We start from the raw sequence: 260,558 nt of genomic DNA, 5'->3' as shown, positions 1-260,558 counted from the left end.
TCAGTCTCCATTCCCCTTTTCTCCCATTTCCTGATAACCACTAACCTACTAGAAAGGCCTCTGTGGAGTTGTCTATTCTGGATATAGAACATAAAAGAAATCATACAATATGTGACCTTTTGTGTCTGCCTTCTTTTACTGAGCATCATGTTTCTGAGGTTCATCCAAGTCATAGCAGGTGTCAGGACTTTGTTCTTTTTATGTTGAATAATATTCCAGTGAGTAAATGTATCATGGTTTGTTTATCTTTTCATCTGTTGCTGGGTGTTCAGATTGTCTCTTTGGGCAGGAATAATGCTGCCATTACCATTGCATCTAATCTTCCTTTTTTAAGACAAATTTTAAAAAAGATTTTATTTCTTTATTTATTTGACAGAGAGAGAGAGCCCACAAGCAGGGGGTGCTGACAGGCAGAGGGAGACGCAGGCTCTCCGCCGAGCAGGGAGCCCAATGTGGGGCTGGATCCTGGGACCCTGGGATCAAGACCTGAACCCAAGGCAGCTGCTCAACCCACTGAGCCACCCAGGCGCTCCACATATATGCTTCCTGATGGACATGTTTTCACTCCTCTTGGATAGACACCTTGGGTTGGAACTGCTGGGTCCCATGGCGACTCTATGTTAGGGTTAATGGCAGCTGCACCACTTTATACTCCCACTAGCAAGGCTTCTTACTTTTCCACACCCTCATCAACACTTGCTATGTTCAGTTTTATTGGTAAAAGCCATCCTAAGGGATATGAAGTGATTTCTCATTGTGGTTTTGATTTGCATTTCCTTAGTGACCAATGATGCTGAATATCTTTTCATGTGCTGGCTGGTCATTTGTGCATCTTCTTGGGAGAAATGTTGATTCAAGCACTTTGCACATTTAAAAATTGTTGGAGGGATGTCTGGGTGGCTCAGTGGTTGAGTGTCTGCCTTTGGCTCGGGGTGTGATCCTGGGGCCCGGGATCAAATCCCACATTGGGCTCCCCGCATGGAGCCTGCTTCTCCCTCTCCCTGTGTCTCTGCCTCTCTCTGTGTGTGTGTCTCTCATGAATAAATAAGTAAAATCTTAAATAAATAAATAAATAAATAAATAAATAAATAAATAAATAAAAAGAATTGTTGGAAATTTTCAAAGCCTCTTATGGATGTCTCACTCCCACCCCCAGCTTTTCCTCTTGAATTTTCTGATTAGCTTATTGCTTGCCCCCAAATACCCTCTACTGCCTCAAGCAGCCATGATGTTAAACACTTGCTCCTCAAATTTTTAAACAAAAGTCCACAGAGAGAAGTGTCCACCCTGTGCAGGCTCTGAGTGAGCCTGGATGAGAAGACCATTTTGACTAGTGTCTCCAGGGCGGGCGTTGGCACATTGCTCAAATAGTGACAGTTCCCTAGGAAGGAGCCCCAAGCCTGCTGTGGTCCACCTGCCCGGGAGGGCTGGGTGCTTGTTGGCTTCGTGAAACTGAGCAAAGGGAGCTTCACCAACCTGCAGGGAGAGCCTTCTCAGCCCCACCATTCCCAAAATGAAGAGCTGCACACATTGCCTGTGGTTTCTACGTAGCTAGCATGTCCCAGATTGCAACTCTCTGCTATTCCTGAATAAACCCGTTTTGCTGGTAAAACAACTGACAGTTTCATTTTTAGGATCAACAGTTTTAAATTACCAAAGGGTTGGTGTGAGTGGTAGACGGGAGTATGGCAAGTTAAAACACTGCAAATCTCACTGTTTTGATTAAAAAAAAAAAAAAATGGGAGCTTTTCTTGATTAAATCACACCCAGAGAGTTTAAGAATTTTGCTAATTTCCAGAGTTCTGAAAAGTTCTGTTCTTACAAGTTTCACTTTTTCTCATTGCCTTTCTGGCAGAGAGGTTTTGGAAAGTAGAACCTGTTTTACTTACCCGCACCCAGTATACATTTGTAACCTACCATGTCCACCTTCAAGTAATAGGACACTGCTCCAGAGATGGTGCAGGGACTCCGACGCTGTTCCCAATTCTTCCCTCCTGGCCCTTGAACATTGCTGTGATTCATCTTGCTTAGCTTTCTTTGTGCCGTGATAACCTAATACACCACCACTACGAACTAACCTAATAGCTATTCTTCTCATTTAATTAAGAACAAGAAATAGAATATTTTCTTTTACGTTCATTTATTTCTTCTCTGATGCACTTTCTTCATGGAGATTAAAGTTTCTGACCTCTGTATAGTTTTATTTCTGCCCGAAAAATTTCTTCTAACATTTCTTACAGGGTAGGTCTGCTGACAAATTCCTTGTTTTTGTTTGAGAAAATACATTTCAATCTCACCTTCAAGGAATAATTTCATTAAATGTGGAATTCTACGTAAATAGTTATTTTTCTTCTTTCAACATTGTCAATATTTCACTCCACTTCTTGCTGGCATCGTTTCAGAGCTGACGTTTGGTGCAATTCTTTGATTTTCTATAGATCAGGTGTATTGGTTTAGGTATTGGTTTTTAAATCTGGCTTTTTTCAATATCTTTGCACTTTGTATAGGATATGTCTTCAGGTGGAGTCTTTTTCCCCATTGTGAAATATCCCATTGGTGATGCTTTTCCCCTTAAAATCTACGTTGTTCAGTATTATTACAAGTGTACCAGCAACCTTTTGGGTAATGTTCCCTGATGTTTCCTTGCATTTTTATAAAATCTAGTCTCTTCCATCCTTATCTTAAAATATGTGTCTTACAAGAAGAATAAAGGGTTTTATTTTAAATCAATTCTAGCATTCAATGAATTTAGTTCAAATATGCCTGACGTGTTATTATTTGACTTTCCTTGATGTAGTGTGCTTCTCTTTAGTCTCCTTTCTTACTCTTTTGCTTAGATAATTCGTCATTCGACCTTCATTTTATAATGATTTACACACTTTCCCTGTACTCGAAATGCTTAACTTACAGGTTACAACATGCAGTTCAGATTTATTAACTCCCAATATATGTTAGTTATGTAAGTATTTCCTGGCAGTGAAACCACCTTAAGAACTTTAAACCTTGTTATCTGCCCAACCACACCTTATCTTTTTTATTTGCATTTTATTTCTACATGTGCACCTGCTATTTATAGTTTACATGTAATTCAAATATTAATTTTTTCTGATATCTCACTTGATAGCTGCATATTGAGTGATATATTGTTATATATAGCTCTATTTACCTATTTTATCTTCCATTATCAATCTCTAGATTAATTCCACTCTGATCATAGAGCATATTATCAATTATTTAAATATTTGAAATTGTTTTATATTTGCTACACTTAGCAAATGCAGAATTGTAACAATTCCATGATTTCAAGTATATCATATATTCGTGATACACACATCGTGGGTATATTTATCAATCTATATATGGACATGTGCATGTATGTATAGAGTACAGTGTTCATAGAGCTGATTAGGTCAATTATCTTATTGTTTTGTTCAGATGTGTGATAATATTACTAAGTCTCTAAATTTTTACATATTTTTTTTCCTATCAAATTTGTCCTATCAGCCCTGAGGGATTTGTGTTAAATACTCACATTGTGATTATGTTTTCATTCCTTTCTTCTTGTGTTCCATTTCTATGTATATGTGTTAAAATCACATATTTATACTTTTTTAAGATTTTATTTATTTATTCGTGAGGGATACAGAGAGAGAGAGAGGCAGAGACACAAGCAGAGGGAGAAGCAGGCTCCATGCAGGGAGCCCGACGTGGGACTGGATCCCAGGTCTCCTGGGCTGACGGCATCCCTAAACTGCTGGGCCACTAGGGCTGCCCTATATTTAGACTTTTAAATGGGATACTTCATCAACTAACATTGAATATAATTATTGATTTTTTAATTATATTTCTCATGTTCTACTTTTGCACATTGTATTTATTGTTTCATTTTAGCTTCTATTTTTAAAAATATTTTTTTTATTTATTTGAGAGAGAGAGAGTGAGCATGAGCAGGGGGAGGAACAAAGGGAGAGGGAGAAGCAGACCCCTTGCTGAGCAGAGCACCCCACATGGGGCTCCATCCTAGGACCCTGAGATCATGACCTGAGCTGAAAGCAGACACTCAACTGATTGAACCAACCCCGCGCCCCTTAGCTTCTATTGTTAAACATGGTTTTAGCTAGCTATTGTAAAATAATGCCACTTAAAAAAGCCTCCATAGCACAGAAGATAAGCATTTACTTCTGGCATATTAAATTGTGGGTCAGTGGTCATGGCTTTGCCTTAGGGTTGGTGCTAGGGCAAGCCACCTTCCTAAAGCTTATTTTTGGCTATAGTAGAGTTTGCAAGAGTGTAAACCCCATATATAAACACTTTTAAAACACTGCTCACTTCACATTTATTGATTTTACATTGGCCAAAACATGTCCTGTAGCCAGATACGATGTCCAGGACAGAGCACCTGACAAGGTGCACAGGACATGAGGCTCAGACCACCTGTTCACCAGCTCACCTGAGCACCTAGTGTCCTCTTGCCTTTTTGTCCTATGGTCCTACCATTGCTATGTCTCGCAATTATGGAATGAATGATACTTTGTTGTATAAACCCTTGTCAAGATTTTCTCTCTCCAGAGTGGGTCAATTCTCTACTCCACATCCCATCAGGACTGACACCAGCCTGGGACTCAGGGGCACATGGTCAGGCTTCCGTTGGTATTTCTGCAGGTATGTCCTTGGGCCTCTGGTAGACTCTGAGCACTGACTGGCATCCTGTCAGATGTTCCACCCGCTTCTTGGAGGAGGCTCTCTGCTACCAGTGGAACCTCCAGGTCTATTTGGATGGGGTCAAGACCCACTTGCTCAAGACTACTCTGTCCTTCATGTTGACCAAAGCTTATGCTCTGGAAGTATGGTCAAATATAAAATGATAAAGGTTAAAGAGAAGGGTTTTCTAAAGATAAAGAGTTTGGTCAATAACAAAGAGTTATTATGCCATATTTTAGACTTTGGCTTTTAAGTTGATTTGAGTAATAGTTTTCATTTTTCCCATCTGTCAACACTGATTGGTATATAGATCAACTAATCCTAAATCAACAGAAAAACCACATGGTTTCTGAGACGTTTCCAGGTAGGAAGGCCACTGAGGCTCACAAGACAACTTCTGAGGCATGGACAGGTTAAGGGAGCACAGCCACAGCATGGGTCACATTCAGGCCCCTGGCTGGGGCTGGGGCAGGAACCACTGGGGGACCCTTCAAGCCTTGGACAGGACAGACATGGACCTGATAAAGGCCCAAGGGACCAGCATAGGAATGATCCGGGCACCACAGCTGCCTCCAAGGCTCTGCTCTCATCCCCACCCTCATGCCTAGAGTGCCCAATCCGTGAGTGCCCGGACTGAGGACCAGGGAATGGCATTCGTGGGCAGTGAAGGATTATCCTTCCTCCCATATTCACCCACAATTTGCATAATTAGTTTATAGGTAAAGAAAGGTTTATACTAAATAATGTTAAAATTTAAAACTTAAAACAAGGTACATTTTATGTTATATATACTTCATCACAATTAAAAAATTGATTTTGACAGTTTATTCATTGATTATGTGGGGCAATGGACTTTGGAGTTCCCAAATTTTTCCTACATGATTTAATTTTAACAATAGTTATGTTTCACAATCAGCTTTTACAAGTTAGTAGGAGCTCCACCACACTTCTGCTATAGGGCATACGTCAAGCCAGAGAAGGTGCATCCTATTTGGGGATCAACATCTTAACATCTTTGTGCTTGCCCCTAGAGCCCAGGCAGGAACAGAGGGACAGGTGTGGGACAGCAGGGGTAGGTGACACAGGTAGTGCAAACTGCCTGTTTGATCTGGAATGTTCCACCTCCATCCTCTAGTGCATTGGTGCTGGGCCCACCTCAAAGCTCTGACTTGATGGGTCTGATACAACCCTGCTCATGGTGAGCAGGTCTGCCATCAGGTCACCTGGCCAGCTGCATCACAATGGCTCTTACTCAGAAAGCCACTGCGTGAGGATGAACCAACCACCAATTATTTCTATTCCCATTACTGGTCTGAGGAATGGAAAATACCTCCTGAGAGAGGTCAGAGGCCCCACTTAGAGTTTGATTTGGGCCAAGATTCCTTTCAGAACTTGGCTTCCATGTGCCCTCATGCAGTCACATTTTGCCATTTTGTCATCTGTCAGTCTTTTTGCCATGCACAACCCCCATTTTATTGTTTTTACACATTTCAGCTGGCTTTATCTCTACTGACATACACAAGTCTTAGTTGTTCAACTTTGAAACCAGGAGGCACCCATGTAGCTCACACATTTACCATGGTGTAGAGCATTCTAGTGTTGGATCTAGCTCCTGACAATGTACAGGAGCTCCTCTGTCAACTACCAGGAACTTCTGTGTCTGTGTGAAACAAACATTATCATCCTATAGAAAAATGGTGGGACGGGAGATCCCAAAAGCCCGTCCTTCCACCATTGCAGCAAATAAACTGGGAAAAATTATCTTAGTCAACATTTTCGGACTCTGGAATGTAGTAAAAGTGTACAGAAATCAGAGGAATGGTTAATCAAGAAAAAAGTAGTGAAATCTGAGTACAGAGGTTTGTGGCATTTTAACTTTCTTTGGCCCCACTCTCACTTCCCAGCTGGAAAGTTTGCAATGTCTCAAACTCTTCCAAAAGTTTGAAGAAGAAGGAACACTTCTTATGTCACTGTTGAGGCCAGCATGATCCCGACACCAAAGTCAGACGAAGATACTGCAAGAGGAGAAAACCACAGACCAATATATCCTTTATGAATGTAGATGGAAAAATACTCAGCTTATTAGCAATCTGATTTCAGCAACATATCAGAAAGATTATCTACCATGACCAAATGGGATTTGTCCCAGAGATATAAGGGTGGCTTAAGAGATAAAACACAATTATTATATTCCTCAAAAAATTAAAATAGAAATACCATATGACCCAGTAATTCTACTGAAATTCCAGTGAGTATTTACTCAGGGAAACTGGAAACAGGAATTCAAAAAGATCCCTGCACCCCTGTGTTCATTGCAGCATTACTGACAATGGCTAAGGTGTGGAAGCAGCCCAAGTGTCCATCGACAGACGAATGGATAAAGAAGATGATGTTTTTATATGATGAAACATTACACAGGTATTAAAAAATTAAACCTTGCCATCCATGACAACGTGGGTAACATAGAGAGTGTTATGCTAAATGAAATAAATCCGAAAAAGAGAAATACTGTATGATTTCACTCTTATGTGGGATCTAAAAAACAAAACAAGCAAATAAAAAGCAGAATCAGACCCAACAGTGCAGAGAACAAACTGATGGTTGTCAGAGGGGAGGCAGGTGGGGGATGAACAGAAGGCAGTCCGATCCAGGGTTCCAGTTATGGAGGAACGAATCACAGAAATGAGAGGCACGGCAGAGCGAATACAGAGCGAATACAGTCAATGGCATTGTTTTTTTTAAAACAATATTTTTATTTATTTATGAGAGACAAAGAGAGGCAGAGGGAGAAGCGGGCTCTTCACAGGGAGCCCGAAGCAGAACTCGATCCCAGGACCCTGAGATCACGCCCTGAGCCCGAAGAAGACGCTCAACCGTTGAGCCACCCTGGCATCCCTAGTCAATGACATTGCTGTAGTGTTGTATGGTGACAGATGGCAGCTACATTTATGGTGAGCATGGCGTAACACAGCCTTGTTGAATCACTGTGTTGTACACTTGAGACTAATCTAACATTGTGTGTCAATGTACCTCAATTTAAAAAACCAATCAGGGCAGCCCGGGTGGCTCAGCGGTTCAGCGCCGCCTTCAGCCCAGGGCCTGATCCTGGAGACTCGGGATCGAGTCCCACGTCGGGCTCCCTGCATGGAGCCTGCTTCTCCCTCTGCCTGTGTCTCTGCCTCTCTCATGAACAAATAAAATCTTAAAAAAAAACAAAAACAAAAACAGGGACGCCTGGGTGGCTCAGCGGTTGGGTGTCTCCCTTCGGCCCAGGACGTGACCCTGGAGACCTGGGATTGAGTCCCAAGTCGGGCTCCCTGCATGGAGCCTCCTTCTCCATCCATCTGTGTCTCTGCCTTTCTCTCTGTATCTCTCATGAATAAATAAATAAAATATTTTAAATTTAAAAAATCTTTAAGAAAACAATCAAAATAATATTCTATATTAACAGAATGAAGTAAAAACACCATGTGTTCATCTCAATTACTGCAGAAAAGCATTTGACAAAATCCTTTCATGATAAAAACACACACACAAAAACTAGAAATAGAAGGGAGATTCCTCAACCTAATTAAGGACATCTATGGACAATCACAGCTGACATTTAACCAAGTAGGTACAAGACTTGTATACTGAAAACTACAAAATACTGCTGAAAAGAAACAAAGAAGTGTAAAGAAATGAAATCCATTCCGTTGTGCACAGATCTGAACTCTTAATACGGTTAAGACGGCAATACTGACTAAATTTATCTGCAGTTTCAATGCACCCGCTATCGAAATTCCTACTGCATTTTTTTTTTTTCAGAAATGGACAAGCTGATCCTGAAATTCAGAGGCCAATTATCAGACCAACAATCTTGAAAAAGCGGAATAAAGTAAGGGGCTCACATTTCGTGGTTTCAAAGCTTACTAGGAAGCTACTGTAATCAAGACAGTGCGGCCCTGGCCCGAGGACAGACATACAGGCCCGCGGGACAGAGTTCAGAGTCCAGCCATAAACCCCCACCGACGGCAAGCTGACCTTCAGCCAGGGCGCCAACACCTTTCCACACACGACGCTAACCGAGATCCGCCTGGAAAGGAATGAAGTCGGACCTCCGTCTTACAAACTATACACAAATTAAGTCAAAATGGGCCCAAGACCCAACATGAGAGCTAAAACTACAAAACTGTTAGAAACATCAGTGTAAATACTTGTGACCTTGGCTTAGGCAATGCTGTTCTTAAACATAACATGAGCAATAAGAGAACGGACGAATTGCACTTTGACAAGTTAAAATGTTTGCACCTCGAAGACCACGCTCAGGACAGCGAGAACGCGGAAGAGCAACGCACGCTCGCGGCTCACGGATCCCACAAGGGCCAGGAGTTCAGAGCTCAGTCCCACAGGAACACAAGCAGCTGCACGAGTGAAAGGACAGAGACTTGCCCAGACTTCCTGCGGCCAAACCGGGACAAGCGATGAGGATGTGAGGAGGCACAGGGAGAGCATCGCCAGAGGAAACCCACGCAGACCACAGCGACCGCCACCGACAGATAACGGACCGGCGCTTGCCTGGTGTAACGTAAAAATAAGTGTTGGTGAGAATATGGAGAAACAGAGACTGTCACGCAATGTGGGTGGAAATAGCTTGAAAGATCCTCAAAAAGGACTGAGCCTGGGGGGCTCGGTCGGGTAAGCAGCCGACTCTTGGTGTCACCCCAGGTCATGATCTCAGGGTCCTGGGATGGAGCCCCCGGTCAGGCTCCGCGTTCAGCAGGGAACCTGCTCAAGATTCTCCCCCTCCCGCCCCTTCCCTGCTGTCTGCTCATTCTCTCTAAAATGAATAAATAATCTTTAAAAAAATCACACAGGCAGCCCGGGGGGCTCAGCGGTTTAGCGCGACCTTCAGCCCAGGGCGTGACCCCGGGGTCCCGGGATCGAGTCCCATGTCGGGCTCCCTGCATGGGGCCTGCTTCCCACCCCCGCCTGTGTCTCTGCCTCTCTCTCACGCTCTGCCTCTCATGAATAAGTAAATAAAATCTTAAAAAAACACACATTAAGTTGTGACATGACCCAGTCATTCCTCAGAGCACCAAAAACGTGTCCGTGTAAACCTGCACTCAACTCTTCCCAACATCATTACTCATAAGAGCCAAAAATGGGAAATACTGAAATGTCCATCAATTAATCAATATTGAATAAGGACAGTACGTTACAATCGTACAGTACAACATTTATCCGCCATAAAAAGGAAGGAGTTCGGATTCATTGAGCTCGTCCATTTATGTGAAATGCCCGACAGAAGGGAAGCCGAACAGACGGGCAGCTCAAGGAAGTAGGGGCGAGGAAATGTGGTTTCTGCCTTGTGGGTACCTGTTTCTTTTGCCGAAAAGGAAACGTTCAGACCAATAGGACTGTGACACCTACGACACCAAGACACATGAAAAGTCACAAACGCTGCACATTTTCCATTGGTAAAATGACGAGTTCTTCTGTTATGCAAATTTTATCTCATTAAAAAATTAAACCATATCACCTTTAAATAAAATAAATGCTAGTAAATGTTAGGCAAAACACATTCCTTGGCAAGGACTTGAGCCCCTTTCCCTTTCCCTGTGCAGGTGAGGGGCGGCTACCTTAGTGCCACGGAGGGCGCTGCCCAGGTGAGCTCCTGCCCGACCCCACCTGAGCGGGCTCAGGGGCGGGGGTCACGGGGGAGAAAAACTACCCAAGCCAGGCACTCATGTTAGAGCGAGAGGCAAGCACGAATCCGGGAACCGGAAACCAGAGCCGGGATTGCTGCCGCATGTCCTGCGGACCGAGTTTCCACCAGAAACCGCTGAGGCACCCGAGGGAAGACGGCCCATGCTCTGGAGGGAGCAGCCGCCAGGCACCAGCAAGAGTCCGACGTGGCCTGGACAACGGGAAAGGACCCCAAAGAGCCGGGTCCAAGGCCGCGGGGCTGAGGGAAGGGGCTCGGGGCCCAGGAAGCCGCGAGGCTTCATCCCAACAGGCCGTCCGTAAGAGGACAGGCCGCATCTACGCGGACGTGGAAGATCTGGCGCTGAGGAGGACGTCGCTGCAGTGGATCAAGGGGACACGAGCGTCTGTGGGAGACCCAGCGAGGGCCCCAGAGTCCTGAGCTCCCGGGATCCCGCCCCGCGCCCCGTGGGGGACCAGGGACAGGACAGGGCCTGGCGCTCCCGGCTGGCAGGGACCCGGTGCTGGGACGTCTGCCCGGAGCAGGCTGTCCTCCGCGGCCTCAGGGGAGCCCAAGGCCACCAGCCGCTGGGGCCAGTGGGGCGTGGGGAGTGGTGTGGCGGGCAGGCCGCGGTCCTGGTAGCTGGGACCTGATCCCGGGGGACACACTCACCCCCACAGCGGGCCTGGGTACTCGGGGCACCCCAGGACGTGGGCACTAGCTGAGCGCTGCGGGAGGCCCTGCGGGGCCAGGTCACCTCCCTGCAACCCCAGGACCGAGGGCCGGCCGTGGTGACAGAGGGCGCAGCCCAGAGGGAAGATGCCCACAGGGTACGCAGAGCTGCTGCGAGGTGCCCAGGACGGCCGTGCCCCGCGTCGCCCACGGCGGCCCGCGAGCCAGCAGCTGCGCGCCAGCGTGTCACCGCTGCGGGACACAGGCCCTGCGTCCACACGACAGGGTCTCCGGGGCCCCAGGGAGTAACAAAGCAGCCACAGACACTAAGACGCCTGAGATGCGGCTGCAGCACACGAGCCCAGGGAGAATCCCAGATGCGCAGACACGCGGCAGCCCCGCGGAGGGTAGCCCCAAGGGGCGCACGGGGACCTGCGACCGCCAGGCGCTGGGCACAGGCCCCGGGCGGCGACGGCGGACCCAGAGGGCACCCACGTCAGGTGCCACACGCACGTCCTGCACTTAAGTGCCAGGCCCGCAAATGCAAGGCAGGAATGTGCCGGAGGCCCAGGGCCCCCCGCTGCCAGTGGGTGCAGCAGCACCTTGTGTGAGGCCGTTGACGGGACAATAGATCAAGGCCAATAAGATATGAGTCACGCAGACGACAGTGAGTGACAGTTAGGCCAAGCAGCCCGGCCTAGCCCCCGCCCACGGAGCCTGCACAGCACCAGGAAACCTGAGCCTCGGGGAAGCCCAACCTACCCCCAGCCTGCCCAGCTCCCGGCCACACCAGCTCGGGGCCACACAGCCACCTGCACTCCTCTTCCCCGGGCACGCCTGTGCCTCCCCTCGAGAGATGATGCAGAACAAGGTGGACGTGCGGGGGGCCCCCCTGAGCACGGCTCCTGCGACGACCACGGTGATCAACGTCCCGGTGGAGACGGTCGTACCCGACCACGTCGTCTGGTCCCTGTTCAACACCATCTTCCTGAACTGGTTCTGCCTGGGCTTCGTGGCCTTTGTCTACTCCGTGAAGGTGGGTGGGTGCGGGCCGGGGCCTCCGCCCAGGGTGCCAACCTCGGGGACCTCCACCCAGAGGGCACTGGGGAGAACCCACGTGCGCGAGGGGGATGTGCGGCCCGTGTGACCGACCCCAGGGAGGCGCAGGGAGGGCGCACGTGGTGCCAGTGGAGGGCAGGGTCCCCCTGTGCCCACCATCCCCAGAAGCTCTCCTCCCCGCTAGAGCCTCCTCACGTCGGATTTGGAGCCTGAGTCTGGGCCAGAGGAAGCCACTGCCCTGAACGCTGCTCAGCCTGACGGGGCGAGTGGCCAGGGAGAGGCCCAGAGCCGGGCAGGGGCGACCCCGGGGTGTTCAGAGGGGGCCGAGGGCCGAGGAAGGACATGGAGGCCCCAGAAGGGACAGGCCCCGGGGCCCCGACCTGCTCAGGCTCCAGGGAGGGGGACGGGGTCCCAGGTGGGGGTGAAGGGCAGGGCCCGCCAGGGCGCCCCTGAGTCCCTGGTCTGGGAGGACTTGCCCCTCACCCCACTGTCTGCGTGTCGTCCCCAGGCCAGGGACCGGAAGATGGTGGGCGACCTGACCGGGGCGCAGAGCTTCGCCTCCACCGCCAGGTGCCTCAACATCTGGGCGCTGGTCCTGGGCCTCCTCCTGACCATCATATCCATTGTCCTTCTGGGCATGGCCTACGCCGCGGCCTACGGGGCCCTGTTACAGGCCATGCAGGGGAGCGGCCGCTACCACTAGGAGCCCCCGCAGGACGCCCTGGGCCCCTCCTCGCCCGCCGGCTGTGCCCGAGCGCCCAGCCCTCTGCTCCGGGTGCACAGACTGGCCTGTATGCAGCCGACTTCAATAAAGTGCCATGTGTGTGACTCGCTGTGACCTCCCTCCCGGGGCGGGGGGCGGGGGGCAGGGAGCCCCCGGTGCCCTGGCCCTGAGCACACCAGCCCCCTGCCCGGTGTGGGGCTCCGGGGGGTGGGCACATCCTCGGGCTGGGATGGCTGCTGGCAGCCTGCGAGGAGCAAGGCCTGGCCTGGGACCTGGGGGATCCCCGACCCAAGGACGCTGCGAGTCCAGCACAGCCTGGGTCCCAAGGGTGAGGCTCCACCTCCCAGGTGTGTGGAAGCCGCGGGGCTGGGCTGGGGGACACAGAGCTCTCCCCTGTGCTCTGACAGCAGAAGCGAAAATCACACCCCGTGACTAAGCCCGTGGACAGGAAGCCTGAGAGGAGGGACCCGTCCCCCCACCACGGCCCGGCCCGCAGGATGCAGTGGCTGCCCAGGGCCCCGCCAAGGGTCTCCCGGCCGTTGGGGGTCATGGGGCTTGGGTGTGAGCTGGGGCCAGAGCCTGGGTCACACGTGGGGCGTGGGCGGGGGGCTTGGGGCGTGGGGTGTGGGGCCGTCCTCGGCTCCTCTCCCCGGGCAGGGGGCACTTCGCACAGGCAGTGGTGTGGGAGGTCCCAGAGGGGGTGGGTGCTGGGCCGGGTCTACACAGCAGCCTGCAGAGGCTGTGGGAATGCGTGGCCGCAGGCCGGTGTCAGGGTGGGACCCTGTCGGGCACCTGCCTGGGGTGTCCAGGCTGCGGGTCCACAGTGGGGCAGCCCCGGCCCAGCTCCCTCCCTCAGCAGCCTCCAGCACCCCCACTGGCTCCTGTCCCCTCCTTGGAAGGCAAGTCCCTACGTCCTCAGAGACACCCAGGTCACAGGCCGGCGCCTGCAGTCACCCTGCCCCCTGCCTGCCGACCGGGTGACCTGGGGCCGCCCGCTGATTTCCTGGGTGCTCTGGCTCCACACATGCTCCTGGCCAGGGCTCCCCCCAGGGCCCTCTCTCTCTCTCCCTGCACTCCCCCGGCCCGACCCCCTTCCACCTGTCCCTCGGCCTCCAACACGCACCTGACAACCTGACACCTTGTGCCCAGGAGGCTACGCCTGTGGTGTGTGATTCCCAAGTCTCCTATTTTACAAGTTTTCCAAAGTTTGCTGGAAGCTCCAGCGGAGGCTCCTTGGGATCAGGGAGCACCCGCAGGCGGCCCGTCTCCACCCTTTTTAGTAATAAGCCGAGACCAGCGGGGGCAGGTCAAGGGTGCGGGGAGTGGGAGGCGGGGGAACAGGCCCGGGGACCCCCTGCACACCCCTGAGCAGGGAGAGAGCCAGGACCACCTGTCCTCAGCCTGCCCCGCCCGGCCCCCTGTAACCTGACACCGGGTCTGGGGCCACCCTCCTGGTACCTGGCCAGTTCACCACTTTCAGAAAATCCAGGAAACAGAAACTTTGGGGAAAGGAAACCACTGGGGAAGGTGGGGCCCCGAGCTGCCTCCCGCGTCTGCATCCTGTGAGCTGCACCTGCCACCATGAGCCGCGCCCCTCGGCCCTTGCTCCCTGGCGCCCGCGCCGCTGGCCCCCCCACCTACGAGATGCTCAAGGAGGAGTACGAGGTGGTGGTCCTCGGGTCGGGGCCCCCCAGAGCGCAGCTCCCGCTACCACCACCGTGATCAACATCCGCGGTGACACAGTCGTGCCCGACCACGTCGACTGGTCCCTGTTCAACACCGTCTTCATGAACTGGTGTTGCCTGGGCTTCGTGGCCTTCTCCTACTCCCTGAAGGTGGGTGGGGGTGGGAGGGGGAGTCCCTGGGGTGCGGGGCAGGGATGGGGGCGCCTGTACCTGCAGGGAGGCTGCAGCAGCCCTACGCCCAGGGTCCCACGGGTTCCCCTACTGACCGATACTAGAAACCACATCCCTGGGCTGTCCGTGTGGCCCCAAAGCCCCCCCAGGAAGAAGAAGGGACTTCAGGGGAAACTGAGGCCAGGGAGGGGCCCAGAGCCGGGCAGGGGTGACCTCGGGGTGTCCAGGGGGGCTGAGGGCGGAGGAAGGATGTGGAGGCCCCAGGAAGGACAGGCCCCGGGGCCCCGACCTGCTCAGGCTCCAGGGAAGGGGACGGGGTCCCAGGTGGGGGTGAAGGGCAGGGCCCGCCAGGGCGCCCCTGAGTCCCTGGTCTGGGAGGACCCGCCCCTCACCCCACTGTCTGCGTGTCGTCCCCAGGCCAGGGACCAGAAGATGGTGGGCGACCTGACCGGGGCGCAGAGCTTCGCCTCCACCGCCAGGTGCCTCAACATCTGGGCGCTGGTCCTGGGCCTCCTCCTGACCGTCACCTTCGTCATTCTTGTCTCAACCGGCTCCCTGGTGATTTTCGAAACAGTTTCCGAGATGGTAAAACATTACGGAGGGTCGTAGTCGGTGCCGGAGGCCTCGGGGCCCCTCCCGTTGCACTGTCACCTTCAGGTCCCTCTAGCGCTGGTGTCAATAAAGCACGTGCCTGTGACCTGCTGCGCTCTCGCTGGGGGGCCCTTGGAGACGCCCGCGGCCCCGCTGCCCACCCTCGGCCCGTCGCCCGCCTGCACCTGCTCCGGCGCGTGTGCCAGGTGGGCTCGTCGGGCCCTGGCCTGCATCTAGCCTCTGGCTGCGGGGACACAGGAGGGCGTCGTGGGAGGGGTCCCTACTCCCCAGAAGTCTGCGCCCTGACCGATGGCTCGTGTGGGGAAGAGCGGCAGTAGATTCAGGCTGTTCCTAGCTCCCAGGGACCCCGTGGCGGGGAAGGTGGCGGGACACCTGCTGCCGGGAGCGCAGCCTCTACGTCCAGCGGTATAAGCTCCGTGTCCCTGCTCTCGAGTTGGGGTGTACCCTTGCCCCGAGTGGGGTCACATCATCACCTCCTCGTGTCGTGGCCTCCGTATCGGGGACACTGTGGCTGCCCCAAGGCAGACCCCGAGCACTGGGGCCCCGGCTGCGGTTCCCCAGTCCCGCATCCCTGCCCCGCATCCGGCGTCCTAACTCGCAGATGCACGGGGGAGACTCGGGGTACCCTGGGTGGAGGGGAGCACTCTGGCCCATCAGCTGTCCAGTCGGTGAAGGAGGCGATCCCGGCCCCAAGAGGCCAGTGGGGTGAGACCCCGGCCGGGTGGGCAGGGCAGCCCCACCTTCCCGGATCCGCAGCACCTGACGGATCCCTTGCTGCCGAGGAGCGTGTCCGTCCTCCCTTCCCCGCCCCTACTCTGGGCCGCCCCGGGCGTCTCGGCGTGGACGCCTGTCCGTCTTCATCCCGGGACCGCTGCCCCCGTGGCCGGAAGAGACTGTTCCCTCCAGAGCGCCCTTGGGAGGTGCTGCGATGCCTCCGAGGCTCATCCGCGGCCTCACCCCGCCACCCACCCTGGGGCCCGGGCACCTGGCGGCCCCGGAGCGCGTGGCCTCGAGGAAGCACTCAGGGGTGGAGCCCCTCCGCCCCGCGCTCCGCAGCCAGCACCTGCCCGTGGGCCGCCCTGGCCTGCGGGAGGCCTCAGCTCCGTCCTCCGGTTTGCAAAAGCATCACCTCGAAGGGCTTTGTAGGCAGCACGAGAGGGTCGCCTCCCAGCAGGACCCTGCTCCCGGCAGGCACCACAGCTCAGGGACGGTTTTGCCCGCTGTGACCATCCTCCCAAGAGCTGCGAGAACGTGACTGTGCCTGCCCCTCAGGCCGGGGCCCGTGCCCGCGGCGATGCCCCACCCGCGAACGGGCCACCCTCCGCACCGGGAACCCTAAGGGCGAGGTTCTGAACCCCTGGCTTGGGGACCTCGGCCGACGTGGGGACAGTGCTGTGCCTGGAACGGCCGTGGACGTCTCCCCACCCCCGCCCTGGCATCTCTTCCATCTGTCTGCTCCCGACCCGCGTCCTTGCATGAGCCGCTAGGGACGTGGGAAGGAGAACGTCTCCCGACTCCGTGGGCCGCTCTCGCGAATCAGTACAACCAAGAGGCCACGGAGGGCTCCGGGGGGGGCCCACGTGGTCAGAGCACAGGTGCGGCCCCGGCTGGTGACGAGGGTCCAGGGACAGTTGGTAAAAATGAACCCTGGCCCTTGCGACCCGCTGACCCTTGGGCAGAAGGGCTGGGAATGGAGGCGATGCTGACGCCCTGCGGGGTCTGACGCTGCTTAGTGCGTGTGGCCCGTCCTCCCCCCGCACGTTGGAACTGGGTTAAACTAAGGTTAAAGCTGCCGGTTATTTGACCGCCAAATGGGTTTATTTTTTATTTTTTATTTTATTTTTTTGCCAAATGGGTTTAATAGGGACGAGTAGAAAATTACAATTCTAGAAAGGCAAACGATGGCACAACTGTACAAAAATCCCAAAACAGAGGAACAAAGATCTTTCATAGATTGGGGGGGGGGGAGGGAGGGGCTGTTGTAAAGGAGAAGTCCATTGGAGTGACCTGGGGTTGGGGGTCCTGGCTTCCCACTGGTTAGGCTGTCACTGTGGGGGGGGTGCTGTGCTCCCCCTGGTCGGCTCAGACCCCCCGATGGGCTCTGCTCCACCTGCAGGGGCTGTGCCCCCCCGGATGGGAGAGGGTTGTCGCTCATGGTGGGCGATGCAGCTCGTGGGGGGCGGACGCGGGAGGCAGCTCTGGGCCCCACCTTCCCCAGTGGTTTCCTTTTCTCTGAAAATTCATATTTTGGTGCTCAGGGAGTTGGGAATTGGCTGGGTCCAGGAGGGCGGAAAGCGGAACCAAAGATTGGTGTCAGGCTACACAGGTGCTGGGCGGGGCTGGGCGGGTGCTGGAGGGTCAAGGGCTGAGGTCTCTGGGGGTTCCCTGTCCCAGGCTCTCAAGTCAGGTGCTGTCCCCACTGCCCCACCTCCTCATCCAGGGCTCAGGGTGGCCCCAGGACCTCTCGTGGCCTGTGAGGCTCCCCCCTCGCCCCCATCCAGACTCCAGGTGCTGCAGGGCCCCCACCGCCCACTGCAGGCCCCTCAGGCCCCACACAGAGAGCCCCCAGGCCCCCAGGCCGCTTCCCAGGGGTCGCAGGCCTCCTGTCCGGAATCCGTTCCCCTTCCTGCCCTGGAGTCCGTGGTGGGGAGGGGGTGTGGCATTGTGCATGCCCAGGTCAGGACCCAGCAGGCGGAAGGGGCGTCCGGCTTGTGTCAAGGGTCCATGTGGCAGCCCCGCGGGCATAGGCCAGCGAGGTCACGCACCCCTGCCTTCCCTCCCTGCCCCCCCACCTGCTCTGTGGATGTCGTGTGGTGGTGAAGGAGGAAGTGGGGACTTTCCCCTTCTGCTTCCGGCCTGCGCCCCCTTCTCAGGGGTCGGTCGGCTCAGCTCGGGAGCCAGGACACGGCCCCGCCCGAGAGCCAAGGCTGCAGGTCCTCTGCTGCCCGCAGTCCTGGGCCGCTGGGAGCTCTCGCCGCAGCCTGGGGGCCAGTGGGCTCCACACCCCAGTCCAGCCTCGCGTTTCCCAGTTCACTGTGCAGCACCCCCAGGGCGCCCCCAGCTGCTTCCTGCCCACCGCCCCCCTCACCCCCCCACCCTGCAGGTGTCCTGTGAAACCTCGCTGTGGTCCTGGTGTTGTGGCCGCACACCGACCCCGAAGGTGTCCTGATGGACCCAGCACCGGGCCCCGGGGAGAGGACCTGGCCCTGGTGCCCGGTGTGGGGGGAGGTCAGGGAGGGCCGGGTGGACCCCCGCTGGCCCCAGGGCTGCCGCCGCCCCAGGTCGTCCGTGCTACACAGGCCAGTAGCGTGGAGTGGACTACACAGCTCCTGGGGTGAGGGTGAGGCCCAGGGGCTCCCAGGAGCCCCCCCCCCCGCCCCTGCGGCAGCGCAGTGGCCGTCCCCTGGCGGCTGGGCCGGGGTTGCAGGCGCCCAAGGCCCCGCCGAGGGACGCGTTGTGGGATCTGTGCGCTGGCGGGTTCTCGGGGTTTCCTAGCACCGTGGCCGAGCTTGGAGCCGACCAAACTGCCTGGAAGCGGATGCGCGGTGCTGCGGGAGCCCCCCGGGGCCTGCCTGGGTCTCGTCCCGAACGTGACGTGTGTGCGGGTGGTCGCCTGTGTCCTCAAGCCTCCATCAGCCCCGACCCCCTGGCGCCCTGGCTCCGCTCCGGGTGGGTCCCTTAGCTTCCAGCTCCCCCTCTTGGAGCTCGCAGCCTGTGCCCCGGGACCTTCAAGGCCCCGTGGGCGCCGGGTGCAAGCACAGGCGTGCCCAGCTCTCTGCCTCACACTCCTCCACCCCCGACAAGCAGACTCGCAATTCTTCCTTTCCTGTCTCCGGGTCCAGGGGGTCCCTGCCGTCCAGGCAGGAGCAGAGGGACAGTGTGGGACAGCGGGGGTGGAGGACGCAGGCAGCACACACTGCCTGCTTGATCTGGAATGTTCTGCCCCATCCTCTAGAGTGTTAGGGCCGGGCCCTCTCCAAGCTCCGACTGGTGCATGTGACACAACCCCGCTCGTGGTGGGCAGGGCTGCCAGATGTCCCCTCGGGGCCCACGTGCATCTCGAGACAGGAAGGAAGGACTTGGGCAGACCGCCGTGTGCACCCTCCGGCCCGGGCCGGCTGGGTCTGCAGCTCCACACGGCCTTCCGGGGCCCACCTGGGTCGGGGTCTGGCTGGCGGGTGGGGCCAGCGCCCTGTGCCCAGTTACTGGAGGATAGACTGGCCGTTGTTCCTCTTCCCAGGGTGACACACTGGTCTCAAACCCCCTCCTGCTGGCTGTGGGCAGCGGGGACTGACTGTACAGGTGGCTGCCGGGCCTGCCCCGCCAGCCAGTCTGCTCGCGTCACAGGTGAGAAGGCTGAGACCTGCCTCCCGGCGCCCCTCACCCCAGCCGCGGAGTGGGGTGCCCACCGTCGTCCTGCCTGCCGGAGCCTCCTATGGGGTTTCCAGCTTTACCTGCTGTGTCCCCGGGTTCAGGTCGGAAGAAGCCCTGGCAGGACGGCGGGCGGCGAGCCCGTCATTGCGGGAGGCTCAGGCACCGGTGGTGAGCGCCACAGTCGGGGTAGAGAGCGGACAAGTGGAGGCTGGACACCAGGGCTAGGTGGGACGGCGGCTGAGGTGGCCAGAGCCATGGGCCAGAGCCATGGGCCGCTCCTCAGATCTGCTGTCCAGGGAGGGAGGAGCCACCCCAGGCAGCCGCCCCCACCCACGCAGACCAGCCTGGCAGCGCCCAGAGCATGTCCCTCCTCCTCCCCACCAGGCAGGAGGCACACTGCTGGGCTCCGGAATTGGCCCGGGATCCCAGGCAGCCGGCAGCCCAGGGCCCTGCACCAGGAAGGTTGACACAGGGGGGTGGGCCTTGCCAGGTCCCTCCTCCGGGTACAGGTACGGAGGGAGCACAGAACCAGGCCTGGAGGCTGCTGAGGGAGGGAGCCGGGCCGGGGCTGCCCCACTGTGGACCCGGCAGCCTGGACATCCCAGGCAAGGCGCCTGACAGGGTCCCACCCGGACACCCGCCTGCGGCCCCCCCACTCCCGCACCTTCTGCAGGCTGCCTGTAGACCGGGCCCAGCACCCACCCCCTCTGGGGCCTCCCACACCACTGCCTTAGCCAAGCGCCTGCTGCCCGGGGCAAGGAGCCGAGGACGGACCCACACACCACGCCCACACCCCATGTGTGGCCCAGGCTCTGGCCTCAGCTCACACCCAAACCCCACGACCCCCAGTGGCCTGGAGACCCTTGGCGGGGCCCTGGGCAGCCGCTGCATCCTGCGGGGCCGGGCCACAGTGGGGCGACAGGTCCCTCCTCTCAGGCTTCCTGTCCACGGGCTTAGTCGCGGGGTGTGGTTGTCGCTTCTGCCGTCAGCGCACAGGGGAGAGCTCTGTGCCCCCCCAGCCCAGCCCCGCGGCTCCCACACACCTGGGAGGCGGAGCCTCACCCTCAGGACCCAGGCTGTGCTGGATTCACGGCGTCCTTGGGTCGGGGACCCCCCAGGACCCCAGCAAGGCCTTGCTCCTCACAGGCGGCCAGCAGCCAGCCCAGCCTGAGGACGTGCCCACTCCCTGGAGCCCCACACTGGGCAGGGGGCCGGTGTGCTCAGGCCCAGGGCACAGGGGGCTCCCCGCACACACCCCCACTCCGGGAGGGAGGTCACAGCGAGTCACACACATGGCACTTTATTGAAGTCGGCTGCACACAGGCCGGTCTGTACACCCGGAGCAGAGGGCTGGGCGTTGGGGCCCAGCCGGCGGGTGAGGAGGGGCCCGGGGCGTCCTGCTGGGGCGCCTAGTGGTAGCGACTCCTCTCCTGCATGACCTGTAACAGGGCCCAGTAGGCCGCGCCAAAGGCTATTCTCAGAAGGACAATGGATATGATGCCCAGGATGATGCCCATGACCAAGGCCGAGATGTTGAGGCACCTGGCGGTGGAGGCGAAGCTCTGCGCCCCGGTCAGGTCGCCCACCATCTTCCGGTCCCTGGCCTGGGGACGACACGCGGACATGGGGTGAGGGGCGGGTCCTCCCAGACCAGGGACTCAGGGGCACCCTGGCAGGCCCTGCCCTTCACCCCCACCCAGGACCCCGTCCCCCTCCCTGGAGCCTGAGCAGGTCGGGGCCCCGGGGCCTGTCCCTTCTGGGGCCTCCACGTCCTTCCTCGGCCCTCGGCTCCCCCTGGACACCCCGGGGTCGCCCCTGCCCGGCTCTGGCCCCTCCCTGGCCTCAGTTTCCCCCGAGGTCCTTTCTTCTTCCTGGGGGGGCTTGGGGCCACACGGGAAGCCCAGGGATGTGGTTTCTAGTATCGGTCAGTAGGGGAACCCGTGGGACCCTGGGCGTAGGGCTGCTGCAGCCTCCCTGCAGGTACAGGCGCCCCCACCCCCGCCCCGCACCCCAGGGACTCCCCCTCCCACCCCCACCCACCTTCACGGAGTAGGCGAAGGCCACGATGCCCAGGCAACACCAGTTCATGAAGACGGTGTTGAACAGGGACCAGACGATGTGGTCAGGCACGACCGTGTCACTGCGGATGTTGATCACGGTGGTCGTCACGGGAACCATGCTCTGGGGGGCTCCAGTTTCAGGAACCTTGTACTGGTCTTGGTCCATGTTTGAGTTTTGGGGATGTTTGTGTGTGGTTGCCAGGCAAGAGGAGCTGGGAAGTGCTGCTAGGTGGCCAGAGCCTTGACCATTGTAGGGTGAAGCCTGGGTGCAGGAGGTGGGCCCTGGAAGAGCTCGGCCCCACCTTCTGGTCCCCTGTCCCCATCTCAGCTTCCTTCTGCTTTCTCAGAAATTCCTCTTTCCTACTGTTTTGTAACTGGGTGACTGGGCTGGCAGGACGTAGACCCAAGGACTCACTATCAGCATACACCTGTGCTGGGCAGGTGCCTGGCGGGTGCTGGCGGGTGCTGGGTGGGTGCTGGGCTGGTGCTGGCAGGTGCTGGGCTGGTGCTGGCAGGTGCTGGGTGGGTGCTGGGCTGGTGCTGGCGGGTGCTGGGTGGGTGCTGGGCTGGTGCTGGCGGGTGCTTGGGTGGGTGCTGGGCTGGTGCTGGCAGGTGCTGGGTGGGTGCTGGCAGGTGCTCGTGGGTCAAGGGCTGAGGTCTCTGGGGGGTTCCCTGTCCCAGGCTCTCTATCAGGTGCTGTCCCCGCTGCCCCACCTCCTCATCCAGGGCTCAGGGTGGCCCCAGGACCTCTCGTGGCCTGTGAGGCTCCCCCCTCGCCCCCATCCAGACTCCAGGTGCTGCAGGGTCCCCACAGCTCACAGCAGGCCCCTCAGGCCCCACACAGAGAGCCCCCAGTTCCCCAGGCCGCATCCCAGGGGTCGCAGGCCTCCTGTCTGGAATCTGTTCCCCTTCCTGCCCTGGAGTCCGTGGTGGGGAGGGGGTGGGGTGTTGTGCATGCCCAGGTCAGGACCCAGCAGGCGGAAGGGGCATCCAGCTTGTGTCAAGGGTCCATGTGGCGGCCCCGGGGGCACAGGCCAGCAAGGTCACGCACCCCGCCCCCATCGCATCAGGGGAAGTGTTGGGGAAACACACAGGGGTGGCTCTCGGAAGGGGCTTGCCCCACTCCCAGCCCTTCCTGAACTTACAATGTTTCTTCTTCCTCAACAATCCCCTCCTCCCCCAGCAAGATGGGTCAGCAGAGCAAGAGAAAGGTCTTGCTTGCGGTGAGCGACGCTGTGTCACCGCCGTCCACCGCCGTGACCACTGCACCAGCCCCTTCACCGCAAGGAGCTGTGACGGAGGCCTGGCCCTGCTCCGGCCCGTGGTGTTCAATGGCAGCATCCCTCCAGGTCCCCTGCTCCCCTCCTGGACCGGGTCAGGATCCATCCGGACACCCCGGGCTCTTCCAGGACCCCGGTGCCTCCTCCCTGTCCTGCTGTGCGGCCCTGCCCTCCTCACCGCCCCTGCCCCTCGGTGTCCTCCGGGTGGGTTCCCAGTCCCCTGGGACTTCCCTGCTGGCTGAGTCCGTGGCCTCCCCATGGCCACGCTTGAGTCCCAAAGGAGAAGAGCAGTAAGTGTAAAACACCAGTAGTTTCGAAGACTTGATGAGAAAAAAAAAAAATTTGGTAAGGTGTAATGTATTTCATTGATGATATTTTTTACTGGTTTTTTTTTTTTTTTTTGAGATGCATTTTGGATTTTGGCTCAAATAAAATAGATCATTAAACTAAGTCTTACTCATTTCCTTTTGCTTTTTTTTTTTTAATGTGATTGATTGATGAGAGACACAGAGACACAGAGAGAGGCAGAGACCCAGGCAGAGGGAGAAGCAGGCCCCCTGCAGGGAGCCGATGCGGGACTCCATCCCGGGACCCCGGGACCCCCACTTGCTTTCCCAGCGGAATTCCACAGGCGCGAGCCCTTCCCGTCACTACCTTCTGTTGGCCGCTACCTGAGACACCCGGGTCCGGGTCCGGGGTATTGGGGGCACCCTGTTGGCCGCTGCTCACTGTGACATTCAGCGCACACTCAGCAGAGTGCGTTAGCGGAGGCCTGACAGCCCCGAGGGTGCAGGAGCCTGGGAAGCTAGCTACCACCTGCCCCCCAGCACCCGCCCTCCCTGGACTTTCCGGGGGCCCGTCCTTGCCTCTCCTCCAAGTGCTAAGCCCTGTACGCCCCAAGCGTAGGTCACACAGAGGCTCGGTGAGCTCAGGCCTGCCCTGGACACCGCAGCTCGATTCTGCCTGCTTGAGCTGGCACAGAGGAAGGCCCTGGTCCCTTCGCTCGGGGTCCCGTCGGGAGTCTCGCCCCTGTGGGGCCGCCCGCTCGTGCTCCTTTCCATGCTGCGCTGCCCGCACCCGCGCGCGGCTCCTCTGTGCCCTGCACCCCGGGCCTTGCCCCCGCCTGCAGGCACCTCTCCTGCCTGTGGATCTGCGTTTCTGCTGGGTGCACGCTGGGTCACAGGGACGGGCCTTTGGAGTGGAGGTGGGGCCCTGAGCCCATGGCCAGGGAAGAATCCGTGAGACGTCTCAGGTGCAAAACGGTGGTCATGCTAAAGTACCGGGACAGGGGCCGTGGGCTGAGAGGGCTGCCCTGGGTCCTGAGGGGGCACTGGTCACATACGTGTGGGGTGGGGGAGGCGAGGACACGGGGGCGTCAGAAGGACCTTCGTGTGCTGCAGACGACTCTCGGGATCCCGGAGGCCCGGCTACTGTCGAGCTAACAGGCCTGTCCCTCAGCGAACGAGAAGGCCCCCGGTGCGGAGGGGATGGCACGGCTGCAGGAAGCGGAGACTAGGGGTCTCTGCAGTTGGACACTTGACCCCAGGGACGCGAGTTCCCGAAATCTCGTGGGCTGGGCCAGGCTGCAGGGACATGCACGCTCGCTGCTCCCGCAGCAGCACGCAGGGCCCCCAAAGCCCCTCTCCCAGCAGCTTCCCTGTGCGGGTCCTGTGTTGCTGGAGAACCAGAGTCCCCGGCTGTGGGTGACAGGCGGGCTTGGCAGGGAGGGGCCGGCAGGGGCCCCAGAGCTCAGGGAGCGCCCCAGACCTCCCCACGACCACCACGGCGCCCGAACCCCAACCAGGAGGGAAGCCGGTGGGATGTCCTCGCCCAAACCAGGACAGTGCGAGGATGATGATGTCACAAGCTCCCGGGCCAGGTCTAAGGAAGAGACTGTCGGGGGACCCCTGTCGCCCCGAGAGCTCTGGCTCCTGCTCCATACACTGCCGTCGCTCTCCTCACTCCCCCTTGTCCCCGAGATTCCTTCTTTGGCTTCATGAGCCCAGAGCCCAGCACTCCCGCCTCAAGGCCTCTGACAAGCCTCCGTGGCCTCCATCACTGCGGTCAGCTACGGGGGGCGGGGAGTCAGCTACGGGGGGATGGGGGTCAGCTACGGGAGGCGGGGGGTCAGCTATGGGGGGCAGGGGGTCAGCTACGGGAGGCGGGGGGTCAGCTATGGGGGCAGGGGGTCAGCTATGGGGGTCGGGGGGTCAGCTATGGGGATGGGGGGTCAGCTATGGGGGAGGGGCAGTCAGCTACAGGGGGAGACCGTGAGCTACGGGGGGGTCAGCTACGGGAGGAGGTGACAACTCCTCTGTCACTCAGGGTTTGTACTGTTTAGGAGGCTCTTTGCCCATGACGTGCTTGAACTCACAACCTTTGGCCCAGGGGTCACGCACTTTTGGGAGCCCGCCACGTGCCCTGTGTCCTGACGCCATGCCGGGGTCCCCACCGAGGCCTAAGTCCCGACCGGCCTCCCCGTCCCGCTGATCGGTGTGCAGGAGGCAGGGGCCAGGCCCGGTCCAGCCCTTGCTGGGGGAGGGCGCCGGGGCCCCTCGGCTTCCATGCAGGACTGTGCGCCCGCGAACCTCCCAGACTTCCCCTGACCCTGTGGCATCTCCGCTTCGGCTGATGTTCATTATCGTGTCTTTTCCCGTCTTCACCTGAGAGCCCGGGGAGTCCACGCTCTTCCTAACCTCTTACCGGTTGCTTCATATATTACAACACGACTCCGGTCTCTGAGGACCTGAGGCCAGTAGGTGCTTCCACCCACTTGACACACGAGGACACCGAGGACCCCGGAATGACAGCGACCTCCCTCCTGATTACGCATCGTTGCTGTGCTCTTTGAAATTTCCTAACACACCGGGTTGTGTCACCGTTCGGTGTGGCTGATACTCACTTCCTACTGACCACACGCAGCGGTGCTCACCCTCCGTCCCCGCCGCTGCTGCATCCACACTGCCGACTCCCGAGCCGCCGGCTCGCCTGACGCTGACCCAAGCCCCTCCGTTTCAGTTTCCCCGGAAATATCTTCGCTTTGCCTTCTGTTTTTTTTTTTTTTTTTTTTTTTAATTTATTTATCTGACATAGAGCTAGAGCATGTGTGGCGGGGGCAGAGGGAGGCGCAGCCTGCCTGCGGGGAGCCCGGTGCGCCCCGTCCCGACCAGGGTCACGCCCTGGGCCCACGCTCCACCGCCGAGCCGCGGGCGCCCCGCTGTCTGTCTTGAGTATTTCCACTTGGTAGAGGTTTAGGTCGGCACCGAAGACACCGGCCCACGGGCTTCTCAGCTGCAACGTTAACTTTTACCCCTTACTAGAAAACCTGGCTTATTGTAATCAGGCTGCTTATGATTTATTTTGTCTGTCTTTGGTGTTCTGCAGTTTTGCTCCAACGCGCTGAGTGGCGTCATTTCTATTTATCCTACTATAGACTTCTGGGTTTCTTAAACCCGGAGCTGAAAGTCTTCCAACTGTTTTGGAAAGTTCTCACCCATTAAGTATTGAAATAATGGTCCCCCCACCCCCACCCCGTTCTTCATCCTTCTCATCCTGGAACTCGGATTAACACAACGTGGGTCGCTCTCACTCTGTCCTCGGTGTCTCCCATGCACCGTGGCTATGGCCCCGTCTGGACTGTCCCTTCCTCTGTCCCCTCGAGACGACGCCCTGGAACCGCAGCATCCACCCCAACAAGCTCCCAGGGCCTGGCATCACCTGAGTTCGGCAAACCCACACATGAGTTCTTCATTCTGGTTACTGCACCTTCTGATTCTAGAACTTCTAGTTAGTTCTTGTCCACGTTTGCAATGTCACTCTTTATGGTTTTTTTTCCCTAAAGATTTTATTTATTAAAGATTTTATTTATTTATTCATGAGAGACACAGAGAGAGGCAGAGACACAGGCAGAGGGAGAAGCAGGCTCCGTGCAGGGAGCCTGACGTGGGACTCGATCCCAGGTCCTAGGGTCACGACCTGAGCTGAAGGGAGACGTTCAACTGCTGAGCCCCACAGGCGTCCTAGAATTAAACTTTTTTTAAAAAAAAAAAAGATTTTATCTATTTATTAGATAGAGAGAGAGACAGAGAGAGGCAGAGGGAGAAACAGGCCCCATGCAGGGAACCTGACAGAGGACTCGATTCCAGGACCCCGGGGTCACAACCTGAGCCAAAGGCAGATGCTTCATCAACCGAGCCCCCCAGGCACCCCTCTTTTGATCTTTTTTTTTCTTTTTTCTTTTTTTTAAATTGGAGTTCAATTTGCCAACATAGAGCCTATCACCCAGTGCTCATCTCATCCAGTGCCCCCCTCAGTGCCCGTCAGCCTGTCACCCCCACCCCCCACCCACCTCCCCTTCCACCACCCCTGTTCGTTTCCCAGAGTTAGGAGTCTCTCATGTGCTGCCTCCCTTTCTGATATTTCCCACTCATTTTTTCTCCTTTCCCCTTTATTCCCTTTCACTCTTTTTTATAGTCCCCAAATGAATGAGACCATATAATGTTTGTCCTTTTCCGATTGACTTACTTCACTCAGTATCATACCCTCCAGTTCCATCCACGTCGAAGCACATGGTGGGTATTTGTCGTTTCTTTTTTTTTTTTTTTTTGTATTTGTCGTTTCTAACGGCTGAGGCATATCCCACTGTATACACAGACCACAGCTTCTCTATCCATCATCTGTCGATGGACACCAAGGCTCCTTCCACAGTGTGGCCGTTGTGGACATTGCTGCTAGAAACATTGGGGTGCAGGTGTCCTGGCATTTCATTGCATCTGTATCTTTGGGGTAAATCCCCAGCAGTGCAATTGCTGGGTCGTAGGGCAGATCTATTGTTAACTCTTTGAGGAACCTCAAACCTTGGAGGCTTTTTTATTTTTCTTTTTCATCTTCCTCCCTTGATAGAAGCGCGAGCCCTTCTGTGTGTAGCGCGCCAGCTGTTCCCTCTTTAAATCTCAGGCCGAGTCCGTAGGTTTTCAGGAGGGTTGAAAGTCACCCAGGGAAGGTGGTGGGGACAGGTGACTGGGGATCCTACTCTTCCACCATCTTGCCCCACCCCCCCTTTTGATCTTTTTGACAGACTTTCCAAAATACATATTCTGGCTACAGTCTTTTTGACCTTGAACTAACTTTTAGTCTTACCGGAGGGTCCCTGAAATATCTAAAGATTTGTTCTCTGTCCCTACAGAGAGGAGATCCTAACTAACTTGGCTTAGCTGATGCGGCAGATCACGCGGGAAACGCTGTCCAGGAAGAAGTAATGCTAAGCCGTCCTCGTGTTATGTCTGCACAGGTCGCTTTACATTATGAATGTTCCAGAAATCACGTGAAAGTTCTGGATCTCTGACCTGTCCTGATATAACGCCATTAGTCATAATTTTAAAATGTCTCACAGGCGGCGCCTGGGGGCTCAGCGGGTGAAGTGTCTGCCTCAGCTAAGGTCGTGGTCCCAGGTCCTGGGGCTCAGGCCCCGCGTGGGCTCCCGCTCCGGGGAGCCTGCTCCTCCCTCCACCCCTGCCCCTCCTCCTCCTACTTAGGCTCTCTCTCAAATACAGAAGTAAAATCTTAAAAAAAAATGTGGGGTTCCCCGGGGGGCTCAGCGGTTCAGAGCTGCCTTCAGCCCAGGGCGTAACCCCAGGGTCCCGGGATTGAGTCCCACGCCAGGCTCCCTGCGTGGAGCCTGCTTCCCTCTGCCTGTGTCTCTGCCTCTTTCTCTCTCTCTCTCTCTGTGTCTCTCATGAATCAGTCAATCAATCAATCAATCTTAAAAAAAAATGTCGCAGAAATAGGCAAACCCCGTTGTCAGCCGGGTCCCAGTGAGTCCCCATCAGATCTGCGATGACGGGCGTGTGGGCCTTTTGTCCCCTGCGACCACCACTGTTTTACTGCGGTGCTTTTGCCCAAGGCTCCTGCGGGGAGACGTCCTCAGCGCGGCTCGGGCACCCTGGGGACCCGGAACCACAGCAGCGAGTTGGATGCAAAGGCACTACTTCCCTCAAGCTATTTGTGCTGTAGGACGATTCCGGAAGGCTCTGTGGAAGCTAGAAGACCAGTCCCTCTTCCCCGACCGGCCCTCCAGGATGCGGCCCTTGAGTACTTTGTCTTGCTGTGATACACTCGCTCGGCCGCACATGGGCAACAGCCACCCGTGGTCCTTGTGGGTGGGCCACCGCCTCGAAGGCTCAGGTCCTAGCTGCCCCCCAACCCTTGAGCTTCCTGGCTCTGGGGGAACCCGCTCTGCTGGTTGGCATGCACCCCCCTCAGTCCTCAGGGCTAGTCGTCCCGAATGGCACCATTTAGACTCAAGTGGCCGCATTCAGGGGGAGCCTCCAGACGCCCCAGCCCAGGCACCGTCACAAGTCCCCGATCCCGGGTTCACCCCTTGGAGGTCAGAGCTCGCACCGGGCGGTGCAGCTTGGGGGGGGCACATGCCCCCAGCGCAGCTGCTGCCACCCTTAGTAATCAAGGGACCCGGGCTTTACCATGGCTTGGGCCTGATTGCTTCTGCTGGAAAGGAGCACGCTGGCGGCGCCTGGGGGGCTCCGTCGGGGAAGCTGCTGGCTCTTTGATTTCGGCTCAGGTCGTGAGCTCGGGGTCCTGGGCTTGAGCCCCGCGTCGGGCTCTGCACTCAGCAGAGGCTGCTGGAGACTCGGCCTCTGTCTCCCCTCTCCCGCTGCTCACACGCGTTCATGCTCTCTCTAAACTAAATAAATACGATCTTTTTTTTTTTTTAAAGAAATAACCATGCTTTAAGGAAACAATCCTTTTGCAGACACAGAGATGTTAGGCCTCACATCTAACAACCCAGAGACGCCGTTGCTGGAAACGACAGTTCGTCCAAAACGCTCTTCAGCCGGCTGCAAAGTCCTCTCCCAGGTGCCGCTCCTTGTCTTATTTCCTCTTTTTCTTGGGAGGATGGTGCTCCTGCCCTCACTTCCCGATCTATGAATCGCAAAAAGGCAAAGGCTTTCCTGCAGTTGGCCCCATTATCAGAGGCTCCGATCTGGTCAGCCTCCGAGACCTTTGGTCTAACCCGCAGCTAATTTACCTTTAGTCTCAAAGGCCACTGCTGATTATCCCCGTGAGCCCGGACGGTGCCCACGGGCGAGGCCACGCCAGGGTTCCCGAACTCTGTTCCGGCTTCTCACCAGCGCCCCCATGCCACTCGGCCAGGTCCCTCCCTCCGCCCATGGGCCGCCTTCGCCCCCCACCCCGAGTTCTTTCCGTAGCTAAGTATGATCTCTGTCCCCACGCCCAGGGCAAATGCAAATTAATGTATGCCTCTCTGCCAGGCTTTCAGAAAAGCCCCCTTGAGGAGGAGATGGCGCCCCAGAGCGTCACCCAGACTTCTCCGACCCACAGCTCGAAAGGGGCAGTTGGGAAATTGTGGCTAATGAGTCAGGAACGAGGTCTGGGCTGGAGGCCTCCGCACGCCATCTCGTGTGGTCTTTGCCTGCAGTGGACGGCATCTCCTGGGCGTCCGTGGAGACCTAGGTGGCCAGCCAGTTGGAGGTCACCACTCATGGGACACTTAACCATCCCGTGAACAGCCGTGATAAACCAGGCACAGGGCCCCTGGGTTTGCCTGCAGAGGGAGCCTGTCCTGCAGGCTTGGGCCAAGCAGAACGCCACCCTGGCCTCGGAGGACCAGCCGGAGCCGGCGGCGCAGCCCACGGCAGCAGGCCCACTGGCAAGGGAGCTGCAGCCACTCCGCAGTCCTGCTGGCCCGCTGCATGGGCCCGCTGCATGGGCAGGCTTCCCCTGATGTGCAGATAATCGCCTCTGGGGAGGGAGCATCGCACTCACCGGGGCCACAGCAAACCCGCTGAGGCTCCATCCCCGTGGCCGCCCTTCCCTGTCTGGGCTCCCAGCCCGAGCCGCACCAACCGGGCTTGTCCTACTACTGAACCACGACCGTTCCTGAGCCTCATGCCAGCTGGGAACCCCACACACCGGGTGGCGACGCACTCCCACGGCCCCTCCGGCTCGCTCCGAGCCCCCGTGCTGCTGGCTCGCCCACCCGAGTCCCAGGATCTGTTGCACAGCTGACCTACTTGCTCTGAGACGCAGAGCGAGGCGACGAGGCCTGGAGGACCAGCCTCCCTGGGATGAGCCTCCTGCGCCGGGACCCAGCTGGGGCATCGCCACACCGGCCGCCGAGCCTGCTCCTGCTGCTGGCCGCCCTCCCTCTGCCGCCCTCTGGGGCCACGGGGCTCTCGGGCCGTCGCTCGCCCTCCTTCGGGCTGCCAGCTTCCGGGACAAGCAACCCTTCCTTTCCCACCATCGCTTCTCTCCATGTTGATTTTGAGCCGCGAGCCGCTGAACCCGAGTTCGGATCCGGCTCCCGCCCGGTGCCTGGAGAGGCAGCCTGTGGCGGGAGAGCCTGAGGTGGGCCTCCGACCTGTCCTCGCGCCCCACAGGGCCTGGATGTGCAGCCCTGTCCCTGTGACACAGGACCTGGCGGCCGGGACCCGTCAGCGATGCTCCCAGGAGAGCTGCTGACCAAGGGGAACCAAGGAAATAACTGAAGGGGACCTCAGGGAACCCATGTGGAGTCAGGGGGGCCGAGGCCCTCCCCCGGGCGGGAGCACGAACACAGCATCCTGACGAGCTCATCTCCCCGAGGGTCTCCCCGCGACGACCCCACGCTGCCTCGGGGCCAGGGACACACTCAGCCTCCGACTGACCGTCCTCAGTGAGCGGCTCCTGCCCACGGGGACCCCAGCGCAGGCCTGGATCCGCAGGTGCGGCCGCCTGGTAGGAAGGTGACTGGTGACCTCACGGACCGGCTGGACGCGCCCAGGCTCCAACCCGCTTCGCTGCCATCCCCTGTTCCCGGCGCCTTGTCCCCATAATTACGTCAACACGCTTTTCTTCCTGTGACGGGATCCCACGGATTCCTTTGAATGTGGTCAGCTGGCCAATCTCCTTAGGTCCCCCCAGCCCGGCTGTGAGGCCCCGCTGCCCGTCCCTGGGGGCGGCTGTCCTCCAGCCTCAGCAGCTCCACAGGGGACAGCAGGGGGACAGCGGGGGACGGTGGGAGGTCAGCGGGGGGACAGCCGGGGGCTCAGCACGGTGACACCAGGTGACGGAGGCCTGGAGTCCCGAGCGCCCCGTTTCTACAACGTGGGCTTCACTCCGTAGTAAAGCAGGCCCAGGATTCCAGGGGACGTTTCCTGGCCTGGTTGCGTGGCCTCTGCGTGGCAAGGACCGGGGAGCAGCACGGTGAGGGGGAGGGGGGAGGCGGGAAGCTACGGACCAGCCGCGGGGGCTCTCGGCTCTCAGCGCTTGCAGCTTGTGTTGAAGTTGCCACGCAGTGACTTCTGTCCTGAAAGGTGGTCCTCGAGCCGTCGTCGCGTCTGAAGAAGCTCACAGTTTGCTGCCAAAGCCCCTCTGCTCCACTGGGGGGGGGCCTGGGGGTGGTCAGCAGGTGCAGGTCTCCAGGCTGAGCAACCCCTGACCAGCTTAGGGACACAGGCCCCTGTTGACGCGAGTTACTCCATCTTGCTCTTCGACTTCGTCTGAACCAAGCACGGGTTCCCTTCCTTCCCCCTGGGTGTCCCCAGTCCCTGCTCCTGGGGAGCCCTGGGTGCCCCCACCCCCAGACCTGGGAAAGCCGGAAGGCCCAGAAAGATCTGGAAGCGGAGAAGGTCTCCCACAGCGTGTGTGGACGGGTCTGATGCGAGGACCCCACCTCTCCCAGTGCCCTTTCATAGGACAGACACTCCGGGGTGCTGCCCCTCCCACTGGGCGCTGAGGGGCCCACAGCTGCCCTCCCTCCCTGCCCTCCGTCCTAACCCCCCAGCCCCCAGCTGCCTTCCTCTTCCCCTCCCTCCCCTCCCGCGCCCCCCCAGCCTCCGGTGGGTGCGACGGGGGAACACAGGGCTAGCCCAGGACAAGGCAGGAGCTGACCAGGCCTGGACACAGGCAGGGGCCCTTCCTCTAGGGACTCTGCTGCCTCCATGTTCATACTGTGCTGAGCGCAGGAGGCCATCCCAGCCCAGCCCCAGGAGCCTGTGACTCAGCTTTAACATGTAAAACTCCCTTTAGAAATGTCCTTTGTGGGAACCCCGGTGCCTCAGAGGTTGAGCATCTGCCTTCGGCTCCGGGCATGACCCCGGGGTCCCGGGATCAAGTCCTGCATCGGGCTCCCTGCAGAGACCCTGCTTCTCCCGCTGCCTGGGTCCCTGCCTCTCTCAATCTGTGTCTCTCAGGAATAAATTAATAAAATATTAAAAAAAAAAAAAAAAAGAAAAAGAAATGTCCTTTCTCTCTACCCCCTGAGATCCGTGTTGGCGATCACCCCCAGCACGTGGCCCACGATGCACATCTGCAGGGTCTCATGACTCAGGTTTTATTAGACGGTAATCAGTGCCCTTTTCCCAACAACAGCTCGTAGCCCCTTCCAGGTCCTGGAGACCTTGCTCCCAACATTCTTCAGAGGGCACGCTGTCCCCAAGCCCCCCCCAACTCCCAGGTACATCGTCAGCTTCCTGCCCCCGCGTCCCGTCCCCGGGGCTTTCATAAAACCACCACTTTGCACCACAGACGCCTCAAGAACTGTTTCCCGGTCCTGGCCCCGGACCTCACCTATACTCCAGACCTTCATCAGGTGGGGCCATAAAGAGAGAAAGATTTAAAATCAAAGAGGCTCAGGACTGTTAGGGCGGAAGCAAAGCTCAGGCCCCGAGCCTGCACCCAAGGCTCACTGCAAACATGCAGACTCCCTGTGTCAAGGTGGGGGGAGGGCGGGTCTCGGGCCCGGGAGCCCTCCCTGCGCTGCCAGCCCAGCACCCACCCTGGGAACCCACCAGGCGGCCCGGGCAGAGCAGGGAAAATGCCTGGGTGGTGACCGGGACCAACAGCAACAGAACTCCTTGATTTTGGCCACTAACTCCCGTTCCTCCCCACGTCTGGGGCCGTTCTCCTCCTGAGTACTTGAACCCTGTGGACTTGAACTTAGGGATTTCAGTTCAATCTCCGAGGCTCAGCTTACTGGGGGATAGGATTAATTCCTGAATAATAATTTCTCTTGGGTACTGGATATTGGAAAAGGGTTTATATTCAAATTGGGGCATCTTGATGCTGCGACGACAGAACCCGAGCTTCTGCGTGCTCTCCTTCTGGTCTCGGTGTCGTGGGTGACAGAGGAGGAGCCCCGCGGGGGCCCGACGCAGCCGCAGCCCCTCAGATCTCCAGGCAGCGCCAGCGAACACAAACCGCGCTCAAACTCAAGGCCAGTGCAGCGGCCCCGCAGGCTGAGCACCTGAGCCCGGGGCTCCCCCCCCGTCTGTGCACTTTGCGTGGACAGCAAGGTGGCAAAGGACGCGTGGGGTGGGAAACACGGGGGGCACTGGGGCCCACATGCGCCACGGTGCTGAGCACAGGAAGGGACACCAGGCCACCAGCAGCAGGGAGGGTCTCCACGGGGCAGCAGCCCCCCATGGGCCTGTTCTGGGTCTGCCGATGGGGAGCACAGCGCAGGCACGGGGACGTGGGAGGGGCTCTGGGGAGGGTGGCAGCTGATTGTGCGGGAGCCGGGGCTCTGGGTTGCCCTCTTTGGAGCAGGCGGGGAATTCTGTGTGGACAACGGGTCTGGGGCCTCCTCGCCTCCCAGATGAAGCCGCGGGTTTCAGAGGGTGGGGGCCTGAGTCAGAGCAGAAGGCGGTCGGCTCCCACAGCAAGCGCAGCGGCCGGTGTCACGCCTGAGGCCTGGCGAAGGCAGAGGACACCGGGGGCTCCCGGAGGGGACTCCTGGGCACGGAGAGCCTGACGCGTCCACATGGGCTGCGATGAGGCTACACGACACACAGGGCCACCCCTGCTCCAGCGAGTGCTCCCGGACTGTCCGGGGGAGGATGTCCTCAGAAGGACAGTGTGGAACCAGGGGACAAGCCGCGGCCAGGGTCTCGCAGGCCTTGCCGCTGCCCCAGGCCAGGGGCCAGGCCTCGTTCCACAGGCAGGTCTGGGGCCGGCCTCTCCCGCAGCAAGTTTGAGGGGGCTGCCCTCTGACTGTGGGGCTCAGGGGACAGTCTCCCCAGGGCTCAGACCCGAGGGGCACGGGAGCCCCACCTCTAGCCGCTCCTCTAGGCCGGGCTCCCTGTGCAGCAGCGGTCACAGGCTGCAGCATAGGTGCGTCCCGTGCCTGCCTCCCCCTGCACAAGGCCACACCCCTTGTGTCTCAAGGCGCTCAGGTTCTCCTCCCACAGTCGGGCTCATCCTCCCTCGGGCACATCCCAGGTCTCCTGGTCCCGGGGTACCCACGCCCTGACCCATCCCACGCGGCCCCGCAGGAGCCCGCCCCCCACTTCAGGCAAACGGAGAAGCCGGGAGTGATGTGAGAGACAAAGAGAGAAATTATCGAGTGTCCTTACTGCTCAGAGCCCACGGACGAGTCCTTGCCACGGCAGTGACCTTCCTCTAGGGACTCAGTGGTCTCCGTGTGGACACTTTGCAGAGGGCAGAAGGCAACCTTAGCCTGACCCCCACAACCCTGTGACTCTGCTTTAACGTATAAAAGTCCCTTTGGAAACTTCCTTTGTTCCTACCCCCCAAGATGGTGTTGGCGATCACCCCCCAGCACATGGCCCTCGATGTCCATCTAAAGGGGCTCATGACGAGCTTACTAAACACGATGACTGACCTGTCCTAACAGCAGCTAGCCCCTCAGCATCCGCGAACCTTGTTTCCACAGCCTCGGAGGCTGGTGCTCTCCTTCACCCCTCCTACCTTGAAAGCACGTAAGGGACCCCTCAGGACCCAGTGCAGCTCTTTCGTCCTCAAGCTCCAATAAAACCACCTTTGTGCACCAAAGACTCTCAAGAATCCTTTCCTAGAACTCAGCTTCGAACCCTAATGTCTTTCCTACATCAGGGAGGATCCAATGGAGCAACTTTGGGCCACCCCAGTCCCCGTGGTCACCCCAGTCCCGCTGCCACCCCAGTCCACAAGGTCGTCCCAGTCCCCACGGTCATCCCAGGTCCCCTGCCCTCACCCCAGTGCCACTGCCACCCCAGTCTCCACAGCCACCCCACTCCCCATGGTTACCCCAGTCTCCATGGTCACCCTAGTCCCCACAGTCACCCCAGTCCCCACAGCCACTCCAGTCCCCGTGGTCACCCCAGTCCCTGTGGTCACCCCAGTCCCCACAGTCACCCCAGTCTCCACGGCCACCCCAGTCCCCGTGGTCACCCCAGTCCCTGCCCCCATCCCAGCCCCCGCACTGCCCACCCTGACCCTCCCACAAGCTCCTGCACACCTCCTCAGCCCCCATCTGCCCCTGCCCCAGCCCCAGGCATCCCCACTCTGAGTCCCTTTCGGTCCTCTGCCCCCTCCTGTGGTCTGGAGGGATGACAATACACTTGGGGCTCCCTAGGAGCCCTCTGGACAACCACACCCCAGCTGGTGACCCCCAGCCACAGAGTCTTATTGGGAGCATCACGTGCCCTCCACCACCCACCCACCCCACCCTACCCCACCCCCGAGCACCAGGAAACGTGCTGCCGCCTCCCGACACACCACTGGAGCCACTCGCTTGACCGTAGGCCACCTGGGTTCCTGCAGGGTGCAGACCCTCACCTTGGCTGGGCACCCACCCTTCCCCATGTCACCCCTCTGGAAGGAGGAGCCCAGGACCTGACACCTGACACTGCAGATGAGCCTGCGACACCACCTGGTGGGCACCTGGGCAAAATGCGGCCGCAGGGAGTACAGAGAGGGGCAAGGAGTATGCTTAGAGAGGAGGGTCCACCCAGAGACCTAGTCCCTCAAGCCCAAGGAGAATCTGGAATCCCAGAGGTCTTGGCGCCAACGTAACCCTAATTCTGGTCCTGATTGATCTCCATCGCAGTTCTGTTTTGTTGTGCTTTTTAAAGATTTTATTTATTGGGCAGCCCTGGTGGCTCAGCAGTTTAGCGCCACCTTCAGCCCAGGACCAGATCCTGGAGACCCGGGATTAAGTCCCACCTCGGGCTCTCTGCATGGAGCCCGCTTCTCCCTCTGCCTGTGTTTCTGCCTCTGTGTGTGTGTGTGTGTGTGTGTGTGTGTCTCAAGATTAAATAAAATCTTTAAAAATAAATAAAAATAAAAGGAAGAAGAATCTAAAATGCTTTTTTAAAAAAATATTTTATTTATTTGACAGAGCATGAGCAACAGAGGGAGGGGGAGGAGCGAGGGAGAAGGAGAAGCAGGAGGAGGGAGAAGCAGGCTCTGCTGAGCAAGGAGCCCACTGACTCAATCTTGGGACTCCAGGATCATGACCTGAGCTGAAGGTCGATGCTCAACCACTGAGCCACCCAGGTTCCCCCCTCCCCATCACATTTCTGACTAGACTAAAGCCCAAATTAGGACCTGCTTTAACCAGGGAGCTGGGAGCAAAGGCTTTGGACCCAAACATGAGGGTTCTCATTTTAACCTGCAGCCATCAAGTTGGCCCCGAGCAGATGGAGACCGAGGCACAGGGATGGCAGGAATAACATGTGACTGGGCATTAAATTCTATAAAAAGTCCCAGGAGAAATTGTAAAAATAACTTGAACTAAGTTAAAATGAAAACACAACTTACCAAAATTTGTGAGATGTAGCAAAAGCAGTGCTTAGAGGGGACTCCATAGAATCAAAGGTATATTCAGAAAGAAGAAAGACCTAAAACCTCAATCTTAGGAAGCTAGAGAAAGAAGAAGCAATATAAGGCCAAAAAGAGAAGAAAATAAACAATAAAAATTAGAGCAGAAATCAATAAAATTGAAAATAGCACTCATTAGGGGGAAAAAATCAACAAAACCAAAAGCTGGTTATTTGGGAGACAAGTCAATAAAATTAGTAAACTGCTACACAGGATAACAAAATTAAAAGGAGAAAATAATTACTACAATGAGAAATGGAAAAGGAGCCATCACTACAGATCCCATGGACATTAAAAGGATAATAAAGGAATACGATGAACAACCACACTAACAAATTTGATAACTTAGATGAAATGGACCAATTCCTTGAAATACATAGACTATCAAAACTCACATAAGGAGAAATAGGTAAACTAAATAGGCCTATATTTATCAATGAAATTGAATCAATAATTAATAATTTCTTGCCAAACAAGAAAGCACCAGGTACAGATGGCTTCATGGGTAAATTGTACCATTTATTTAAGGGGAAAAATAATGCCAATTCTTTGCAATTTTCTCCAGAAAATAGAAACAAAGAATGCCTCTTAATTCATCCTGAGGCAGCATTACCCCCAGTAAAACCACAACCAGATAGACATAAAGGAATATTGCAGCTCAATATCTCTCATGAGCATAAAGGCAAAAATCCTTAACAAAGTATTAGCAAGTCCAATCCAGCAAGGAATTATACATCACAAAAACATCTGTTCCCGTAACCAAGTGGGATTTATTCTAGGTCTGCAAGGCTCCCTGCTCAGCCTGACACAGGGCTCGATCCCAGGTCCCCAGGATCACAACCTGATCCAAAGGCAGATGCTTAACCCATTCAGCCACCCAGTGCCCCCCAAATAATATGATCTTATCTACTGATGTTGAAAAAGCATTTGACAAAATCCAATACTCACTCATGATTAAAACTTTCAAGTAACTAAGAATAGAGGGGGATTTCTTCACTTGATTAAGGATCGTCTATCAAAAAATGTATAGTTAACACATTTCCTAATTATAAGGAACTAGGTACTTTGCCCTTAAGATCAGGAACAAGGCAGCGTAGCTGGGTGGCTCAGTAGGTTGCACATCCAACTCTTGATTTTGGCTCAGGCCATGATCTCCAGGTTGTGAGATTGAGCCCCGTGTAGTGTTGGGATCCACACTCAACAGGAGGTCTGCTTCTCTCCCTGTCCCTCTCCCTCTGCTCCTCCTCCTGCTTGGGCACTTGCTCCCTCTCTCTGTCTGGAATAAATAAATAAATCTTTAACAAAAAAAAAATCAGGAACAAGGCAAGAATGTCCCCTCTTACCACTGCCATTGAACATTGTACTGAGAATCTAGGATGTGACATAAATAAAATATGTACAGATTGGGAAGGAAAAAATAAAACTATCTTTGTTCACAGATGATATAGCTGCTTATGTAGAAAACCCAAAATATTATCAACAACAGAAGTCCTAGAATTGATAAGCAATTACTATGAGGTTGCAGGATACAAGGTTAATATAAAAAAATCCATTGCTTCTCTATACACCAGCCATGAACTGTAGATATTTGACATTTAAAACACAATGCCAGGGGTACCTGGGTGGCTCAGTCAAGTAAGCAGTTAAATGTCTGCCTTAGGCTGGGGTCATGATCCCAGGGTGCTGGGATCAAATCCTATCTGAGGCTCCCTGCTCAGCGGGGAGCCTGCTTTTCCTCCCTCTGCCGCTCCCCCTGCTTGTGCTCATGCTCGCTCGCTCGATCTCTCATAAATAAATAAATAAATAAATAAAATCATTTTTTAAAACCACACAAGGGCATCCTAGGTGGCTTAATGGTTTAGCGCTGCCTTCGGCCCAGGGTATGATCCTGGAGACCCGGAATCAAGTCCCACGTCGGGCTCCCTGCGTGGAGCCTGCTTCTCCCTCTGCCTGGGTCTCTGCCTCTCTCTCTCTCTATGTCTCTCATGAATAAATAAATTAAAAAAAAAACACACAATATCATTTACATTAGCACTATAGAAATGAAATACTTAGGTGTAAATCTAACAAAATATGTATAGGACCTACAACGAGGAAAACTATAAAATGTTGATGAAAGAAATTAAAGTTCTAAATAAATGGAGAGATACAGCATGCTTATTGATAGGACCTCAACATTTCTAAGAGGTCAGTTCTTCCCTGCTTGATCTATAGATTCCATGTCATTCCAATGTACGCACCCTAAGAAGTTATTTTGTAGACGTTGTGAAACTGATGCTAAAGCTTATATGAAAGGGCAAATAGGGGCATCTGGGTGGCTCAGTCGGTTGAGCATCCGACTCTTGGTTTTGGCTCAGGTCAGATCTCAGGGTCATGGAATCAAGCCCCCAGTCGGGCTCCACACTCTGCTGGGAGTGTGCTTGAGGTTCTTTCCACCCACCCATGTACTCTCTCTCTCCAGAATAAATAAACAAATCTAAAAGAAAAAAAAAGAAAGGAAAGAAGGAAGGAAGGAAGGAAAGAAGGAAGGAAGGAAGGAAGGAAGGAAGGAAGGAAGGAAGGAAGGAAGGAAGGAAGGAAAGGCAAACACTTGGAATTGACAACACCATGCTGAAAAGAACACCAAGACTGCAGGGCTGGTACTACAGGACTTCCTAGAAAGCTACAGGAATCAAGACGACCTGGTACCAACAAAAGACCAGACAAATACACCAACGGAACATAACAGGGAGCCCAGAAATAGATCTGCACACATATAGATCCTTGAAAAAGGAGCAAAGGCAACACACTCAAGTCTGTCTTTTCACAAATGGTGCTGGAACAACTGAACATCTGTAAGCAGAAAGTGAGTCTACACACAGACTAGAATTAACTAAAAAGTTGGTCATAGACCTAAATATAAACTGCAAAGTTTAAGACTTCTAGGAGAGAACAGGAGAAGATCTAAGTGAGCTTGGATACGGCAATGATTTTTTTTTTAAGATTTTATTTATTTATTCATGAGAGACACAGAGAGAGAGAGGCAGAGACACAGGCAGAGGGAGAAGCAGGCTCCATGTAGGGAGACCGATGTGGGACTCAATCCCGAGACTCCAGGATCAGGCCCTGGGCCGAAGGCAGCGCTAAACCCCTGAGCCACCCAGGGACCCCCTGGCAATAATTTTTTTAGATAAAAAGTCATTATGAATGAAAAATGGTTAAGTTGGACTTCATTAAAACTTTAAAATTCTGCTCTGCTAAATATACTGGTATCACAGAAAAAAGATAAGCCACAGATTAGAAGAAACTATTTATAAAACATATACCCAATATAGGCCTGTATCTAAATTCACAAGGAACTCACAGCAATCAACAATAAGAGAACAACTTAAAAATGGGCAAAACTGGGGATCCCTGGGTGGCTCAGCGGTTTGGCGCCTGCCTTTGGCCCAGGGCCTGATCCTGGAGTCCCAGGATCTAGTCCTGCATCGGTCCTCCTGCATGGAGCCTGCATCTCCCTCTGCCTGTGTCTCTGCCTCTCTCTCTCTCTCTATCATGAATAAATAAATAAAAATCTTTTTAAAAAGTGGGCAAAAGATCTGAACAGACACCTCACCCAAGAAGATGTACAGATGGCAGATAAGAATTTGAAAAGATGCTCCACATCATGTATCATTAGGGAGTTACAAATAAATAACATTTAATAAGAAATAAATAGTAAGATTTCAACACAATGACTAAAATACAAAGAAATCTGACAATACCAAATGCTGGCAAAGATGTGGGGCAATAGGGCCTCTCATTCATTGCTGGAGGGAATGCAAAAAATTTTTTGAGATTTTATTTATTTGCTCCTGAGAGACACAGAGAGAGGCAGAGACACAGGCAGAGGGAGGAGCAGGCTCCCTGCAGGGAGCCCGACGTGGGACTCGATCCCAGGCCCCCGAGGTCACGCCAGGGCCCAAGGCAGACGCTCACCCGCTGGGGCCCCAGGTGTCCCTGGAAGGAGTGCAAATGGATGCAGCCAAGTTAGAAGACATCCAGCAGTGTCTTCCAAAGCTAAGCATAGTCTTAGTACACGATCCCCTCACGGCAACACTCGGGTATTTATCCAATTGAATTGAAAACTTTGTTCACAAATATTTGTAGCAGCTTTATTCATGATCACCAAAAACTGGGAGCAACCAGGATGTCTTTTAAAGGTGAATGAACAGGGCAGCCCAGGGCGTGACCCTGGGGTCCCGGGATCGAGTCCTGCGTCGGGCTCCCTGCATGGAGCCTGCTTCTCCCTCTGCCTGTGTCTCTGCCTCTATCTCTGTCTCATGAATAAATAGATAAAATCTTTTTTTAAAAAAGTGGTGTTGCATTATAAACCAAAGTATAAAATAAGCATCCGCGAGTCCACGCTGATGTCAATAAATGGTGGAACACATTAAGTGGGAGGGAAGAGACAAACCTCCCACTGAAGCGTGTGGCTACGCAGAGGGGGAGGCACTGCCCAGCAGCCCTTTAGCGCGGGCTGCGCAGAGGGCCCTCCTCCCAAAGAGCACGGGATGGAAGAGGGGGCGGTGAGCAGCGTCACGCAAGAGGCCCCGACGAGCACGCACAGCCAGGCCATCCAGGGCGGCACCACTTGCTGAGTCACGGCGACGTGCACACCTGTGACACGACGTGATGCAAGTGGCACTTGGCCTCTGCGCACATCCTCCCAAACCCCACAAACCCAGCCTAATGGGGAGAAAAACCGCCGACACATTGCAATACCGCAACCTCCTACAGCATACCCGACCCGGCCTCCTCCAGACTGACAAGGTCATCAAAACCCGAAAGCATGAGAAGCTGTCACAGCCCAGAGGGACCTCGGGAGACACGAGGACTGAACGTCATGTGGGGTCCTGGGTGAGGTCTTGGAATAGGAAGAGGACATTAGGGGGAAACTGAGGAAATCCGAATAGAGTGTGGACTTCAGTTAATAATGATGCATCAATATTGGGTCATTAATTGTGAGAAATGGACCCCACTGATGCACGATATTAACAGGGAAACTGGAATTGGCAGCCTATGGGGACTCTGTGCTGACACCCGCTCACTATTTCTGTAAACCTAAAATTGTTAAAGAAGTAAAGTATTCTGTTTAATGCCGCATGAGTGGTCGTTTGTATCTGCTCTTCCCTCCTAGCTGCGCCCCTGGGGTGACCCAGAGGACCCTCCTCCTTTCCACCGCAGAGAGAGGGGAGCTTCCCCGAGGAGCTCTGTGGGCCAGGAGGCACCTCGGGAACCACTGCCCGAGATGGGGTTTCTGAGGACATTGGTGTGGCAGGGCCAAGGGCACCCCCAAGCCCCAGAGACCGGGGGTGCGGTCACTGTGGGGCCAACGCACAGCCCGGATGCTTGACCTGCAGAAATCCTGGAAACCCTGGGGCTGAGTGTCCCTTGATGGTAGAAGCAGAAAAGCTCTCGACATGACACGGGAAGTACAAGCGAATGAAATGCCATGGGCCACGGCACCTGGTGACAGGGGTGTTTGCTCCGTTCCGGAGGCTGGATGTCCCCGGCTGGGGTGCCGGCGTTGGGGTTCTGGCGCGAGCTGTCGGGCTCCATGCTGTCGGGTGCCAGCACCTCGCCACACACGGCCTCTCCTAGGTGCGTGTGCGTGTGCGTGGAGGGAGAGCGAGGAGCCTTCCATCTCTTCCTATTAGCACATGATCCCCTAAGGCCAAAGCTCCCCCGTCACGACCTCCTCTGATCCTAACCACCTCCCCCAATCCCATCTCCAAACGCCGTCACACTGGGGATTAGGGCTTCAACACATGGACCTAGGGGATGCCAGCATCCGGTCCACACGAAAGGTTGTACTTGAATCGCTGTGATCCAAAGCCCTGGGCTCCCACCAACTCCCGGGTTTATGCCAGTGCACAGACCCCAAGCCCCCGGATGCGGAGCCACTTACCACGGGGCTGTGATGGGAAAGAAGAAATCCCAGGCTTTTCGGGGACACTGGCTCTGAGCCGACGTTGATTCCTGAGACCCATAATGGCCCCGTGAGCACCAGTGAGGGCAGCGGCTTCCAGAGGGTAGGTGACCCATGGTGCTCTGGTCACGTCCATCTCACCGTGGGTCCAGAGGGTCCCTGACCCTACCTGGCTAGCACCCCATTGCCGAATACATAACTGGCGGCTAGCAGAAGCCCACGCTGGTTTCCTGGCCCCTGGGATGGGGGTGGTTATGGGGGGAAGGCCACTGCAACCTCAGAACCGCCCCTACCGGGGAAAGTCGTCCAGCAAGAGCAGTGAGGCACCTGCAGGGCGAGTGCAGAGATCAGTGCCACTGAGGAGAACAGGAAACAAGCGGGGTGGTGACTCCCCCCTTCCTATTGGAGGCCAACAGTGCACCGTGAGCCTGGCCAGGTGGGGCCTCCAAGCATCCGCTGCTCCTGCCCCGGTTTCACTACCCAGGGCTGCCCCTGGGGACCTGGACGGCTTTTCCTCTCCACGGACCTCACGCTGGCCCGTTACACAGGTGACGTCACACGGACTGAAGCGCGGAGCAGAAAGCAACTGTCCTCTGCCCCTCACGTGTGTGCCAGACAGTGAAAAATAAATTCCATATCAAGTGCAGGGCTTTCGGCCTCTGAAACATGTCGGGGCCCAGCAGCCTGGCAGCGCCTGGACGTTCCTTCCTGGAGAGCAAGTGGCTGCCTCCAGTCCCTTGTACCAAGAAGCAGACAGGTGACCGGTCCACCTTGCTTCCTGGGACACAAGCTGCCTCACCTGGCCGAGCTATTGCAGCGCCTCGGCCGGCAAAGCTCGGGCGCCAGCAGGTTCTGCGGTCGGTCCAGGCCGCATGCATCCGTCCCTGCAGCCCTGGCCGGCCCCATGCGAGCAACAGCACCCACGCCGCGGCCCTGCTGCCTCCCGAAGGCCGCTCGCCTGCCAGTGGGCATGGACACACGCGGTTTGGAGAAGAGCCGAGAAACGTAGCTCACTGATGCTGATGTTCACAACATGGTCGATTTGGTCTGTTTAATGTGTGCAGATAAATCTGAAAAGTGGACTGGAAGAGGGCAGGACAGGAACAGGGCGGGGGGTGACGAGGTTTGGAGGGCAGCATCATCCACAGCGTCGGGGACAGGACGCCGGGACGGTGGGATGTGGTCTGCTTGATTCTAGGTCCTGCAGCTAACAGGGAAGGACACAAGAACAGTGCAGCATGTCACAGCCAGACTGCAACCTCCTGCACAATGTGTCCAGGACGCAGTGGGGTCCACATCCCTCCTCCGAAACCTGGGTGGCGCGTGACAGCCTGTGGCATAACCGGCGGGCGGGGACCCAACAGGCGCTTTGCCCTCGGGGCTCCAGAGGCTGCATGTGGGCGCCCTGGGTGACCTGCGGTTTGAGCACCTCCCAAGAATGCAGCCGCCCCGGCTCTGCCGGCAGGGTCACGGCAGGGTCACGGCGGCATCTATTCCTTCCCCCTGAGGCCGACCACATCATAAAGCAGGGACAGGCTGTGGGGCCCTAACACCCTGACCCACAGAATCCACGGACACCAGCAGCTGCCTCACAGCACTCACGCTGGGCTGCTGTGGTTCGCAGTGACGTGAAGCTGGGACACACAGAGGAAGCAATAAAGGGAGAAGGTTGAGGCTGGCGGCTGGTGGGGACAGAGGGAGGAAGGGGCAAAGCCCATCATCCACCCACAGGGCCTCCCACCCCCAGCCCTGCGGCAGCCGCACCCCAGAGCCCAGCCCTCACGTCCCAAGTGGAAGTGGAAGAGATTTGCTGTGCACCCCCCTTGCGTCCTGCCCGGCCACCTGCACAGCTGCTCTCCACCTCGACTCCGCTGTCACCGGAGGCCACCCCCTTGCCCTCTGCTGCCCATCCACCTGGGCCAGGAAAGGCCTGGCCCCCCAGGATGAAGCCATGTGCTTCTGAGGGCCTCCCACTTCTCACTCCCTCGCAAGCCCCCCACCCCTCCTGCCCACTCACCCACCACCATCACCTACCACCTGTGTCTCCCCAAAACTCCCTTCCCCTTTCCAGCCCTTTGAGCCCCAGTCCTTCGGGGTTGCTCTATTTTCCAGAGCCTTGCTTCGACTCCAAGACCAGGCTGCAGCCTTCGGCCAGCTTTCCCCCCATCCCCTGAGGCCCTGGTGTCCCCTGCTTCCTCTCCGGAGTCCTCTGCTCCCTGTGTCCCCACCCCATAACCAGTGCTTCCATCCCCACATGCCCGCTCCCCCAGGCCTCTGCAGCTCCACTTCCCCCGCGTGCCCCTCGGGGGGGGGGGGGGGGGGGACTCTGCACCCACGGCCAGCCACCAGGTCCGGTCCTCTGCCCCTCCCGTCCCCACGCCCGACCCCTGCACCCCTGGCCTCCGCCCCTGGGTCCCCGGGTCCCCGCGCCCCCGGACTCCCGCGCCCCTGCACCCTCGAGTCCCCGCGCCCCCGCGCCCCCCGGGGCCCCGCCCCCCTGCGCTCCCCTGCGCTCCCCTGCGCTCCCCTGCGCTCCCCTGCGCTCCCCTGCGCCCCCGGACCCCCCGCGCCCCCGACCCCTACGCCCCCGCGCCCCCGACCCCCTGCGCCCCCGGACCCTGTGCCCCCGGGTCCCCGCGCCCCCGCGCCCCCAGACCCCTGCGCCCCAGGACCCCCAGACCCCCGCGCCCCTGCCCCCCTGCACCCCCGCGCCCCCGGACCCCCAGGTCCCCGCGCCCCCGCGCCCCCCGCGCCCCCGCGCCGCGCGCCCAGGTGGATGCGCGCGCGTTGCGTGGAGACGAGCGGCGGGCACACCCTATCCCGGCGGCCCCGCCCCCCGCGCCGCGGATTGGCTCCCCGCGGGCTGCCCGGGCCCCGGTTGGCTGGCGCCGCGCGGCGGCCGGGCCCGTTTCACGGTGGGTAGCACCGCAGCGTGGATGCTGCTCGGTCCCGCCGCGGCCCCCAGGAGCGTGGAGCCGAGCGGCCGGGCGGGGCCGGGCGGGGGCACCGCCGGAGCCGCTCCGCCGCCCACCCCGGGCCCGCGGCCGAGGGCAGCCCGGGGTCGCGGCCGCGCCGAGTGGCCGCGGGCGGCGGACAAAGGGCCATGCGGGGCCGGGAGCCGCGGCGCGGGGCGCGCGGGAACCGGGGGCCGCAGCGGCGCCGCTGAGCACGCCCGAGGCGGGGCGGGGACGGCGCGATGCCGTGGTTCCCGGTGAAGAAGGTCCGCAAGCAGATCAAGCTGCTGCTGCTGCTGCTGCTGCTCACCTGCGCCGCGTGGCTCACGTACGTGCACCTGAGCCTGGTGCGCCAGGGCCGCGCGCTGCGCCAGCGGCTGGGCTACGGGCGAGGTAGGGAGGGGGCGCCGGGGGGGGCGGGGGGCGCGGCTCGGCCGGGCCAGGAGCCCAGTGACGTCAGCAGTGACGCGCGCGACCCTCCCGGGGAGCGTCCCCCCACCTAGGCAGACTCGGGGATCCGACCCGGAGCCAGGAGCGACGGGGTTTCCCGAGGGCTCTGGGAGGCCCCGCCCCCAGGCCCCGCAGGCTGGGATTTTCGAGAAGGCCTGGCAGGTCCGCCCCTCGCCCCCTTAGCTGAGCCTCAGTCTACCCATCTGCCCGGGAGAGGGCCGGGTGGGTGGGGAGGGGCTTGGAGGGAGCTGACTGGCGCTGTAGGGCCGTCCTGGCCAGGATGCCCCAGGCAAACCTCTCACAGGGGCCTGAGATGCTTTTGTGCGGAGGGGAAGCAGGGAAAGGGGGATCCAGCCTGGGGACCCCTCAACTGCCTGGAGTGAACTTTCCCAGGCTCCTCCAGCTCACACTCCAGTGGGGACAGTGAACCCACAAAACAAGTCAGGCCCTGGGGAGTGTTGGGAGAGACAGCAGCGGAGGGTCGGGCTCCTGGGCTCCTGCAGTTCAGGGGATGCCTCCAGGGATGCAATGGCCTCTTGAAGGTGGTGACACACCTGGAGGAACGGGACTGAAAAGCCGGTGGGGAGAGGAGAAGCAGAGAGCCTGGAACCTGGGCGGGGTGGGGGGGACAGGAGAGGGAAGGACCTCGGGGCAGGCGTGACCCCCCACACACATCCCGGGGCAGACTGCCCCGACCCTTAAGGAGGCAGGGTGCTGTGTGTCCTTATGATGGGAGGCAGAGAGACAGAGTCTTGCTTCCTAAAGACTCAGGCCCATGACCGTGGCTCACAGCAGCAGGGTGCTCTCCACCCAGGAGTCCAAGCCTCCCTGTTCCCACTCCTGCCTCCCAGCTGCCGAAGCCACGGCCACCTCTCCTGTGCCTAGACACCGGGCCCCCCAGATCTTCCAGGCCCAGAGCTTGGAGCTTGTCCCAACCCCCTGAGTCTACACACCTCACAGCCACCACACTCTTGAGAGGCTGAGTCCCTAAAAGAGGCCCCCCTCCCCCAGCTATCAGCAAACAAGGCAAGACCCCAGAGCGTGACCCAGTGACACAGAACAAGACCGGCCTCCCTTCCCCAGCCACCTCTGTGGCTTCTCAAGCGACCACAGTCCTCCCCAACTTGACTTCCTGAGCAGCTGGGGAGTCTAGCTCAGCAACCGGGAGGGGGTGGGGGTGTGGGAACCCCATTTCTGAGTCCCTGTCTGCCCTCAGCTCCCCCAGCAGAGAGGCTGGGACACTGGCCAGACTGCCCTTGCTGCTCCTGGGTGAGCAGGAGCCGCTCCGGGTCCTGGAAGGTCAGACTCCCACGTGGCACCTTCCAGGAACGGCCGGCGCCCTCGGGTCTCGGCTCTGGCCAGCCCCACCTCGGGCCAGCCTTGGGCTCCCCCGGGGGCAGGGCTTGTGAGAAGCCGAGCAGCTAGACGTGCCCGGGGCCTTTTCAAGTGTTGGGGTCAGTGCTATGTTCACTGACAACTGGGAGGCAGCGTCGGAGAGGGGCAGGGGGGCTACTTCCCTGGTGTCCCGCAGGGCGCCTGTGTGGCAGGTGGCCCTGTGTCCCTGCAGGACGGTGGCGGCAGCCTGGGCTGGGACCGCACCGCCGAAGGCCCCTAATACCCATGGACTGAGCTTGGTGGGCAGGGAGCATCGGGGCCAGGCTGTGGGGATTTGGCCCTGAGCCTCTTAGGGGCTCATCTCCCAGCTGGACAGAGGGCGGCGAGGGAGGAACCCAGGAAGAGCAGGTGGGCAGGCACCACGGGCACCCACAGGCCAGAGACCAAGGGCAGCTGCCCTGTCCCGGAGAGGGGGCTCAGGCCATGTGTCCACACAGGAATTCAGCTCCCGGGGCTGGCTCGAAGGAAGGCCAGGGGGGTTGAAACCAGGCTTGCCCTGGAGCAGAGGCTGGGCTCCTGGATGGGGGAGCCCTGGGTGGGAACGCCAGGAGAGGCAGAGGTGGGGTACAGTAAAGCCTCCCTTCAGAGCCTCAGGTCCCGGGGTGTGGCACCCACCCCCACCACCCAGGGGACAGCACGGGACGTTCAGGTCCACAGCTCGGGCAAGAGGTCCAGGAATCTGAGGGAGTTGGGGGCCTGGACGTGGTCTGCTGCAGGCTAGGGCGTGGGGGGTACACAGACAGACCTAGGAAGGGGTCCCCCGGGGGACAGTCTCCCTCCAGAGTCCCGATGGCCCAGGCCTCCACAGCCAGACCAGCGTGTGCAACCCCCTTCTGTCCAGACTGGTCAGGGCTCCTTTGGTCCCGAACCCCCACTCAAGGGCGGCCCGTGGCACCTGTGCCATGAGCCGGGCCCGGCCTCACCTTATGGCACAAGCGCCGGCTGTCCCAACAGCAAGGCCCGGCACTGACCCTTGGCACACGGTGGGGGGGGGGGGCAGGGGAGCACAAAACCCCATGAGGGACAAGAGCTGAGGGTGCAGCGCGGTAGAGCTGGGGGCCTTGCTGGGGACACAGCCCGGTGGGGCGGCCAGGTGGCGTGGGCTTGACGGGGGCTGCCTGCCCGCAGAGGTGTGGAGGGGGCCCGGCAGGGAGCAACTGCGCAGCAACGGGGCGGTGGGTACCGGGAGCAGCTGACGCGGAGGGGCCGCAGCGGGAGGCGCCAGTGCCCCCGGCGGACCCCGGCAGCGGGGGCTGTGCCCCATGATGCCCCACGTGCTGCCCACAGACGGTGAGAAGCTGAGCGGAGTGACCGAGGGCAGGGGCGTCCGCGCTGCGCTGTCCACGCACAGGGCGGAGGACTCCAGCGAAAGCCGAGAGGAGGAGCAGGTGGTGAGCGGGGCCGCGGGCAAGAACATGCTGCGCCGTGCCCAGGCCCCGAGGCCACGCAGGGGCCGGTGTGTGGATGCAGGGGTGCGGCTGGCTGGCACCCGCGTGGCCTGGCCCGAGTTCCGTCCGTGCGGACGCAGGTGGTGCCTCGCGGGCTGGCCCAGGGTGCGGCTGGCAGGCGTGACAGGGCCGTCGGGACGTGTCACCTGGGGGACGGTGGACTTGGGGCTTTCCAGCTGGTGGCGTGCAGGGCAGTCCTTGTGCGGTTTGTGTCGGGCTGTGTGTGCTTGTGTGACCCCTCCCTGCCCTCCGTGTCTCAGCGTTGACCCCGTTGACCCCGGTGCCTTTTCTCTCCTGGAGCCTGAAGGCCGGGACCCAAACCTGCCGTTCCCTGCGGGGGCCAGAAAGCCACCCCCCCTGAACCTCACTCGTCAGGTGCCCCCGTGGTGGGAAGAGGTGAGCGCTGCTTGGCTTGCGGGGCTGCGGGGGCACGCTGGGGCGGACTTTGCCCAAGGTAAGGCCCCCTCCCGCCCCTCAGTACAAGGGGCAGGCGAACCTGCACGTCTTTGAGGACTGGTGTGGAGGCGCCGTGGGCCATCTGAGGAGGAACCTGCACTTCCCGCTCTTCCCCCACGTGAGTGCTGGGGGCAGGGCGCGCCCCCTTGTGGGGAGGGCATGCGGGGTGCGGAGGGCGTGCGGGTGCTTTGACGTCACAGGCCCCTGCCCCTAGACCCGCACCACCGTCAAGAAGTTGGCCGTGTCCCCCAAGTGGAAGAACTACGGACTACGGATTTTCGGCTTCATCCACCCGGCGAGAGATGGTGCGAGGGTGGGGGTGTGCCGGGGAGGGAGTCAGAAGGGCCGCACGCCCCCCTGAGTCCTTGTCCTGTGGCTTAGGAGACGTCCAGTTCTCTGTGGCTTCAGATGACAACTCTGAGTTCTGGCTGAGCCCAGACGAGAGCCCGGCGGGCGCCCAGCTGGTGGCCTACGTGGGCAAGGTACCCTGGACCCCACAGCGCGCCCGCCCCGGCCCTGCACCCACACGCCCGTCTGTCTTCAGCGGGCCTCCTGCCGCCTCCGTCACCTCCAGCTTCTGAGGGACGGGGACTGGATGAGGCTGGTGCCCCCAAGGAGAGGGTGAACCCCCACCCCCCACCCCCTGTGTATCGCTCCCCAGACTGGCTCAGAGTGGACGGCACCTGGAGAATTCACCAAGTTCAGCTCCCAGGTGTCCAAACCCAAGCGGTGAGTGCCTGGGCGGGGCGTGCGCATGAGTGAGCACACGTTAGCACACACAGCACACCTGAAACCACTGCCCTCATCCTGTCCTGGCCAGACAGCGCTGGGGGCCATCCCGGAGCGCCCCATCTCTGGGCTCCCTGTTCTTGGGGCACGGTGGCCACATGTCCCCCTGACTCCTCATGTCCCCAGGCTCATGGCCTCCCGGAGGTACTACTTCGAGCTGCTGCACAAACAGGACGACCGAGGCTCGGACCATGTGGAAGTGGGCGTGAGTGTGACTTGCCCTCCGTGGCCTCCTAGAGCATCGCCTCCCTGCCCCTGCCCTCCCTGCTCCTAGCAGTCCCCGAAGGGCAGTGGTGCGGACCCTCCCGCCCCCCCACCACCGTGTTCCCGTCCAGTTGGCAAAGCAGACCCCCAGGGACGGCCCCCGCCTGCTTGGAGAGGCTTCGTGGAGGAAGTGGGGCTTGAGTAGTCTTGAGAGATGACACGTTCATGGGGGGATGTCCTCTTCAGGAGAGAATTTGGGACGGGCTGCATGGGGTGAATTCCAGATCTCAGGAAGGCAGAGGATGGCAACACCCAGCATTCCTCCAGAACTCCAGGGGGTAGGGGGTGGGGACAGCTCTGGCTTTGTCCTGAGGACGGTGGTTATTGGGTTTACATTCCAGGAAAACCCCTTCAGCCCTGGAGCCTGGGGGAGGGATGTCTTGTGCAGTCCCTGAACCAGGGAGGTGGGAAAGGAGGGGGGGCAGGGGTGCACAGGACAGAGGGCCCGACCGGGCTGCGCATGGGGTGATGACTAGAGTGGGATGGGGGTGCTCAGCGCAGCCCGTGGGAGGTCGCCTGTGTCCAGCATATGTGACAGGCATCACCCCAGCCCAGCTGGCACGGAGTGGGGTGACCTCGTGGAAGCTGAGGACGAGCTGGGAAGGGAAGAGGCCCTGGAACAGCTCCTGGGAAGTCCAGCCTGGGAGGAGGGCAGAGGGACAGAGCCTGCGGAGGAGACTGGGAGACAGAGGGGGACCCTGTCTCGTGAGGGGGGGGTATGCGAGCCCTGGGAGGGTCCGCAGTGACCTCCAGGAGAGCCGCGGCTGCAGAATGGGGAAGCAGGCCGCAGGGGGGTGCCCAGGACGTCAGGAGGGGCCTGGAGGGAGCAAGGGGAGGGGGTCCTTACCTGCCTCCCATCCACCCTCCAGATTCCCTGCACCCTTGAAGGGGCTGTCCCGACTAGGTCCCATGCCCACATCAGAGAAGACCTGTTCCTTTGAAGCTGTTCCTGTCCTCACCCCACACCTTGGTCCTGACTGCTCTCTCCCTCCCCCAGTGGCGAGCCTTCTTGCCAGGCCTGAAGTTTGAGGTCATCGGTTCTGCTCACATCTCCCTGTACACAGGTGAGGGGCCCAGTGCCTCGGTGGGGAGGGGGGCTCTGGATGCGGATGCGGGTGCGGAGAGCTGAGGAGTGGTCTCTGGGCACTCCTGGGGTCCCCCGTGCCTCTCTGTGCCCCCAGATGAATCATCCCTGAAGATGGACCATGTGGCACACGTGCCCCAGTCTCCAGCTAGCCACGTGGGGGGGCACCTGCCGCAGGAGGAGCCCAGAGCTGACATGCTGCGCCCAGACCCCCGAGACACCTTCTTCCTCAGTGAGCCGGGACCCCCCAGCCCAGGGGGCGGGGCTTGGAGGGCGGGGGCGGGGCTTGGGAGGTGGGGCAGGGCGCTGCCTGCCACTCACGCTGTGGCCACGCCCCCACAGCACCCCGGGTGGAGCCTTCCAGCCTGGAGAATGTGCTGGAGCCCTGCGCCTACGCCCCCACCTATGTGGTCAAGGACTTTCCCATTGCGAGATACCAGGGCCTGCAGTTTGTAAGTGCCCGAGAGCCCCCCGGGACCCAGGCCGCCTCCCGGGGTCCCCTGAGCCCTGCGCCCCGCCCGCAGGTGTACCTGTCCTTCGTCTACCCCAACGACCACACGCGCCTCACTCACATGGAGACTGAAAACAAATGCTTCTACCGGGAGTCGCCGCTGTACCTGGAGAGGTGGGTGGGGAGGGTGGGGGGCGCACTGGCGGGGCGGGGGGCGGGGTCCGCGCTGATGCCCCGCCCCCCCGCAGGTTCGGGTTCTATAAGTACATGAAGATGGACAAGGAGGAGGGCGAGGAGGACGAGGAGGACGACGTGCAGCGCCGGGCCTTCCTCTTTCTCAACCCCGATGGTGAGGCAGGCGCCCCAGTGCCCCCAGCCTGCGGCCTACCCCCCCCCCCCCCCTCCGGGGCCGGCGGCTCACTCGTGCCTCCCGCAGACCTCCTGGACGACGAGGACGAGGGGGAGCTGCTGGATAGTCTGGAGCCCACGGAGGCGTCCCCTCCGCGCGGCGGCCGCCTCCCCTCGACCACGGCCCCCACCCCGCCGAGCCCCAGGCGCTCCCGGGCGCTGAGCTGGGCCGCGCGCCCCCCGCCCCTCCTGCTGGGCCGCGCCCCGCGCCCCCGAGCCGCGCCCGCGCCGCCCAAGGTGTACGTGACCCGCGTGCGCCCCGGGCCGCGCGCGCCCCCTCGGGCCCTGGCGCCCCTGGGCCCGCGCAGCCCCCCACGGCCGCCCTTCCCCGGCGTCTTCCTCCGCCCCCGGCCGCTCCCCCGCATGCAGCTGCGGGCGCCCCCCCGGCTGCCCCGGCCTCCAGGCCACAGGACCGGCCGCCCCCAGGCCGTGCAGCCGCGGACCCCTGCCCGGGCTCAGGCCACGCAGGGCAGCCGGGAGGCCCAGGCGCGCGTGCCCGCCCTCGCCGCGGCCACCGCGGGCTTGAACTCGTCGTCGGAAGCACAGCCCGTGACTTCCTTCCTGAGCTTGTCCCAGGTGTCCGGGCCGCAGCCGCCTGGGGAGGACGAGCAGGAGGAGGAGGAGGAGGCGGACGAGGACAGGGCCCCGGACGTGGAGGACAGCGACGAGGCGGCGGGGCCCCCGCGGGGCCGCTGGCGCGAGGACGCCATTGACTGGCAGCGCACGTTCAGCGTGGGCGCCGTGGACTTCGAGCTGCTGCGCTCCGACTGGAACGACCTGCGCTGCAACGTGTCGGGGAACCTGCAGCTGCCCGAGGCCGAGGCCGTGGACGTGGTGGCTCAGTACATGGAGCGGCTGAACGCGCGACACGGCGGGTGAGGGGGAGGGGGCGAGGGGGTGCAGGGGAGGGGAGGCCCTTGTGGGTATGCAGAGAGGGGGCACAGGGGAGGGCAGGCCCTGGTCTCTGGAAGCCTGCAAACCGGGGGTGATGGGCTCCGGGAGTGGCGAAGGCGCTCCCTGGGGGAGAGTCTTATATGCCTGTCTCCTCTGGGGCTGCTTATGGTGCAAGTTCCCTATCCACTATTAGAAGCCTGACCCCCACACACACCCGGGACCGGCTCCCCTGTCCTGCACCTCCAGACCCCACCCTCACCTTGGGCCTGAACCCAAGAACGAATCTGAGCCAGCCGGGTCTGTTCTCAAGGGACAGACACAGCCAAAGGTCAAGCCCAGAGTCCCCGGCTCCCTCCTCTCCTGGCACCATGCCACTGGGTCTTCCAAGCGGGAAGACTCCAGGGAAGGACCCAGCGCTCCTGCCTGTTGCTGCCTCTGGTCTCCCCCAGGCCAGGAGATTCCAGGCCTGTCTCCACTCCCACCCCCACTCCCTCATAGGTAGTGCTGTGGAGAGTGGGAGGCCCCGTCTGGGCCCCCAGGAGAGCCTGGAAAGTTCTGAGCCGTGTGAGCCCTGAAGGAGGAGCAGGATCCGCCCAGCTAGCCACGGCACGCAAAGGCAGGGGGGCCGCTGTGGGCCTCGAGCAACCTGCCTAGCACCCCTCTTTCTTGCTTGCAGTACAAGGTTCTGGGCAGGACAGGGGTTCGACTTGTTTGGGTTGGAGACCGGCGTCTCCCGTCCTTGGAGAGGAGTAAACAGGATGGGAAGCCCAGAGGAGCCACGAGTGACAGGCTGTGATGGGACGGACGGCATGGCGGGCGGGGGTGGGCTTCTGGGGGGCCCTCAGCTTCCCGAGAGCGGCAGATGGGTGGCCCCAGGACCAAGGGTGTGGGTAGACCCAGGGCGTCTGCAGCAGAACGTCCATGATGCTGGGGAGAACTCGCGGGGAGGGCAGGGTGGACAGGAGGGGTGGGCACCCCTCGGGGGTCACACAGGTAGGCGCCACGGTGAGGGGCGCTGCCCGCGCAGGGAGGACAGGCGGGAGGGAGCAGCAGGGCAGGAGCCCGTTTTCCCGGGATGACCAGCCTCTGCTTGAAGACAGGGCAGGGGACAAAGGACACTCAGCGGGGCAGGGGCAGGGGCAGGCCCAGGCACGTCCTCAGGGCCTCCGAGCGGCAGGCAAGCGCCGGAAGCCGGTTGGAGGCTCCGCGCAGAGGCGGGCGCCAGGAAGGGGGCTCAGCCCACATGAGGGCACGTGGAGGGCAACTTAGGATCTGCTTGCGGCCCTCCGAGGCCACGTGAAGACCTCGACCTCGTCCTGCGGCCGCTGGGGGCCCTGAAGTCCCCTGAGCGCGTTCTAGAGGAGCGCATCCACTGGGGAGGCCCGGTGGCAGGGAGGGCGGACGGGGCTGCCCCTGCAGGACGGAGGCGCTCCGCGTGGCCTGCCTTCTCCAGCTCCCGGGAAGCCCGGCCCCCTGGGGGGGGGGGTCACCGAGCAGAGGGGGGACCGCCCGTGCCCAGGCCAAGGGCGCTGACCCAGGCCGCTCGGCTTACCAGGCGCTTCGCGCTCCTGCGCATCGTGAACGTGGAGAAGCGCCGAGACTCGGCCCGCGGCAGCCGCTTCCTGCTGGAGCTGGAGCTGCAGGAGCGCGGGGGCGGCCGCTGGCGCCTATCCGAGTACGTGTTCCTGCGGCTGCCCAGGGCGCACGCTGGGGACGGAGACGCAGACGCCGAGCCCGACGCGGAGCCCGACGCGCCGAGCCCTGAGCCTGCCCCCGTCGCCTCCACGCGCCCCGATGGCCGCCCCGAGCTCTGCCGGCCGCTGCACCTGGCCTGGCGCCAGGATGTGACGGTGCACTTCATCGTGCCAGGTGCACGGGGGGGGGGGGGGGGGGGGGCTGGTGAGGGAGCTCAGGGGCAGGGGGCGGGGGTCCTGGTGAGGGAGCCCAGGTGGGTGACGGGAGGGGGGGGCTGGTGAGGGAGCCCAGGTGCGGGGGTGGGTGCTGGTGAGGGAGCCCAGGTGGGGGGGGGGTGCCGCCTCCAGGACGGGGTAGCTCTGGTGAGCAGAGGCCGCTTGGGATGGACTCAGGCCCGTCTCCCCCAGTGAAGAACCAGGCGCGCTGGGTGGCACAGTTCCTGGCGGACATGGCCACGCTGCACGCCCGCACCGGGGACTCGCACTTCAGCGTCATCCTGGTGGACTTCGAGAGCGAGGACATGGATGTGGAGCGGGCCCTGCGCGCTGCCCACCTGCCCCGGTAACCGCGCCCGCACCCCCGCCTCCTGGGGGCCGCGGGGTTCCCCCTGCGCGCCGGGGCTGCGCCTGTGACTTCCCGCCCGCTCTTCCTCACCCCTTCAACCCCCCCAGGTACCAGTACCTAAGGCGAACCGGAAACTTCGAGCGCTCCGCGGGCTTGCAAGCTGGCGTGGACGCCGTGGAGGTGCGCGGGAGGGAGCGAGGGCAGGAAGCCGAGGGAGGGCTGGGCCTAGGGGGACGGCGCCGGGACCTCCATGATCTCCGTGATCTCCACCTCCAGGACGCCAGCAGCATCGTCTTCCTGTGCGACCTGCACATCCACTTCCCGCCCAACATCCTGGACAGCATCCGCAAGCACTGTGTGGAGGGCAAGCTGGCCTTCGCGCCCGTGGTCATGCGCCTGGGCTGTGGAAGCTCGCCGGGGGACCCGCACGGTAATGCCTTGGGCGGCCCCAGAGCGCTAGAGCTGCCGCCTGCGCCAGGGTAAAATCAAGGCCCCGGAGGCAGGCCTGGGCCTGTCGGTGCCCCTCCTGGTGCCCAGGTCCCCCCAGAACCTCCAGGGTCATGCCTGACCCCCAGGAGCCTTCTCCAGCACGCTAGTCACGAGCTCCGCAAATGGGTGCCCCCCCGGGAGCCGCTCCAACGTGGGACCCCGTCCCAGACCCACTCCTGCAGCTGGGGAGGAAGGCTCGCGGGGCCAGGGGTCTGAGGGGCACCTTCCTGCCCAGGTTACTGGGAGGTGAATGGCTTCGGCCTCTTCGGGATCTACAAGTCAGACTTTGACCGGGTCGGAGGCATGAACACCGAGGAGTTCCGCGACCAGTGGGGGGGCGAGGACTGGGAGCTCCTGGACAGGTGAGCGCCTCCCCAGCCCTCAGGGAGACCAAGGACGCTTCCATAGCTTCCCTTGAGTGGGGAGGGTGAAGCCCAGGGGATCCTCCCGGCTGCGGGGACTGTGTCCTCCTGCTTGGTCTCTGCCCGAGGAGAGACCCTTTGACTCCACCCCAAGTCCCCAAGCCCCTTCTTACTTCCAGGGCCCTACAGACTCTGTCCCCAGACCGCACCGCCCCCGTGGTGCCCCTGGGCCCCCATTGCCACCAGGTCCCAACGCAGTGGGAGCCCTGACCCCCCAGATCCTACAGGCTCTGGGGCAGCGCTGCCACCCCGCCCTGGCTCCTGACACCCCTTTCTGCCCAGGGTCCTGCAGGCAGGGCTGGAGGTGGAACGGCTCCGACTGAGGAATTTCTACCACCACTACCACTCCAAGCGGGGCATGTGGGGCACGCGCAGCCGGAAGGGCTCCCGCGGGGGGAGCCCATGACCAGGCCGCCCGCCCGGCTGCGCCCTGAGGTGGAGGCTGGGGGCCAGGCCCCGGGCCTGGTCCCGGGTGACACGGGGCGCCTCGCAGGGCACCGCCACCACCGTGCCTGGCCCTCGCGGCCACCCCGCGCCCCTCGCCGCAAGGCAGCCTTCACAGCTGCGTGGGGCGCGCCGGTCTCCACACCCTGTGCGATGATTTCTGTGAAATTTTGCCGTAGCGACGACATTGTTTTCAGGATTTCCAAGAGTTATGTCTGTTCCGTTTTTTATTCAGAATGAAATGAAATATTTTTTTTAGTTCTGACTTGTCCTCTGCCTGGTTGTGTCGGGAGGGCAGAAACGGTGCCCGGCGACAGCAGGGAGCCCGCCGGCCTTGGGTACCCGGAGCCCCTGCCCCGAGGGCCTGCTCATGGCTGCAGCCGCCACACCGCCCCCTGTGCCCCTTGCCACGCTCGGGAGCCTCGGCTCCGGAGGTGGGCTGACCTCCTTCCCACCCCCCCACCCCCGGTGCGGTGGAGGCACGCAGCCTTGGGCAGGGGCACGGCCTTGGCACCTGCCGGGAAGGAGCAATTGGCCATCGCACTGCCTTCCCTTTTGAAAACAGAACTTGGGTGTCAGTCCCGACCCCGTCGTCCCAGGAGGGGAAGGTGAACGGGCAGGGCCCTAGGACCACGCTGGGGGCAGCACTTAGCTGAGCTGCCAGAAGCAGAAAACCCCCCTCAAGCTGGTTGACACTGTGATGGGGGGAGGGGAGCTGGGAGCTGATCTGACTTCTGTTCACGTAAGTGGGAGTTCAGGCTCTGGGCGCTCCGGGTGAGTACTGACAGATGAAGATGCTCTCGAGGCCTGGCTCCTCCTGGGGGTGTCAGCGGTCGGAAGCTGGGTCCCAACCCCAGGAGGGAGGCTGGTGCTCTGCCTGTGGGAGATCTCTGTGGCCGGCACAGACAGCGGAGAACATCTCATAGTTCTGGGGGTCTGAGGTCCTAAAGCCAAGGTCTCTACAGGCTCGAGCTCCTGGAGGCTTTAAGATCAAACCGGCTTCACCCTCAGCACACTGAGAGGCTGCTTGGGTTCTGGGCTCAGGGCTTCTTCCTCTGCCCTCAAGCCAGCAGCTTGCTGTTTTCACAACAGCCACTCCGGAGCTCCCGGCGTCTCCCCTCTGCTTCCATTGTTGCATCTTTCCCCAACCCTCCTAACTCTGTCCCGTGAGGACACCTATGACTACACATTCACCAGGATAATCTCTCATCTCGATCAGTATTCTTTATGTAACCACATCTGCAGAGTCCTTCTTGCCACGTAAGGTGTCGGTCACAGGTTTCAGGGATTGGGGCCTGGATGCCTTTGGGGCCGTGATTCTTCCTCGTTCACATTCAGTGGGAAGGCCGTCCAACCCAGCAGCCCAAACAGTCCTCGTGAGGTTGACCCAAGGTGTCATCTCAGGTTGTACCTCGCCATGAACACGGGGCAGCAGGAACCATCCCAGGGAGAGAAGAACCAGATGGACACCACCCTCTGGCCCTGAGAAGATTCTAGAAATGACCTTGCTGGAAGGGACATTCAGCCCTGCCACCGCTGAGCAGAGTGGCCAGCAGATGCTTGTGGACACTAAGTCACCTGTGACCAGCTTCACAACAGGTGCTGCTGGTTCAGAGAGCACAAGTGCCTACGGGGCAGGGGTAGCAGCTCACCCGCCTCATCTCTGCTCGGAAGCTACCAGGGCCCTTCGTTCATGCTGCCCTCCTCTCCCCCAGTGTGAGCTCAGATGGCATTTTCTCTTTTTCATAACAAGAAAACTAGTGCTGGATGCAGAAATACATTCTCCAAAAGGGAGAGGAGGAGAGAAGAGAAACATCAACAACAGGCAGGTGAAGCAAACACCTCAGAGAAATTATGTCAGGAAGCAGGAGGAGATTTCAAGCGAAACCCCATGTAATCTGAATTATACATATGCCATAATTTATTAACCCATTTTAATAATTATTGAGCACATAGTACATGTTGAGCAGTTAAGCATGAAGGGAAAAGAAGTGAACACGAGAGACAAGAATTGGCCCTCTTGGAACTTTACCTTCCGGCGAAGGGTGAGGGGAGCAGACAATAGACACAACACAGAAAATGTCTAGTATGTTAGCTGGTGGCAGCTGTTGTAGAAAATAATTAAGCCCTCTCCCCCAAAAAAGAAAAAGAAGATAATTAAACCCTGAAAGAGAACAGTAAGTTTGAGCAAGCCCGCAGTTGTAAACAGTGCTCAGAAAAAGCAAGCCTGAGAAGCAGATGTCCCAGAGAACACCTGCAGGCTGTACAGTGGCTACGGTCAGAGGTGACACTTGAAATTGTTTTTTTCTAATTAGTGATTAACGCCTGTCACCACTCCTCAATGTCATACTGGAAGTACAGTTGACCCTTGAACAATACAGAGGGGTTAGGGCAGCAACCCCCTGCATAGTCAAAAATCCCTATATAACTTTTGCCCCCAAAACCTGGCTGCTAAGAGCCTACTGGTGATGGGAAGCCTCACCAGTAACACAAAACTGTCAGTTGACACATATTTTGTTATTATTGTTTATTTTTTTAGTTTTTGACACATTTTATATGAATTATGTACTCTTTTTAAAATAAGCTGGAAAAAAGAAAATGTTAAGAGAATCACAAGGAAGAGAAACTACACTTAGGGTACTGCACTGTATCAAAAAAAAAAAATCCACAAATAGGTGGACCTGCACCATTCAAACACATGCTGTTCAAGAGTCAACCACATTAGCTAATGCAATAAGACAAGAAAAGGAAATAAGTTAGACATATGGGAAATTAAAGGGATGCACGCATAAAGGGCTTTGTTTGCAGATGATCAGCTATGTAAGAAATCCAAAAGAATCAGCGAAACAACAACAAACCATCCTGGAACTAATAAGCAATTGCAGCAAAGTTGCAGGATATAAAGTTAATACACCAAAGTCACTTGCTTTCCTATAGATCAGCAATGAATAATTAGAACTTGAAATTTAGGGGCACCTGGGAGGTTCAGAGGTTGAGCATCTCCCTTTGGCTCAGGGCGTGACCCCAGGGGTCTTGGGATCGAGTCCCACATCGGGCTCCCCGCAGGGAGCCTGCTCCTCCCTCTGCCTGTGTGTATTTTATTACTTTATACTTTATTTAAGTATTTTATTTATTTTTTTGAGAGAGAGAGAGAGTACAAACAGGGGAAGAAGCAGGCTCCCTGCAGGGAGCCAGATGCAGGGCTCAACCCCAGGGTCCAGGATCATGGCCCGAAAGGAAGGCAAACACTTCACCACCTGAGCCACTCAGGTGCCCCAGAACTTGAGATTCAAAACACAATACCATTTACATTAACCAAAAAAAAACAAAAAGAAAGCTTATGTATAAAATAACAAAATACACCAAAGATCTATATGAGGAAAACTGCAAAAACTCATGAACGACCTCGAAGAAAAGTTAAATAAATGGAGAAATGTCCTGTGTTCGAAAAGTTAAATAAATGGAGAAATGTCCTGTGTTCGAAAAGTTAAATAAATGGAGAAATGTCCTGTGTTCGAAAAGTTAAATAAATGGAGAAATGTCCTGTGTTCATGAACAGGAAGACCCCGTATTACCAGGATTCCTGCTCTTCCCAACTTGATGTGTAGAGTCCGTGCAATCCCAACCACGATTGCAGCAGGTGATTTTGTGGATGTCAACAAATTGATTTGAAAGTTTATGTGAAGAGACCAAAAAGACCCAGAAAAGCCAACACGATATTGAAGGAGAAGAACAAAGTTGGAGGGCGCTGCCCGGCTTCAAGGCTGGCTGGGGAGAGACAGCGATCAACACCACATACAGATGAAAGTAGACAGATCAAGGGAACAGAATAGAGAAGTCAACCCCACACGGGCACCTGGGAGGCTCTGTCGGGGAAGCGCCCGCCTTTGACGCAGGTTGTGATCTCAGGGTCCTGGGGTCGAGCTCCGGGTCGGCCTCCCAGCTCCTTGGGGAGCCTCCTTCTCCCTCTCCCTCTGCTGCAGCTCCCCCTTCTATGCTCTCTTGCTCTGTTAAATAAATAAATAAAACCTAGAAAAGAAAGAAAGAAGCCACATACGTGTGGCCAACTGATCTTTGACAAAGAAGCAAAGGCGGGCAGCCCGGGTGGCTCAGCGGTTAGCGCCGCCTTCAGCCCAGGGTGTGATCCTGGAGACCCCAGGATGGAGTCCCACGTCGGGCTCCCTGCACGGAGCCTGCTTCTCCCTCTGCCCGTGTCTCTGCCTCTCTCTCTGTGTCTCTGTCTGTCTCTCATGAATAAATAAATAAAATCTTTAAAAATAAAAAAATTTAAAAAATGGTCCCGAGACCTTAATGGGCACCTCACTGAACAGGATGCACAGATGGCAAACAAGCACATGCAAAGTTGCTCCACATACGACCCACGAGGGAAATGAGAGCATCAAGACACCGATCCCTCCGCACGCCTGCTAAACAGCCCGGATCTGGGACATGACGTCACACGCTGACGACACGCGGAGCGGCGGCGGGCATGCAGGGTGCGCAGCCGCTTCGGAAGACGCTTGCCGGCTTCTCACAGAACCAAACCACTTCTTCCCGGAATCCAGCACTCACGCTCCTGGATAGTTACCCCGATGAGGTGAAAACTTGTGTCCGCACAAAACCTGCGCACGGGTGGTCACAGCAGCTTTGCTCATAATTGCCACAAACTGGAAGCAGCCAGCATGCCCTTCAGTCGGCGATGGTAACCTGCGGTTCTGTACAGACCACAGAATGGTATTCGGCACCCACAGCAGAACACACACACACACACACGCACACACACCCCTAAATGCTTATCGCCAAGTGAAAGAAGCCGCTCTGAAGAGGTTGCGTGCTGTGTGGCTCCATCCAGGACGTTCTCGTAAAGGCAAACCTACAAGACCAGACAAAGGCCAGTGGGAACCAGGGGTCGGGCAAGACTGGGGGTGGAGAGGCAGGCGGAGGGCTTCAGGGCAGGGAAGCCGCTCCGTGCCATACTCTGGCGCATCCGTGTCATCACCTGTGAGCCCAGGCCCACGGCGCACAGCCCCACCCCCAGCCTGAGGCACACCGTGGGCGTGGTGGGGCCTGTGGGGCTGTGCAGGCTCGCTGAGCAACCCGCCAGGTGGGAGATGCCGGGGCGGGGGCGGGGGCAGGGATAGGGGCTGGGGCAGGGGCTGGGGCAGGCACAGGGGCAGGGGGCAGGGGCAGGGGGCGGGGGCGGGGGAGGGGAAGTTTCTGCACCTGCCTCTTGGTTTTGCTGTAGACCTAAAACTGCTCTGAAAATTAAGTCTGCTTTAAAAATCAACATTAAGGGACTCCAGGGCGGCTCAGCGTGGAGCATCCGCCTTCGGCCCAGGGCGTGGCCCCGGGGTCCCAGGATCCAGTCCCACATCGGGCTCCCTGCAGGGAGCCTGCTTCTCCCTCTACCTGTGTCTCTGCGTCTCTCTGCGTCTCTCAGAACAAATAAAATCTTTAAAAAATAATTTTAAAAAATCAACAATAAAAACAAAGAAAATCAAACTCTGACAACACTCGGAGAGCAAATGCAAGAGAAAAAGGAAACCGTTACAGGAATAAAGGCCACCTTAGGAATTTCAGAAGCTAAGAGCAGCCGCCACTTTGAAAGCCCAGCGAGGAAGCCAAGTCGTGGACCCGGAGGAAATGGAATGGGGAGGATGGAGCTGCCCGCGGTTCCTGGGAAGACAGGACGTGGGACAAGACGAGAGACACGGGTGAAGGGTTGAGCAGGGGGAGACCCTCCCGGAGCAGACACAGACAGGCCACCATCTGGCGCTCGGGTGCCCACCCGCCGAGCACCGGCGCACCGAGTCGGGGGCAGCGGGGTGGCCGCAGGGGTCAGGTCAGCGCCCTGGTCACACCGCCTTCCCCTGCGGCACCCAGTGCGCACAGGTCCTGGAGCAGGTGGGCGGCCCGTGGGGGTGCACGCGAGGTGCCGGGGCCGCGGGGCACCTATGCACTCAGCCCAGGCGCGGGAAGGAGGTGGGGGCGCGGCGGGTGCCAGGTCCCAAGAGTGCCACACGGGATCCCCGAGGGCTGGGCGTGGGGGCCACCGGCCCACAGGCTCAGGCAGTGGCGCCGCGGCGGGTCCAGGATGGACTGTGGAGGAGTCCAGGCTGTGGGAGGCTGGGAGGTGCAGGCAGGACACAGCCAGAGGAGGTGGGCGGGCGCCGGGGGGGCCCTCTGTGGGCTTGCCCCCCTCATGGCCACCTGCAGGCCCCACCCCCCGGGCTGTAACGTCTTGGCGCTTTCCTGTCTCCTGCTCCTTAGGCCCCAGCGCCCAGTTCCCGGACCCTGAGGCCAGGTGAGGGGTCCTCCCTCCATTCCAGGTCTTCGTCCCTCGCCCAACTTCAGAGACCTTTCTGGGAGCGGGATCCCCAGGGGCTGGCGGGCGGGCGACCTCCCAGGATCCAGGTCCCCTGGCCCAGGCGGGTAGAGGAGTGCGAAGTCCCGGCCCCCCCGCTAGGAGCCGATCTCGGGCCCTGGCCCTGCCACAGAGACGGCTCCGCTCTCTGCCTTCTTCCTTCCCTGGTGGATCTTCCTTGGTCACAGACCCACCTCCTCCAGGAAGCCCTCCTCAAGCCTAAGCGTGAATTCTCCTGCGCCCCCTCCCCAAGCACTGGCTCCAGGGAAAGAGAGCTCTGGGGCGGACAGAAGGCGGGCGGCCGGGGCCACGGGGCTCCCAGCCTGGGGCTGAGTGGTGGTAGCAGGTCCAGGCCAGGACCAGAGCCCCCCGCCCTGCAGGGGTCAGAAGGAGTGCACCCAAGACCCGAGGATTTCAGAAACAGGGAGCTGCAGAGGTCAGAGGTCAGGGAGGCCCCACTCAGCTTTGGGGCAGGGAAGGCCGCCTGGCCGTGCCCCCCAGCACGGCTCCTCCATCCTCTGTGGCTCCGGCCTGCTGCCCGGGGCCGCCCCGCAAGCCCTTTGAGACCCCACCTGCGGCCTGGAGGCTGCCAGGCCTGGCCTCTGCGGGGCCCCAGTGGGCCCGGGGAGCCCCCAGATGCAGGGCGGGCCCCAGCCCCGTGCCAGGCGTGTGCCTCGAGGTGCACTTGGCGCCGCACAAACTTGTCTCCCAGGATTTTTCCACACAAAACACGTCTCCCAGGAAAGCAACCGGTCTGATGAGCTGGGCGTGCAGGCGTTCCCACCCCGCCCTCCAGGGCCCCCACAGGACCGTCCTGCAGTGAGAGGCCGCCCCTGTCGGACGCGCTGGGCCTGGGATGGAGACCGGGACCCCTTGGCCCACAGCCGTGGCCTCCGGGACGAGCCACGGGGCCAGCAGCATCCGGACCACCGGCACGGTAGGTCTCCCACCTGCACACCACCATCCCCCGGCCCAGAAGCCCCACCCCCAGCCTCACCTCGGCCTTCTTGGGGACCCTCCCCTCCCCTCCATCCTAACCCACCTGGCCCTTCCTCTCCAGCGCTGACCACTCCTAGGACCCCCAAGCACCATTCCCACCGGGGACCACATCTCCTGAAAAGGCCCATTATGGATTAAGGCAAATGTCGTCAGGGCCCAGGGTAAGGGCCTCCCGCAGAGAGAGTGGGCCCCACAGGGACTTCTCGGGAGGCCCAGGAGGTACCTGAGGTCACCCACCCCCACCCTGCCACCCCTCCAGCACTGGGCGGCTCAGCCCCCACCCCCCTCGTCCACCAGGGCCCCATGCTGGGCTCAGTCCAGGCCTACCCAGGACGCCCGGCAGGTGCTGGTCCAGCTGGGTGGGAGCACGCAGGGAAACCTGGGGGCAAGCCCCGCCAAGCCTGGCCCCGCTCCCCACCCCCGGGGCCGACCCCTCACCCCTCTCTGGCAGGCCCCTGGGTTCTTCCTCCCCCAACACACAGCCCAGCTCCCGCACCCCCAGACCGGGCGGGAGGCTCCTCTGAGTCAGTGCCCTGCAGCAGTCCTGTGGAGCTGAGCCCCAACTCGAGCTGAGCCCTGACTCATGTGTAGGGAATGGCCTTGTGCTGCATGGCCGGGGGGCAGGAGCCGGGAGGGTGCCAGAGAGGGCCGAGCCAGCGCTTTGGAGGCCTCTGCAGAAGCTGAGGGTCGGGCCAACTGCTGGAGTCCACAGGCCGGAGACCTGGAGGGTCATGAGCCCGGGGCTGTGCCAGCCTAACCGTGTGCTTCTGGGGTCTCTTGGGCACGGGGTGAAGGTCCACAGGGCCCTCCTCTACCCCAAAACTCCACCCAACCCCCACCCTGAGCGCCACCCCGGGACCCTTGTGCCCCTGATGCCGACCCCTGCCTCGCTCAGGACTGGCCCCAGACCCCCTCCCCTCCGGACTCCCGGAGGTGCCAGAGGCTCCCCAGGGGCCTGGCCTGGGCCTTCCCAGGATCGGGAGGGCACCTGCCCCAAGGGCCCGGACCCCTGCGGCTCTGTCCCAGGATGTGGGGAAGGAATGGGAGGGAGGACAGTGACGTGGGCCTGTTCTTCCGCCCAAATTCCACCTTAAGCAAGCGGTGGCCCCTCCCTCTCACCTGGCCCAGGTGTCCCCGCCCCTGCCGCGCCGGGGCTGGGCCGCGTCTGTCTCCGGCGGCTCTGGGCGAGGCCAGTGGGGAGGGGACTCCGACAGGCCGGTTGGTGAAGACGCTTCGGGCCCAGGAGGCCCCGGCGGCCCCGCGGACCCAGGGCGCACCTGCCGCCATGCAGGACGGTAACTTCCTGCTGTCGGCCCTGCAGCCCGAGGCCGGCGTGTGCTCCCTGGCGCTGCCCTCCGACCTGCAGCTGGACCGGCGCGGCGCCCCGGGGCCCGAGGCTGAGCGGCTGCGCGCCGCCCGAGTCCAGGAGCAGGTCCGGGCCCGCCTCCTGCAGCTGGGCCAGCAGGGCCGCCACAACGGGGCCGCGGAGCCCGAGGGGGCCCCCGAGGCGCCCAGAGGTAAGCGGACGCCCGGGGTGGGCACCGGGCGGTGGGCACGGCCGCGAGGGGCCGCGGCGGGTGTGGCGGCGCGAGGGCCAGAGGCCGCAGGGCTGGCGCCGGGGCTCAGCGCCCTGACTCACAGAGGCCTCGCCCTGAGTCACCGCCCCGCCCCACCGGGTGTGGGAGCAGCCCTGGGCGCGGCCTCCCAGCAGCGGGGACCCCGGGCCCCCCGGCAAGCCCGCCCGGAGCGCCGCCGGCACATGGCAGGCCCGCCAGGCCTCGCTGCCAGCCAACCCGGGACACGCGCGTCAGGGCCGCGTAGCGCGGCTCTCACACGGCCTCAGAGGCGCGACACACACGTCCATCCGCAGGGACGCGGACACCCCGACACCCAGACTCGGGAAGCACACAGACCTGGGAGGGGGCGGGTCCGGGACACCTGGACCAGGGACACCTGGACGTGACCCAGATGCTCTTGATGGGAACGCAGGAGGGGGTGCTCCTCAGTGCCAGGCAGGCCGCGTGGGTGCGCGGGGTGGGCGGACGCGCGTTAAGGGGCCTCCCACACGGCGCGCTCGGGCAGCTGTTCTGGAGACACCGTCTCTACCTTTGCCAAACTGCAGCGACAGTGACAGAGGGTAGATGGTGAGACGCACGTCCCAGGAGGTCGGGAGCCCGGCCCCGGCGCTCCGTGCTTTTCCCACCACCTCTGGAGGGTCCCTTCCCACACAGCGTCAGGGTGCTGGCCAGCTGGGGGAAGGGTCACCCGAGCAGCCGGGGTTCCCGGGCCCCCCCACACCCCGGCCTGGGCCCCAGCCTTCTGTCGGCTAAGTAGTCGGGTGCCCAGGGGTCATGGGGTGGAGGAGGGAGGAGGGAAGGGTTAATTACCACCCTGGCTACCCTACCAATTAGGGGGGGAGTATAATTTGGAGGTGGGAGTAAGGTCCCCCCAGGCTGAGGTTCACCAGCGTCAAAGGGTTAATAGCCCCTGCCCAGAAGCCTCATTAACCTGGGCGGGTCTGGGGAGCGCACTGGGAGGGGAGCCCCCCGAGGCCGGCTCCACAGCCTGAGGCCCTCCAGGAGGTCACCCCGAATGGCAGGGGGACGCGCGACCCCAGCAGGGACCCTACAGGGCGGATCTGCCCTCTGTCCAGAGACCCTGGAGCCCATCCAACCCCGTGCTGTGTCCGCCTGATTTTCTACCCCAGCAGCCACCCACCTGTCCACCGCCCCTCTCTCCTCCCTGTCGCCCCTCCCCCCCTCCCCCACTGCCCACCCCGTCTGTCTGTCCACTCACCACAGTCAGGCTGGCGCCAGCACCCCCAGCTTCCAAGCAGCCGGAGGGGCAGGCGTGGCTCCTCCAGGTGGGAGAGGGACACTCCTGTGTGTCCGCAGCCCAGGCCGGAGCGCACAGGAGGTCAGCGTGGCTTCCTGAAGGCGGGGGCCGGGAGTGCGCGCTGGCCGGCCCGGAGAGCTGACGCTGTCCCTGGCACACTTCCCGGGCAACCAGGCAGCCGGGGGGTCCAGCTGGTCGGGAGGGGGCTCCGGAGAGGTCCGGCCAAGGCTGAGGCTGGAGGAGGCCCTCCGGCTCAGCCCCGACACGCCGTCCCGTCGGCAGGCCCGGCCCGCGGTCACTACCACACCCTGCAGGCTGGCTTCAGCTCCCGCTCCCAGGGCCTCGGAGGGGACCCCTCGGTGAGTGACACTCTCTCCATCCTCAGGGGTCTCTGGGGGACGAGGGTGGCTCCAGGGTCGGGCGGGAGCAGGGCGCCCCGACGCCCCCTCACTGCCGACCCCCCCCACAGACTTTCTGGCCCATCGCCAAGCCCACCTACAGCCCTGCCTCCTGGTCGTCCCGCTCGGCCGTGGATCTGAGCTGCAGCCGCAGGCTGAGCTCTGCCCACAACGGCGGCGGCACCCTCGGGGGTGCGGGGTACGGGGGCCCCCAGCCTGCGGCGCCTGCCCGGCCCGTATCCTTCCACGAGCGCGCCGGGCCGGGTGGCCGGGCCGACTACGACACCCTGTCCCTGCGCTCACTGCGGCTGGGGGCCGCAGGCCTGGACGACCGCTACAGCGTCGTGTCCGAGCAGCTGGAGCCCCCGGCCGCCTCCGCCTACAGGGCCCTCGCCTACGAGCGCCAGGCCGCCTGCGGCCGCATGCAAGGCCCCGACTGGCCGGACGCCAGCGAGGGGCCGCCCGGCCGCCCCATCCGCGCACCGGCCATGCGGACCCTGCAGCGGTTCCAGAGCAGCCACCGCAGCCGTGGCACAGCCGGGGTGGCGCCAGGGGCGGCCCTGGAGCCCGTGGCCCGAGCACCCTCCGTGCGCAGCCTCAGCCTGAGTCTGGCCGACTCTGGCCACCTGCCGGATGTGCGAGGACTGGACAGCTACGGCGGCCACCGCAGCCTGCAGAGGCTCAGCAGCGGGTGAGCGGGCCGGCTTGGGAGGGACCGTGCCCGGCCTGGCCCCCCGGGCCCCCGCTGACCCCCACCCCCGCCTCCCTAGATTTGATGACATCGACCTGCCCTCGGCAGTCAAGTACCTCATGGCCTCGGACCCCAACCTCCAGGTGCTGGGCGCAGCCTACATCCAACACAAATGCTACAGCGACGCAGCGGCCAAGAAGCAGGTGACGGCCCCCTTGCCGACCCCTCCCCGCCCCCGCAGCTGTCAGGCTTCTGCAGACGCGTGTTGACATGTGCAAGCGTGTGCAGGGGCACAGACATGTGCAGAGATGGACATGCAGACCCCTCCCCAGGTCCCCGAGCACCTCTCACCCGCCCCCACGCTGACTGGGCACACGCCGGGTGGACTCCCCGGCAGACAGCGGGGAGGAGCGTGTGACGTGCATACACACAGCACCCCTGCTCACTCTGCACGTGTCCATGCCCCTACACATACCTACACACCCCTACACACCTCTGCACATGTCCATGCCCCTGCACATGCCTGCACACGCCTGCACACCTCAGCACGTGTCCATGCCCCTGTACACGCCTGCACACCCCTGCATGTGTCTGTGCCCTTGCACATGTCTGTACACTTTTGCACATGCCTGTACACCTCTGCACATCCGTGCCCCTGCACACATCTGTACACCTCTGCACATGCCTGCACATGCCTATACATCTCTGCACACCTCTGCATGTGTCTGTGCGTCTGTACACCTCTGCACACGCCTGGACACCTCTGCACGTGTCCACCCCCCTGCACACGTCTGTACACCTCTGCACATGCCTGCACACCTCTGCATGTATCTGTGCTCCTGCACACGTCTGTACAACTCTGTCCATGCCTGCACATGTTTGTACACCTCTGCACGTGTCTGTGCCTTTGCACACATCTGCACACGCCTTCTGCATGTGTCTGTGCCCTTGCACACGCCTGCACACCCCTGTATGTGTCTGTGCCCCTGCACACGCCTGCACACCCCTGCACACTTCTGCACGTGTCTGTGCCCTTGCACATGCCTGCACACCTCTGCATGTGTCTGTGCCCTTGCACATGTCTGTACACCTCTGCACACGCCTGTACACCTCTGCACATGCCAGCACATGCTTGTACATCTCTGCACGTGTCCACTCCCCTGCACACGTCTGGACACCTCTGCACACGCCTGCACATGCCTATACATCTCTGCACACCTCTGCACGTGTTTGTGCGTCTGTACACCTCTGCACACGCCTGCATACCTCTGCACGTGTCCACCCCCCTGCACACGTCTGGACACTTCTGCACATGCCTGCACACCTCTGCATGTGTCTGTGCTCCTGCACAGTCTGTACACCTCTGCACATGCCTGTACACTTCTGCACGTCTGTGCCCCTGCACACATCTGTACAACTCTGCACATGCCTGCACATGCTTGTACACCTCTGCACGTGTCTGTGCCTTTGCACACGTCTGTATACCTCTGCACATGCCTACACACGCCTTCTGCATGTGTCTGTGCCCTTGCACACGTCTATACACCTCTGCACACACCTGTCCACCTCTGCACATGTCTGTGCCCCTGCACACGCTTGCACATGTCAACACGCGTCTGCAGAAGCCTGCACACACGTACACACCTGCGTCTGTCTCCATCACCAGCACCGCCCTCGTGTCCTCGCGTATGTCTACATACGCCCGTGCGACATGCACACGTGTGCTGACAGCCACGCGGCTGTGTGTGCAGGCCCGCAGCCTTCAGGCTGTGCCCCGGCTGGTGAAGCTCTTCAACCACGCCAACCAGGAGGTGCAGCGCCACGCCACAGGCGCCATGCGCAACCTCATCTATGACAACGCAGACAACAAGCTGGCCCTGGTGGAGGAGAACGGCATCTTCGAGCTGCTGCGGACGCTGCGCGAGCAGGACGATGAGCTGCGCAAGAACGTCACAGGTGGGCCTGCCCGCCCACAGCCCCGGGCCAGCGCCGCTGCCCCCTGCCTTTCTGCCCCGTCCTCTCTTCCTCGTCCCCACACCCCCTCGACCCCCACTCCTCTTTGGCACATCCCTGCCCCCGAGTGTTGTGCTCTCCATGGTGTCACCGCCCCACGACCTGCAGGTCCCACGTAGGCTTTCTCATGGGGCTGTTGGGTGAAGCTCCCAAGGCCAGCGGGAGTGTCGGCCCCAGTCCCCCTGGAGGGCCCGGCGGGGCCCAGCAGGCTGTCGCTGACCACGGCTGCGGCACCCCTGCCGCAGGCATCCTGTGGAATCTGTCCTCCAGCGACCATCTCAAGGACCGCCTGGCCCGGGACACCCTGGAGCAGCTCACGGACCTGGTGCTGAGCCCCCTCTCAGGGGCCGGGGGGCCACCCCTCATCCAACAGAACGCTTCTGAGGCCGAAATCTTCTATAATGCCACCGGGTTCCTCAGGTGGGCCGGGGAGGGGACGGTGAGCGGGTACAGGCCGTGCTGGCAGCCAGGGGCAGAGGGCTGGGTGCCTGGAGCAGGGACCCTCGGCTCTGAGGTCGGGATGGTCGGGCGGAGCTGGCCAGGGGCTGGCGAAACGAGGCACAGGTGCCGACACAGGCGGGACGGGAAGCTGACAGTGGCTGGCGTGTCAGGTGTCGAGGCTCTGGGGGCTGCAGGCTCATCTGACCCTATAACCCCACTCTGGACGCTCGGACGGGCGACTGGGCGATGGGCACACAGAGGCACCAGGGCCAGCAGCGCCCGCTCAGGGGACGGAGGGGGCCTTGGGCCCAGGGGCACAGCCCTTGGTCGGTTCCCGCTGGGGGGCCTCTGACCTTCCTCCGCCTGCAGGAACCTCAGTTCGGCTTCCCAGGCTACTCGCCAGAAGATGCGCGAGTGCCACGGGCTCGTGGATGCCCTGGTCACCTACATCAACCACGCCCTGGACGTGGGCAAGTGTGAGGACAAGGTGAGAGACGGCCGCGGCCTCAGGGCCCGGGGGGCTCCCAGCCCACTCTGACCAGGGTCTGCCCTCTGCAGAGCGTGGAGAACGCCGTGTGCGTGCTGCGGAACCTGTCCTACCGACTGTACGACGAGATGCCGCCCTCGGCCCTGCAGCGGCTGGAGGGCAGGGGCCGCAGGGACGTGGCGGGGGCGCCCCCCGGCGAGGTGGTGGGCTGCTTCACGCCTCAGAGCCGGCGGCTGCGAGAGGTGGGCACGGGCGGGGCCGCGGGGAAGGGGAGGGGAGCGGGGCCTGGGCCCGCCCGGCTGACCCTCCGCGCCTGCCCCCAGCTGCCCCTCACGGCCGACGCGCTCACCTTCGCCGAGGTGTCTAAGGACCCCAAGGGTCTCGAGTGGCTGTGGAGCCCCCAGATCGTGGGGCTGTACAACCGGCTGCTGCAGCGCTGCGAGCTCAACCCGCACACGACCGAGGCGGCCGCGGGGGCGCTGCAGAACATCACTGCAGGCGACCGCCGGGTGAGGGGCGCCGAGCAGGGATGGCAGGGGGTCTCGGGGGTTGGCAGGAGCCGAGACACCAGCGGGAGGGACAGGATGTGCGGCCGGAGGGACAGGGCGGGGGGGCAGCCCGCAGAGGCGCGGCCGAGGATTCGGGTACACACTGGCCGTAGGCGCAGGCCGAGCCAGGTCACGCGGGGAGGCTCCGCGGGGGACAGAGGGACGGACAAGAGCCGGCCTGGCCGGCCGCCCTCACTGCTGCCCTTGCACCCGCAGTGGGCGGGCGTGCTGAGCCGCCTGGCCCTGGAGCAGGAGCGCATCCTGAACCCGCTGCTCGACCGGGTTCGCACCGCCGACCACCACCAGCTGCGCTCGCTGACCGGCCTCATCCGAAACCTGTCTCGGAACGCCAGAAACAAGGACGAGATGTGTGAGTGGGGCCGGCGCCCAATCTGCCCTCACCCTGCCCGCCCTGCCCTCACCCTGCCGGGTCACAGGCTCACGCCTGCACTTCCTGGGCTGGCCTCTGGGAGGCGGCGGCGCTGGGGAAGCCGTGGGGGGTGGGGGGGACCGGAGCGCTAAGGCGGCCAGGAGTGCAGGTGGAGGCTGGCTTCCCGACCTCCCGACCTCCTCCCGGCAGCCACCAAGGTGGTGAGTCACCTGATTGAGAAGCTTCCTGGCAGCGTGGGCGAGAAGTGTCCGCCGGCCGACGTGCTGGTCAACATCATAGCTGTGCTGAACAACCTGGTGGTGGCCAGTCCCATCGCCGCCCGGGACTTGCTCTACTTCGACGGGCTCCGAAAGCTGGTCTTCATCAAGAAGAAGCGGGACAGGTGAGCCCCCCACCATCCATACCTGCCTCATGGCTGGCACGTCCTCCCACCGTCCGCACCTGCCTCGTGGCTGTCCCGTCCCCCCACCGTCCACACCTCCCTCGTGGCCGCCTGTCCCCTGCTGACTCCTTTCCCCCCCACCAAGCCCCGACAGTGAGAAGTCCTCCAGAGCGGCCTCCAGCCTCCTCGCCAACCTGTGGCAGTACAGCAAGCTCCACCGGGACTTCCGGGCGGTATGTCCCAGTGATCCAGGGCAGGCAGGGCCACCGGTGTTGGACCTGGGAGCAGGACCTGGGTGCAGAACACTGGGGTGAGGGGGAGCTGAGCAGGAGGGGGTGGACACGGGAAGTCCTGCGGAACACGCAGACTCAGGAAGTGGGCAACACAGGACACCAGAGACCCAGAGAGAGGGGTCCAGGCCCAGCGGACCAGGAAGGGTGGGGCCTGGGGAGAGCAGGGCCCAGCAGGCAGGCACCCTCACTCTGGGCCTCCTCTCCACTGCAGAAGGGATATCGGAAGGAGGACTTCCTGGGCCCATAGCGAGGCCTTCCTGGAGGAGGAGGATGCAATGTAGCCCGGCCTACAGGAGACAGGCTCAGCTCCGCACTGCTCGCTGGCCAGCCCAGCGGAGGAGGCTGACGGCCTGGGGCCTCTCGCTGGAGCCCCGTGTGCAACTCTGAAGGGCCCAGGACACCAGGGAGGGGCTGGGGGCTGGTTGTAGGGACTTGGCTTCTATAGGGCAGGGGGTAGGGCAGGGCTTGAGGCTGCTCTGGTGCATGGGGTGGTGACCAGGTCATAGGGGCAGAGGTGGGAGCTGCCAGTGCTGGGAATAAAGGTGGCCATGAACACAGCCCTGCAGTTTTCTTCAGCGGGCCCGACCCAGGGACACAGCAGCGTCCCTGAGCACAACCAGGCCTGACCCTGGGGATACTCACCCCCTGAGCACCCCCAGAAGCTTCTCCAGGTCAGGATGCCCAGGACAAGGAGGAGAGAGCATCCAGCGGGGAGAGCTGGCAAGAACGGAGGCAATGGGGCAGACAGCAGGGTGAGCCTTGATGCCAGCCGAGGCCCAGTCACAGCAGAGCTGGGGACTTTGTGCAGAGAGGGCCGACCGGTCCCTGCAGAGCCACGAGCTCCCCAGGCTGCCCTGCTGCCCCGTTGCGCTGTACTCATGTGGCCCAGCACCTCCCTCCGCCCTGCCTCACTGGGCCTGGGGTCCTGGCTGGGGAGTCACTCTGTCCAGCTGAGTCCCGGGATCCCATCTCGCCAAACCAGGCCATTTGGTGGAGAAGCTCCCACTCCTATTTTTACAAGCAGAGGCTTCTTCCTTAAAGCTCAGAGCCTGAAGACCAAGGGGCGTGCCCACCACCACCCCACCACCCTGCCACCCCGGGGACGTGGCTGGATCAGAACGGGGCTGGGGGCGCTCAGACCCCCAAGCCGACAGACCCAAAGAGGCTACTACAAGAGATGTCCCTGAGCTGGCTCAGGCTGGAAGATGGAAGTTAGGACTGCATGGACGGCCAGATTTGTGACCAAGGGGACATGGGCATGAGAGAGGGGAGGGGCCGAGGGCCACGGACAGCCTGAGACAGAAGCGAGGGGTGCCCCGCCCAGGGGCTGCATACCCTCTTCCTGCCCCGGAGAGGAGAGGCTGAGGCCCAGGCAGGATCTAAAAGGACTTTATTGTCTGGAGGCACAGTGGAGCAGCTCCCCTTCCCTGAGTGTCTCAGGGCTGGTGGTCCTGCTAAGAGGAGAGAAACCCCACCCACCCCGCACCCAGCTGTCCTTGAGATCTTGCTGTTCCGGCCGGCGGGGGCTACACATCCTCCTCAGACACCAGGCAGTAGAAGTCTGTGCGGGCGCTGTAGTTGCGGGAGCCGAGGTCCGAGATGTCCACCTCGCTGCCCCGGCCCTCTCCAAGCGAAACCCCACTTGCATGCGGTGGAGCTAATGGCTCCCCAAAGATAGGCCCTCGGACACCTGAGGAGAAGGGCCAGGCCTGAGGCTGCGCTGCCCACAGCCATGGGTCCCTCCCTGCTCGCCCTCTTGCATGGTGGCGTCTGAGGTCCTGGACGTTCCCAGGCTGGCCTTGGGCCCAAGCGCCTCCAGGACAGAGGGTGTGCTGGGGAGCCAGGCCCACCTCTGGGCTGCAGGGAGGAGTCCCCTCCACCTGGACCCCCCTCTGGGTTCCTCAGCCCTGCGGACCACCACGCCCCCCGTCCAGGCCAAGCTTCTCAGGGCCAGGGGTGGGGCCAGGTGAACATACCCAAGTCCCCCTCCGGGTCAGGGTCCAGCTCCAGGTGCAGGGTCCGACCCGCTGGGAGGTGGCCTTGTACAATAAGCATGGGGTCCTTGTCATCCTGCAGCCGGGTCTGGGGGTCTCCCTCCGTTGCTCTGTACCTCACCTTTCGCGGGAGCGCCAGCTGTAGCTCTTTCCAAAAATCTGAAGAAGGCGCCTGGGGGCCAGGATGGAGCCGTTGGCCTGGCCACCCTGGCCTCAAAGAGCACCCCTGCAGGCACGTGCTCACCGGGCTCCAGGGACCTCAAAGGAAGCCCTTCCCCCGGGTGCAGGCCACAGAGCCCTCACCCACGGGGCCCGGGCCCACGGAGGAGCCCCTCTCCGGAGCCGAGTACCACCCATCCGTATTTCGGGGGCCCCCCACCCCTCTCCGCACCACGGAGCCGGGCCTCCAGAGCAGGAGAGTAACCAGGTGGCGGTGCTGGCGCAGCAGGTGGAGCGCGGGGTGCATGGGGTCGCGCCTTTGGCCCTCGAAGGTGATGAAGATGGGTCTGCGCGTGAGCTCCAGCAGCCGGCACAGGCCCTCCCTGCGGGGGCGGGACCGTCAGGGGGGCGCGGCCGCGGGCCCACCCACCCCGGCGCGGGACCCACCGGAAGCTGTGGCTGCACCAGGCCCTGCCCAGGAAGGCTTCCGACAGCACCACGATGAGGCGCCGGCAGCGGCTCAGGTTCACCAGGAGGTCCGCGGAGGGCTCTGCGGGAACCGGGCGTCGGCGGGGCCGCGGAGGGCGGGGCGGGGCCTGGGCGGGGGCGGGGGGCGGGGCCCGGAGCGAGACGGGGGCGGGGCCTGGGTGGGGCGGGGCCGCGGAGGGCGGGGCGGGGCCTGGGTGGGGGCGGGGCCGAGGAGGGCGGGGCCGGGCCTGGGTGGGCGCGGAGGCCGGGCCAAGACGGGGCGGGGCTCGGAGCGAGATGGGGCGGGGCCCGGGGCGAGAGTGGGCGGGAGCTTGGGTGGGGGGCGAGGAGGGCGGGGCCAGGGCCTGGGTGGGCGCGGGGCCCGGAGCGAGATGGGGCGGGGCCGAGGGGCGGGGCCCGGGAGCGGGGGCGGGGCCCGCGGTACCCGCGCGCGGCAGGAGGTCGCGGTCGTCCAGGAAGAGCTTGTAGCCCTGACGCCGCTCGAGCTGCGGCTTCAGGATGAAGTTCACGAATTTCCGGTCCTCGGGGCTGTCGCTGTAGGAGACGTAGGCATCGTAGAGCTTCCCGTCTGCGGACGGTGGCGGGTGAGCGCTCGGCCACCGCCGGCTCCTCTGACCCCCCTCCAGCCTGCACGGGACCTGAGCCTAGGGCGGCCCGTAGCCGACGCGGCCCCACGCACCGTTCACCTCCACCTCCCCGTAGGCGTCTTGGTACCAGAGCAGCACATTGAGTCGACACTTCACGTAGAGCAGGGCGGCCAGGAGCAGGGCCAGCAGGACCAGGAGTGAGGCCAGCACCGCAGCCACGTGGCCTGCTGGGCCTGGGGACAGAGCTAGAGCCTGAGTCACTGCTGCCCCCGCCCAGCCTTCTCCAAGCCTCCGAGTTCCCGGTGCCCCTAGGCTCCCCTTCTACCTCCCGCCCAGTGTACCCCACTCACCAGCTCTCCAAAGAGTGAAGGGGGAGGAGCTGACATTCCGGATGGCGCAGGTAAAGGTCCCATAGTCCTCAGCATGGGTCAGGTTGACCCCCAGAACACTGGACACAAGCACCTCTGATAGGTTGTCCTTGACCCTGGGGGGATCAACGCAACCCTGTCACCTGGGGCCTGAGAGCATCAGTGGCTGCCCCTGGGTCCCGCCTGTCCGACTGAACCCCAGAGGCTACAGATGTGGGCCCCGAGCAGTGGGTCCACGAGCTGAGAGACGTGGCCACAACCTGGTGGGGGAGGGTCTGTTTGGGTTTACCGACCCTGATCCGGGGTCTGGGTTTTGGGGTGAATGCCTAATTCAGGCCATAGGATTGTGCTGGCACAAGGTGCACATCCAAGGGGGCCACCTGTCCCTGCAGTCACTAACCCTTCATCTGTGCCAAGAGTGGCACTCTTCCCAGGTCCAGGTGGTTATAGAGCAGCATCTAGGTGGCCATGGGTATGACCAGGGTAGTCACCTGACCCTCGACAGTTCTGTCTCTTACCAGGAGTCTTCATGGAGGCTGTAGTGGCTCCCATTGCCCAGCGGCAGCCTGTCTTTCAGCCACTGGACGGAGGGCAGGGGACAGTGGGGCCCAGAAACCACCCAGGCTGTGCAGTTCAGAGCCACTACACTGCCAAGGGCGGGCCCCAGGGCCTGGTTTCCAGTCGGGGAGAGGAAGTCAGGGGCCCTGTCACAGACACCTACTGAGAGAGGACCCAGTGGTTAGCCCTGCCTGGGAGGCCGGGGTCCCACCAACCACAGACGGCCTGTGGGCCAGGAAAAACACAAGATGCTCAGTGGTGTGTGTTGCTTGGTGGCCACATGATGTCCCTGCACAAGGCCCCCGGGGGACACGGCTTGGCACTCAGCAGGTCTCCCGCCAGCAGTGGCTGGGTCTGGGCTGTTCTGCCCGCCGTCCAGGTGGCTGCTCTGTCCTCAGAGGGGACCCCAGAAGGCAGCAGCCAGAGTCATAGCTGAGCCGACCCACCCAGTGGGGCCCACCTGGCTGCCCGTCCCCCAGGACATGAGCCCAGCTCCCACACGTTCTGTGTACATCTGCTGCCCACGGCTGCAGTGTCCACCCTGTGCGTGGCCAGGGTCCTCGACCTGCCTGGAGGTGCTGTGCGCAGGGAGCAGTGGCAAGCGTGAACTCTGGTGGTTTGGGGGCTCAGGCAATGAGTATGTCAGCACCTTCCTCCTGGGATGGGAGCGCGGGATTGCAGGGCCTGATACTCCTGGCCACCGGCAAGCTTTCTCCCTGAGACCTAAATTTTCTGATTTTTAAATCAGGGTAAAGAGTCCTGGTGACCATAAATCATCTCAGTGGCCCACATCTACCCACCTTGCCCCTGGGGCCCCCCCAGCAGCTCCCACTCCTAGTGTCCCTGGGCTTTACTGACCCCATGACCATGGTCTGGAGGCTCTGGGCCTGTCCTAATCGTGGGGTCATGACCTCAGACTATGTGGGAGGTGCGAGCATAAGCCTTTGTACCCTCGGCTGGAGGCCAGGCTGAGAGCCCAGGCAACCTGGCAGTGTGGAGCCAGCCTGAGGGACAGGAGGTAGGAGTGGGGCCCGTGCCTGTCCCTCTCTGACCCGTCTACCTGCCATGGTCTGGCCGGGGCCTCCTCGAGGCAGGCTGGGCACTGGTGCCACCCCCCGGTTCCACGGGGCTCCTTGGCTGAGCAGACTGGTCCCCCAGGGGGTGGGCAAGACTCACTCTCTGTCTTTGCGGCCGGTCAGTCAGGGCGCCAGGACGGGTCAGAGGCTGCTGCCATCCCAAAGGAGAAAGTTAAACAAGAACAACACGAGTTAACATGTAACTTTGCAGCAGCCGCCTCGTGGCTGCTGGTGACACCGGCACAGCGTCACTTGGGGCAGGTTACACGTGGCTGGAGTGGGCAAGGCCCGGGTGGCTGGGAGGGCCTCAGACTGAACCTCACGAGTTCCCGGGTCACCGCAACGGCCCATGGACGGACCAGGGGTGCACAGCCCTGCACCGCTCATGAGGCTGGAGGTGGCTGCGTTCCCACTATGTCCTGGGACAGGGACGTTGCATACCAGGAGGGCCGCTGGGCAGGCCCTGAGGGTCAGAGGTCACGTGAAGCTTGCCCACCAGCAGTAGGTGGTGTAGGTGTGGGCTGCCGGACTCTGAGCCACAGTCCCACTGGAGCGGTTTGTCCCGTGTGCACGTGCGTGTGCGACACAGCATCGCCCGAGGCTGAGCCGGGCCGCAGTCAGCAGCAGGAGCGGGAAGCGGGGGGCCTGCTGGCCTGAGTCTGCGCAGGCCTCGAGCGGCCCACCCCCGCGGGCTCCCACAGCGGCGTCCCCCTACCCGTCTGTCATTTCCCAAACCAAAGACTTCTGTCCACTTTGTGGGTGGCCACAGGTGGCCCTTCCACGTCTTCAAGATCAGAAGAGCTTTTACCCCTGGAAAGGCAGCCTCAGGCCTTCCTGGAGGTTAAGGCCAAACTACACAAGCAGGGACAGGTGTCCTCACCCTGCACACCCCCCTGCACACCGTCCCCTGTGTAGCCTGTTTTGCACACCCCATGCACACACAGCCCTCTCTGCGCACACACCTGCCTTAAATTCCTGTCTCAGTCTGTGTGCCGACATGCACACTCCCCCCACCTCCGGCACTCTCCTGGCCTCATGCACACTCGCAACAGCTCCCCCGGGGTGCAGAGCCACAAGCACCTGCACAAAACCTGCACCTCACACCTACCCTAGCTGCCGGTGCGAACGGACAGCCTCCTGTCGCCCCTGCTCTTAGAGACACACACACACGTGCCCACACATGCTCCAGGCCTCCCCTCAGCCAAGCCTGACTCTGAGGACCAGCCTCAGGCCACAACGGTGTCCACGATAAGGACAGGCTCACGCGGAGCCGCGTGGGAGTACACAAAGTCACCTGGTTCCGGCTCTTTCCTCCTGGGGGGAAATGTCGGTCATCGAGGTCATTGACGAGTGTTTGGGAGCAAACTCTCTGCTCAGCTGGGCCCCCAGCCCGGTCCGCGGCACCACAGCCCCAGGACACATCGCCAAGCACCACGAGGACCTGTCTTTTGTTTGTGTGTGTGTGTGTTTTAATCAGAACTTTCCCTGTAGCTTCCTGGCTTTGCAGTCACATCCTCTCCTAGACCCAAACCCCACCCAGGCAGCCTCCCCCATCCCAGGCAGGCGGGCAGCTGGTGGTTCTCGCCCCGCCTGCCCGGCCTGCATCACTTCTTCCTGTAACTCTGAGTCAGGCGGCTCCTTCCTCTGGGGCCCACCCCAGGCCACGCCCGCCCCATACTTCCCGAGGCCAAGCCCGGGGGGTGGAGGGGAGCTTGTAGAGGGCCTGGCATGATGCGGGGGCTCCTAAGGAGGCTGCTCGTCAGGGCCATGCTGTGCACACACGAGGAGAGCGGGCTGGGCACTGTGGCCTGCTTCAGGGCACTGACTAGGATGTGACACTCGGGACGGCGGGGGCCTTCGGGCTGCTCCCTCGGGCCCAAGTAAGCCCCCAGTGTGCATCTGGCCTGTGACCTGCTGCGGGGAGCGGGGGGGGGTCCGGTGGAAATTCCTGCTACTAACTGGGCCTTGGGCAGAGCTCTTGGGCCCCCTCCCTATCCACTTCCCCCATAGAGTCCCCAAACTCTGAGCAGCTAAAGGGAGGCTATGGTATCACGTGGACCCTCCCTTCAGGGTGGGATGTGAGGACAGTCCCCCTCTTTTCCAGATTAGGGACAGAGAAAGTCCTGGACAGAGGCTCCTGGGCCCCGAGCCCAGGTTGGGGGCAGCCGGCATCTCCTCACACCACAGACTTCCCGGCCCAGACGGACTTGGGACTCGAGGCCCAGCAACAATGGCTGGTATCACTCCCCATAGAAATCGGGCACTGGGCCCCTTCAGGCCGCGTCCCTGACCTCACCTACCCAGGCTCAGGGGCCGGCCAGTGGGCCATCTTCAGTACTGGCTTTCCCCCGTCCCAGCCCCGCTCTTCACCCCCCGCCCCCCCACCCCCAGGCCCGCGAGACCCTTGGGTGATGGTGCATCCTGGGCTCGGAGCCCACGGAGCTGTAGGAAGTCCTGACTGCACCCTGGCCCCACTGAGCCTCGGTCTCCGGGATGTGCCTGAGCCACCGTGCCAGCCCCTCCTGGAGGGAGCCCTGTGGGCCCAATGCCCAGGCTGGCTCCCACAGCAGCCGGTGAACTGCCTCCAGCACCCAGGCAGGAAGCGGAGGCCCCAGCAGCCTTGCGGCCTCTCCAAGCCCCCGATGGCAGCCTCTGCTCTGTTTCTGCAGCTAGAGCCTGCCCTGACCCCGACCCTGACCCTAGGCCCATGCTCCAGGGTGGACGCAACAAGCCCACGGGGCCTTGCACGGGCACAGGCCGCCCTTCGGAATCCCCCCCACACCCAGTTCCTAGAAAGCTCCAGCTCCGTGCGCAAGCGGCAGGAGGCGACCCCCGACCCCCCGCCTCCCGCCCCCCCCCCCCGCCGTCTGATCTGCTGCTGAGCACCCAGAGCCTCGCGTGTCCGCTCCCCCCGCGCCCCGCTCGCTGCGCCCCCGCCGTGTCTCAAGGAAGGGGCTGCGCTGAGGCTGTGCCCGCGGCCACAACCGGCTCCCGTCTCCCGTCCTCTCCACTGCCCGAGGGGACCCACACGTCGTGGTGCCCCGCCCTCCGGGGGCAGAGACAGGCGAGTCGCGGGCGGGCGCACTGGGCGGGGACTCGGCTGCGGGAGAGGCGCGTGCGGAGGCCTGGGCGCGCCCAGGGGGCGGGTGGGCGGGGCGCGGGGGAGAGGGAACCTGGGGACAGGTGGCGGTGCGCGCGGGGGCGGGGGCGGGCCCAGGGGGCAGGGGGGGACCTGGTGACAGGTGGCGGCGCGCGCGGAGGGCGGACGGGGACGGGGGCGCGCGCGGGGACCCGGTGACAGGTGGCGGCGCGCGCGGGTGGCGGGGGCGCGCAGGACGGAGGCTCCGCCCGGCCAGGCCCTCGGTGCGTCCCTGAGCCGCGGGGCCCTGGGGCCGGGGTCCGAGCTGCGGGCTGACCCCGGGCCCGCGCCTCGGCTCCCCCACATCGTCCTGGGGAAGGTCGCGGGGAAGCCCCTGCCCCCGCCGGGCGGAGGGGCAAAGCGGCCCTAGCGCCCCCGCCCCGCCGCCAGGCCCCAGGGGCCGCGACGGGGACACACTCAGGCTTCCGGGCGACGAGGGCGGCCGGCCCGGCTCGGAGCCACTTCCTGCGGGACCCGCCCGGCGCGGCCCCGGGCCCTTCGGGGCAAGCCTCCGTTCCCACCCCGCAAGCTGCAAGCGTAGCCCCGGCTCCCGGTAGCCAGCGACCTCCACCCCGCCGTGGGCCTGGGCCACTCACCTGCTGCTGGGACCTGGGGCTCGCGCGAGCGCGGGGGCGGGACGTTTCACCTGGGCCAGGTGCGTAGCGGCGACAAGCCCGGCGGCGGCGGCAGGTGCAGCCCCGCCCAGCAGCCAGGCCCGGAGGGCGGACCCGAGAGTCCCGCGGGGCGCCCACGTCTGTCCCGCCGGCGCCTCCGGCGCAACCACCCGGCCTGGGGGCAGAGGGCAAACCGGCCCAACCAGCCCGGAGAGTCGGGACCTTGGGGACTCCTCAGAGCTTCCACCGTCCCCAGGGGCACCTTGGGTGGTCTACCCCTCCCCCATCTCTTCCTCCAGGAAGCCTGCCAGTGCCTCCTGCCCCTAAACCCCCAGGGCGGAGAGGGCAGGACCTGAACCAGGCACCCCTCACCTGGAAGCCCAACAGGAGGGGAGGACGACCAGGACGCCGCCACATTCCAGGCCTTTCCCCATCGGGGCTTCCGTGCCTCATCCAGTCCTGAGCACAGACACAACCCACCGGAGCCCCACAATCGACACACACACAAGTTTTATTTTAAGAAAGTTCTGTAGGCCGGGGGTGGGGTGGGGACCCCTGGGTCCCACCACGCAGAGGGAGGCTCAGCAAACAGGCCGCTCCTCCTGTGGTGTGTGCTGAGAGGCAAACCCCCCTCGCCCAGCTCTGTGGGTGGGGGGCCAGAATTCAAGTCGGGGCTGAGCCCTCACAGACCACAGGGTACCGCTCACAACACCCCGCGGCCCCCACACACAGAGCTCCGGGGACCCCCACGTCCGCCGCGAGTGGGGTGGCAGGTGGCGGGTGGTTCTCAGCCTCTTGGGCAGCTCGGCGTCTCTTACACGTCTGTGCTCTTGGAGCTGGAGCTGCAGGCGCAAGTGTCCAGTGTCGGGGATCAGGCCCCGGGCGCTGCGGCCCCAGCCCCCCGCCCCCCGCACCCCGCCTTGCCTCCCCTACCACATCTTGTCCCGGAGTGCCCGGTACTTCTCCTCCAGAACCTTGTTCTTTACGGACTGAGGGACATCAGGCACGAACCAGGCAGCGATGAGCTTGATGCACAAGGCCACGTGCTGGGGGCAGGGGCAGGGGACGGTTGGGAGGTCCTGGGGCCCCAGCAGGGGCGAGGGAGGGGGCCAGAGCCGCCGCGCCCCCCAACCCTCCCCGGGGCCCACCCACCTCGAAGAGGATGAGGAACAGCAGGCGGATGGCCAGCAGGACCCAGAACTGCTCCGACAAGCTGTAGTCCTGGGCGTCGCGGTAGTCGCGGTACCTGGGGTGGGGCCAGGGGTCAGGGGCGTCAGGGGTGTCAGAGGTGGGCGCCCAGGATGGGGGGGCGCGGTCCACACCTGCACTCGGTGATGTTCTCTGAGCCTTCTGCCTGGACGGGGTCCTGGAAGTCCTTGGTGTAGAACACGGACAGGCTGTGGTTGACGTAGCCCGTGAGGCAGCTGCCGGCAGGAGAGGCCCCGGGCTGTGAGGGTCGCAGGCCAAGGCCTCTCGGGGGCTGGGGGCTACGAGGGTGGGGCTGCACAGGACCGTGGGGTGACTGAGGGGCCGCGGGGTGCCACCGCCTACATTCCCTGCGGGGGAGACCCTGAGACCCCGTCTGTGGGTACGCAGGGCCCCTGGAGGGCCAGAGGCGCAGAGAAGGAGTGTTCTGGCCTCTCCTGCGGAGCAGCCCCAAAGGGTCTGACCTTGGGAGAGTCATTCGGGTGGACCCCAATTCCCCCACGAGGGTCCCGACACTCCTGGGGTCAGCAGGCTGGCATGGGGGCAGCCCCCCCCATGCCCACACTCGTGTCAGCCACAGACAGTACAGGCAGCATCAGGCCCTTCCCCTGCACTCCCCGAGGGGCTGGGCTGTGGCCGCGCTGATTCCCCAGGGGCCCTGGACAGTCTGAGGTTCCCCCCCCCACTTACTCCACTGCAGGCTGGGCCCCCAGTCGGCAGGGGCCATAATGGTACTTGTACACCACTCGGGGGATGAACTCAGAAGTGAAGGCGATGACCATCCCGTTGGCGATGACTGCCAGCACCCCAATGGTCTCCAGCACCTGCAGCCAGGTCCCTGGGCCACCGCAGTGGGGAGGCATCGGGTTGTCAAGCCCTGACCGCTGGCACCGCCCGCCCCCCCTCCAGCCGCCACTCTCAGGGCCGGGAGCTTGGATGGTCCCGGGGCCTGGTCACCTCTGCCCCTGCTACAGCTCGTGGTGGCGACGTAGACCAGGAGTGGCTCAGGCCTCCTCTGACCCCCATCTTCTGCCCGAACCCCTCAGCTGCACCCAAGCTCACTCCTCTCTGGGCTCAGAACCCCTAACCTGCCTAAGACTGGGGCTCCCTCCCACTCATACTTACCTCTCCCTCTGCCCACGTCCAGCTCCCCATCCCCTCTGTTCCTCCCTGACCCTCGGCCTTCCAGCAAGGACAGTCTGGGCGACTGAGGCCACGTCATAGTCCCTGTCCCCAGCTGCGGGAGCCCCCGCTTGGGCTCCCTGCTCTCTGAGCCCAGCTCTTCTGCCTGGGTCCCCAGGGGGCCCCGTCCCTTCTGTTGGATCCCGGGGTGAGCGTCAGCCCTGCCTCTTCCTGCCGGGGCGCCACCTGTCATCCTCGGCAGGGCCTGAGACAGGGCTGGGGGCTCTCTGTGGGGTGAGGGAGCTTGACTTGAAGGGGTTATTTCCAGGGAACTGGCATGACCTGGTCCCAGCACCCCCCCTCACGGAGGTGCCTGTGCTCCTTGCCACCCAGTTGGGCCCCTGACCGATGTCCTTGGCCTTGCGGGGCACCAGGCGCCGCTGCAGCCTGACCATCTTGATGGCGTCCAGGCGGATCTCCACGAGGTTGCTGATGAGCGCGAGCAGCGGGGCGAGAGGGAAGGCGGCCACGAAGATGGTTGTGAAGCCGTACTGGATCACTGTGGGGGTGCAGCTGTCACCCTTCTCCGCGGGCGCCCCACTCATCAGAGTTCCCGCCCCCGGTCCCCACCGCCTCCTGCCCCAGAACTGCGGCCTGTGGGGCCTGCGCCCCTGACCACCTCGCGTACTCATCTCCATGAACTCGTCAAAGAGGCTGAAGGTGTTGACTGGGTTCAGGAGGTAGTTGTGCTGCATGTCCCTGAGCTCGGGGTCCCCAGATGCACGGCCCAGCTTGAAGCGCATCAAGCGACATTTGTGAGCCAGCCACCTGGGGGGTGATGAGAACGGCGGGGGGGGGGGGGGGGGGGGAGTCAGGGAGGGATGCGGGGGCCCTCAGAAGCCCTGGCTCGGGAGATATGCAGGCAGGAGGGGATGCTTGCGTGGAGGGCTCCCTGGGGCAAGGGGTGGTCCTCACGGGCCCAGGTACTCCGCACAGTTGCTGAGCGTTTGCTTCAGACCCATGATGATGGCCATCTGCAGGAACAGGTCCATCATGCAGCCGCTGAGATGGCACTGTGGGGTTGGAGGGACGTCAGGCAGGGGAGGCAGCGTCAGGGGGGAAGGCCCGGGAGGCAGGCATTCAGGCAGACTGACCTCCTCCAGCTTCCACAGCCCCGCCAGGCGCACAGACTTCCCGGGGTGACCGTTGATCCTGGGAAGGACAGTCAGGCTGGAGGAGGTGGCGTGACCTTCCCGAGTGGGGGTGGAGCGGAGGACTGTAGGGGGACGGGGGGAAGCGACACAAAGAAAGCCCTGCTGCGGGGACAGGGGCTGGATGCTGGGTGCCCGGCCTACAGCAGACACGCCTCGGGCACACGTCCTCACACGCATGCCCGGCCGCCCACAGGCTCACACGGGTTCTACACAGGGCCCATTTCCCCCACTGAAACTATGCACATAGTTTAAAATCATGTACTTTCCATTACATGATAAAATATACAAACTCGAGGGACGCCTGGGGGCTCAGCGGTTGAGCATTTGCCCTCCACTCAGGGCATGACCCCGGGGTCCCAGGATGGAGTCCAGCATCGGGCTCCCCGCAGGGAGCCTGCTTCTCCCTTTCCCTGTGTCTCTGCCTCTCTGTGTCTCTCATGAATAAATAAATAAAATCTTTTTTAAAAAATACAAATTCTATTAAACCCAAAGTCAGGCTCGGGCTCAATGGTCAGGAAGACAGAGGCTCGGTTCTAGGGGGTTGAACCACCAAACAGTCGGGCTGCAGGGTTGAGCCAGTGGCTCCTGAGAGCCCGCACTGTCGCTTCCCCAGCTGAGCTCTGACCAACGTGACAAGCGTCCTTCCACCTCGAAGGACGAACAGGGCAAGAGGTCGTCACGCGAGAGATGTGGCCCAGACCAGAGCCACCGGCACACGGCTTTCTCGATTACGGACAGTGACCAAGAATTGAGGCCCTCTAGGGAAAGCCGATAACGCCAAAATCAGAAACCAATTAGAGAAAGAGCATAAATGAAACTTGGAAGGACGAGAAGTATTACCAGACCAGAAGGGGGAAAAAAGAGGCAAGATCCCAGACAAGAAAAGCCACGGCCTCCCGGTGGCGCGAAGACCAGGCTGTGAAGGGACTGTCCAACAAGGCGCCCCGAACTGAAGAGCGTGAGCAGAAGGAAGATATTCAAGCCAAGGGTTGAAAAGCAGTTGAGAAAAACTCCCAGAATCTGGAACAAAAGTGGGAGGGAAAAAAAAAAGCAAAGAAAATTAGATGGTCAGTTGAGAAGGTCCAATTTCCAAACAAAAGGCGTTCCAGAGAGGGGAGCAGAGGGCACAGAAGGCGGATGCGTGAAGGTCTCTCAGATAGGGAGGCCCTGAGGCTCCAGGCCCAGCAGACACAGACGCTAACACCCCCCCCCCCCCGAGTGCAGGGCGCCAGAGGGGAAGGAGGTCTGGGGGACCCAGGCTCTGGCTGAGCAGCAGGACGGCAGAGCTGCCGTGCGCAGGGGGAGACCAGGCCATGGGAAGGTACAGGGGCCTGCGGGGCCCCTGAGGGAATGGGAGAGGCAGCTGGACCTGCAGGAGGAGGGGTGGGGCCTCACTGGCGTGTGGGGATGTGCTTGGGGTGGCCCCTCTAGTCACGGAGCAGACAGCAGGGCCTTGTGACCTTCAGAGGTCGGGAGAAGAGGAGAAGCCAGCGTCCAGGAGGGGGGGGCAGGAGGGGGGAAGGGGGACCAGCCATTGGGCGCGGTGGGGAGCGCATCACCTGAAAGGAATGGGCCGGGGTACTCGGGGTACTGTGTGGGGTGGGATGACCAGGGGAGGCAGGGGTGACAGTGAACTGCTCAAGCAAGTCCGGTGACAAAGATGGCCCGAGGCAGCTCGAGGCAGGCTGGGTGAGATCAGTCGGGAGACGTCTACCTCCAGGCGCTCCATCCGGCCCAGTAAGGGCGTCTGGTTTCCTACGTCCCCTTCCTCGGGACGCCCCTGGAAGCTGGGCAGGGGTCCCACACTGCGGACAGTGAGGGTGAACAGGTGCGCCCAAGGGGGTCAGACGTCTAGAGGGCGTCTCCAAGCACAGCCAGGGGCCGGGGACTGCCTGATGTCTTTGAACACACTTGGAGGACCTGGGTTTTTGGTTAAGTTCCTCTGCAGTTCGGGACTGATTGGCGATACGTGTGCGTGTCACGCGGGACTGATTGGCGATACGTGTGCATGTCACGCAACGTAAGCAAACGCACAGAACAAATGCAGCAATGATTTTCTTCAGAACAAAATTCAGTACATTGATTGAACCAAAAAAATGTTCATTTCACTAACAAGAAAGGGGCGAGGAAGCGCACGTGTGTCTTATGCAACACGCACCGCAGCCTCGTAAAGCTCAACGGTGGAAATCATCCGGATGTCACCAGCGGTGCTGGTAGGGGGAAACTCTGGCCCGGCCCGCACGCCAGGGCTCCTGCGGTGGTTTTAAACGCGGCCTCACCGTCTGTGAGTGTGAGGGAGATGCCCAGAGCGCATTTCAGCACAGAGAGAAGATAAAATTATTCACAGGACAAAACCACGTATGTCCACAGGGGATGTGTGTGTGCACTTGACTGTGTGCAAAATTCGGGAAGAGCCACACGGTGGTGGGGGGTGGCCTCTGGAGGTGGGGAGTATGGGGCTGGGGGTGCACCGCGGGCTTCCCTACGTGTTTTTATATTGGGTGTCCACCCGTTCTGAGCACGAGTTATTTGAAAAATAAAGTCGAGCAGGTACGTCCACTGTACAGGGGGGCTGGGGGGTGGATGAGGTGGGGGCAGGGCCACCCTTACCTGCCCAGGATGAAGGCAATGTAGATGAGGGATGAGAAGTGGGCAAAGAACTGCAGAGTGAAGAACTTCGTGGTGAACTTGCTCTCACGCTCCGAGAAGGTCCTGGGCTTCTCTGGAAGGAGACGGGGCGCCATCCATCGCCCATCCCTCACCTGTCCCCATCCTACAAGTCACCTGTCTGCCCTCCCCTGCCTGGGGATCCAAGGCCCCAGCCCTGCATGGGGCAGGAGCTGCGCCACCCCACCCAGGTCCCTCCTCTCACCAAAGTCACAAAGCTTCAGCGCCACACACTTGTTGACCTGCGGGAGGGGCGCCCAGAGGGTTTACTTTGGGCTCAGGGGAGACGCTCCCTCGCCCGCCCTCCCTCCACCGCCGCCCAGTCACCTTGGTCATGATGAGGATGACCACATAGTGGAACAGGGCGCCGGTCACCACCACAGCCGTGGTCACCTGCTCTTCCTGGAACAGCAGGGTGGAGTTGAAGAGGGCGGCGGCCAGGACCCGGTAGACCACCAGCAGGTGGGCCATGCCGATCATGAGGCAGATCTGGGGGGGCGGGCAGGGGGCCTCAGGCCGGGCGGGCCCAGGTCTCCAGCCCCCCACCGCTCTGGGCTCTCCGCGGTACCATGAGCACAGACAGGATGAGGATGACGCTGCTCCTCAGGTAGGAGTGTTGGTGCGGCCGCAGCTGGTAGTCGCGGTGGTTGATGAGCTGAAGCGCCATCTCCTCCTGCGGAGGGCACCAGGCCGCTCACACGCGGGGCGGGGGGGGGGGGGGGGGGGGGGGAAGGGAGGGGCCGGCAGGGGGACTGGGGCGCGCGGGAGGCTGGGGACGCGTGGGGGGCTGGGGCGCGCGGGGGAGCTGGGGACGCGCGGGGGGCTGGGGACATGCGGGAGGCTGGGGCTGCGCGGGGGGCTGGGGACACGCGGGGAGGCTGGGGACGTGCAGGGGGCTGAGGCGCGAGGGGGGCTGAGGACGCGCGGGGGGCTGGGGCGCGCGGTGGGCTGGGGACGCGCGGGGAACTGGGACGCGCGGGGGGGGGCTGGAGACGCGCGGGGGGCTGAGGACGCGCGGGGAACTGGGGACGGGCCGGGGACTGGGCGCGGGAGACTGGGGCGCGCGGGGGACTGGGGACGCGCGGGGGGCTGAGGACGCGCGGGGGGCTAGGGCGCGCGGGGGGCTGGGGACGCGCGGGGGGCTGGGGTGCGCGGGGGACTGGGGACGCGCGGGGACTGGGGCGCGCGGGGGAGGCTGGGGACGCGCGGGGGGCTGAGGACGCGCGGGCCCAGCGGCCTCCTCACCTGGTCCTCGTCCCAGCCGTACAGGTCCCAGTGCAGGACCACACGGGCCCGCTGCCGCTTCCAGATCTCCAGGAACACGGTGGCTGCGGACGGGAGCAGAGAGGGGGCGCGGGGTTCCGGGGCTGGCGGCCCCGGGGCTCAGGCTGCCCGCCGGTGCCCGCCGACACTCACCCCACAGAGCCATGAAGATGGCGAAGACCACGGTGCCCTCGTTGTCGAAGAGGTGCGTGAGCTGCGGGCAGGGCGCACGGGCTGGGCCGGCCTCCCGCCGCCGGGAGGGGCGCGCAGCTCCGCAGGGGCAGCCCGCGGCTTCCCGCCCCCGGGAGGCCGGCTGGAGCCCACCCCCACCCCCACCCCCACCCCGGGGGCAGACCTTGGCGAAGGTGCAGGTGTCCGAGAGCTGCTGGTACCTGCGGCTGTGGTCGCCGCGAGGGCACAGGAGGATGTCGTGGGCCTCGCAGATCTCCTTGCTGAGGGTGCAGGGAGCGGGCTGAGGGCGGCTCTCGTGCGGGGGAGGTGGGTGCGGGTGGGGGGCGGGTGCCGGCGCTCCTCCCGCGCCGACTCCGCCCCGCCCCATTCGAGTCAGCCCCGCCCCCTCTGGTTCAGCCACGCTCCTCCCCCCGCCGACTCAGCCCCGCCCCCTCTGGGTCGGCCCCGCCCCCTCGCCCGCACCTGATCTGGCTGGCGTTGAACAGGGCGAAGCCGCTGAGGAAGACGAGGAGGCCCACGGCGGCGGCGGGCACCAGCATGTAGGTGTACCAGCCGAGCCAGGCGAAGTACAGGGCCACCTTCTCGCCGAAGTAGTCCCTGCGGGCACAGCCGCCCGGTGAGGCCGCACCCAGGGCCGCGGGGGGGGGGGGGGGGGGCGGCCAGGCCGGGGCCCAGGGGCGCAGACACTCCGCCGCGGGGGGCTCGGGGATTCCCTCGGGACAGTCCACCTGATGTCGTCGATCGGCTGCGGGCGGAGCACGCGCCTCCACTGCGCCCACTCCTTCCTGAGGTCGTCCTGCCCCTGGGCGCCAGGACAGGCGGTGAGGCTCGGCCCGGCCCGCCCACCCCGCCCGCCCCGGCCGCCCCTGCCAGCCCACCGCCGCTCACCTTGTGCAGCACGAATCTGGTCTCAAACACCCCACTCTTCACCAAGTCGTCCAGGGTGTCTGGTGGTCACAGGAGCATCGGGTCACACGGAACAGGGGCGAGGGGGAACCGTGCCCTGCCCTCCCCGTCCACCAGTCCTTACCACCAGCGGCCGTCGTGTTGTTTAGTACAAAGTTGACAATTCGGATTCTGGAACGCAAGCCCTGGTCAGTATGGCCTGAGCTCAGCCCGCCTCCCTAAGTCCCCCTGCTGCCTGGCCACCCTGTGGCTCCAGGATGGGTCTCCCCTGGGCAGGCCTCCCCTGCCGAGGCCCAGTGCCCCAATGTCCCCTCCCAGATACGGGGCCTAGCTCCCCCCATCACACCTGCACCTGCAGCCCTGCACAGCCAGGGCACACCCTATGCCTGCACATGCACGGATCCTCCTTGTGCCCTCTGAGCCCCCTCCCTACGGGGACACCAAGGCTCAGAGAGGTTGGGTAACCTGCCCAAGGCCACAGCACCAGGAACGGGCACAGCTGGACGCTTGGGCGCAGAGCCACACTCCTCCAGAACACCTTCTGGTAAGACGTGGTCCCCGGGGCGCCCAGGGCACGCCCCCAGCCTGCTCCTCTACTCAGCCATCATCCCCTGGCACCTCCCGGAGACCAGCCAGCTCTCCTGCGTTCACAGGAGGCTCGTATCCAAACCCCAGGCATCCCAAATACCAGTCCCCAACCCACCAGGCCCCGGCTGAGCTCAGAGGGGCCCGGGCTGAGGGGAGGCGGGTGATGGAGGAGGGGCGTGGGGAGGCGTGGGCGGAGGATCAGCAGAGAGAAGGTGCTTGGAGAGAAGAGGCTTGGGTGCCTGTGAGACTGGGGACAGATGTCCAGGAAGGGGCATTTGGTCTGGAGATGGGACCCACATCCCAGGTCTTGGGGAGATGGCCTCAAAGCTAGGAGGGATGGCTGGGAGGGCCCTCCTGGTCCTGCCCAAATCCTGCCCACCCTTCAGGGAACACAGTCACATGGAACCTTCAGAACACGCCGAGAAGTGACAACTGTCTTTATCCCTTATCACAGACAGATATGGAAACTGAGGCGTGGGGCTCTGCCCCTGGGACCTGGGACCTGGGACCTAACCATGCCTGGAAACCTGACTGGACCAGCAGCATGGCAGGCGGGGGTCCTCCTGGCCCTGGTTACTGGCCAGCCTCTCACCTGGTGCTGGCTGGGATGGGGGCTGGCCCGGCGGGCTGCGTCCTGGCGCCAGGACCCTCGGGCTCCATGAGGAGTGTGCGGTACAGGTCAAAGATCCTGCTCTCTGCTCGGATCCCAAAGAACACCTTCTCGCCGTCTTCCATCATCTGGGGGTGGGAGGCGCTGTGGGACCCGCACTCCACTTTGTCTACAGCCACTGGCCTGTCCCTTCTGCTCCAGGCACAAGGCCCTGGCCACATCTCCAGACCCCTCCCCAGGACACGCTGTGCCCCACGACCCCAACGCCCGGGCCGCCACGCCCCACACCAGCCAGGCGCTCAGCCAGCCCACCTTGTAACGGAAGCCCTTTCTCTTGAGCTCCTCCAGGAACTGCAGCTGCCGGTGGGCCTGCCCAGTAGCTCTCTGGCCTCGGTGGTCGGCCACGAGGACGTAATCCCACGGCTCAGAGGCCTCGGGCTGGAGGGAGGAGGTGCGGGGCTGGGCTGGCACCAGGCACAGGGCAAGGGCGGGACCAGCCTGAGGGGCCCCCGTAGAGACTCACGTCACCGGTGTTGACCTCCATCAGCGGGAAGCTGTCCCCTTCCGTCCCCATCGGTCTGGAGGCTGTCCTCACCCTGGGGGTAGAGGGTAGACAGAGGCATAGGGCTCAATCCTGGCCCGGGTGCTCCAGCACGGAGGGGGCCAGTGTTAAGCTGGGGGTGAACAAGCATGTGGTTCCAGGCAGGGCTCAGCGCCAGGAGCACAGCCAGTGGGGCACTGCGTGGGGAGGCTCTGGGTGACACCAGCAAAGGTCCATTTGGAAATAGAAGCACAGAGCTGCTGAAATCCTCAAGAGAGGACGAGCAGCAGACCAGGATCTCACAGACGAGCACGCAGAGGGGAGGGCGCAGAGGCCGCGGGCAGGCGGGAGAGCACGGGTCAGGTGCCCAGACCGCCTCCCGCCACCCTTGCCGATGCAGGTCGGCATGGAGGTCAGGAGTTCCCCGGGCAGGAATGAGGGAAGCAAAATCAAACACCCTGGACGGTACAGCCCGGCCCAGCCAGCCCCAAAACCCAGAGAGAGGATGCTCCCAGAGGCTATTTCACATAAAACTCGTGCAAAGAATCCAAATTCCCATCAGCGTGTGGACGGTCGAGGGCTCGGTGCCATCCCGGATGGCGGGAGACCACGCGGCAGGAACGTGGTTGGGTTGCTGCCACGTGGGGGGCCCGGGGACCACCTGGCATGGCTCTGAGGTGGGTAGAGGTCAGTCCAGGGAGCATCCGCACCCAGGACAGATGGACAAAGCTCGGGGCGAGACTCTTTGGGAGGAACGGCGGCCTCCGGGCCCCTCCGACTGTCCCCGAGCTACTGTGGCGGCACTGCCGCGGTTACAGGATCTCTCTTCCTCCCCCACCCCCTCCCTTGTAGACTTGACACAGGAAGTAAGTGTGGGAAGGGGACAGCGAGAGCCCCAGAAGACGGCCCCCAGCCCGGGTGACGAAGCCCTAGGTCGCAGTGATGGCTGTGGCCCCCCGACACAGTCGGGATGTTATGGGGGGGCCCTAAAGCAGATGGTCCTGTCTCCGCCCCAGAAAACAGCAGCCTCTCTGCGGAGCCTGGGCAACTGGCCGTGGAGAAGCTGGACGGCGGCACCAGCACAGACAGGAGGCCCGAGGGCAGGGGAGGTGACGTGCCCCGTGGGACCCTGCGCAGCCGCGGGCACTGAGAGGGACACGGGGGAAAGCTGGCGACGTCCGAGTCCAGGCGGCACCGTCGATTTGATGGGTGCTCAGGCGATGGGGCTGCGGCAGTGTCGGGGAGCCCCCCCCCCGCTGTCTCCACGCCCTGTGGGGGTGTCCGTGCAGGTGCTAACGCTGCACAGGGGGGGCGTGTGGTCAGGCCCCCCCGCGGCTGCAGAGGGCAGCAGGCTGTGGCTGGCCAGAGGCCATGGGGCTGCAGGATGTGGCGACAGGGACAGTGAGAGCAGGTCACACGCCGGCTTTGGTGCCCAGAGCCCGGGCTGCCAACACTGTCCCCCGGTGAGACCGCCCGTGACCGTCCACCTGGCTGCAGGCAGCGCTGAGAGAGTCCCCAGCTCACTGTCCCGGGAGGCGCAGGGATGCTGCATGTCTCAGGGTGAAGGTGTGGGCGAGACCCCGGGGGCCCCACTGGGACGCCCCACCTCTCCCCTGCCAGGCTGGCATGTCGGGGCGCTGCCCCAGGGGGACCCGGCCTCCTCCTGGCTGAGGAGCTCCGTGTGGCCCTGGCCGTCTGCCCCCGCAGGGCATCGTCCTCCCCAGCCGCCCGCTGCCAGCTGCCACCCGGCCCCCCACGACCCATGGCTCTGGCCTCAGGATGGCCCCCTCCCTGCCCGGCCCAGCCAGCCTCCCTGGAGCACCGCCCAGGGAACTCCGAGCCACGCAGCATGTCTGAATCCGAGTGCAAGTGTCCCAGTTCCTGTGTGGGACGCACTTGCACTGAACAAGAGCCTTTCATGCAGAGCTCAACTTCACTGGGAACTTGTTCTTTAGTCACTTCAAACCCTGCAACCCTAGTCCAGCCCCCCAATGCCACGCGTGGGCGCGGGGAACCGGCCCACACCGGGCCTGGGCCTGCCTACTGTCTCCCCTCTGCCCCAGGCACAGAAGCCAGAAAACGGCATCACATCCCCTGCCCCCCCCCCACGCCACTGCTCTCGGACTTCGGAAGCCAGCGTCTCGTGCCCCACGACACCGCCTCTGTGCCCCGGAGCCCCTGGCACTCAGGGGTGGGCTACGGCCTCCCAGACCCACCCTGGGCCAGAGGAGAGCCCGATCTTCGCAGACTTGCAGGGCAGGGAGGGCCTCGGGGCTGGGTGCGTGCATCTCAGGGACAAGAGGTCCTAAGTGGATGGTCTGCCCCTCCCTGCCTCCGTCCCCCATCCCTCCCCCTGCGCAGCTGTCAGACCACTGTGTCCCCAATCCACTCGTGACCCCCCAGGCCCTCACGGGTGATACGGCCTGCTCTGTGTGCAGCCCTCGCAGGCGGTACGGGCTATCGGGGGACACGGAGCCTGCCTGGAGCGTGACCTTGGCCCAAGGCCACGAAGGGGGTGCAGCTTTCCTGGTAGAGGAAACATGTATGGACAGGCTCTGGGGGCCACGTGCAATCAGTGTCCAGGGGCTGGGTGCTTAGTACTCCCAGGGACTCAGGACTCAGCACCTCCAAGGACATGGTAGTTAATACTCCCAAGGACTCAGGACTCAGCACCCCCAAGGATGTGGTAGTACTCCCAGGGACTCAGGACTCAGCACCCCCAAGGACGTGGTACTTAGTACCCCCAGGGACTCAGGACTCAGCACCCCTAAGGACGTGGTACTTAGTACCCCCAGGGACTCAGGACTCAGCACCTCCAAGGACATGGTAGTTAGTACCCCCAGGGACTCAGGACTCAGCACCTCCAAGGACGTGGTACTTAGTACACCCAGGGACTCAGGATTCAGCACCCCCAATGACGTGGTACTTAGTACCCCCAGGGACTCAGGACTCAGCACCTGAGCTTGGCAGAAACATCAAGAGGAGAAGGGAGCTGCCAGTGTTGGCAGAAGCGGGGCCCTCACAGAGGCGGCTCGGGCACCGGGGCACTCAGTCAGCTGGGGGCATGGGAGCCACGGAAGGGCCTGCCTGGGGACGGCCTGCTCCCATCCTGCTGGGGGTGGGCCGCCGGGTGCCCCCTGCGCTCTGCACCCACATCCGCCCGCGCCCTTTGGAAGCACTGATTCCTGCCTCAGCCGGGGGGGGGGGGGGGCGGGGGGGGCGGCCAGAGCCTCTCCCTCCCCTGCGGGCACCGGCAAAAATCAGGCGGGGGTGTGCCCCTGTGCTCGCCCAGGCAGCGAGGTGCCAGAGCCGGCTCTGGAAGGGCTGAGAGGCCCTGGGCGGAGGTGGAGCGTGAGGCCACCTGCTCGGCCCACACCTGGGAGGGCCCCGGGAGGCTGTGGGAGGCTGGTTTCGCTCCCCACCTCGGCACTGTCCCCTCCCAGGGCCACCCAGGCTCTGTGCCTGCCTGGATGGCCTCTGCCCTGGCAGAGGGGGGAAGCTGTCTCACCTCCCCGGGGCTCCTCGGCCTCCTGCTCTGACCCCAGAAGCAGAAGCCAACAGCCCGCAGCAAGCCCTGAAGGCCGGCCGGGGGCCGCAGTCCCGGGCAGGGCAGCAGAGTGCCCGGCGGGCCCCATCCCCTCCGGGGCTCGGGTCAGCCCCTCCTGGAGGCCAGAGCCCCTTCCCCTCTGCGGGGCAGAGCTGCACGCGGGGACAGACACGCTGTCCTGTCGAGGGGTCATGCGCGTTCTAGGGGCCCGGCCCTGGGGTCCCCAGCTTCCCCCGCGGGGCAGGAGGAGAGCTGCCCTCTGTCTGGCGCCGCCCGGGGGCCATCCCCGTGGCGTTCAGGCTGCAGGGATCTGGCAGGCGAGGGCCCCCCGCGGGCGTGGCCGGCCTCAGGTGTGCACTGCGCGGGGACTCACCTGCTCGCTGGCCGTGGGGTCAGGGCTGGCAGGAGTCGGCAGGCCCGAGTGTGGCAGCGGGCAGCAGGCGAGCCCTACCCGACTTCCGCGTGGGCCTCACCCCTCCCTCCCTGGTCTCTCCTGCCTCGCTCCTCCTGCCCCTCCTCCTGCCCGGGCTGATCCTCCTGCAGCCACGCCCCAGGCTGGAAGGAACACCCCTCCCTGTCCTGGGGACCCCTCGGCCCCCTGAGGGCTCGCCCTCCCCTGTGGGAGGGGCTCCCTGGGGAGATGGAGTGAGAGTGGCATCTGGGGGTGGAGCGTGGGAGGGCCCAGGAGCACCCCGGGGCCGGCTCCCGTGCACCTGCCTCTTCAGGTGGCAGGACACGCCCTCTGCGGGGTCCCTGCAGGGCCTGTGGCCTGGACTCCCTGCCCGCACCGCTGTTGGTTCCCTTAGGGGAGAAGCGGGGCCGAGTTGAGGACACCCCAAGGAGACACTCCCACCCGAGCCCCTGCGCTGTGGACCTCACCTAGGGGGCCGGGGCCCTTGGGGTCCTGAGGACCCTCGCTGCCCGGGCCGCCAGCCAGCAGAGCGCCCCAACAGCGACGTGGGGTTCCCAGGCTCCAGAAGCTGCTCGGAAGCTCAGGACAGCAGGCGGGGCACCCGGGGCATGGCACGGGGACACGGAGCAGAAACAGGGGCACCCCCCACCCCACCCCTCCTGGCATGGAGGGCAGGGGTGCGCACGGTGTCAGCCCACCCCGGGCAACCCCGAGTCTGCACCCAGCATGGGCATCTACCCTGCCCCGGGGTCCCCCCGCTTGTGTGGAGGACCCCATGGCAGGCTGTGGGGCGGCCATGACCAGGCCGGAACTGGGACCAGCAGAGATGGCAGAGGGACCTGCGTGACTCCCCCGGAGCGACTCTGGACTCAGCCTTAGGGCTGGTTCCCGGGGAGCCCGGCTCCGGAGGTGGACGCGTAGACTCACTGCCTTCCCCATGGATGGGGGCCGGGGGCCAGGCCTGCACCAGTGGGGATTTTTGAGGCTAATTTTTATTGTATTAAAATTAAATAATTGAATTGTATTAAAATTGAATAATTGAATAAATGAGCATATAATGTATCCTGGTGCCACAGGCAGAGGCCAGCGATTGATCGGCGCCGACCCCCAGTGACCCCGTCCCCCCACTGCCCTCCCTCCAGCAGCCCCCAGTGTGTTTCCCAGAGTGAAGAGTCTCTTACGGTGTGTTTCCCTCTCTGATACCGTCTTTATTTTTCCTTCCCTTCCCTTGATCCTCTGTTGTGTTCCTTAGATCCCTTGTGTGAAGGAGACCGGATGGGCACCGTCCTTCTCTGATGCACGTATGTCATCCAGCGTCGCACCCTCTAGTCCGTCCATGTCCCTGCAGGTGGCACGATCTCAGTTGCTGGATGCTCAGCGACCCCACCTTCCTTACCCGCTGCCCGCCTGCCGATGGGCGTCTGAGCCCCTCCCGCAGTGTGGCTACCGTGGACACCGCTGCTGTGAACGTGGGGCGCGGGGGCCCCTTCGGGTCACTACGTTCGTGTCTTTGGGGTAAATTCCCAGCAGTGCACCTGCTGGGGCGTCGGGTAGCTCTGTCTTCAACTCCTTGAGGACCCCCATGCTGTTCTGCAGAATGGCTGCTCCAGCCTGCGTCCCCCGACAGTGCACGAGGCTCCCCTCTCCCCGCAGCCTTGCCGACACCTGTTGTTTGCTGACTTGCTCGGCTCAGCCGTCCTCGCCAGTGTAAACCGGACTTAATTATTAAACTTACTTCATGATGACCGGTATCTCGCTGTGGTTTTGATTGCCGTGTCCAGGACCGGTGTGAACGTCCCCCGTCATTCTGCCCCCTTAAACACCTGGCCCCACCACACGGCTCAAAACGGCTGCTCAACCTCCAGACATCACACCCATGCTCCTGCTCACGCCAGCAGGAGGAAGAAGGGGGGGGAGGGACGCTCCATGGGGCACGGTGGGTCACAGGGCCCCAGCTTCCTGCAGGGAAGTCTGCGAGCTGTGATCCCGCTTCCCAAGGAAGGAGGCAGAAGGACGCCCGGCCAGCGGCCATGCACATGGGCCAGCAGGCCTCAGAGGCCCTGTTTGAGTTCGGGAAACAGTCAGCGAGGGATTCGGAGCATGGGTAATTCGAACTCCGGGTCCGTGTTGCCAGCCGCTCCCGGCCCCTCCGGGTGGCCACGTCCACCTGCCCGGGGTGTCTGCGTCTACGCTTGCGTTGTGTTAAAGCCGCCCATGGACGGGCTTCCCCTGACGTGGGCGTCCCTGCAAGTGTCTACAAGGCTGTGGGAGCTCCGTGTCCCTACCCGGCACTCCTGTCTATAGGGCCGCAGAAGCACTGCTGCTCTTCCCCGCCGTCCAAGGCCCCGAGGGAACTCAAGTGACATCCAGACCCCGCTGCTCCAGAGCCGGGCCCGGGGCCCCTTGGGGCAAACATAGCGTCTCCAGCCTGGGGTGGGGAGCACTGGCCTGGCCCCGCAGGAGACGGTGCCCTACCCTCAGTGCGGGGTGCGCAACAGGGACAGAGCCCATCCAGTCCCACCCGGTGGAAAACCAGGTACAGCCCGTTGGGAAAGCAGTTCAGCAAAAAAGAATCAGAAGCCTCAAAAGGGTTTACGGCTTGGTGCATTGGATTGCCTTTTTACAAACCATCTTAAGGAGAAAAACAATAATAATAATGAACACGTGTATAAATATGTCCCGTGAGGCAAAAATTATGAACCACTCAGATGCTCGACAATAGGGAAATGTCCTAGCAGACGTGCTGTGTGCCCACGCAGGCTGAGCAGCCGTAAAAACCACGCGTTCAGAGCGGCGAGTCTGCAGGAAACGCTCATGTCATGCTAAGCACAGACGCGCAGTTTGCAGACGTGTATGGGCTTTGTCGCCTCAACTAGGTTAAAATGTGTTGAGATATGGGAGGGTGGATTTGCTGTTCATGCTCATCTCTGCTTAAAGATGTGTGCCTGGGCTGGGGACATCACGCTTTTCCTCCTCCCGTCTGCTTTCTTCAAAGGCTCTGCAACACACGCATCCCTTCTACGGACTTAATTATTAAACTTACTTCATGATGACGCTAAAATCCACTATTACACACTTAATTTCCCCCAGACTCGGCCTCGCTCCCTTGGCCTTGGTCTTGAACTCAGGCATCACCTGAAGAAGCCGCAGGACAGGGGACCAGCCCCTTGCAGGCCGGGTGGCCACCTGGCGGCTGGCAGCACTGATCCGACCCAGGCCTGGGCCTCCTGCTGCCCCCGGGGACCGCAGACCCAGCTCCTCTTCCCTCCTCTGCCGAGCTCCCTGCTCGCGTGGCCTCTTCGTCTGAGGGGCCGAAGTGCAGCAGGAGGCCTGCTGCCTCCGAGGCCACCCTGACCCCTAACCGGGGGGCCGGTGGCCATGCCGTGGAGGAAGCCAGGACGGCAGGGCCCCCGGAGGGCCCCCGGCCAAGTCCTGCGAGCAGGAGCGAGCGCTGCTTGTCCTCACCTCGGGCCTCTGCCCTCCCAACCCCACGGGCCCACGTGTGATGTAGTTTGGGGACGTCGGTGAGCTTTGTGGGGTCCAGAGCCCACGGCCCGGAGTCCCGGAGGCGTCTGCGGTGCAACACGGAGGTTTTACTAAAGCAGGAGGAGCTGCTCCCTGCCGGCCTGGGGTGGTGGGGGCAAGGGACTGTACACCTCGGGGGTGGGGGGGCAGTGGGGACGAGGGTCGCTCGCGAGGGCGTTGACATGTGAGGAAGACCCAGAATCCTGGAGGGATGGTGCCGCGGCGCCTCCCCAGTACCTGCCAGGGGCCGCAGGTTCCAGGGCCAGTTACCCTCATCCGCGGCTCCCTCTGCCCGTGGCCCCGTCAGGTGCGGCCCAAAGGCCCTGGGAGTGTCCCTGAGGATCCTTCTCCAAGGCTAGCAGCCTCGGCAGCTGCAGCCGGCCTCCCAGGCCCCCTCTGGCCTCTGGCCCACAGCACCTGTGTGGGGCCCTGCAGGGAGGACCCCCTTCCCAGGCCGGGCCCCTGCCCCCCGGGTCTGCCGGCCACTGGTGCCTCCTGTCGCCCCAGAGCTTCAGGGTGGGGCCCCCAGCACCTGCTGTCCTCGCCCCAGGGACAGTTCTGTCCTCCTAGTGCCGCCCCCAAACGCCTCTGGGCCTTCAGGCTCCCCAGCTCCTGGCTTGCGCCCGAAGGAGCGGAGAGCCGTCCCTGCCTGAGCCCAGGGCGCAGCGCCCCATCCCGCCGCCAGCCCTGGGGGACCGCGGGTGGCACAGGCCGCGCTTCACTCTCCTTTGCACAGTTGCTGCTCCTTCCTTGCCCACAGCGCCCTCCCCCTTGCCACAGGGACACTGTAGGGGAGCACTCTGTCGATACTCGATACTCGGTGTCTACACCGAGAGTGAGTGGAGAGTGAGTCCTGCAGCCGGGGAAGCCACCCTCTGCGCTCCCTTCAAGGACCAGCGGAGTTTGAGGAAGGCCGGGGGGGCGGGGGGGCTGCCTTGCAGCCCTGCTGCCCGGGGCTCGAGGCCATCACCTCTGAGCCCCCGGCCCTTCTCCACGCGGGGCAAGTCCCGCTGCCTCCCGCCGAGTCGCAAGCCCAAGGCACCAGGCGATGGCCCCGGGCCCCGCTGTCTGAAGGGACTACTCGGCCCAGGCTGCCGCAGCCAGAGGACAGTGGTCAGGACGGGGACCCGGGGACCCGGTGCCACTGAGACCGTAAGAGCAGACTCGGGGGCAAAGCTGCAGGACGGTCAAGCATCAAGGGTCCTGCGGGGAGAAGGCGCCGAGGCACAGGGCGGGGCGAGGGCATCCCAGACCATCTGCTGCTTCAGTGTCTCCATCTCTCAGCCAGAGATTAAAATAGAGCCCAAGGGGGCGCAGAGATCACAAGAGTGAGCAGTTGTAAGTGTCGGGAGCCCTCCTGGCGCGAGGCCAGAGCCTGGTGGCAGTTAACTACCACGTGGATGCGCTCAGGGCAGAGGGCACCCCTGGGGCCCTGGCCCAGCCCCTGCGCAGTTCTACCCCGGCCCCACCCACAACGGGCCCTAGCCCGCTCCCCCCACCCCTCGGCAGGCCTTGGCTCCTGGGATCCGGCCCGCCCCTGACCGGCCCTGCCAAGGTGGGGGCCCTGTCCGTGCAGGAAGGGGGTGGCTCCCAGCACAGTTTGGGACAAACACCCCTACCCAGGAAGCAACCGCGGAGCACGGCCCTGGAAATGTGCCACCAGCTGGGGTGGAGAAGAGAGGTCCTGAAGGATGGCTCTGGGCCCCCGGGGTAGGATGATGACCTGCTGGACAGGAGGGGGGCGGGAGCTGGCCTCTGGGGGCCCGCGTCAGTCTGTGAAGGCCAGTGCAGGGGGGAGCAGGGTCCTGCTCACCCGCTGTGCAAACAGGTGGCCCTGACCTCATCTGGCCTCCCTGCGGCCGTCAGGACAGAGCAAAGGGGGCTCCCTGGCCATCCTCTCCGGTCTCCTCGCCCTCACTTGCACATGTACTTAGGGGGGCCAGGTTGGGGGGGTCAGGGCCGGGGCCAGGCGGAGGGCAGCGACCGGGCCCCAGAAATCAAACTGTTGGGTGTTTTACCAGCAGAATGACTTTACTTGGGAAGAGCAGACGGTCACCGTCTGGGACAGGCAAGTCTCTGGAGCCGCAGAGAGCAAAGTCTCCCGGAGAAAGGGGCCGCTGTAAATGGGAGTCCACAGAGTGCCCCGGGAGCTGGCCGGGGCGGGGCTGTCGTCTCCTCCTCTCAGGCTGTAAAGCAGCGTCCACCTGTGAGCCGTGTCTCCTCCTGTTGGCTCTGCAGCTGACAAGCAGGGTGGGCCCCGACACCATCCTACACAGGGTCCCTGGCACCGGCCCATGGCCCCGAGTGCACCTCCCGCACTGCGTTTCCTGGCACAGCTGCCGACGCCTGGCCTCCCAGGAGGCTGACGGATCCCGCAGGTGGGCGGTGGGCGGGGAGCCAGGAATGCACAGCTGACAGAGAGACATGTCGAAGACAAGAGGGAGGCTCCCAACGTGGAGGAGGCCAGTGGAGGAGGGACGGGCTCCTCCATCCCCGACAGCACAGCCCTGGGAGCGCAGCCTGTCCATGGGGAGCATAGCCTATCCAGGGGGAGCACAGCCCGTCCAAAGAGAGCACAGCCCAACCAGGGGGAGCACAGCCCAACCAGGGAGAGCACAGCCCATCCAGGGAGAGAAAAGCCCGTCCAGAGGGAGCACAGCCCGTCCAGGGGGAGCATAGCCCGTTCAGAGGGAGCACAGCCCGTCCACGGGAGCACAGCCCGTCCAGAGGGAGCACATCCCATCCAGGTAATGTACAGTCCATCCAGGGAGAGCACAGCGCATCCAGGGGGAGCACAGCCCAACCAGGGAGAGTACAGCACCCCCACCCCTGACAGACAGTGGCAGGCTAACCAATGAGAAGCCACGACACTCCCAACTCCCAGGTGACTCCAGGACTTCTCCTTTACAACAGCCCCTCCCATCCCCCCGTACCCCAATCTATAAAGGAGCATCTCTCTCCTCCGTCCTCTGGACATGCCTACGGTTTTGTCATAGCTTGATTGTCCCAAACTACAATTTTCCACTCTCCTGAATAAACCCATTTTGTTGGTAAAATAGCTGGCAGTGTTATTTTTAAGGAAAACTTTACCTGGTGTCAGAAGTGGGACGCAGGCAGCTACCTCCAGCGGCTCTGAGGCTGGTGAGCACACACACAGGTGCCGGTCCCCACAGACCTGGTCAGGCTTGCTGCTCTCTTGCCGGCCCTGGGGTTTGAGAATAAGTCGTCTCCTAGACGTGAGCTTCATTCTCTGTTCTGAGCTCTCCAGCCTTTATTCAGGACCTGTTTTAAGGCTTTGTCCTTCCTGAGAGTACTCGTTTGGCCTTTGGTCTGACTCCTTTCTAGAGCTAGGCTGTTCCTACTGGAACTGTGCCATTTAGACATTGTTCTCTTCCCTCTAGAGAAAAGCCTCTGGGAAGTGGGATCCCAGCGATCAAAATGCTGTGAGGACGGCCTTGCCCCCACACTTCTGGGACCTCAGCCAGTTCTAGGTTTCAGACTGGTGGCCCCTCCTCGTGTGCATTCTTAACTAAATGGACTGACTCAACCAAAAGGCATTCACAACCTCAACAGCCATCGTGGGGAACTTCCCATCTCCCCAAATTGACTTTTCTCACAATGGAATTGGACAGCCATGGCTGGATGTGTGTTTGTCAACACTGAATTGGATGCTTATTTTAATTGGTACCTCAAGGCTTCCAAACATTTTTAGGATTCAAAGTTTGTTCGCCTCAGTTAATTTAGAAATAGTATTTTGCAAAGAGACAAACAACCGTAAGAAGTCAACGGGGCTTCTGAGGCCTCTTCCCCTTCCCATCCTCTTTGTCTCCAGACAGGTGGGGCCACCTTATACTCGGGCCCTGCCTCTGGAGCCTTTTCCCTCTTCCTTTGGCACTGGCCCTCCCCTCCCCTATACCCATTCCTCCTTCTAATCCTTTCACTGAGCTTCCCTTTACCTCCAAACCTCTCCCCACCCCTCCTCTCCTGACCCTATTAACACCTACCCCTCTAAAGTAAACTCTGCTGGAGGTCCAAATGAATGCCAAATGGCTTATGCTGCCCGGACTAAGGCTGAATTTGGAGCTGTACTGAAACAATTTCCCAAAGTGACTAAGGACCCTATATGTTTGCTGAAGATTTAACACAGTTATTCAAACTTACTGATCTGATTTCTCAGATTTGTATCAATTGGTCCACATGCTTGCTGCTGAGGGTCAGACCAAACGCTGGATGAAACCAGCTCAATGGGAGCACCCTGAAAAGGATTGAGAGAAACAGATGCCTAAGTTTTGGCAAAGTGCTAGAACTCGCTAGAAATCTCCACCAAAGGATTACAGTACCTCTTCCTAAGCCTGCTGACTGGACAGGATTCAAGCTTACACAGAAAAGCCTGATGAAAATGTTCATGACTATCTACCTGACTCCACACTGTCTTCAAAGGCCACCCTGGTCTCCCTGTGGATGCTGAATCCAACCCGGCAGCATCGTGTCCGTGTTTACTAGCAGGCTGCACCGGGATCGTTCTCTCGCCGCTAACAGGACCAAGGTGGAACAGGAAACTATGTCCACTCCGGACTTAGGGATTATGGCAAACCAGCTTGTGGGCACCCTCGGTGAGTCACCTGAAAGAAAGACCACCCCATTCTCAATTTTCTACTCTCGCAAATACCAGCCCCTGATAGCATTATCGCCCCTATACGGCATTACATTCTGGGGACATTGACCATTTGTCCCTGTTAGATCAGTGACCGTCTTCCTTATTTGCGAAATCTTCCGCTGATATGGTCAGAATCCACAGAGCGCCTCCCAGAAAGACTGAAATAGATTCCTCTAAAACCCTTCTCAGAATTAATGAACTTCCTATAGATAAGGAAACCCTTCAAGGGCTTACAGAGGCTCAGGGCCTCATTATGTCCCGTAACAGGCCAACAGGTTCACCCCTCGGGAAACCCTACCACTGAAGATGGAGGCTCGTCCAGGACCTGTGAGCAGTAAACGGCCTTGTCACCTCTCCATCCCCCCGTTGTCCCGAACCCTCACATTCCCCTGACATCGAGGTGCCCCGCGAGGGACCTTGCTGAGCATCTCTTGGAATTCCGGCAGACGGGGCTGACCCAGGCGGCGTCCTGCCCTCCTGGGCAGAGCGACACGCCTGGACCCACAGCCCCGAGTCCCCGAGTCCCTCTGACTGAAGCGGATTCAGATGATGGAGTGTTTCCTTCAGGCTCTAAGAGTATTTCCTTCTCTGCCCCCCGCCACCCAAAACCTCTCCATAGGAAACAGCATCTACCTGTCACACCTTCTGGCCTTAAAGGGATTTGGTCTCCGAAGACAAACCCCCAGGTTAGATACTCCTGTGATCCCACCTCAAAAACGGGGACTGCATCTGGATCCAGATGAAAGCCCTCCCGACCGCTTAATGCTCACAGATCCCTGTTGACTCCTTGGGGCGACATAGAGGGAATTCCTCCAACCAATGCAGACTTTCCGTGGTTTCCTGGTGCTTCTCACCTAAGGGATGAAAATGGTAGAGATCGTGTTGGGTACGTGACTGCGACTCCCGCTTGGAGTCACCGAGGCGGCACCTTTCCTTCGGCTACTTCGGCCAACAGCCTACATGAGACACCGGCACGTTTTGAGGGGGTAGGTCACGATTCTGGAATATCACAGGAATATCACGAACGTGAATTCGTGAATATCACAGGAATATCACAGGCAAGGCACCCTTGCCTCCAATGGAGCTAAAATTTCAATGGCTCCTCCGTGCAGTTTATTAAATGCCGTACTTTTGCCAGTGGCTCTGCTTATGTTTAGGGTTCCTGGGCATTCCAGGCTCAACTCCCTGGGGGCTGAGGAACTGCCTCACTGACATTTACACACACACACACACACACACACACACACAAATAAAACCCCAAGAAAGGGCAGCCTGGGTGGCACAGCGGTTTAGCGCCTGCCTTCGGCCCGGGGTGTGATCCTGGAGACCCGGGATCGAATCCTGTGTCGGGCTCCCTGCATGGAGCCTGCTTCTCCCTCTGCCTGTGTCTCTGCCTCTCTCTGTCTCTATCATGAATAAATAAAATAAAATCTTTCTTAAAAAAAAAAAAAAAACACAAGATCCTGCTCTCAAAGAGACCAATAGCCAAACCTCTGGTCCAAAGGACGTCCTTCCACACAATAATGTGGAAAAATTGACCAGGGATGCCCAACCGTTGATCCCAGAAGGGGGAAACATAATACTGGAAATCCAATAATTGTTGGTTTGATAGGAGGAGAGAACTCTGGTTTGGACCAAATAATAATCCAACCGCACCAGCGATTCTAAGCTTCCTACCACTTCCCACCGTGCAAGCATCTAACCCACGGGCAAGACGACCGCATCTGTGAGCCGGCGTTGGTGGGGACGACCAATAAGGCCACCAGCCGGTGGGGAAGACCAGTAAGGCCACCAGCCCACCAGCGCCGGCCAGCTGGTCGGGCCTGTGCGGAGTGCGGCCCACGGAACCCCCATCCATGCCAGCGGATGTCATATCTGTCTCGGGGCGTAAATATGTTTGGGTCGCGGTTGGTGTGTTTTCCCTCTGGACCCGGGTGGCCGCGGCGTGTGCTGCGGCTCACCTGCCGGGAAGGGTCAGCCCTGCCTGGCGCCCGTCTCGAGCCACGGCGGCCAGGGGCCCGCTCCGCCCACGGTGCACACGCCCAGGCCTCAGGCCCGTGATGCACAAAGGGCACGATTGCGACTCAGCTGGCACAGTTGGTAGAGACCCCCAGCAGCTTGGCCCAGAGAACCGGCATTGGTCCAACTAAACCGGAGACCCGCCTGGGGACCCCCCCTCGCTGTCCCCCCAGGCAGCCTCCGCGCCCCAGTGTCCCCGTGCGCTTGCCTTGCCTCCTCTGCCCCACAGCCGATGGAAGGACGCGAGGCCATGTCGCTGAGGCCTGCTTGCTTCTACTCGAAGCAGCTGCGCTTTGGCGGAGCAATCCTTCCACCGTGTGCCTCGCGTAATGCAACCTGAGATTTCATTGACGAGAAGACACCCCAGGAAGACGCTCTGGAAAGGCCCTTGTCAGGAACTCTGAGCCAACCCTTGTGCAGCTAACCCCCAGGGAAGAGCTCTTGGAGTCACCTGAGCACCTGAAGGAAGCGCCAGCCCCTGCCTAGCCCCGCAAAGCCCCCGGTGACCTGAAAGTAAAAGGTTTCCTGGGGGGCCTGGGGGCTCAGCTCCTGATCTCAGGGTCCTGGGATCCAGGCCCGCCTTGTGCTCCCTGCTCAGGGGGAGTCTGTTCACCCCTCTCCCTCCCCGCCTCCCCATCCCGTGCTCTCTCTCAAATAAATAAAATCTTAAAAAATAAAAAGATTTCCTGGCGGGGCAGTAGACGACCTCTGACCAGATGCTTCCCCAGGTGTCTGGAGGCCTGCGTACCTGTCTCACTGCTGCTGCGTCTCTCGCCTGGAAAGACAGTGTCCTTGGCTGCGTTTCCCAAACCCTTGAGACGTGGAAAATCTTTTTTGATTATGGACTTTTGGAAACAGTCTCATCATGATCCTGTGACAAATTGATCTTTTCAAGTTGTTTTTTCTGAAGGGTTACGATTTCAGAATTCACAAGTCTTTCTCTCATCCGGACTAGCGTCCGGCTCTGGATTCCCACCCGAAATTCCTGGCCTCTGAATTTCCAAACTTCCAGACTGTCCTATTGGATAGCATTCATTTCCATACAGTTCTTTCGAGAGAACAACACTTTTTTTTTTTAAAGATTTTATTTATTCATGAGAGATACAAAGAGAGAGGCAGAGGCACAGGCAGAGGGAGAAGCAGGGTCCCCGCAGGGAGCCTGGTGTGGGACTCGATCCCAGGACCCCCGGGTCAGGCCCTGAGCTGAAGGAGACGCTCCACCGCTGAGCCAGCCAGGTGGCCCAACAACACTGTTTTAATAAATCTTTGAAGTTTTGCTATTTTTGCAAGAAAGTTCATCCACTATTGCTTCGTGTTGACACCTGCACCGTATCTCCCCAAATGCACCTGATTCCCTCTGCGTGCTCCTGCTGTATTCACCATTCTCCTCTCGTGGCTGCTTCAAGTGGGGACTTCCAGGAGGCATGGGTGACTCCCAGTTTGCCTCCGTGGGGAGAACCCTTCCGCCCTAAGGCAGAGTAAGTGCCAACAAATATAAGTCGGCTACTTTCAGACCGAGGGTCCTAGCTCAGCACCATCACACAATTTGGAATTGCAGTGTTACTCCTCCTGCTTCGTGTGATTAAGTTTTGCATTTTGTTGCCTGTCCAACTTTTGTAAAAATGATGTACTTGACACATGATCTCCAATTCTTAGGACTTGGTAAATACGGACTAGAGATGGGAAGTGCGTGAGGGGTCTCCCTCCTGACCGTCCTCACTACTTGAATGTGGCCTGAAATGCTTTCCAAGTGCTGTGCACCCCCCGCCCCCCACATGGAACATGACAATCGGAAAAGGTCCTGCCTGGCACCGAGGAACAAAAGCATCACGCTTGATCAAGATGCTTTCAAAGAATGATCTGATCCAAAGAGAGAAATGCGAAAATTAACAAGTGTAGAACGGAGGCAGGAGGCCGGCAGGGGGAGTGCTCCTGCCTACCGGGGCGCTTGGCCACTGCAGAGCCAGCAGGTGGCTACTCCTCAGACCCCGCAGGAGGAAGGAGGCTTTTCTCTTCCTGGGGCAACAGCCCAGCCCACGAGAAGCCACTGTACCCCAACTCTCAGCCCACTGCAGCGGGCTTTCCCTCTATAACAGCTCTCCCCCGTCCTCTAGAAAAGAGTGAACCTCCCTCCTGTCCCCAGGACTCGCCTTGGTTTTCTTGCAGCCGGTTTGTCCTAGGTTGCAATTTTATTCCAGAATAAACCCATTTTGCTTGCAAAATAACGGGCAGTTTTATTTTTAGGATCAACAATATCTACACATGCATACATATTAATAACAGCTTTTTTGACATATAATTCACATACCATATAATTGACTAATTTAAAATGTAGAGGTCGGTAGATTTTAATATATTCACAGATAGTCACTATGGTCAATGTCAGAATATTTTCAGTTTGGAAAAGACTGTGAAACCCAGTCTTCAGCAATCACCCCTTCCCCACCCCGTTCCCTTTCCTTACCTTTCTGCCTCTACTGGTATTTTGTCTAGACAGATCATATGATGTGCCATCTTTTATGACTGGCTCCTTCCACTGAGCATCATGTTTTCAAGGTTCACCCCTATTGTAGCACGTGTCAGAACTTCATTCCATTTTTAGGGCCAAATACCTTTCCATTGTATGGTAGACATTTTGTGTATTCATTTAGTACTTGGGGGAATTAGGTTGTTTCCCCCTTTGGCTCTGATGGGGGATGCTGCTCTGCACAGCCAGATGTGCTCTGAGAGGTCATCATCTCCCCACTGGGTGTATCCCTGGGATGGGGCGCTGGGTCACCTGGTATCCCTGGGAGGGGTGCTGGGTCACCTGGTATCCCTGGGACGGGGTGCTGGGTCACCTGGTATCCCTGGAACGGGGTGCTGGGTCACCTGGTATCCCTGGGACGGGGTGCTGGGTCACCTGGTATCCCTGGGAGGGGTGCTGGGTCAGGTCCCCCCAAGCCTCCGAGGAGCCTCCACTGTGTTTCCCAGTGGCTGGGAGCTAACTGTGTGTGCGTGGGGGGCTGGTTCCGTTACCACTTGAGTGAACCCGAACGCTCCAGGCCCTTCTGCCCCTGGAGACCCCAGGGGGGACCCTCTGGCTGCCGGCGACCCTGCAGCGCGGAGTCCGCAGCGGCCGGGCCGGGGCTCGCCCGGGGGTAGAAGGCGGGGAGGCGCCCCAGAGGGAGCCGGGCTCGCGGCGGCAGGACGCTCCAGGGCAGCGCGGACGGGCTCGGGGGCCGGACCGGGGGCGACGCCCCGCCGCCCCACCGCCCCGCCGCCCCACCGCCCCGCCACCCCGCCACCCGGCCAGCCGGCTCCGGTTTCCTAGCAACCAGGCGGCATCCTTCCCAGCGAGCACTGCTTCGGAGCCGCGGCGTCGGAGACTACGAGGCCCAGCGTGCCCCGCGGCCCGGGCGCGCGGACTACAAGCCCCACAATGCCCCGCCCCCCGTCTCCGAGCCGCCCCCTGCCCGCGCTCTCCCGAGACCCCGCCGAGGCCGCGCCGCGACCCCTTCCCGGCGCTCCCCGCGCCGAGCGCCGCGCGCCCTCGCGGTGACCCGCGGTGCGTGGGGTCAAGGCGCGGGGCGGAGCGGCTGGGCGGGCGCCATGCGGAGGGGCGAGCGCAGAGGCGCCGGGGGGCCGCGGCCGGGGTCGCCGGTGCCGGCGGGCAAGGCCTCGCTGGAGGAGCCGCCGGACGGCGCGGGCGCGGGCGCGGAGCGGGGGGGCGGCCGCCGCAGCACCGAGTCCGAGGTGTACGACGACGGCACCAACACCTTCTTCTGGTAAGGGCGGCCGGGGGCGCGAGGGCTGGGGGGCGCCGCGACCCCGCCCGACGCCGGAGGCCCCGCCTCCCCCTCCCCCCCGGCCGCCCCGCCTCCCCCTCCCCTCCCCCCCCCCCCCCCCCGCCGCGCGTTCCCGGCGCTGCTCGGAGCCCAGCGCGGGCGCCGAGGGCGCGACCCCTCGCGCGGGGCAGGCGGGGCGCATGCGCAGAGAGCCCGTGACCTTGGGGCGGCCCGGCCCCCGCCCCGTCGGAGAGCGTCCCACGTGCTGGGAAGCCCGCTCGGCGAGGGTCGGGTCGGCGAGGGTCGCGAGGGTCGCGAGGGTCGGGCTTTCCTTGGCCGCACGCGCGGGTCCTGCGCAGCCGGCGGAGCACCCCGCCGTGGGGTGGTTACGGAGGCCTGATGAGGGGCCGCGAGCCTCGGGCGAAGACCGCAGGAGGCCGGCGTGGGCGGGGGTGCAGCCTGCACCTGGATGACATGGGTGACATCGGTGTCTTCCCCGGGGGTGCCCGCAGCCGCTGCCCTCCCTGCCCTGCCTCGGGAACCCAAGGCGTCCGGCGGCCGCCGAGTCGTGGACGGGACAGGGTCAGGTCTCCGCCGCCGCAGGCCCCGCCAACCGCAGGAGGAAGGCCCTCCTGGACCGCACCCGGCTTGCTGCTGTTTCCCCAGCTGGGTGCCGGCCACCGGATTGCAGCAGAGAGCTGAACAAGCTTAGATCCCGGCAGAAGACTGGAGCCTCAGGAATCAAGTGCCCTGGCTGGAGCGGCGCTGAGGGGCGCGGAGCACACATATCACCCGGTCCAGGGAAAGGCTCCTGCTCGTTGCTTTAGAAGCCGGGGCCCTGCCCACGAGGCTGCTTGGTCGCCAGGAGTTGGACACACAGATGCCTGCTGTAGCTGAGCTCACCTACGAGGAGGGCTGATGGGACCAGGAGGCGGTGCGACGGGCGGGCAGGTGGTACCTGCCTGGTGGGCCTCCCGGTGCGTGGCTCCTGCCTGCCCCCGCTGCGGTGAGCTGTGCTGCGCCCTGGCGCTGGGTCTTGCTGTGGTCTGTGCTCTAGGCCCTGCTGCATCCCAGGCCTTCCCCTCACCTGTGGAGGGGACGGAGCTTCACGTTTCCCCAAGGCAGGTAACCAGATGCCTGCCTGGTAAGAGTTACTTATTCTTACCTGCAGAGCTTAGCCAGTTGCCAGCTTCCAAAGTTCCTCTCGCTGTCTTGTGTTGGTGTTCTAAAAGCTTTTATTTTATGTTTTAGAGGACTTTAATAATGAAACAACCCGCATGAAGACTAAAAGCATGTGTTTATCGAAATGATTTTATGTCCCAAGACTACTCAGTTTTCTAAAAGGTGCCCATGCTGGGGGTTGTGCTGGGCCACGTAGGAGGACTCGGAGTGTCTGTTACCACTTGTTGGCCACAGGGTATATAAGTAGGGTCAGGGTTTGCCTGCACCTTGGAGCTGGAGGCCGGGCTGCCCTCCCAAGAGGGGGCGTGAGCACTACTGGGTCTGCCAGTGGCAAGAACACCACCCCATCTACCGGTTGTGCCGGTCTCCAGGGTGGAACATCTGGGGCCACATAGCACCAGACTCGGGAATGGCACACAGCTGTCTTGACTCTCATTTTCTAAAGATCATCTGGGAGACACTAGGGGACCTGATGTCCTGAAGAGGTGCTACCGAACGTTGCCGTCTGGAGATGGACATTGGGTGAATTGCAACGGGATAGCACGCTTCCTGACCAGCTCCCAAGGCAGGAGGCAAGGGATGGTTGTGACACTTCAGGGGAGCGCACCTGGTGACCCCAGGCCCTGAGCCAGCACCTCAGTGACCCTCGAGACTGCTGTGCGCAGTGTGTCAGCGCAGCCGCGAGAGCCCCAGGTTTTTGAAAATGCTTTTCTCAGTCATCATGGGCCAGGGCTTTGCCAGCTTTGCCCACAACTGGAAAGCTCAACTCCACAGCTGATACCTATGTGGTCCTATCGGTCAGCAGGCCGGAGGATCAGTGGCATGACCACGGGCACCTCTTGCATGCCTGGGGCAGGCCCTCTGGCCCTGGCCCTTCCTGGCAGAGGCTTCCTTATGCTCTGCGTGCCAGCCACACCTTCGTGTTTCCTCTAATTGGTTTGGCGGGCCTGCCTTTCTGCCTACTTGGCATAATGAGTGTGGTCGTCTTTAGAGAGGGACTGACATTTGGGTGTTTCCACTGAGAGTGGCCGGGAGGCAGGTGTCCTGTCCTCATGCCCTCGCCCTTGCTGAGTGACTGGAGAGTCACAGGATTTACGGCCGCTTCGGTCCTGGGCCTGGATCACTGGACCCAAATCTCCCCTGAGTTATCTATTAGCCACTAAACCAAAGGATGCTCTTGTCTTCCTCGGGTGTCAGGGGTGGAGCAAGGAGGCGTCTGGGAGGGACGGGGAGGTCTGCCTGTGGAGCGTTGGGTCTGTACCTCCTCGCGTGTGGAGATGGTGCTGCATGTAAGACACGGGAGTTGGTTTTGTTTTGGCCAAACTTGCTAGGTAATACTTTTATTTTCTACAGTTATTTGCAAGTCAGTATTTCAATTCTCAGTTTGAAGATGGGGAAATTAAACCTGAAAGAGGAAGTGGCTCAAGACCTCAAGTGTACTGAGAGGCAAAGTTGGTAATAAAATCTGCACTTTTCCCACGATGTCCCTTGTCTTTTTCCAAGGAAAAATGTCAACGCAGGAAATTCAGACTTTACAGTGAGAAACGGAAGTGGAGCACAGGCCATGGATTGAGCAATGGTCTGAAAATCAGAATTAATGGAGCTCTGTCTCCCCTGGATGCAGTCCTGGGACTTCTCCTTATTGCCACAAGCTGCCTGTTGAAAGTGCTCTGTCGGGGTCGAGCCCTGACCACGCGAACATCGTGATGGCCGGGAGTCTGCGGCTTTCTTCTGCCCTTAAACAACTGGGCTGATGTTGTTTCCTCACCAAAATGCTGTAATGCTGAATATGTTGAAAGTGCTCAGAACCACAGATGAACCACCTGTTAAACATCACTATTGGTCAGCACAGGAAATTTATAAAGTGATTCAGCAAAGGGAATTTCTTTTTTTTAATCAAGAAGGCAACCTCATTATTTTCCCACCTGCAACCATCAGCCTGTTCTGAGTTTGGTTTCTCTGTGTTGTTTTGAGAGTGCATGTGCGAGCTGGGGTGGGGGAGGCAGGGGGAGAGAATCAGGCAGGCCCCGTGCTCCACGTGGAGCCCGACACGACACGAGGCTCAATCCCACGACCCTGACATTGCGACCTGAGCCAAAATCAAGATTCGGACACCCAGCCAGCTGAGCCGCTCGGGCTCCTCTAGGAGTTTGGTCTTGTGTTTAGGTTCCACCTGTAAGAGAGATGACCGGGTGTTTGTCATTCCTTGTGTGACTTGTCTCAGCACGATGCCCTCAGCTTCCACCTGTGTTGCAGACGTCAAGGTTTCTCTCCTATTTGTGGCGAAGTAATATTCCGTCGTATAAATACGCACGTGACAGCCCGTTGGGGTGCTTCCCTGCTGGGCTCCTGCTCGTGACGCTGCAGTAACGGACAACGTGGTGGTTTGCTTCCTTCCAGTACCCTGCGGTGGAATCACTGGATCCTGCAGCGATCCTGTGTTACCCTCTTGAGGACCCTCTGCACGTTTCCACGGTGGCCACGCCAGCCTGCGTTCCCGCCCGCAGCATGGGGGGCTCCCCTTTCTCCGCGTCCTCCCCACCACGTGTTGCTTCCTGATGGTGCGAGGTGGTGTCCCACTGTAGCTTTGATGTGTATTTCCCCGATGCCAGTGCCGAGTGAGGTGGAGCATCTTTTCCTGTGTCCGTTTGCCACCTGGGTGTCCTCTTTGGAAAAGCGTCTGTTCAGGTCTTCCACCCATTTTGTGGTCAGGTTTGGGGTTTTGCTGTGAGTGGTGTGAGTCCGTCATGGATTTTGGATATGAGCTTCTTATCAGACATATGATTTGCAAATATTTTCTCCCTTTCGGTTGGTTGTCTTTGCATTTTGTTGTGCAGAAATGGGGAGTGTTTTAAAGGTGGATTTCATCATAATTTAATATAAATATTTTATTTTGTATTAGCAATTGATTTTAGCAGTTCTGAAGTTTGTTCTGCTGTGAGACTGTGGTCCCCTGTCCTCTTCTCTGGGTCCTTGACTGTTTCGTTCCCTCTTCAGAGCAGAGCAGAGGAAGGCCTACTTAGCACCAATTCTTCCTGAGAACGTTAATCCCGACGGACAAATAGTTTTTTTTTTTCAGGGAATCCTTGTTTTGGGGAGGATGGAAACCATATATGACCAGAGCTGCCCTGGGCTCCTCAGGGAATATGTTTTAGCCCAAAGAAACGACAGGAAGCTTAGTGTGTTGGTGGGAAGTAATGTGAAAGAAACCAGAGGGTTGAGGTCAGGTTTTAAGTCCCAGGACAGGGCAGGGGCGCCTGGGTGGCTCAATCAAGTCTCTTAATCTCAGGGTCCTGAGTTCAGGCCCTGGGTTGGGCTCCACATGGAGCCTGCTTTAAAAAAAAAAAAAAAGATCCAGGACAAAAGGCTTTCACATCTTCACGATGGCTTCTGTGCCCCAGAGTGAGGACCCCAGGCGGGGGGGGGGGGGGGGGGGGGGGAGGGGAGCAACCTCCATTAGCTGTCGTGCACAGCCCCTTGGCGAGCTGGTGGCCCTGAGGCAGCGTAGGCGGGTCCTGGGCCACACGGTGGCCGTGAGGTGTTCCCTTGGCCCTGCGGAACTTGTCACCTTCCCTCTTTTCCTTTTGAGTCTGATGCCGGTTTGTGGGCTGTTCGCTATCTTTCTGTCGGTTCTCCCAAGGCTGGGGCGAAGGAGCCCCTGTTCCCTCATAGACCCCTGCCCTGCCAGGAGCCCCCTGGGGCCACGGCCCCATCTCTTCCCTGGGTGGATGCCTGCACAGGTGCTTCTGTGCACCTGCGTCCGGCGATCAGCCTGCTGGGGGCGCTTTGCCCACCCGGAGCCCCTGGGACCTGAGCCTCCTTAGAGCCCTGTGGGGGGGAAGCCCCATGGGGGACGCGGTCCGCAGCCCTCCGCGCTTCCTCTCTGCGGAGGCCCACTGAGGAATGTGTGCCCTGCAGAGAAGCCTGTGGTTCCTCCAAACTGCTGGGGATGGGAATTTGGCCCCAGAGATTCCTGCTCGGTGCCGGTCTCTGGGTGGTGCCTTCCCAGAGGTGCGTGGCCGGGCACGCTGCCTCACGCGCCTGCTCGCCGCGCAGGGCGCTTCTGCACGCTTGCCTGGACCCTCGCCTTGTGCCAGGAATGGTCGATCCGTAACAATTGAGAGATCTTTATTTATTTTCCTCCATAAAGTACCTACAGTAAATCTGACTTTGTAGAATCCTCTGTCCCGTGAGCATCAGTGCAGCAGTCGTCACAGGCAGAGCATGGAGTGCCTGGTCTCGGCCACCATGTCACAGGCAGAGCATGGAGTGCCTGGTCTCGGCCACCATGTGGCCCTTGGACGATGCCACGTAAACAGGGCCAGGTGGCCCCGAGTGCTGGGGACCGGCTTTGCCTGCGTGCCCGAGCCCCCCGAGCTCCCCGACGGCTATGCGGCGCTGCATGTGTACCAGCCTCCGTTGTCTAGCTGTCCCCATAGGTAGCTCACGCCCAGTTACTGACACGTTCACGTCTGCCATTCTGTCCCTCTCCCTGTTTCTTTTTCTTTTTTTTTTTAATTTATTTTTTATTGGTGTTCAATTTACTAACATACAGAATAACCCCCAGTGCCCGTCACCCATTCACTCCCACCCCCCGCCCTTCTCCCCTTCTACCACCCCTAGTTCGTTTCCCAGAGTTAGCAGTCTTTACGTTCTGTTTCCCTTTCTGATATTTCCCACACATTTCTTCTCCCTTCCCTTATATTCCCTTTCACTATTATTTATATTCCCCAAATGAATGAGAACATGTAATGTTTGTCCTTCTCCGACTGACTTACTTCACTCAGCATAATACCCTCCAGTTCCATCCACGTTGAAGCAAATGGTGGGTATTTGTCATTTCTAATAGCTGAGTAGTATTCCATTGTATACATAAACCACATCTTCTTTATCCATTCATCTTTCGATGGACACCGAGGCTCCTTCCACAGTTTGGCTATTGTGGCCATTGCTGCTATAAACATTGGGGTGCAGGTGTCCCGGTGTTTCATTGCATTTGTATCTTTGGGGTAAATCCCCAACAGTGCAATTGCTGGGTCGTAGGGCAGGTATATTTTTAACTGTTTGAGGAACCTCCACACAGTTTTCCAGAGTGGCTGCACCAGTTCACATTCCCACCAACAGTGTAAGAGGGTTCCCTTTTCTCCGCATCCTCTCCAACATTTGTTGTTTCCTGCCTTGTTAATTTGCCCCATTCTCGCTGGTGCCTCTCCCTGTTTCTGTTCCCCTCTCACACCGGGGTTGGTGGGGTTGGTTGCATGCTCCACCTCCGAGCAAGCGATGGATCAGGTTACGTCTCCGGTGTCGCCCTGGAAGGCTGTGAGTCCTCCCCAGCCTTCGCTGTCTTGGCCCCCGGCTCCGCCACACCGGGTCCGCGCTGACCCTCTTGGCCTCTCCTCGGAGCATCTCAGAGCACGTGCTGCGGTGGCTGCCTCCAATAGTTAGGCGCCTGGAGCGCCCGGTGAGGACGGTGCACATCACTAGCAAGTGCCGCTTCTATTGCCGTTTCTTGGTTCCCGGCGGCCTGGTTTCTGTCCGAGGACTTGGGGAGCGGTCCTCTTAGAGCGGGCCTGCTGCTCTCCTTCCCCTTGTTCCTGCCCAGACGGTGTTCGGTTCGCTCCTGGAGGCCGTGTTTGCTGGACACAATCGCCCAAGGTTGGAAGCATTCTCACTCAAAGATCAGGACCCTGAGGCTCCAGGGGGCTGCATCCCCTCCAGGGACGTGCTCTGCTCGCGTGGGGTCTGGGTCCGCGACTCCCGCTGTAAGCAGCTGTTAGGGTGCAGAGGGTCCAGGTGGTGTGTGACGTGGGGCGTGGCGTACCTGAGTGGCGGCGGCCGCGTCCAGGGCAGGTGCCCACTGGCTGCCAGAGAGCTGAGGCCCAGGTCTCCCGAGTAAACGGCACTGCTGGGGGCCGCGCCTCCTCATTTCGAGTCCTGGTCACCCTTTCTCTCACCTCTTCGGGTCTTGGGCTGTTGTTTCGAGCCTCTTAGACGTGGCGCTTCACAAATCCTGAGGCTGCTCCTATCTGCTCAGTGAAAACCACCACATTTATCTGCGCCTCCTCTCTCTCCGCGATGGCCACGTGCTGCGGACACCACCAGCAGACGTTCCCTCCTGCCCCGCGCAGAGCCGGGCACGTCCCAGGATGCCGTCGGCTCTCCTGGCAGCTTGGCGCTCTTGACTGATGGGCTGACACAGCAAAGGCAGACCCAGCTAGGAGCCACCCCACCAGTGACTGAAGGCTGAGCTCTGCCTCCGCTGCCGGGCACAGGTGTCGTCCTGCTTTGTGCGCTGACACATTCTCTGTGTGTTTGGATTTCAGGCGAGCCCACACCCTGACTGTGCTCTTCATCCTCACCTGTGTGCTTGGCTACGTGACTCTGCTGGAGGAGACGCCCCGGGACACAGCTTATAACACCAAGAGGTAACCACGCCTCCGGTCGGGGGGTGCAGGCACCTGGCCCGCTGGGGTGTGGGTCCTTGCTCTCCCCAGGCTGGCCAGTGGCTCAGGGGCCCAGACTCGTCACTCAGAGGCTGGCTGGCTTCCCAGCCTCCCCGTTGCACGTGCCTGAGGCATCTCTCGCAGCTGCCTCTTGGAGCTGTTGAGGTTTCTAGCCCCCTGCACCTGCCCCAGGACCCTCGAGGGGCCCATCTCTCATGGGATCTGCAGCCCGTGTGGGGTTTGCACAGAATGTGCTGCGGTACCACCAGAGATGGAGCCCAGAAAGGGGTTCTGCTCACCAGTTCTGATGGGAGGGATGGTTTCCCCACACACCCCACCAGCAGGGCCCTGGCACCACTTAGAGTTAGCTCCGTCCTGACACCTTCTGCACAAGGGCACAGCAGGTGGCACGGACCAGGGTTCATTTTTATCAGACTGTCCCTGGACCCTCGTCACCAATCCAGGGCCCAGCCACCAGCCGGGGCCGCACCTGTGCTCTGACCACGTGGGGCCACCGGAGCCCTCCGTGACCTCTTGGTTGTACTGATTCGCAAGAGCGGCCCACGGAGTCGGGAGACGTTCTCCTTCCCGCGTCCCCAGCAGCTCATGAAAGGACGCGGGTCGGGAGCAGCCAGATGGAAGAGATGCCAGGGCCAGGGGTGGGGAGACATCCACGGCCATTCCAGGCACAGCACTGTCCCCATGTCAGCCCGTGGTCCCCAAGCCAGAGGTTCAGAACCTCGCCCTTAGGGTTCCACGGAGGCTTTGTCATTCAGCCAGCACTGACTCAGTCATCAGCCTTTGGGGACTGAACTCAGCCTTGAGCCCTGCGGCCATTCCCAGGGGTCATCCCCAGGATCCGGGCTGGGAGAGAACCAGCCCTCTGCCTGGTGCTTGGCTCTCTTGGTAGTCAGGGAAGCCGCCTCATTAACATAACAAAAACCCCTTGATCACTAGAGAAATTCCCAAGGCTTTAGGGGTTCTGTGCCAAAAATGGGATGAAGAAAAGTATATGTCTTACAAGTCACAGTATCACAATATGTCAACGGGCAAAGCATCATCCTGGCCCCTTTCTGATGGGGTGCAATGGGCCCAAGGCATCTGGCGGCCCCTGGTTTGTGTCCCCCCAAGTTTATATGTCTTATAAATCATGATCACAGAGCCTGTGAGTGGGCGTCTGGGGCGTACAGGCTTTGGTGGTGGTCAGGGACGAGCCTCCCATCGGCCAGCACCGTTCTTGAGCTTTGTTGATAATAATGCTTTCTGAAAATTGTAAACGAGCTTTCTTGTGGAAAGCCTGTTATCCTGCAGGTCAGGAAGTGGACAGACTCCCTTTCGGGGTTCTCTGCAGAATGGACTAGCTGGTGGGTGCTTCTTTGCTGGAATCCCACGGATACTGAGGCCACCCTCAAGCATGTGCAGGCGATGCACTGGCTGTAGAGCTGAGTGCTGTGAGGTCTCTGCGCGGGGGGGCTCCTCAGGCCGCTGAAGCCCCTGTTGCTCCTCTGACCCACTGGCTCTGGTGGGACGGGGTGCCAGGGCCGAGACGGGCAGAGGGCAGCGCCAGAAGACCACGGGTCAGACTTGGTCATTGGGGCCGGGACTTGTAAAGTGGGGGTGTCAGCATCGGCCTGGGAGGGTGCCGTGAGCACCAGCGTGTGCTCTGTGGGTGCCGGGGCTCCCTGGCAGCCCGTGTGTGCGGCACCTCACAGCCCCCATCTGGTCCTGAGGCTGCATCTCCGCCAGGGCCCACGCCTTGTCCCCAGCTGGGAGGCGCCCTGGCTCCTGGTTGCAGGCTCTGCAGGTTTTCCTCCCGCCTCTGCCACCTGTCTGCCAGGTGGTTTTGCTGCGCCTTCCTCTTTTTTTCTGAGCCCTGGGTGTCAGGCTCCAGGTCTAACGCATCTCTGCACTGCCTGTCGCTCGGTGCCCCCCTGGCACAGGGGGAGCCGCTTGGTGCACCGTGCATGGGTCACAGAGTCCAGAGGTAGAGGAGGGAGCTTGGCCCCCCTGTGGCCCGAGGCTGCTCTCGCTGCGCTGGGCTCTGCACCAGGGACTCTGAGCCTGAGGATGCAGCAGACAGGGAGGCCGTGGTGGGAGCCTGAGTTTGCTTAGTGGGTATTTGCTAGTAGAACGTGGCCTTCTCTGTGGGTTTGCCCGTGAGTACCCGCTGGGCACGGGTGGGCAGGGGGCAGCAGGAAGCAGGACTCGTCACACTGAAGAGGTGTCCCCGGGGCTGTGAAGTTAGACCGATGACGGGCAGTTCCAGGCCAGAGTCGTCACAGAGCAGGACCCCAGCCCCCATGGGCCCACGTGGGGCATCCAGGCAGTGCCCTCCCAGGGTGGGGCAGCGGTTCCCACTAGAGCCTGTCGGGGCCCTGCAGTCCGAGCGCTGAGGTAGTAGTGGTCGACCCTGTGGGCCTGTCCCACTTGTTCACCAGTGCTCACCGCAGCCACCCTGGAGCAAGCTCCCTGCGGGGGGACTCGGGGGGTTGGGGCTTGGAGGCCCCTAGACTCCTGCTCTGAGGTTGTGTGCGCCGAGGACACTGGAACCTCCGTGGCCAGTCCCTGTCCCTCCTGGGTGAGCCTGGGACCTATGACGCTTCCCCCACAAACACACACACACACACACACACACACACACACACCGTCTGTGGCTCTGCTGCTGCCTCCAGGGCGGCTCTGGGACCTGTGACGCTTCCCCCACAAACACACACACACACACACACACACACACACACCGTCTGTGGCTCTGCTGCTGCCTCCAGGGCGGCTCTGGCCCCAGGGCCCCAGCCCAGCCCCTTCACCTCCTGTCAGAGCTTTGATGCCGCAGGCTGGCGTGTCCTGGAAACAAAGTGCTTCTAAAAATTAGGCTTATTGTTAAAAAGAAAAAAATAATGTTTGCATTGTTTAAGATGTAGGAAATTGGTTTATTTTCCTTAAGTTCTCGATTTCAGCTTCTAGGTCATTCTTTTCATGGATCTGGGAAATTGTTTTATTTTGGGGGAGTAGGTTTTTTCTTCTGAGGTTAACTTGATTGACCAGGGATCTCATACAACACTTGTCCGATTAGAGCCTACAGCTCAGCGAGTGTCACAGACTGCATGTGTGCAGGTGCGGCCCGGAGTCCTCATGTGCCGGAGGGCTCACGTACGCGGAGTCACCGACCGGCACGCCGCTCCGTTGCTGGCAAGTGTTCTGTGGGGTGGGCCGCGCTTTACTGACCCACCATCCCACAGGGCACACCTGGGATGTGTACGCACACATGTGCTGCGTACGTTCGGGTACAAAGATAAGCGAGTGTGCGTAAACCGTGAACGTGTTCTGGGAACACGGGGGAGAGCAGGGCTGCAGGGATGACCTGGCCCCGCTGACAGGCGGCAGGGATGAGGCCGGTGGGTCGGCACGGCAGCCAGTGCAGCAGACCAGGGCGCCTGCGGGCAGAGGAGCAGAGGCAGTTCGGGGCCGCGAGTCTTTCCCGCACACGGAGCTGGAGCAGCTGGACGTTTACACCCACGGCAAGGAAGCCGTCAGACTGTGCGCTTTTCACAGTCACTGACAATAGGTTACAGACCTAAACGTAAGATAAGAAACAAGACTTCTGGTAGAAACAGTTCAGAAGTTGGTGACCTTGGATTTGGTGGCGACTACTTATTTTTAAGATTTTATTGGAGTGAGAGCGCACGTATGAGCAGGGGAGGGGGGCGGAGGGAGATGCAGGCTCCACGCGGAGCAGGGGCCACGCGGGACTCGATCCCAGGACCCTGGGACCATGACCTGAGACCCCAGGCGCCCAAGGGGACCTCTTGGGTAGGACACCGGAATTCCAGGGTCTGTGGCGGAACTAGACTGGTTCCTACCACGTGATCCAGTAATCAGGCTCCAAGGAGTCCATCCCAGGGAAGGGAAGACTCCAGTCTACACAAACCCCTGCACATGGATGTCGGAGCCGCTGTATCCGTAACGGCCCGGACGTGGAGCAGTAGCTCCGCCTTGAGCGGGCGGACGGACCAACAAACCAGGTACATCCAGACGCTGTGGTTAACCAGCGCAGGGAACTGGGCTACGAGCCGTTAAATGATAAAAGTCTGCGAGCAGGTGCAAAGATGCAGTTGGCTTCTGGTGACTCGTGGCTGGATGGTGTCCCGTCTCCCCCCCCCCCCGCAACAGGAGGCGCTCCGCGAGCTGCGGGGAAGGACAGTTGGTGACCACAGGACTGTGGCCCTATGGACATCAGGAGCAGAGAAGGGAGCGGAGGGGGTCCGTGGGGTTACCTGCCTTGTGCTGGCGTCTGGTCCCGCGCTGACTGGTTAACGGTGGGTGGGGTGGGTGTTGCCACACGACGAAGATGAGGCTGACACTGAGGAGCAGCTTAGAATGTGGAAGAGCTGTGTGGAAGGCCTGTGCGTGTACCTGTCCGTGCTGGCGAAGGTGGTGGGAGGCGTGGTGCTGGGGCGAGTGGCTGAGCCGGGGTGGGGGCTGACGCCGCCCTGCCTGGCGCTGTCCTGGTGGACTTGGCAGCGCGCAGATGACGGCAAGCCCCGGGAGACCTAATGTGCACCAGGGACAGAGTGAGTGGCTCCTGTTGGGGCCGCGGCCCCCCACCCTGGGCTCGAGGCAGAGCAGATGCCCCCGGCCCTGGGCTCTGCTGGACATGGGGGCTTCCCGCGGGGTGTCCCGTTCACGGCTTTGCCACCGCCGCCCACATGGCCCAGGTCAGAGGGAGCCGCTCAGTGGCCGGCGGAGGCGGGAACCGGGTGTGTCCCTGGGGGGAGGGTGTCCACGGGATGAGGGTGGGAGCTGGGGACGCTGGCCTCGCGTGGACACGGCGGCGACTCGGGGAGCATCGCAGGCTCACCTGGAGGCGCGGTGAGGCCGCACGGCTCTGTCAGCCGAGGGGCCCAGAAGCTCCGACGCCCCTGTGGCAAGGAGACCGTCCTCCAGTGGAGGAACCAGGGCTCCTGGAGGGAAGGTGGATTCCCAGGCTGGGTCTGGGGGGTCTCCAGCGCCCGGAAGGAAGCGCTCAGAAAATACTGAGGCCTGGAGGATGGGGTCATGTCAAAGCTCTGACACCGGGCACAGCTGAAAACAGGACAGTGAGCAATAGAGACGGGGCTGCAGGCTGTCCTGGGGGGGTTCTGGGCTGCAGGCTCTCCTGGGCGGTGTCCTGGGGGGTTCTGGGCCGCAGGCTGTCCTGGGCAGTGTCCTGGGGGGTCCTGGGCTGCAGGCTGTTCTGGGGGGTCCTGGGCTGCAGGCTGTCCCGGGGGGGTCCTGGGCTGCAGGCTGTCCTGGGCGGTGTCCTGGGGGTGTCCTGGGCTGCAGGCTGTTCTGGGGCAGAAGGGGGCTTCACATGAACAGTGGGGAGCTAGAGTGGGGGGAAAACAGTGGGGAGCTGGGCACGTGGGTGATGTACCAGCACAGACTGGAGACCTGTGGCCACAGCCAAGCCTGGGGTGCCGACAGGGCCCTGGGTTGGGGTGGGGTTCCGGTGTCTGCCTGCCCGGCAAGGCCTGCTGAGCTGCCATGAGCTGCAGAGCCCAAGTGGGTGCCGTGAAGCTGACCCGGGGAGGCGGGAGGTAGCCTGGCACCCTGGGGGCCCAGAGGCCTCGCCTCCCTCGTTCTGTCTGCGTGGTGACCACCCTGTGGCTCACCCGTGGCTCCAGAGCTGTGTTGTGGTAGCACCAGGAGGGGCGTCTCTCGGGGTGGAGGGTGTCACCCGGGGGGCGGCCAAGGGGGGTCCCTGTGCTGCTCCAGGCAGCTGTGTGCACTTCCTCCCCCAGCCCACACCGACCAGGGTGCGTCCTTGGCGGGTGGGTACCCCATGGGCCCTCCGTGCGGCTCCTGTGCTGGGGCGCGGGTCCCGGCCTGCTGAGCACGGGGGCCAGTGTCCAGCTGTCCCTCTGGGCCTCCTGCATCGGCGGGGAGCAAGGCTGCGGTGAGCTGGTTCAGACCACGCGGAGGCTCGTGTCCTACGGGGGCCGGGCAGCCCCCCCCCCCCCCGCAGCCGCCCCCAACGCCCAAGGGCACTAGCGGGCAGCGGGGTGAGGTGTCGGGTGGAGAGCCTGGGCTGGCGCCTCTGGGCCTCCGGGAACCAGCAGCGCGCACCCTTGCCCATGCTGGCCAGTGGGGAGGCCAGGCCTGCGGGGCGGGTGGGGTCGGGGCAGTGGGGGGGCAGCCGGGGGCGGCGTCGCCCGAGGAGCAGGAGGCCGTGTGGCCCCGCCCCTAGGAGACCCTGGCTGTGCAATTGGGACACTCCAGGGGAGCCCGACCCGGACACGTGGGGCCGTGTCCCCCCGGGCCCCTCCCGCCCGGAGGCACGCACTGAGGGGCTGTCTGTTCTTTATTTGCAGAGGTATTGTGGCCAGTATTTTGGTTTTCTTATGTTTTGGAGTCACACAAGCTAAAGACGGGCCGTTTTCCAGACCACATCCAGGTAACCCGCCCCTCTGTCCGCATGCGCCCACCTGCCGGTTCTGTCCTGAGTGTTGGCCCCGCGTTGCGCTGCCGGGTGCATGTCCTGTCCCCCAGCCCCGCCGGCCAGGCCGCTGTCAGTCAAGGAGGGTGAGGGGAGGATCCCGGATGTCCCTCCTGTCTCAGGACCCCCCCCATCGCTCTGCTCCTCACCCTGACCCGGGCCCTCCTGCTCCCCCTCCTCCTGCTCCATCCTGGGGGTTCGCTCTGCACAGCAAGGTACCCGGCTGCCCGCCATCGAGGTGCTCGCCGCGTGCCACCTGCAATGAGTCCTCCTGTCTCTGGTCCCCGACCCCCACGTTGGGGAGTTCCAGCAGCCCCGGGGCCTCGCTGCAGAGCGTTGCTCGGGCAGCTCCTGTCCTGTCCCCAGCCCTGTCCTTCGTCCCATCCCTGCCCCCCATCCTGTTCTCCTGTCCCGTTCTCTGTCCTGTCCCATCCCATTCCCGCACCCCCCCATCCTATCCGCCTGTCCTGTCCCTGGTCCTGTTCCTGGTCCTGTCCCTCATCCTATCGCCTTGTCCCGTCTCCTTTTATCCCATCCCGTCCTCCTGTCCTGTCCCTCGTCCCATCCCTGCTCCTCCATCCTATCCCCTTGTCCTGTCCCCCCCATCCGTCTTCTGTCCTGCCCCCTGCCCCGTCCTGTCCCTGGTCCTCCCTCAGCCTCAGGATGTCTGGGGCTCCGGCCTCGTTTAGGAGCTGCCCCTGGGGGCACATGGTCAGTTTTCCCGAGGTCTTAGAGCTTTAGTAACAGGTGTCTTTTCTGTGTGGATGGGCGTGTCATCCGACAAATACAAGAGATACTTCGTAACAAACAAAGCCTGCTCACCACAAGTAACCACCGAACAAGTAACCAAGTAACCACCGAAGTGTCTGTGTTTCTTTACGGGGCCTCCCGTGCGGGGCTTTATGTCCTGAAGCTGCGTCTTGGCTCCAGGTTCACACAGACGTCTTCCTAGTGTCTCATTGACAACCAGGTGTTTACCGGCGCCCTGTCCGGCCGTCTAGGGACGTGGGGACTCTGCACGCGGTCTGTGCGTCTGCCCCGGGCCGGGCCGGTGGGGCCTGCACGGCCTGATCGCCAGCACGCTGCCCCCCTCGGGGCCTGCTGGTGACGGCGGTCGGGGCCTCGGGGGCCTGGACTCGCTGTGGGCTGCAGACGAGAGGGCACGGGGTACAGGCCACAGAAACGGCAGACGTGAGGTCCGGCGCGTGCCCGTTGGGCTGAGGGGGAAGAGTGGGCAGTCCCCGCAGTGCCTTGGGGGCCCAGGCCCCGCCCGGTGGGGACGGTGAGGCAGCTGTGGGGCCTGGCGGTCACGGTGCCCCGCGGGGCTGTGCCGGAGCGGCCGCGGGGCCTGTCCTGCAGCACCTGCTCGCCTCGGCTGGCAGGAGGCCTCCGACTGCTCAGCGCCCTGCGGCTCGCCGTGGGCAGCGGCGGGAAGGGCCATCGGGGCCAGGGGGTGGTGCTCGGGGCCAGGGGTCGCTGTCTGCGATGGACTTTGCTGGGAAACTGGCCTGTTCAAGAGGCGCCCTTCAGGATTTTTACTGCCGGCGGGGCCCCCAGGCTGGCACACGGGGCGGTGCCAGGGCTGCCGCTGGCGTGGGGTCAGGTGGGAACGTCGGAGGAGCACCCGCTGTGGCTTGGGGATGGCGGGTCTGGGTCCTGGGGGCTCCGCAGGTGGGGGGGGACAGGCAGCCACTGAGCAGGGGCAGCGGTCAGGGAGGGGACAGGAAGGTGCCGTCGCATGTGCTGGGGCGCGCCCTGGGGTGGGGGCGGCCCCGCGTGGCTTCACCACGGCCCGCTTAGCTCCTGCCGCACCCCTGCCAGGGCGAGCGTGCAGGCCTCTCCCAGAGTCCAGGACAGCGGGGCTGCTGTGTCGGGTGCTCTCCGTCCCTGTCCCAGGAGGACCTGAGAGCTGTCCACCTTCACGCCCCCTGCCTGCGCAGGCCCGGGTGGGCTTGGAGCCCCTGTGAGCGTGTATGGACACCCCCCCCCCCCCCCCCCCCCCGTGGCCCTGGTTTCCCAGGCTGGGCGCGGTCTCTTCCTCCTCCGCCAGCACCACCTTGTTCCCTCGAGGGGACCGAGCAGGCTGCTGGTTTTCTTCAACAGTCACGAGCCAGAGGAAGGGCAGTTCGAGGCCTTTATTCCCCGGGATTGTCAGGATTTGGGAGGAGAAAGCACCTGTGCTCTAGGCTGCGGGCTCCCCCTCCCGTTGGCTGCTCGCTCCTGGGGAGAAGCGGGCGGAGGTCGGGTCCTGGCGAATCACAGGGTCCGAGGGACGCGTGTCCTCAGCTTCCCTGAGACGTAACTGCCCTGAGCGTGTGGGTCCAGAGGAGGGACGCACACGGGGTCGGCCACGGGGTTGTTGGGGGCACGGAGGTCCCTAAGCAGGTCGTGGCGCCCGGGTTGGTGCTCCCCACCATCCAGGTGGTCAAGTCCCCACACGTGCCGTGTATTCCTCACGGTGTTGGGGGTGGTGATGCGAGGGAGGAGGAAGGGGATTTCCTGCCCTTTCATGGGGAAACCCGTTCTGGCCTCGGGTTTCCTTACCCTGGACACAAGGTTCCTGCAGACTTGCTGAGCGACAGAGGTCAGGGGTCACGCCCAGACGTCAGGCAAGAGCGGGAGGGGGCGGCGTGGGGCCCTCCTGACGCCCGTGCTGTCTTTGCAGCCTACTGGCGGTTCTGGCTGTGCGTCAGCGTTGTCTACGAGCTGTTCCTCATCTTCATCCTCTTCCAGGTGAGCAAGCAGGTGGCGGTACGGCCCCAGGAGCTTTGGGGGGAAGCGAGGGGGATCCCGGGGAGGTGGGCACAGGGGGGAAGGACCCGGCGGGGGAGGAGGGGCCTGCCCAGTCAGCCTGCGCGGGGAGCGCGGGGACACTGCCGGGGCCCAGGCCTGGGGGCCAGCTCGCCTGCTGCCGCACGGCACCCAGCACCCCACACTCGGCACTGAGGGTGGCCCGGCCACTCAACCCTCCGGGCACAGGGGTGCTGGCACCTGTGCCTGTTGTGTCATCATCCGTTTACTTCGTGCGGTGGACGTGCTGCTGGTGTGCGGGGTCCGTAGTAGCAGCTTGCTCTCACCCGCCCGGCTGCAGGTGCTGGCCCTCACGTCCATGCTCATGCAGGGAATTCTGTGCACGGCAACACCACGTGTGACCCTGCAGGTCCGCCTACCGCCCGCCCTCCTCCCCCTGGGCCCCTGAAGGCGTCCGGGCCATGCGCCCGTGTCCCCCCGGGGGCATCGGGGGTGTGGACCTGCCATGTCGCCTGTGCTGCCTGTGTAAGGCACGGCCAGACTGCTCCTGCCACACCTGGCCTGTCGGGATCTTTCTTGGGGCCGTCGAGCCGTGCACCACTTGTCCTGCTTGTTTGCATCTCTGGACTGCCCGCCCCAGTGGGCCCTCGCGCTGTGCACTTTTCAGCCTTCAGACATTGTGGAAGGGGTCCCTGCTCAGCCTTCAGCGGCGCCTTGCCGTTTGCACACCTGTCACCTTGTGGGTGGAGCCCGTGAGTCCGGGCTGCTGACACAGGGACACAGTATGTCCACTCTCAGGTCCCACGGTTCCCAAGCTCACGGGGTGACTTTGGTTGTGTGATGTCACCGTCCCAGTGTCATTTCCATAGACCCCGGCTGGGCTCCGGGTCCACTTGCAGGACAGGGCCATGAGTCTGTGTAGCACAGGTGGCCTGGGTCACGTGACATGCAGGTGTGCACATGCTCTACCCGCCGGCCCTAGACACCTGTCACCCCCTCACTCTCGTCCCCACTTCGTCCCTCGGCTGGTACTCGGGGCAGTAACAAGGGGACAAGGCTGACGGCGGGTGTCCTGCGGCCCCTCTGGTGGGCTTGGGGCCCAGCTGGTGGCTGGATGGGCTGCGGGGGTGGGAGGGAGCCCGGCCTGCTGGTGGGCAGCGTTGGCGCCCGTGTCTGGGGGGCGTCCTGAAGCCATGCTCCCGTGAGGGGACATGGGGAGGCCAGTGGCAAGCCCCCCGGCCTGGGGCCCCCGCATCCATCTGCCTGCCCCGCTCACTGCTGGCTTCGCAGACTGTGCAGGACGGCCGCCAGTTCCTGAAGTACGTGGACCCCAAGCTGGGCGTGCCGCTGCCCGAGAGGGACTACGGGGGAAACTGCCTCATCTACGACGCGCACAACGCGAGCGACCCCTTCCACAATGTCTGGGTAGGGTGGGCTCTGGGGCTCCCCGCTGCTGGCCGGCCCTGTTCTGGAGCCCCCGTCTGCACAGGGGCCCCCTGACGGGTACCCGCTCCCCCTGGGGTCAGGCCTGGCTGCAGGTGCCCACTGCTCTGTGCCCCAGGGCCGGCCAGCGCTGCTCCGGGGTGGGGGGTCCCAGCAGCCCTGGGCGCAGGAGGTGCCCGCAGGGAGCGAGGGGCCGCTGGCTGTGGGCTGGGTGCGAGGCAGGTGTCTTGCCCACAGGACAAGCTGGACGGCTTTGTGCCCGCGCACTTCCTCGGCTGGTACCTGAAGGTAAGGCGGCCTGGCCTGGCTGTCCGAAGGACACGGTGGTTCTGGGCTCTGCCCTGCGCTCTGAGCCCGACCCGGCCTCCTGCTGCCGCTCAGGGTGTGGGTGTGGTGGGTGAGGCCGCGGGGTCGCCCTGCATGGCCTGATGTGGTGCCTGGCCCCCAGACCCTGATGATCCGGGACTGGTGGATGTGCACGATCGTGAGCGTGATGTTTGAGTTCCTGGAGTACAGCCTGGAGCACCAGCTGCCCAACTTCAGCGAGTGCTGGTGGGATCACGTAGGTGCCGGCAGCCGCCCTGGGGGTCGCAGGGCGCAGAGGCTGTCCACGGGGCAGGACCGCTGCTCACCTCCGGCCTCTGCCCCCAGTGGATCATGGACGTGCTCGTCTGCAACGGGCTGGGCATCTACTGCGGCATGAAAACCCTCGAGTGGTTGTCGATGAAAACGTACAAGTGGCAGGGCCTGTGGAACATCCCCACCTACAAGTGCGTCCCCAGCCTCCTGCTGGGGGGTTCCCGGGGGCCTGAGGTGGCGCTGGGGCACCTTCTGGGAGGGGTCGTGGACCAAGATTGCCCCTGGGCCCCGGGAGCCCCCCAGGCCCTTCTCCGGCTCCCCTCTCCCCGGGCCACCCCCCTCAGGGGTACGGGCAGTGCTCGGAGGGCACTGGGGGGGGGCACGGGGCACGAGCGGCTGGCACGGCCGCGGGTGGGGCAGGTGCTCCCCCCGAGGTGACAGCTCGCTCTGCCCCCAGAGGCAAGATGAAGAGGATCGCCTTCCAGTTCACGCCCTACAGCTGGGTCCGCTTTGAGTGGAAGCCCGCCTCCAGCCTGCGCCGCTGGCTGGCCGTGTGCGGCATCATCCTGGTGGTAAGGCTGGCAGGTCCCGCGGGTGTGCCCGCCGGACAGCCCGGGCCCCCGCCCACCCTCCTCTGGCCCCCAGTTTCTGTTGGCAGAGCTGAACACGTTCTACCTGAAGTTCGTGCTGTGGCTGCCCCCGGAGCACTACCTGGTCCTGCTGCGGCTGGTCTTCTTCGTCAACGTGGGCGGTGTGGCCATGCGGGAGATCTACGACTTCATGGATGACCCGTGAGGGCCCTGGGGTGGGCGGGGCAGGCCTGGGCACGCGTGGTGCTGCCGACCCCAGGGCCCGGCAGCGGCGCCCTCAGCCGGTGCCCTCCCCGCAGGAAGCTCCACAAGAAGCTGGGCCAGCAGGCCTGGCTGGTGGCAGCCATCACGGCCACGGAGCTGCTCATCGTGGTGAAATACGATCCACACACGCTCACGCTGTCCCTGCCCTTCTACATCTCCCAGTGCTGGACTCTCGGCTCTGTGCTCGTGCTCACCTGGACCATCTGGCGCTTCTTCCTGCGGTGAGTGTGGGGCGCCCAGGGGAGCCGCGTGGGCCGTCGGCCCCTCCTGGTGACAGGCGCGTCCCTGCAACGGTGGGGACGGTGACGTGGCTCCTGCGGACCCTAGGGACATCACCCTGAGGTACAAGGAGACCCGGCGACAGAAGCAGCAGAGCAGGGGCGACCCGGGCAGAGCCGTTGGCACCGCAGACGGGCACCTGCCTGAGCCAGGAGACCCCCCAGGGCCCACGGAGGCCGAGGCGGAGGGGGCACCGGCCCCAAGCTGACGCACCGCAGGACCGGCTCCCGAGGGGCCCTGCCCCGTCCCCTGTGCACAGCGGGGCCCTGCAGCGCGGGCTTGTGTGCGTGTGTGGTGTGTGCACGGGCGTGGACCGTGTGTGGCTGCGGCCCCCCAGGGCTGACCCTGGGCAGCCACTCCCCTCTGCCCTGGTGGCCCAGCCTAGGCATCCCGGTGCCTGTCCCTGCTCCCCGGGCCTACGGCCACTGGGAGGCCCTGACTGCCCCGCGGCCCGCTGCCCCTGCTCGTCCAGGAACACCCGAGCAGCCGAGAGAGCAGGTCTGAGCATGCGGGCCCCGACGCCCCTCGAGGAGCACAGGCGCGGAGCGGTGGGCGGGCAGCAGGGGCCGGGCTCTCCTGCTGGGCAGAGGGTCGTCTTCACGAGCAAACCGAACAAGTGAAGCAGCGGGGCGTGGTCCGCACTGGCTCCTGGGGGACGGGCGGCCGTGTGCAGGGGGTGGGGCCGGGAGCTGTGCCCGCTGGGGGTGGCCGCGGTCCTGGGCGCGTGCTCACACCTGTGAGCACGTGTGACGCCACGCCCAGTGTGCCCCCCACAGAAAAGACAGGCACCTCTTCTGCCAAAAAAAGTGCTTTAATAAAGTGTCTAAAACTTTGTTGCAGAACTGAGTTGATTAGAGCATTTCTGTGTACTCCAAGCTAGGACGTGGGGTGGGGGAGAGTGGGGGGGCTGCTCAGGAGATGATCTTCAGGCTGGGCTTCCGTTCCTCCAGGGCCCGCAGGCTGTCCTCAATGTCCTGGGACCAGTAGATGTCGTAGAGGCTGCGCAGGCAGCAGGGCGCAGGGTCAGGGCCGGGTGGGGGAGCGCCACCCCTCCCCCCCGCAGCCCCGCCCGCACTCACACCCCTCCCCCCCGCAGCCCCGCCCGCACTCACACCAGCTGCTCCCCCTCAGCCCCGCCCGCACTCACACCAGCTGCTCCCCCGCAGCCCCGCCCACATTCACACCAGCTGCTCCAGCGCCAGTCCCGCCCCCGAGACCCGCCCGCACTCACACCAGCTGCTCCAGCGCGCAGCCCGGCTGCTCCACACTCTCCATGAGCCTCCGGATACCCTGGTCGTTCATTCGGTTGTTGCTGAGGTCCAGCTCCCGCAGGCTGCGGTTGGCCAGCAGGAGCGAGGCCAGGCTGGCGCAGCCATCGTTGGCCACGTCGCAGTCCCCCAGACTGGGCGGAGAGCGGGGCACAGGTCAGGCCACAGGACGTGGAGCAGACCCGCACCACGAGGTCCACTGGGCCTCGGGCGCGCTGAGCCCCAGGGTCATGGCTGTTCCCAACGAGACCCGGCAGGCGGCCCCACCCGAGGCCAGATGTGCACGCAGCTCCCCTGCAGGTGCAGCGGCCACTCGGCCACTGGGCCGGGACACCCGGAGAAGGGCAGGCCCGGCCCCTCCCACCCCGCACGGCCGGGCAGCCCCGAGCCCCAAGCGGAACTCCATGCAGAAAACAGACAAAACACGGCGCAGGCGGCCCAATTCGGGCCCCGCGGGCGCCACGGAGGAAACGAGGTCAGGAGAGCCGCAGAGGCCCCCACACTGGGCACGAGCCAGCGGCCAGTCCAGCGAAGGAGCCGGGACCCCGCAGGCGAAGGACGTGCGGAACGGACCCGCGGGAGCGGGGCAGAGGGCCCGGGCCCCGCGCACCAGCACGCGCACAGGGAGGCGCGCTCACCAGAGCACCTGCAGCGCGGTCCCCGACTGGCCCAGCGCCTGGCACAGCTCCCGGACGCCGGAGTCCCCCAGCTTGTTGTTGCTCAGCTGCAGCTCCACCAGGCGCTTGTTCTGGGTCAGCATCGTGCCGAAGTGGTGGCAGCATGCGGCCGTGAAGTTGCAGGACTTCACCCTGAGGCACACAGACACGTGGTCAGGGCCCTGTGGACCGAGCACAGCTCCGCCCCCCCCCCCACACTGCGCTCACCACAGGGACTGCAGCCGGCTGCCGGGCTCCAGCAGGCTCTCGCACAGCAGCTGCGCGCCCTCGTCCCCCAGCGCGTTGCACGCCAGGCTCAGCTCCTCCAGGCTCTCCTTGGTGCTGACCACGTGGCACAAGTCCCTGCAGCCCGTAGCGGTGACGTCACACTCCCAGAGCCTGCGGGGGCGGGACAGTCACCTCCTGACACTGCCCAGGCCTCGGCCCTCAGGGCACAACGGGGCGGGCACGGGGCAGAGCCGACTCACCACAGGACCCTGATCTGGCAGCTGGGGTGCAGCAGGCTGGGGCACAGCACCGCGATGCCCTGGTCACCCAGCTTGTTGTCCCCCAGGTCCAGCTCCCGCAGCGAGGTCTTGGAGGCCACCACAGCGCGCAGGTCCTCGCAGCTGGCCGGCGTCAGGCCACAGTTCTCCAGCCTGGGGGCACGGGAGGCCTGGCTGGGCGGGGGGCCCTGCAGCCCCCCCGCAGCCCCCTCCCCAACCAATCCATCCGCAGCCCCCTCCCCACCCCATCCATCCACAGCCCCCCCCCCGCAGCCCCCCTGCAGCCCCACCCTGGCTTACTTGAGTGTCTCCAGCTGACAGGCTGACTCCACCAGGCCCTGGCACAGCACCCGCACGCCGGCCTCACCGATCTCGTTGTTGCTCACCGCCAGCTCCTTGAAGTGCTGCTTGTTCCTGAGCGCCGAGGCCAGGGACTCGCAGCTGGCGGCCGTCAGGTTGCAATACTCCAGCCTGGGGACGGGCAGGTGTCAGGAACTCCAGCCGCCGGGCACTGTCCGGGTCTCCTCTCCTGCCCCGGGCCATGCGGGGGCCCTGAGACCGGAGGGCTGCTCGGCGGGGACAGCACAGCCATGGCTAAGGGCCACTTCCTTGAGCCTCCTGGAGGCCAGCCACCCCCACGAGCCCCCCGCCAAGCCTGCGATCCGCTGGAGCAGTGTCCGGAGCTGGATCTGGCTTCCTTCTCCTTCGCTGAGCCCGTCCACACTCGCGGTGGCCAGTCCGCCCCACACCTGATGTGGGGGTTCCAGGCCGGCTTCCAGCTTGGGGCTCCCACGTCAGAGGAGGAATCTGCAGGTCCCGGAGCGCCCCTGCCTCGGAGCTCCCTGCAGCCAATGTGCTGGGGCAGGGGCTGCCTGGGGCAGGGGCTCGGCCAAAACCACAGGGACAGGTGGGTGCGGGGCTAGGGGTGGCCTGTGTGGCGGGTACACACTCACTGGAGCTTCTCCAGGTGGCACTGGGGGTCCAGGAGCCCTTCGCACAGCAGCTGCAAGCCTGCGTCCTCCAGCGGGTTGTCACTGAGGTGCAGCTCCCGCAAGGTGGGCATGGAGCGCAGCACGGCAGGCAGGACCCCGCAGCCAGTCTTCGTCAGGCAGCAGTTCTGGAGGCTGGAGCACCCAGCCGCCCATCAGCAGGGTCCCCACGAGCCAGCAGGCCCCCATCAGCTGTGGCCCCCGCACAAGTCGCCCTTCTGTCCTCAGGAGCCACCATTGCCCCTGCCGCCCCTGCCCACAGGAGGCCCCCAAGCCTGGCCCTGGAAGAAGGCACGCCCCTCCTCTCCCCCAGGCCGAGGACGGAGAGCACGAGGGGCTGCTCACGTGCACCTCAGGCCCCAGGGAGGCTGGGCAGGGAGCCCAGCAATGACAGGCGGGCTGGGTGGTGTGCACACCCCGAGGGACAAGACCCCTCCCCTAGGACCTGTGGCTGAAGCCCCGTGCTGCCTCCTGCCCAGCCGCAGCCGCCGTTCGGACCCGAGCCTGCACTGGGCTGAGCACCTGGGACCGTGTGGCTCCTACGGGCTCACCTGAGCTTCTGGATCTTGCAGGTGGGGCTCTGCAGGCCCTGGAGCACCAGGTGCACACCGGCATCACCCAGCTCATTGGTGCAAAGGCTCAGCTCAGTCAGGGACGGGTTGGCCTGGAGGGCAGAGCTGATATCCTTGCACCGTACCTCCGTGAGGCCACAGTCGTCCAGCCTGTGGAAGGGACATTGGTCACTTCACACGGCGGGTCCCGGCCCATTCGTGGGCCAAGAACTCCACACGGTAGATCACAACCAAGACGTTTAAAAATGAAACAGGGCGGCCGGCGGGCTCAGGCGGACTCGACCTCGAGACAGTGAGTTCACGCCCCACGCTGCGTGTGGAGCCCACTTTAAATGAATAAATAACAGAAAAGCATAGGGATCGTCTTGGAAAGCTTGTCAAAGACCCTGGCACGTGCGCAGATCCACGTCGGGGCACCTACTCTGCTCGCTTTGGGAGGCGGTGAGCAAGTGAAAGCTCTGGTCGAGCTCGAGGGGAAAACCGACCGCAGGAGCGCTAGATAGAGGACAAAACCGGAGGGTCTCGCCGAGACGGGCGTGCAACCCGGGGCCAAGTGAAAACCTCGACACGCACAGGTGGGAGGAGAGCCAGCTCTTGCCCACAAAAGAACGGCAACAGGTAAGAGTGGAAGGGACGAGGAAATCAAAGATCCCAACTAAGCAAAGGCCCAGCAACACCATTCTCCGAGACCCCCATGACCAGCTCTCAAGCTCTCAAGGCCTCGCGTCCAACGTGTGTACCCGCCACCAGGACACGGGGGCGCCGGGGTGCAGAGGCGGTCAAGAACCCATGGCGCCCCAGGGGCCGCCAGTACCCCCTGCCCCAGCCCGGAGGGGGCGGAGACAGGGAGCAGCCGCACGTCGCAGGTGGGCAGGCGAGGACAGGGAGGTGCCACCCTCTGCACCCGCAGGCCCGGCCCTGGGGGACACAACAAGCAGAAGAGCTGGTGATGGGGCGGCCGGGCGGCTCCGCAGTTTAGCGCCGTCTTCGGCCCAGGGCGTAACCGTCCCGGATGGAGTCCCCCATCGCGCTCCCCACAGGGAGCCCGCTTCCCCCGCGGCCGGTGTCCCCGCCTCCTCTCTGGGTCTCTCTTCAATAAACAAAGAAAATCTTTAAAAAAAATTAAAGCAGAGCTGGTGACATCCCCGTCCAGGCGGCGGGGGGCCCTGTTTCGCCATCCCTGTGGCTCTTCCGTAAACCTACACACTCGGGTAGGTGGAGGGAAGGCGGCGGCCCCCGGCTCCCGCCTGCCAAGCCCGGGGAAGGCGCGGCGGGCAGCTGGGGGCGGCCCCACACCCAGCAGGAGGGGACTGCACCCCCTCCCGTGGGGCCCGGCGCCAGGCTGCGCCTACCTGACCACCTCGTACTGCTGGATCAGGGGCAGGAGCTCCGTCCACCGGGCGTCACTCAGCTGCTGACACTGAATGCTCAGGCTCATGGCTCGAGGTGGAGTGGGTCCTGGACTGGGTCCTGGACGGGAGGGGGGGACACCTTAGCAGGGCCCCCGGGGTCTGACCACCGCAGCCCTCCTAGGACCCACGGGTGCTGCTGTTTCAGAAGCCACAGCCTCCCCCTTGGCCCCGTTCCCGCTTGGTCTCCTGCCTTCGGTGGCGCGGACCCCCTGGGGGACCCAGTGTCAGGGCGCTGGGTGGGCACCCCCGCCCGAAGGAAGGAGGGGCTGGAGGAAGGGGAGGCCTCGCTGCAGAAGGGCGGAGGGGACCGGGGTCCATTCGAGGGCAACAGAAAGCCCGGGACGTGTCACACCTGAAACAACACCGCTCCCAGCCCTTCGCAGAGGGACAAACAGGGACTCAGGCCCGCGGGCGGCTGCGCCTGGGACACCGGGTGGAGGAACGTGGCCTGAGCCTGGCTGGGCGGGTGCTGGGGGGTGCGGCCGCGAGTTCAGAGCCCGTGGGCGGGGAGGAGCAGGGGGGGTCGGCCCTGGCGCCCGCAGCCCGCACACAGGGGCCCCCGGCGCGCCCAGCCCGCTGCCCCCCCGAGAGCGAACCCCACACCCGCCCGTGGGCCCAGGGTGTGGTCCGCAAATCCGCGACCCGGAGCCCTTAGTCATCACTGGGGAAGGGCCTGAGGACCGGGTCCGGAGGGACCCTCTCTCCCAGGCCAGCCCGACACCAGGGGCCTGGGGTCCCCGGGGGTTCCGCGTGGGAGGAGCCAGCACCCCACCGACGGGCCCCGGGGAACCTCCGGGTTGGGCCTGGGGACTAGGGGCACTTCTAGGGGTCACGGATCCCTCGGGGGCCCCCATGAAAACCCGTCTCGCCCCGCAAAGACGCCGTGTCCCGCGGGTTCTCCCGGGATCGGGGCCGGCAGCTGGGCTGCGCCCTGGGGCCCCAACGGGACGCGGACGGCTTTCCCGTGTGACAACTGGCCGGGCGCCCTCGGCCTGAGCCACCCCCCCCCCCCCGGGCCGCACGGCGTCCAGGGGGCGTCCAGGGCCCGCGGAGCCCCAGGCCCGGCAGCGCGGTTACCTGCGCGGGGCGCGGGGGAAGGCCGGGGGCGCGCCGGGGTCCGCGCGAGGTCGCCCACGGCCGCCACCAACTTCCGCGCGCGCCGGACGCTGCGCAGGTGTCCGGGCCCACGTGGGCCGCGGTGCGAGGAAGCGGCCGCTCTGGTCGCCCGCAGCACCCCCCGCCCCCCACCTGCGACCCCGCGCCCCCCCCGCTCCCTCCCCCGCTCCCCCCTGCAACCCCGCTGCCCCCTGCGACCCCCCGCCCCCCGCCGCTCACCCGCCGCCGGCCGCCGCTTCCGCTGGGCAGGGGTGCGGGCGCAGCACGTCGCGGGGCGGGGCGGGGCGGGGCGGGAGGCAGGAGCTGCCCAGCGGGGTCAGCGACAAACAGCCCCGGGCCGCGCCGCCGCCAGGACAGCCGCTCCCGCGTGGAGGGGCCGACGCAGCGGGGGAACCCGGACGCCCCGGGGGCGCTGTCCTGCGCACGGATGGCGGCGGCTCGCGGCCCGGGCCCGTGGGGCGGGGACCCCGGCTGCGGGCGCATCACGCGGGCACTCAGCGCGGCCCTCGCGGCTCCCCGGCCCCACGGAGCCCACGGCCCGCGCGCGGAGTGCAGGAAGCCACGTAACAGCGCCGGGGGACCCCGGCTTAGCGCCGCCTGCAGGCCAGGGCGCGACCCCGGGTCCCGGGATCGAGTCCCGCGTGGGGCTCCCCGCGGGGAGCCTGCTCCTCCCTCTGCCTGGGTCTCCGCCTCCCTCCGTGTGTCTCTCATGAATAAATAAAATCTTTAAAAACTATATTAACAGCGCCGAGGACGGGGATGTAGCAGGCGGGGGCGGCCGTGGGAGGGCGAGCCCGGGTGCGAGCGGAGAGGGCGCCCCACGCACGCCCGGCACCATCTTTGTGATCACGGGGCGGGGCGGGGAGCGCGTTCTTTGCGGAAATGAGGGTTGGGTTACTCAATCTGGGAGGCTATTTGGCTGAGTCAGTCCTGGCTGGGCGCCAACCGACGGGAGGCCTGGGCCACGAGTATGGGGCGGGTGGAGAGCAGCCTGGATGCAGAGAGCGGGCAGAGGCCAGCACCCCAGGCCCCCCACGAGCTCCCTCAGAGCAGGCCAAGTTGCCAGGGGCCCCCCCCGAGGCCCCCTCCACCCTCACGCAGGAAAGGGACGGTGCCCGGTTTGTGCAGAAGCCACTGAAGCCTGAGGCTGCTGGAGAACGGAGCGAAGCAGTGGGCGCGGGTGGAAGGTGCCTCGGGTGGAGGGGGCCTCCGCTGCAGCGCAGCTCCAGCCAGCTTTCACGTGGCTTTGTTTTCTTCAGGCAAATACCCAGAAGGGGCACCTGGGTGGCTCAGTCAGTGAAGCACCTGCCTCTGGCTCAGGTCATGATGTTAGGGTCCTGGGATGGAGCCCAGCAGCAGCTCCCTGCTCCCTGGAGAGCCCGCTCCTCCCCCTCCCTCTGCTGCTCCCCCTGCTCTCACTCTCTGTCAAATAAAATCCTCAAAAAAACAAAAACAAAAACAAAAAAAAATAGGATTACTAGACTGTATGGTGCACTACCTTCCACAGTGGCTGCACCAATTTTCACCCCCACCAACACCGCATAAGCATTCCCTTTGCTCCACATCCTCACCAATACTTGTCATGTTGAGTTTTGCCATTCTGACAGGTGAGAGGTGGGAACACACTGTGGTTTTGATTTGCATTTCCCTGACGGTGAGTGAGAAGCATCTCTCCATGTGTCTGCTGGCCATCTAGGTGTCTTGTTTGGAGGAACGTCTGTACAGATCCTCACTCATTTTTTTTAAATATTTATATTAGAGAGAGCAAGCGAGCACAGGGGTTGGGTGTTGGGCAGAGAGAATGTCAAGGAGAGTTCACAAAGAATGCAGGCCTGAGCTGGGGCTCAATCCTGTGACCTAGATCATGACCTGAGCCAAAACCGAGAGTTTGGCACTTGACTGAACCACCCAGGCACCCCCTTGACCCATTTTTAATTAGATTATTTGTTTGGGGTTTTTTGTTTTGTTTTGTTTTTTAGTGTTAAGCTCTTCATATATTTCAGACGTTAACCCCTCATCAGGTATGTCATTTGCAAATACCTTCTCCCATTCCATAGGTTGCCCTCTCAACCTTTGTTGATGATGGTTTCCTTTGCTATAAAACATGATTTTTATCACATAAGCACTATGTACCCTTTATAGGAAAACCAGAAGACAGAAATAAGAAAATAAAAGGCCCTAGCTTGCCTGCCTTCCAGAAACACAAAGGCTCTGACATCTATGTATGAGCTCCTGCTCCTCTGTATGCACAATACACATTTAAGAAAAATAATAATAGGGGATCCCTGGGTGGCTCAGCGGTTTAGCACCTGCCTTTGGCCCAGGGCGTGGTCCTGGAGTCCCAGGATCGAGTCCCACATCGGGCTCCTGGCATGGAGCCTGCTTCTCCCTCCTCCTGTGTCTCTGCCTCTATCTCTCTATCATAAATAAATAAATAAATCTAAAATAATAATAATAATAATAATAATAAGCTACTAGTAATGGTAGGCAGAATAATGATCAAAGATGATTACATCCAAATCCCTACTTTACATGGCAAAAGGGTCTTTCCAGAGGTAGCTAAGTTAAGGGTTTTGAGATGGAGGGATCATTTGGATTACTTGGGTATGCCCAAAGCAGCCACGAGGGTCCTTATAGAATGAAGGCAAAAAGGTGAAAATCCGAGAGCTGTGAGCATGGAGGCAGATGTCCTTGTGGCGTGGCTAAGCTGGAAAAGGCCAAGAAGCAGATGCTGACCTGGAAAACCTGGAGGGAACCAGGCCTTTGGATGCTTTGACTTGTCCCTCTAGCACCCACGTCCCACTTCTGATCTAGAGAACTGTAAGAGAAGAAATCCTGTGACGGCAGCAGGAGGACACTGATGCAGCAGGAGCCGCTGTATTTTCCACCAAAGAAGAGAAATGTATACAATGTATACACAAATATACAGGCACACTAATCCACATGTAACAGTCTAACCTTTTTTTTTTTTTTTTTTTTGACATTCTGTGTGTCTGAGAAAGAGAGCAGGAGCAAGGATCCCCGGGCAGGACTCCGGGATGGGGATGGGATGGTGCCCTGAGCCGCAGGCCTCCACCCCCGCGCCCCGGGCGCCCCAGCAGGCCTAACTTTAACGACCACACCGTGCATCCACGTCGCTCAACCATTTCTGCAGGCTGGCACCTGGATTTTCAGCAGGCTTCTCAGCAGGCCCCGGGACACCGCCCGGGGCCGCCCGGGCTCCTCGGTGCCGTCCCACTTGCGCTCCCGTCCTCCGCACCGACTCGCCCCCAGCTCTCGGCAGGGCTCCCGCGGGACCGGACGGGGCCGGGATGCTGGGGGGGGGGGAGGCGCGGCCACGCCCAAGGCCCAGCATCCCGCGCGGCGACCCGGGAGGGTCCTCCCTGGGGGTGGGGGGTCCTTGGGGAGTAGGCGGCGAGTTACCCAACTTGGGGGAAATGTGGGCTGAGCCAGCCCTCGCGCCGCCTGCCGGGCGACCACACACAGGGGTCAGGCCGCACCTCGAGAAGGCAGAGGGGAACCCCCGAGGCGCAGACCACGCATGCGCGCGCCCCGGACCCGGGACTCCCAGCGTGCCCCGGGAGGCAGGCCGGCGGCAGGTGCGCACGCGCAGGGGCGCTCTTGGACGCCCTGACGTCACCGCGGCGCCCCGACAGCCGCGAGGCCCCGCCCGCCCCGTCCCCCAGCCCGGCGCGCGCCCCCAGCCCCCGCCGCACCCCGATCCCTCTCCCAGCACTCGTTTCTCCGGCACCCCGCCCCCCGGTGTCGCTCCAAGAGCGCTTCAAGTCTGTCCTGGGCAGCATGGCCACAGCAGTGCCTGGCGCGCGTCCACAGACGACCCGGCCAAGGTCGGCGCCGTTTAGAGCGGACCCCGGGCACGGACCGCGGCAGTGACTGACCTCCAGAAGACGGACCGCGAGGAGCGGCGGGCTACCGGCGGGGGCGGGGCCTGACAGGGCGCGGCCTCGCTGCTGCGTCGGGGCAGGGGGCGGGGCCTGGGCGATGGGCGGGGCTTTGCGTGGGGCGGGGCCTGAGCGGCGGGGGCGGGGCCTGGGACCCGGGCTGTGCCTGAGGAGGGTGCACGCTGGCGGGGCGGGGCCTGGGGTCGCGGGGGCGGAGTCAAGGGGCGGGGCCTCGCAGGGGGCGGGGCCTCCGTGGCCGGAGTTGGGGTCTCGCTGCTCCCACTTGGCGGCCGGGCGGAGCGGTGGTCCCAGCGCCGCCCTCCCCGCGTCCCGCCCGGGCAGGTGTCCTCGGACGCCCGGCCCAGGCAGTGACATGAAGGTCACCGGGCTGGGGGCTGGGCTGGGAGACGTGGAGCAAGGTGCAGGCCGGACGCTGCACGGCGGTCCGCTGCGGAGCCCCGACTCGGTGGTGCCGGGCTGGACAGACGCAAGGGTGGTTTTGTGAGATTCGTTGGAGCAACGTTTGTCATCTTTGGGCGCTGTTCCATTTATCTAACGGCAGAAACTCTGAATAATCCTGTGTCTTCAAATGCATTCGTGCAATAAACACTTGTCTGAGCCCTTTGTGCGCGGCTGTGCGTCGGTGCTCGAGGTTCAGCACTGGGCCGGGCCGGGGCGGGGGGTGGGGGGGTGCGCGCCCCCAGGGGAGTCAGCGGCCCGTGAGGAGACGGCGCCAGGGCGGCCCCAGCCCGGGAGCGCCCGTGTCCGCTGCGGCAGGAGGGAGCACCGGGTGCTCAAGGAAAACTGGCTTTTCCTGAGAACTGACTTCTCGAAGCGCTAGAATGTGGCCAATTTTAATAGAAATTGTTTATACTATTCACTTTCCTGTACCCTAGACCTAGTATACTGACCGTGATCAACTTCTAGACTTGATGTCAGCGCCCTTTGGCCTCCTGTGGCCAGCAGCACTGCAGGTGCCTCAAGGAGGAAGGGCGGCAGGTGGGTGCTGCAGAGGGCGGCCGGAGTCACAGGGGCCCGGCAGGCATTACAGGGGCCCGGCAGCAATTTTTTTTTTAAATTTATCTATTCATTTATCAGAGAGAGAGAGAGGCAGGGACACAGGCAGAGGGAGAAGCAGGCTCCATGCAGGGAGCCCGGCGGGGGACTCGATCCTGGGACTCCAGGATCGCGCCCTGGGCCAAAGGCAGGCACCAAACCACTGAGCCACCCAGGGATTCCCCCAGCAGCAATTGTTTTGCTGAAATGTGGTGCTGCTCGCGTGGTGCTGCTGCCACGTGTTCCCTGGCTCGCTGTCCCCGTTTCCTGCGTCGTTTCGGGTATAGGGGCCATATTGGTCAGAGGTTGCTGGGCCCGTGCCCAGCGTGAATAAACAAGCACAGCACCGGTTGGAAATGTTCTTACACGAATAAACAGCATGGACCCTGGTACATAAACGTTCGGACCAACGTCGTGGGTGCAGGCGGGAGGGCAGGCCGTGGGCTACCCCAGTGGTCAGAGCTGACATTCTGGGGGATGACGTCTGCAAACGGGACTGCGTGCCAGGGCCAATCACCGGCTGCATTAAACTGCTCTCCCGCTGGTCTTTAAAGGAGATGCTGGACCCAGCTGACCCGGGGTTTCAGGGGCACACCCTTTGTGCGTCTAGGCTTGGTCGTCTTCATCGGGACACTAGTACCACCATGTCCCTGGCTCCGAGCAATCAGGGCTCTGCGACATAATGCAGGTAAATCCTCGCACACGTGGGCTCTAAATATTGTTGATGCAAGTGTGTGCTGCACGCACGAGGCACTCTGAGGTAGAATCTGGGTTAGGGTTAGGATCCATCACCGGACACCAGCAGCGCCCTCCTGGGCTGACTCTGGGACTGGCTCCCCTCCCTCCCGCAAGAGTTACACTTTTGGAAAGCTGCTAAAATGATGTACTTTCATTTTGTTCTTTTCTATGCCATAAGCTCTTAGATCTGTTTCCTGAGATTCTTGTTAAGGATAAAGAAAACTATTTACAATAAGTGGCCCTGAGGCTGTCAGGTCACACTTGTGATGACCCATAGGGACACGAGAACCTGTGAGGAACGTGGAGGGATGTGCTTCGAGACGCCCCGTGAGGCGCAGCATGAGGGTTAGCACCCTACGTGTGGCTGCAGCCCCTCCTGCATGGGACACGGCCCCTGGGCCACGAGGATTCACGGGAACTAGGTCTTTATCTTCAATCTCACCTGATTCTCCCAGTTATGTCTTTGTCTTTTTATTTATTTACTCACTTATTTTAAAGATTTTATTTACTCATTCGTGAGAGACAGAGGCAGAGACACGGGCAGAGGCAGAAGGAACCTGGGATCACACCCTGAGCCGAAGGCAGACGCTCTACCGCTGAGCCCTCCAGGCGCCCCCACCCCGTGCTCTTTCTGACCTTCATGTAGGAAGCCAATTAAACATACACTCGACCTTTGCACTCTATCCCACGCATGAGTCTCTTACACTCTTTACTAGATGTTCGATCCTTTTGACTCTCTGTCTCGGTCCAGGTAATTTCTTTTGACCAGCCTTCCAGTTCACCAATTCTCTCTTTATCTGTGTGGGATCTCTTGTCAACCCCATCCTTAGGTTTAGTTATTTTATTTTTTTTCTTTTGGAATTTCCATTTATTTATTTTTGTTTCCAAGTCTCTCCCTAACCAAATTAGGTACTCTTGTCTTTGACAATGTACTTAACTGAGTACCTTAAGTACAATTATTCTGAAGTCCCTGTCTGATAATGGCATTATCTGCATCTCTGTGGGGTCAACTGTTCTTCATCTCGTCTTACTTCCTGGTATGCCAGATTACTTTTTTTTTATTATTATTTTTTGCCAGATTACTTTTGATCAAGTGTTGCGTATTTGTGATTAAAGAAATTGTAGGGGATCCCTGGGTGGCTCAGCAGTTTAGCGCCTGCCTTTGGCCCAGGGCACGATCCTGGAGTCCTGGGATCGAGTCCCATGTCGGGCTCCTGGCATGGAGCCTGCTTCTCCCTCCTCCTGTCTCTCTCTCTCTCTCTCTCTCTCTCTAGGTCTATCATAAATTTTAAAAATCTTAAAAAAAAGAAAAAGAAATTGTAGAGAATTGGGCGACTGGACGGTACTGGGTGATACTGTCCCCTGTTGGAGCGACTGCTAGGCCAGGAGCACCAGCAGTCACCAGGTAACCTCAATCCCGACGGTGGGTTTGGATCCCTTGCCACTGAGCTTCCGTTCATACTGGGGCTGGTCTCCTTTCTGCTTACCTTGATCTGTGGTGTAGATCTTCCAGGATCCAACCAATAGCCTGGAGAATTTACTGCGGCCCATCTTCCTAAGCACAGTTCCTGAAGCTCGTTCTTGTCTCCCATCCCTGGGCTGCGGGAGAAAGTGCTGGGCAGCCTCCCGGCTGTTGCCCTCTGAGTCAGCAGAGCGAGCTCATGGGCTGAGCCTTCCTCGCTGCCTGGCTTGGTCACGACACACAGGTGTGTGTATTTTGTCCTAACCCAGGGCTGGCTCTAATTCCCAGCCGGGGGTTGACCTGAGCCTCTGTTCACCATCTCAGGATACGGGGCCACCTTCCTCTTTTCAAGATCACAAAATGCAACCTGTGCTTGGGATTATGCTCCAAGGCCTTGGGGGGCCCAGAAATAGACGTTTCTGAGAAACAGATATGATTCACATAATCTGTGCCTTTGGGAGTGAGTTATTGACTTGGGGGTAGCAAGCTGGAGTCGCCACCGGGTACCCAGGCTGATGTGGGCCGCTCCCCAGCCTCTTGGGGAGCAGCCCAGAAAGGGGAACAGGTTTTCTGTCCAGGACACAGGCATTTTCTGGGGGCACTCATGCCACCAGGGAACTTCACACTGATTATGGCCGCAGCCGACCTCAGTGCTGCTCTGAGCCGCCCCTGCCTGAGTGTCAGGGCCGAGGTGTAGACCACCCCCACCCCCTGCAGGAGCAGCATCTCTGTGATGAAGTTCAGAGGACCTCAGGAAGCCATGGGGGGATCATGGCCGTCCCCCACTTAGGATGAGGAGGAAGAGGGGATGGAGGCAGAGCGAAGTGTGGCACCCTGGTTAGGCCTGGTTGGGGTGGATGCTGGGGCTCCCTCCACAGGCTCCCCCTCAGGGCCCTCATAGGCTTCTGAGGCACAGGCCCTTCTTCTTGGAGCCCCCCACTTCCCCTTAAATGCCCCCATTTCCCTGGACCCCCTTCATCCCCTGGAAGCCAACCTACCCCCCCAGAGCCCTCCTTGCTCCCCAGGAGCTCCTCCTCCCTCTAGGAGCCCGACATCTCCTGGGAGCTCCTGCCCAAAGCCCCATCATCCTTGTGGAGCCCGTGTCCTCCTGGAGCCCCACCCACCACCCAGGAGCGCCCACATCCCCCAGGAGCCCCCATCCCCTGGAGCCCCTCTGTCAGCTGGGAGGCCCTCCATCAAAGTCCCCCGCCAAGTGTCTTGTTCCCTGGGAGCCCCAGGGCCCAGCAAGGGGAGACGTGGACCTGCAGGTTGTGCAGACTGTCTCTCGGGCCCCGATACACAGGGTCTCTGAGAGCCGGGGATCCCTCGGACGTGAAGGGCATGGAGGTGTGGCCCAGGACGTCCAGGGGGATTTGGAGGCGCAGTGAGTGATGGTGGGGACAGGCTGGCTCTCAGGGAAGAGGAAGGGAGACCCCAGGCGTCAGCCCCAGGGCCTGAGGACGTCGTTGGGCTGGTCACCAGTGGAGAGGACCGAGCAGAACCCCCTCGAGGTGGGTAGATGTACTGGCAGTAATTGGGGGACGCCCCGAGACACCCGGGGATTTGGCTACCAGCGTAGTGGGGAGGATCACACCTGGTGCACATTTACTACCGTGGGGGGGGGTCCAGCCGCCCCCCTGGGCTCACCAGGGCCTCACTGTCAACCAGGGAAGGCAAAGGCCATCACGGGTCAGGCCAGTGGCTGGGGGCCCAGGGAGGCCAGCAGAGGGGTGGACTCGCACGAAGCCAGTGGGGCTCGACACCCCTCACTGCGCCGGCCCCTCCAGGGCACAGGACTCCCCCGGCAGGGAGTGCGTCGTCACAGGCTGCACAACCGTGCGACAAGAGCATCCTCACTGAGGCAGCGTCTTCCCTCCAGCATCTCCTCTCTTCTGCCCACCCCCCCCCCCCCCCGGTTCCCACGGCGCTGTGGGACCAGCTCCCCTGGGCAGGGGAAGGCCGCCGGGCCGCGGGCGCCACCTGTGCCGGCGTAATCAGGGCATTCACCGCTTACCGATGACACCATGACTACCTGCCACGCCTGCAACAGTCGGGGCGTGGGGGGCGCAGCGGCGGAGAGTCGGCCTGTGGCTCAGGGCGCGACCCCGGGTCCCGGAATCGAGTCCCACATCGGGCTTCCTGCGCCGAGCTGCTTCTCCCTCTGCCTGTGTCTCTCCTCTCTCTGGGTCTCTCAGGAATAAATAAAATCTTTAAAAAAAAAAAAAAAAAGGAAGTCCTAAACACCAAAAAAGATGATTTGGGGGGCAGTCACCCACCTGTGGGGACAGAAGGGTCTTATGGGGACCAGCTCCTCCTCTGGGGATGGCACGCACGGCTGTGTGACAGATGAGCCCCCAGGGCCCACTCGGAGGCTACGTGTCTGGGGAGCTTGGACCTAGTCACATGAGGTCCTGGGCCCCACTGCGTGAGGTGACCCTGCACACGCGACTCCGCTATGGGGCCGTGGCTTCTGGTTACTGCGGTTAGAGGCGGGGAGAGGCCAGCCCTGGACTCACATGGATTCCTGAGACCCGGGCTGCGGTTAATGCCTCCCATCACCTTACCTGCCTCCCCCTTTCTTCTTCACCCAGGAGGCCAAAGGTAGAGCTAGAGAGCCTGGGGCAGATCCAGAGCCTCGCATCAAACCTTCCGTCAATATGACACATCTACACAGCAGGATCTGTGCATCTGGTAGTAAGACTGAAGCGATCCGCACCGACCGCGCTGGAGTCATAACCAGAAAACCCGAGGGCCGAGGCCCAGCAGGTTGCAGCCCCCCTCCACGGGGTCCGCGTGTCTGAGCACAGAACCTGAGGGCCGCAGGGCCCCTGAACCTCTCCAGCAGGTGTGAGCCTCTGCGGGGACACCGTCCTGTTCCAGCTGCAGGGCCCCCCTTCTTCCCTCCGTGGGCCCCCGTCCTGCTCCGTCTGCAGGGACCCCGTCCTGTTCCCTCTGCGGGGAGCATCCCTCCTCCCCCGTCCTTCCACACGGGTCTACACTCGGGCCTGGATGGGAGTTGTCTGATGTCTTGGTCTTGTTTCTGCCATCAGAGGACAACCCACTGAGGTTTGCGCCCCCAGTGCCCCTGCTTCCCTCCACGGGCTCTTCCACTGAGGGGGAGTCCTCCTTTCCGCCTGTCCATCTCTCTGTACTTCCAGGAGGACAGCACTGAGTGGACGACTCCGTGCAGGCCCCACGAGCGGCCTCGCCTGCGTGTTCCCACTGCTGTGCTTCTGTCCCGGACGTGTGCGCCCCCGAGGCCCCGACCCCGACCTCGGCCCCGACCCCCGACCCCACCCGGGTCTGTCCCCGCGGCCGCCCCTCGTGCACCCGCACCTGCCTTCCCTTCGGCTTCCTCTGTCCGTGAGCCTGGGCATGAGCAAGAGCGCCCAGCCCCCACCTGCCTCTGTGCCACCCCCTCCCGGGGCACCGCACCCTCGGGGGCGCACACGTGCCAGGCTCCCGTTCCTTCCCGTGGAGTAATACTCGTGGTGTAGACGCCAGGGTGCTTCCTCCGCTCGGCAGCCACCCCGGGGGTGCCGCAGGAAGAGGGCCCTGTGGACCAGCTCATGTTCTCGTCTTCCGTGGGCAGCCAGCCAGCAGGGGCCTTGCGGTCGCCCGGGAGCTCAGCCGTTTCTCCAAGGCCGGGCGGCCACCTTATCTCCGCAGAGAACCATATGTGGTTCCAGAAGAATCCGCCAAACTGACTCCAGCGCCCCCAGCAGCAGGGAGTGAGCGGCCTGGTGGCTCAGGCCTGGTGGCTCAGCGGACAGACAGCCTGCAGACAGACAGCGTGCAGGGGCATTGCAGTCCTTCCCCGGCCACCTGGGGGCCTGAGCTCTCTCCACGCGCTTCCCGGCGTCCACGCAGCTTCCCGGAGGAGGTGCGCATCCAGTGTCTCCCTTGGCTGGCCTGATGTGGGAAACCATGAGACGTGCCTCCTTAAATAAATGCATTTATTTAAGAATGGCGAGAAAATTCAAATTTAAAAAATCATGCTAACCTGAGACAAAGGCAGTGGAGGTAAGGGATGCAGCCAGTAGAAACGACTCCATCATCAACCAGAGGTTTACTCAAACCTCCTGTGCCCTCGTCAGAAGGGAATCGCAGGAGGAGGAGACGGACAGCGCGGGCGGCCGCGCGGGTTGCACAGATGCACCAAGTGCACAGCATGTCATGTGGGCACGTTGGGGACGGGGGTGATTTCATGCTGGCCTGACGGTGGCACACAAGCTGTGACGCAGCTGCGTGGAGACCCCACAGACACGGGGTGGTGCTCCCAAGTGCCCCAAGCACGGGAGGACACCTGACAAACTGGCCACAAACTCGCAGGCTTTGACCGTCACGCTCCCGGGGAAGCTGGGAGGACCGTCGCCCCGCCGGCAGCAGCGTGAAGGATTCCGTGGGCCCCGCTGGAGGAGGGACGGGATGGGTGGCCTGCTCAGCACCCAGCAGCCTTCCTCACCCGCCCATCCCCAGCGGCAGAGCCAGTGCCCTGCATGACCCTCCCGGTGCGGGGTCACATCACCCTCCCGTGAAATGGTTGGACGGGGACTTCGTCATCATCGCGCCCTGGGGATGTGGGTGCCAAGGGCAGCTGAAGCAGCAGGCGGGCGGCTGCCTTCCTGGGCACGGGTTGGGGGGTCCTGGCGGCCCAGCGGCTGTGCAGGAGGACGGCGAGACTCTCCTGGGTGGGGGTGCCCGCGCACGCACAACATGGTGTAGGACCCTGTCCTCACCCTGTGGGGCACGACCTGGGGTAAGAGGGGTCAGGACACGAAGCCGCCCCCAGCCCTGGAAGCGCACGGTAGAGGCTGTGGGCACTGGGGCCGGGACCCCCTGAAGGCGCCTCCGGCACCAGCATCGCACCCCCCACCCCAGCTGCAGGACTCGCCAGCTCCGTCTTCTGCTCTCAGGCTGGCGGCCTCCTTGTGGACAGGAGCTGGGGGGCAGAAGCTGGGGTGCAACCCGTGTGCCCAACATCAGCAAGTCTCAGGACCCAGCCCAGAACATTGCCCTGAGCTCACCCGATCCTGGAAACAGCAGGAACCACAATGACACCATGTGTCCCACCACCTAACGGGCCATAGCCTGGGTGGGAAGGGGAGCTTTAGTGACCTGGCCGAGCTAGGGCCTCGTCCCGGGTGATGACTTGAGTCCGGGTGCTGGTGTGAGAGGAGTGCTGGACACCTGCAGGGGCGATGCCTGCTCGGGCCCGACCCTCCGGGAGCCACAGTACATCACTCAAGGATGCACGTGCTAGGAGCAACCCGTAGGCAACATCTACACACAACAGAAGGAAACGACCCGCAATCCAAGGCTCAGGCAGCACGCTCCTAAGGCCTGGTGTTTCCATACGTCCGTGGAATGCAGACGGACATACGTGGAACGCAGACGTGCAGACATGCTTTGTGATCGAGGCTTTCGTTTAGATCCACAGTGATTTTCAGACAATGAACCCCAGGACCGACTCCGACCTCAGAAAACGATGGGAGCCCCTGGGAGACCTGGCCAGTCCCACCAGCTGGGACCGTGGAGGTAGCTTCCAGCCTGATCCGCGTCTGTTACCCCACGTGGACCTTCAGTCACACACGTCCGCATTCCCGAGGACACAGAGCCACTCGGTATGTTGTGAACCGGGTAGAAACGGTCCCCGGTGCTCGTCCTTCCCCACGTTGCTTCTTATCAGCACATTGATTAACCTCCAGCAAGACAGAGAGAATCAAAGAAAGACCTAATTTCCCAACATTAGGAAGGAGAGGATATGAATACAACCCAGGTAAATATGGAAAGGGTAAGAAGGGAAACACAGACAGCGCTACGCACCGAAGTTCGACAACCCAGACGAGGTGGAACAACTCTCAAAACCACACACGTGCCAACTCCCTGTAGATGAACTAAAGAACTGGAGGAGTTCCTGCAGTGTGTGCGTGCACGTGTCTCCACATTAGCGAGGAATTAACCCAGTTCTCATGCACTGACCGGCGTCCCAGCAGGTGAACCCCTTTCCAGTCTAGAGAGCACTGCGGGTGAGGGACGCACTCCCACAAGACAGCCCCCAGTTCAGACACCAACCAGCTTGTCTCCTGTGCTTCCGACTGACCGGCTATGGAGTCGGGTCCTCAGGGTCATCTCTGGTTTCGTTCATTTGCTGGAGCAGCTCACAGACCTCAGGAGACCAGCTGACCAAGTGGATCGCAGTTTTATTGACTGAATGAGAGGCCAGGTGGAGAGATACGTGGGGTGAGGTCTGCAGGGGTCCCTGGTCCCTTCTGCCTCCTGGAGTTCGGGGCCCAGGGGCCTGGGCAGGCGGTTCACTGACCTGGAAGCCCTCTGACCCCTCCCCCTCCTTGAGTTTTGATGGAGGCTCCAACCCTCCAATCACAGTTGGTTGGCCCTGGCCTCCAGCCCCCATCCTTAGGGCCTTCCCAAAGTCCCCTCATGAACATACACCCAGCTGTGGTGGGTAGGGGCTGGGTACGTAAGACGGGATGCCCACCTTACCTCCACAGCTCTGGGGGATCTCCGGAACTGAGGACAAGAGACCAGCCACAGTCACAAGAGATGTGCCCTTTGCTCTTAGAAATTCCAAGCGTTTAGGGATGAAGATCAAAAACGTATTTATTATAAATCACAATATCACAGCCCTATAACAATTTTTAAGAATTGAATTTGTGGACAGCCCAGGTGGCTCAGCTGTTTAGTGCCACCTTCAGCCCAGGGCCTGATCCTGGAGACCCAGGATCGAGTCCCACATCTGGCTCCCTGCATGGAGCCTGCTCCCTCTGCCTGTATCTCTGCCTCTCTCTCTCTTTCTCTCTCTCTCTCTCTGTGTCTCATGAATAAATAAATAAAATCTTAAAAAAAAAAAAAAGAATTGAATTTGTAGTTACCCCCAGTGAAAAATCTCCAGGCCTCCAGATGATTTCAATGACAAATTTTGACAGACATTTAAAGAAGAAAGAATGCCAATCATATGCAGTCTTCTCCAGAACAGGAGAGAATATGTCCCAAATTATGTTAAGGACAGCATTTCCCTGGTACCCTGACTTAAGAGTATAAAAGAAAGAAAGAAAAAAGAATAGAGGAAGGGAATTAAGGAAGGAAGGAAGGAAGGAAGGAAGGAAGGAAGGAAGGAAGGAAGGAAGAAAGGAAGGAAATAAAGGGCAAACACGGTCAAATATCCCTATGAGCTGCATTAAAATCTTCAATAAAGGGATCCCTGGGTGGCGCAGCGGTTTGGCGCCTGCCTTTGGCCCAGGGCGCGATCCTGGAGACCCGGGATCAAATCCCACGTCGGGCTCCCAGTGCATAGAGCCTGCTTCTCCCTCTGCCTGTGTCTCTGCCTCTCTCTCTCTCTCTCTCTGTGACTATCATAAATAAAATAAAAAATATATATATATAGTGGATTCAAATGCTGTAATATATAAAAACAATAATGCAGCACAACCAAGTGGCATTTATCCTGAAAATACAAGATTGGTTCATCAGCTGAGAATGTATCATTATAATCTGTCAGATTAATGATCTAAAGAAAAAAGCTCACACATCCTATCAGTTGATACAGAAAGCATTTAACAAAACCCAACACCTATTCATGATTTAAAAAAAACTTCCAACAAAATAGGAAGAGAGGGGAACTTCCTCAACCAGTACGCGGCATCTACAGAAACATAGAGCAACTTACGTGACACGTAATGGTGAAGCACTAGATGCTCTCGCTGAAACCAGGAATAAGACAAAGAAATCTACTCTTATGAGTCTCATTCAACATCATACTGAGAGTCAAGGCACTCCAATGAAAAATTAATAAATGTACCCAACGTGAGAAAGAAAGAAATGAAACTGTGTATTCACAGATGACACGATTAGAAAATCCCAAAGAATCTATGAGAAAAATTTGGAGAACCAATACATAACTTTGGTGAGGTCTTGGGATGCACGATCGCAACAGAAAAACCACATTTAGACAGCAGAAATTTAAAATTAAAATTTTAATCTTTATTTTTAAAAGACAGCTATCTACAATAGCTCCAAAATAGATCAAATACTCAGGTAGACATCTACAGAAAACCTGCACTGGATCTATATGTTGAAAACTGCAAAATTTTGAAGACACGTTAAATGACTTAAATAAATGGGGAGACAAACCATGTTCAGGGATTGAGAGATTTGACATAGTAAAGACATCAGTTCTCTTTAAATGATCTGTAGATTAATCACAGTCCCACTCGAAACCCAGCAAGACTTCCTGTAGATACAGGTAAGCTATTCTCAAACTTAGGCACAAAGATGGAAAATCTGGAACAGCTTAAAGAATTTTGAGGAAAAGTGAAGGTGTGAGCATCACATTACCTTATTTTATTTTATTTTTTTAAAGATTTTATTTATTTATTCATGATAGACGTAGAGAGAGAGAGAGAGACAGGCAGAGGGAGAAGCAGGCTCCATGCAGGGAGCCCGACACGGAGCTCGATCCCAGGACTCCAGGACCATGCCCTGGGCCAAGGGCAGGCGCTGAACCGCTGAGCCACCCAGGGATCCCACATTACCTTATTTTAAAACTGACTCTGAAGTGGTAGCGATGGAGCCAGTGTGGCATAGGTGAAGGAGAGACACATAGACCCATGGGACAGACCCCAGAGCCCAGAATAAACCAAGAGCAATAAGGGTAACTCCATTTTTTTTTTAATTTTTTTTTTTTTTTTATGATAGTTACAGAGAGAGAGAGAGAGAGGCAGAGACCCAGGCAGAGGGAGAAGCAGGCTCCATGCACCGGGAGCCCGATGTGGGATTCGATCCCGGGTCTCCAGGATCACGCCCCGGGCCAAAGGCAGGCGTCAAACCGCTGCGCCACCAGGGATCCCCATTTTTTTTTTTTTTTTTTTTTTTTTTTACAAAGGGAGAAAGACCATTCACTAGAGAAAGGATAGTGTTTTCAACAAATAGTATTGGAGCAAATGGGTATTTTCGTGCAAAACAAAAACAAAAAAAACAAAGAATCTTGGTCCAAATTGCATAATTTCTGCAAAGATTAACTCAAAATGAATCATAGGTCTAAATATAAAACTTTTAAGGTAGCCCTGGTGGCGCAGCGGTTTAGCGCCGCCTGCAGCCCGGGGTGTGATCCTGGACACCCGGGATCGAGTCCCACATCGGGCTTCCTGCATGGAGCCTGCTTCTCCCTCTGCCTGTGTCTCTGCCTCTCTCTCGCTCTCTCTGAATGAATAAATAAATAAATCTTTAAAAATAAATAAATAAATAAATAAATAAATAAATAAATAAATAAATAAATACAAAACTTTTAAATAGGGACACCTGCATGGCTCCATGGTCGGGCATCTGCCTTTGGCCAGGGGCCCCGGGATCAAGTCCCACATCAGGCTCCCTGCATGGAGCCTGCTTCTCCCTCTGCCTGTGTCTCTGCCTCTCTCTGTGTGTCTCTCATGAATAAATAAATAAAATCTTGAAAAAAAAGGAAATGGATGTATTCCCAGAAATATATAAACCACCAAAACTGAAACAGGAAGAAGTAAAAAAAAAAAAACCTGAATAGACCCATAACCAGCAAGGAAATTGAAGCAGTCATCAAAAATCTCCCAAAAAACAAGAGCCCAGGGTGGGACAGCTTCCCAGGGCAATTCTAACAGACATTTAAAGAAGAATTTAAAAAATTAAAAAAAAATAAAGAAGAATTAATACCTATTCTTCTGAAGCTCTTTCAATAAATACAAATGGAAGAAAAACTTCCAAACTTTCTATGAGGCCAGCAATAATATGATCCTCAAACCAAAGACTCCACCAAAAAGGAGAATTACAGACCAATATCCCTGATGAGCACGGATGCAAAAATACTCACCAAGATACTAGCCAATAGGATCCAACAATACGGTAAAAGCGTTACTCACCACGGCCAAATTGGATTTATTCCTGGGCTGCGAGGGCGGTTCAACATTTCAAATCGATTAGCATGAAACACCACATAAATAAAAGAAAGGACGAGAGCAAAATGATCCTCTCAATTGACGCAGAAATTACATTTGACAAATACAGCATCCTTTCTTGATTAAATCTCTCCACAATGGAGGGATAGAAGGAACATTCCTCAGCATCTACGAAAAGCCCACAGCAAATATCCTTCTCAATGGGGAAACACTGGGAGCCTTTCCCCTAAGATCAGGACCACGACATGTCCACTCTCACCACTGCTAGTCAACATAGTCCTAGAAGTCCTAGCCTCAGCAATCGGGCAACACAAAGAAATAAAAGGCATTCAATTGTCAAAAAAGAAGTCAAACCCTCCCTCTTAGCAGATGACATGATACTGTACATAGGAAACCCAAAGGACTCCACCCCAAGATTGCTAGACCTCACACAGCCATTCGGCAGTGCGGCAGGAGGCACCATCAATGCCCAGAAGTCGGTGGCATCTCTACACACTAACAACGAGACTGAAAAAGAGGAACTAAGGTGTCAATCCCATTTACGGTTGCACCAAAAGCCATGAGATGCCTAGGAGTAAACCTAACCAGAGAGGCAAAGGATTAGTACTCTGAACACTATACAACATTCATGAAAGAAATGGAGGAAGACACAGAGAAATGGGAAAATGTTCTGTGATCATGGACTGGAAGAACAAATATTGTGAAAATGTCTACGCTCCCCAGGGCGCCCCTGAGTGCAATCCCTGCCAAGATGCCATCAACATTTTCCACCGCGCTGGAACAAACAGTCCTAAGATTGGCGTGGAGCCAGAAGAGACTCTGCAACAACGGCAGGAGAAACAGGGGCAAAAATGAACTATTGGGGCTTCATCGTGACAAAAAAGCTTCTGCAGCAAAGGAAACACTCAACAGAACCAAAAGGCAACCAAGAAAATGGGAGAAGATGTTTGCAAGCATCTTATCATGCAGAGGGCTGGTATCCAAGGTCTGTAAGGAACTTCTCAAACTCAACACCCAGAGAAGAAATAATCGAGTCAAGAAATGGGCAGAAGGCACGCGCAGACATTTCCCCGAAGAGGACATACAAATGGCAAACAGACCCAGGAAAAGATGCTCCTCCTCCCTCGGCCTCAGGGGAACATGGGTCAGATCGACACCAGGTCAGCACGTCACACCTCCAGGATGGGCTGACATGAACGGGACAGGAGGCAGCAGGTGTAGGAGAGGATGAGGAGGAAGGGGAGCCCTACACTGTGGGCGGGAACGCGTGCTGGCGGGCGCCCCAGAGAGCGCTGCGGAGGGTCCTCAAGGAGTGACAAACAGCTGCCCCCCCGAGCAGCAGTGGCACTGCTGGGCATTTACCCCAAAGACACGAATGCCTCCTAAAGGGCACCTGCCCCCCAGTGTCCACGGCAGCTGGGTCCACTGTAGCCACGCTGTGGGAGGAGCCTCGGTGTCCTCGGGCAGATGATGGATAAAGAGGATGGAGATGGATGATAGATGATGGACGGACGGACGGACAGATCGATTAGAATGTCACTCGGCTATCAAAGAGAAGGAAACCTTGCCATTTGCAATGACGCGGACAGAACTAGAGGGATCGTGTTAAGTGAAATAAGTCAGTCGGGAAAAAAAATGACCGTGTGGTGTCACTCATACGTGGAATTAAAGAAGCAAAACAGAAGAACATCTGAGAACGGAAGGAAAAATAAATAACATGGAAACAGAGAGGGAGGAAAAAGAGACTCAATCATAGGAAACAAACTGAGGGTCACCGGAGGGGAGAGGAGCCGGGGGACGGGGTAACGGGGGACGGGCACGTGATGTCACGAGCACTGGTGTTCTCTCCAACTGAATCCCTCAATTCCACCTCTGAAGCTAATATTACACTCTACGTCAATTAATTGGATTTAAATTAAATTTTTAAAAAAGATCACTGACCACATCAGAGCGCATTCCCTCCGGGCTCTGGATCCTGCTCCTTCAGCTGATGCCGGAACCACCCCCCGTGGGTCTGGTTTGTTTAAGTAGGCCCCACGCCTCGTCCACAGCCCAGCCTAGGGCTAGAACTCATGACCCCGAGATCAGGACCGGGGGCGAGGTCAGGAGTCGGGTGCTTCACCCACAGAGCCAGCCGGGGCCAAGAACCGCGCTGGTTCATCCTGCATCTCTGACATCGATTGAAATAGGAAAGTGCTGCGTCCCGCTCTGTCCTGCTTTTCCAATACTGACTTGCTGTCCGGGGTCATTCATGGGGGCGGACGGATGTTAGAGGGTTAGTTTTTTTTTTTTTTTTTATTTCTAAGATCTGCCACCATGACTTTGATAGGAGTGACATTGAGACTGAGGGTGGCTTCAGGAACTGCGGACATTTTCACAAGCTGAGGCCCCCGCCCCACAAGCCCAGGACGGCCTCCCAGAGCCTGGAGGGTCTCAGCGCATGAGTCTCGCGCTCCCTCGATTCAGTCTAACTACTTTGTCCTCTGTGATGCTCCCGAGAAGGGAGTCATGTCCTTAATTTCCTTCCTGAGGCTAATTGTCGGGACACAGCGAGGCTACTGAGCTCTGTAGGGTCGTTCTGTGTCCCTGAACGCTCCTGAACTCACACCTTAGTTCTAACAGGTTTTGGTGGAGGCTCTCGGGTTTCCAGTTTCTAGTGCCGCGTCTTCAGCAAATAGGGACAATGTGATGTCCCCCTTCCAGGTGTGGAACCTCTGCTGTTTCCTGTCTGTTGACTACATACATTAGGACTTCCAGCACTGAGAGGGGACCTCCTTGGCTTGTTCCTGCTCAGGGGAGACGATTTCAGGTTTTCACCCTTGAGGATAACGTCAGCTGCGGGGCTTCCTAGCGGCCTTTATTCTGTTGATAGACATTTCCTCAAAACCCATTCTGTGCTTTTTTTTTTTTTTTTTTTTTTTAAATTTTTATTTATTTATGATAGTCACAGAGAGAGAGAGAGAGGCGCAGAGACACAGGCAGAGGGAGAAGCAGGCTCCATGCACCGGGAGCCCGACGTGGGATTCGATCCCGGGTCTCCAGGATCGCGCCCTGGGCCAAAGGCAGGCGCCAAACCGCTGCGCCACCCAGGGATCCCCATTCTGTGCTTTTTATGTTGTATTCTGTCAAATGCTTTTCCTGCAACTCTCGAGGGGATCATGTGGTTTCTGTCCTTTCTCTGGTTAATGGGATGGATCGTGCTGACTGATGGCCAGAGGGGCCGCGGGAGGCAGGTGGGCAACATGGATGAACAACAGGAAAAGCTACAAACGTCTGGTTCTAAATAAAGAAATCCCAGAAATTTAGAAAGTACAGCCTGGCAATAGAGTCAGTACTGTTGGGACAACTTTGTATGGGGACAGACGGTGACGCTGCTTCTCGTGGGGAGAGCTGAGTGAGGCACAGAACTGTCAAGTCACTAGTTGTAGCCCTGAAACTACTGTCACGTTGTGTGTCGACTGTACTTCAATACATACCAAGGAAAAGGGGTTTCTGGTAGGACTCCCAGTGGGTCCGTGAAAGGCATTTACACGGTCGTTACACATACGAAGGCACCTCTGCAGAGGGGATCAAGATGCTCACATGTCTTCATGTTAATTTTTAGAAGATTTACTTGAGAGAGAGTGCAGTGGGGGGGGCGGAGGGAGAGGGGGAACCTGGAGCGGACTCCTCACCCACCAGAGCCCGAGCCCCACGCGAGGCTCCACGCCACAACCTCGAGATCCTGACCTGAGCCAAACTAAAGAGTCGACGTGGAACCGACGGAACCACCCAGGAGCCCCTCAAATGTTCCTAACTGCAACCCCATGCTGTGAACCCTGGGGGGCGGGGGAGCATCGTGACCCCCAGTCTGCCTTGAAGGGTGGGAGGCCTGCAGGGCCCGAGAATGGGAACTGAGGATGTGGGAGGGTGCCTGCATCCCCTTCCCACCCGGCGTGGGGACAGGACCCTTCCCCGGGACCCTCGGCCTTCAGGGTGAAGGGCTAAGTGCTGATTGGACCCCGCCTGCCCACAGTCATGATGCGGGACCCCACTCTGGGTGGAACTGTGGTGCCCCCGGGTTCCACCGCTGCCTGGTGCCCACTCTGTGTCCGCAGACCTTCGGAGGCACTCGTGCTCCGGATCTGGCTCGCAGCGACCCGACTCTCCTGCTCTCCCCAGTAGCCCAGTACTCCTCTCCCCTCAGTACCCCAACTCTCCCGCTCTCCCCAGTACCCCGGTACTCCCACTCTCCCCGGTACCCCAACCCTCCCACTCTCCTCAGTACCCCCACTCTCCCACTCTCCCCAATACCCCCACCCTCCCACTCTCCCCAGTACCCCCACCCTCCCACTCTCCCCAGTACCCCCACCCTCCCACTCTCCCCAGTACCCCCACCCTCCCACTCTCCCTAGTACCCCAGTGCATAAAGAGGAGGCGCTCACACAGTGACAGGTCACGGGTGAGTGGCAGCTGATCCCCGCTCCCCGTGGGCCACTGTGGGACCTGTGGGGCCGGGTGGGGGCACTGGCTTCCCGGGCTGGGGTCCACAACACCCCAACCCACCATGCAATGACCGTGAGCAGCTCCTGCAGCCCTTCCACAGCCCCACGGGAGCGGCCCCCTTTTGCCGCCGTCTAGGAAGGAGGCTGGGGTTGGAGCCAGGCAGCTCCCCCGGATCCCCCGCTCCCCTGTAAGCCCTGTGCTGTGCAGGGACCCAAGCCATGACCTTTCCAGCCCATCCTAGATGCATGGACCCCGACAGGGGTGACACCCCCCCGCCCCGCCCTGTGGTCAGGGGAGGACAGTCAGGGCCCGCTGGATCCCCCTGGCTCATGAGCAGGCTTGCTCTTCACGCACTGGAACGTGGAGTCCCTCGTGCTCCCCTAGGCCCCCCTCAGGCTATTCACACATCGCTGCCCTCAGGGTGGGGAGTTTGGTCGCACTCTTGCTGGCATCAGGTTTTAATTTTGATGAAGTCCAGTCCGTCGCTTTCTCCCCTTGGTCGTGTGCTCGTGGAATCTAAGAGAAACCTTCGATCCCCGCCCCTCCCCAAGCCCGCAGGGACACTCGCTGGCCGGCCCACCCGCCACCATCTCTGCGCCGGCCCCGGGCTGGGAGACGTCACCCCCCGAGCATCAGGTGGGCAGTTCCCCGGAGCCCCTGGGTCCCCCGCCCGTGTGCTCCTGATACCGGGGTGGGAGCGCTCTGTGACCCCAGCGTGACGGCATGTCCTAGGACAGTGGCTAGGAAGGTGGACTGTAGGTGGGCGAGGGACAGACAGGCAGCGAGGGCCCGTGTGTGATGCTCCAGCCCAGCCTGTGCCCCTCGGGGCTACGGGGTTGTCTCCGGCTCCGGTCAGACGGAGGGGCACCTGCCCACGGGGAGCACCCGGACGCATGTGTCCTCGGAAGGTTCTCACGCGCCGTCATTCTTGGATGTGTTTGGATTGCAGCACCATGCAGGAGGACTCAGAGACCCTGCTGGCCTTGCAAAGGCCCAATATCATGGCCCAGTACCATCAGGTGAGGCCCAGAAGGGACCATAGACACTACACACCCACGACAGGGGGGACCATACCTGCAAGAGCAGGTGAGGCTCAAGAGGGGATCAGAGCCAAGGATGAGCCAGGTCAGCCCAGACAAGGACCGTAGTCACCAGGAACAAGTGAGACCCTGGGGATGGTCCCGGTGTCAGTAGCAAGTAAGGGTCCATCCTGGAAGCTAGTCATTGGTAGCTGAGGAGCCCAGTCACCAGGTACAGGTAAGGCCCAGGTGGGGACCACAGTCACCAGGTCCAGATGAAGACCACAGCTACCAGGCCCAGGTGAGCCCAGGTGGGGACCACAGTCACCAGGTCCAGGTGAGGCCCACGTGGGGACCACAGTCACCAGGTCAGGGTGAGGCCTAGGTGGGGACCACAGTCACCAGGTCCAGGTGAGCCCAGGTGGGGACCAGAGTCACCAGGTCCAGGTGAGCCCAGGTGGGGACAAGAGTCACCAGCTCCAGGTAAGGCTCAGGTGGGGACCACAGTCACCAGGTCAGGTCAGGCCCAGGTGGGGATCGTCACTGATAGATAGAAGCAGGTGAGGCTGTCAGGCTGTGCCCACCAGGCAGACAGGCCCTTCCTCTGGTGCCCAGCCAATCTCAGAGGGTCGGCGCTCCCTCAGGATTCAGGGGAGGGAGGATCCCTTTTGCTCCCTTCTGTTCCCATTTCCCTGCTCTGATCGGACCCCACCACGGAGCCCCCTCTGTTGCAGGCACACCAAGCAGGGTCTCCGCAGGACCTGTCACTGTACAAGGTCACCGACCCCCAGGGCTTTCTGCAGTCCCCTGGATACCCCTCATCCATCTCAGGGTGGGTGGCGTTTGCAGGAACACCTCTCTGGAGGCTGACCCCCCCCCAGGTCGGGACCTCGTCCCCTGGAGCCCTCTGAGGGCCATCTCTGCGCTGGGCTGCAGCTGAGACACCCCAGAGGCCGACCCGGGATGTGGGCAGGAAGGGAGCTGGGCCCGGGGGAGGCCCCTGGACACTCAGAGGAGGGGCCCCCACGCCTGCTTCAGGCAGGCCCAGGTGTCTGCCTCCTGCATCCGGGGCGGGGGGGCAGGCAGGGAGGGGTCCAGTCCCTTCAGCAGGGGCTCCCACAGGTGAGGGGCTCTGGGGCCGGGGCGTGCTCTCCGTAGGGGGATGGCCTGGTCTGGGGCGAGTCCGCAGGGGTGCTCTCACCCACACCCCCCAGCCAGGGCCCCCACAGTCCCGAAGGCTTCTGCGGGGCTGCAGGTAGATGCCGGGGACCAGGCCAGGGCAGGGAGGTGGGGGGCCGCAGAGGAAAGGCCTGACCAGGCAGGAGGAGGGAAGAGGAGGAGGGGGCTACCCTGGGCGAGAACGAGGAAGGGGACAGCCCAGTGGCCTAGGTCGCAGGGGACGAGGCTGATGGGCCAACAGCCCCACGAGAACCTGACGGACACTGGAGACTCCAGGTGGAGCCCCCTCAGCCCTGCTCACGGCCCAGTGGCTGCTGGGATGGCTCAGGGGTGGTCGTGCTCAGGGGCTCCGACAGGACAGGAGGTGAAATCGGCCAGAGGCAGAAGGGACAGCAGAGAAGGGAGTCAGGGGACAGCAGGGGGATGGCCAGGGGGCAGGGGGAGGCCGGCTGGACGCTGGGCAGTCAGGACCTGGGGAGGCAGGGGACCTCAGCGGGACGGTCACAGGGCACCCGGGCCACGCTGACAGCTCTCGGGCTGGTCCATCGAGGAGGGGGCAGGTCACCCCCTGGGGGCGCCGAGGGGTCCCCACCCAGCCCACCCCCGGCAAACACCCTTCTCAGACCCCCCAAAACGCAGCCCCCACCCGCCCTCAGGCCACTGGCAGCCCCTGCCCTCCCTGGAGGAGCCCTGCCCTCCCCAGGCCCCTGGGTGCAGACGGGGGGGGGCGGGGGGGGGGGTGCGGTGGCTGTGGGGCCGGGGCCTCAGGGCTCTGCATCTCTTGCCTTCCAGGGACAAGGAGCTGCCCGGCCCCAGCCCCCGCGAGGCCAAGGTGAGAGCCAGTCCTGGGCCCCGGGCAGGATGTTGGGGGGGCTGGGGCCAGCTGTCTGCACCCCGTCCCCCACATCTCCCCAGTCCCCCGTCCCAGCGCTGCACGGGCTGCCGGGAACGCACCCCAGACCCAGAGCCGCGGTCCACGGGGGGCCCTGTGCCTTCCTGGCTCCTCCGGGTCCCGCGGGGGACTGGACGCGGCCCGAGCGCCCACCTCCCGCGGCTGGAGCCTCACCTGCGGCCCCCACTTGTCCTCTTCCAGAAACTCCGCCAGGAGACCCGGCGCGCGGACAAATAGATAAAAATGCTCAAGCGGGGGATCCCTGGGTGGCGCAGTGGTTTAGCGCCTGCCTTTGGCCCAGGGCTCGATCCTGGAGACCCGGGATCGAATCCCACGTCGGGCTCCCGGTGCATGGAGCCTGCTTCTCCCTCTGCCTGTGTCTCTGCCTCTCTCTCTCTCTCTCTGTGACTATCATAAATAAATAAAAATTTAAAAAAAAAAAAAATGCTCAAGCGATGGGACCACTACCTCCCCAGCGAGAAGGTGGGGTGCTGGGTGCCCCCGAGGGCTCTCCGTCCTGACGGGGCTGGGGGGCCGCCCTCAGTGTCCTCCTGCCCCGTTCTCGGGGGAGCCCCCTGCCTGGGGAGAGTCTGCTGGGAGCCTGAGCCTCCCCAGGCCCCGGGACGGCAGTGGGGGAGCGTCAGGTCGGGGCCATGGTCCCTGCTCCTCGTGGGGGACGGGGCCCAGCTCCAGGGAGACCCAGCCTCTCTGCAGACACCGTGGAGCCGAAGCCTGAATCTTCTAGATACCTCGCGCTCCCTGGGCTCCAAGGGGCCGCCCTGGGCCCCTCTCACCTGCACTGTCTTCCTCCCCGCAGCTGCGGCGCCGGGTCTACAAGGGGGTCCTGCCCCAGGTGCGGGGACAGGTGTGGCTGCGATTGCTGAACGTCGACCAGGTTAAGGTCAGGAATGCCAGGAAATACCAGGTGGGGCCCGTCCACTTCCCGTGGACCCTCAGTCCCCTCCCCACCAGGGCTGACCCCCCATGTCTCCTACCCACCCGGGCTGAACCCCCATGTCCCCTCCCCACCAGGGCTGATCCTCCATGTCCCCTCCCCACCCAAGGCTAACCCTCAGTCCCCTCCCCGCCCACGACAATTGGGCACAAGCCCTCAAGCAGGCCCCGCGGGCACGGTGGGCACTCCCGCCGTCCCCGGCCTCCCAGGGGAAGGGTGGAGGTTCCTGCAGGACACACTCCCTTGGGGGCCCCAGGGCTCCCTGCCCAGGACAGCAGCTGCTGACAGGTCGGGGTCTGTGTCCCTGACGCCGGCTCCTCCTTCCAGGGTCTCCCCGCAGGAAATGAAGGAGGCAGCCCTGGTCTCCTCCCGGGACATCATGCAGATCGACCTGGACGTCAACCGGACGTTCCGCAGTCACACCATGTTCTGGGACCGCTACGGGGTTGGGTGAGGCTGCTGGGCCTGCAGGATTCGGGGGCCTGGGAGAGGCCCGGGGGCTTCTGTGCAGGGGCCATGGGGTCTCCGAGGCCGGGGTGAGCGATGGCAGCAAACACACTGCCACATGGTAGGGTGCTGGGGATGACCCCTGTGCCCCCACCCCCGGGGTCTTGGGGATGGGGAGGCCCCAGGACGGGGCCTCCAGGGGTCACCGTCTGAGCTGAACCCCAAGGGGGTGAGGAGCAGCCCCGTGAAGAGCAGGGGGCCGGGGTGGGGGCATGGGGGGCAGTAAGGGGACCTGGGGGCCAGGGTGCATGGCCGCGGCTGGACTCGGACACATGGACCCGACGAGGGTCAGACAGCTCAGGGTGACACCCACCCTCGGTGCTTTATGTACTTCTGAATTCTGGGCATTTTATTTTAGACAATTTGCAGTTGGTGAGCACACATAGCATGACGACCCCCAGATGCCGCCCCCGGTCCAGGCAGGCCCTGCACTGAGCACACGGGGCCCCAGGAGCAGGGGCAGGGGTCACAGCAAACCCCAGACTGGGGTCGCCTTTATCTGTAGACGTCTCCGTGTGCACCTTAGAGAAGGGGGTGCCCTGTGTCCGCAGGCCCCCGACGCCATCCCCCTCAACCACCGCCCCCACGCCATCCCCCTACATCACCCCCCACACCACCAGACCCCCCACACCCCCAGACCTCCCACCCCTATACTATCGGTCCCGCCCCCCCCACAAGGACACGGTGCAGCTGCCCCCTGTGGGACATGCTCAGCCTCCCCGGCCACCTTGGGGTTCTCTGGACGGCCTGCTCCCGTCAGAAGCCCGGGTGTCCCGTAGAGTCCCCAGGGGCCGCGGGGAGGTGGGGAAGGCAAGGAGCCCCCGACAGGGGGGTGCAGGTGGGTGGAGCAGAGCGTGCAGCTCCCTCTGTGTGCAGCGGGCAGGGTGTGTAGGAGCCTGGGACCCCAGGGGTGACCTGCAGGGGCACCAGGGACGGGGCTGAGGAGCCGCCAGGCAAGGGTGGCTGGGCTTCCTGGGGGGCCGCTCGGACTATCTCCCCAAGAGAACTCGGTACTCCTCCCTGCAGGGAACCTGCTGCCCCCCGGGGCCCCCGCGGCCCTCAGAGCGCAGCCGGGTCAGGCTGACCTGTGACCGGGCCCGGGGGCCACGGAGCCGGGGTGCAGACTCAGGCCGCTGTGCGGGGGGCATCGGGCAGCTCCTGGCAGCGCTGAGGGGGCCGCACCCCATACCCCCCCGCGCTCAGATAGTGACCCCAGGGGTTTGCAGCCTGTATCGGGGTCACACCTGCACGATGTTCCCTGCTCTCCTCACGGCGGCTCAGACCTGGAGCCCCGAAATGCTCTGGGATGGGCGGGCCCGGGGTTCCCCACACAGAGGCCAGCCCAGGGACACCTGGGAAGGCCTGGGGGTGCGCTCAGGGCCACGGATGCCCCGGCTGCGTGGGCTCGGGCAGGGGCCACGTGGGGCTGGTGGTGTTCCCGGGACACAGGGCCAGGCCAGGACAGGGGAGGAGAGGCGTCAGGGGCTGTGGGGACCGGGGCAGGGGGAGCGCTGGCTCCCAGCGGGCGTGCAGGGGGGGCCGCTCCAGGGCTGGAGGGGGCGCTGGTGGCGCTGGGGGAGCCCGGAGCTGCACACACCACGGCGGGAGCCACTCGGAGGCATTGGACACCCCACGGTGCACTTAACCCCCGGCACGCTGCACGTGTGAGGTCGCCGCCTGTCCCCGTGCGCAGACCTGACCCCAGAGATCGGCCCCCGCGGAGGGGCCCTGCGGGCCGCGGGGCCTGCGGGGCGGGTGTCTGCACCTTGGCGGCCTCGCTGGGCGGGGGCTGACTGAGCAGAGCCCCCCGCTGTCCCCCCTCCTAGGCAGCGAGCCCTGTTCCATGTGCTGGCGGCCTACTCGGTGTATGACACCGTGAGTGTCCCTGCCCCCGCCTCCTGCCCCGCCGGCGGCCTTGTCCTGAGTGCTGGTGACCAGCGGGACTCACAGTCAGGGGCCCAGCTCCACGGCCCCCAGATGCCGGGGAGGGTCTCTCTCCTCCGGGACGGGCAGGGGGCGGGGTGCAGGCCTCCCAGGGGAGGTAGGGCCTGCGTGCCCGAGGGCCGGGGCTGCCAGGGGCCCCCAAGTGCACCGCGGCCGTCCTAGAGCTCGGGTCTGGACTCTGACAGACGGCACTACTGATGAGAACCCGGGCGGGGAAGGCTCCCACTCCCCTGAAGGGCACGAGGCCGAGGCGTCCAAGAGGCCGCCCCCTTCCACGGCGCATTCCAGAAGGGTCCCCAAGGACCCCAGCTCACACGCTCCCCGGCCCCGCGGGGTGTCCTGGCCCTGCTCCCCTCGTGGGACCTCCCAGGGGCCACAGTCAGGCCCCCGACCTGCCCTCCGGTGGGTCTCCAGACCTGGCGGGTCCCCTGCAGCCTGGCATAGCTCACGGAGGCCCCTCCTGCTGGTCTGAGGACGGGGGCCCTGGCACGGTGGCCACAGGGCTCGGTAGCTGGTCCTGGTGGCCCTCACTTACCCCCCTGCCCTCTGGGAGCCCCCTCCGGGAGCCCCCTCCGGGAGCCCGGGCTGTGAGGGAGCCAGGGGAGCCTGACACCCGCGGGGAGGGATCAGAAAAGGCCTCGGGGTGCACGCCCTCCGTGGGGCTCTGGCTCTTGCAGGAGGTGGGCTACTGCCAGGGCATGAGCGAGATCGCGGCCATCGTCCTCATGTTCCTGCCCGAGGACGCCTTCTGGGCGCTGGCCCAGCTGATGACAGACGACAGGCATGCCATGCACGGTAGGGGCCCACCGGGCCACCGGGCGGGAGAGGAGCTTAGGAGGACCTCCCTGCAGGCTGCTGCACCTGGGGGCAGGCGGGGACCCCCCAGCCCGCCCCCTCCACGGGCAAGAGCCCCGCCTCCCCGGTGGCCTCCGGGTCCCGGAGCCACGGCCACCCACCCCACCGTCTGCAGGCCAGGCTCGCAGTCCCGCTGCTCCCCCAGCCTCCCGCCCGGCTGCCTGCCCCCCAGGCCCCCCTGCCAGCCCACAGCCACGCGGGGCCCAGGGGGCAACATCTCCCCCTCCCGGGGGCCCCCAGCCTCACTCCCAAGCCCCACAGAAGGCCATGCACGCCCATCACCCTCCCCATGGCCTACACCCGCTGCCCCTCGGGGCTGGGGACCCGCCTGTCCCCGCGGCGGCCCCTGCAGGAGAGAGGGTGCTGGGTCAGCCGGGCCTGGTCCTCAGCCCCCAGCCCACGCCCCGCGGGGTCTCTGTGAGGACGAGGGTCCCCGGCCCCAACCCCCGGCTTGAGAGGCAGCCCTGCCCTCTGGGAAGAGCCGGTCCAGTCAGGGCTCCGAGGGCGGTGGGCACATGGGGGTCAGGGCGTGGGGGTAGGCCCCTGCCCCGACACCCCTCACCCCACCTGGTGCAGGAGGAGGCCCTGATCGTGGGGGCCTGGGGCCTTCTCAGGCTTCTTCGTCCCAGGCTTCCAGAAGCTCCTCAGGTTCCAGGCTCATCACCAGCGCATCCTCCAAAGAGCTCTCCCCGACCTGAGGAAGCACATGGCACATGGGAGCTCCTGAGGTTCCGTCCCCGGGGTCCGGGGCAGGGGGTGGGGGGCACGGCCCTCCGAGCTGCCCAGAGTTGGGGTCACGTTCCTCCCCCTGGGGCCCAGGGGCACCCTCGGGGCTGGGCGGGGCTGTGGGGAGCGCAACAACGGGCTCCAGGGGCTGCGGTGTGGGGCCTGAGCACCTCCTGCCCTCCCGCCAGGACGAGGAGCAGATGTCCACCGGCATCTATACCCCAAAGTGGTTCCTGCAGTGCTTCCTCAGCCGAGTGAGGCCCCCCGGGAACCCCGCTCCCGGACCTGCCCCCTGCCCCCGGGGAGGGCCAGCTCAGCCCCGCCCTCCAGACGAGCCAGGCCGGACCCCGGGGCCCTGAGGCTGAGGCTCGCAGCCCAGCCCGTCCTGGAGAAGCCCAGAGGGTCCCTGGACGAGGTTCCGGGGGGCGGGCCGTCTCTGCTTCAGCTCCCCTGGGGGAGGCCAGGTCAGCCCGGGGTGTAGACGGGCCCTCAGCCCATCGGGCGGCCAGCCTGGGGTCCTCTCGAGGCGTGGTGTCGTCAAGTGCGGGCAGAGTCTGTGCCCCCAAGGGTGCGGGAGGTGCTGGCCGGGGTCGGAACCCGGAGCGGCCGGGAGTCCTGATCTCCCTGGGAGGAGGGCACGCACTGGGGGGGGGGGTGCTGTGGGGCCTCGTCGGAGGCAGCCGGGGGGGCAAATGGCAGGCCTAGCCTAGCCCCAGCCAAGCCCCCCAGGGGCCCTGCTCAGGCCGCTCCTCCCACCCCGCTGTCCCCTAGACCCCCTTCTCACTCACCCTGAAGCTGTGGGATGTTTACATACTGGATGGGGAGCGGGTGCTCACGGCCCTGGCCTACACCATCCTCAAGGTGCACACAAGTGAGCCCCTGGGAGCCCAGAGGTGGGGAGGGGGCAGGGGCGGTGACCCTGTGCTCTGAGCAGCACCCAGACCTGGGGCGGGGGGGACGGCGGGGCAGGCGGGTGCAGTGGGGCTCCCTGAGAGGAGCAGCGGGCAGGGGCCACCCCGGCCAGCGCACTGCCCACGGCGCTCCTGGACACAGCGGGACCCCAGCCGCTGGCCTGGGGGCACTAGGGGCCCCAGGGCGGGGCCTTCTGGGTCTGACTCTCACCCACTGCCCAGAGAGCCTCCTGAAGCTGCCCCTGGAAGGGCTCCGGGAGTTCCTGCAGGACTCTCCGGCCCAGCCCTGGGCCCTGGAGGACGAGGCGGTGCTCAGACACCTTCGGGCCTCCATGACCCAGCTCCGGAGGATGCGGTGCGACCTGCCCCCACCCAGGTGGGCTCAGGGCCCCGGCCCCTCCCGACTCGGCCTGCTGGGGCCACCCAAAGGGGACAGAGCCCCCGTCCTCATCTCTGGGGCTTTCCTCTTCTGCTCTAGCCTTGGGGACCCCAGGCTAGGGCTGGGCGGGCAGGCACCCACTGCAGGACCCGGGCACCAGTGTGGGGGGCTGAGCACAGGGTCAGGCGGGGGGGCCACAAGGGAGCTGAGGACCCCCGGGGCCCCCAGCAGGGAACACATAGCCTGCTGGAGACGCTGACCCCGTCAGCCTCTTTCCAGCGGGACCTGGAGTTCCCCACGAGGCCCCTCGGCCTGAAGCGAGTGTCCCCGGCGCCCAGGCCTCTCCTCCCTTCTCTGGCCTCTGAGCCACCGCCCAGGGTGGAGGAGCAGGCCTCCCCGGGCCCAGCCACCCAGCCTGAGCCGCCCGGACCCCCTCCCGGCCAGGCCATCGTCCAACTTCCCCCCCAGCGATGGAACTCCCTCCCCACCCTCCCAGTGTAACAAGACGGTGCGGGCAGGTGGCCCCCGGACATGGTGGGCTTGAAGACAAAAAACGGGGTCCCCTTCCCTTCGGCACCTGCCTGGGCCACCCCAGAGGCCCCGTGACGGACCAGGCCCTGGAGCACCCCCGGGACTCCCATCACGGGGTCCCCCCAGCCCCCTAGGGACGACGCTGTCGGGCCCAGGACACCCTTCCTGCCCCCCGGCCACTGCAGCTCATGCCTCTCGCTGGGCAGTGACGGGCACAGCCAGGGCAGAGCCAGGGCGGCGCTGAGCCCGCTGCCCCGAGGCCCCGCACAGGCCCGGGACCCTCTGCCCTCCGCATCCACAGGGCAGCTCAATGCTCGCGGGCAGAGCGTGGTGGTGAGTGCGGGGGCCCAGAGGCTCTGGCCCGCCGTCACCGTGCCCTGCCTCATCTTGCTGTCCCTCCCGGAGGGCGGCACCCCCCGCACAGGACACCAACCCCTGACCCAGAGGGACCTGGGCTGGCCTGGCCCCGGGCTCTGTGGGGGCAGGGGCGACTCGAGAACTGCCCCCCAGGCCCAGCACTAATGGGATCCAGTGCTCCGGGGCCCTGGCCAGGCCTGCGTTCTGGCCCCGGGCTGAGGGAGCCCTCTCAGAGCCGGATGTGGCCTCCTGGGCCCTGGGCGTGCCCCACAGATCCAGGTCACTGACCTAGGGCAGCCCTGGGGATCCCGGGACACCCCAGGGCAGGGCAGCAGGGGCAGGCTCGTGGGCCCCACCCGCACCCACACCAGGAGGCAGGCTCCTCCACGTGCTGGGGCTCCAGCAGTCAGTCACCCGGCCCCAGGGGGCCCGAGGCCGGGGTCCAGCTGCCCTGCGGGGACCTAGAGCAGGAGCCCATGGGCCGCAGGTCCAGGCCAGCTCTGCTGTCCCCAGAACCGCCTCTCAACACCCCAACCTCAGGACACACACCCCCACCCGGAGTCCGCACAGGCTCCAAAGTGGGCGACTCCAGCACCCGTACCCCCGTGGGATTCCCGCTTTCCTCTAAGGACAGGAAGGTCTCCCAGGGGAAGGCGCACACCCTCGGCTCTGAGCCCGTTTGCTGTTGCAAGTTCAATAAGGTGTTGTGTGAAAATGCATGGCCGGCTCATTTCTGCGTCTCCCGGAGCTCTGTGCACGGGGTGCGGAGACACCCCCAGAGAGGAGGAGGGGGGACCTCCCGGCCCCGACCAGCCCCTGCAGGGGCGCCGCCAGGCACACACAGCTGACGTCCCCACGTGCCTTGCAGGTGCGGCCATACGCCAGGGTCAAGACCATCAAATAATTTACTGCGACTCAGCCTTTGCCCCGCGGGCAAGGACGGGACTGGGGGAGAGTGACAGCCGGGGGGGCCCGTGGCCTCAGTTCACGACAGTCTGTGCAAAGCGCCCTGGGAGGTCCGTGCTCCCCCTGTCCAGGGGGCCTGGGCTGGCCGGGCCCCGGGGGCGCTTCCTTCCTTCCTCGCCCTCCTCCTTCCTCCTTCCGCGCCTCCTCCCAGCTTCCGGCACCTCCTCGCCCCGAGCCTGTGCGCCTGGGGCACAGAGGACCAGCGGGGCTGCCAACGTGGCCCTGGAGGGGACGTCAGGACAGCAGGCACTTGCAGCTCATGCAGCCTGGGCCTCCCTCGTCGGGCGGGCTCAGCTTGCGCACCTTGTGCTGTCGAATCTCTCGCACCAGCGTGTAGAAGGCATCCTCCACGCCCTGGGAAGACAGGGCTGGCTGAGCGTGCGGCTCGGCCCGGGGGCCTGGCAGCGCAGGGGACCGAGGGACCCCAGCGTCAAGCTCATGCATCATCCCAGCTCCCCCTGGCCTCTCCCCACCCCGCCCCCACACAGGCAGCCCCAGGGCTCCCCCCATCAGGCGGCTTGGCCCTCAGGAGCTCCCCCACAGGGCAGCCCCGAGGTCTGGCTCCCAGCTCTAACATCCAGGGTCCCGCTCCTGTCTGACCTACCACCCTGGTCCCCCACAGCCCATTAAAGAGGGCAGGGCCTACACGGGCCCATGGGGCTTTCTGCAGGCAGGGGCCAGGGCCCCAGGGTCACCACTCGGCCTGGCTCAGGGCAGCTCTCTCTGGGGACCTCTGCCTCTCCCTGGAGCTGTGTCAGCCCAAACCCTGGGCCCCGGCCTCCCTCGCTGCCCTGCCGTCCGGGGACACTTACAGCGCTAGGGGCCGCTGGGTCACGGGGGTCCCGGAGGGTCCCAGAGGGTCCCGGAGCTGGAGCCAGAGCCAGACCGGCTGCCCTGTGTCGGGGGAGAGGGGGCAATAAGCACTGCTCCCTGGCAGGGGCGGGGCGGGGCGGGTCCCCAGCTAGCTGCGGGGTGGGGAGCCGGCTCACCTGGCGCGTCTTGGCTGACGTCTCGATGTAGGGGATGCCGTAGCTGCGGGCGAGGTCCTGCGCCTGCCGGGACTCCACAGTGCGAGCAGCCAGGTCACACTTGTTCCCCACCAGCACCATGGGCACGTCGTCAGAGTCCTTCACTCGCTTGATCTGCTCCCTACAAGAAGGAAGGTGGGAGCCGGTCGGTAGGCTGCAGGCACGGCTGCATCCGAGACCCTGACAGAGAAATGCGAGGAGAGGCAGAGGAACAGGTGGCTCTGAGGGCCGGCCGGAGGCTCACCTGTACTGGTGGATGTCCTCAAAGGACTTGGTGTTGTTGATGGCAAATACACAGAGAAAGCCCTCCCCCGTGCGCATGTACTGGTCCCGCATGGCGCTGTACTCCTCCTGGCCCGCTGTGTCCAGGATGTCCAGCAGGCACGTCTCCCCGTCGATGACCACTTGCTTCCGATAGGAGTCCTGCGGCAGGCCAGTGCTTCAGAACGCCCAGCCCCACACCTCCGAGGACGGGGCCACCCAGCCACCAGCCCCTCCTAGGTCCCCAGGTGCCACCCCCAGGTCCCACGAGCAGGGGCCGCCCTCCTGCGGAGCCCACAGCAGACATGCCCACAGCAGGCTCAGGGCTGGGCGAGCTCACCTCGATGGTGGGGTCGTACTCATCCACGAAGTGGTTCTGGATGAGCTGGATGGTCAGGGCGCTCTTGCCCACGCCTCCAGCGCCCACCACCACCAGCTTATACTCCGTCATGGCTCCTCACGGGACGCAGCACAGGACGCCAACGAGGTCTCCTGTCCCACCTGCTGAGGAAGCTGCTCTCAGCCCTGAGCCAGCCCCGTGGGGCAGACCACCCCGGCCCCGACCCGGTCCCCAGGCCCCACACAACCAGGGAACCGGGCGCAGCCGCCCACCTGTGGCACCTCCAGCGGGGCGGGGGGGGGGGGGGGGGGGGGGGTAGGCACCTCGCCGGCGCTCATGGCTGCGAGAGAGCAGGGAGAGCTGACAGCTGAGAGCATCTCCCAACCACGCACCCAAATTAGAAGTTGCTGGGTAGGCAGAAAGCGTGCACTGGAGGGACCCGGAGGCCCTGCAGGCTGAGATTACCGCCCCTCCCCGCAGAAACAGGTCCTGCCACAGCGGAGTGCAGCAGCGTGCCCGGGCAGGCCAGAGCCCCGCCGCGCCTCGCTGCACCGGACTAGCATCTGCGGAGCGCCCGCGGCCGCCAGCTGCTGCTCCGGGGGCGAGGCCCGGGCCCTCCTGTCCCGGGGGGAGCCCCAGGCCCGCGGCCGCTCGAGCTTCGCAGGAGAGCAGCGGCGGGCTGCGGGGATGGCGGCCCCGGGAGCAGGCCGGCGGGGTAGGCGCGGGGACGGCGCTGGGCCGCGGCCTCCGGCCCGGCTCCCGGTCTGGGAGGTTTCGGGACGCGGTGCCCGGGGCTCCGGTGCGAACGCCCGGCTCGCCCGCTGTGCATCGCGGAGGCCGCCCGCCGCCCGGGCCTCGGGGGCGCGCCTGGCGACCTGGGGGCCCCGCACGCGGCCCGCGGAGGAGAGGGCGCGGACGCCGCCGCCCGGGGCGCCCCCGCACCCCGCACCTCGCACCCCGCACCCGCCGCAGCGCCCGCCCGCGGCTCACCTGCGCCCCCGCGCGCCCCGCCGCCGCCGCCGCCTCCACCGCCCGGCGCCGCAGCCCCGGCCGCCCCCGCCCCGCCCCGCCGCCCGCCGCCCCCGCCGCACTCACCGCTCACTGGCGCGACTGCCCCCGGGGCCGGGGCCGGGGCCGGGGCGGGGGCGGGGAAGGGGGCCGGGGCCGGGGCGCGCGGCTCGCCCAGCGCATGGGCTCCGTCCGCGGAGGGTGCGGCTCGGGCTGCGGGCGCGGGCGGGCAGACACTCGGGGGGGAGGGCGCGCACGCCCCGCCCCGCGCCCGTCCGTCACGCAGGCGCGGCTCGCCATTGGCCGCGGGCGTCGGGCCACGCCCCCGGCCCGCCCCGGCCCGCCCCGCCCCGCGCCGGTTGGCCGGCCCGCCCGCCCGTCACGGGCCGCGGCCGGGCGGGGCTTCCGGGAAGCGGCGCGGAGGGCGGTGCCCGGCCCCGGAGGCCCTCGTGGGCCGCGGCCTGGGGGGCTGGGCTGCGCCCGCGGGCGCTCGGCGGGAGCGCGAGAGGCGCGGGCCCGGGCGGCGGCCTCCGCGAGGAGCTGCCCGACAGGACCGCGGGCGGCGGTGCACCGGGGCGGGGGCGCTGCAGATCGGCGGGAGCCCGTGTCCCGCGGTGGGGGGCTCCCTGCGCCGCGAGGCCCAGCGGAGGGGTCAGGCCGGGAGACGAGGCTCGAGGAGGGTCAGGGTCGGCGCGCCGGGCGGACGGCCGGGACGGGAGGCGGGCGCCGGGGCAGGCCGGGCCGCGCCCCGAGCTCTGGGGCCTCATGGCCGGGGCTCGGTGCCCTACACCCCCGTTCCCATCAGGTGGCTCCGGAACGGGCGCCTGGCACCTCGGCTTCGTCGTGCGCGCGGCACCCGGGGCGCCCAGGCCACAAGGGGCAGCGCGGCGCGGAGCATCGTTTGATCCCGCCCCAGGGGTCTCGCTGGGCCGCAGCCTCGCCCCTCTCCTCAGCCTCCCCCTGCAGGCCGGCCCGCCCAGCCCCCTAGCCCGGAGGCTCCGGCCCTGCAGACGCTTGCGCGGGGCCCAGTTAACGATGGGCCCTCTGCAAACCAGCCCGAAAGCTGCCCGAGGGCTGCGTGCCGACGGCTCCCCCATCCGGAGCGCGAACACGCACACCCCGCATCTTTTCCAGACTTTCAAAAAAGACGTGGTTTCGACATTTTATTTTAAATTTCAAAGTAGTGCATCAACACACCGTGCTTGTTTACAAAAAGGAAGAACGGTGCAGCCCGCAGGACGCCCAGGCTGGCCCCGCTCTGGCGGCCCTGCCCGCCCTCCCGTCCTGCCCCCTCCGGTGCCGGCGCGCGCTGTTCTCGTGGAGCCCCTCCCACTGCAGGCCGTGACCTTGGCGGGCCCCTCGGGGGGGGGCTGCCCCGCCCGCACACATCGCCGACAGCACGTGCCGAGGCCGTGGCCGGTTGGCCGGCCCGTGCACTGCGCGGTGGCTAGGACAGAGCCCGGCGCCCGCTGACGCGCACAGACGCGGAGTCAAGGAGCGGCAGTGAAAGCGAGTGGCGGCGTCCCCCGAGAGCGCGGACACCCCAAACCCCTCCCGGTGTCCAGGTCTGTATTTCCCTCGTCTTCGGGGGCGCTTTCCTTTTGTTTTGGCATCGCCACCCTTAGAGGAGGGGGTCCCTCCCGCAGGGCCAGGGCCGGGAAAGGTGGGCGCTGGGCTCCGCCTGATAACCGCCTTCGCGGGCGCTGACACCCGGCCGGTCCGCGCTGGTCCCCCCGCCCGGTGGGGCCTCACCTCCGCCCCGGCTCCCTCCCAGCCCACGGGAGCCCACGACGTGGGGCCCTACCCTCCGGGCCCCGAATGCGCCCGCGGTCGCCCCGCCCCCGGCCTGCCCTAGCAGCCGTTGCTAAGGGGCGTGGCTCGACCGCGGAGCCTCGGAGAGTCCCGCGGCCTCATGAATATTTGAGCATTCAAATAATGCCCCGGCCCCGTTGCCATGGCGCCCAGGGCCGCAACCCCGCCACCGGAAGAACGACCCCGAGTCGGAAGGCGCGCCCCGCGGCGGAGGGCGCCCGGCCCGTGGCACCGAGACCGACCCCTTTGGTGAGAGCCCAGCACACCTTTGGGCCTGGGGCCTCAGGCCTCGCTGCACCTCCCCCGTGCCTGGGGGGAAACTGAGGCCGATGGCTGCTCCAGGATGAAGCAGCAAAGCCAGTGGGGGCTCAGCGGTACCCCCAGATGTCCAATCTGGTCTCCAGGGGCTCAGCCCACGACCGGTAGCCGGGCTCCGAAGAGTTCCCAGGCCCCAGGGTAGGAGGGACTCCAGGCTCTGCCCCTGCAGGAGAGGGGGAGGTGGGGACCCAGACTCCCTTAGTGGGGACCTAGGAGAGACTAGGCCCTGCCCGCAGCGCCCCTCCCTCTGCAGCGAAGGGGGGAGGCGTGGAGTGGACCCAGATTGCTGCTGAGCCAGGCCAAGGGCTGGCATTAGCCTGGGCCACGGAGGCAGAGAGGCCACCCGAGTGGCAGGCAGGGTGGCCGCAGGGCCCCGCGCAGCATGGACAGGTCCAGCCAGTGCATGCACGTGAGGGGACAGTGCACGTGCAAGCTGCAGCCAGCGACCCAGGCCCTGCTCCTTGGACCCGAGACTTTTGGGGCCGGATGGGACCGTCCGCTGGGCCCAGTCCAGGGTAGGACCGCTGGTCGGCTGCTGTGAGGCACAGAAGGAAAGGGCGGCGGGCTTGGCCCTTCATGCTGCCCACGGGCCTCCTGGGGCTGCAGCCGGACCAGCCCCTGCACTCCCCACACCCCAAGGCTGGCAGGCCTGGGATGGGAGCGGGCAGCGTAGTCCCAGGAGGCACGTGCTGAGGTCCCCAGCCAGGCTTGGGGCTTTTCGCCCACTGGAGAAAGGCAGACGGCAGAGGAAGCTTCTGGAAAGAAATCCTGGCTGGAGACCCGATGAGTCTGTATGGTGGGGCTCACCTGCATGGCCTTCACCTCCTTGGATCCCCGGTGTATGGGTCACCTTCCAGATGAGGCCACTGAGGCACACAGAGCCCGCGCAGCACCCCTCCAGCGCCTCTGTCAAGGCCCAGCTGGCCACCCCCCAGCCCAGGCACGATGGAGAGGGTGCGGCTTGAGTGTCTGCAGGGCCCGAGAGATGAGAGCAGCACTGGCGTGTGCACGCGCCACACAATCCCTTCGGAGAATCGGGGGGAGCCTCTCTCCCGTGCGTTGCGGGCGCAGGAAGTGAGCATCCTGCCTGCCCGGGCCCCGCAGCCTGGGGCTCGCTCAGCGGAACGCGTAGTAAAACACAGAGGACCCCAGAAGGAGTCAGACTTAGGCGGAAAGTCAATCCAGGAAGGGCAGGAGGGGATACAGGGCAGGAGTCAGTGAGGCCTCAACCCACACTGGGGGGCGTTCCCAGAACATTCCAGGCGGACTTCCGGCTCTACCCCTGGACATGATTCTGGGATCTGGGGTCAGGCCAGGCATCTGCATCTTTAAGGAGCAGTACCAGGTGAGCCTGGCGCAGGTGTCCAGGGACACGGGCTCCCGTGGAGCCTGGGGGTGAGGGGGCTTGGGAAGGACAGGGTGCCAGGCGGCCAGCCCATGAGAGTCCAGAGAGGCAGACCTGGGACCCCTTTTGCAGAGAGGATGGTCAGTCACCACCCGACTGTCTTCCTCATCAACCCGTCCAGGTGCCCCATCAGGATGATCCAAAGGACCTGAGGGCCGGTGCCTACACTGACAGCCCCAAGCACCTCCACACCTGCCCACTTCTGCCCTGTGACCTCCTCCCTGCCTGTCCCAAGTCCCCTGGGCACAGCGACCTGGCCAGGAGGCCACGCCAACTCCCTCCTGCAGGTGCCACCTGGAGACACATGCTGCCTCCGTGCCTGGATGTTTGACCCATGGTGGGAAGAGGCAGTGCCTCCAGGTGAGGGGGCTCAGTGGGTGGAGGGGTGGGGTGCTTGGGAGCCTGGTCCCAGGCCCCCAGGTGTGGAGACACACACACAGGGCCTGAGCCAGTGGCTTGTTGCCGGCCGCGGCTGACGGAGCGAACGTGACCTGGGTCCAAGTGGCCCCCTCAGGCCCACAGCCTAGGCAGGACCTCCGAGAGGGGAGCCTGGGCCCAGCACCCCCGCTGCGGACCTTGGAGGATGGGGTGCCCCCAAGCCCGCGGGCAGGCTGAGACTGAGAGGCTGAGAGGCCATCAGAGCCAGGCAGGAGGAACCCCACAGGCTTGCCGTGCGGGGTCACCGCCAGGCTGCGAGTGCGAGCAAGAGCCGAGGCTTCGTAGCTCTGCCCTCGGCCTCTCCCAGCAGGTTGCATGTGAATGGACCAGGCCTGCAACAGAGCCCACGGGCCGTGGCCTGGCACAGCCGCTGTCCGAGTGCGGGAGCTGGGCTGGCAAGGACCGTACAACCCTCGGCCACAGAGCAAGGACCCGGGCAGCCGTAGGGACAGCCATGGCGAGCGGCTGGTACAGGAGTACCTGTCACCTGCCCGACTGGTGAGCGCTGGGGGGCTGGGGCTCAGGCCGCAGGGGTCTGCATGGGGCACCACTGTTCCAGGCCCGATGTCCAGCCAGCCCTCTGGCCTGGATGAACGCTCTCAGCCCTGCGGCGTCCTCAGGGCCGCCCCAGGCATCGGGGACAGCGAGGCAGGGAGGCTGGCAGGCATCGCCCAGTGCACCTGTGGGCCAGGCGTCAGCAGCCGCTCCGAGAACCGCTCCGGGAGCCAGGGAAGCCCCTAGTTGGAGCAGCTGCTGCTCTGGGGGGAGGCCGGGCGGCAGACCGTCCAGGTGCGGGGCGCACAGCAGGTGCAAGCTGCCAGGGCTCCCTGAAACCGCGGGCTAAGTAGGGCGCCCTGCACCCAGGGCAGGCTGTGTAAGTGGGCTCCACCGCGGGGTTCTGCTCGCTGACGGGGGCAGCTGGTGAGGCTTTCTCCCAAAGCCCCCGCTCCCACCCTGGGGCCACCAGGACACGCGGAGCCTCGTGACTCCGGTTCCCACCCGCAACCTCTCCGGGCAAGTCGGCGCCTCACGTGGTGGGGGCCACGCTAAGGGGCCCCCCAGGTACAGCCCCCCCCCCACATGCGGAGGGAAGCCTGGCTGCCCGGGGTCTCTGCCCCACCCACCCCCAACGGCTCTCAGAAGCCTCCGCACAGCCTCATCAGTGAAGGTGGAAGCAACTCAGGCCCGGCCCCCGCCCCACAATGCAAGCTGGCTCCTGCACGGGCGGCCCTCCCGTGGGCCTGCAGGCCCAGGGCTCCCCGCTGTCTTGGGCCAGTGCGGACCCCACCGGGACGCCTCCCAGCCGCTCCTCAGCAGCCCTGCTCCCACCCCAGGGCACAGGTTCGCCGCTGCAGGCCACCTCTCTCCCACCTGCCCTGGGGCCCTGTGTCCCCCGCACATGTGAGGCCTGGGTTCAGACAGCCTGGGTGGGCTCATGGGAGGGCCAGCATGCCCGGAACTTGGGGGATGCTCCCGTCTTGGGCCATCCTGGAGCCACAGGGAGACCAGGCTGCAGTGACAACAGCCTGACTCTGAGAGGGCACCCGGGGCACTGGCCCACCTGTGCATGGAGCGGGCTGGGGACGGCGCTCCCTGCCGGGGACAGTGGGACAGGGAGGGTCCAGCCTGGCCACACAGGGAGGGCCAGGGGCAGGGCACCGGGAGGGCAGTGAGCCCCGCCACACCCTGGCTGGACCTGGAGGTGGACCCAGCCTCGCCACCCAGCCGGTGGCTCCACACACCAGGAGCTGCGGTAGCCGCGGACATTCCAGGTGTTCACGTGCGTCTCTGTGTTTCGTTTCCTTTTCATTTTGTGTTCATTCACGGTGGGGGGGGGGGGCAGGGCCCAACGGGGGGCACTGCAGGAGTAAGCAGCACTCACGTCCCCCCAACCCGGTGCTAAACCCACCGTTCCACCATTGAGTTGTTTTGTTGTGGGACCTGTTGGAACAGCATCTGGGCAGCCCCACAGCCGGAGGCAGAGGCAACCCTGGGAGGGAGTGACCACTGTCCGGTTCCAGGGCTCAGTCCTCATCGATTTCTGCAGCGGGCCCTGGCCCAGGTAGATGACCTTGGACTGGTGAACATGCTGGAGATGTGTGTCAACACCCGTGAGAACAGCCTGGGGAACTTTGGTGAGAGCCCCTCCCTGTCCACACCCTGCTGCTGGCGAGTTCAGACTTCTGTGGGAGGTCCCGTCCACTTGAATGCTGCCAGAGAAGCTCTGGTCTTTGGACCACTGCCCTCCATGGGCCTGCCCTGCACCCCACAGGCACGCCCTGCACCCCACGAGCCTGCCCTCCACCCCACAGGCACGCTGTGCACCCCACGAGCCTGTCCTGCACCCCACAGGCCCATCCTACACCCCACAGGCATGCCCTATACCCTACGAACCTGCCCTGCACCCCAAAGTCCCATCCTACACCCCACGAGTCTGCCTTGCACCCCACAGGCCCATCCTACACCCCACAGGCATGCCCTATACCCTACGAGCCTGCCCTGTACCCCACAGGCCCATCCTACACCCCACAAGCCTGCCCTATACCCCATGAGACTGCCTTGCATCCTACAGGTCTGCCCTGCACCCAACAGGCCCGTCCTACACCCCACAGCCATGCCCTACACCCCATGAGCCTGTCCTGAACCCTGCAGGTCTGCCCTGCATCCAACAGGCCCATCCTACACCCTCTGCAGGCACGTCCTGGGCCCACAGGCCCCCCTGAACCCCTCTTTCCAGGGATCAGGACTGTCCCGCAGGGTCAGTGCCCTGTTCTTCACAGGAGCTGCCGCTGGGGCTCCGACAGCCATGGAGCACAGAGGCAAGGGCCACCGATGCCCCGGGGGGTGCAGGGAAGGGAGGGGAATAAGGCCTTGCCACCCGCCTGTGGCCCACAGGGAAGCACCTGCCCAAGCTCAGCCAGCTGAAGCTGAACGGCAGCTGCCTGGGCTCCGTGAGGTGAGTGCCCCTCTCGGGCCTGGGGGCGGGGAGGGTCCCCACGAAGAGGCTCCCGGGTGACCTGCCGTCTCCGCCTCCCGGCCCTCGTGCCCACCCTGCCAGCCTGACCCCGGGACATGTAGCTCGTGTGACCGACCCCCCTGTTGGGCGGAGGCACCTGCTGAGGGCGACACAGGCCACCCAGGGCCCGCGGTCAGCGTCAGGCCGGTCACCCCAGGCTGTGCGGCCGACAGGGTCTCCAAGGACCCACTGTGGGGTGCCTGGAAGGTGCCCCCGACCTTCAGCAAAAGGTCCCCAACCAGCAAAGGGTGTGTGGTGGGGGCCCCCACACCGCCGAGCCTTCAGGGGTGGGCATCCCCACACCGGGGGGGCAGGAGCCGGGGCGTGCTGGGGCCCATCAGCCCCGCGGGTGAGCACGGCCTCGCGTACAACCCAACAGCATTTTAATGATCAACTTGAAAGACAAAATTCGAAACTAAGGACCGATGAACGTCCTCCGTGTACCTCACTGGCTGGAAAGAACAAAGCGGAAGCACAGTGGGGCCGTTTTAGGTGTTCAGGCAAAGCAGGCCGCACGGAAACACGGCTGGTTTGGGGTGCCTGGCGGGAGCAGTCAGCACAGCGTCCGCCTCTCGGTTTCAGCTCAGGTCATGATGTCAGGGTCCTGGGATCAAGTCCCGTGTCCGGCTCCGCGCTCAGCACAGGATCCTGTCTCCGTCTGCCTCTGCCCCTCCTGCTAGTGCGCTCGCTCTCCTGCTCTCGCTCGCTCTCTCCAATAAACATAAATCTAAAGAACAAAGCGGGCAAGCAAGCACTGCTGGTTCTATGTAGCCAGGGCCAGCCAGCATGAGGCGGGGGATTCCAGTCGGAGTTCTAGAAAGTTCTCCAGGTGTTGTAAATGGGCTCCAGGCACCCAGTCCCGTCCAGGTGAAGCCGTAAAGATCCTTATCAAGCAACCTCAAAACTGCCCTCTCGATCCTCCTCACGGACGCTGCTACCTATCAGATAAGCATCGAGGAGAATTTAACAGGACACTTGAGGATCTGGAAATGGAAGCAAAGAAAACTGGAAGGTCACCTGTCCCTCGGTGTGTGGCCCCAAGACCCAGAGCGGGAAGCAGCGCTGCCGCCCCCCAAGGGTCTAGATGCGGGCATCTGAGGCACACCGTGCTCGCGCAGGGAGGCCGCGGCCTCACGGACGGGGCGACACCTTTCTGGGCTAACGACGACGGAAAATCGCATTTATTCCTTCCCCGTTAAGGCACAGATTCGCTCGGAGGAGAACAAAGTCCGTAAAGAGCATATGACACGAGGATGAAGGTCACGAAGGCCCGTGGACGGTGTCATAGAAGCAGGAAATACGACACACCATTTGTGACGACACAAAATAGTCAATTCCAAGAACGGTGACTCGATGGTAAATGGCAAGGACACGCGCTCTGCCCCTGGCCGGCAACAGCGAGAAACGCAGCGAGCCCTGCAGTTCTTTCTGTTCTCAAATCCCGAAGCTCAGCCGCGGGATGTTTGCAAACGTCCACGGGTTGAACGTGGACAACAGTTCGGAAGAGGGAGCTGCTTGGACGTAACGGTCCCGCGGACTGAGCTCAGGACTAGCCTGTGACGCTCCAGACGTTAGGGCTCCTGTCTCGTGGTTTCTGGGCCCTCAGCCAGTCTCCCCAGCAGGTGCCCCTCTATCCTCATGTTCCCCCGCCCCGGGCCTGACGGCTTCTGCAGCCGCAGGCCCTGGCACGGGGGTCGCAGGGGGCGGGCGGCCTGAGCTGCAGACACTTACTCTTGCCTGGTTGTGAGGTGGACGTCGAGACCCAGGCGGGCAGCGCTGGCTCCCCCCGCATTGTGGGTGGGAACCCCCTTTCCTCTCGCCCCGTGGGGCTTTGCGGGCGATTTCCACGTTCCTGGGCTTGTAGAGTGACCCGCCCAAACTCTGCCTTTGCGATCGCAGGGCATTGGCGCCGAGTGTGTATCCGCGTCCACGTGTCCCCTTCTGAGGACACCAGTACCCACCCCACCATGAGCACCCACCTGAGCTCCCGATAGGGTCTCGTGCTGGACGGCTGGCGGTTAGGACGGCTGCATGTGCGTTTGGTGGGGCTGTGGGCGACACGATTCACCTGTAACAGGGGAAGTGCCCTCCTGTGAACCCGTAGGAACAAGCGGGTTCCCAGCACTCCTCCTGCGTCAGTGTGGGCAGGTGGTCGCGGGTGTACACTGTCCTACACCAGCCACCGGGAAGAGGATGGCATGGGGACGCGCCTCCCCACCCACCCCACTGCCGCCCAGCCCCGGGCAGGACCCCAGCCCCCTGTGAAACCGGGGATCCCTGACACCAGGAATTCCCACGTTTATAGTGTCTTTATGATCACGAATGAGGTCCCGTTCCTGTTGTGTTTTCTGGGTGATTATCACAGATGCAGACAAGCATCCTGTGGATGGAGACATTCTGCAAATCAGCGAAACCTCACGGAGCCTTACACACGGGTCTTATATCTGCCAACATCGTGTCTTTATTTTGTCCCTAGAAATACTGCCAAACTCACATTGATTCGAGGAGTCTGTTAACTCCATTGGGGTTTCAGCGAGTTAGGAGGCTTGCCTTTCACTTCCCGGCCCTGCTCCTTTTCCTTACTTTCTGGCGCCAAGGGTGGACGACAGGCAGCTCGTGCTCGGCCTTTTATCCCCAGGGCTGTGTGCATGAGCTCCTCTGCACGGCGGCGACAGGGCCAGAAAATGGTACCGTCCCTTCCGGCCATCAGTGCGCAGGCTCCGGGGCCACCGCCACCTGATACCACGCCAGCAGCAGCGCTACCCGGGTCACCGCAGCACCTGATACCCTTTGCTGGCAGTGATTGCCTGGGTGCTCAGGGACGCCCCTCAGAGCCCCGGCGCCGTGCTCCTCGCGTTCTGGGATCCAGGCCAACTCCTAGGCTGCTTCTCCCTCTGCTTGTTCTTTTCGGCTGCTCTAACCTTGAAACTTTTTTTTTTTAAGATTTTATTTATTTATTCATTTATTCATTCATAAGAGGCAGAGACACAGGCAGAGGGAGAAGCAGGCTCCCCGCAAGGAGCCCGACGTGGGACTCGATCCCAGGTCTCCAGGATCACGGCCCAAGGCATATGCTCAACCACTGGGCCACCCAGGTGCCCCTCTCCTTGTTCTTTTTGCAGTTTGCTTCTGTCCTTTTTCCAGCTCCTTGAGCTAAATGCTCAGCTTAACTGTTGTCATCCTTCCAGGTTTTTTTTGAGAAATGTTTCGAAAGATATAAAATTGTCTTCAGGTACAGCCCCGGGCAGGGTCCACAAATTTGGCACGCTTTGTTTTTTGTCATCACTTCTAAGTATTTGGTAATTTTCCTACTTAATCTGAGAAGAGCCGGAACCTGTTATTCCCAATCTTTATTCTTCTATAAAAACGGAGCGCCCCACTCTCAGCCGGGCTCGCAGCCGCCCAGCCTCCCCCGCCGCCGGGTCCGGCCGCGTGCCTTGGGTGCGAACCACAGACTCTGAAAACAAAGGGAATGAAACCACGGTCACCAGCTAGGAAATGAAGACAGACGAGAGGAATACTGCAGGAAACCCAGTCAAGGAGAGATTGCACAGGAAGGCAGGAAGGACCGCGACGAGCACAGGCCGCCGCCGTCCACGCTCGTGACTGTGACCGTTGCAGGAGGAAACCGGGGTTGTAGAACAGAACAAATACTCAAGGATCAAAGGAAACTCATCAGACATAAACGAAACCTTTCAACTACAGACGGAAAGAAGAGAATGAAAAGCGGGCTGCCAGCGGTCCCTAATACAGCTACCCGGGTCTTTACCCCGGAGAGGTGAAATTCGGAGGCGGCCAAGGAAAGAGACCATGTCTTCTTCTTCTTCTTTTTTTTTTTTTTTTAAGATGTATTTATTTATGATAGACATAGAGAGAGAGAGAGAGAGAGAGGCAGAGACACAGGCAGAGGGAGAAGCAGGCTCCATGCAGGGAGCCTGACGTGGGACTTGATCCCAGGACTCCAGGATCGCACCCTGGGCCAAAGGCAGGTGCTAAACCGCTGGCCACCCAGTGATCCCCAAGACCACGTCTTCTTTTAAGAGGAAGAGGAAGGAAGTCTTCCTTGGGCTCCTCCACGGACACGCGCACAGCAGAAGATGGGACCGTGGGAAGGAGGCCTGACCCCAGACTTCAAGGCCCAGCCAGCGTTTCTGAATGAGTTAGAGACCCGGAGTGGTTTGATTAGCACCCGCCCCCTTGAAGGGGTTGCTGGACACGATGTCAGCCAATTAAAAGATGATGGGAAAACCCACTCACGGCAACAGGCTGGGGCACACGCGAAGTGTCCCGAACTGAATGGCAGAGGCCAAGCTGGCCAGGTGAGGGGTGTGCGCGCTGGGCTGGGGTCTGAGGGCATCATTGCATGTCTCAAGGAGGGGGCAGGGGACGAGCACGGGCACATGGGAGCGGGGCCATGAGGAGGAACGTGGGGAGACCATGCGGCAGGGACAGGGGAGACCGCGGGCCAGGGCCTGGGAGCCATGCTCGGCTCCACCCCCAGCGACTGCCCCCCACCGGCTCCTCCCTGGGGCGGGGAAGCCCCAGCCAGGGCCCCCAGGGACCTGCTCTTCCAAGCTGGGCTCCACACCCTCCTTCCCAGTCCGAATGCCCGAGAAGCTACTGCGAGTATAGTCAGAAACCTTGGGGTACCCGCGGCACGGAAGGGAAAAGGCAAAACACGGTCCCAGAGGAGCCCGGACCACCCAGGGAAGGGAGTCAAGCTTCCAAATGTCATCGTCCGAGATGAGACACGGGAGATGTGGCTTCTTGGTATCTTGCAAACAATTGCAGGCCCAAGGAAAGATGCGAGATCCTGAAGGCGCTGCGGCGCGGACGCGTGAGGGCCACGAACCGGCCACGTACAGTGGCAGAGCAGTGCCGGAAGGAGAAGGAGGCCCCAACACCTCCTCCAGGACGGGCACACCAGCGGCAGAGCTCCGGGCCTCAGCCTGGGGACGCAGGCGCAGTGCAAAGCACACACCCTCGAGAACATCCCAGAAGCCGGCGGGAAGGAAAGGGACACAGAGGACAAGAGGAGCCTGCGGGGCGGGGCGGGGGGGGGTGGCAGGGACAAGGCCACGACAGGGGCCCGGGCGAGGGTCTTGCAGGCACAGCTGGCTGCAGGAGGGCTGCAACAGGAGGAAGCCATCCAAGAAAGGCCAGAGGGATGGGGGAGGGAGGGAGAAGCCCCCCAGGGTGGACCCCATGGGCAAGGGCCACAGGCAGCAGGTGCGGCCCCAAGTCATCCAGCACCAGGGCAGCACCACCCACCCCGCCCCGCCCTCCCCGCTGCGGCAAGGAGGGAAGGCAGGGGGGCAGCGGCTCTGGGGCCCCTAAGCCTGCAGGCGGCCTCCCACGGCCACGGGTCACCGGCACCCTGCAGGTGGACAGGGCCACGCGTGGGGGGTGGATGGGCGCGGAGGGTCTGGGCCTTCACGGACAGGCGTGGCCTCCAGCCCAGGACAGTGCTGACCAGCTGACCTGCCCTCTGCAGAGACCTGGGCACCTCCCTGGGCCGCCTGCAGGTGCTGTGGCTGGCTCGCTGTGGCCTGACTGACCTGGACGGCGTTGGCTCCTTCCTGGCCCTGAAGGTGGGTTTGGGGTGCCCTGGGCTGGGGAGATGGTGCCAGGCCCTGCCCTGGCTGAGCCCCCTGCTGTCTCAGGAGCTCTACGTCTCCTACAACAACATCTCAGACCTGAGCCCGCTGTGCCTGCTCGAGGAGCTAGAGGTGCTGGACCTGGAAGGCAACAGCGTGGACGACCTGGGACAGGTGCGCTACCTGCAGCTGTGCCCGCGGCTGGCCACACTCACTCTGGAAGGCAACCTGGTGTGCCTGCGGCCAGGGCCCAGCCCTTCCAGCAAGGTGTGTGTGCCGGGCACCCCAGCAGCGTATGCACAGTACGGGGAGGCACCCTGCGCCCCCCCCACGGCCCCAGGGGCCTCTCTGCCCACCTGCACCCCGTGACTTGTTCACCATCAGCTCATTCTCTTCTATCGCTGGAGAACTTCTGGGCCAGGACCAGACCCCACAGGGCCCCCCACAGGGCCCCGCAGGGCCCCGCGCACACCCGCCATGCCCCCCAGCCCATACGGCACCCCCATGAAGTGCATGCACGTGACACATGAAGCCATGCATGTCTGCGCAGAGAATCACACACCCACCCCTGTACAGGCCCAGTCCAACGGCCCCTCCATCCCCCACACGCCCCCGTGTGCCCTATGTGGAAATGCACTCCTTCCTCCTGGGCCCGTGCACACCTGGAGCTCACACTTGCTACCCTCCTGGCCTCGGCTGGATGGTGCCAGCGCACAAAGCTGCCCAACCCCTGGACCCTGGCTGTAAGCCAGAGAGTGAGATCACACTGGGGGAGAGCGCGGGGTTCCCACAGTCCCCCCTGGGAGCCAAGAGTGACCCAGGCCAGCCCTGGGAGGGTGGGGCAGCATCACCAACCCTTGCTCCCCGGCCTCGCCCTACGGAGGTCTGGGGAAAGCAGCCACAGGACAAAGCTGGCCTGAAGGCCCCCCGGACCCAGGCCTGCCCGACCCGTCCACCCTGCAGGTGCCCCGGGGCTACAACTATCGGGCAGAGGTGAGGAAGCTCATCCCCCAGCTGCAGGTCCTGGATGAGGTGCCGGCTGCACACACCGGCCTGCCGGCCTCCTGGAAGCTGGACCAGGACTGGCTCATGGTGAAGGAGGCCATCAAGGAGGCCGGTGTCTTCGATGGCCTGCTCCCTGGGATGGGTATGCCAGCCATCCACCCGCCCTCTGGCAAGGGCCACCCCCCCAGCCTGGAGACCTTACCAACAGAGCCCCAGAAGAGGGGGCACCCCCACCACCCCCAGGGAGAGAGCTCTGTACCCTGGCTCCCCCAGGCCTCCCGAGATGGACGGCCACATTTCCTGCCCCTTCCAGGCTTTACCCTTGGGCTCCCAGAGCCCGGGATAACCTCCCCGTGAGCAGCACCTGGGGGGCGTGTGGGCCTCCAGACACACAGATGTTGGGTGGCAGGGCTCCCTGTCTGTGGACAGTCTTGGCCGCGGGTGGGGTGGTTCTTGGGTGGGCCAGTTCGCGGGGGTTTCAGTGACCTCTGATTTTGACCCCCGGACAGATCATCCCCATGGAGCCAACATTCAGAGACTCAGCTCCGAGCTGTTCTTGCCTGACACCCAGCCTCGGGCCCCCAGGCCATGGCCCCTCTCCCTACTGGTCCCTGGGGGTCCCCTGCCTGAAAGCCTGCTTCCCAGGGACCCAGCTCCAGAGGATGACAGCAGCAACCTCACCCACGGTAACTCACCGCCCTCGGCACAAAGCTGACCCTGCAGCCCCTCAATGCCAAACCAGACCCAGCCACACCCTCGTCTGTAGGTGCTGGCCGGGTCCTCTGCGGGAACCCCACCAAAGGCCTGCGGGAGCGCCGACACCAGTGCCAGGTATGCCCTGCCACCCGCAAGTGGGTCAGGACTGCAGTGCTACCCCAGGGGCCCAGCGAACTGGCCTGGCGGTACCCTGCCTGCAGGCACTGCTGGCCACATGCCCCCGCTCTCCCACAGCCAGAGACGTCCTTCCATCTGCAGGGTACTCCCCACCCGGCCCCCTTGAAGACTGTGCCCCCAAACCAGCCCTCTGTCTCCCCAGGCCTGGGCAGCACCGGAGCCGCTGCCCCCACACAGGCTGGAGGACTCGGCTATGAGTGCCTCTATCCCAGGGCCTGACCAGACAGACAGCAGCGGCGACCTCCTGGCCTTGGCTAGGCTTCCGGCCCACAGGGAGCTGGGCCTGTGGTGGGTGCATGTCCTGGCTGCTGGGAGGTCATGGCTGGGGCTGCCTTGGTACCCAGGTTGGCTGGAGGAGCTGGCCGTGGGGGCCTGAGGCCGGGGGATCGTCCCAGGGTCACACTCATTTGGGATGAGCTCTAAGGGCAGGGCGGCAGCCCTCTCTCCCCTCTAACCCCCTCTCTGGTAGGTCCCTGGAGTCCCAGCAGGAAGGTGCCACGGCCTCCGGGGGTCCACGGAGGAACCCTGAAGAGCAAGAGGACAAGTCTAGGCCCAAGACTCCCTCCGGCCCCCCGTGCCTGGCCCCAGGTATTGAGAATGATCCCACACACGGCCCCAGACCAGCGTTCATCAGCTGGGGCCCCATCCTCAGCTGGACTCGGCGAGGGGCTGTAACAGGGAGGTCCTCTCCTGGGGGGCTGCTTACAGGCGAGGGGTTCCAATCCCTGAGCCCATGGGATCAAAGGCCACAGCAGCTGGACGGAGGGGTGTGAGCAGGGAGTCTGGACTGAAACAGAGGGCAGGCCCACTGGGCAGGGAGCAGGGCACAGGCCCACAGAGGGGAGAGGGCACCAGACAGGCCAGGAGACCGAGGCAGGGAGGTGGCTACGCTTACTCTGCACAGAGGCCTGTGCCAGGCTCAGGACACCGGCTGCAGAGTGACCACGGCTGAGTGGAAGACCTCTCACCCAGCAGAGCCCAGGGAGGCTTCCTGGAGGAAGGGTCTGAATTGACTGGTAGAACCCAGTGGGCAAGCCTGGGAAGGGGCAAGCAGGGGCGGCAGGTGCACAGGCTTAAAGGGGGGCTGAGTGGCCCTCCTGTGGCTGGGGAGTAAAAGGGCCAGGAGGGAACAGGGGCACGGCAGGCAAAGCATCTGGCCTTCCCCGCGCTGGCCAGTGCAGGGAGGGGCTGGAGGGGGGTCCTGGGGGGTGGGGGGAGAACAGGCAGGGCAGCAGGGTGGAGCAGTGACAGACAGTGGGGACTCAGGAAACAAGGGGTACCGGAGCCTCCCACCCCAGGCCAGGGCCAGGTGAGACGTCCGGTTTGCACCGATGGGGGTGCCAGGGGCTCACTCGACGCAGAGGTTTAGGACCTGGCCCAGGGCCACCCTTGGTGATGGGACCCAGTGACCCAGAGCCAGAGCCCAGGCCAGAGGTGGGTCTGGCCCCAGCAGCCCAAAGTCATGGGGCTGTAGAGCCACACTTCCCAGGGGAACCCAGGAATGCAAGAGAGGGCTGCTGCCTTGGGGTGGGGGCAGTGAAGGGCTGGGGGAGAGACCACAGTGGGCACTGCCAGCTTGCCTGTGGTGACCCCCACCCTCTGGGGCCCCTCGTCTGACAGGCTATCTTTGTTTTCCAGAGCCTTTCAGGACCTTGGGCTGTAACCTGATCCCCTGTCCCCCCAAGATGCCTTCTGATTCTAGCCACAGCTCCTGGGGGGCCACAGGCCTGCAGTTCCAGAGGCGCAGGCTCAGAGCTCTGTGCAGCTTAGGGCCTGGCCTGGGCCAGGGAGCTGGCCTGGGGCAGGGGCTGGCTGCAGGGACGGCTCTGAGAGCCCTGGAGGTGACCTCAGGCCCAAGCCCTCGAGCCCAGGGATGTCCAGGCCCAAAGGCAGCACCAGATTCAGCAGCCAGAGTCCCTGGCCTGCGGCGCATGCTGCACCTGAACCCTATCACCCCAGCCCAGGCCCCCCCCTAGTGTAGCCCCCACCCCCCCACACTGCCAAGCTGCCCGGGACCCCATGTGAACTCTGACTTCAGGGAGCCCGGGGCTTCTTGGGGAGTGTGTGGGACTGGGTAATGGCTTGACACAGGAGAGACCCTTCTTGGTGGAGGGGAGTCGGGCATAAGAAAAGAGGCCAGGCTGAGCGGGTCAGCTGCCCACTCCTCCCACGGGGCCTGGCTTCCCAGGAGGAAGGGGCAGGGGCAGGCCTGGAAGACAGGCTGGGCCCGCGCCCGGGGGGTGGGGTGGGGGGGGCGGTGGTGGCGGGCCCCAGCAGCGCCCCGGCAGGCCCTCCGGAGGCCAGGGTGCAGCCAGGCCTCCCATCCCCGGGCACCGGTGCGGCTCCTCGCCCACGCGGGACGGGCGGCCAGCTCCCTTCCCTTGGGGGGAGGGACCCCAAAACCAAGCGAATCCTTTTTGACTCCGGTGTACATAAACGCGGTTTACTTCGTTGGTGACGTTGGTTCAATATATGATGCAGCTGGCACGGCCTGCCTCCCACGACTCTCCCCCAGCGCCGCCCCTCGGTCCGGGCACCCAACCTCCGTGCCCCGCACCCCCCGCACCCGCTACACCCGTACGTTAGGGCCCGCGGTGACCGGCGGGCAGGGCAGGAAGCGGAAGCCGAATCTGCTTTCAGCCGTGCTCTGCACCGAGAGCGCCACCATCGGGCAGCTCCGGTCCACGGTTTTCCTGCACACCTGCGGGCGCCGGGGGTGCGGGGCGGGAGGAGGGCGTGGTCGCGAGGGGCGGGGCATGCGGGAGGGCGTGGTCAAGAGTGAGCGAGGGGCGGGGCCAGGGCAAGGGGCGGGGGCAGGAAGGGCGTATAGGGGCGAGGCGCAGAGGGGGCGGGGCAGAGGAGGGCGTGGGGGTTCGGAGTGCGGGGGGCGGGGCGTGGAGGGGCGCGGGGGGCGGCGGGGCTCCGGGCACAGCCCGCGCACTCGCGCACTCACCAGGACCCTGGGCTCCTTCCTGGCCTGGCGGTCCTCGAGGCACAGCCCGGTCTCTGCGAGGGGCAGTGACCGATGGGGTCGGCCGGCCTCCCCCTCCCCCTCCCCCTCCCTGCCGGCCGCCGGCCCTCCGCGTCCGCGTCCTCACCGGGGATGGCGGGCAGGCGCTCCGGCGCGCGGGTCCCGGTGGCCTCGGGCGGGCGGAAGAGCTTGCTGGCGCTCTGCCGCGGGAAGGGGCCCCGCGTCCCGGTGGGGCGAGGGCGTCGTGACACGCGGAGCCCGCCCCCCGAGGGAAGGGCGGTCCTGGACGGAAGGGGCCTGGGGGGGCAGGGCGGAGGCCTGGAGGTGGTCTTGAGTTACGGGGTGGGGGGCGGCCCCAAGGGGACTGGAGCTGAGGCTGGGGAGTGGTCCTTCGCAGGGACTCTGCGGAGGCCGTTTTTGCAGGGGGGAGGCTGGGAGGTGCTCACCGGGGCCTCCGCCGTCTGGCCCGGGGCTCCCGCGCCCTGCCCGCACGCGAGTGCTGGGTCCCGGGCATCTGCTCCAAGGTGGCGGCGGCAGGCGCGGCCTCTGGGAGCGGGAAGCGGTCAATGGACAAGTCGGCGTTGTCCACGAAGATCCTTGAGCCGCGGGACACGCCGTGGGGGGCCTGATACTCACTCAGGACCTGTGGGGCAGCCGGGAGGGGCACGAAGGTCACCCCCACGACGCGGGGCTCGCCCCCACCCCGCCCCCGACTGAGATGCATACTCACCTCGCCCTTGGGGTTCAGGAGGAGAGTCACGCATCCTCGGTTGAAGTGGAATCCCAAGGACGAAGGCAACTGCTTCTTCGTGCTGCGGGGCCCCTCACCCCAAACCTGGTGCACGCGGCAGGGGGGTGGCAGGGTTAGGAGGGAGGGGGTCCCAGCGGCGCTGCAAGGGTTCGCAGGCAGCGGGGCGCACCGTGACGTGGTGCCGAGGCGCCAGCAGCGTGCCCGGGGGAAAGCGGTACATGCACACAGGGAAGTCTTGCACAAGCTGCTGCAGCGTGAGGCCACTCAGGTCCACGGTCTCCTCCAGCGACTGGTTGAGGACACGTACAAACCTGTCCCGGCGGCTAACAGCAATGATCTTCAGGCAGGAACCCGTCGGGCTGGGCAGGGAGCAGGGAGGGTAGGGGCACTGCAGACAGGCTCGGGCACTCTCCCCCGGCCGCCCCCGGTAGCAGACCCCCTCCTGCTGTGGCCTTGCGGGGTCACCCCCTCACCTCCAGCGGCGCCTGGGAGGCCCGTGCTCTGGACCTGCACAGGGCTCCCCCGTCAGGACAGTCTTGCCAGGCTGGTCCTGATGGGCTTTCCGGAGATCCGGGGAAAGGAGACCTGTTGGAAGGGGCACCTCCAAATGGAGCATCCACTGGGGACATGTCATGCGAGGCCAGACTGACCTGCAGCACGCTGAGGGTGGACTGGGGAGAAGAACAGCTCCGGGGGTCCGATCCAGAGCAGGAGGGATGGCGGGACCCTGGAGGCTGAGGGAAGCAGGGGGATAACTCCAAGAACCAGGGGCAGGGGGTGGTACTCCCGTGAGGGTGCCTCCGCAGCAGCAAGCATCACCCGAGACCCCCCTGGCCCCAGGAGTGAGACCAGAGAGGCCCCAGCGGCCTTGCCCCAGGCTGCTGTGAAGGTCAAGCTGTTGGGGGACGCTGTGTAGGGCTTTGGGCTGAGATTATGGCCCTGCGGGGGGGGGGTCATGGGGGAGACCCACTCCACCTTCAGTCTGTGTCTGCATTTCCCTGCTGAAGATCCTCGAGTGGGCCTCGGTGGGCTCAGAAGACTTGCGGCCCGGCGAGCGAGGCGGGCGTCCTGTCACCTTCCGCACTCGGCATCGCGCAGCCAGCTGGCCACTGCTGGAGCCAGAGTCCGTGCCCCCTGAGCTGCTAGTACCCACCAAGGGCAGGGTACTCCACTCGACACTCTTGAGACGCTGTTCCATGTGTCGTCTACGCAGCTCCGAGCCCCACTCACCTGACAGTGACGCCTCTGGGGGTGACAGGGGCCGTGGGTGCCTGTGGGCCACGGTTGGCTGATCTGCTCGTTGCCCGCTGGCTTCTAGCCCCCCCAAGGTGGGTGGGGCAGCCAGGGGCCCGGCCTGGGGAAGAGCCTCAGGAGCCCTTTCCCTTCACCATGAACCTCGCCCTCTGCAGGTGGGAGAGCTGCCCTGGAAGGTGTAGGGGACTCGGGCCAGGACACCTGGGGTAGACCTTGGGGTCCACCCTCCCCGCGCCCCTGGGGACTGCCTGACTGGCACAGTTACTTTTGGTCTGAGCTGCACTCAATGTTGGTGAAGAGGTTAGGATACCGCTGGGCAATGCTGTTCCAGTCCACATCCTCCAGCCGGAAACCCTGGCCGGGAAGCAACAGGCATGTGGCCCTCCCTTCCCAAGGGGCTCCAGCTGTGAAAGCTCGTGAAGAGCCTCGCTCACCTCCCCGGCGGAGGGGCCCTGGTCGCTCTCAGGGAGGTCGCTGAGTTCCAGCAGGGTTTCTGCGGTTACCACCTGCCAGAGGGGAGTGGAGGCCAGTGGGCAGGCACCACGGGAAGGAGCCTCTCCCCTCTGACCTCACCGCTCCTGAGGCCACACTTGCCCTGCGTTCTTCCCAACGGCCCTGGGGGTGGGGCGGGGCTGGGGTCGGGGGACAGGCTTCCCAGGCAGGCCAGGGCTAAAGCACCTGGAGGGGAGACCCTGGCTGTCCAGGGGAAGTCCGAGGACTGGGGAGGGGACGCGGGAGGCAGGGCGGTGGGCTGAGGGGAGCTTACCTCCACACTGCCTGTGGAAGATCGCAGTATGCGACCCACCCAGGAGGAGCGGGCCAGCTGCAGGAGGCAGGACTTCTGGAAGGCCTGCAGCTCAGCCTCCAGCTGCTGTATGGTGGTCGCGGTCTGCAGCAGACGTTCCTCCAGCTGGGACTTCTCCTGCTCCAGGAGAGCGCAGAGGTGTGCACAGTCTTTTCCAGGCACTGACCCCCACGGCCAACCCCTGCCTGGGCCCTGATCCTCACCCCAGCTTGTGTCCCCCGCCCAACTCCCTGATCCCACCTGCCCCTCACCAGCTGGGCCTGTTCCTTCTGCTTTTTCAACTCCAGAGTCAGCTTCTGATCCTTGTTCTGCAGGAACCTTTCCTGATTGCGTGCACCCCTGGGGGAAGGGGCGATCTCAGCAGCTCCCACCTTGAGGTCAGCAGCCAAGGAGGGGGGATGGAGGGGCTCCCCTTCACTGACATTGGGGGCCCAAGGGCCCAGAGTTCCACTGGGCCAGGCCAAGTCCAGCTCTGGGAGGTCTGGCTTGTAGGTGGGGGTCTAGGTCCAGTGGCTGTAAATGTGTTCAGAGTTAGGGTCTGGGTACATTCAGAGCATATTCGCTTTTTCAGGGTTAGGGTGGGGGGTGAGGGTCCAGGTGAGGGTTAAGGCTAGAGGTACGGTCAGGATAAGAATTAAATTGGAGTGCTGGTCAGGCCCAGGGGTTGGGGATAGGGTCAGGCGAAAACCAGGAGCTCCGGCCAAGACCGAGGCTGGGTGGGGCTGCGGGCCCAGCACTCTGCTGCGCACCTCTCAGGTGGGATCCCAGCCACCTCCTGCAGGACATGGCAGTGCCGGGCATCCGGGCGGTTCTGGATGGCCCACCTCAGAGCCTGGATCTCTAGTTCCCGTTGACCCCAGAGCAGCCGCAGGGCGCGAGGGTCCAGGGACTCAGGGGTCAACCTGCAATGCCAGTGATCAGGCCCTGCACTCTGGCTGACCAGACCCATGTGGCTGACCACCCCTCCCTCCCTCCCTTACTGCAGGTTGGTGGAGAAGACCACCCGTGAAGAGCTGGGCTTCGTGTCCTGTGGGCACTTGGGAGCCACTGGGTCTTGGAGTGTGCCAGCCGGACGCTCCCGGGGGCCATTGACCAGTGCTTGGCCCACAAGGGATAAGGGGGCCTCTTTCTTGGCTTCTTCAGCCTCTTGGCAAGACTCAGGGGCCATTCCTGATGTTCCTGGGGGAGCTGAGAGGATGATGTGGCTGTCGTCCTCGTGTCCCATGTGTGGATACCCCTGTGGGGCTCTCCTTATGTGGCTGCGAGTGTGTGCCCACGTCTGACAGCCCCAGACAGCACCACTTCAAAGAGGCACATGTGTGCAGGTGTGCACACGCACCCCACGGGACACTGAACTGCTGGTCATGTGTACACCCGTGTCTGTGTATTTCTGACCAGGACAAGGCAGCAGGTCACCCCCTCGCCGCCCCGCAATGTGTCACCTGGGCGTTTGCACATTTCCTGTTGTCCTCCCCCTATCATCCTTGCCTTCTAGGACCCGAGGTCCTGGTCCTTTGCCTGTGATGCCCCCAGGCCCAGGCCTTACCCCCAACACTCACCTGAGGCCTGAAATCCAAACAGACCTAGGGAAATAAAGGCTCTATAGTGTTGCCATGGATACCAGCACCTAGAAGGGGAGGGGCTGTTTGTTACCAGGAGCTTCCAGGGAGACCCCAGAGCTCTACGACCTGGGCCCACCTCCTGACCCAGCCTGAAGGAGAAACTCTGAGAGGCGGGGTTGTTGCCCAGCTGGCCTTAGCAGGCCCGGGGGCCCAGAGTGACCAGCAGGGCCTGCCATAGTCACACACAGTGTGCCACCCCAACCAGCCTTGGGGAGGCTCCCACAGCCTGACTATGGCAGCGGCGGGGGCATTGCTGCCCGTGTATGGGGGCTTGCCGGGCCCTCACCTGCTGCGACCCCCCTCCTGAGTGCTTCCCGCAGCCTCTCGGCACTCAGAGGCGGATGCCCACCTACGTAACCCCCAAGCCAGGAGCCTCCCCCTCCCCAGTCCATCTCCACCACCTCGGGGAGCTCTAGGGACTCTCAGAACCACAACAGTTCCCTCTGCCCAGAACAGAAATGAGGCGCCAGACCTGACACAGACCGACGCCTTCCAGCCTCACCCCGCCCCGCGCTCATTCACCCCCGCTTTTCTGTAGGACTTCCTGTGCTGGGGAGCAGGCGGGCAGGAGGACCCCCAGGGCCCAGCGTGCGGGAGCGGAGCAGGCTCGGAAGGCCTGGTCCCGGACAGCACTGAGGTGTCCTGGTCTCGGCCTCCCCAGGGCACGGGGTGCGGATGTACCCGTCTCCAGGGGCTGCGGGCAGGAAGGGGGGGAGCTCAAGGTCTTTGTCTGGCCGGCCCGGCCCTTGAGGGCGGCCTTCTCCCCAGCAGGGCGGTCGGCAGGGCTGCAGCCGGAGAAGCCAGCGCGCGCCAGCCTCCCGCAGGGCTCACCGCTCCCCGACCCACGAGGCCCGCGCACCCGCCCCGATGGAGGCGGGGCGGTGGGACCCCAGCCCTGGGCCCCCGGCGGCCCCTCCGGGTGCAGAGGCTGCGGGGTCCACGCCGGAGCCCCTCCCTGGGCAAGAGACTCATCGGGCCCGAGGCCCCCGAGGGAGGCGGCCCGGGACACCTGTCCCACGCGCCGCCGCGGGCCGGGGACGCGCTTCCGCGTGCTTCGCGGTCCTGGGGCGTGCGTGGACCAGGCTCGGCCCGCCCCTCCGCCCCGCCGAGCTCCGCCCACACCTGGGCGCCGCCGGGGGCGGGGCGGGCGGGGAGCCAATGGGAGGGGCGGGGCGCAGGCGGGGGAGCCAATGGGCGCCGGCGCAGGGCGGGCGGGGCGGCGGCGGGAGCCAATGGGGCGGCGCGGGGCGGGGCGCTCGGGCTGCGGGCCAATGGAGTGGCGAGCCGGGGCTCGCCCGCGGCGCTAGAGGCGGCAGGTTGCGGCGGCGCCGGGCGCCGGGCGGCAGCCCGCGGAGTGTGGGTCCCCGCGGCAGGCGGGCGCCCAGGTGAGCCGCGCGGGCCCCAGGTCCTCCCGCGTGCGGGCCGCGGCCTCGGGAGGCAGCCCCGACGAGAGGGCGCGGGCTGGGCGGCCGTGGGGGCCGCGCCGCACCTGCAGCGGCCCGGGGGCGAGCGCGGCGGCTGGCGGGAGCGGGAAGGGGCCCCGGGAGCCGCCGCGTGAGCCGCGGGGGAGGGGGCGTTCCCATGGCAGCGGGGAGCCGCGTTCGCTGCGGGTGCCCTGCGGTGCCCGAGGACGGCGTCCCGCGGGAGGGGCCGTGCCCTCGGAGCCAGGTGAGCGGGGAGGCAGGAAGTCCTGGACCTGGTTAATGGTTCGCCTTGTTCCGGTAGTGGGGCGGGGCGAGAGCGGCCTGCGGAGCGGGGAGCTTCCAAGTGCTGCTGGAGGGGCAGTGGCTGGCGGCCGGGGGGCTGGTCTCACTACGTCCACCCCGACAACGGGCACGGGAGAGCCGGCCGGACGAGCTGGGGGCAGGCGGGGCCTGACCCTGAAGCCTCTGTCCTCCCTGCCGGACAGGGATGCTCTTGGGGCTGGCAGCCATGGAGCTGAAGGTGTGGGTGGACGGCATACAGCGCGTGGTCTGTGGGGTCTCGGAGCACACCACCTGTCAGGAAGTGGTCATCGCACTAGCGCAAGCCATAGGTGAGTCCTTCCAGGCACGGTGGGCCGACAGGTGGGCCTGAGGTGGGCCTGGACCCGGCCCCTGCCCCCGGGAGGGTGGGGCTGGCTGCTGATCCCCCTGCCCTCCCCCAACTCCTCAAGCCAGGTGGACGGAGGGTGTGTGCCATCGGGGGAGGGACGTAGGCTGATCCGTGTTCTCCTACCCCAGGCCAGACGGGCCGCTTTGTGCTTGTGCAGCGTCTCAGAGAAAAGGAGCGGCAGCTGCTGCCTCAGGAGTGTCCGGTGGGTGCCCAGGCTACCTGTGGACAGTTTGCCAGTGATGTCCAGTTTGTCCTGAGGCGGACAGGGCCCAGCCTCGCTGGGAGGCCTTCCTCAGACAGCTGCCCCCCTCCCGAGCGCTGCTCAGTCCGTGCCAGCCTCCCCTCGAAGTCCCGGCCGGCGCTGGGCCAGGAGCAGCGCAAGGCACTGACCCTCAGCCTCGGGTGCCCTGGGCTGACCAGCCCCGCGCTGCCGGAGCCTGTGGCCCCCGTATCACCGATGCCAGGCTCCTGCGTGGACCTGCAGGGCCTGGAGCGCAGGGTGCGGAGGAACGCGGTGGAGCTGGGTCAGGAGGCCTTCTGGGAGCAGGAGCTGCGGCGGGAGCAGGCGCGGGAGCGTGAGGGGCAGGCGCGCCTGCAAGCCCTGAGCGCCGCCACCGCCGAGCATGCCGCCCGGCTACAGGCCCTGGATGCCCAGGCCCGTGCCCTGGAAGCTGAACTGCATCTGGCCTCGGAGGCCCCTGGGCCGTCCTCGCCCACAGCGTCGGCCACTGAACGCCTGCGCCAGGACCTGGCTGCCCAGGAGCGGCAGAGTGCGGAGGTGCAAGGCAGCCTGGCCCTGGTGAGCAGGGCCCTGGAGGCAGCCGAGCATGCCCTGCAGGTAAGCCCACGGGCCCCCGAGCCCCTGCCCATGTTGGGGTTGGGCTCAAGGTCGGTCCCCTGAGGATCCATGTGCCCCAGGCCCAAGCCCAGGAACTCGAGGAGCTGAACCGGGAGCTCCGTCAGTGTAACCTGCAGCAGTTCATCCAGCAGACGGGGGCTGCGCTGCCACCACCCCCGCGGCCAGACAGGGGCCCCCCCAGCACACAGGTCAGAGTGGTCCTGGAGGGAGGCCGGTGGGGGGGAGGCCCGGCCGAGCTCCAAGCTGACCTACTCTCCCCGTAGGACCTTCTGCCTCCGGCCAGAGAAGAGCCCCTCGCGAGAACCGCCCAGAATCCCACTCTAGTGTCCAGCCTGAGCCCAGAGAGTATGTCTGCCTTCCCCCCTTCGGGCGGGACAAGGTCTTCCTGGGGCCTCCCCAGGCCCCTCAGCCTATGTCCTTCCCACAGTTGCCCCAATGAGGGAGAACTCCTGGAGGTAGTGGCTCCTGCCCCGGAATGGACGTCCACTGCCAGCCCCGCCCCGGGCTCCCATGACATGAGCGAGGACAAGGCCAGCCCGGCCCGGACAAGAGAGTGGGCGGCCCCAGAGGTCTCATTCCCCGTGCAGTGGGGTGCCCTGGCGCCCTGGGCCTGAGACAGAATGCCCCCGAGCCTGGGGTTTCCGCTGTGGGGAGCAGGGGGAGGCTGAGGACACCTGCCCTGGCCCTTGCCAAGCCCACCAAGCCCCCTGGAGAAGGGGGGACATTCAAAATTCGTTACGCCTCAAGGGCCATGGCTCCTTCCTGGGGTGGAAGATGTGTAGACACTGCTCCACCGGTGGGTGTGTGCTCGCGTGGGGGGGGGACCCTTCACCATGCCCGTGCACATGCACAGGTGTGCTGCCTCCCCTCCCCCAACCTTAAAACCTCAATAAATTGCCCCAAATGGCTTGAGTGTGTCCTGAGGCTGCACTGGACAGAGTCTGTGGGGCCAACACTTGAGACCAGCCAGGGTCACAGGGAGTCCCCCAAACTATCTGGGGCTGGCCACAGCCAGGGCTCTTGAGAAGGAGGTCTCTCAGGGACCACTGGTCAGTGGGGTCCAAAGCTGGGTCTTGTAGGGCCTCAGATTTCAGCTCCTGCGCCTATCCATCCCCAGGGGCTCTCCTTGGCCGCCCAAGCCTGGGTTGGAGGTTGGACAGTGTGGGCCTTACAGCAGCCTCAGCCCTGCCTGGGCGTCTGTGTGGACCCTCTCTAGTCTGCTTCCCTGCCTCTGGCCTACTCCAGGAGCAAGAACTGCCACCCCATTGGGGTGGCTCCTGGATGTGAGGACTCAAGGACGTGCCAGACCTGCCTATCAGGTTTACTGAGGTTTACTGCGAGCTTGTGGGGGCGGGTCCCCAGACTCCTGGTTGGCCAGGACCAAGGAGCTTTGCCCAGAGGAGTTTTGTAGGTCCCTCCGCTTCCCAGGTGGGTGTGTAGGCCCTGCTGTGTTCCTGCAGCCTTGAAACTAGGGCAGAGAGATGTCCAAGTCATGGTGCTCATCCTGATCCCGGGTGACTGCGGGTGTGGTGGGCTGCGGGTCCCACCTGTGAGCACTGCAGCTAGTGATGGTTAGAACCCACGGGCTCGGAGCAACCACTGGGGAACAGGTGGAGGCACCCTAGATGATGGCAGTCTTTGTGCTGAACTTTGGGAGTGACCGAGCCCTCTGGAGTGGCTCCTGAGCTGGGCCTGGTGTTCCCTACTTTTTTTGGGGCCAACTGTAGGGGACATGAAGTCCCGAGTAAGGAGCAAGGAAGCCAACCAGAGCACAGCTGGTGGGGGCAAGGGGGTAACTAGGAATGGATACTTCCCGCCCCAGATGGGACGGGAGAGGGAGCCACTGGACAGGCCAGGCAGCAGGAGGGGGCTTCTGGCCCAGACTCCTCACTCCAAGGCCCTCAACCCCGCTTGGCTCCTACCTCGGGTCCCACCTGAGCCCACCATCTACCTCACAGCAGCCCATGACTGACGGGGCCAAATGCCAGGTCACATGGGCGTGTAGCCTGGACTGCAAATGCTGATTGTGTCGTGCCCTGGGTGGGCGAGCTAGGGCTAGGGCAGTCGCCACCAGGTCCAAGGGGCCTGCTCTCCCCACTCACAACCCTCACCTGTGCTCAGGAAGGTTGGGTGTACCTTGGGGCACCTGCCCTGAGCCCCAACACAGGGTCATCTCCGCAGCTGAGCGCATTGGCCAGCACAGGGCAGAGCCAGTGCTCGCTGGGGATGAGCCCGTGCCCTCCGGTGTCTTGGGCTTTCCCACTCCCAAAAGGAAGCAGTCCCGTTGCTGGCAGAGCTTGTGCACCCCTGGTCTCCTGTGTCTGTTTTCAGGGAACACCTGTTCCTTGTGAAGACCTCACCAGGGACCTGTCCCTGGGCTCCTGCTTGTTGAAGAAGCCTTGGAGAGGTCCTCAGTGGCTGCTGCACTCCGAGGTGGGGAATGCAGAACCTTCCTCCTCTGTGGCTGTTGCAGGTGGCCCAAATCCCACATCCCCAAAAAATTGCCAGAAGTGCTTCAAATCACTAAGCAAACGCTGGAGTTGCTGAAAAGTTTACTTTGGAGCTTTAAACTGCACTCTGAAAACAATCTGCGAGCTACGCGGTGCTGAGAGGACTGGCTCCCCGCCCCCGGCTCCCGGCACGCGCGCGCGCACACACACACACACACACACATCATTCCGGGGCAGGGCAGGACCAAGCCAGGTCAGGCCAGTTCCCCAGCAAGGTGAGACAGGACCCCGCTCGGTGCCACCGTCACTCTGCAGGGCCAGGCCAGGTTGGGGATGGCACTGGAGCCCCTCCCGACCGCAAAGTTCCCGCACGACCCCCCCTGTAAAATACCCTGTGGGCTGGCTGAGAACACTGGGGCTCACGGGGCCAAGGCCACCCACAAGCTCCCCGTCACCTGCAGAACCTGGCCCTGCCAGGCCTGCTGGGTGTGACCCCCAGTACACCCACAGTGACCTTCAGGACACGGTCTCTCCACAGGTGAGTGAAGTCCATGTAAGGTCTCACCTAAGCCCGCCTCTCCCTCCAGCTGCTCTGACAAGTGCAGGCCCAGCTCCAGCCATCACCCCCCACCGTCTGGGAGGAGCCCAGCGCTGCAGGCCTCCTGGTCCCAGCATGCCTGGACGCTCCTCTGGGCGGGCTCTCGAGTGGCAGATCTTCACAGTGGACAGAGAACCCCCCACAGACAGGCTGGCGTCTCTGGCAGGTGCCCCCCACCTGTGGGAGGGACATGTCACTGGACACCACAAGTGGGTCCTTGTCACTCCGACTCCTTTAGCGGCCTTGCTGAAGTGGCAGTGACGCACCGAAAAGCCAAATCCGTCACCATCTTCCTTAAGAAGGTTCCCCGAGGTGGTCCTCAAGAGGCTGATAGTAGGGGCTCCAGGCCTGGGGGCCCCGGGGTCTGCCCAGGGCCGCCTCAGCTCGGCAGCAGTGCGAGGGCCATCCCGCAACTCTGCACGTCCCGCGGCCCCTGAGACACACAAGGAATGAAAGTTCCCTCCAAGGGCGCAGCTGGCGCAACGTGAGCCCCGCGAGTGGAGGGCTGCGCAGCCCCACGAGGCTACCCCTTCCTCCCCACCCCTGCTGAGCGCAGCCAAGCGGACCGGGCCTCGGGGGCGCCCTGGCCTCCGCCCGCCTGGGCGCTCGCCCTCCCACCTGGGCTGGCTGTCCCGGCCCGACAGAGCAGGGTCCCAGGGGGGCCGAGGCGGTCGCGCTGCCCAGGGACAGATCAGCCGCTGTCACACGCACAGTGGGTCCGGAGCAGCGCAGTGTGCGATGGGCAGTGGCTGCCCTGCGCCTGGAGGGACCCCGGGTGGACGGAGGAGCCGGCCCCCACCCCCGGCCCCTCCTTCCCCTCCAACTTGGGCGTCCGAGCCCCCGCCCGCCGGCCCGGGACCCCTCGCGCGTCACCTGCAGCCGCGGAGCCGGGCCGTCGCCGGCGCTCAGCTCAAATCCGGCGGCGGCCGCGGGCCCCCCGGCGCCCCCGCGCGCCCCCCGCCCGCTCCGCGCCCGGCGCCCGCCCACCCCCCGCGCCCCGCCCATATGCAAATGTGAGGGTCTCGCAGCCAATGGCCGGCCGGGTCGGGCCCGCCCCGCTGCGCCCCAGCCAGTGGGCGCGAGGAGGGGGCGGGGCGCCACGCCCACCGCCGCGCGGCCCCTCGCGGGCGCGGCCGGCGCGTTCCTTTCCGCACGTCGGCCTCGGGGCGGGGCCGCCACCTGCCGGGCGGGGCCTGCCGGCGCCCGGCTGCGGCGGTGCGGGCGGCTCCCCCGCGGCCCGGGCGGGTGGTACGGCCCGAGGCGCTCCTGCCCCCCGCCCTCGCGGCCGGCCTGCAGCTCCGGGACGCGTGGGGCTCGGGCGCACGTAGCCGGCCGCGCCCTCGGGACGCACGTGGAGCGCGGGGCTGCGGCGGCGGCTCCGGGGCCCTCGGGCGGGGCGCGTCGGCCTGGAGGGCGCAGAGTCCGCAGGGCCCGCGGCGCAGCGCCCCCGCGCTCCGGCCCGTCCTGTCTAGGCTTCGAAAAAGTGTGAGGCCGGAGGAAGGACTGCTTCAGACCTGGGGCCCTGCGCCCTGGGTGGGCCGGGGAGGCTTGGCCCTGCCGCCCGCGCCTGCACGGCCCCTCCCGCCTCCGTGGCCGAGGGGACCCCCGGGCGGAGTCCAACGGGCTGCAGAGATGCTTGCTCCCCTTTTGTTCCTGCCGCAGGAGTCCTCCTAAGCCCTCTGTGCCCCTGCCCAGGAAGCCGGAGCCCCCCACCCTCCCTCCCTCCGGGTGCCGCACGTGTCAGACCCCTGCCCTCCCTGGAGGACTCGACTCCGGCCCCAGGCAGGTTCGGAGGAGCCCTCCGCCCGCCCTTAATTGCCCCAGGCCGCCGTGCTCCTCAGCCTCAGCCCTCTGGTCCCTGGGGGTCCACCTGTGCACCCCCCCCCCCCCCCGCCCTCTACACCATGTGTTCCTGGCTCTGCGTTCCTCCAGCCACGTCCCTGCGTCCCACATGTGCTGGAGCCCAGGGCCGCCCCAAAACCAGGACAGACCCTCCTGCACCACCCGCATCATCATGGCCACGTTATTTCTTCCTTTGAAAGCGCTGCTTGAGTGGCTAAGTGCTGAGGTTCCAGGGACGTGTGGGCCTTGCCCTGGACGTCAGCAGCCCAGAGCCCGGGGATAGAAATTCGAGGACAGGATGCCATGGATGTGGTCACCTGTGGCTGGAGGAAGAGCACAGAGGCCCCAGGAGCTGGCTCAGTTGTACCAGGGGTCAGAAGTGGAGGGGTCAGCAAAGCTTGGATCATGTGGTCTGGAAGGAACCCCTTGGAATCTGCAGGATCCCTGCGGAGGCAGGGTAGAGGTTTGGAGGAAAGAAACCTCTGTGTTTCAGGGTCACAGCAAAACCAGAAGTCAGGTGACTGTGAGTTCCTGTCTTGCCTTTCCTGTCTTGGACACCCTCCAGCTGTGGCCCCAAGTCCTGCTGCTTCCAAATGCACCCCTTACCACCCTCTGGGGTGGGTTGAATAGTGCCCCCTCGAAAAAATGTCTGTATCCTAATGCCTAGACCATGTGAATGCTACCTTACTTGGAAAAAGGGTCTCTGCAGCTATAATTAAGAGTTCTGAGGTAGAACCATCCAGGTTTCCCTGGATGTGCCCTAAGTCCAATGACAAATGCACTTATATGAGATAAATGAGAGATACAGACACACAGGAAGTAAGGCTACCTGAAGACAGGCAAAGTCTGGGGTGACGTGGCCACAAGCCAAGGAAGCCTGGAACACCAAAAGCCAGAAGCAGGAAAGGATTTCCTGCAGATTTCTTTCTTTCTTTCTTTTTTTTTTTTTTAAAGATTTTATTTATTTATTTATTCATGAAAGACTGAGAGACAGAGAGAGCCAGAAACAAAGGCAGAGGGAGAAGCAGGCTCCATGCACCGGGAGCCCGATGTGGGATTCGATCCCAGGTCTCCAGGATCGCGCCCTGGGCCAAAGGCAGGCGCTAAACCGCTGCGCCACCCAGGGATCCCTCCTGCAGATTTCTAAGGGAGCACAGCTGCCTTGGGTTTTGGATTTGTGACTTCTGGGGCTGCTGTATTAAGTTACCCAGCCGGTGGTCATTGGTTAGGGCAGGCCTGGGACACTAGTCTGCCCCCCTTCCCAAGTCGGGGAATACCGCTGTACCTGTCTCCTCCCCTGGCTCTGGCCCTGTATTTGCGAGCAGGCCTGACAGCGCTGGACAGAACCAAGGTAGCCCCCAGCCATGTGTCCCCTGCCTGTATAGGAAGGAAGTGTGCATCCCTGTGTGTTCCTGCCTGTGCCCTGCAGGGCGGGACAGGGCATACTAGCACACACTGCATGCCCAGCCAGGGGTGCAGAGTGTGGGTCTGCGAGGCGCAGGGCACAGGGCTTGGAAGGAGCACATGAGAGGGACAGGGGAGTGGCTAGTCAGTGTGCAGCGGACGTCAGTACCGATGCGGGTACACAGTGAGAGTACCCACATGCTTGTGAGGGGGCATCGCTACTTGGGAGGTATAGGTATGTGCCTGTGCTCTCAAGGGGTACCACCCATGTTCAATTTGGGCCCAGACCAATGGCTCTGGGAAGTTCCCTGGGGCACATCTCACATCTGAGCAGAGGCTGACGTGGCTGGGTAGGCTGTGCGCTGCCTGAGGATGCCTGCTGAGTTTCTCTACATGTCATTGGTGCATGTGTTTATTATGACAATTTTCCAGGAGCCCCCAGGAAGAACCGCAGGTGAAGGTAGGAAGGGCTGCCCCTCTCCAGGGGGACTCCAAGTTGGCTACAAGGTGATAGCCCAACTCCTTCACAGGAGGAGGTGCCCCAATACGCCATGTGAGAACCTCTGCGGGGTAGCGTCCTTCTGTCCAATGGTCTTCAGCAGGTAGGGCCAGCGCCCGCCAAGCTCCAAGCGGAGAGGAAGGGGGAGGTGCCTGGCACAGGGTAGTCGCAGTACCTGTGCTGGACCCCAATCCTCACCCAGCCAGCCCTCGACCTCCCTGTTTTACAGCCAAGGATGGGGAGGCACAGAGAGGTCCAGAAGCTCTGCTCATGGGTAAACGACTGATACACTGGTTCAAGCACCTGGCCTGGGGGACACCCAGGGCCACCCCTCTCCAGACCCCACCCCTGTGGCCCGCGGAGAGAATTTGCTCCACGGTCTTCCGCATCTCTGACGCCTTCCATTGTCCCTTTTGGCAGAGTCCGTTTCGGAGTCTGAACTAGCAGTTATTTCTCCGGTGGAGCAGAAAACGCAGCCCTCCCTTGGCGGGCCCCACTCTTCCTTCCTGTCGCAGTAGAGCCACTTGCAAGAGTTGGGGCGCTGGCTACTCTCCCCCCCCCTCCGGGCTGCTGCGCAGGGTGTCAGGGACCCCGCCTCACTGTACCCTGGGCCTGGCTGCTGTCGTCCTCGCCTGGCTTCCGGATGCCCCTCTCCCGGGCTCCCCTGGGTCAACTCCGCACATCCCTCAGCAAATCCCTTTTCTTCAGAATCTTCCTGCACCTGAGCCCTAGCCCCGCCGCTCCCCGGGTCCGCCCTGCCCCGCCCCCGTGCAGACCTTGGGGGCCTGACTCCTTCCCAGGTGGGGCCCCCACGAGCTTGCCCGGTGCACCCTCATCGCCGGAGTAACACTGGCCGGGCCTGCCCGAGGCTCCTCGAGCCCCGATCCTACCCCGCAGCGCCAGTCGGCTGCTCACAACCGCGCGCGGGGCGGTGCCGGGCGGCGCCCGTGCTTTCCCGCTTCTGGACCCGACGGGACTGGGGCTGGGGTCCCCCCAGGCCGTGCCCTGCACCTGGAGGAAGCCGCAGCGGCAGAGCGGCGGGCCCCGCGGGTCTGGGGGCGAGGCCGACGGAGGGAGGGCGGGGCCTCCGCGTGGGGGCGTGCCCGGGGGCGGGGTCTCAGGGGCGGACGACGGCCGCTTCCATTCGGCCCGGGCGGGGGGCGGGGCCCGGACTGTATCATTCCCGGCGGGGGAGGCCGACGCGGAGCAGCCTACAGGCGGGGGCCCAGACACCACGAGTTGCCCCGGACGCTGGTCTTCCCGGGAGGCGGGCGGCCTCAGGAGGTGCCTTCGAGGTCTCGAGGCCCCTGGCCGCGGCGAGGGCGCCCTCCGCCACTTCAGGCTCATCTCCACCCCCCCGTCCCAGTGGTTCCCGCCTACGGGCGGGGCGGGGAGGGAGGGCCCCGGAAGCCGGGTCCGTGCACTTCCGGGTCGGGGAGCGCGCGGCGGCGGCGGTGGCGGCGGCGGCCTAGTCGAGGCGGGCTCTCGGGCGGCGGCGGCCGGCTCCGGGGGTCTGCCGGAGGGGCTCCAGGCTCTCGGGTACGTGCGGGGCCCGCGGCGGTCTCGGGGTCCCGGCCGCGCCCCGGCCGCGAGGGCCGTGCCCGAGCGCCGCGCGCTTTGTCTGCGGCCTGCCCCGCGGGGCGAGGCCTGCGCTGCGCTGGCTCCCGGCGGGCGGCGGGCGGCGGGGAGGGCGGGCCCCGGGCGGCGGGGGGCGGGGCGGGCGGGCCCCGGGCGGGCGGGGGCCCCTCGGGCCGCCGCCTGGGCGCCCTAGCCGCCCGCGCTGTCGCCCTCCCCGGTGTGGGCGGCGTGTGACCGTGTGCCCACTCGTTTCCAGCTCCTGGTAGTCCCTGCTCGCAGCGGCCTCGTCGCGGTCCCGGCGGTCCCGGCGGTCCCGGCGGCCGAGCGTTCGCGGGATGCATTGCTGCTAGCTCCCGCCGTCCTCACAGCACGCCCGGGAGGAGGTACTGCCCTTCTGCCCTGCACGGGGTCCGTCGGAGCTCGGACTCCTGCTCCGCGCTGTTTGCAGCGGCGCTCGTGCCTCAGCTTGCGGCTTAGGAGGCTGTAGCACCTGCCGTTCTAGGGAGCAGGTGCTAACCCGTGCGCGAGCCTCCGCCGGGCCGGGGGTCCCGCCGAGCCCCTGGCTGCGGTTGAGGCCTCCCGGGACCGCCGGCGGTCTGCCTTGAAGTTGGAGGAAGTGCCTGGCACCTTCCAGTGCGTTCTCCGCGCCAGGCGGGTGGCTGGGGGCCTCTCCGCAGCTGCCCAGCCTGGACTCTCGCTGGCCGGGTCAGCCCCGTGCAGACCTTGAGGGCCTGACTTCTTCACTCCTATTGCAGTTCACAGTTTCTAGGTCTCCCTCCGTGTGGGCAGACCGCCAGTACAGGACGACGGTCCTGGCCGGGTGTGACCTCCTGGACCTGGCCCAGGTGCCAGTTACCACCAGAAGTCCTTTATGCTTCCTTAGTAACGGTTGGAATCGTAGGTGCTTTGGGTCCTTGCGTTTGGAGGTTTAATTATTTCCTCTAAACCCCCCTGAATCTGGAGGTAGAGCGGGAGAGCCACAGAGCACTGCCAGCACTGGCCTGTGGTCTGGAACATGTCAGCGGAGGTGGGGATGGTGGATGTGGGCAGGCACGTCTGAGCTGGGCTGCAGGTGGGGCCAGTAGGTCCTAGGCTGGGGTCCCGGTTAACACAGTTCTGACTGCAGACGTCCAGACAGGGAAAGGGCTGCTGAGGGGTCTCTAGTCGTGGCCTCTTCCTCGGTGTTTGCACAGGTGCTTGCTCTGGGAAATACTTTCAGAGGCTACCTGGGATCTTGGCCAGTGGTTCCCTGTCATGTGGTGATGGAGGGACAGACAGTGATCAGCCTCCTAGTTGACACTCTGCTGCTGCCCTCACCAGCTGTGGTGGAGGAGCACCGGGCCCACGGGACCTAACCCCACAGGTGCAGGGACTCGGGGGCTGGTATTTCTGGCAAGCCCCTGTTGTGCCAGACCTCACCGTGGCCTTGTTGACCTTTTCAGGCAGCCCTCTGAGGCAGGTCCTGCCACTCCCCGTCCCGGGTGGACCTAGGTCTTAGTGCACTAGGGGAGAAGCCAGGGGCTGTTCGTTCATAGTTTTGACTTTGTGCTTGTGTAACACATTATCAAGATAAGGATCTGCACCCTAGAAACCACCCTTGGCTGTGCTCTGTCCTCTCTTGGGTGGCCTCAGGGGGTCACGTTTTCTGGTGTCTGAAGTGTCCCTGGTAGGTTTTCGTGTGTTAGTACTGTCAACCCTTGAGCAGCACCAGGATTTAGGGCTGCTGATCACCATGCAGTGAAAAATCCGAGTAGATCTTTTGATGATGGTGTACTGTTGAGCGGAAGCCTCACTGATAACACAGACAGTTGATAAACACGTGTTTTGTGTGGTTATGTAGCGTATCCTAACAAAGTAAGCTAGAGGGGAAAATGCTACGAAGAAAATTGTAAGGAAGGAAAACACACTTATAGTAACTGTACTCATCCAAAAAATTTGCACGGAGTGGATCTGAGTGGGTTTGTGCAGTTCAAACCTGTGTTTTTCAAGGGCCAACTGTATTCACCTCTGTTGTAGGGCAGGAAAGGTGCTCATACTTCCGGGGCTGGTTAGGTATTGGAGCAGGTGTTCAAGTACCACTGTGTGGAGTCCAGTTGTGGGAATGGTGGTGACACCTGGAAGGGCTGTGGCGCTGTCCTGCCCTGTGGTCTCTACACCTCCAGCAGGTTGCCTGGGTCCCAACAGTGTTGCTGAGCCACCAAACAGGGTGCACACCCTTAGTTGAGTGGGACCGTGGCTCATTTTCTTAACTGTTAAACACTAAGTAGAAGAAAAGTGGAAGCTTTAAGGGGTTGGTAATTGTACAAAAGCACCTCGTAGTATGCTATTTCCAGGTACAAACGATATGAGGAAGTTGATAGTTTCCTCAGATTAACATGCTCTCGCTATGTTAGGAAACATCATCCTAGAATCTGGGGCTTTGTAAGGGAAGTTAGGCACTTCAGAATCTGAATCTGGCTTTGGCCCCACCGGGAGGTGATTGTCTGGGAGCATCTGTACAGAGGTGGTGGTGACGGCCCCTGGGAGAGAAGCCTGCCTGTGGGATCCACGACGAGAGCCTTACCTGGCTGGACCCACCTTCCCCCGCCCTTGCCTTGCCTCTCTGCCTTCTGGTCTTTTTTGTGACCCCTTTCCTCTGACCTCAGACTTGGCCCCGCTACATTGAAATCCCTGCTTTGCCGCAGCTCAGGATAAGCCGTTTCATTCACCCTAGTGTCGGGATCTCTCAGGAGCGCTGAGGTGCTGTAGGTACCTGACCGGACGGAGCTAAATCATGTTCGTTATAAGTTGGTATTTCACTTTGAACGTCACTTTGTAGATGGGAATCAGTGTCTTTTTTTTCTCTGTAGGCACAGTTTTGTGGTTCGAAATGCTTTGTCTTCTGTCTCCTGGCTTGGCCTCCCTGTCCTAGAGAGGCACACGTCACCCGGTCGCGGTGTGTAGCGAGTGACTGTCGGGCTTTCAGGAGAGTGCTGCATCTGGGGACGGGAACTTTTTGACTCTGGTTTGTTTCAGAGCCGAACGCCAATGTCCAGTGATGGATGACGACAGCTTGGATGAGCTTGTGGACCGAAGCCCAGGGCCAGATGGACACCGTCGACTCAGCCCTGCTGCCCTGGCCAGCAATGCTGGTAAGCCAGCCTCCCACCCCTTCCACCGAGAGCTGGGCGAGCATGGGCTTGCGGCTGGCACCTCTCAGAAGCAGGAGGGCCACCTCGTGTTTTCTCCAAGTTATTGGCTCTAGGAAAAGCAGAGTTTCCTTTTTTTTTTTTTTTTTTTAAGACTTTATTTATTCATGAGAGAGACAAAGAGAAAGGCAGAGACACAGGCAGAGGGAGAAGCAGGATCCCTGCAGGGAGCCCGAGGTGGGACTCCATCCCGGGTCTCCAAGACCACACTCTGGACCTTGGTGGCGCCAAGCCGCTGAGCCCCCCAGGCTGCCCCAGAGTTCCCAAAAGAGTCATCTATGTGTGTTGACTTTCAACTTTTAATCTTTTTTTTTTTTAATTTTTAAAAATTTTTTAATTTATTTTTATTTTTTTTTAACTTTTAATTTTTTTAAAAAAGTTATTCTTTGCTTCTAATTGTGCGAGTGGTACATGTATTTATCTTATTCATTTAAGTAGTAAGATGTAAACAGACAAAGGGAGGTGTTTTTCCTACACCTGTTCCCACGTGGACAGCCACTCGTAGTGCCTCTGGCAGGCACATCTGTGAACCAGCCCTAGCTCTTTGCTGCCTTGGTTGTGACCTTTTCTCAAGGCCTGTGTTTTCACCTCTTTACTTTAGAAGAAAGCAGTGATGGCACCAGCGAGGGCTCTGAGGACGACACGGGCAGTGAGCGCAGCTACAGCACTGATGGAGAGGACCAGTCTGGTGAGAAGGCCGACATTTGGGCGGCCTCCTGATACTTTCTCTCGCTGTCGACAGGGACCCCGAGGTTTTACAAAACATTGTTGGTGGAATTGATGCCTTGAGCACACTGGCCAGCTGAGGGCTGTGAGGAACGGGGGAGCAGGCCTCCCCTGGCAGTCCCCTGCTGCGAGCCCTCACCTCCCACTGGGGCAGCGGCTTGCTGTCGATGTGATCCTTTGTTTCAGAGTTCTCTGTGACAGCACAACTTCATTAAAGTGGAGCCACATAACCAAGGTCTTCGCAGGGTGAGCACGGCAGAGTGGATTTTCTGGCATAAGGAATAGACGGCTCTTGGTGACCTGTGCTCCCCGACCCACCTAGGTCCAGGGAAGGTCTAGCATGAGCACAGGTTTGCTGTGGCCCAAGGCTTCCTGGCCAGGACTCTTCACAGGCCAGGTTGGTGGAGCCATTCCGGGCTTACTCTCACTCCTCTGACAAGAGCCCCTGAGATAACCTGGCAAATGCAGGGAATGACTTTATTAAGGAATTCCCTGCACATTTACACTGGTTGACACTCATGCCCTTGAATTTCTGCACAGGGAACATTGCCTTAAGGGACTCTGGTTGGGCACCACCTCCTGGCCACCCTGGCTGGTGCATGGCCTACACGGTGCCCAGGCCGGGCCACCCTATCTGAGGCCAGCTGTGCTCGCCTTCCTCGGAGGGAGGGCACCCTGGGCTCTGCTCATAGAATGCTGGATGTTGGGGGTTTGGCACACTGCTACTTTCCTTCTGGCATAGTCAGCAAGCCTGGAGAAGCATGGTTCTAAAGCAGATACCATGACCTGTGGATCTCAGGCTCTGTGGTTATCCTTGTTAGAATGTTACAGAAGGGTAGCTTCCTATGTGTGGGACTGCAGTAGCATGAGCCAGTGTGAGTTTGCAACTTTGTGTGTATTGGTGACATACTTGTGGATCCTGTACACAAGGACATGAACTCTGTCCTGAGTTTGCTGGTCACAAATACGGTTCTAGTGCTAGTTCCCCCAGGATTGAGTTAGGACGTTAGGCTTACCTGCGTCAGGTCTTGGGCATAGCATCGGCAGGGCTGAAGGCAGAAAATGTTGGTTCATCCCTTGAGCAAAGGTTTAAAGAGCTGCTGGATGCCAGAGAATCTGGGTGGGGCCGGGACAGAGTGCAGAAGCCAGCTCAGCGGGGGTTCCTGCTGTTCCTCAGCTCAGCTCTTAGCGGCAAAGACAGTGGCATGAAGCAGCAGTTACAAGGGTGATAAATGCCAAGGGTAGGTGTGCAGGGGCATCGCCAGAAGAGGGGTTCTGTGGACCTGGAGTGAAGCTTCCAGAGAGACCCGTCTGAGCTGTGATGTGAAGGACAGGAGGAGGTGGCCGGGCAGTAGTGGACAGAGTGCTGCTGTGCAGGGCCATGTGGCACAGAGCTCAGTGCCCAGGAGGGAGGGAGGGGTGGGTGCAGGGCCTGCAGGTGCTATGGGGAGGGAGGGCCCTGAGGCCCTGGTCCTGGCTGGCAGGCCAGTGCCCTTTGTTCCTCCAGCCCCAGCCTTGGGAGTGAGAGATGTGACTGACTCCTTAGCAAGTGGGAAGTGTCATCAGACCTTGAGAAGGGCGTTTCCTGTATCCCAATGGGCTGGCCCTTCCCAGAGCAGCTCCTTATGCTTGTTCTTCTTGCCCTAGTATTTATATCCCTGAAAATCACTTGCTTGATTGCTTTGTGGAGTTTCCAACTCTTTTTTTTTTTTTTTTTCCCTCAAGATTTTATTTATTTGAGGTAGAGCGTGAGCGGGGGGGAGGCAGAAGGAAAGGGAGAAGCAGATTCTCCCCTGAGCAGGGAGCCTGACCCCAGGACCCCAGGACTATGATCTGAGCCAAGGGCAGGTGCTTAAAGTTTCCAGCTTTAAGTATTCTCTGCTTAAGGGGCGCCTGGGTGGCTCAGTTGGATGAGTGTTCGACTCTTGATTTCAGCTCAGGCCATGCATGGTGGGGGGGGTGTGTGTGTGTGTGTCTGTGCTCAGCAGGGAGTCTGCTTAAGATTCTCTCCCCCTCCCTCTGCCCCTCCCCCTGCTTGCACACACATGCATTGCACGCACACGTTCTCTCTTTAAAATAAATAAATTTTTAAAAAAGATTTTATTTATTTATTTGACAGAGCACAGTCAGGGAAAAGGAGAAGCATACTCCCTGCTGACCAGGGAGCCCGATGTAGGGCTCAACCCCAGGACCTTGAGATTATGACCTGAGCTGATACAGATACTTTACTGATTGGCCATCCAGGCGCCCCTAAAATTAATAAATCTTTAAAAAAAATATATATATATATATATATATAACGTTCTTAAGGCTTACCACAAAAACTGAGAACTCAGGCCTCTGATCTGTAGCCTCACCAGCTCCCCAGGCCACACGTGCATGTGCTCCACAGGGAGCTGTGATGACCATGGGACCGTGAGTCACTGTGGTCTGCTGAGGGCACAGCTCCGTGGCACCCCCATCTCTGGCTCCAGCCGGGGCCGTGTTCTTGGGGACCCTGCACTTGTCCACACTGGGGTTTTCAAGCCCGCTGCCAGGCCAGGCCTGCACGCTCCCCTGCACCTTCCTCGGTGTGACCCCTTGTCGAGCTGGGGCCGTCCCCGGCAGCCCCTGAGAGGGGGTGGGTGGGGGTAGACGGCTCTGCCTCATGCGCCTGCACAGATCTTTAGCACCCTCGTCATTGCTGGTCACCATCCCTCAGAGGCTTCGGAAACGTTGCTCCATGTGCCCAGACGCTGTGCAGGGGCCACGGGGCCCTCAGATGGCCAATTCTGCCTTTCAGAATTCTGTGGGAAGAGTGATCATCTGGCCTCAATGTACTTGTGCTCACTTGACCCTTAGTGAAGCGGGGAAGCTGAGAGAAGCCCATTCTCCGTAGCTTCCCACCTGCCCTTTTCCAAAATGTTTGCGTATCAGTTTCATTAGTGTTTTTCTCTGGCTGCCCAGGACGGTGTGCTGACCATCTCCGGGGTTCCAGGCTCAGCAGCCCCTGTGTGGTTACTGGTCCTTTGCTCAGGTCTCAGCTGCTGACCTCAGGAGTCCCTGGGCCACGGTTCCCATCCGAGGCTCAGGGTCCTCCTCCAAGGTCGGCTGGTTGGCAGAGTTGAGGTCTCGAGGGAGTAGGGCTGAAGTCCTAACCCCTGGCTGGCCGTCGGCCGGGGTCTCCGCTCGTGGAGGCCGGCCCCTTGGTCGGCGGCAGTTCACAGCTGCTCGCTTCTACACCTGCAGGAGCACGTTGCTCTGTGACCCGCCGGAGAGAACGGCTTCTGAAGGATTCACCTGATTAGGTTGAGCCGCCAGGGATTACTTCCCTCTGCCTCGCAGCGGCCGCCGCAGGGACTAGGTGATGACAGCCCATCGAGGCACTGGCTCTGTCCTCCCCTGAAGGGATTGGGTACGGTTGAGTCCTAGGCCTTGTGAGGACCTTGCCTGCCACACCGCTGGTGCAGGTGAACTCGTGGGAGGGAAAACGAAACGCATATGTTGACTGCTGTGTTGAGCTGAAAGCGTCTCCCTTTCTGCTGGTCAAGCCCCAGCCCCAGAGCCTCTCACAGATTGATCAGAACTGTTGTAGCCAAACTGCCTAGTTAGGACTCTGTGGTCCCTCCATCTCCTAGGAGAGAACAACACCTGTAAGGAAGGTGTCAGCTGGAGGCAGATAATTTGTTAACGCCATCTGCTTTGAGACGGTTCTGGAGTGTGTCGCCACCATTTGGAGGCTGCTGTGTCGAGCAGGGGCAGTTTTTGGGGGCGGGCCCCTGGGAGCTGCTCTGGTGGTGAGGGTTCTGATTGTGCCCTCATCGAGATGGGGGCTTGCAGAGCTGGTGTGGCCCCCTCGGCCAGTGCCCCGTCCTCTTAGCTTGGGAGCTGCTTCTGGTGAGGTGCCCAGGGATGGTCACACCTGGCAGGGCTGCAGGAAGGGGGTCTGTCTCTTGAGTGTGGATTTGGAAGTGTGCCTTCCTGAGAGCAGCTGTAGTCTGCTCCTGGTGCTCCGGCTCACAAAGTGGTGTTTCTTCTTTCTCAAGGGTCCGAAGATTCTGAAGAAGGAGGAAGAGGAGAAGAGGACATGGAGGCGTTAGTAGCTGTGGTGGACACTCAGGGGAAGCTGGAAGACAACGGTGCATTTAATTCTGATGATGATGCCGAGAGCTGCCCAATTTGTCTCAATACTTTCCGGGACCAGGCTGTGGGGACACCCGAGAACTGTGCCCATTATTTCTGTCTGGACTGTATCGTGGAATGGTCCAAGGTGAGTGAGGCCACTTCTCTCTGGGGTGCTTCCTTCCTTCAGGATGACCTCTATCCATTGAAAGTGACCCTGCCGGCTGCCAGCCACTTGCTGGGTGGTGGTCTCTGTTCTGCAGTAAAATTGGGGCCAGAGGGTTGGGTCCTAGCTTGGTCATTGCTTTGGTTGGTGTGCTTTGGCTCTGGGGATTACCAGTAAAGCTCACTGTGGGGTGATGTGCTCGTGGAGTGTGGGATGAAGAGGCAGGAGAGAGGAGGGTTATTTCTGGGTCAGTGTCCCTTGAGGACCTGCCTGCAGAAATCATGAGTGACGTAGAGGCAGTCTGTGGCCAGCAGAGTCAGCCCAGTGTGCTGTGGCCCCGCAGGGTGGGATCGTCTCATAGATGCAGAGGAAGCGTGAGATGCAACTTGGGACTGAGTAATAATAACCAGCAGTGAAGGGAGCCAGCCTTAAAACAGATGAAGGGAATTTACCAAAAAATACACGGTATATTTCAAACTTTTTATTGTAAAAACTTTCAAAGAAGTAGTCTAGGACAGGAGGAGTGATGTGTGCCCCCACCTGCTGCTCGTCTCTGCCTTCAAGAACTGTTAAGTCTGCTCTCCGTGTTTTCTCTCCTCTCCCCAGCCTGGAACTTCCCCGGCATGGTTGGTGTGTGCAGGTAGCCCACCTCCATGCGCCACCTCCCCCAGCGACATTAGCAATAACCCCGTGGCCAGCTCTGCTCCCCGTTCTTCCAGAGAGCTCAGAAGCATCTCTGTGGGAGTCTGTTTGAACCTCGGCCATGTTCCTGCCAGCCCTGTGGCCACACGGCTGCTGGCTGCTGGCTCCCGGCTCCCGGCTCCTGGCTCCCAGTGGTGTTGAGGGTTTCCTTGCCCCTGGCACTACTTGTTTCTGTTCCACCGCAGTGGATCCATGGCACAGGTTAGGTTAAGGTTTAGGGGCAAAGCCTTATACACTGAGGAACACGACATGGTGCTGGCTGTTTGTCTTCTAATCAATATGCTGGATTAATGGAAGCAAAAAAAGATAGAAATGTCACATAGGAAAAGGTGTTCTTTGCAAATAGTGTTTGTCAACATAGATGTTTTACAAACAATTAGAACATGAAATTCAGCAATATTGTTGGACACAAGATTAACAAAGATTAAGAGACTCAGAAGTGAGTCATAAAAAGACATACGCGATCTTGAAAGAGTTTTTCTAAAACTGTTGAGATCAATGAAGAAGGAGCACTTTCTGGAGAAGTCCCGGCTCTGAGATCCCTCATCTCATCCCCACCCTGACCAAGCGTCCAGAGCCTCGAAGTGCTGTGAAATTCATAGAGGAGGGAAAGAAAATACCAAGAGTCACCCATCCTTTTGAACTAGGGAGAAGTCACCCACTGGATACTAAGACTTATAAAAGTATGACTACGCCAGGATCCGTCCAGATGTGGGGACCTGAAAAGCACGGTCACCCACGGCGGCCAGCAGGTGGCATCTCACGAGGAGAGCGGGTCTCTGTAAACGAGTGTGGGATGGGGAGGAGGGCTCCGCTCACAGCGCACACAGAGCGCCCCCTGGAGCCAAGATGGGAAGTTAGCGAGCCGTGCTCTGAAGCCTTCAGAAGAAAATGCGGGGCAGCTGTGGGGACAGACCTCTAACCCGGGGCAGCAGCTGCCAGGAGACTTTACACAAGGGCAGCGCATGCAGGAGTTGGGAGTGGGTTCCACCGTGAGGTCTCGCCACAGGTGCCGGAAGGTCAGACCAGAGACCGTGGGAGGATGGGAGCCCCTGTACCTCTCAGATCGGAGAGAGTGTAACTCGTGAGCCCTGGGGCTCATGCACTGGTAGCCGTGAGCTGGCAAGGAGACACCAGTCTGCACCACTGTCCTCGGGTGTGCAGGCAACCTGTTTACCCACCCACGCTGGAAACAGCACATGAACCGGCCACCGTCGGGCCGCCTGCTGGTCCCCAGCAGTGTGTGCAGCCACAGCACTGTCCTGAGGACGGATGTCCGGGACCCCAGGGAAGCACACAGCCTGGAGGGAGGGGGGGGGGGCTGAGGGTTTGGGTGGTGACTCCGTGGATGAAATTTATCAGAGCTCATCGAAATACACATTTAAAAAGAATATGTATGATACACCCGATAAAGGTATTTTAAAACAAGGAACTTCCGTGCATCCAAACCATATTGATAAGAAGCATCCAGAACGTGTATCTGATGCATAGTCACACTGTGTAAGGAAATACCAGAATTTACTAGGAAAGAGATGTCAAACAGCCTTGTGCGTGGGAACACGGGTAAAGGCTTTGCCCACAGGCCGCAGAGGAGGGGCCCGATGGCCAGCGACTGGGCTGTCCCTGCTGGAGGCCGGCCTGGGACCCCCACTCTTCTGCTTGTTGAGCATTCAGCAGTGATGGGTAACGTGTGTGGGCTCACAGCTGGCTTTCCTTCCCTCGCCCCTGCGACTTAGCACAGGGCACATAGGTGTGCAGTGAAGATTTGATGATCAATGTTAAACAAGTTCGTGATTTTTGAGGGAATTCTTTGAGTATGGCTGGTATTAATGGTGAAAATCCTCTGGGATCCTGATACAATTTTAATTTCTTACAGAATGCCAATTCCTGTCCCGTCGATCGAACTATATTTAAATGTATTTGTATTCGAGCCCGGTTTGGTGGTAAAATCCTGAAGAAGGTAAGTGTGGCTGCTGTGGAGAAGCGCCCCTGCCCCCCATGCCTCCTGACATTGGTCCAGGTCTGATGGGAGAAGGTGCTTTCAGGAGTTGATTGGCTTTCCTTTTTTTATTTTTAAAGATTTTATTTATTCATTCATGAAAAACAGAGAGAGAGGCAGAGACACAGACAGAGGGAGAAGCAGGCTCCATGCAGGGAGGCCAATGTGGGACTCAATCCTGGGTCTCCAGGATCACATCCTGGGCTGAATGCGGTGCTAAACCGCTGAGCCACCTGGGCTACCCTGATTAGCTTTCCTAAAGTGAGCAAATTTTGGTTAAGTGCGCTTTAGAAACCCACTAAAATGTCGTTTGCAGCATGAGGGTGAAGTGGGTTGATGGTTCTGGGTGGGAAGGCAGTTTCTCAGACTTCCTCCTCCCACCTCCCGCGTGTCTTTTCTCCGGCTCACAGCCACGGGGGAGAGGGAAGGTGAGGGTAGAGCCTGGGCTCCCCGGGGACCACACCCCCGACAGCGCTGGGCCCCGTCATGTGTGAGAGGGCGGGGAAGGAGGAGCTCCCTTTGCTCTCCAGTGCGTGCATTTGCTTGTGTGCTTTGCAGAGCTCGAAGGGCCTATATGAGTCTCCTGTTGTCAGGGAGGAGCATCACGGAGACTCGGACACACGCCTTAGACGTGCCTCTTATAACTGTAGACCCGCTGTTTTATTTACAAAGGGCCCAAGGCCGTAGATGCATGGGGACTTTGGTGCTGGGCGTGCAGGTTTCTCGTGGGCTCAGTGCTGCGCTGGCTCAGGTTTGTGCGCAGGTGGCAGCTCTGGCTTTGCTGACTCTGGCCCCTGACCCAGACGCACTGCTCTCCTTCCCTGGAACCTGGGCCTGTCCCCGCATCACGTAGGCAGCCTTCATTTACCTGGAGCTTCTGCCAAAGGAGCATGTGGACGCTGAGCTCGTCCTGTGTGTGCCGAGAGGCATGGGGGTGCAAAGTCCGGGAGCACACGAGCTAGCCCAACTGGAGAGCTGGAGAGCATCGGAGAGTGACAGGCAGTGCAGCAGGTTAGGGAGGACCCTAAGTCCCCCCCCACCCCTCCCCCCGGGCTCTGGAAGAAGGGTGGGATGAGTGCTGACACCGGTGGAGGGAGAGCGGGACGGGCTGTGGCCACAGCGAGGAGGACGGAGGTGGCATCCCATGTGAAGGGAGCGTGTCCACGACCCTCACACATGGGGTGGCTCAGAAAACGGAAGCCCAGAGTCCCGCGCCTCCGAGCCTGCGTGGGGAAGGCGTGCTCCATGCGTGCCCGTGACTGCCACCGTGTTGCTGCGCGTCTGCCTGCCCTTGCTGGGGCCTAGGACAGTTCTCAAGAGGATAAAGGCCTGCTGCTTTTATTCTGCTTCTCTCTTGCCGTTTGCGGTGACCGTGTCCTGGCTGGTCCCCACCTGCCCGCTCTGGGGCCTTCCCACGGGAGAAGCTGTTCCGTCCGCTACGCGTGAGCAGAATTGCTGACTCTGGGGATCAGGCTCCACTTGCTGTGTGACCGGCAGGGCTTTTCTGCTCTCAGATTCCAGTGGAGAATGCCAGAGCCGGAGAAGAGGAGGAGGAGGACCCGACCTTCTGTGAGGTGTGCGGCCGGAGTGACCGGGAGGACCGTCTGCTCCTCTGTGACGGCTGCGACGCCGGGTGAGCCTGGGGCCCCTCACAGCAGCTCCGGGAGCAGAGGAGCTGCTTCTGCTGTCCCGATCCCTGACCAGCAGGACGTCACATAGGGCTGCTGCTCCGTGCGTCACGCTGTGTGCTGTGGCCGCTGAGGCCAGGCCCCTGTGTCGGGAGCACCTGAGTCCCAGGCCACTGGTTGGTAGCCGGCAGGGCTCACAGGCTCTTCCCACCGCTTATACCCCTGCTCTTCCCCCAGAGATTCTGAGACTGCTTAGCAGAGGTGCACATAAGGCTACAGGATGGAGAAGAGCCGAGGGGAACCTGAGAAATGGGGGCCGGGAGCCCAGACGTAGGTCACGTACAGGACCCCGCCTTCTACGAGGCCAAGTGACCCGTGTCTAGCAGACCCTGGCTCCTGGGAGCCTTTCCCCGGCCTCCTTGCATCACTCTTCCTTTCTCGGGGGTTTTTCTGCTGTGAGCTCGTGCTGAGGGGGTTGTGGCAGCCTCTTGAGAGACACGAGTGGTGGTAGGAGGAGCCCATGGGGCTGTCAGGTCCGCAACTTCGTCTTGTAGGTAGCCCTTCTGAGGGTTGGGCTGAGAAGCAGCAGGCGGCCAGCAGTCTCGACCCCTGGTGGCCCAGAGCTGGCCCTAGAGGCCCCCCGGTTGCAGACTGGCCCAGGCTTTGACCCCTGACCAGGGCCTGCCTCCCCAGTGCCTCCTGCGTGGAGCTCAGTTGGCCACGTGCTCGCTCCCCAAACGATTGCCACATGCTGTGCGTTTATCCTCCCTAGGCACCTCCACTCGCACGGTCTGTCCAGGCTCCCTTCTCACGAGTGGCTGCTTGTGTGTGGGTGCTCCCGTTAGGGGTCCCAGCTGTGTCTGATTGCCCCCTGCTCACTGCTTGCTGTGAGGACAGGAGAGGGCTGGCTGCCGTGGGTGTCCTGTGAACCCTCGAGGCCAGTCCCTGCTCTTGCCAGCCCTGTGCCTCGTTTACTGACTTGACTGTGTGTGAGCAGGAAGCTGAGGAAGTATGGTCTTGTGAGGCCCTGGGGCCGAGTGGGCAGCTCAGCACTCAGAGCTCAGCTCACGCAAAACCAGTCCTTTCCACGTGCTTGTGGCCACTGTGGGCCTGGCACAGCTGGAGGCTGCAGGAGAGGCCATTAGAGGTAGGAGGGACTGCCTGTGGCCCTCGTCGCTGGCCTCACCTCTGCAGCCCGGGATCCCAGCTGGATGCCAGACGTGGGTGCCTTCTGGTGGCCTTGAAGGCAGCGGGGAGCCCAGGTGAGGCTGTTGGAACTCCTGCTCACTAGGCCTCGTTGTTTTCCTGCAGCTTCTGAATCAAGCCCACGGTGCTCAGCTCCTTCGTCACAGTCTGTTCTTAATCCTACTAACTTGGCGGTGACACGTAGGGATATCTCACAACTCTATTTACTATCCTAAACTGTGTTCATAAATGTAACGTGTCAACATGTCTTACGTGCTTGGGTTATTTAGCAGATAACTCAAGTACATAAAACTCCTAATGAATCTAGAACGTTCAGACGGATGAGCATAGTGATCTGTCTCCAAGCATCCTCACACTTAACGTTTGCCACCTGCTAAATCCTCCTGTGAGATGCTGTCTGTCGTTACCAAGTACGAAATGACTCAGTTGTTCTTTTAGAGATGGAAGCACAAGGCCGTAGATACACAAACGTGTAGCAGATCTCTTCACTTACAGGAAGCAAGGTTCACATTATCTCTGATGCTTAAAAAAAATTTGCAATTAAATGTAAAGGTGTCCAGTCACTAGGGAAACCTCCGAGGACATCATGGTGCCGCATCACTGTGGCGTCCTGGCGGGCAGGGGGGGCGGTTCTGGGCGGCTGCAGTGGCGGGGCCCTCTGTCAGTGTGAGTCCACGCGGCCTGGCCTGTGGACTCACCAGCAGCCTCCACTCGAGGTCCTGGAGCTTGGCATGAGGAGAAAACCGGGTGGACCATGTCGGAGCCTTGAAATGCTTTGTGAGAAGCAACGCTGTTACTGATCCTACCCCTGAAAAAGCACGTGGGGTGGCTTCTGAGGCTGGTGTCCACTGCGGGTGCTGCCCAGGACTTGATGCTGGCCTGGGCTTGCTGGCTTGCATTCCGGGAGGAACCTCTCAGCCCTCACTTCCATTCTTGTTCTCATGTGAGGTCCCAGCGGGAGGGTCACGTGGTGAGGGTTTCCACCTGTCCTGGCTCCCTGGATCCCCACGGTCCAGCGTGGTGAGCCGTCCGTGGTTCTTAATCTGGGCTCAGGTCGCCCGGGATTTGTCCGGGTCTTGGGCTGGAGAAGTTTGGGCCAGCTTGGAGAAGGCTGGCACGGGCAGCCCGCGTCAGCAGTGACTCTTCTAAACCGCTGTCCTTGAAGGTTGGATAGAAGGAACTGGATGACCGTGGTCAGGCCACGCCTCCATTCACTCAGCAGACAAAGCCTTTCTTTCTGTATTAGCTCCTCAGACTGGATTGTGAAGTGTGAGGTGCCAGCATTTGAAACTCTTGGGGCTGCTGAATGATATGGGGGGGCGGGGGGCGAGCAAGGACAAACCGAGGTCTCAACCAACCACAGACAAGCCTCCAGGTGCAGGACATCTGCCACGGTCAGCTGCAAGTCCCCCACGGGACAGAGCTGCCCTGGATCACATGGCCACCTAACTCAGTCCCTCCATGTAGGACACCTCCCGTGGAGGCTTCGGGGACCGTGGGGCCCCCTTTGGAGGGCAGAGCTGCCCAGCATCCCTGTGGGAAGGACGTGGGAACACTTGGAGCCTGATGTGTCCCGTGTGATGCACACGGAGCCCACGCCATGTCCTCAGGGTCAGGTCTGGAGAGACGCTCTGGGCTGCCAGCAGCGCCTTCCTGCTGTGTGCTCGTGGCCTTTTCTCTGCCAGGAGACGGAGCACTGGGTGCCTCCGTCTCCTAAGGACCCCACTCCGTGGGTCAGGGCGCCACCCTCACGACCTCTTGTAACCTCAGCCCCCAGCGATCCCATCTCCAAATGCAGCCACTTCAGGTGTCCGGGCTTCCACCTGGGCTTGGGGACACGAATCTGCAGCCAGGTGTGTCACGCTCCTGTGACCCACGGGCATGGCCGTCGGTGGCCCTGGGTCGTACAGTGACCCTGTGTGTGCCCTCTGGCTCCCGTAGGTACCACATGGAGTGTTTAGACCCTCCTCTCCAGGAGGTACCGGTGGATGAGTGGTTCTGTCCAGAATGTGCTGCGCCTGGAGCTGCTGCCGACGCCGGTAAGGCCCACCTCAGTCCCAGGCAGGGAGCACTCAGCAGAGTTCTCGCGGGAGACCCCGTAAGGCTGTGTGGGTGTGGCGGGCGCTCCTCAGTCCAGGACCTTTGTCCTTTGCAGATGCAGGTCCTGTGAGCGAGGAAGAGGTGGCCCTGCTCTTGGCTGACGTGGTGCCCACCACCAGCCGGCTTCGGCCGCACGCAGGGAGGACCCGAGCTATTGCCAGGACGAGGCAGAGCGAGAGGGTCCGCGCGACCGTGAACCGGAATCGGATCTCCACCGCCAGGAGGATCCAGGTGGGTGCGCTGTGGCCGCCAGCCCAGCTGTAGAGCCGCCCAGGGGCTCTGGGGAGGGGGGCGGTCAGCAGGGGGCGGTGTGCGAGGGCAGCCGTGTGCGCGGTCGAGCCCCACGTCCTGGCTGCTGTGAAGGGAACCGGGCCCAGCTTGCCCCACACCAGCCTGCCGGCCCCCCGTGGGCCCGCACCGCCCGTGCGCTGCTTCCGGTAGCAGCACGGGCTGCTGTCAGCGCTGGGAGGGCGCTCGCCAGGGGAAGGTGCAGAGCACGGAGCACCTGGCTGGGGGGCTCGGACCCCGTGGACCCCGTGTCCATCTCCCTGCGTGGCCCTGCTCCGCACCGGCACGGTGCCCTGGCCCTGCAGCTGGCTCCTCGCGGCCTGCCTGGCCCTCTTCCGCGTACCCGCCCTAAATGTGTTGTTGGGGGGCCCTCCCAGGCCTTGAGCGCCCTCAGGAAGCCTGCTGCGGTTTGTCTTTGAGAAGCGAGAAGGGGACACCCGCTAAGCCTGTTGGCAGCCCGAGGGTATCTGGCCCCCATGGGTGGCCTGGTGGGGGCCAGTGTGGGGTCCCTCAAGGCTCTGGGGGGGGCGCTGCCCCGCCAACGGCACCCTCCTTGCCATGCAGCATGTCCCGCGGTACCTCATGTCTTCTCTGCTGGATGAGACCATCGAGGCGGTCGCTGCGGGTCTGAGCACTGCCGTGTACCAGCGCCCCGTGACGCCCCGGGCCCCCAAGCGCAGGAGGAGAACAGGTAAGCCCAGGTGTGGCTCGGCCCCCAGGAGCTTCACCCCAGAGCCCCTGCAGGTTCTGCAGGCTGGTGTTTTCAGGGGTCAGAAGGGCCGCGCGGGTCTGGTCTGTGCACGTGTGAACGTTGCTGCAGGCCTTGAGGTCTCTGCAGCCACAGCCCTGCAGGCGCGTCAGGGCGACTCGGCCACCCCGACCTTGGTTAGGGACCGTGAGACTTTGTGGCCAAACTGCCTTTTTTCCTCTACACGCAGCAGTGCGGCGGGAGGACCCTGGTTCTGGGCTTTTATGCGCGGGTGCTGTCCAGGTGATGAATTGGCTGCTTACTTGTCCTTTTCCTGGCTTAGTTCCTGTATGTCCCGTCCTTGCCTCGTGTCCGTGGGTGCCTCCTGGGGAGAGGCCTGGGGTGGCGTGGGTCCAGTTGCTCACACAGGTGCCCGCTCGAGCTCAGCGGCGGCCTGGAGCATGAGGCGGGAGCTCTGATCGTCATCTGGAGATGCTCTTGCCTCGGGGGGCCCTGCCCCTCCCTCGCTGACCCGGGGAGGTCACTGTGGCCTTGTGCTCGCCTGTTTGGTGGGTGATGATCTGAGGTGTTACAGCGACAGCGGTACAGATCCAGGCTTAATGGCGATGACGCTTGCCCCGCCTGGCCTGCACCCTGGCCCCGGCCCCCTGGCCCCCCGGCCGCCATCCTTCTTCACACTGGATGTTAGCTTCGCCTGTTTTCAGTCTTCACGTGGTGAGACATTCATAGGACCTTGGATGTGCGGGTTTGCCGCTCAGCGCGGTGGTTTTGGACTCTGTGGTTGTGTCTCTGTGATGGACGGACTTCGTGTATCGTTGAGGAATATCCGCGTTACGCGCACAGCACAATTTGCTGCTCCAGTTTCCCTCGAGGGTCGTTTGGGCTGTTACTGGGTGGCTGCGAATGTTCGGGGTGTGGATGTACCAGGGTCTTGCGGGCAGGCGTCGGAGAAGACCACACCGTGGGCTCGGAGGCTCAAGGCATGCTTCAGGCTGCGTGGCTGTCTGCCCCAGTGGCCCGAGAGCCGCGGGGCCCCCGGCACCGGGAGTGGTCAGTGCTGGTCCCCGTGCCCTGCATCCCCTGCCACTGCTGCCGAGCCCTGGGTGCCGTCCGGCCCTGTTGCTGGTGGGGTGCCGGCGCGGGCAGCCTGCGCCCATGTCTCCGTCCGTGGGACTGTGCTGTGCGTGCTCTCTGCCGCTGGTTGGCCGTCCCATGTGGTGTGAAGGGCATAAGAAGGGCCTTTCTTCCTGTCTCTCACACTGTTCCCCTCGTCTCGGCTCAGGAGTGCCAGGTCTCCGTGCTGGCACGTGTCTGCTCACTGCACCTCCATCGCACAGAGACGGCCCCAGGCCATCCGCTTCAGGCGATGCCAGTGCTGTGGTTCGAGGTGGGACCGGAAGGTTTTCCTTTTGTCCCTAAGATGTACCCAGCGAGGACCGGCCGCACCCGTTACCTGTGCTCGGGCAGCTGAGCATCATTCTGTCCCGGTCACGCCTTCATCTTGCCCGGTGGGGTTTTTGGTTTGGGCTTTGGTTTGGTTTGAGGTTCTTTTGGTTTTTCTTTAAAAAAAAAAAAAAAAAAATTTATTTCTTTATGAGAGACACAGGCAGAGGGAGAAGCAGGCTCCATGCAGGGATCCCGACGTGGGACTCGATCCCAGGACCCCGGGGTCACGCCCTGGGCTGAAGGCAGGCGCTGAACCGCTGAGCCACCCAGGGATTCCCTTTTTTGGCTTTTCTAGTGAATTTTTAATTGTTTTTACAGACCCCTGTCAACCCTGGGAGGCCTGGGAGAAACGAGTAGTGAATCTGCACCCAGCCGCCCTGCCCTGGCCCGGCCTCGCTGCCACCCCGCCCTGCCCCGCGTTGGTCCGAAGCCCGTCCTTGGCGCCTGCGTCCTTTCACCTGTCGGCGTGTTCCGATGTGTTTCTAAAGGAGGCGATCTTCCTCCCTTCCCCCTAAGCCCAGTACCCCCGCGGCCCCCGACAAGGAGAATAGGAATTCCTGAGCGCCGTGAGATAGCCTCTCAGTGTTGAAAGTTCTAAATGTGTCATAAATGTGATAGAATCTTTAGAAATAGTTTATTTGAATCCAGAGCCGAACGAGATCCCTGTTGCGCTGGCGGCGGTGCCTGGCAAGTGTCTCCGTGTGACTTGGCTGTGCAGGGAACCAGGTCGCCATGGGCGCCCCTCCCAGCCCTGCAGCCTGCGAGGGGGTGCGGCACCTGCTGGTCTCCCTGCTTGTGAGCCGGCGCCCCGGGGACTCGGGCAGGGCAAGGGGAGGCTTTTCTCTTGTGCTGGCTGCCGCCCAGGCCTCGGGGGCTTTGGACTACGTCTAGTCGAGTCCTCGTGCAGAGCTCCCGAGCTCTGGCGGGGTTAGGAATTCGAGGACTTTGCTACACGCGTTGTGTCGATGGCGTCCCGAGGGTGGATCACCGGGGCTCCGTGGAACCCCTCCTTCCAGGCTGAAGTGCCTGTGGGCGCCCAGGGGCTGTGGTAGCGTCCTGGGAGGAGGAGCCCCTTGAGCCACCCGTGTCTCTGAGCCCAGGGGTTTGTGCGTCCCCCCCTTCGGGACATGTTCCTGGAGATGCGCAGCAGCCGTTTCCCCTCTGCTGGGGGCTCCTCTGTGGTTAGACCGAGAGGGCGCGGGCCTGGGGCCGGTGGTTTCATTTTACTCTGGGTTGTCGCGGTTTGTTTTTTATTTAATTTTGTTACGTGACCACGTGAAACACTTACTAGTTTACTAGTTACGGAGGTCAGGTCTGTAATCCGTGGCCTCCGGAGGCGCCCTGTGTCCTCTGCACTGCCTGCCCTCTCTCGCTCCTCCACGGGAAGCACGGAGCTTTAGGTGATGGTTTATTTCTCCATGTAAAACCCCGGGCCAGTACGCACAGCCGTCTACGCGCCAGGGCCCGGCGGGTGCGGCACGTGCGTGAGTGGGACGTGCAGGGGCGGGGGCCTCCGGTTCCCGGCGAAGCACAGACTCCTAGGGTGCTCTTTGCAGGAAGACGGAAGAAAGCATCAGGAAGAAGGAAAGCGCAGCCCAGGTCATCTGTGAAGAGCAGGAGCTCTGGGGCGAGGTCTAAGAAACGCCAGGGCCGCGTGAAGAAGAGAAAGGGGAACAAGTCAAAGGTAGGCTCGGACGGCATTGTTGCTATGGCTGTCGTTCCCGTGCGTAGCAGGTGCTGGGACTCAGAAACACCCACCTTTCTGAAAAATGAACATTTCTGCAGCACAGATTAAAGCTGGGGCTAGCCAAGAGGTCGTCCAGGAACCTTTCCAACAGCTTGATGGCCCGGGGCTTGTGTACAACTCCTGGAACCCCAGGGTGGGCCCTGTGGGGCACAGAGGGCAGGCCGCCCAGGGGGTGTGAGGGCGGCAGGGCCGGGGCCACCAGCTGGCTGGGGAGGCCAGTGGATTGTTAGCTGGAGTGTGGAGCCGCTGGGAGCTGGGGGCTTCGAGAGGGGAACGCCGGCTGGGTGTGCGGCCGGGTTTTCGGCCAGACCAGTCTTGTCCTGGCCGAGGTGACTCGAGTGGGTCACCCGTGGGCTCCTTGTCCTCTAGTTCCTCACAAGCAGGCTTTGAGAGCGGGCCCCTCTGTGTGCGTGCAGCCTGCGCTGCGTGTCCCTGCTCTGAAGGATTGTCCTCCCTGCAACTACCAGGCTGGACGCTGACATCACTTTAGTACACGAAACCTAAGATGCTCCGTTGTGGCCGTCATTCAGGTGCTTGCTGCGTCTGTACGTGGATTCACGCTCAGATCATTGCCGTTGGCTGATGAACGTACTGTACGCTTACGGAAACCTGTACTCAGGTTTTGTCTTGTTTTTTTTAAGGATTTCTGTTTGAGAGAGCGAGTGAGAGCTCACGGGAGTAGGGGGAGGGACACAGGCACAGGGAGAAGCAGAGAACCCGACGTGGGGCTCGATCCCAGGACCCCCAAGATCATGACCTGGGCCGAAGCCAAGACGCAGGCACTAACCACGCAGGCACCCCTCCCTGTGTCTAAATGGAGCATGTGAACAGCTGCTCTGGTGGTTCATTCAGTCGGACTTCCTGGAGGGACAAGAAGCCAAAGCTGTGGCCACACGTGGGTGTGGGTGGCACACTGGCCACGTCCCGCTGTGTGGACCCTTCATGCCCGAGCCTGATCCTGGGCTTGGCTGTGTGTCGCCATTTCCCCTGCCAGGGTGTCCAGGGACTATGGCCCCGAGCGCACACATGTGGGAGTGCCCCTCAGCCCTGCCCCTCGGGTGGTTTTTAAAACACCTGTCAAATCAGTCATCCCTTGAATGGTTTGTTCGCTGCTTGTGAATTTTTGTAGAAAACAGACCACCTGGTAACAAAAAGTTCCTGCAGGTGGTGGTGTGCTGCGCGGGGGGATGTTGGACTGTATAAGGACCCGTGGAGTGTCATCGTTGCTACAGGCCAAGCCCTGCGGCTCTGGTGTGGCATTTACTCAGCCGTGTTTCTAGAGCCTTCAGGTCCCGTCTTTCTTATCATTCCTTTCCTTTTATGACTTTGGTTCAGAATGAAGCCACAGCTCGCTCCCGTATCGCACGGACACTGGGCCTCCGGGGTCCGGCCTGCGGAGGCTGCATCCCCTCTGTGCACAAGCCGGCGGAGCCCTCTCTGGGGCTGATGCGTGCGGACATCGGAGCGGCCTCTCTGTCGCTCTTTGGAGACCCTTATGAGCTGGACCCCTTTGACAGGTAACGGGGACTGCCCTGCAGGGGGACTCCCCTCCCTCCTCTCCCCTTCCCTCCCTCTCCCCTTTCTTCCCCCCTTCTCTCCCTCCTTCCTTCCTTCCCTCCCTCCTTCCTTCTTCCCTCCCTCCTTCCTTCATGGGCAGTGGGCCTCAGATATTGTATTTATAAAATGAGGGGAAGGACTCGACTCCTTTTCAGATTCCTTCAGGTGGGGTGAGGAGGGAACTCTCCACACCTGCCAACGTGGAGAAGCCCTGTTGTGCACATCCGCCCGCCCTTGCCCTGCGCCCACTCAGAGGCTTGGGTAGAAGCCGTGTTGGGCTAGGGCACAAGTGCTGCCCCGAGTAGAGCTGAGGAGGGGCCGGGGTCTCCCTGGGCCTCCACTGTGGGGTCACCGTTCCTGTGGGCTCTGTGCTTTCTCCAGCAGTGAGGACCAGTCTACAAACCCTGCTTCCCCTTTGAGCGCCAAGAGGAGGGTTCTGTCCCAGTCAGCACTGCGTTCTCACCGGCCCGTGGCCAGGCCTGTGGCCATGGGGCTCTCCAGGTATGTGCTGGCGGGGACCATGGTCCTGGGGTGGAGCCAGCGGGGCTCCATATGGGCCTGGCACCCTGCGTGTTCACCCTGCCTGTTCTGGGGCGTGTGCTGAAGTCCAGGGCACCAGGATGCATGGCCAGCCAGAGCCTGCCTGGGCTGAGCTGGGGGCCAGTGGCCGTAGGTGCTTGGGCCACCTCCATGTGCCCACCTTGGCCACAGAGCTGCTGTCCGTGCTGCCGCCCCAGGCTGGACTGTTTTCTTCTGTTCACCCATCCAACAAAACAAACCAATGGAACTGGTCAATAGGGTGCCTGTTGGTGGCATTTGGGGCCAGAAGCATCGGATGACTTCATCTCCAAACACCCTGCTTTTCTTTTCATTTTTAGAGCTGCTGGGTGGGTCTGATGTCCTCTGCATGCAGGGCCCCGGCAGGCTGCCTCTTCCACGTGTGGCAGCTGGGGGGGAGGGTGCACCTGCCTGGCTTGAGGGTCCTGGGCATGGGGAGGCAGCCATGGGTCTGTACCCACAGGAGGAGTGTTCCTGCTGCGGCGCCTGAGCCAGAAGTGGACGAGGCCCCGGTCCCTGACCTGGTGGGGAGTATCCTTTCGGGCCAGAGCCTCCTCATGATGAACGGCGCCGACATCATCATCCATCGGGACGGCTCTCTCAGCGCCAAGAGAGCAGGTGAGGTGGCCATTGCACGGAGCCAGCAGTGTCCACGGGGAGCCCTCTGTGCCTTGGCGCTCTGGGAACTGAGAGGGTCACGTGACCCTTTGGGTCTCCTTGTGTCTGAGCAAGCGGTGGATGAGACCGTTGCAGAGCTAAGATGAATCCTCTGCTCAAAACGTACGTGAAGGGGCAGGATTTTCTCAGTTCTTTGTTAGTTTTCCGTCCTTTTCTGAACAGAGGTTGCAGGCTGATGGTTTAGGTGATGGTGAGGTCCCTGCGCCCGCCGGCGGACCTGACACGGAGGGCGGGCAGGCTGTGCCCCTTTGTGACAAGCGTCTGTAAGTGGCGGGGGTGTTTTGCATGGCCATAGGGCACGGCTGTGAGGCTAAGAGAAAGTAAAAACCCCCACGGTGTCATGTGAGACTGCCTGCAGGTGAGACCTGAGTGCTGCCCCCAGGTGCTCAGAGGTCTAGCTCAAAGAGCAAGTGGAAATGGGCATTTGTTTACTTTTTTTTTTTTTTTTTAAGATTTTATTCATTCATTCATGAGACACAGAGAAAGAGGCAGAGACACAGAGGGAGAAGCAGGCCCCATGCAGGGAGCCCGATGTGGGACTTGATTCCAGGACCGCAGGGCCATGCCCTGGGCCGAGGGCAGACGCTCAACCACTGAGCCACCCGGGTGTCCCTATAGCTTTTCTTCTTAAGATTTTATTTATTTGAGAGAGAATGTACATATGAGCAGGGAGAGGGGGCAGGGAGGAGGGAGAGCAGAAGCACACTCACTGCTGAGCAGGGAGCCCAACAGGGGGCTTGAGGTCATGACCCGAGCTAAAGTAGATGCTCCACACACACACAGCCACCCAGGCACCCCGGGAATAAGCAGGAGAAGGCCATTGTGATCTGGGCCGAACCACGGACTGTGTGTCATAAAGGAGCCGGTGGGGACTGATGGCCACTCACCCTTTTGTCTTTCAGCACCTGTTTCGTTCCCGCGGAGCGCAGGCAAGAGCACAGGCGGCTCATCGCAAGGGGGCAAGCACCCTGGGCCCAGGGCCTGCCTGCAGCCTAGAGCCCCGTGCGCGGGAAGCGGGTTGCAGAGCATGGGGCTGAGCTGTCGCAGTGGGCCCGCACCTTCCCGTGTCCCTGTGCTCTCAACAGGGGCGACCGTGAAACTGGACTCGTCGGTAACCCCTCCGTCAAGTCAGGCTCAGAACCCATCAGGCGTGCGTGGGCCTGGCCTAAAGCAGAGGGACGACCCCCGATGTGATGGCGACAGGCCCACTCTGCCCGCCAGCGCCACACCCTCCAAGATCTCTGGTAGCTGCTCTCACTTGCCGCCGGCTGGCGCGCTGCTGGGCCAGGCCCTGAAGCCAGCTCCCAGGAGGCCTGACATATCTGAGCTACCCAGAATACCAAAGGTCAGAAGGGAGGACTGTGGCGGCAGACGGTCGGATGCGGCCCCCACCAGTGAGCAGCGCGTCGAGATCCCCAGCTCCTGCATCAGCCGCCTCACGGGCAGGGAGGGCCCCGGCCAGCCTGGCCATGGTGCCCGAGCAGAGGGCGAGCCCAGCAGCAGGGGCCCACAAGAGCCCCGGCCACACTCAGGGGGCGGCTCCCAGTCCCCCGCCTCCCTGGGGCCCTCGAAGGGGAAGGGTGTCAGCTCGACGTTCGAGAGCTTCAGGATCAATATTCCTGGGAACACCGCGCATTCCGGAAGACTCTCCAACCCTGGCTTTTGTAACACGTTCCGGCCTGTCGACAACAAGGTGCAGAGGAAAGAGAACCCCTCGCCCCTCTTCTCCATCAGGAAGACCAAACAGCTCAAGAGTGAGATCTACGACCCTTTTGACCCTACAGGCTCCGACTCCAGTTCTGCCGGCAGCAGCCCCGAGCGCCTGGGCTCTGGCCTCCTACCCTCCGAGATCACTCGCACCATCTCCATCAACAGCCCAAAGGCCCCAACATTGCAGACTGTGCGCTGTGTAACCTCCTACACAGTGGAGACAGTCTTCGGGGCCGAGCCCGAGCCCCCGAGGAGGCCTTCTTCCGGTGTGCTCGAGCTCCGGGGCGAGGGGGCTCCCGAGGAGGCCTCCGACCTGGAGCGAGAGGGGCTGGGCCAGGGGGCTGCTGAGGGCCGGGGCTCGGCCTCCCGGGCGCAGAGGCCGTCCCCATCCGAGCCGTGGGAGGACAAGGACCAGCTACCCTGCAGTACTTTCTTTGGCTCCGAGGAGCGGACAGTGACCTGCGTGACTGTGGCAGAGCCAGAGGCCCCACCCAGCCCGGACGCGCCACAGACAACCACCCACAGAATCGTGGAGCTCAGGTCCCCGTCTTGCTCCCGCTCCACGTCCAGCTCCCGTGGCAGGAAGAAAGCCAAGAGGAAGCGGGCCTCTGCCAGGGAGCACCGGAGGACCCGCTCGGGCTCCCACTCGGGCTCCCGCTCTGGGGACAGGAGCTCACGGTCTGTGTCTCCACCGGTGGGGGAGGACCACCCCAAGAGGCAGCAGACCAAGTCCCGGGGCCGGAGGTCTTCTAGTGACCACTCCAGCAGCCACGAGCGAGCTAAGCGGAAGAAGGCGAAGGAGGAGGGCAGGAGGAGGAAGAGGGACTCCTGGGGTCACGGCCGGCGGAGGTCCAGGTCCCGCTCAGGCAGCCCGGGGAGCTCGTCCCATGAACGCAGGGAGAGCAGGAGAAGGAAGCGGAGGCGGTCGGGGTCCAGGTCTCGGGGGAGGGAGTGCTCACCTGCCAGCAGCCTGGACAGAGCCCGGAGACACCGGCACCCGAGGGAGAGGAGCCGGGAGCGGCCCCGCATCAGGTGGGGCTCCCACGAGAGGAGGAAGCGGAGGTCCAGGTCACCGAGGTCGCCAAGCACGGAGCACAGGTCCCGGGAGCACCAGCGGCCTCGTTCCCATGAGAAGCGGCCAAGGCCTCGTTCCCCGGAGAGGAAGTTGGCAGCTGCTCCCCAGGAGGAGCAGAAGCCTGACAGGGAGCAGCCAGCCAGGCCACCGGCCTCAGTGGGAGCAGATGCCTCACCGGCGGGGGCTGAGACTCACAAGGTGGCTGTGGAGGTCCCAGCTGAGTGTCCGCCCGAGGACCTTGATTACGGTGACTCTGTGGAGGCGGGGCACATCTTTGAGGATTTTTCAAGCGAAGTCTTCCTCATGCAGCTTGATGACATGAGCTCCCCGCCCTCCCCGGAGAGCACGGACTCCTCCCCAGAGCGAGACTTCCCACCCAACCCTGCCGTGCCGCCCGCCAGCCAGCAGCAGGACGCCAGCCTGGCCGTGGCTGTCATCCGACGGGAGGTGTCCCTGATCCATGGCGAAGATGCCGCACAGCCCCTGCCCCAGGCGCAGGGCCCCGACGAGAAGCCCCTGCTCCAGCAGGATGCAGCTGGGGCCGGCTCAGTGCCCAGCGCCCTGGGGAGCCAGGCTGTGGGCGGGGTGCCCGTGGGAAAGGAGGAAGGCCCCTCGCAGACCCCCTTGCTGCGGGCCAAAGCCCTGGTGAAGAGAGTCACCTGGAACCTCCAGGATGCGGAGAGCAGCGCCCCTGCCGAGGACCGAGGCCTGCGTGAGTAGGGGGCTACGGCGGGCACTTGGGGGGCCAGTGGACTGGGGGGGTGTGAGGATGGCCCCAGGTGACCGCTGGGGGGTCTTCTCTCTGGGAGGTAGTGTAGGCCGTGAGGCAGGGTAGTGGCTGCAGCCTGGCCTGTGGTCCTTGCTGCTGGGATGCTCCTCTGGAATTTTCAGCCAGGAAGCAGCTTCTGGCCCAGAGTGGCCACAGAGCACCCACCTCCCCTGTGTTGGCCCTCAGGGACGCCGCTTCACAGGCCTCAGAAGCCCCGGGAAGGGGTCTGGGAAGCAGAGGACATGGGCCCCTCGGTGGGCTTCCAGCAGACATCCTTCTCTGAGCCCCCTCCCCCCGGCTATGCGCTTCCAGAGTCTGGCTTCCCTGACGCTGAGCCCTCTCAGGTGGGTGCCTGGGCTGGAGGGACGTGGTCTGGCGCCCGGCCACACGGGCTGTGCCAGGCTGGGGCTGAGGGACTTTCCTCTCTGGCCAGGGCTGCTCCTGCTGTGGGGCCGGGAGCGCCGCCCTAAGCTGTCTGTGTTTTTGTCCAGGTTTATACGTCCAACCTGCCTCCTGCCCCAGCTCTGCCCGTGAGCCTCCCACCCTACGCACCGGCCAGCCAGCCCACGGTGCAGTTCATCCTGCAGGGGAGCCTGCCCCTGGCCAGCTGTGGGGTTGCACAGAGCCCGGCCCCCGTGCCCACCTCCCTGGCCACGGCCTCGGAGCCAGCCGGCCACTCCACTGGCGCCAGCAACTCCGAGGAGAGGACGGCCGCTCCCAGGCCTGCCGCAGAGAAGGCCAAGAATGAGGAGGTGAGTCCGGGCCCTCCCCGCTCGGGGCCAGGCCGTGTGCAGCCCTGTGTGCAGGCGGGGCGGTCACACACGTGTGTCCTTGCTCTCAGTACATGAAGAAGCTGCACATGCAGGAGCGGGCAGTGGAGGAAGTGAAGCTGGCTATCAAGCCCTTCTACCAGAAGAGGGAGGTGACGAAGGACGAGTACAAGGACATCCTCCGCAAGGCGGTACAGAAGGTGGGTGTGGGTGGGCAGGGCGGGGGCCGGGGCATCATGGTCACGTCCTGGCTGCAGCCAGAGGCCACTTCTGTCTTCCTGTCCCAGTAGCTCATAGGTGCTTGGGAAAGGTAAGCACTGGAGTTTGGGAGGGGACGGGACCGCGCTTTGTTGCTTGTTCCGTGGGCGAAGTAACAGAAGGTACGTAACGCACCATGCTTGCAGGTGGGAAAGCAGGAGCCCGAGACACCGACGGTTCTCAGGCCCAGGGCGTCAGGGCCAAATCCATGGCTCGCGGGCCACAGTCTCCGGCTGGGAGACGGACCCTCAGCCGCTGTGCGAGGCAGGCACAGCGGGGGATGTCGGGCTCTGTGCCCTGTGGTCCCTGTGGGGATGTGTGGGTCATCTGTGCCTCTCCCCTCCCCCCAGATATGCCACAGCAAGAGCGGGGAGATCAACCCCGTGAAGGTGGGCAACCTGGTCAAGGCCTATGTGGACAAATACAGACACATGCGCAGGCACCGCAGGGCCGAGGCTGGCGAGGAGGCGCCCGCCCAGGGCCCTGAGAGCTGAGGGCAGGGAGAGCGGGGGGCGATGGCCCCCGTCCCCAAGCAATTCTGTTGGGAGTGGCAGAAGCAGAAAACTCTGAAGACACCCAGCCAGCACTCCTGCATTCAGGGTTCTGTGATCACACGTGCTCTGTGCACTGGGCCTGCTCACAGTTTAAAACTGGACTTTTTTATATGTATATTATAGATACACACTGTTTCCATTGTGTTCTAATTTATCAAAAATGGATTATCTTTAGAAACTTGTTGATTGACTCAGTACTTGAAAGGTGAAGCCTCTGGCGATCGGGAGGGGCCTGGGGGGTGGAAGGAGCCCCCGACTCCCCTCACAGGTGCCCGATGTCCTGCCCTGTGTAATAAGGGAAGGCCACTCCCGGCTTCGCTGTCGTGGCTGTAAAGAACGCTCGTGTGTGCTGCCTCCCAGCAGGCAGCGCAGTGCTTGGATTGGAAGGCGGGGCCCTGCGCACAGCTGGGTCGGCCGCTTGTGGTGCCCACCCCCCAGCACACCTGCCAGGAGCAAACACCTGCTGTCCCCAGAGCGTTTTGTATTCTTTGAGTAGAGTTTGTTGGCTCTAAAGCGTGTGGCCTGTTTCTTCATGGTGAAGACAGAGGAGAGCGGGTTGCACGGGAGGCCTGAGTGGGAGTGCATGGAAGTGTGGTGGCGTCCCTCCCCGGGCCCCAGGGAAGTAGGGTGAGCCTCAGTCTGTGCTGCCCTCTGAGCGCCCACCCCTGGTCAGGACACCACGCATCGGTTCAAGTCCTTTTTATTGGCTGGGAGAGTGGCCCGTCGCTCAGGCAGGTGGCTCTACCTCCATGAGGAAGTGTTCCAGGTCCTCGTAGAGGCTGTTGGAGCTGGACAGGCAGAGGCCGAGGCTGCTGCTGTCCAGGGAGGACACCCCTTCTCGCTGCACGTACTCCAGGTGCGCCCGGCACAGCCGTGGCTCCAGCTGGGGGGGGGGGGGGGGGGGAGGTTGTCGGCAGGCTGGCTGGGCACTGCGCACAGCCTTCCCACAGGACCCCATGCCTCACCTTCACCAGGACCAGGCTCTTCTCCTTGGGCCTTCCAGCCGACAGGTCCTGCCCAAAGCCCAGGTAGATGGTGTAGTATGGGGAGCCCCGACGCCGGCGAGCCCGGAACTCGGCCATCTCTGCAGGACAGGACCTGGTGAGCAGGGCCCGGTGGGACGGGAGGGGGTGGGGCAGCAGCATCGGCCCCCGGATAGGCACGTCACTGACCTCGGAAGAACGTGCTGAAGTCGAAGATGGGGGTGTCCTGGTTCCTCTGCAGCAGGCGGGGGGCTGTGGAGGGGCTGGCCGAGCCCAGGGGCCCTCCCACCTCCCAGTAGACCTTGCATTTGCCCAGGCGCCGGGCCCATAGCCCCGGCCCCCGTAACTCCAGCTGCAGGCCAGGGGCCACGTGCTGCAGCAGCTTCTCTGTGTAGTGAAGCTGCTTCTGGTCTGCGAGCTTGGCCGGGCTTGGGAAGGCCACGCAGTGGGGCTCAGTGGCCCTGGTGGCCAGGCTGGGGGGCCCGTACAGGAGCACAAAGCTTGGATGCCACACCACCTCTTGCAGCACCGTGCGGCCCTTGTACATGATGGTCACATCCAGGGCCCTGAGCTCTGCCTGCAGTCCTGGCTGTGAGCAGCCGGGCCTGGCCAGGACCTGCTCCCCTGCCACTGGGGCGCAAGGCTCCACCTCTTGGGGGGGCTGCCACGGCTCCGAGGCTGGGCCTGTATCTGGAAGGAAAGGAGGGCTTGACTGGCACCTGGCCCCCCAAGCCCTCCGTCCTTCACACTCCCATGGGCTCCTCTCACCTGTCATCCGGGCCTGGTGCAGGACCTGGGGCTCAGGGCTTGGGGCCATCTCTGCTGCCCGTGGCTGGTATGGCTCCATGTCAGGGAGCTCTGGGCCTGAGCAGCACGACAATGGGCACAGCTGTGGCTCGCACCACCTCTACTGCACATCCTCCTCCCTCTCCACGAGGACCGTGCTCTCCTCCCTGCTCCTCCCCCCCCCGCCCCCCCCCCCACAGAGCCCTGCAAGGCAGAGCACCCCCATCTGGCTGGCCTCACCAGGAGTGCCTGGAGCGATTGCATCCACTCCCCATGCAGCTTCCAGCAAATGGTCCTCCAGGCAGCTCTGCTGTAGGGCCTGGAGCAAGAGATCCTCGGCATTGCCAGCTTGGCCCAAAGGGGCGCATGGGGCACAGGGCTCAGGGCTCAGACTGTGCCCCAGCCTCTGGCCAGCATCTCCTCCCAGGCATGGCCTAGGGAGCCCACCCTGCAGGGAAGACAGGGCCAGCATAAGCAGCTCCCCAGCCCAGGAAGGAGGGCAGCCCCCACCTGGGAACACGACCACCGGGGGCAGAACCGGCTTACCATCAGTGGTGGGGTGTCTTCACCCGCCTTCTCCCCATGGTTAATCGCCGCAGCTCCTGAGGGAGAATGGAGTGAGACTGCAGTGGACATGATGTGTCCTTGGGTAGGCCCTCAGAGCAGGGTGGCTCCACCACTAATCCACCCCAGCAGGCCCAGTCAGCCCCCCCCCCCCCCCCCCCCCGTCCCCAACCACCTGGCACCTGCCTCTCTCAGGTCTGTCTCAAAACCCCAAGCCTGCCCCAGGGATGTGCTCCGGTACAGGGCGAGGTCCCAGCGCCCTCGCCGCACCGTGTCGGGCCTGAGCGCCCAGCTCCCCTACGGCGGCCCTCCCGTGGGGCTCCTCACCTCTGCACCCCGGCTCGGAGCTCAGTGCGTACACTTTATGTGGGTCAGTGGGGTCCCCGGAGTTGTCTTGGAGCATCACAAAGCGCTGGGTGCTGCGCAGGGCACAGCGGAAGTTGGTTTTCCAGCCGGCGCGGAGTGCGGCCTCGCAGGCCAGCTGGTCACGGCCGCCGCCGGGCGGCCACCTGCCTCGGGCCACCGCCCAGGCCTGGGGAGGGGTGGAAGGTGTGAGCCTGGGGCCCGCCCGGCCGCAGCCCCCCTGCCCGCCGGGGCGCGGCCCACCTTGAAGATGAGGGCGTCGGCCTCCCCCAGGTCCTTGCGCGCGAAGTGCTTCCAGGGCACGCGGAAGCGGGTGCGGCCGGCGTCCAGCCACCGCAGGCCCTCGTAGCGGCCGCTGCTCACCTCCCCCAGGAGCCAGTCTGCGAAGAGCGGGCGCGGGGCCCCCCTGCGGGCGGCGGCCGGCAGTCAGGGTGCGGGCGAGGCCGGTGGCCACGCACCCCGGCGGCGGGCGGGCGCTCACCTGTCCGCGGGCACGGCCATGGCCCGGGCGGCGGGCGGCGGGCGGCGGGCTGCTGCGGGTGTGCGGTTCCGGCCGCGGCGGCGCTGCTGTGAGCACAGGTGCGGGCGGCGCGGCCCGGGCGGGAGGGCGCTGGCGGGGCCCGCGGGGACCACAGCGGCACCGACGCCTGCGCGGGCGTGCCCGGGGGCGGGAAAGCGAAACCGCGCGCGCCCGGGAAAGCGAAACCTAAGCCGCGGGGAGGCCTCCGCGCTCGCGCCCCGGGGCCCCGGCGCTGCGACCCCTGTCCTCGGGCCCGCCCCGGCTCCGCGGGCCCGTCGCCGCCCGGGCTGCTCCCGCGCTGCACGCGCCGGGCCTCCGAGCACCTGCGCGGCGGGGCTCCCGGCGGGGAGGTGCGTCTCGCCGGAGGGCGGGGGACCCGCGCCTTTATGAGGCCGGCGGGGGGCGGGCCGGGGGTGGGGCGAGGGCGAGCCGGGGGCGGGCCGCGGCCGCAGGTGCAGCCGACTAGCGCTGTGGCGGAAGGTTCCCACGTGTGTTGACGGCAGCGCAGGCTGCGGAGTGCGGGCCGGGCGGTGCAGGGGCGGCGGGAGGGCCTCAAGGAGCACCCCGCCCCCACAGAGGCGGGACGGGGCAGGGGGCCCCTGGCAACCAACCCGGGCCTCAGCTGAAGACCCCACACAGAACCAGGCTCTTCCTTTTTCCCAGGAAAGTGGGTGTTGAAGGAGGGCGTGGGGCAAGTGGCAGCCCTATAGTTCAGGTTCTCTTTTAGTGTTAAGTAGAGGGGGCCCAGAGTGGAGCCCACTGGCCGGTCCACAGACGGGAGTGCCCCGGACTCCGGGCGTGACCCCGGGGCCCGGAATCGAGTCCCGCATCGGGCTCCCCGCGGGGAGCCTGCTTCTCCTCCTGCCCATGTCTCTGCGTCTTTCTGGGTCTCTGATGAATTAAAAAAGAAAAAAATAGCTGAGATCAGAGTGGGATGCTCAACCAACTCGGCCATCTAGGCCGCCTCTTGGGGGTTTTTTTGATTATTTTTTTAAGACTTATTTATTTGAAAGACAGCTGCAGACTGGGGGGCGGGGGCAGGCAGAGGGAGAGGGTCCCCTAGAAGACTTCCCGCTGAGTGCGGACCCCACCCCCACCCCCACCCCGGCTGGATCCTGGGACCCTGACATCACGACCTGAGCAGAAATCCACTGTCCCCAGGGAACCGAAGAACCAGCCAGGCGCCCCCCCACTCGGTGGCTTTTCGATTTTTTAAGATTTTATTTATTTATTCATAGAGACACAAAGAGAGGCAGAGACACAGGCAGAGGGAGAAGCAGGCTCCATGCGGGGAGCCCGATGTGGGACTCGATCCCGGGTCTCCATGGTCACGCCCTGGGCTGCAGGCGGCGCTAAACCGCTGCGCCACGGGGGCTGCCCAGCTTTTGGATTCTTAATGAGAATTATCCAGACAAGAACATTCACATGTCCCTAAGAATAAGACATTTGGAACGGCATTGGGGATGCCTTTTCATCAGGAAAAGCGCGGAGGGCCCACGAGGGTCAGGGAGGTCCCCCCCTGAGGAGGCCCCCAGAGGGGCTCTGTCCCCGCTGCGGCCGCTGCGCCCCGCAGGCCCGGGACCTCGCCCTCCAGAGTAGTGTTCCCGAGGGGGGCCCCTCAGCCCCCAGGCAAAGAAGGGGTGCCCCCGCCGGGCAGGGTGCGGCCGCGGTCACACCGGGAGAGGAACTTGGGCCGCCAGCTGGCTCCAGCCCGGGAAGCCCCGAGGCGGCAGGTGGTTTACGGGAAGCGGGACGCAGAGCTGCGGGGGGCGGGGGGAGGGGCGGGGGAGGGGACGCATAGGCCACGCCTTCCCCTCCGGCGGCGGCTCTGGGCACCCTGGCGCAGCAGAGCTTGGACACCGTGCCTTTATTTTGCGCGGGGGGCGGGGGGCGCCGGGCTAGACGTAGGTGGAGCCCCCGCCGGGCTCCCCGTCCTCGTCGTCCCCGTCGCCGCTGTGCTCGCTGCCCGAGTCGGGGGCGCGGGCCGCGTCGGGGGCGGGCGCGTTGAGGACCACCACGTCGGCCTCGGCCCCGATGTCCTCCCCGAACCACACGGCCTTGTAGCCGCCCTCGTCGGGCCGCCGCTCCTTGGTCAGGATGGACCTCACCGCGGCGGGGCTGCCTCCATCCCGGGCCGCCTCGGGGGCGCCGGGGGCAGGGCCCGCGGCTGCGGAGCCAGAGGCCTCTTGGGGCGTGGGCTCGGGGGGCTCGGGGGGCCCCGCCCGCGTAGGGCCGGGGGAGGCGCGCGGAGCCGGCGCCCAGTTGGCCTCTTGGGGGTCCGAGAAGGCCTGGTTGTCGAAGGCGAGCGCCTGGTGGTCCTGGCGGGGAGACGGGACGATCAGGGCATCACCCAGGCCCCGGCCCGGCTGGGGCTGGGACTGTCCCCGGAGCCGTCCTGGGGGACAGGGCCGCGGGCTGGTCCTTCCTTTCCTTGCCGTGTCCGCCTCCACACTCCGTGGGCTGGGACGACCGCCCGGCCCCCCCTCCTGCCCTCCCCCGTGGGCCCTCGGTGCTGCCCCCGCCCGCTCAGGCCTCACCAGGGCTTTTCCGGAGCAGCACTTGAGCCGCCTGCCGAACTGCTTGTGGCCCAGGATAACGAGGGCGATCAGAGCCAGGAGCAGCAGCGCGCCCAGCACCCCGCCCAGGGCCGCCATGTCCACCGCAGAGAAGCGCCGGTCCTCAGCTTGGCTCTGGGCCGGTCCTGCTGGCAAGGCCACCCGCTACTGCAGGCACCCGGCACCCCCACCACCCACCCCAGGCTCTGCACCCCCTGACGTGACAGCTGAGGCTCCGGGGAAGGGCACTACTCACCCCCCGACCGAGGAGCTGGCTGCTCCCAGGGGCCGTCGGGGAGGCCGTGCTGCAGGAGGCAGGGCGGGCGGGCGGGCGTCAGTGCCCACCAGCTCCCAGTGGAAGCCAGGGGTCCGGCACCCTGGAAGGCCATGAAGGCAGTGCTGGGGCCGGTACACGGAAGGCCTGGAATCGCGGGGTCCCCCGGACCCCGAATCTGGCTCCTGCCCCATGCTCCGGACACCTTCCCCGGCCTGCCTAGTCAGGGGCACCCGGGGCCTGTGCCTGCCCGGCCCAGAGCAGGCTGTCTCAGGATTTCACGGTCAGCGTGGTCGTGCTGGGCCACCCCAGGCAGACTCTGCCCTACCAGGACCCCCAGGACCACCCCGAGGGCGACTAGGGCAAGCGGGAGGTGCTACCTGAGGGCTGGGGGGTCCTGCTGGGGTCAGGGGCCAGCGGCTGAGAGGTTCCTGGCTCCAGTGTTGGTGTTGAGCCCCCGCTGGGTGAGGCTGATGGGAGGGAGGTGCTGGTTCCCACACTGGGGGGCCCCCCGGGCGTAGATGAGGCTGGTGGCCTCAGAGTTGTGGTTGTGGGGGGATGTGGGCCAGCGCCCCCCCCAGAGCTGGTCGTAGAGGGTCCCTGGGAGGGCCCCGGGGGCCTGGGGGCTTCTGAGGCAGTGCTGCTCGAGAGGCTGGTGGTTCCTCCAGCCCCTGGGGGTGTGGGGGTTTCTGGGGGCCCTGATGAACCTGGGGGGCCAGGGACAGGATCCGGGCTTGCCTCTGTCCAGCGCGCCCGCCCCGGGGAGCCCCCCGCCCCCCGCCGGGGTGAGCAGCCGGGCTCACCTGTGGGGGCGGGTCCCTGCGGCTCCAGCACCTGTATCTCCAGCACCGAGCGGGCGGTGCCTGCGGTCACGGTGTTCATGGCCTCAACCTGGAGCAGAAGCGGGGCTGGTCCCTCACAGGCCCCGCCGTCGTCCCCCCTTGGGGGTGCCCCCCACCCTTACCTCTGCATAGGAGACCCCCTCTTGGGTCAGCTGGGCGGCGGTCCGCACGATCTCGCCATCCATCCGGAAGTCGGTGTATTGGTGATGCGATACGTGATGGCGGAGTTGAGGTCCTGGACACTGCGCAGTGAGCCCTGGGCCCAGGCTGCCCCCCGACTCCCCCCCCCACAGAGGGCCTGGTGCCTACCGGAAAGTCGGGGTCCTGAGCCCAGACCCTCAGAGGCAGGGAGGGGCTGGCTGTGTCTCGGACCTCCACGCCCACTGCAGAGTTGACCGCCACGGTGCCATAGTAGCGGCTCTGCAGGAACTGGGGCACGCTGCCAGTGGCACTTCGGGCCTCGATCGTGACCCAGGTCACCGAGTAGCGGGCGCCGTCTGACTGCTCACCCTGGGGGTGGGGGAGGCCTCAGCGACAAGCAGGTCCTCAAAGCCCCGGCCCCACGGAGGCCTGGCCAGGGCGCCCACCTTGACCAGCAGCGTGAAGGTCTTTGGGCTGGGGACGCTCCTGGTCATGGTGAGGTTGCCCGAGTTGGCGTCGATGGCAAATGTGCCGTCGTCTTGTCCTGTGAAGATGGGGGGAGGTGAGGCCTCTCGCTCCGTCCAGGGGTCTGAGGTCTGGGGCCCCCGCTGGCTCTGCCCACGGGCAAGTCCCCCCAGGTCCAGGGATGCAGAGGCAGGGCTCCAGCGCGCACTCACCTGTCACGATGCTGTAGAGGACACGCTGGTGACGCCCCGATCCCCGTCCACGGCGGTAGATGGGCCCGGGACGCAGGACAAGGGGGGCTGGCTGCAGGAGCAGGGACAGGGGAGACACCTGGGGCCGCTGAGCGGGGCCCAGCGCAGCCCCCGTTCCCCACACGGCTGCTGAGCACGCCCCGTGGGGGTGAATTTGTGCAAAGACCTCGGATTGATCTGAGCGATGGCGGCCCCAGGAGGACAGGGAGCAGTCACACCGAGGCTGCACTCGGTACACGTGCTCGGTACCATGGGGACCTAGAGCCCGCGTCTGCCCCGCTGCCCCCGGCGCCTTGGGGTGCCTCTTGTGGCGGGCGGCCCACTTCAGCGGGTCCCCAGGGGTTCTGGCCCGGCCGCAGGGCCCCAAGCCCACACACCCCCCGCCCCCCCACCCCCAGTACCAGTCTGTGGCCTGTGGGGATGGCCCCCTGGTACTCGGCCGTTGATGCAGACGTAAAGGTCTGAATAGGCGCAGGGCAGGAACCAGGGGGGCCGGAGGTCGGCGGGCCGCACGTCCAGGACCAGGGTGGCCGTGGCTGTGTGGCTGGGCTGGGCGTTCTCCTCCTGTGTGTCCTGTGGGAGCGCAGCGGGGGTCAGGCCTGCGAGCGGGGGCTGGGGGCAGCGGGGGGGTGTCCCGGCCTGCTCACCCGCACCAGCAGCAGGAGGCTCATGTTCTGCCACTTGTAGAAGTCCAGGGGCCGGTCCAGCCGCAGGGCGGGCAGGTTGGTGCCCAGCAAGGAGAAGAAGCTACCAGCGCCCTGGGGAGGCGGGGGGGGGCGGGTGCGACTCAGCCTGAGACCCTGGGGAACATGGAGAGGGCTGCCCGACGGGAGGGTTCAGAGTTGGCGTGGGGGTCGGGGACACTGACCGGGGTCACCTCTTGGAGGGTGTAGAACAAGACGTCATCCTTGTCGGGATCTTGAGCCTCCAGTTCCTGTCTCAGGGATGACAGTGGTGTTCACTTTACTGTCCTGGGGATGGAGGGGAGTGGTGTCTACACCCTCGACCCCTGGTCCCCCAGGCCAAGGCCCAGGCCACTAGCCCTGCTCTCCGGCCCCTCGCCCCCCGCCCCCCGGCTCTCACCTCAGGCACGTCCTCCACCCGGAGTTTAAAGGGGAACTTGGGTGGGTTGTCGTTGACGTCCAGCACAAACACAATCACCCTCAGCTGGGTCACCTGCGGGGACACGGCCTGAGCACCCTGCATCACACACGGGCCGCCGCGAGCCCGGGGACGGCAGGTGCCCGGGCGAAGGACTTGGCTACCGGCCGGGCTGGGGCGCCGCCAATCCCAGGTGAGAACCACGGCGAAATGAGCAAATCGCTTCAAAAATAATTCTCGAGGAGAAAGGAAGAGAGGAAGGGGAACCCATATGTTGAAAGAGGCTCGGGAGGGGCACCCGGCTGGCTCAGTGGGAGGAGGAGGCGACTCTTGATCTCGGGGTGGGAGTTCAGGCCCACGTTGAGGGGAGAGATTGCTTCAATAAACACACTAGAGAGGAAGGGCCGGAGGGGCAGATGCTAGAGAGAAGTAGCCGGCGGCCTCGCTGGGTGGGCCTTGCTGGCGGCTCCGTGACTGTGGGGAGGGCGGGCATCGGGGGTCACATGATGCCCACGAGTCCCTTTGCAGATAATGACAAAATCGGAAGGCCCGACAGGTGCGTGGGGGCCGGGCTTGCAGCTCAGGACAGAGTGGTCAGGGGCCCCTTGAGAAGGTGGTCCTGGAGCGAAGGCCGAGGGGCGACAGCGGGAGGCAGGTGCGCGTCTGGGGAGAGGGCTCAAGGGCAGCTGGAGCGGCCTCGGGCTGGGGCACCTGGCGCTGCCCGCTGCCCGGGGCATTCAGCCTTGCCTCTGAGCGGGAGAGCAGCCGGGGCGCCGGGCGGGGATGCGCCGCTGGCTGGGCCCGATGGTCCTGCCACACTGAGACTGGACTGGCTGAGGCCGGGAGGGGAGCAAGCAGCCAGCTCCAAGTTTCCGGAAGGGAGATGCTGGTGGCCAAGGCCCTGGTTGGTCTGGAGTCCAGCTTCAGGCAGAGCTCACGGACTTGCCGATGGAGAGAGGTGTGGGGAGGGGGTGGGGGCGAGGGAACCGGCTGGGCAAGGTGCCTCTGTGCTGGGGGGTCTGCACCTCGGGGCAGTCTGGGCGGGAGGAAGTGGGGGCGCCAGCCCAGGAGCGACACTTGTAAACCGCACAGGGTGAGGTCCCCAGGGCGGGGCCCTGGACCAGTCAGAACAGAGTGCAGAGGTCCAAGCCCAAGAGCTGTGATGTCACAGGGTGGGGGCAGTGACCCAGAGGCAGGGGATGGGGGTACTCACCACGGTGTTGCCACTCTTGCACTCCAGGTGCGCCTCCAGCAGGGTGTTCTCCTGGGGGGCAGACGGGGGCCGGGTGGTCACCAGGGTCCCCAGCGTCCACGCTAAGTCCAGGGGCAGCTCCAGCCCCTAATGGCCCTATGCCCCTTGGGGCCAGGGCATCACCAAGCCTGGAGGCCCCAGAGGGGTCCGTGGATGATGGGGGGGCGGGGCGGCCAGCGAAGCGCAGACGGACCCCGAGCAGACGGACCCTGAGCCTGGGACAGCCCCGGTCCGAGGAGTGCGCCCGCCGCTCAGCTGCCCTGTGTGGGGCCCCACCCGGCCCCCCGTCTGCACCTCATAGTCAGGAGTCACGTTGAGAAACAGCTCAGTCCCCTGGATCCGAAAGGCGAAGGGAGTGGACGACGACCCGAGGGTCACCTGCTGGCCCGCGGGGACGTCGATGTGAGCCAGGGGCCCGCTCTGAATCGTGTTCTCCTGGACCTCGAAGATGTTGTTGCTCACGGCGCAGACTGGAGAGCAGGAAGGGAAGGCTCAGTACCCCCCACCCCCCCGCCCCTGCCCCCCCCCCGCCGCCCCAACTGCCCCCGCCGCCCCGCAGCTACCCTGGGCCCGTGCCGTGGCCACCAGCAGCGGCAGCAGCAGGGCCCAAGCCCCCATCTCCGTGGGCCGCGCTGCTCGACCCTGTGCGCAGCTGGCTGCCGGGTGGCGGCTCAGCGGGCGACCTTTGCCCCGCCAGGCACCGCCCCACAGTGTGATCCTTTACAGGCCTCGGCCTCCAGCAGGGGGGCTTTCGCCGGCCGCCGCCCAGGCCTGGCCAGCTGCCCGGAGGGGGCGTCCCGTGGTTGCCCACCAGCCCTGGGCCACGTGCGGGGGCCATGGCCACGGGGGCTCCCGGCTCAGGGCTCCGTGGGCCTGCGCAGGGCCCGGGTCGTGCTGGGTGGGCGCAGCCGGGGCAGGGGTTGGGGGCCCAGGCCTGGCTCCCGTGTCTGCTGTACCCACCCGTCCCCCTAGCCCCGGCCGCCCCTTCGCTGGGCTCTCCTTCCAGAATCATCTTGGAGCCAAGTCAGACCCCGGGTGTTCCCTCCAAGCCCACCTCCCCTCCCTGCACAGTCTGTGTCCTGGGGTCGCCCCTGCCTGTGCTGGAAACACCCCACTTCCTCCAAGGGCAGGGGTGGGGGCGGCAGTGTTTCTGGAGGCTGCTGGGAGCTTGGGGCGGGGGGAGCCCGGGTCTTCAGGGGTCCCTGGCAGGCTCCTGGGCCCTGGCCCCTGCTGCCCTACCCCAAGGGCCTCCAAGCCCAAGGCAGCAGGGGAGAGGCCCCCCCCCACGCAGGGACAGTAGGGGGTGTGGCCCTTCTGCTTCCTCGCCCTTGGCTCCTGGCCTCATCCCTTCCTGTGTCAGCACCGCCTCCGTGGCTCCCCTAGGGTGTCATCCCCCTCTGCACAGGCTCAGACCACACAGCCGGGAGCAGGAGCCAGGCTCGCAGCCTCCCCCTGGGGTGCACTCCTGGGCCCCTGGTGGCACCCATGCCCGTCACCTCTTCCTGCCCGGCCTGAGCCTCCTTGCCCCCCAGGTCCTCCCACCGGCTGGCACCGTGACAAGGGGCCTCCAGGGCAGGTGTCCTGTGCCCCCCCAGAGCCCCTGAATGTTTGCTGAGTAGCTGGCAGGGATCCGGATGGGTCTCTGGGGAGCTCAGGTGACAGGACAGGAGACAGAAGGGAGGTGAGGCCCCCACAGGCTCCCAGGTGTAAAGGGCACTGGGTGTGGCCACAGTCCTGGAGCCTGTGGTCGCCTGGTGCCGCCAGCCCCGCCCTGGGGGACGGCGCAGAGGGAGCTCAGAGGGCCACCGTCTGAATTCCTCTTTATTGGTGACAGTTACAACCCATCCCCTGCCCCCTCCCGTCCAGGCCCCAGTCGGCTCCGGGCGGCGGCCGTGGCGGCTGCCGCGGCAGGTCCCTTCTTCCTCAAGGCCTCCTCCGTGTCACCTGGGCATCAGGGATGGCCGGCTCCGAAAACGAGGCCCCAGACCCGGTTCCGGGAGGCGGCTGGGGAGCCCAGGCCTGATCCAGGGGGTCCCTCAGGGGCACCCTGTGGACACAGCGGGTGAGGCGGGAGCGAGAAGCTGGCCTCCGGGTCACCAGCGCCCCTCACCTCCGCGCCCCCGGGGCCCAGGGCCGGTGCTCACCAGGCGCGCAGGGCGGGCGAGTCGGGCCAGCGCAGGCACAGGCGGCCGTCGGGGGCCGTGGTCCAGCTCGTGCTGTTCTCTGCGTCCTGCTCGCTGCCCCCCGCCCCGACCAGCGTTAGTCCTGGGGCTGCCCCCGCCAGGCGCCCTCCGACCCGGTCCCAGCACCCCCCCCCCCGCCCCGTCCCCGCCCCGCCCTCACCTGCGCTTCCCCACCAGCCCCTGGAGCAGCCGCTGCAGCCGGGCGCTCTCCCGCAGGCGGCTGAGCTCGCTGGTGAACGTGCCGTCCGAGTGCCGCGGGGCCCTGCGGAGGGACGGAGGGGCGAGGGGCGGAGGGGCGAGGGGCGAGGGGCGGAGGGGTGAAGGGGCGGAGGGGCGAAGGGGAGGAGGGGCGAAGGGCGGAGGGGAGGAGGGGCGAGGGGAGGAGGGGCGGAGGGGAGGAGGGGCGAGGGGCGGAGGGGCGAGGGGCGAGGGGCGGAGGGGTGAAGGGGCGGAGGGGCGAAGGGGAGGAGGGGCGAAGGGCGGAGGGGAGGAGGGGCGAGGGGAGGAGGGGCGGAGGGGAGGAGGGGCGAGGGGGCGGAGGGACGAGGGGCGAGGGGAGGAGGGGCGAGGGGCGGAGGGGCGAGGGGAGGAGGGACGGAGGGGCGCGGGGCGGAGGGACGGAGGAGCGAGATGCGAGGGGCGGAGGGGCGAGAGGTGCAGGGGCGAGGGGCAGAGGGGCGAGGGGCGGTCAGGGCCGTCGGGGCCGGGCGGGGGCGGGGGCGGGGCGGGGCGAGGCGGGGCGGGTCCGGCCCGGGGCTCACCTGCGGGGCGCGGGGAGCGCGGCGGGGCCCCGGGGCAGCAGCGCCAGCAGCAGCAGCAGCAGCGGCGGGGCCGGGAGGGCCATGGTGGGCGGCGGTGGGCGCGGTGAGCGGAGGCGGCGGCGCCCAGAGCGAGCGCGGCCCCTTTATAGCGCCCGGGGTAGGGGGGAGCACCGCCCCGGCTCCCCGCCCGGCTCCCCCGCCCCGGCTCCGCGCGGCCAGGCCGCGCCGCATCGATCGCCGGGAAGGTCAGGGCCGCCCCCGCAGCTGTCGGCCCGGCTGGCCTCCCGCCCGCACCGCCGCGTCGGCGCCCCTCGGGGCTGGGGGCTGGGGGCCCGCGGGGGTCGGGGAGGGCGCCTGGAGCCGAGGGCCCGCGGGGACAGGAGCGCGTGGGGAGACAGCGGCGGGCGGGGCGCGGGCTGGGTCCGCGTGCTTACTTTCTGTACTTCCTGATCAATGTTTCCGTGGCCCTAAAACTGCTCTTTAAGGAAAGTCTACTAATTATTTTTGTTTTTTTAATTTAAGAGAGAGACAGAGAGAGCGGGGGCGCACAGGCAGGGGGAGCATCGGGCGGAAGGAGAGGGAGGAGAGGCTCCTGGCTGAGCAGGGAGGCGGCTGTGGGGCTGCACCCCAGGCCCCCGACATCCCACGAGCCGCTCAGGCGTCCCACTGACTATTTGTAAATGAATGTAAAGTTTGGGGCGCCCGGCGGGCTGGGTGGATAGGACGTGGGATTCCTGATCCCCGGGTTGGGTGTCGAGATGACTTAAATGAATGAATAGATAAAAACTTAAATACAATCTTTTAAGAAGTAAATGTAAAGTTTAACACAAGAACTGGTTTATTTCAATTTTATTTTTTATTATTATTATTATTTTTTTAAGAACTACTAGTTTACAACTTCATTTACTAGTTCGCACTTTCTGGTCAAGAATTTCATCAGTACTGGTTTTTAAAAGCCTGACCTGACCCCGGATCGATCAAGCAGGAGTGACTCAGGGCGCAGGCTCAGGCCTCCAGCCTCGGGAAGGAGGCTCAGGCCTCCAGCTGTGCCCGCGCCTCCCCTCCTGGCCCCCCCTCCTTCCCGCTCCCCTGCGGGGAACCCACTGAGCCACCGAGGCGCCCCTGAGTACTAGACTCTTATCACATACGTGATTTGTAAATATTTTCTCCCATTCTGTGAGTTTTCTTTTCGCTCTCTTGATAGTGACCTTTGATGCACAAAAGATTTTTTTTTTTTTTAAGATTTTATTTATTTATTCATGGGAGACAGAGAGGCAGTGACACAGGCAGCGGGAGAAGCAGGTTCCCTGCGGGGAACTCCATGTGGGACTCATCCGGGACCCGGTCACGCCCTGGGCCACAGTTAGCGGCTCCACCACTGAGCCACCCAGGCCCCCCTGTGCTAAGTTTTTAAATCAGGAGCTGTGAGTCCTACAACTTTGTTTTTCTTTTTCAAGATTGTTTTATTTGTGGTTCCTTACGTACACTTCCATACGAACTTAGGGTTGGCTTTAACATTTCTTAAAAAAAAAAAAAAGAGGCCAACGGGGTTTTGAAAGGCCATCGTAACAATATGAAGTCTTTCAAGCCATGAACATCGTCGGCTTTAATCTTCCCCAGCAATGTTTCGTAGCTTTCAGTGTACATGACTCACATTCTTGGTTAAATTTCTTTCTTTTTTTTCAGATTTATTTATTTATTTGAGAGAGAGAGAGAGACAGCACAAGTCGGAGGGGCAGAGGGAAAGGGAGAGAGAATCCCAAGCAGACTCTGAGCTGAGTATAAAGCCCAGCTTGGGGCAGCCCCGGTGGCACAGTGGTTTAGCACCGCCTGCAGCCTGGGGTGTGATCCTGGAAACCCGGGATCGAGTCCCGCATCAGGCTCCCTGCCTGGAGCCTGTCTCTCTCTCTCTGAATAAACAAATAAATAAATCTTAAAAAAAAAAAAAAAAAAGCCCAGCTTGGGGGCTTCATCACATGACCCTGAGATCATGACCCGAGCTGAAAGCCAGAGCTGGACTCCCAATTGACTGTGCCACCCAGATGCCCCGCTTAAATTTATTTCTGAGTATTTTAATTAATTACTTTTTTGGTGGGCAGCAAAGAAAATTTATTGAATGATAGTAAAGTTTGAGTGATACTACAGAGCTCCCGAAGACAGAGGGGACCCTAGAGGGTTATCTTCTGAGTATTTTATTCTTTTTGATACTGTTACAAATGAATTATTTTCTTAATTTCTTTTTTATTATATTTATTTATTCATGAGAAACACAGAGACACAGAGAGAGAGGCAGAGACCCAGGCAGAGGGAGAAGCAGGCTCCATGCAGGAAGCCCGACACGGGACTCGATCCCGGGACTCCAGGATCACGCCCTGGGCCAAAGGCGGCGCTAAACCGTTGGGCCACTGGGCTGCCCTCTTAATTTCATTTCTGGATTGTTCATTACTACTGTAGAGAAATACAGTGATCTCATATCCTGCAACTTTGCTGAATGTATTTATTAGCTGTAGTAGGGTTTTGTTTTGTTGGATTTTCTATGCCTTAGACCATGTCATCTGCAAATAGAAATAGCTTACTTATCCCCTTCCAATTCTGGGTACCTTTTATTTCTTTTTCTTGCCTAATTATTCTAGCTAGAACTTCCAGCACATGATGAAGAGAAGCAGCAAAACTGGGTATTCTTGTCTTTGTCTTGATCTTAGGGAAAAAAAGCTTTCAGTCTCCCAACTATTGAGTGTGGTGTTTGCTGTGGGTTTTTGATAGATGTCCTTTACCATGTTGAGGAAGTTTCTTTCTTTTCATAGTTTATTGAGTCTTTTTTATTATAAAAGGGTATTGGATTTCATCAAATGCTTTTTCTGCACCTATTGAGTTGATTAAATGGGTTTTCCCCTCTTTCTAGTAATGTGATGTATTACATTGATTGAATTTTGTTTGTTGAATTACCCTTGCATTCCTGGAATAAATCCCCAGTTAGTCATAGTCATAGTGCATAATCCTTTAAAAAAAATGCTGCTGGATTTGGTTTGTTCATAGTTTGTTGAAGAGTTTCGTATATATATTTATAAGGGATATTGATCTGGAGTTTTCTTTGTTGTGATGTAATTGTTGAGCTCTGAGAGTTCTTTATATATGTTGCGTACAAGTCATTTGCTGAAAATGTGATTTGCTGATATTTTCTCCCATTCTATGAGGGGAAAACATTTTTGACTTTTATTTTTTTTTAACTTATAGTTTTATTTATTTTTTTAAAAGATTTTATTTATTTATTTATGAGACATACAGAGAGAGAGAGAGAGAGAGAGAGGCAGAGACACAGACAGAGGAAGGAGCAGGTTCCATGCAGGGAGCCCGACATGGGACTCGATCCGGAGACTCAAGGATCATGCCCTGAGCTGAAGGCAGACACTCAACTGCTGAGCCACCCAGGTGTCCCAATTTTTAGCCTTTTAAAAAATTTGAGAGAGAGAGAGTGCACACGCATGTGCACATAAGGTGGGGGAGAGGCAGAGGGAGAAGAAGCAGACCCCTCACTGAGCAAGGAGCCCCACGTGGGGCTCCATCCCAGGCCCCTGGGACCATGCCCTGAGCCTAAGGCAGACGCCTCCCCGACTGAGCCACCCAGGTACCCTGACCCTGTACATGTTTTGTCAGATGTCTATATATTTCAAAAAAAAAAAAAAAGATGTCTATATATTTCATGTGTTATTACAGCTGTTGTAAATGGTGTTGTGTTTTACTTTTTACTTTTGGCTTCCAGTTATTCACTGCTGGGCTTTATCGTCAACTTTGTATCCTGCTCTCCCACTAAGCTGACTTACTAGTTTGAGGAGCTTTCGTAGTTTCCTTGGGGTTTTACTTAGACAGTCATGTTGTCTGTGAACAGGGGCGGTTTCCTCCTCCCTGTCCAATCTGGGGTGTCTATTATTACATGTTGCCTATTGCTCGCTCGCACTGGCTAGGGCTGGCTAGGGCGATAGGAGCACAGAGCTGAATGGGGCGGAGAGAGCCCCCCCCGCCTTGTTCTGGAGTTCAGGTGGAAGGCACTCAGCCTTGCATCTTGAAGCATCGTGCCGACTGAGGGGTTTCATCGTGCTTCCTCGGGTTGAGGAAGTTCCTCCTATTTCTAGATTGCTAAGCACTTTTATCACGAGTGCATGTTGAATGTTGTCAGGTGTTTTTTTCTGCATCAGTCAATAGGATCGTGCGGTATTTCTTCTTTGGATCTACTTTGCATTAATTTGAGACCATCCTCCTTTTCAAATTAAGTAAAGTAGTTAATCTGTGAATTTTCCTGAGTATAGCTTTAGCTCCAACCCATAAATTTTGACATGACGGGGACACCTGGGTGGCTCAGTTGGTGAACACTCTGCCCTCGGCTCGGCTCAGGTCATGATCTCAGGGTCTGGGATTGAGTCCCATATCAAACTCCCTGCTCCATGAGGAGCCTGCTTCTCCCTCTCCCTCTGCCCAGCACCACCCCTCCTTGCCGGCACAGTCTCTCTGTCAAATAAATAAATAAAAATCTTTAAAAAAAATTGTGATATGAAAAAAAAATTGTGATATGATGTATTTTCATTTTCCAAAATATTTTCCAACTTCTCCTTTGACCCACAGATTATCTCTAAGGTTGTGTTAATTCCAAAATTTTTGGAGATTTCCCTGTTAGCTTTCTGTTTGTTTCTCTTTTTTAAAAAAAGATTTTAGCTATTTATTCATCAGAGACAGAAAGAGAGAGCGAGAGAGAGGCAGAGACACAGGCAGAGGGAGAAGCAGGCTCTGTGCAGGGAGCCCAATGTGGGACTCGATTCCAGGACCCTGGGGTCACACCCTGAACCTGAGGCAGATGCTCAGCCACCAAGCCACCTGGGGACCCCTTTCTGTTTGTTCCTAATTTAATTCTTTTGTGATCGGAGAACATACTTTTTATGATTTCCATTCTTTTAAAAACTGTGTTAAGCTTTCTTTTCTGATGCAGGATATGGTCTGTCTTGCTGAATGCTCTGTATCTATCTGAAAAGAATGGGTATTTCCCTGTTGTGGATGGACGGTGCCACAAATGTCATGTATCTCCTTGAATGATGGTTGTTCAGAATCTTCTACAGCGGGACCCTGGGTGACTCGGTGGTTGGGCGTCTGCCTTTGGCTCAGGGCATGATCCCGGGTCCGGGGATCGAGTCCCACGTCGGGCTCCCTGCATGGAGCCTGCTACTCCCTCTGCCTGTGTCTCTGTGTCTCTCATGAATAAATAAATAAAATCTTGAAAAAAAAAAGAAACTTCTACAGCTTTGCTGATATTGTCTTCTTGTTTTGTTGACTAAGGAGAGATTCTTAGGCTATTGAACGACTCTTGCAAGCCAAATAAATAGTGTGTTAAGTGTTCCACACACCCCATAAAACCCTACAGGAAATGGTCACAAAACAGCTCCAACACCTGCGTCACCTGTGTCAGCATGAGGGTGACGGCTCCAGCTTCTGTCCTATTCTGGAGGGTCATGGACATCCTCATCAGTCCCAGGAGGACGGAGTGCTCCTCAAGGCTGCACATCCCAGCTTTTAACGGCCAGAGGCTCTGGCCGGGATTCGGGGACCCTTGTGTCAGGCTGAGCTGCCCAGCTCTGCATCCTTTATTGAGCATCACCAAAGCCTTTGTCTTCAAACCTGGGATCACATTTTTGTGAAGTTTAGGTTACTACTTATGTCTACTCTTTACGATGCCTGGTTCTACGAATTTTAAAGAATACATCCTCGAGGATGCCTGGCTGGCTTAGTCAGGGGAGCATGAGATTCTTGGTCTCGGGGTCATGGGTTTAAGCCCCACAGTAGGTGTGGAGCTTACTAAAAAAAGTAGACTTAAAAAACAAAATGTTGTATTCAACTGTGTAGCCCCACCAGTGCCATCGCCCCTAATTCCCTCGCTTGCCTTTAGCGGAGCCTGGACTCTGGGCCCGTGGCCTACGGAGCCGTCGGCAGAGCCATGCGGCCAGAAGTGAGCGGAGAGACACAGCCTACGACCCCGGAGGCTTCAACACTCGCTCTCTCGCTCTCGTCCTGTCGCTGTCGCTCTCCTGCTCTCTCGCTCTCTCTCTCTCTCTCCTTCGCTCTCTCGCTGTCTCTTGCTGTCGCTAGTCACTCTCGCTCTCTCTCATTCTCTTTCCCTCTCGCTCTCTCTGTCCTTCTCGCTCTCTTTTGCTCTCTGTCTCGCTCTCTCTCTCTCTCTCACTCTCCCTCGGTCTCGCTCTCCCTCACTCTCGCTCTCTCCCTTTCTCGCTTTCTCTCTCGTGCTGTCGCTGTCGCCCTCTATCCCTCTCTCTCTCTCACTCTGTCTCTGTCTCTCACTCTAGCTCTCGCTGAAATAATAAATACAATCTCTTTTGAAGGGTCCCTAACGGAATATAAAGCCCTCGGGCCGGGCAGCCCCAGTGGCACAGTGGTTTAGCGCCGCCTGCAGCCCAGGGCATTACCCTGGAGACCCAGGATCAAGTCCCACATTAGGCTCCCTGCATGGAGCCTGCTTCTCCCTCTGCCTGTGTCTCTGCCTCTCTGTGTGTGTCTCTCATGAATAAATAAATAAAATCTAAAAAAAAAAAAAAAAGCCCTTGGGCCCCAAGGCCGAGGTCCTGGAGGACCCGCGCCTGCGAGGACGGCCGCCCAACCCGGCCCAAGACCGAGCACCAGGATCTGGTGACAGGTCGCCGGCTCCCAGGCTGCGTGGGTTCCACTCCGACCTGCGTGGGAGCGACCCAGAGGGAGCCGCCGCTGCTCCCCCCCCCCCGCAGCCGCCCCGTGGACGGGGCAGGCCCTGGGGCCCAGGAGCCCGCGGCGCCATCTGCCAGTGGAGTCCAGCCCGCAGCGGCCGCAGGGGAGACACCGGCCGCGTCCGGCAGATGATGCGACACCTGCTCAGGCCCGGCCTCTCAGGAACCCAAGGATGGAATTCCCTGAACCCAAGGAGGAAGGGAAACCCACAGCTGCCAGGGCCCTCGGTGCTGAGACCGAAGTTTCCCCAAAAGCGGAGAACGGGGCGGAGATGTTGGCGCTCGGTGCTCCAGCGACATCATGTTCAGTTCCGGTTGCTGAAATAAGGGGGACAGAGGGAGGGAGGGAGGGAAGGAGGGGGGAGGGAGGGGGGCATCCAGATAAGAAAAGGAGAAATAAAGTGGTTTCTACTCATAAGGTAATCGTCCATGTAGAAATTCTGAAAAAAACTAAAAAAAGAAAAATCCTTGCATTAACGGGTTTTAGCAACAACAAAGGACATGAGGTCAACACCCCAAGACTGTATTTCTACACGTTAGCAGTGAACAACTGGAAATGACGTTTCCTTTTCTTTTTTTTGTTTTTTTTAAAGAGTTTATTTATTTGACAGAGAGAGGAAGAGAGAGGGAGCGTGACCAAGGGGCACAGCAGAGGCGGGGGGAGAAGCAGGCAGCCCGACGTGGGACTCGACCCCAGGACCCCGGGATCACGCCCTGGGCGGAGGGCAGACGCCCAACCGACTGGGCCGCCCAGGGATCCCGGAAATGACGTTTCTCCGAAGAACCATTTACCGCCTCTAGAATCCCGAACTCCTAGGCTGCGCGGCCCGTAGGCTGGAGACGATGGACGCGATGTGAGACCTCAGAGGGAGATACGTGCTCACAGATGGGGGGCTCGGCGTCCCCGGGTGTCACTTTGCCCTAAACTCGTTGCACAGATTCAGCGCGATCCAAGTCACATGCCCAGCAGGCGGGTCGTGCCGGAGTCAGGGGCTCCGGGCCAGGCTCACAGACAAGGCACGAGGGCGACCAGGACAGTCCTGTGGGAAGGAGGCTCGGGCCCCAGAGCCTGAGTTCCCACTGGCCGTGAGGCTGCAGGAGTCACGGCTGCGGGTCACTCTGCAAGGACTGACGTTAGACGTGTGGCTCACGGAACACAGGCAAGGGTTAAAAAAAAAGAGCCCCACACAAAGACGATCCAGTGACTTTTGGGGGCAGAAACTGAAAAGTGAGCCAACGGAGACACAGTCTTTTCAACAAACAGTGCTCAGGCGACTGGCCCGCCGGGCAGGGAACGGAAAGCGCCCCGACTCACAGCTTGGGGGGAGGGGGTCGGATCCGCTGTCAAGGAGGAAGTGACAAGGTCCCAGCTGGGAGAAGGCATTTTCACATCACATATGTGACTCCTTCCATCTTAGTACATGGAGGTGGGTCGCCGTGAGTTGTGTTGCCATTTCCCCGATGACAGGGTGTCGAGCTGTCCCTCCCTGCTTACTGGCCCCTGGAGCCCTCCGTCTACTAATGTGCCTCTGCAGGACCTTTGCCTTCGTTAAAAACTGGACTGTCTTTTCTTGATGACTTGATGGAGCTCTTTGTATATTGTGGACCTGCATCCTTTGTCAGAGGTCTACACTGCACACATCCCATCCCGGTCCACACTGCCCGTTCCCGCTTAGTGGTGGCCGACATCTGGGGACAGAGAGGAAACTGCAAGCGGGTCAGAGGCTAGGCTACAGTCACTGCTTGGCATGTAACCCAAGGTCAGGGCACCAGCCCTGCCTTGGGTCTGTCCTGCGAGGGTACCATCCCCTCCCCTGTCCGGCACCGGTCTGCATCACAGGGAAGGAGGCGTTGGATGCACCTCGGAGCTAGATGCCCCTGGACACGCACCTGTCCTGCATCAGACCCGAGGGACTTTGCCCCTTGTGACCCTCATTATGGTATTTTGGGGTCAGAATCCTTGTTTTCTCTTTAAGATTTTATTTATTTATTTGAGAGGGAGCCTTGGGCGCAGAGGGCGAGATCTCCCGAGAGCACTTGCTTCCATATGCACCCCGGCGGCTCACCGGGGGGTGGCCGGTGTCCCCTGCTGTCTCTGAAGGCTCCTGGGGTCCTGGCAACAGCTCTGCGCTCCCCCCGCCCGCGGCCCCGCTGCCCCCTAGTGCCCAGAGCACGGGGCTACATGCGCGGCGGGTGGGTCCCGACGAGGACAGGCTCCCGCGCCCCGGAGCCACCGAGGCCATGAGGACGCGCTGTCGCAACCGGCTGGAGCGCAGCGTGAGCCCGCGCCGCGGACGGCCACCCCGGCACCTGCCCCACCCGGCCGCGCTGCGCCGTCGCGACCCTGGCCCGGAGCTTCCGCTGCGCCCAGGCCTGCGCGGGGCCCGGGTGTGTGGGCAGGTGGGCGCAGCCCGCTTCGGCTGCCCTCGGGGAGCGGCGACTCGGGGTGCGCGGGGCGGGGCGGGGCGGGGCTCCCAGAGCGGGCCCCGCGCGCCCTCCTCCGTCTCGCCCAAGGCCCTGCAGTGAGCCGCGGGCGCGGGGGGCCCTGCGGGGTCGGGGCGGCGGAGGGCAGCCCGCCTGGGGCGCACGGGCGAGGCGGGCGGACGCTCAGGCACTGGCGCTGGGGCGCGGGGAGGGCTCCCTCCGGAGGCGTCTCCTGGGCCGCCCCTGAGAAGCGGACGCGCGGCGGGACGGCGTGGACCCGAGCCCGGCCGGGCACCGCCCCCCCCGCGCCCCCCGCGCCCCCCGCGCCGCCCCTTCCACCTGCGCGGGGCCCGCGAACTCCCGGACCGGCCGGGGTAGGGGGGGCGGGGCGCCCGGGGCGGGGCGGGGGGCGGGGCCAGGGCGCCGTCCCGGGGCTGCGCGCCCGCCTGGCCGCGGGGCGGGGGCCATGGGGAACCGCAGCGCCGGGGACGCCGACGGGCTGCTGGCGGGGCGCGGGCCGGGCGCGGGGACCCCGGGGACCCCGGGCGCGGCGGCGGCGCTGGCGGGGGGCGTGCTGCTCATCGGCGCGGTGCTCGCGGGGAACGCGCTGGTGTGCGCGAGCGTGGCGGCCGAGCGCGCCCTGCAGACGCCCACCAACTACTTCATCGTGAGCCTGGCGGCCGCCGACCTACTCCTCGCCCTGCTCGTGCTGCCCCTGTTCGTCTACTCCGAGGTGAGCCCGCCCCGCGCCCGCCCCGCGCCCCACCCGCGCCCCCTCTCCTTGCCCTGTTCGGCGGCTCCTACCAACGACACGTCCTGGTCCTCCAAGCCGCGCGCTCAGAAACGGGCGACACCGCCAGTCGGGCCGCCCCCCTGCACCGGCGGGGGTTCCATTCCCCGGGGAGCCAGGTGGACGCGCAGACTCGGTCGAGCCACCCCCCGCCCCGGCTGTCCCGGGGGCACAGGGACACACATCACTGCACAAAGCACAGCCAAGCGTGAGCAGGAGCGCGCAGGCGGCCGGGCCCCCGGGAAGCCCACGCGACACGCACTGTGCCCACAGCAGGAGGGGCACGCGGCCCCAGGAGCCGGGGGCAGGGAGCAGGGCGCCCCCCGCGCCTCACAGTGGACCCCAAAGGACGGGGTGGCGTCCCACCCCCGTCGGGAGCCGGGCCCGAAGCCCTGGTGGGACCCCCGCCGCCGGCCCAGCTGCGCTGCTGCCCATTGGGCGGAAGAGCTGCTCAGGGCCGGGAGCGCGCTGGCCAGGCGCTGCGGGAGGGGCTCAGCGCCCTGGGGGGACGCGGGGAGGCGGGCGCCGCCGGGTCACTAGCAGGACAAGGACATGCAGGGCCTGCCCCTCCCCCGAGCCCCGCCGGACGTCACAGCGACGGCCCTTAAGCTCCTAATCGTCCCAAATCAGCGGCAGGGGATTTAGAGGGGGCGGTTGTCTGCTCGTTGCTCTTGGTGGGGGCGCTGGGCACGTGTGGGGCTATGCACCCCCTCACTCATTTATCCTCAGGGCGGTTTTGTGGGTGCTATGGTCACCCTCATTTTACAGATGAGGGCACAAAAGTGAGGACCCGTCGAGTCCGAGCGCAGGGACAGGGCTTAACCAGATAGGCTGACTCTCGCCACCCCGCGGGGGGCACGCGGCGGGGCTCAAGTCCCCGGGCAGGAGGACCGCAGCCCGTGGAGGGGGGGCCGCCTCCAGCACAGCATCACACTGGGGTCCTCCACCGCCTGCACCCCCGCTCCAGGGGCCCTCCCAGGGGGACGGAGGGGCTCTGCTCAGCGCGGTGGCAATGCGGCCAGGCGGGACCCCGGGCCCATTCCGGCCCCCCGGGAAGCTGGGCGTCAGAGCGCGGCCCGGGTCGCGGCGAGCGCTCCTGGGCTGGGGGGCGGCCGCCTGGTCTCGTGCGTGTCGTGCCCCCACCCCGGGCCCCTTGCGGCGCAGGTCCAGGGCGGCGTGTGGCTGTTCAGCCCCGGCCTCTGCGACGCGCTCATGGCGATGGACGTGATGCTGTGCACCGCCTCCATCTTCAACCTGTGCGCCATCAGCGTGGACAGGTGAGCCGCCCCGCGTCGGCCCCGCCCCCCGCCAGGCCCCGCCTCGCGACCCGCCCCTCGCCAGGCCCCGCCCTCGCCCCGCCCCTCGCCAGGCCCCGCCCCGCGGCCCGCCGCCCTCACTGCGCCCCCGCAGGTTCGTGGCGGTGGCCGTGCCGCTGAGTTACAACCGCCAGGGCGGGGGCGGCCGCCAGCTGCTGCTCATCGGCGCCACGTGGCTGCTGTCGGCGGCGGTGGCGGCGCCCGTGCTGTGCGGCCTCAACGACGCGCGCGGCCGCGACCCCGCCGTGTGCCGCCTGGAGGACCGCGACTACGTGGTCTACTCGTCCGTGTGCTCCTTCTTCCTGCCCTGCCCGCTCATGCTGCTGCTCTACTGGGCCACGTTCCGGGGCCTGCGGCGCTGGGAGGCCGCGCGTCGGGCCAAGCTGCACGGCCGGACACCGCGCAGACCCAGCGGCCCCGGCCCGCCGCCCCCCGACGGCAGCCCCGACGGCACCCCGGAAGGCACCCCCAGCCCACCGCCCCCCGACGGCAGCCCCGACGGCACCTCGGATGGCACCCCCGGCCCGCCGCCCCCCGACGGCAGCCCCGACGGCACCCCCGGCCCGCCGCCCCCCGACGGCAGCCCCGACGGCATCTCGGACGGCACCCCCAGCCCACCGCCCCCCGACGGCAGCCCCGACGGCACCTCGGATGGCACCCCCGGCCCGCCGCCCCCCGACGGCAGCCCCGACGGCACCCCCGGCCCGCCGCCCCCCGACGGCAGCCCCGACGGCACCTCGGACGGCACCCCCAGCCCACCGCCCCCCGACGGCAGCCCCGACGGCACCTCGGATGGCACCCCCGGCCCGCCGCCCCCCGACGGCAGCCCCGACGGCACCCCCGGCCCGCCGCCCCCCGACGGCAGCCCCGACGGCACCTCGGATGGCACCCCCGGCCCGCCGCCCCCCGACGGCAGCCCCGACGGCACCCCCGGCCCGCCGCCCCCCGACGGCAGCCCCGACGGCATCTCGGACGGCACCCCCGGCCCGCCGCCCCCCGACGGCAGCCCCGACGGCACCTCGGACGGCACCCCCGGCCCGCCGCCCCCCGACGGCAGCCCCGACGGCACCTCGGACGGCACCCCCGGCCCACCGCCCCCCGACGGCAGCCCTGATGACAACCCCCGCCCGCCGCCCCCTGACAGCAGCCCTGGCCCGCCGCCCCCCGAGGTCACCCCCGATGACACCCCCGACGCCACACCCCGCCCCCTGCCCCCCGCCGCCGACGCCGCCGCGCCCCCCCCCGCCGACCCTGCAGAGCCCCCGCGGCAGCCACGCAAGCGGAGACGCGCCAAGATCACCGGCCGGGAGCGCAAGGCTATGAGGGTGCTGCCCGTGGTGGTCGGTGGGTGCCTGCCCGGGCGGGGGCGGCGGCGGGGGGGGGTGGCCGCGGGACCCGCTCACCGCCCCGCCCCCCAGGCGCCTTCCTGCTGTGCTGGACGCCCTTCTTTGTGGTGCACATCACCCGGGCGCTGTGCCCCGCCTGCCCCGTGCCCCCGCGGCTGGTCAGCGCCGTCACCTGGCTGGGCTACGTCAACAGCGCCCTCAACCCGCTCATCTACACCGTGTTCAACGCCGAGTTCCGTGCCGTCTTCCGCAAGGCCCTTCGCCTCTGCTGCTGAGCGGGGCCCCCGCCCCCCGTCCCCCGCCCCCCACGCCCTCCGCAAGGCCTGGCCAGGCCTGGCCAGGCCTGGGGGGCAGTGTCTCGGCGCCGAGGGGGCGGCTCTGTGCGGCTGATTGAACCAGGTCCTTCCTCAACACCTGCTGGAAGGCTGGGCCTGGGGCGGCCTGGGAGTTCCGGGGGGAACCCAGACCCCCCTTGGGCCCCTCATCCTCCTGCGGAAGCCCAGGGAACAGACCCCGGGAGGCTGGTTCCTTCCCCAGGGTGAGGTGGGGGACTGCCCCAGGCCCTTCGGCCCTCCCACGGAGAAGCTTCCAGAAGCATGCTGGCCGTCCCTGAGAAGGCCAGGACTCAGCTGGAGGGGCTGCCCACAGGCTGGCTGGTGGTGACAGCCAGGACACACCGTGGCTTCCCCACGCCGGTGCTCCTCCCACAGTGGGGCCGGGACACCTGTCCGGTGGGCTCAAGGTAGTGTCCTGGCGCTGCCCCTTCCCTGGGAGGACAGGCTGCACCCGGCTCAGCGCAGCTCCCGCCAGCTTTCCTCTGGCCGTGTGGAAGGAGCAAGGACATGGGGCCGCGGGGCTGGTTGGGTCCATCCAGGCAGCCTCCCCCGGGGGGGAGGGGGCAGCAGGC

General features: G+C 62.5%; 18 protein-coding genes, 6 long non-coding RNA genes and 1 pseudogene across 73 annotated transcripts; 14 read left to right on the top strand and 11 right to left on the bottom strand.

Moving 5' to 3' along the window:
* The first annotated feature begins 11,754 nt into the window (after positions 1 to 11,754).
* LOC144293454 (interferon-induced transmembrane protein 1-like) lies at positions 11,755 to 12,946 on the top strand. The gene is made up of 2 exons (XM_077864515.1): positions 11,755 to 12,095; positions 12,627 to 12,946. Exons 1-2 carry the CDS (start codon positions 11,916 to 11,918, stop codon positions 12,819 to 12,821), a joined length of 375 nt encoding a protein of 124 aa, XP_077720641.1. The 5' UTR covers positions 11,755 to 11,915; the 3' UTR covers positions 12,822 to 12,946.
* A 768-nt stretch (positions 12,947 to 13,714) lies between these two features.
* On the top strand, positions 13,715 to 15,395 carry LOC144293453 (interferon-induced transmembrane protein 1-like; annotated as a pseudogene). Its single transcript, XR_013360682.1, has 2 exons — positions 13,715 to 14,677; positions 15,116 to 15,395. The product of XR_013360682.1 is annotated as an interferon-induced transmembrane protein 1-like (transcript).
* Positions 15,396 to 20,968: 5,573 nt separating this feature from the next.
* LOC144293452 (interferon-induced transmembrane protein 1-like) lies at positions 20,969 to 22,057 on the bottom strand. Its single transcript, XM_077864513.1, has 2 exons — positions 21,725 to 22,057; positions 20,969 to 21,288 (listed from the first exon to the last, which is right to left on the bottom strand). The coding sequence occupies exons 1-2, from the start codon at positions 21,908 to 21,910 to the stop codon at positions 21,094 to 21,096; spliced, it is 381 nt and encodes a 126-aa protein (XP_077720639.1). The 5' UTR covers positions 21,911 to 22,057; the 3' UTR covers positions 20,969 to 21,093.
* Positions 22,058 to 46,685: 24,628 nt separating this feature from the next.
* Positions 46,686 to 58,065, top strand: B4GALNT4 (beta-1,4-N-acetyl-galactosaminyltransferase 4). Of its 2 annotated transcripts, none has more exons than XM_077863765.1 (20): positions 46,686 to 46,940; positions 49,680 to 49,780; positions 50,141 to 50,236; positions 50,319 to 50,414; positions 50,511 to 50,601; positions 50,678 to 50,778; positions 50,958 to 51,025; positions 51,212 to 51,290; positions 52,347 to 52,413; positions 52,531 to 52,665; positions 52,776 to 52,885; positions 52,958 to 53,058; positions 53,133 to 53,233; positions 53,321 to 54,167; positions 55,742 to 56,055; positions 56,289 to 56,442; positions 56,553 to 56,625; positions 56,722 to 56,875; positions 57,170 to 57,296; positions 57,639 to 58,065. In XM_077863765.1, exons 1-20 carry the CDS (start codon positions 46,790 to 46,792, stop codon positions 57,760 to 57,762), a joined length of 3,090 nt encoding a protein of 1,029 aa, XP_077719891.1. In that variant the 5' UTR covers positions 46,686 to 46,789; the 3' UTR covers positions 57,763 to 58,065. The 2 variants fall into 2 exon arrangements, with proteins under 2 accessions (XP_077719891.1, XP_077719890.1); XM_077863764.1 differs by having other exon boundaries at positions 46,687 to 46,940; positions 49,680 to 49,783.
* A 6,898-nt stretch (positions 58,066 to 64,963) lies between these two features.
* On the top strand, positions 64,964 to 74,199 carry PKP3 (plakophilin 3). Of its 2 annotated transcripts, XM_077863759.1 has the most exons (15): positions 64,964 to 65,101; positions 65,225 to 65,324; positions 66,485 to 66,680; positions 68,281 to 68,357; positions 68,468 to 69,087; positions 69,167 to 69,290; positions 70,839 to 71,043; positions 71,346 to 71,520; positions 71,911 to 72,028; positions 72,100 to 72,270; positions 72,352 to 72,537; positions 72,793 to 72,946; positions 73,157 to 73,349; positions 73,495 to 73,582; positions 73,854 to 74,199. In XM_077863759.1, the coding sequence occupies exons 2-15, from the start codon at positions 65,307 to 65,309 to the stop codon at positions 73,887 to 73,889; spliced, it is 2,361 nt and encodes a 786-aa protein (XP_077719885.1). In that variant the 5' UTR covers positions 64,964 to 65,101; positions 65,225 to 65,306; the 3' UTR covers positions 73,890 to 74,199. The 2 variants fall into 2 exon arrangements, with proteins under 2 accessions (XP_077719885.1, XP_077719884.1); XM_077863758.1 differs by lacking the exon at positions 65,225 to 65,324 and having other exon boundaries at positions 64,977 to 65,101.
* Positions 74,200 to 75,015: 816 nt separating this feature from the next.
* Positions 75,016 to 79,001, bottom strand: SIGIRR (single Ig and TIR domain containing). 3 transcript variants are annotated; one of them, XM_077863760.1, is made up of 9 exons: positions 78,858 to 79,001; positions 77,758 to 77,959; positions 77,222 to 77,355; positions 76,964 to 77,116; positions 76,709 to 76,852; positions 76,243 to 76,345; positions 76,028 to 76,178; positions 75,619 to 75,808; positions 75,016 to 75,332 (listed from the first exon to the last, which is right to left on the bottom strand). In XM_077863760.1, the coding sequence occupies exons 1-9, from the start codon at positions 78,862 to 78,864 to the stop codon at positions 75,169 to 75,171; spliced, it is 1,248 nt and encodes a 415-aa protein (XP_077719886.1). In that variant the 5' UTR covers positions 78,865 to 79,001; the 3' UTR covers positions 75,016 to 75,168. The 3 variants fall into 3 exon arrangements, with proteins under 3 accessions (XP_077719886.1, XP_077719888.1, XP_077719887.1); XM_077863762.1 differs by having other exon boundaries at positions 76,964 to 77,104; XM_077863761.1 differs by having other exon boundaries at positions 77,758 to 77,956.
* Positions 79,002 to 83,118: 4,117 nt separating this feature from the next.
* ANO9 (anoctamin 9) lies at positions 83,119 to 97,103 on the bottom strand. 4 transcript variants are annotated; one of them, XM_077863757.1, is made up of 24 exons: positions 96,856 to 97,095; positions 92,918 to 92,990; positions 92,707 to 92,832; positions 92,377 to 92,522; positions 91,321 to 91,367; positions 91,179 to 91,237; positions 91,019 to 91,092; positions 90,753 to 90,887; positions 90,454 to 90,550; positions 90,252 to 90,312; positions 90,081 to 90,163; positions 89,404 to 89,508; positions 89,163 to 89,324; positions 89,041 to 89,077; positions 88,779 to 88,890; positions 86,109 to 86,166; positions 85,930 to 86,027; positions 85,643 to 85,782; positions 85,361 to 85,513; positions 84,523 to 84,670; positions 83,949 to 84,050; positions 83,779 to 83,872; positions 83,560 to 83,672; positions 83,304 to 83,468 (listed from the first exon to the last, which is right to left on the bottom strand). In XM_077863757.1, exons 2-24 carry the CDS (start codon positions 92,966 to 92,968, stop codon positions 83,441 to 83,443), a joined length of 2,229 nt encoding a protein of 742 aa, XP_077719883.1. In that variant the 5' UTR covers positions 92,969 to 92,990; positions 96,856 to 97,095; the 3' UTR covers positions 83,304 to 83,440. The 4 variants fall into 4 exon arrangements, with proteins under 4 accessions (XP_077719882.1, XP_077719880.1, XP_077719879.1 ...); XM_077863756.1 differs by lacking the exon at positions 83,560 to 83,672 and having other exon boundaries at positions 83,119 to 83,468; positions 96,856 to 97,099; XM_077863754.1 differs by lacking the exons at positions 83,560 to 83,672; positions 89,041 to 89,077 and having other exon boundaries at positions 83,119 to 83,468; positions 86,109 to 86,230; positions 96,856 to 97,103.
* Positions 90,038 to 98,637, top strand: LOC144292862 (uncharacterized). Its single transcript, XR_013360255.1, has 3 exons — positions 90,038 to 90,303; positions 90,776 to 90,906; positions 98,147 to 98,637. It is a non-coding gene; the product is annotated as an uncharacterized LOC144292862 (long non-coding RNA).
* Positions 90,914 to 97,956, top strand: LOC144292861 (uncharacterized). The gene is made up of 2 exons (XR_013360254.1): positions 90,914 to 92,845; positions 93,336 to 97,956. It is a non-coding gene; the product is annotated as an uncharacterized LOC144292861 (long non-coding RNA).
* A 3,792-nt stretch (positions 98,638 to 102,429) lies between the features above and the next one.
* LOC144292857 (uncharacterized) lies at positions 102,430 to 110,379 on the bottom strand. 8 transcript variants are annotated; one of them, XR_013360251.1, is made up of 7 exons: positions 110,114 to 110,379; positions 109,560 to 109,659; positions 105,786 to 106,075; positions 104,837 to 105,041; positions 104,581 to 104,674; positions 103,510 to 103,624; positions 102,430 to 102,830 (listed from the first exon to the last, which is right to left on the bottom strand). It is a non-coding gene; the product is annotated as an uncharacterized LOC144292857 (long non-coding RNA). The 8 variants fall into 8 exon arrangements; XR_013360250.1 differs by having other exon boundaries at positions 105,847 to 106,075; XR_013360253.1 differs by having other exon boundaries at positions 104,760 to 105,041; positions 105,931 to 106,075.
* A 292-nt stretch (positions 110,380 to 110,671) lies between these two features.
* Positions 110,672 to 131,707, top strand: PTDSS2 (phosphatidylserine synthase 2). 2 transcript variants are annotated; one of them, XM_077863751.1, is made up of 12 exons: positions 110,672 to 110,862; positions 118,368 to 118,469; positions 124,835 to 124,917; positions 127,625 to 127,692; positions 129,001 to 129,135; positions 129,391 to 129,441; positions 129,602 to 129,715; positions 129,805 to 129,923; positions 130,190 to 130,304; positions 130,378 to 130,523; positions 130,622 to 130,807; positions 130,914 to 131,707. In XM_077863751.1, the coding sequence occupies exons 1-12, from the start codon at positions 110,687 to 110,689 to the stop codon at positions 131,071 to 131,073; spliced, it is 1,455 nt and encodes a 484-aa protein (XP_077719877.1). In that variant the 5' UTR covers positions 110,672 to 110,686; the 3' UTR covers positions 131,074 to 131,707. The 2 variants fall into 2 exon arrangements, with proteins under 2 accessions (XP_077719877.1, XP_077719878.1); XM_077863752.1 differs by lacking the exon at positions 110,672 to 110,862 and adding an exon at positions 111,942 to 114,732.
* On the bottom strand, positions 131,658 to 141,403 carry RNH1 (ribonuclease/angiogenin inhibitor 1). Of its 4 annotated transcripts, none has more exons than XM_077863748.1 (10): positions 141,284 to 141,403; positions 136,209 to 136,326; positions 134,836 to 135,006; positions 134,249 to 134,419; positions 133,596 to 133,766; positions 133,278 to 133,448; positions 133,018 to 133,188; positions 132,772 to 132,942; positions 132,097 to 132,267; positions 131,658 to 131,864 (listed from the first exon to the last, which is right to left on the bottom strand). In XM_077863748.1, exons 2-10 carry the CDS (start codon positions 136,292 to 136,294, stop codon positions 131,777 to 131,779), a joined length of 1,371 nt encoding a protein of 456 aa, XP_077719874.1. In that variant the 5' UTR covers positions 136,295 to 136,326; positions 141,284 to 141,403; the 3' UTR covers positions 131,658 to 131,776. The 4 variants fall into 4 exon arrangements, with proteins under 4 accessions (XP_077719874.1, XP_077719873.1, XP_077719875.1 ...); XM_077863747.1 differs by lacking the exon at positions 141,284 to 141,403 and adding an exon at positions 137,604 to 137,745; XM_077863749.1 differs by lacking the exon at positions 141,284 to 141,403 and adding an exon at positions 137,346 to 137,452.
* Positions 141,404 to 141,498: 95 nt separating this feature from the next.
* On the top strand, positions 141,499 to 148,509 carry LOC144292854 (uncharacterized). Its single transcript, XR_013360245.1, has 2 exons — positions 141,499 to 142,285; positions 147,134 to 148,509. It is a non-coding gene; the product is annotated as an uncharacterized LOC144292854 (long non-coding RNA).
* On the bottom strand, positions 142,402 to 158,622 carry LOC144292852 (uncharacterized). Of its 2 annotated transcripts, XR_013360244.1 has the most exons (5): positions 158,165 to 158,622; positions 157,963 to 158,043; positions 146,557 to 146,750; positions 144,568 to 144,679; positions 142,402 to 143,014 (listed from the first exon to the last, which is right to left on the bottom strand). It is a non-coding gene; the product is annotated as an uncharacterized LOC144292852 (long non-coding RNA). The 2 variants fall into 2 exon arrangements; XR_013360243.1 differs by having other exon boundaries at positions 157,963 to 158,622.
* A 1,030-nt stretch (positions 158,623 to 159,652) lies between these two features.
* On the top strand, positions 159,653 to 170,304 carry LOC144292850 (USP6 N-terminal-like protein). Of its 10 annotated transcripts, none has more exons than XM_077863740.1 (13): positions 159,899 to 159,990; positions 160,725 to 160,822; positions 161,962 to 162,001; positions 162,263 to 162,315; positions 162,517 to 162,544; positions 162,879 to 162,956; positions 163,357 to 163,466; positions 165,350 to 165,398; positions 166,145 to 166,262; positions 166,899 to 167,050; positions 167,237 to 167,919; positions 168,182 to 169,987; positions 170,095 to 170,304. In XM_077863740.1, exons 4-10 carry the CDS (start codon positions 162,305 to 162,307, stop codon positions 167,018 to 167,020), a joined length of 516 nt encoding a protein of 171 aa, XP_077719866.1. In that variant the 5' UTR covers positions 159,899 to 159,990; positions 160,725 to 160,822; positions 161,962 to 162,001; positions 162,263 to 162,304; the 3' UTR covers positions 167,021 to 167,050; positions 167,237 to 167,919; positions 168,182 to 169,987; positions 170,095 to 170,304. The 10 variants fall into 10 exon arrangements, with proteins under 10 accessions (XP_077719860.1, XP_077719859.1, XP_077719866.1 ...); XM_077863737.1 differs by having other exon boundaries at positions 162,879 to 162,986; XM_077863742.1 differs by lacking the exon at positions 162,879 to 162,956.
* Positions 170,114 to 173,060, bottom strand: HRAS (HRas proto-oncogene, GTPase). Of its 3 annotated transcripts, XM_077863745.1 has the most exons (6): positions 172,917 to 173,060; positions 171,822 to 171,982; positions 171,465 to 171,643; positions 171,182 to 171,341; positions 171,005 to 171,086; positions 170,114 to 170,546 (listed from the first exon to the last, which is right to left on the bottom strand). In XM_077863745.1, exons 2-5 carry the CDS (start codon positions 171,930 to 171,932, stop codon positions 171,024 to 171,026), a joined length of 513 nt encoding a protein of 170 aa, XP_077719871.1. In that variant the 5' UTR covers positions 171,933 to 171,982; positions 172,917 to 173,060; the 3' UTR covers positions 170,114 to 170,546; positions 171,005 to 171,023. The 3 variants fall into 3 exon arrangements, with proteins under 3 accessions (XP_077719871.1, XP_077719869.1, XP_077719870.1); XM_077863743.1 differs by lacking the exon at positions 171,005 to 171,086 and having other exon boundaries at positions 172,917 to 173,058; XM_077863744.1 differs by lacking the exons at positions 171,005 to 171,086; positions 172,917 to 173,060 and adding an exon at positions 172,812 to 172,862.
* Positions 173,061 to 174,235: 1,175 nt separating this feature from the next.
* Positions 174,236 to 189,772, top strand: LRRC56 (leucine rich repeat containing 56). 9 transcript variants are annotated; one of them, XM_077863725.1, is made up of 14 exons: positions 174,261 to 174,394; positions 174,795 to 174,890; positions 176,486 to 176,724; positions 177,113 to 177,300; positions 178,850 to 178,937; positions 179,698 to 179,758; positions 185,313 to 185,409; positions 185,482 to 185,682; positions 186,379 to 186,562; positions 186,930 to 187,106; positions 187,187 to 187,251; positions 187,457 to 187,602; positions 187,784 to 187,902; positions 188,953 to 189,772. In XM_077863725.1, exons 4-14 carry the CDS (start codon positions 177,124 to 177,126, stop codon positions 189,288 to 189,290), a joined length of 1,653 nt encoding a protein of 550 aa, XP_077719851.1. In that variant the 5' UTR covers positions 174,261 to 174,394; positions 174,795 to 174,890; positions 176,486 to 176,724; positions 177,113 to 177,123; the 3' UTR covers positions 189,291 to 189,772. The 9 variants fall into 9 exon arrangements, with proteins under 9 accessions (XP_077719857.1, XP_077719856.1, XP_077719855.1 ...); XM_077863731.1 differs by lacking the exon at positions 174,795 to 174,890 and having other exon boundaries at positions 174,236 to 174,394; positions 185,482 to 185,589; positions 186,430 to 186,562; XM_077863730.1 differs by lacking the exon at positions 174,795 to 174,890 and having other exon boundaries at positions 174,236 to 174,394; positions 185,482 to 185,589.
* Positions 189,741 to 195,754, bottom strand: LMNTD2 (lamin tail domain containing 2). 7 transcript variants are annotated; one of them, XM_077863722.1, is made up of 16 exons: positions 195,220 to 195,388; positions 194,655 to 194,722; positions 194,076 to 194,283; positions 193,845 to 193,997; positions 193,347 to 193,434; positions 193,057 to 193,212; positions 192,725 to 192,796; positions 192,556 to 192,644; positions 192,012 to 192,307; positions 191,510 to 191,621; positions 191,206 to 191,395; positions 191,016 to 191,120; positions 190,732 to 190,928; positions 190,413 to 190,582; positions 190,268 to 190,320; positions 189,741 to 190,015 (listed from the first exon to the last, which is right to left on the bottom strand). In XM_077863722.1, exons 3-16 carry the CDS (start codon positions 194,261 to 194,263, stop codon positions 189,884 to 189,886), a joined length of 2,001 nt encoding a protein of 666 aa, XP_077719848.1. In that variant the 5' UTR covers positions 194,264 to 194,283; positions 194,655 to 194,722; positions 195,220 to 195,388; the 3' UTR covers positions 189,741 to 189,883. The 7 variants fall into 7 exon arrangements, with proteins under 7 accessions (XP_077719848.1, XP_077719849.1, XP_077719843.1 ...); XM_077863723.1 differs by lacking the exon at positions 195,220 to 195,388 and adding an exon at positions 195,399 to 195,544 and having other exon boundaries at positions 189,742 to 190,015; XM_077863717.1 differs by lacking the exon at positions 195,220 to 195,388 and adding an exon at positions 195,399 to 195,754 and having other exon boundaries at positions 189,743 to 190,015; positions 194,538 to 194,722.
* Positions 193,034 to 194,280, top strand: LOC144292849 (uncharacterized). Its single transcript, XR_013360239.1, has 2 exons — positions 193,034 to 193,472; positions 194,081 to 194,280. It is a non-coding gene; the product is annotated as an uncharacterized LOC144292849 (long non-coding RNA).
* A 219-nt stretch (positions 195,755 to 195,973) lies between the features above and the next one.
* Positions 195,974 to 198,578, top strand: RASSF7 (Ras association domain family member 7). The gene is given in 7 exon segments (XM_077863716.1): positions 195,974 to 196,102; positions 196,627 to 196,752; positions 196,940 to 197,649; positions 197,730 to 197,858; positions 197,934 to 197,973; positions 197,976 to 198,015; positions 198,098 to 198,578. Coding segments are annotated over 6 exon segments (1,230 nt in total). The 5' UTR covers positions 195,974 to 196,102; positions 196,627 to 196,628; the 3' UTR covers positions 198,285 to 198,578.
* A 7,317-nt stretch (positions 198,579 to 205,895) lies between these two features.
* On the top strand, positions 205,896 to 234,154 carry PHRF1 (PHD and ring finger domains 1). Of its 4 annotated transcripts, none has more exons than XM_077863694.1 (19): positions 205,896 to 206,002; positions 206,298 to 206,424; positions 209,057 to 209,172; positions 209,831 to 209,917; positions 213,981 to 214,204; positions 216,801 to 216,884; positions 218,438 to 218,556; positions 221,699 to 221,796; positions 221,913 to 222,088; positions 222,710 to 222,836; positions 225,857 to 225,984; positions 227,383 to 227,564; positions 227,989 to 228,105; positions 228,626 to 228,780; positions 229,743 to 232,337; positions 232,581 to 232,738; positions 232,886 to 233,146; positions 233,236 to 233,364; positions 233,773 to 234,154. In XM_077863694.1, exons 3-19 carry the CDS (start codon positions 209,079 to 209,081, stop codon positions 233,914 to 233,916), a joined length of 4,878 nt encoding a protein of 1,625 aa, XP_077719820.1. In that variant the 5' UTR covers positions 205,896 to 206,002; positions 206,298 to 206,424; positions 209,057 to 209,078; the 3' UTR covers positions 233,917 to 234,154. The 4 variants fall into 4 exon arrangements, with proteins under 4 accessions (XP_077719820.1, XP_077719817.1, XP_077719818.1 ...); XM_077863691.1 differs by having other exon boundaries at positions 227,986 to 228,105; XM_077863692.1 differs by lacking the exon at positions 206,298 to 206,424 and having other exon boundaries at positions 205,898 to 206,002; positions 227,986 to 228,105.
* Positions 234,155 to 234,660: 506 nt separating this feature from the next.
* Positions 234,661 to 237,503, bottom strand: IRF7 (interferon regulatory factor 7). 2 transcript variants are annotated; one of them, XM_077863706.1, is made up of 9 exons: positions 237,154 to 237,503; positions 236,916 to 237,078; positions 236,637 to 236,841; positions 236,292 to 236,347; positions 235,986 to 236,193; positions 235,728 to 235,823; positions 235,149 to 235,649; positions 234,942 to 235,060; positions 234,661 to 234,859 (listed from the first exon to the last, which is right to left on the bottom strand). In XM_077863706.1, the coding sequence occupies exons 1-9, from the start codon at positions 237,171 to 237,173 to the stop codon at positions 234,704 to 234,706; spliced, it is 1,524 nt and encodes a 507-aa protein (XP_077719832.1). In that variant the 5' UTR covers positions 237,174 to 237,503; the 3' UTR covers positions 234,661 to 234,703. The 2 variants fall into 2 exon arrangements, with proteins under 2 accessions (XP_077719832.1, XP_077719833.1); XM_077863707.1 differs by having other exon boundaries at positions 235,986 to 236,064.
* A 1,126-nt stretch (positions 237,504 to 238,629) lies between these two features.
* CDHR5 (cadherin related family member 5) lies at positions 238,630 to 244,757 on the bottom strand. The gene is given in 18 exon segments (XM_077863690.1): positions 238,630 to 239,510; positions 239,730 to 239,893; positions 240,402 to 240,728; positions 240,825 to 240,912; positions 240,986 to 241,062; positions 241,065 to 241,098; positions 241,173 to 241,373; positions 241,451 to 241,548; positions 241,682 to 241,772; positions 242,122 to 242,160; positions 242,162 to 242,293; positions 242,368 to 242,478; positions 242,589 to 242,654; positions 242,656 to 242,691; positions 242,804 to 242,896; positions 244,035 to 244,085; positions 244,368 to 244,543; positions 244,637 to 244,757. Coding segments are annotated over 18 exon segments (2,259 nt in total). The 5' UTR covers positions 244,692 to 244,757; the 3' UTR covers positions 238,630 to 239,090.
* A 1,119-nt stretch (positions 244,758 to 245,876) lies between these two features.
* On the bottom strand, positions 245,877 to 247,100 carry SCT (secretin). The gene is made up of 4 exons (XM_077861785.1): positions 247,018 to 247,100; positions 246,417 to 246,518; positions 246,218 to 246,310; positions 245,877 to 246,120 (listed from the first exon to the last, which is right to left on the bottom strand). Exons 1-4 carry the CDS (start codon positions 247,098 to 247,100, stop codon positions 245,997 to 245,999), a joined length of 402 nt encoding a protein of 133 aa, XP_077717911.1. The 3' UTR covers positions 245,877 to 245,996.
* A 9,565-nt stretch (positions 247,101 to 256,665) lies between these two features.
* On the top strand, positions 256,666 to 259,934 carry DRD4 (dopamine receptor D4). Its single transcript, XM_077863708.1, has 5 exons — positions 256,666 to 256,932; positions 258,154 to 258,266; positions 258,400 to 258,870; positions 259,453 to 259,649; positions 259,724 to 259,934. Exons 1-5 carry the CDS (start codon positions 256,666 to 256,668, stop codon positions 259,924 to 259,926), a joined length of 1,251 nt encoding a protein of 416 aa, XP_077719834.1. The 3' UTR covers positions 259,927 to 259,934.
* The last annotated feature ends 624 nt before the right edge of the window (positions 259,935 to 260,558 follow it).

The sequence above is a fragment of the Canis aureus genome, chromosome 21, assembly GCF_053574225.1.
Source record: "Canis aureus isolate CA01 chromosome 21, VMU_Caureus_v.1.0, whole genome shotgun sequence".
Classification (NCBI taxonomy): Eukaryota; Metazoa; Chordata; class Mammalia; order Carnivora; family Canidae; genus Canis; species Canis aureus.
Note: the sequence above shows the minus strand (reverse complement) of the source record. Positions and strands in the feature narration are given on the sequence as shown.

What these genes read in the sequence shown, in the direction of transcription:
- LOC144293454 (XM_077864515.1), top strand. Translation starts at nt 11,916, where the DNA reads ATGATGCAGAACAAGGTGGACGTGCGGGGGGCCCCCCTGAGCACGGCT. An exon ending in CCTTTGTCTACTCCGTGAAG is followed by an intron (nt 12,096 to 12,626) that starts GTGGGTGGGTGC and finishes TGTCGTCCCCAG; the next exon opens with GCCAGGGACCGGAAGATGGT.
- LOC144293452 (XM_077864513.1), bottom strand. Translation starts at nt 21,910, where the DNA reads ATGGACCAAGACCAGTACAAGGTTCCTGAAACTGGAGCCCCCCAGAGC. An exon ending in CCTTCGCCTACTCCGTGAAG is followed by an intron (nt 21,289 to 21,724) that starts GTGGGTGGGGGT and finishes TGTCGTCCCCAG; the next exon opens with GCCAGGGACCGGAAGATGGT.
- B4GALNT4 (XM_077863764.1), top strand. Translation starts at nt 46,790, where the DNA reads ATGCCGTGGTTCCCGGTGAAGAAGGTCCGCAAGCAGATCAAGCTGCTG. An exon ending in GCCGAGAGGAGGAGCAGGTG is followed by an intron (nt 49,784 to 50,140) that starts GTGAGCGGGGCC and finishes TCTCTCCTGGAG; the next exon opens with CCTGAAGGCCGGGACCCAAA. An exon ending in CCTCTTTCTCAACCCCGATG is followed by an intron (nt 53,234 to 53,320) that starts GTGAGGCAGGCG and finishes TGCCTCCCGCAG; the next exon opens with ACCTCCTGGACGACGAGGAC.
- PKP3 (XM_077863758.1), top strand. Translation starts at nt 65,021, where the DNA reads ATGGAGACCGGGACCCCTTGGCCCACAGCCGTGGCCTCCGGGACGAGC. An exon ending in GCATCCGGACCACCGGCACG is followed by an intron (nt 65,102 to 66,484) that starts GTAGGTCTCCCA and finishes TCGGCCCTGCAG; the next exon opens with CCCGAGGCCGGCGTGTGCTC. An exon ending in CAGAAACAAGGACGAGATGT is followed by an intron (nt 72,947 to 73,156) that starts GTGAGTGGGGCC and finishes TCCTCCCGGCAG; the next exon opens with CCACCAAGGTGGTGAGTCAC.
- SIGIRR (XM_077863760.1), bottom strand. An exon ending in CGACCTCCTGCCGCGCGCGG is followed by an intron (nt 76,346 to 76,708) that starts GTACCGCGGGCC and finishes CGGTTCCCGCAG; the next exon opens with AGCCCTCCGCGGACCTCCTG. An exon ending in TCTGGAGGCCCGGCTCCGTG is followed by an intron (nt 75,809 to 76,027) that starts GTGCGGAGAGGG and finishes CCTGGCCCCCAG; the next exon opens with GCGCCTTCTTCAGATTTTTG.
- ANO9 (XM_077863753.1), bottom strand. Translation starts at nt 92,968, where the DNA reads ATGGGGACGGAAGGGGACAGCTTCCCGCTGATGGAGGTCAACACCGGT. An exon ending in TGGAGGTCAACACCGGTGAC is followed by an intron (nt 92,833 to 92,917) that starts GTGAGTCTCTAC and finishes TCCTCCCTCCAG; the next exon opens with CCCGAGGCCTCTGAGCCGTG. An exon ending in ACACCTGCACCTTCGCCAAG is followed by an intron (nt 90,313 to 90,453) that starts GTCTGCCCCCGG and finishes CCCTGCCCGCAG; the next exon opens with CTCACGCACCTCTTCGACAA.
- PTDSS2 (XM_077863751.1), top strand. Translation starts at nt 110,687, where the DNA reads ATGCGGAGGGGCGAGCGCAGAGGCGCCGGGGGGCCGCGGCCGGGGTCG. An exon ending in GGCACCAACACCTTCTTCTG is followed by an intron (nt 110,863 to 118,367) that starts GTAAGGGCGGCC and finishes TTTGGATTTCAG; the next exon opens with GCGAGCCCACACCCTGACTG. An exon ending in GCGAGTGCTGGTGGGATCAC is followed by an intron (nt 129,716 to 129,804) that starts GTAGGTGCCGGC and finishes CTCTGCCCCCAG; the next exon opens with TGGATCATGGACGTGCTCGT.
- RNH1 (XM_077863746.1), bottom strand. Translation starts at nt 136,927, where the DNA reads ATGACTAAGGGCTCCGGGTCGCGGATTTGCGGACCACACCCTGGGCCC. An exon ending in TGTCAGCTGGAGACACTCAA is followed by an intron (nt 133,449 to 133,595) that starts GTAAGCCAGGGT and finishes CCGTGCCCCCAG; the next exon opens with GCTGGAGAACTGTGGCCTGA. An exon ending in TGCGCGCTGGAGCAGCTGGT is followed by an intron (nt 131,865 to 132,096) that starts GTGAGTGCGGGC and finishes CTGCCTGCGCAG; the next exon opens with CCTCTACGACATCTACTGGT.
- LOC144292850 (XM_077863733.1), top strand. Translation starts at nt 159,865, where the DNA reads ATGTGTCCTCGGAAGGTTCTCACGCGCCGTCATTCTTGGATGTGTTTG. An exon ending in GATTGCTGAACGTCGACCAG is followed by an intron (nt 162,957 to 163,356) that starts GTTAAGGTCAGG and finishes GTCTCCCCGCAG; the next exon opens with GAAATGAAGGAGGCAGCCCT. An exon ending in CGACAGGCATGCCATGCACG is followed by an intron (nt 166,263 to 166,898) that starts GTAGGGGCCCAC and finishes CACCTGGTGCAG; the next exon opens with GAGGAGGCCCTGATCGTGGG.
- HRAS (XM_077863743.1), bottom strand. Translation starts at nt 171,932, where the DNA reads ATGACGGAGTATAAGCTGGTGGTGGTGGGCGCTGGAGGCGTGGGCAAG. An exon ending in AGTACGACCCCACCATCGAG is followed by an intron (nt 171,644 to 171,821) that starts GTGAGCTCGCCC and finishes GGCCTGCCGCAG; the next exon opens with GACTCCTATCGGAAGCAAGT. An exon ending in GAGGACATCCACCAGTACAG is followed by an intron (nt 171,342 to 171,464) that starts GTGAGCCTCCGG and finishes TCCTTCTTGTAG; the next exon opens with GGAGCAGATCAAGCGAGTGA.
- LRRC56 (XM_077863724.1), top strand. Translation starts at nt 177,124, where the DNA reads ATGGACCAGGCCTGCAACAGAGCCCACGGGCCGTGGCCTGGCACAGCC. An exon ending in TGGCCTGCTCCCTGGGATGG is followed by an intron (nt 186,563 to 186,929) that starts GTATGCCAGCCA and finishes ACCCCCGGACAG; the next exon opens with ATCATCCCCATGGAGCCAAC. An exon ending in CCCCCCGTGCCTGGCCCCAG is followed by an intron (nt 187,903 to 188,952) that starts GTATTGAGAATG and finishes TTTGTTTTCCAG; the next exon opens with AGCCTTTCAGGACCTTGGGC.
- LMNTD2 (XM_077863717.1), bottom strand. Translation starts at nt 194,577, where the DNA reads ATGATAGGGGGAGGACAACAGGAAATGTGCAAACGCCCAG. An exon ending in CTTCCACAGGCAGTGTGGAG is followed by an intron (nt 192,797 to 193,056) that starts GTAAGCTCCCCT and finishes CCCCTCTGGCAG; the next exon opens with GTGGTAACCGCAGAAACCCT. An exon ending in GCCAGACGGCGGAGGCCCCG is followed by an intron (nt 190,583 to 190,731) that starts GTGAGCACCTCC and finishes CTGCCCCCCCAG; the next exon opens with GCCCCTTCCGTCCAGGACCG.
- PHRF1 (XM_077863691.1), top strand. Translation starts at nt 209,079, where the DNA reads ATGGATGACGACAGCTTGGATGAGCTTGTGGACCGAAGCCCAGGGCCA. An exon ending in TGCCCTGGCCAGCAATGCTG is followed by an intron (nt 209,173 to 209,830) that starts GTAAGCCAGCCT and finishes TCTTTACTTTAG; the next exon opens with AAGAAAGCAGTGATGGCACC. An exon ending in CTGACGCTGAGCCCTCTCAG is followed by an intron (nt 232,739 to 232,885) that starts GTGGGTGCCTGG and finishes GTTTTTGTCCAG; the next exon opens with GTTTATACGTCCAACCTGCC.
- IRF7 (XM_077863706.1), bottom strand. Translation starts at nt 237,173, where the DNA reads ATGGCCGTGCCCGCGGACAG. An exon ending in ATGGCCGTGCCCGCGGACAG is followed by an intron (nt 237,079 to 237,153) that starts GTGAGCGCCCGC and finishes CGCCGCCCGCAG; the next exon opens with GGGGGCCCCGCGCCCGCTCT. An exon ending in AATCGCTCCAGGCACTCCTG is followed by an intron (nt 235,824 to 235,985) that starts GTGAGGCCAGCC and finishes CGTGCTGCTCAG; the next exon opens with GCCCAGAGCTCCCTGACATG.
- SCT (XM_077861785.1), bottom strand. Translation starts at nt 247,100, where the DNA reads ATGGCCCTCCCGGCCCCGCCGCTGCTGCTGCTGCTGCTGGCGCTGCTG. An exon ending in GCGCTCCCCGCGCCCCGCAG is followed by an intron (nt 246,519 to 247,017) that starts GTGAGCCCCGGG and finishes GTCCCTCCGCAG; the next exon opens with GGCCCCGCGGCACTCGGACG. An exon ending in GGGCTGGTGGGGAAGCGCAG is followed by an intron (nt 246,311 to 246,416) that starts GTGAGGGCGGGG and finishes GGCGGGGGGCAG; the next exon opens with CGAGCAGGACGCAGAGAACA.
- DRD4 (XM_077863708.1), top strand. Translation starts at nt 256,666, where the DNA reads ATGGGGAACCGCAGCGCCGGGGACGCCGACGGGCTGCTGGCGGGGCGC. An exon ending in TGCGCCATCAGCGTGGACAG is followed by an intron (nt 258,267 to 258,399) that starts GTGAGCCGCCCC and finishes GCGCCCCCGCAG; the next exon opens with GTTCGTGGCGGTGGCCGTGC. An exon ending in GGTGCTGCCCGTGGTGGTCG is followed by an intron (nt 259,650 to 259,723) that starts GTGGGTGCCTGC and finishes CCCGCCCCCCAG; the next exon opens with GCGCCTTCCTGCTGTGCTGG.